Source organism: Lonchura striata, chromosome 1A (assembly GCF_050655825.1).
Source record: "Lonchura striata isolate lonStrDom1 chromosome 1A, ASM5065582v1, whole genome shotgun sequence".
Taxonomy (NCBI): Eukaryota; Metazoa; Chordata; class Aves; order Passeriformes; family Estrildidae; genus Lonchura; species Lonchura striata.
Window position 1 is genome coordinate 33,074,656 of NC_140741.1, and position 288,358 is coordinate 33,363,013.

A 288,358-nucleotide genomic window follows, 5' to 3' on the forward strand; every position below is an offset into this window, starting at 1 on the left:
TGTTCCATTTTTTAATAGAACTAAAGGGTTTGAGCAGTTAAGTTGAAAATAGTTCAGATTACTTTTAATTAACTCCTTAATAAACAGTTTGCAGACTAGCTGTTTCCTTTAATTTGGTGGGGGTTTTCACATGGCTATTTTTGAATAAACTCCATTAGATAATGATGAGATATAAAGTATCTCCCCTTAATGCAATATATTCATTTGATCTTCTTGCTACTTTCCAAAGAAAATGCTAATTTAATGTAACTTTATTTTCTGCATCATGCCTAACAACTTTACCATCCCTGACCACTGTCTACCCTGTTCAGCTTTTAGGGTTTCATCTGTTCCAAGTTTGTATAAGGATCTTTGCCTTTTATCTCTGTCTGGACAAACAAAATGGGTTTGATGCATAACTTCAGCTTATAGCCGGAGGCATGCTCTAGCAATAGGAGCTTGTGTCCAAATTAGTATTTCATAATATAAATTCAGAATAGTGAGAAATGATGCAACCACTGATATTTACTAGTCAGAGGTAAGTAGTTCAATGCAACCAAGATAATCCTGGAGACCTCCACATTACTACACCTAGATTACAGAGTGTCCAGCAAGAGCCCAGTTGCTAAGCCATGCACAATTTACACACACATGTGCCATGGTTTAGCTTTACTAATGTGAGAGTATTTCCACTTCTTTAAGTGTAGGGCAATAAAATTAAGAAAGTGTGTTGGGTTATAGAAGCAAAGAGGTAACCATCAGCACCTGCAGGTTTGCCAAGAATAACAAAACACTACATGAATTTAAAAAGTTTTGCCCAAGGCTTCAGTCATAGGATTACAAGAAAAATCTGTTATGTTGATAGATGAGAAGCCAGCTCTTCATTGCATGTGTTGCATGTAATCTCATCCTAATACCTCTTAGGGAGAACACCCCTTACAAAACTCAATATCTGCAGCCAGAAATGGAGGGACATGATTTGCAGCTACTGTACAGCACTTAACCACACTACATCCCCAAAGTATATTTTCTTTCTGGATTTGGGCATCTTTCCAGATGTAAGACAGACATGAAATGCTACCTGTGTAGCATAAAGCCATAGAAGAGGTTTGGTGTGGAAGAGACCTCTGGAGGTCACCTAGTCCATCCCCCCTGTTCTGAGCCTGTCCAACAAGGTCTGGTTGCTCAGGGCCATGTACAGTTGGATTTTTAGTAGTTCTGATATTGCTCATTGCTTTTAAGAATTTACTCTTTCTCACATATATTTGAGTTCTAATTTTTTTGAGAAATGGTGCAAGGATTTTTCTGTTCTCAGTTATTTACTTCAGTCAATTCTAAATCTCTGAGTTGAAACTAAGCCAAAATATTCTTGTGTAAGCTATAGTCAAAGGGAAAAAGATGATTATGAGTTCTTGAATAGTAAAACCAGACATTTTAACTCTTTCTCATTGTTGCTATATTATTATTCAAAACTGCTGTATTATAAACTTGGCAAAGCACTGGTTTTATTGGGAGTTTTTGTCCAATCTTGTTGAACATGTGTATTTTGGCACCCGTGAGACAATAGGTCTACATCTGGAAATAAATGCCAGGAAGTCTCCATTTGTAAGTGCCCATTCACAAACATTAAACAGCAGAAGCCACTGAAGATTGTATTTTGGTTCTGCATTACCTTTTCTGGGATATAAAATGAGGAATGTCACCAACTGAAGTTCCTGGACACTAAGTTCTTCTGATATCATGTTCAGTTTACACTGGAACATGTCTTGTGGATAGGCCAATGCCTAAATTCTTATGCAGGCACCATCTGCAAGAAGATGTGACAAAGACTGCCTGACCCCCACAACTCAATATACAAGAAATCATTGACCTTACAAGGTAGGAGGGTGTTGGGAAAGTAGCCACATACCTGTGCATGTGGATGCCAAGCTTGAGACAAGTAAATTACCTCGGCACCATGCACGCTGTCATGCCTGACAGCCTCCAGGCAGCAGCTCTCAATGGTCATGCTATGTCTGACAGTCTTGTGGCAGTTGCAAGGAGCAAATCCACCCTCTTCCTTGGGAATGCAGAACTGCTCCCAGGGGGACACATCCCTGTGGTTCATTGTGAGACTTGGTTTTGTAGCAGGCTCAAGGGCAGAAGTCTGTCGGGCTGCCAAGGTATATGGCTTTGCAGGGCCTGCACACTGGTTGTGTTTACTGGCAGCTGTGGTTTGGGACAGTGGATCAGAGGGACAGTTCATCGTTAACGTGAATTCATTGAGTATGGAGACTGAACACAGCGTACAATAAATCTGGCAAACAAGGCAAATGCTGCATTCTCATCCATTAACATTTTAGGAACGGCAGAAGAAGACACAGCCTGGTAGGTGGGACAGTACTGCCCTGCTGACATGGGCTGACCAGTAAAGGCTCCACAGTGTCTGGAAGATGGCTGCAAGGGAGGTACTCCAGCCTTTCAGGGCTATGGAACATGACTGACAAAGTCCATTCAAGTACTGAAGCAGGCTCTCAGCTATTGTATTTTGCAATCCAGTACATTTAGAAGATTCAGAGTGGGGCTGGCCTGTGCATGTGGAACTCAAAAGCAAAATTGCACTGGCTTGAAAATCACCTGGATGTTAAGACTATGCATATAGCCATGACTTGGTTTTGTCATAGTCTGCAACTGCAAAACTAGACATGTTATACTGATAACTTACAGATTTTTAACATTCTTCTGCCTTTTGGCATTTTTTTATTTGAGCACTCCTGGGATGAGAGTACTGTTAATCTTTATGGAGTATTTTGTGCTTAATTAATTGTAAGGACTTGGGTAGCTGAGGGCTTTTATTTTTCTTTACAGAGTAAGATATCAATTAAAATGTAAATCTTTACAGTTGTTTTCTTTGGGACATGGGGATCCCTATAATTGAGCTGTGTAGATTAGTCACTGTTTTCAAGTACATTAATAATAGTGTGTTGGCATAGCTGCTCATTCTTAATTCCTTACAATTAAATGGACCATACTAGGTGTTAAAAAAACAAATAATGACTTGTCTGAATTTTGTCAGTGTATGCAAAAGGTGTGTAGTTAGATTAGCTGATTGGTAATAACAGCTAATAGTCCCTATCAAAAAGACATGCAGCCTGTATGAACAAAAAGTGATATAAAATGGAGGAGCTTCACTTATTTTCTCATCCCTTCTCATTTCCTTTTCCCTTTTGCATCTTTACTTGGACATGTGATGCAGGGATGGCTAGAGGCTACCCGGATGAGACTTGTTTCTCCCCTTCATTTGCTTGAGCTGTTCTCCCTGGAATTACCTTCATACTGCGGTAGCAAAAGTGTAAAGGCCAATGTAAACTCCCTGTTAAGCATCTGCAAAGGCAGGTTTGCAGTGAAAAGCATCTGCCTCTCACCAGAATGAGGCAGAGAGGTCAGACCCCCACCGCAGGGAGAGGGGACCTGTGTACTCATAACCCTGTTTATGAGATTCTCATAACAGGATCACAGAGCTGCAAGTAAACTCCTTACTCCACAAACCTGTGCTAAGTTCTCTTCTGTTTGTCCTGCTTTTCTCTTCTTCCTGGAACACACCCTCTCTTTTGCCTCTGTGGCAGTGTTCCACAGCTCTCTTCCTAAACCCACACCCGGGTAGCAGCAGGATGTTCAGCCTTCTGGCAGCACAGCTTATCGTGCAGATCTGAGAGCTCCCTCCAGAACCCATCAGGCTAGAATTCCTTAATAAATGTGCAAGAGAAGGAATCCTTCCAGTAATACTTCTGTATGTCAAGATGTAGGGTTAAAACCTTCCTTCCTTGAATGTCAAAGAACAGAAATAGTAATTAAACATAACAGAATGCTCTGAACAACTACAAAATTATATTAGTATTTTCCTTTATTTTTCATTGAAAATTCTGAAATCCAGTAGCAGAGTGAAATCCAGCAGCAGTGTGATACTAGGAATTTTTCACTTCTCCTTGGAAGGGAAAAATCTGAGTCCTCTTCAGCCTGAAGAATCTGAATATGTAGTTCTCAATAAAATGCCTAATCATGCTATGAAATAGGCTACAGCAGTGTTCTCCGTCTGCCTTGTTGAGGCAGAGCCAGAGTGCAGCACACTGCAAGATTAATGGGACCAGGGAGAGGAAACAAGCTAGAGGGGACCTATGTGTGGTGTAGCAAGATGAGGATTCCCAGCAGTTTATGAGTTCTGGAGAGTTTTGTTCCTTGGCTCCAAATTACATGTATGTATTTTAGCTTGTGATGCTCAAACAAGTAGTACTTAGAGCAGATATCAGGGCTCTTATCCCTTCACTTAAGGCTTAAAAAGAACCATCATCATCTGTGCTTCCTTCTTCATTTGCATTATGAGTTTACTTCAACTTTAAATGCTCCTTGCTACAGTGAACTGGAATTATGACTGCCTTCCATGTGATACTTAATACCACAGTCTGGCAGAATGAAGCCTTTCCTTTGCAAGCTTCAGAGTGGAATTTGTAAGAATGTTGCTGATTGCAGTCTGTACTGAGAGCAAAGCATTAAGTGTGTGCTTTGCTTTCTTTTGTCAGAATTTAAAATTTTGAAGCAAGAGACTAAAACAAGAAGCAGGCTCTTCTCTGTCAACAGAAAGATCTAAGTATAAAGGCACCCTTAAGTCAATATTTCATGGTTTATCCCCAGGTGGCAGCTAATCCCCCCAAAGGCACTCACTCACTCCCTCAGTGGGATGAGGGGACAGTTGGAAGAGTCACAGTGAGAAAACTCCCAGGTTGAGATAAAGACAGCTTAAAAGGTGAAGCAAAAGCCATGCACACCAGCAAAGCAAAGCAAGGAATTAATTCACCACTTCCCATGGGCAGGCAGGTGTTCAGGCATCCCCAGGAGGGCAGGGCCCCATCACATATAACAGTGTCTTGGGAAGACAAACACCATCACTCCAAATGACCTCCCCTTCTTCCTTCTTCCCCCAGCTCTATATACTGAGCAGGATGCCCTATGGTCTGCTATATCCTTTGGGTCAGTTGGGGTCAGCTGCCCCAGCTGTGTCCCCTCCCAACTCCTTGTGCACCCCCAGCCTCCTTTCTGGTGGGGCAGTGTGAGAAGGGGAAAAGGCCTGCTCAGCAACAGCTAAAACATCCCAGTGTTATCAACATTGTTTTCAGCACAGATCCAAATCAGAGCACCATACTAGCTACTGTGAAGATAGTTCACTCTATCCCAGCCAAAACCAGCACAAATACACAATATATTTATGTCTTTAGTCTCCTCTGGAGTAATACAAAATGCCAAAATTCAAATAAATTTTTAAGATGCTGTTTTCTTGGGTTTTTTTTTTCCCTTGGTATTTATTCGTTTCTGTACTTTCAATAGGCTCTGTCTGAATGTTTCTTCAGTCTCCTATTGGTGATTCCATCTCGAGGTCCTATGCACTACCATGCCAGCCTTTCTAACACTGTGCACATTTCTGGCCATGAGCAATCTGTATGCAGCTGCAGTCTCTGCTACTGAAGTGTTTCAGCCCTGTGTCTTCAGCTGCCACTCAAAACTTTGGGCTTGCACCACTGCAAGCTGTCTTGGTTCCACAGTGATCAATGTTACAATGACACTAGAAAAAAAGCATTAAGCCAATGCTGAAAAAGCCCCACGTCACAGGACAAAAAGTACTGCCCATTTAATTTTCTTCATTCTTGTGGATAATCAGAAAGTCTTGGGGAAATTAAATTGTTTTAGATTTTTGCATATAAAATAGGTTTTAAAATAATGATTGTGGTATCTTTTGTGTCTGACTCTGTTTCTTTAGACTGCAGACCTGATAACTAATACTAAAAATGTCTGTTGAGTAATCTACACACCTGTAAGAGACTGATACCACCTTAACTGGCTAATGAACAAATGTCTGATATGAGCAGGACTCACTCACAACTGTGTTAAGTCACTACAAGGCAACAATTTTGAGTTACAATTCTGTTGCCTGCTATTAGTACTACTAATTGGCAATTGCTATGCAAGCTCCATCATGCCACAATTCCCTTCCCTTTTCCACTTCCTATTGGGGCACAAGCCTATTCCTTCTCATCCCACCCTTGCACACCAAGTCTTTTGGACAGACCTAATGAGGGTGCAGAAGGTTGTTAGGGGTGTTGTCTGCCATCCTGAGGGACCTGAGGTCACAGAATAGCTTTACCAGTGGAGGTGTTCACCCTTCTAGAACCAGAACATCTCATCCCTCTTTGTTCTCCACATGAATATACCTAATGCCTGTTTTTAAAATTACTTCCTGGGCTTTTTTTTCCTAGGTAATTAATTCCTAGTGGTTATTTTCTTGAACCTCCCTTGTCACCAACCCTGCACTACTTTTTCTCTGCCTAGGGTCCTCCCAGACAAATAGGACCTATTTAATGACATGCTTCTAATTATTTTTTCCTCATTGGTCCTAATTCTGCTATATCCATATCCAAATTTGGTGTTTCTAACACTGTTATCCAGGAACTTTTTGTACAATATGGTATTGCTCATACTGTTATCTAGATAGTCCCAAGACTGCCTTTCGTTCAAGCTGGTTACATTTCCTCTATACCATATGCTTTTTGAACAGAAATATGTTATCTTACTTCAGCCTTGACTTCCCTACTAGTTTCTTGATTTATGCAGGGACATCTTCCATATCAGAGCAACAGAATAACCCATTTTGTGCTTATACAATCTCTTTGCCCTTGAACAGCTTCATCTACCCTCCAGGTTCCCAAGGTGGCATTAGCTGGTTCTGAAGCCCAATGTCTGAGTCTCTGGCTCACAGTAAGGATGTAAGGAATGTCCTTTGAGGAGCAGTTGAGTACTCAGGTGTATCTAGTTTGGAGAAAGGCTGAAAGGTGACCTCATTGCTACTGAGGAGGGTAGTGGAGGAGGAGACTGGTGCCTTCTCTGTGGTATCTAGTGATAAGATCCCATGGGAATGGTTCAGTGCTGCACCAGGGGAAGTTTTGACTGGACATTTGGAAGCATTTCTTTACTGAGGGGGTGAGAAAACATTGGCACAGGCTTCCTAGAGGATGGATGGATGCCCCCAGCCTGTCAGTGTTTTAGGGTTGTTTTGATGATGCCTTTAACAATGTGCTTTAACTATTGGGCAGCCCAAAAGTGGTCAAGCAGTTGGACTAGATGTTAACTGATTCTGAAATTGTCTATTCTGTTCTAAACAACCCCAGAAGAGACTCACTAGTAAGGAGATGTGCCTTGCAGCAAAAAATACTTCACTGATGTCAGCAACCATATCAGATCTTGTTAAGAGTCAGTTTTTCTTACTAGGGAACACAGAGCCTCCTGTTACTGCCAAAACACCAGTTGCTCCTTTTCACTTGATCTGGCATCTCACTTCACTTTACCATCAAAACCATCACCTCTGAGCTAAGACCCAGTCACAGCTCCCTGCCATCTGCCAGTTGCCATTTCCAGCCCTACACAGTCTTGTCTCACTGGGAACATTCTGCAGAGGCATGGCTGCACTCACCAAAGGTGTGCCTGCTGCTCACACAGACAGCACCTGCACAGCCACGGCAGCACTGACTGCAAACCCGCACTGGTGAGAGCATCCCTGGCAGCACGGGAGTGGTGCAGGGTCTGTGCAGGGCCACACCACCCCAGGCTGAGTGATGTGACTCCCAGATTCCCAGGGTGGGCTGATGGGGTAAAGACCATGTGCATGAGTCACAGCCCTGGCTGAAGGTAAGAAAAGCTCCACAAGTGCTTCCCAGTCCTTCTGCTCCTTGACAGTGTTAACAGGGAAACTGCACCATTTCCATAATTTAGGCATGAGGAACTGCATGAAAGACTCATGGTAACATAATCAATTTTAAAACCTTCAGATTAAAAGGCAGCAATTCTCAAGTCACTGGGAACTGATAAGGACAAGGATGGCATACAATCACCCTTGGGGAAATGGCTAAGCTAAGACAAGCTGTAATATAAGAGACAGTGAGTGGGATTCATGTGTAAACTCTGGACACCTACAATGTGTAAATGACTCATCTCATTTGGAAGAGAACATCTATGTTTGGTCACATGAACTGCACTGTTACATTTAGCCATTTCTCCTCCCACATGATTCAGGTATAGTGCTCTGCAGTATCTCACTCAGGTGCCTTCATGTTTGAAGATAAAAATCTCACATCACATCTAGAGGTAGTATACCCTCTGCTTAGAAGGTAAATTCTAGGTGCTACAAGACCCCTGTCAGAACTTGAAATCAATCTCATTTTTTCTCATTTGCTTTTGAATTTCTGAACCTTCAGAACTGGAGAAAACAAGACTTAAAAAAGACCTGCACTTCACCTTCAATAATCGGTATTTTCTATATGATAACAAGTGATTTATTCAAACCAAAAAGTAATACTTCTTTTTTGATCTTTTTATTAGAACTACTTAGAATTCCTTTGCATGACTTTCCACTTTGATCTGTAAATCAATTTTTGACCCTACCAGCAACTTGTGAAATATTTATTAGCACAGGAATATTATCACAGCCTGATTATTGTCTAGATTGCCCAGCAGCATACATGCCAGGATGTTATTACTGAGAAACTTGATTGTGGTGTTTGTCTGTAAATTGTGACAGTAATTTTCCATGTCCCCCTCTCTGCCTTACTACAGGTTTTTGTTTACCCATGTTCTGGTCTGACAGCACCATTCCATCTTGTCTCTTTGGCTTGCTGTACAGATGTAATATTGCAAAACAGCATTACAAAATCAATATGATTAAATGAAATAATGGTATTATTATGAAGCAAGCTTCATAAGAAATTTTAATCACTTGTGGATGTCACATTTATTTTAAAAGCAGAGTGTCTGATTTATGGTTAGTCTCTATGCCTTGGATATTAAATGTGGAACTACATATAATTTAAGATGTCTACAGAAGTATATGCATCATGGAAAAGATGGGCAAAGATTGATCTAGATATGTTCCCACAGGGGCCTGCCTAATTTGATGATTTGATTACATTTGAAGCAAACAGATCAAGGTAAGTTTGATACAACAGGTTGTAGGCCTTTGGAATTCCTTAATAAAGAGGCTGTGGATGCCAGAAATTTACATAGTCCCAATAGGAGCCAGAAAAAATACCCTGAGATCTTTTGGGGGTTATCAAACCATCACAGGCTCAGGAAATTCCCTCAACATTGTTGGAAGCTGGGACACGAAGGGAAAGGCATCAACACAGCCTACCTCATTTTAACACTTCCTTAATTGACCAGTTGCAGCTACATTTGGAGATGTAGGGGACTAGATGGCTGCTCCTAAGTTCATAAAGTTTGTAGATGTTTAGACCAAGGTTCCTCAGAAATGGTTACTAGACCTGGCATAATTTCTTCATGGAAAAACATGAGCAAGCATCTAGAGTCAACATCTAGATTGCAGATGAGTGCTAAGGGCTTAGGTAGGGGAAAATAGGAAAAATACCACAGGCAGTTTATGAAAACAAAAAGCAAGCTGATTGTTTTGAATTAAGTAAATGGATGGGTGAAAGAGGATTCAAAAACATGATGACATAGTGAGAATTTGAAAAGTTTCAGCTGCAGTCTCAAGGAGCAGGACAAGACTGTCAACAGCAGACGAATCATGGGGAAACAATTACGGTGCTGAAAGTCTGAGCAAAAGTTTTGCTCAGGCTGTCAGTGCCATGCTCAGTATCATCCCTCTGGCAGCAGCAGTAACAAGTGCATAAGGTATTTTGGTTCTTTGTTGTTAAAGTTCTTACATTAGAAGCTGATAAAATACAAATGTAGTCCAAATGCAGCTAGAGCAAGAGAAATTGATGCATCTCTCCCTCATCATAGATATCTAGGATTATTGAGGCTTGAAGCCCAACCCAGAAACTGTCCCCACTTTTCCTCAGCTGTGGGAACAACACAGGCTGTACTCTGTTCCCAAGTTCACTACACCAGGATCTTCACTGCTCTGCCTCCTACCTTGCCCTGCCTGGGGTGCAGCTGGTGACCAAGAACTCTCTGCTGCACTACATCACAAGTACACACTGTACTTGGACCAGGGGGTAAGAAAAGGGTACCTCTCCTCCCTGCCTTCTGCCTATGAGGCAGCTACTGCATGTCAGTCCTTACAGAAAACCAACAGAGGCCGAGCCCATGGAGGATTAGAAGCAGGGAAAATTAAACGAATTATGGTTACAGGTTCAGGTTGATTCAGTACTGTTCAGGAGCATGTGGCACCGACAGCTTTGTGTCTGCTGCCTAGGATCCTTGCTCAGTCACCATCAGGACATCCCTCTTGCCTTGCTCATTATCTCCCTATCTGGATGGAAGGACCCCTGCCAAGAAGTATTATTTAAAGCTTGCACCCAATGTTTAAACTTGAATAATAAACACAACTATCAATACTGTTCACAGTGACCAGGGAAATGAAAATTTCGAGGCAAAGATAAAAATCCCTGTCTCACTCATGTGCATTGCAGATGACAACTGCAAATCTTTTGAGAGAAATATCAGCAGTATTTATCTGTTTTTTATCTAAGTACTGCCAAATATAAAATCCATAAACAAGGAGCAGGGTTTGTGACCTGGAGCTTTAGTCTGAACAGCACTGCTGCAGGCTATGATGCAGCACATATGGCCTCCTTTGATGCTGCGTGGGCCAGCTTTTTCCGAGTGTTAATGGTGCTCCATAGCCAGCGTGTTCCAGAGAGGGACAGCAAGGGCTGGCCATCTCCGTCAAGACAGGTCTGGACAACATTAGAGGCTGTGGGTGAAAGCTGCTCTCTGCGCGTTCGGCAAGTCCTCTGCTCTTAGGTTGTTTTACCAGGTCTGGCCGACCCCACATGTGCTTTAAAAAGACAGCATTTGGAAGGGCTTTCTATGGGCAGCACTTAAATCCTGACGTGCCCGGAGATGCAAGACCTCTAGGGCCCGCTGAGGTGAGGGCTTCCCTTTCCCTCATCACTACCCTCTCTATCCCTAAGCCGCGGGGCCGCGAACCCGGGCCTGAGCTGCCGTGCGCGGCTCCGGAAGGACAGGGCGGGAGCCGCGCCCCGCGGAGCCGGGGCCGCCGTGCGGGGTCGCGGTGTCCCCGGGCCGCCCGGCGCATGCGCGGGCCGCCGCGCGGCGGCTCCTGCGGGGACGCGGACGCCGGGGCCGCCGCCGCGACGTGTTGCGCTCGGAGCCCGCATGGGCTGTGCCGCACCGGCTGCCGCGGCCGCCCTGCTGCGGCCGCGCCCGGCTCCGCAGGCTCCAGCTGGTCGCTGGGATGCCGTAAAGGACCTCTGCGTTCCCGCAGTTCATTCCGGGCTGCTCTCGCCTCCTCCTCTTACTCCTCCCCACGGCTGCGAGCCCTTTCTTGAACTGCTCCACGCGCTATCGCTGCTCGGGGCAGGCGGGCATTTCCATGCGAGCGCCAGCCGTCCGCTGCTGTAACGAGCATCAGCACATCATCCACCTCCCGCTCCGAATCCGGAGCGTTTTCATTACTTGTGGTGGTGCAAGGACCATTTTTCGGCAGGAAGGTCCAGTGTAAGTTTATGTTCGGCTTCTGCTCTTCTGTACCGGCCATCGGTTTTGTTCACCGTCCCCCGGGAGCCGAGGGAACCGAAGTTGCCAGGTAAATGCCCCCTTCCTTGTCTGCAGCGCTTCGGGAGGCGGCTCCGGTCTGCCTGGCTGCATGGCTGCGGCGCCGCTGTTGTACAGCACGGGTTGCGAAGCAGAGGCAGCGCTTAATGGCACAGCTGTCACCGGGCATCTCGTGTCGCCGCCCGCCTCTCGTGATACGGCCCCGCACGGCTGCGGGCGGCGGGAGGCTGCGGGCGGCGGGAGGCTGCGGTGCGCCGCACAGCCGCGGCCGGCGGGGGCTGCGCGCCGGGCGGCGGGGCCGGGGGCGCACGGTGCCGCTGCGGCAGCGCGGCCCGGCGGGGCCCCGCCGTCACCGCTGTCGGTGTTGTCCCCGCAGGCCGGGCGGGCGCCGCCCGTCCCCGGGGAAGCCCGGCGGCGTGAGGCCGCCCGCCGCCGCCGCTTATGCAACACATCATCGATAACCACCCCGACATGGCCACGGCGCTGCTGGCGGGCGAGAAGCTGAAGGAGCTCATCCTGCCGGGGCAGCAGGATGACAAGGCGGGCGCGCTGGCGGCTCTGCTGCTCCAGCTGAAGCTGGAGCTGCCCTTCGACCGCGTGGTCACCATCGGGACCGTCCTCATCCCCATCCTCCTCGTCACCCTCGTCTTCACCAAGAACTTTGCCGGTAAGGGCGGCAGGACGGGCAGGGTCGTGTCCCAGTGCATGCTGAACGAGGCCGCTGGTGCTGAGCGATGTCAGCCGGCCCCGCCTTGGCGGGTGGGGACGGCGGCAGGGCGGCAGCGGCCACTGCCCGAGCGCCACTTGTGCTCGGGAGGCGGCCGCTGCCCCTCGTCGTGGCGGGCAGGACGGTGGTGTTGCCTTGGTGGGCAGGGCAGCGGTGTCGCCGTCCGGACCGGTCCCTGACGGGGACAGCTGCTGCCTCTTGCCTTGGCTGGCAGGCCAGGGGCGGGGAGGTGTCCATTGCCCAGCAGCAGGTGAGAGCTGGCGTGGATTACAGAGCAGGTTAATGCTTGAGGTAGATCCTGGACAGGTCCTGAGTTGGACCCTGGCTGATGATCATTGTCCTGATCTTACTTCAGGCGTCTACAGTGTGAGTGTTAACTGGCCTACCAGGGAGAGGCTGATGCTTTCATGGAGACTGATACTATATATGGAGCCCTATGCAGTGTGCTTTGCCAGATTGTGACCGTGGAAATCACTGGTATCTGTTTCTGCTGAGGGTCATCTTGCATAAGCTGGTAATAGTTTGAAAAGCCTGGTTTGAATGTCCATCACCACTAGTCCCAGAAGGTCAAGTTTTGGTCAGCCTTGAAAATTACTGATCCAGTAAACTGTTATGACACCTTTTGGGCCACTAACACTTGTGTAAACATTGTTTTGCTGTGTGGATTGTACACTTGATGAGTGTAGCTGCCAGTGCATGACTGCTTTTAATGTCCCTTGAAACTACATACTGAAAATCCATGGGAAATTATTAGTGCTTTATGTATGTAGGACCTGGCAGTCTGTAGCTTATGAGGTTGGTGAGAATTGGCTGTATTTAATCAGTTTAAACATACCAGAATCAGGCTCTTGCTTTGCATGCTGCTTTGGAATTGACTTCCAGTCCTTAATAATTGTTTTCATTATGAAGTAAAGTTAAATCACCTAGAAGTACAACTGCTTGCAAATGGAGTCTGAATATTTTTCTTAATTATATTTAAAACTTTTTCAATCTACCTCATTTTTTAAAAAAATAGTTATATAGCTCAAGATCTTCAGCCACAGTTAATAAGAACCTCATCTTTTGGATGCTCTTCTGGAGATATCTTGGGGAAACTGTGTTTACAGGGTACATGAAAACTGTCTCTTCATAGCAACTGAAAGACAGGTTTCAAGGTCACATTTAAGGATCCTCTGTGGGATGCAAAAGTTTTGTGATCACTTCCTCTGCAAAGAACTAAGCTACTAAAAATGCAATCCTACAGCAGCTCACAAGAGTGCATGCTCACATGTATGCTTTCATACTGTTTGAGATGTACAGATTTGAACCTCAGTAGGCCTGAAGACAGCCTTGGATGCAGGCAGGGTCATGTCCCCTTCACGTGTGTTCCTTGACATAGGGCAAGATTGCTAGCAGAAGCCCCTTGCTGCCTCACTGCTTGGTCAGACAGCAGTAGCTTGCTCCATATGAAGAAATCATCTGAGGCTGCAGATCATAGAGAAGTATCAAGTCTGAGACTCAGATTTATGCAGTGGATGTCCCTCTGCAAGTCTAAATTGTAGTCCAACACATACAGAGGAAAGAGGGCCTACTGAATTTGCTTGCATCTGCCTATATTTCTGCTGTTGAGTTTATTTTGTGCTGTGGAAGACTATTATCTAGGCTCACAGTTGTGTTCCATATTTGTTTTTCAGGAGGACTAAAAGTAATGTTGTTTATGTCTACCTATGGGCTGTGTATGCTGATTTGACCCAGTAAGATAGAGAGCAGTAGCCTATTGTGTCCTGCCAGGGCAAAACTTAAAAGGTAACACAGAAAACACCCTTACATCTCTGGAAAACGTGGGATAACGTTCTTCTCTCATATGTCATATTTGTTCAGATGGTTTGCAGTTAGAAAAATAATACAGGAAAAGGAAAAAATTGTGCAAGAGAATGTAATAGAAAAAGTCTAAGGAGCTAATGAAACTAAATAGATACTTTTTTAAGCTTGAGTTGAAGAGTTCCAGGTTAGTGAATTCAATTCTCCTTCCACAGAGTTCAAGAGCAAAACTTAGATTAATTTTAATATGGTCTGAATCAGATGTTCCTCTTTTAATGAAACAATATTTACTCAGCTTTCTTTACTAAGTCATGCATGTCCAGAGATACTGACCTTGGTAATAACAATAGTTCAGCTGGATTCATGCTTACTATTGATTCTACACTTTGTGTTGTTTCAGCCATACACTGTAACCAATCTTGAAAAATATCTAACTTTGTGTGCTTTGGATACTGCTTCTTCTGTGCGATTTAAAAAGGAGCTATGCAAGTACAAACTTTGCTGATGAAATTGAGCAAAGTGCCTATTGCCCTTTGGTTGTAAATATCATAATAGCTTCCGAAACTTTGCTTTGGGCCCTTGTGGGCTTATCTGATACTTGCCATTATTCCTCACTCTGTTAATGATATCCAGTGCAAGCTATGTGAAGATACATACATGCCACTAAACTGAAAACAACCCCCTTTTCTGGGGTCTATACCATCTTACTTATTCAGTAAAGCTTTGGTAAGGCTTTTGGAACAATGATGTGTGCACTGGAGGCATGAAAATGTAGTTGTCTAAAAGCAGTGGTTTCTCACAAAATTTTTTGCTGAGGATTGGAAGAACGCTCATGATCAGTGGGCACAGGAGATCAGAGCCTCATATATAGTTTGTGTGTGTGCAAAGTGTAGCTAAAAGTCAAGACCAACTGTACAGTCTGTCCAACAAGTCTAGAGAGAATTGGCCAGGCAGGGTGGGTGTCCTGCCCTGGGAGTGTGCAGGAGGCACCCCATCATCCTGGGAATCCTGGGAGTACCCAAGCAGCAGTAAGTCTTCTGGGGCAGAGGCTGCAAGGAAGCACTTACGAAAGCAAAGTTCAGCCCTACAACAGAGGACAAAGAAAGAGCATGGTGTTTATTTAAAAGATTGTAATTGACAATCTTAAAAATCATTGTGTCTGTAGTATAATGTATTGTATACTCTATTTTGCCTTTTGCTGCTAATACGGTTACTTAGTTAATTATGTTGTTTTAGTGCCATGGGCAAAGTCATTGTTTAGGTAAATGCATGTGCTTTTCATGTAAGTGATTTGTTTGCCCTTGAATTGGAGTGTTCTAATATTTACATTTATTTTAAGTAATTAAATGACAAATTACTGTTCTAGTAGCATAAGAGGCAAGACCTAATTGTTTAGCAGATACTATGCCAATATTGTGAAAAAAATCACAATTCATCTGAACTTAATGTGTTACAAAAGACTTTAAGTTAATTATTGTGCTTTTCTTCTATTACATGTACCATAGAACAGTCACAAAATGGTTGGAAGGTGCATTAAAGATCATAGTCAAACTCCCTGCCACAGACATGGATGCCTTCCATTAGACCAGGCTACTCAAAGCCCTGTCCAGCCTGGCTTTGAAGAGATGGAACATCCACAGCCTCTCTGGACAATGTGTTTCAGTGCCTCACCCCCCCTCACAGTAAAGAATTTCTTCCTTGTGTTCAGTCTAAAGCTGTTTTTCAGTTTGAAGCCATTGTCCTGAGATACAGGCCCTGCTAAAAATCTGCCCCCATCATTCCCAAAAGCTTCCCTTAAGTACTGAAAGGCCTCAGGAAGGTCTTCCTGGAATCTTCTCTTTTCCAGGCTGGACAACCCCAGTTCTCTCAGCCAGCCATAGAAGTTCTCCATCCCTCTGATCATCCTCATGGTCCCTCTGGTCTCACTTGGGCAGATGTTTCTTGTGCAGAGGGTTCCAGTGCTACACCCAGGACTGCATGTAGAGTCTCATGAGAGTAGAGCAGAGGGCTCTTGACCTGCTGGCCACACTCCATGTTGTGCAGCCCTGGATGCTTGATGTCCTTACAGTTTGGCTCAAGGTGGAAAGAGGGGTTGTCATCCTTGGTGTGCTTTTGCTCTATAAATCAATCTGTAACATAGCTAAAATGTATTGGGAGATAAGGTTTTGTTTCCATACTTCATTACTAGATGGCAGTGCATTTGGGGTGAAATTGAGCTCTCTGCAGGAGGAAGGCAAAGGGCAGACACACTACTAGGATGTGCTCCTGGAAGTTAAATTGTTTTTCAAGCAAACCAGTGATTCCAGAAAGGACACCTCTAGGAAGTTAATTAAAATAAATCCTTGAGCCATATTTTTACTGAGCGTAAGATCTTCATAAAGTCATCTAGGAGCGATATTCAGCTGCCCAACACAAAGAAAGCCCACATGAGCACTCACAAAAGAAGAAAGAATATTATTTCCCTTTCTAAAACTCAACTATAAATGGACTTCATATAAAACTGGCATATTCTCTATTTAGAGGCCAATGTATTATGACCTTGAGGATAATAAAGTTTTTGAGGCATTTTTCTCTCACCTAGTGGATGGAATCTGTAGTTAACTGTGGGTTTTCTGGTTTCCTGGAGTCAAAGTGCTCTCAGAAGGCAGCACAGGCTAAAGGAAACCTCTCCAATAGCAGTGTCTTTGTTGAGGTAACAATGTGTGCAGTGAGTGGTCCCAAGGGAACTTTGGTTTGCTCTGTTTTTTTTTGAAAATTGCTTTAAAGATAATGACTAAATTTTTTATTTAAATATAAAGGCAAATGTGTTTGAAATTCTGTCAGAATAGTGATATAACCCCCATCAGGCCCTATATAATCTTAGGCATCTTCTGGAGCACTCGTGCAGATGTGTATGCAGTGTATCCATGTTGTATTTGACTCTCTGAAAGTTCCATTTCTCATACTGGGCTTTTTATTTCCTAGCAGTTAGTTATTCTTGTGCAAATTAGAAGTAAAATGCAACCAGTATGAAGCTCAATGCAACCAGCTCAGATTTGATAGCACTGTGCTGTCCCCGTGTATGAATAGGTGACTATACCAGGTACTGCGTGGTGGTAAAGCAAGTTTTATGTCTGTTAGTATAGGTTGTCACTTCTGTGTTTCCATTTTAGCTGTGTTGAACCCTGCTGTATTGTTCCCTTTTCTATCATAAAAGTTTTGGGATTTTTTTTACTGGAAGTGTTCTTTGTTAACCTACATCAGCCTTAGGTTAATATTTAGTGAAAGAAATGGTGATACACCAAAGTTAATTAACTTTTAGAAAGTAAGGATTTAAGATACGTAGTCTTAGTCCAGCTGTAGTCTGTGTTGATTTTCAGAAGTGGTTTTTCTTTATAAAGTTTCAGTATCTCTTGTCAAGGCATGGACAGTCTGGAATGGTATAGATATAGATAAACATGATTAGTCCATCAGCCTTTCCATTTTCACTTCCTTTCCAAAATGTACAGAATGTGGGCTGCCAGTTTGAGGTGGGTCTGTTTGATGTTCCATCTGTTTTTTATCCTTCACTCTCCCTGGTTTTGCCATGTATCAGTACACACAAACTGCAGCCATAAGTAGGATGCTGCTGTATCTGTAGGACAGATGCTGTATCCTCTCCTCCATGACTGGTGATGGTGCTACAGCTGCAGGTGGCAGCCTTTGGTATTGAGTGTCTCATGGTATTTGCTGGACTTCCAGGACCCTGTTCTGTAATCCAGTAGATTCAGAGACACTTGGCTTTCATGATGTGCTGCTTAGTTCTTTTGTATCACTTAATTTTTTTAGTGAGTGGTTTAAATATTCCAGTGTTGTGCTGGGTTGAGAAGCAAGCCCATCAGTAATGTCTGTGAGAGGTTCTCTCCATAAGGGACCAGAGAGTGGTGGGTTCCAAAGGAGATTACATTGCTGGTTTTGTTATCTTCACAATATTGAAATATTTTGGTTTCCAAACTGATGTTGTAATGGTATTGCTCAGTCATATCCCTCATACTTTCTATTCGCAGTGAATTATTCTTTCTGTATTGCAGTCATGTTTGCTTTTCCCACCCAAGCTGTTAAATGCCAGTATTTTATTAAAATAAAGCAAAGCATTCATCCAGTTGATTTTTATACTTCAGTCAAAAGCTGAGCTTTAGCACTGGTTTTCATGCTAAGTTCTTAGAACAGTGCCTGCAAAATACAAAAGAGGTTGCTTAAAAATACTGTATTTCTGTGTCTCTCAGGAATTGTATAGTTCAGCCCTCTACCATCCTTCTGCTAGAAAATTTTCATAAGAAAGCAATAGAAGGAAACAGTGTTTAATGACTGAAGCATCAGTTCAAGGTTCTCTGGTTTATTTTCTGATTTGTAATCATCTGCATAAGCAATGCTTACATTACTGTGTAATACAGTATACACATGAGTTCAATATCTTTTTCACTTTTCACCCTACGGTATGTTTGAAATACTATATATATATATATATTTTATATTATGAAATGGAGTTTTATTTTGTATTTCTGGTCACTTTTCTAATTTGTGTTTCTGGTTTGAATTGTTTCAGGATACTTACATATGCTTATTTAGGTGAATTACCTAACAGATGGCTTTCGAGTTTACTTTAAATTTTTTCTCTCCAACTGCACTTAAAGAAAGTGAAGATGGCATTTTCCCAAGTGACTTTGGTAGTGCTAAGAGTACAGAGCCAGATTGTTTAGTATATGACAAACTGATTACACCAGTGCAGAAATTGTTTCTGAGGTGATATTAGCAGAGAAAAGAGAATTTAAGGGCCCTTTACATGAACGCAAACTTGAGATGTGCACAAGATACACTAGCTGGGACTCTGTGAGTTCTGATCATTTAAGGATTTGCAGTTACACAGGTGAAAGGTGAATAGAACTGTATTTTTGAGGAAATGCATGAGCCATACATCATTCCACTGCAGTTCCTAGGGACTGCAGATATTTTTTCTGTCATAAATTCCACTTCTCAGACTTCATCAACACACATACATCATCATTTTTTAATAATGTTTTTAATCACCTGTTTGCATTATTAACCCCTTCAGTTTTTCAAGTGTCATATGTGGGAAGAGGTCCAAAATACGGATGAATTTTAGCTTACTACATGCTTTCAGATAACCCACAGATTTGAACAGATGGTCAAAAATATTTATGTTTAAAAGCTACTTAATTTATTCACCTTTGTCAAAAGGAAGCCTCGTGAATAAATAAAAGAGTAAGGTCAAGTCTGTTTTTCAAAGCTACTCTAAAGTATTTGAGGCTCTTTGTTGTCTCTAAACTAGATAGAAATCATGCATCCATGATGCAGAGGAAACTTCAGCTTGTGTGGTTTCTTACATCTGTAAAAGTCTTCAGGAAGAATCTGCATCATCACTGAGTTCCTTGGGTCCTTTCAGTATTAAAAATAGCTGCAGTGGACACGCTCAGTACGTGTATATGTTTCATTACAAAAGCTGAATAATTGCACAGTAGACCAGCATAACTCTTGTAGATTTCTTCTTTTTCACATGATACAGGATTTATTCTAAGAAAAAACATTGAAATCGTGACACATATTTACATCATTGGGGATTTTTTCCCAGTCATGTATTATACTCTTGCATGTGAATGGGGAAGTGCAGCTGTTCACTATGATAGCAAGCTTTGGGGATTTGTTTGCTTTTCTGTATCATGCAGTCTCAAAGTACATGGAGCAGTGCTGCAGCCAGCTGCTGAGATGTGTGGTGTGGTTTCTGCAGCTCAGAGCTCAGTGTCTATTTCTGGAGCATTTTAGTTTTATGATTAAATAATTATTTCAAATTTTGAGGTTGAGGTACCTTATCTTCTGTGAGATTCTGTGAGATCCATGTTTTCTTCAGGAGGTCAAGAGACCTCCACACTGGAAGTGGCAGAGCCCTTGGGAGCCTCGAGTGGCAGATTGTTCTGTCTCTTCTATGACTTATCAAAACAGTCTGATACTTCAGAAAACCCAATTTTTCTACACATGGAGGAACCAATTTTCCAAAAGCATTAGACCAGCCATCTCTGCCCTCTGAATACTATGTTATTAAAATAATGTTATTACCTAATGAGCTAATTGTTAGTCCTTCTCTTCAATATCAACTTTTCTGGCTGCTGTGTTTATGCCAAGAGGTACTTAATACAAGCCATCTTTTTAATTTCTATTCATTAAATAGTAATAATTCAGTAGAACAAATGTGCTGTTTCCTATTGCTTCCTGTGGTTGTATTTTGTACTTGACCCTTGATTTGAAGCCACCATGGTTCATTTATCATCAGTTTCACTGGATTTTCATTATTCATTTCATTTCAACATTTATTCTTGCAGTTTGCTTCAGGTGTTACTGCAGTCCACGTTATCATACTGAGTACATGCAGTTTTTCTCTAGCGGGCAATTTTTAACCTCTGCAAAACGTTAAAATATTATTTTCACACCTTACTACTTTTCCTATGCAGAAGATCTGTACATCACTGAAATTCCACTCACCTCCTCACGTAAGCACTAAGTTTAGAAGTAAACATTATTCAGATCTCTTTTGTAGGACTGACTGCATGGCTGAATTTCTTTCATTATTTTTAGATTAATACATTCCTTTAAATTCAGATCTAACCTTCCCTCTAATCTTGGTATCAATAGTCCAGTCACTATAAATAAGCTCTCTTTTCAGTGACTTTAGCACCGTGCTGCATGGGCATCACATGGTAGAGGGCAGCTCATTACTGAGGACACATTCCTCTGTAGGAGCAGCCTAAGGGATTTCATTGAAGTGTTTCTGCACCTTCCTCATAACTGTTGCTATTTCCAACACACCAGACAAGCAGGAGTAGGTGTCTGTTTTTCCTGACTAACCTGGGCAGGTGTAAGAAGCCTTAAGCCTCAGATTGCCACTAAGAATGAGCACACCAGCTACTTTTAAAAGAGCCAGTGTCTATTACATACAGGGAATATGATTCTGTAAATTCATATATACACTAAGAAAGTGCATTGTTAATTCATTGATTCTATAGATCCAAAATATATTCAGTTCAAGCAGCAGTCCTGCAAGGCAAAAAAGACCCAAATTGGAAATACAGGGAGACCTGCTGCTACTCTTGCACTTCAGTTACCCTTGTGGGTGATCCATTGTCAATCAATCTTTGAAATTGCTTATCTACATGTCACTCATTATGACTCATCCTTACAGAGTATAGGCCAATAAAATCTAATAGCAGCAGTGGTTTCCTATCTCATTTTTTTAGGGACTTTTTTTTCAAGATTTTTTTCTTAAACAGGACAAGTGGTTTCAGAGATTGGGCAAAAAAGGCTTACCTTGCCTTGCTGATCATGGAGAAATTTGTACCCTAGGAAGACTTCATGGGCATGGAACCTTTATTCAGACTGGGAAGAATATTCCCTAAGAAAGGTAAAGGTATTGTCTTTTTATTTCAGTAAAACTAGTAGTTCTTAATAATTAGCTTGCTAAGTTAAGGCTTAGTTTGATGGATGTTTTCTTATTTATATGAGTAAACTCAGTTAAATAGGACAGTATGACACACAAAATTAATTTCAGGGATCCATCCTTACACTGTACTAATATCTAACCTTTAAATACCCTTTAAATAAAATATTTGAAATAAACTAGTTACATTGAGTTTTTCCTTTTGCTGACAGTTAATTTGGGTATTAGCTAGCATTTGTTAAAATCATTCAAAGCAGAATTACATATTCCTTGTGGACTGTGTGATTGGGATGGAAGGCATGTATTCTGTTTAGATAATATTTTACTTTCTTAGACTACATTTTCAACCTCAGTAAACTAAATGTTCTTTATTTATTTTTTCCAGAGAGAAGAGGATCCAGGACATTTCATCTTTTCCATTTAAAAATTGCTGAAAAAGTACTAAATAAATTATTTCTGTTTCTAAAAATACTTTGCTACCTGCTTTCTTGTGCAATCCTTTTAGTACCCAAGATGAATGAGGCATGTATGTCAGATTGCTTACATGTGCCACAAAGCAGTATGTCAAGGAATACCCTTGTTAAATACTGGCATTTGTTGCTGAATTCAGGGAGTTTCTAATTTATTTTGTCTATTAGAAATGTGTGTACTGGGAAATTATGGGCAGGGACATTCAGAGATTCTACTTAAATATTGAATTTCTCCTTGGAGACAAGTGGAGAGGACTGCACGAGGAGTCCTTCAGAGATCTTGACTGGATTGCCAGCTTATCTTCAGAGGCAGATTGGGACAGGAATGAGGATGATTTAGAGCTCTCTTCAAGAGGGCAGAATACAAGTTGCTAGGAAGCACTAGACTTGTGTGGTCTGCAGTATATTTAACTCAGTAAGTATAGTTATCAATATACTCACCTGATACTTAGCTTGGGTCTCCAGCAAGAGTGTTTAGGCACTTGTCCAGAGGCTGGGAGATCCAGCCTGTTCAGCAGCACCTAATCACCAGTTCTGCTGCCTACACCCTGTGTGGGGTAGTGGCAGTCACGCTGAATTTTAACAAGATCCTTGAAGAAATCTTCACACAAGAGGCATACTTACCTTTGCCTTGAATTGAATTCTTGACTTGCAAGAATTTTCATGTTTTTTTACATTTTTGTATTATATTTTCTCAAAACAGTTTCATTTTCTTCTGTCCGCTGTTGGAAAATTTTACTGTTTCTTTTGCTTTACTCAATTACTGCATTAGAGTGCTAAATTATGCATTTCAGTGGGAAGATTAATGAAGTGTGATTTATTTTTCTAGAGTAAATTCTAAAAGGTGGAGGTCACAGGAAGCATTTACAATTTGTTACATGGTTTATATTTTGACAAATATACTTTATTCCACTGGGAATGCTGCAGGTATGAAATATCATTTATTCTGTTATGTAGGAGCATATACTGTTTATTATTAATATTTTCCCCTTTTTTTGTAATGTAACTCTAAATGTGTTGTCCACATTTACTTAAATAACTTTTGCTTATAATAATGGCCTCTCAAAGAGGACAGTTGAATATATATTAAAGTATATAGAGGTTGGGGAGCCACTGAAAGGAGGTAGCTGACCTTGGCTTGGGAACAGTGGGAGTGGGAGCATGTGCCTGCAGGAAGGCCACAAGCATTTCTCCAAGCTTTTGCTAAAAGCAGCAGACTTGACAGCTCCTAACTTCAGTACTTTGACTTCACACCTTTCCATACTGTCTGGATTCTTTCTGAAGAGTTTTTTGAGCACAGCCCCTTCCTTTATCCCTCTCCCTACCCTGAGTGTCTTCTGCAGCCATGCACTTTCATTCCCCTGATGTACAACTTCTGTACCACAGTAGCTCCCTCAAGTCACTTCTCTCCATTTCAGAATTGCTTAAAATGATGGGATGGACTGAGATGTTACAGAATGGAGCATGTGAAAAAACCTAGCTGCCAAGGGATTTTAATTTCTCAAGTGGCATAACATAATCAGTTATATTACACAGCTAAGTAATTCTGTGTTGTTTATTTCATCTTGATTGCATGTCTGAAAAATGCAGTCAGATCTCTCTCATACCTTATCCTAGAGGACAGTTCTGCAGATTTCTAGAAGCTACTTAGGTGCATACTAAGCAGGATTAAATGTAATTTTGTACAATTGTTGAAAACATCTGACATATTGAAAAAAGAGAAATGAAGCTTCTTAGTATGCATGTTTGAATAAAACAGTGTTGGAACCCCAGTGCTCTGACTTCAATCACTTATCAGAAGTCCCACTGGCTCCACAGAGGATTCATTTTTGTCTGAAGGGTCTTGGGATTTATATGTCATACAATGAAAATCATGCCAACTTTTCAAATATGCAAAGAAAATACTAGAGTAGTAGCAACAAGGTACAAAACATTGAGTAAGAGTGGGGCACCATGCTTAGCTGGCCAAATAAATTACAGATGTTTTACAACCTCACAGATAATTGGGTCAGATAAAACAAGTTTAACAGAGGAAAAAAGAACAAATTCCTCTCAAGTGATGTTTGCTTTTCCTACTGTTTGGGACAGCCTCATTTTGTAGCCTGTAATGCAGCTGGTCAGTCCAAACTGGAGTTCTGAAGCTCTTTAGACTTTTTTCACCAAAGCAGTGGCAATGGATGAAGTACAGTTAGTCTCTCAGTGATCTGTCAAATTAAATGTAAAATGTTAAGACATTTTTGTTTCATTTTCTTAATTTATAAAGGAAAAAGATACTGGATTGTTGTTGTATCTATATGCAATTTTGGCAAACGTCACCTTAGCTTTTGGGTCTCAGTGAAGAGAATTGAAAGAACTAATCAGTTTATTTGATAGTAGTAACTGATGCAGGAATCAAAAAATAATCCTTCTGGGTGATTTGTAGGAATACTTGCTGCTGTTTTCCCAAGTATTTGTAATGTTGAGACCTAGGATAAATTAACTTACGTATGCCAGAGAAAATTTGGTTTCATATTGGAAGGTTCTACTCGGCTTAGGGATACCCAATTTAAAAAATGTCTGCTTATGAGAAACACAGAATTTTGCTTTTCCTTTTTTTTACCCCACAGAAGCATTTTTACACCAGAATCTGTCTGGTCTCCTGGGGAATTCTATAATAAGTCTTTGATAGTAGGAGATCCCTTCATGAGTAGGGTTGGGAGACCACATAATTACAAAACCAAGGGAGTCAGTGAGCATTTTTCTTATTATGTATGTCTGTAAGTACACAAAAATAGTCTAAATGGAAATGTGTTAAGCTATCCTCTTAGACTGAAGTTAGATCATTTTAAAATAGTGTTCAAAAATTATATTAAAGTATTTGCAGGGTTTACTCACTCTACATGTTGTCTTGAGTAGCAGCATTTATTCTGTCAACTCTATTTAAGTTGGTAGTATTAACTCTCTCTAGGCCACAGAAGAGGTTTATACCTCCACACCAAAGAACTAACTTTTGCTTTGCTCACATGTGAAAAGTAACTGGTCAAGTAAGGAGTCATTTTTTAAGCCAGAAAGATTAGGGGGAGTTGCCTGTCTATTAATTTTTAATATTCTATTTATTGTTATCAGTATTATATTTTTTGTTTTCATTTTTATTATAAAGAGTACAGTGCCACCATGCTCTTCCAGGGAGCTGTTCTTGATCTGAAGCCAAAGCAGGCTTGTGTTCTTGAGCAATTCTCAAGTGAAGAGAGCATGCTTCCTCCTATGGGTCTCATTCTGGGAAGTTTTCTAAAGGTGTACCGGAACACTGTAAAATACATTCTCTTTGTTCTACCTGTCAAAACATGAAAACAAGGTCTTCCTTTTTGAATAGGATGTCTTCATAGTGGTCATTGTTCTTTCAGAAATTAATGCTGCTTTAGCTTTCACAAGTTTTTTCTCTCTTTCTTTCATGTATTGCTAGGAAAAAAAATCATCATGTAAGAACATAATTTATCTACAGGGTCAGGACCTTTATCTCAACATTATGATGATGATGGTAAAATACAAATGTTTAGAAGGAGTGTTAAAATAGACAAGTATGTGGTGTAATTTCCTTTGACCAACCCTGCCATCCTCTAGCAGAATATGACTGTAAAATTTTCTGAGAGAAAAATTGCATCACTGTGAATTTAAAAATCCTTGCTATACTTTGTCTCCTATTACTTTGTCTGATTTCTTTCTTGATCACCAGTATTTTTTTCTTCCATAATATTGTCTGAGGGCAAGTTGCATTTAATTACACATTGTGTAAAAAACCCAAAATTACAGTTTCAAATGTAGAATTTAATTTTCATACTGATAAATAGTTAACACACCAGATTCTGTCCTGGTCAGTCACACTTTTATTCAAGAATATTAGCTGAGAGGGATACAGTTGACTAAATCCTTGTATGTCTCAAGTTTCATTTTTTCCTACCATTTCAAAATGAGTTGACTTCGTTAATAATTATTAGAAACATTGCCTTAAGCTATGTCTAACTTTTTTCTATCTAGAAGAATGCTTAGCTGGGATGAACCTTAAATTTCATCTAATTGTCAGCATTTGCATGGAACATTCTCAGCTACTGGCTTTGTAGTGAATATCAGGTCTTTTAGCGTTACAGAGTTCACGTCACAGTTGCTTAGGATATTGTTTTCAAAGAGGTCATTAAACTAAAATATGTATTTCTCACTGATATTTCTAACTCAGGCTCATTCTAAAACTTTCAGGTAAATAGTTATGCCGTGGGGTTTGTGAGGATGTGTGCAGCCTGAGCTGGCTAATATATGTGGAGGGCTTAATGGTCATGTAAATATAGAGTAAAATAAAATTTATATAATTTGAAATGTTTATTTTCCAGAGCTCCTTTTGTAGGTTAAATGCACAGCAGTGACTTTTCTCTCTGTTATACAGAGGAGCCAATATACTGTTACACACCACACAACTTCACCCGCGATCAAGCCTTGTATGCCAGAGGATATTGTTGGACAGAATTAAAAGATGCCTTGCCAGGAGTTGATGCCAGCCACTGGCCCTCCTTGTTTGAGCATAAGTTCCTACCTTATGCACTGCTGGCTTTTGCTGGGATAATGTACATTCCAGCTCTGGGCTGGGAATTTCTGGCCTCCACTCGACTGACTTCGGAGCTTAATTTTTTGCTTCAGGAGATCGATAACTGCTACCACCGTGCAGCTGAAGGGCGGGCACCAAAAATAGAGAAACAGATTCAGTCCAAAGGCCCAGGGATAACCGAGAGAGAGAAAAGAGAAATCATTGAGAATGCAGAGAAGGAAAAAAGCCCTGAGCAGAACTTGTTTGAGAAATACCTGGAAAGAAGAGGACGAAGTAACTTTTTAGCTAAGCTTTATCTTGCAAGACATCTGTTCATCATCTTTTTAAGCATCATACCAATCACATACTTATCCACCTACTATGCTACACAGAAGCAAAATGAATTTACATGTGCACTAGGTGAGCCTCCAGACAAAACGAGCAGCTCCAAATTGCACATCAGAGTGAACTGTAAACTGCCATCTGTCCAGCTCCAGCGGATTATTGCTGGTGTAGATATCGTTCTCCTCTGCTTCATGAACTTGATAATCCTCATCAACTTGATTCACCTCTTCATATTTCGTAAGTCTAACTTCATATTTGATAAACTGAACAAAGTCGGAATAAAGACCAAGAAACAGTGGCAGAAGTCCCAGTTTTGTGATATTAATATTCTGGCGATGTTTTGTAATGAAAATAGGGACCACATAAAATCACTGAACCGTCTGGATTTTATTACAAATGAAAGCGATCTGATGTACGACAATGTGGTGCGGCAGCTGCTCGCGGCGTTGGCCCAGTCCAACCACGATGCCACCCCAACCATGCGTGATTCAGGGATTCAGACCATAGACCCGAGCGTTGATCCAGCAGACATTGATGCTAATGAGCAGCTCATCATTAAGAGGCCAAGGAAGAAGATGAAATGGATCCCGACTACCAATCCCCTTCCCCAGCCATTCAAGGAGCAGTTAGCCATCATGAAGGTTGAGAACCATAAGCCTGATAAACCGAAGCCTGTGCGGAGAAAAACAGCGACAGACAGCCTTATAGCTCCTTTGTTGGAGTCTGCTGCAAAAACCTCTCAGCAATCGTCAGCTCATAAGAGCGAGCCAAACGCCATCCCAAGCACAAGCAGTGAAAAAAAGCACACACGGCACTTTTCCTTGGATGTTCATCCATATATACTTAGTAGCAAAAAGCCCAAACCTGAGGTTCAAGCCATCCCCTCGATGCCTACATCAAAAAGCCAAGAGGGTGGATTTTTAAACCAGGAAGAGAATGTTGTAGTGCATGTTACCTCCTCTCTCAAAGGTACAGTATGCCATAATGCCCATACCACCTCACAAGCCATAATTTACATAGCAATCTTAAGGAACTCACATTTATTGAAACTGTTTGGCCTATCTTGCTAGATTTGGGAACAGCTAGTAATCTCAAAGTTTGCAGGTCTCAGAAATAGAGGTTCTCTCTCTTTAACTGTATGGAGGGTAAGGATTATTACAGGTAGAGCTGTACAAAACAGGCTGCAGGCTGTTGGTGTGGGTAATGTTTCAAATGTGAGCAGGTTTTAACGACTACAAATGTGGTCATACCTTGCCAAGGAAATGAGGAGTGTTTGGCTTCCATGATACCCTTCCTGCTCCACCAGCACCTGGCACATTTCAAACCTGCCTTATTTTCAAGTCATATGGAAACTGCTGTGGTAGATGACCAATACCCTGAGCACTAATAGCCCCTTAGGGGTGTGTGGAAGACTACTAAAGCAGTTAAAGCTGCCTGTGGAAATAAGATCTCTTAGACTACCAACCCTCAGGAGTTATCATATGTTTGTCACCTAGAAAATCAAAACTCAGCTTGTTGACATTGTTCTTCACGCACACTTTAAATTGCCCTGTGTCTTATGTGGGCCAGAGGATGGATGCTCTGAAGTGTGGGTGCTGGTCAGGGATTCAGGATTTCATTCCCTTCCCATGTGGCCTCACAGGAGATGCTCTTTCTGTGCCTTGGTTCCCTGTGTGTTTTGTAAAGCCTGTCTCTTTCTTAACTCAAGGGAGTGTTTAAAATATATCAATAACTGCTAGGAGCTAGGATGATGAGGAAAGCCATTTGAACATTAAGAAAAGTGATAGATCAGTAAATAAACTGATAGACAGATATCTTCTTGTTTATTTTTGTAAGCTACTGACATAAGAAAGAAGCACTATGCAGTTGAAGTTACAGAAAAATCTGTATGTACTTAAAGCAATGGCTCTCATCTCATTACAAGCTAAGACCTCTCTCTGGGCTTCGACAGACTGACCTCTACCGTCACCCCACTGCCCAGCAAAGAAGTGATTTGAGGTATAAAAGTTTCTGTCACTTCCAAATCCCTATGCTCCTTAGAGTCCTCCAACTCCCCAATATGCATGTGAGCTATTCTACAGCATTTATCCAGTAACCTGCTCTGATTTCAACTCCTCAAAACTGCTGGGGTTTTCTGGTTCAATTACCTTAATCTAAATTAGTGCTTGAAAAATTTAAGGGCAAAAAATAATTACTGGAGTTTTGGGGCTCTGTGACTCCCCATTCACATTAAAAATTACCAACTTTGTTTTTGAATTAGACCTACATTGCAGTCCATCAGGTAAGGCAGACTTAAAAATTCTGGAAAGAGACTTCAGTTTATGACAAATTGCTGAGTTCTTTCTAAAGACAAGTGGCTTACAATGTGTAACCACTATTTTTTCCCATTGAAAATATCAATGCCTTTTGTATCCATCTTTTCAATTTCAATAGTCATTGCATTTGTCAAAACATTAAATCATACTGTTTAAAAAACACTGGCCAGATTGTAGAGGGGAATACATATACTTTTCAGTTGTTTCTTCTCTTCATTTTACAAAAGTACCATTCACATAAGGAAGCATGAGCATGCATGAAAAAGAGTGAGATTTACAAACCCCACTTCTTGTTTGTCCCGTTTCCCTGAGCTTACTACCCTGTTGTTTTGAAACAGTCCTGTTTGGATTTCTCAAAGGGTCCCAAGAAAATTCAGTTTGGGATCCTCTTCTGATCCCACTGAAATCAGTGGAAAGACTGCCAATGACTTTTTTTGGTTTGGGGCACTCCTCACTGATGGACTGGAATGGTGAAAGACTACCTGTCCTTTATCTGTCTCTTTTGTTCTCTTGTAGACACCCCTCATCCTGCAAAAGAGATCCTGTACTCATCTGAGACGTGCAGAACTGTGCCCGCTGCTGCGGCTTTTGTCACGTGTAACCACAACCACATAGCCACCACTGCTGCTGCCACCAGTATGGCTTTGAACCAGGTCAAGCCAGAGCCAACCCCTGCACTGAGCTGCAACCCGGCCCACCCTTTGCTGCACATCAACACGCTGTACGAGGACCACGAGGAGGAGGTGTCCAGCATGATGGACAATGGGATTCACTCGCCGCCGGAGCCCGGGGAGATGCTCTCCATGGCCACCCCGAAGCAGATCAGGCTGGCCACGTTTGACGAGCCGATGGCGATGGTGAGCTCGGGGGAGTACTGAGGGCCCAGCCAGGCCTTGGAGCAGCGCTGGCCATGGTCCCCCAGCAATGCAACTCACTGCATGAGCATGAGAGTTTGCTCACAGACTATAACTTCTGGTAATAACACCAAACGGTTTTTCAGGATCACATCATAAGCACTGTCAGTCATTTGCAAAATAGAATAAAGAAAATCTGGTGGAAATAGACCTTTAACACTAAGACAACCATTGGCTCTAACTCCAAACAATAGCTTCCTGATTTAAATGGGAATTAGCACAATTTATGAACATTAAGAGTCTAATGGCATGCCACAGCAATTTTAGTGAGTGTTTAAATCCTTTGCATTCAGAATCACTGATTAAACTTAACATGGAAGTGAGGTATACTTTTTAATGGCAGCAGTTAAATAAGAGTTCTTTTCTAAGCAGGGAGGATTTTTTTTTTTAATTCAGGATTATGAAAAAGTTATATGCAAGCAAAATTTGTGTTTGTTTGTTTATTTAGCTCACTGATGTTGGGCTTGATGAAAACTTAGCTGAAAGGGCCTTACTACCACCAGCATTTAAGTGCAAAAGATTGATACACTCAATCTCTTGCATTTATAAATGAAAATACCTGAATTATGCCCCGCCCTTTAACATGCTTATATGTTTGATGGAAGATGATTAAATTAAGAGTTTATTTTTTTAAATATATTTTACCATGGAAAAAATTACTTTAATAACTTTTCAAACCAGGTGTTACTTTTAACAAAATGTGTAGAAGAGAGTCATTGTAGCTGCTTATTTTTTCATAGTGTATTTATGAACCAGGTTAGAAACTTTCATGGGTGCTTCACTGATACAAACAATCTTACAGAGGTCATTACTAAATATCTTACAAAATATGAAACCAGCAAACCTGTTTTCAAATAACACACAGTTAAAGTCTATTAATTCAGTTCTACAGATTTGGCTAGTCCTTGATTCAGCAAAAATTAAGGCCATGGATGACACTGAAATGACTCATGTCTAAAACTAAGCACACACTGAAATGGCTTTGCTGGATCTGGGCTCTAGTGAAGGCAGACAATAATGCTGCAGTATGTGCTATCACTGATTCAGTATTTGCCATCCTTGGCTCAAAGCACATCTTCATGCCCATCTTCCTATAATTACGATATGTGTGATCTATTAGAAAACTCTAGTATAACAAAAAGTCTATTAAAAGTGTATCATGCAATAACCATTCTCAGCAAAATTATAGTGAAACAAAAAGTGACTGTGTAAAACAATATTCCTAGCTGCATTCAGAATTACAGACTGTGTGTGTTTGCTTCAAAATTATGTATAATGGTAGAAAAAAGTATGCAGCACAAATATGGGACTGAAATCTTGAGTTTATTTTTAATTTATTACCTCAGACATGGATATATTATGCCAATATTTAATGAAAATAGTACTGAAAATAAATGCTTATTATTCTGAATATTTTAACGTGTACTACTTCCTAGATTAGTGTTACAACCCACCTCTAAAACAGGGAAACAGGGAAACTGAAGTTCTTGTCAATAGATCCCTTGGGGTGGATTAGAGTGAAATGACACTGAATGACCAGTGCACATTTTTGAGGCAAGTTTGTTTCAGAACAATTTAGTTGCACTGGAAAGGAGGTATGTAGCCATTTTGGTTCTTCTCTGTACAGCTGTAAAAATATTACAAAGAAAATATATTAGAAGAAAGAAAGAGAAAGGACAAGAGTAGATAGTGGGGAGGAAAAATGTCACCACCCATGGATTCAGCAAAAAGACTTGATTGTTGCAATTTCGATGTCCATGGTTGGAGTCATCATGGCAGTCTTGATCTCTTGGGGCCAGCATCCACACAACAAAGTCTGATAGCTTATATACATTCAGGCCTATGTGGGAATGCCCCAGTACTTCCCCCAGGGAGGGGTTTTCTTTGGGGGACTTTTGATGGTTTGTGGCCCCTTCCAGTGACATGATTGCTTCTTTGGCCCTGGTTCTGACTGTGCCAGTTGTGCCTTGTTAGGGAGGAATGGCTTCAGACCTCTGTGTGAGCACCCAGCAACCTGCCCTGGGAGGGAGTTTTATGCTGTCATCCTTACTGGGGGAGAGGAAATTGATATGATGAAAATCATTACCTCATCTCTGTAGAACAGGTTTCTTAACAGCCTTTTACCTTATCTGGCATTAAAATGCTTTGTTTAAGACATCAGCCCCACATTATGAGGGAAACAAAAGCAAAGCTCAATCAGCCCATCCAAGTGAAGTTCAGTCCATCACACAGCGTTACATACAGTGGGGATTTTATGATAAATGATATGTGGGACTTGCAATTTACATAATGTAAAGCCACCATTCCCCCTTACATTAATTACTTCAGTTGTGCCCAGCTGCATGGCCTCTTTGGCCCGAACAGCCCAGTGCCATAATGGCAGCAAGGCACAGGACAGGTCCTGCCAACAGGGCAGAGGGGTGGGGACAGCTGGAGGACCTGGCTGTAACACCCCGAGGTCTCAGAGCTGATGGGGGACATGCAGCTCGGTCCTGGGCTGCTGGGAGATAGGAGTGCAATGGCTCCTGCTGGCTTGTCTCCTTCCAGCCCTGGGAAAGGGCACTGGTGTGACTTCAAATAACAAATCTACACCTGCATAGCCCGGGTCTCATTCCACTCAAGGTACAGGAGTGGAGCACTGTGACAGGATTGCAGGCAAGGTCAATGCATGGCCTGATGGGTTACTGCCAGTCACTCTGAGTCACCTGAAAGCAATGGCACATAGCTTCTGGAGATAAGTCAAATGCCCCACTGCAATTTTTTTTATTAATTAAAGCCATTCAAGTTCAGAACTTGTTAGACACCAATAAATAAGTAGGAAAAAAAAAAAAAAAACAAAACAGAAAATTGCCATAAGACTTGCTACTAAAAGTAAGGTGAAAGAATAGGACCCTGAGGCCAGTTTTAATGTGATGTAACCCCCTTATGCCACTGTACTTTCAATTGTCAGTAGGCAGTGTGGTGAATTTCTTGCTGGCTGCAGCCACTCAGCTGACAATTTCACAGATGTGTGGGGAAATCCTGGAGGCTGCCCATTCACTCTCCACTTGGTACAGTTACATAGATCCGTACAGGTCTGGAGTGATACACCTATATATGGAAGTACCAGTGTCAGGAAAAACAGATTTTCTCAAAACTAAGGATCTGAACTTTGTGAAGTGTTTTGAAAGAAGCAAATTGGATAGAATTTCATTATGCAGAAAATGCAGAGCTGGATTCTCAGGCATATTCCCTTACTCATCTGATGAGGGTGGTGTTTCCTAGGAAGAGTTGCCCACAAAGGTTCACAGGTTGCCTTTTCATTCAAGAGCAGGACTCAAGTCTGTGTGGACAGTCGTTCTCTGAGATACTGCTGGTTCCTATTGATTTAGCATCTGTTGCTGCCCTTGCAGAAATCAATATCAGACTGGACTGGACCTACTTAAAGAAGGAAAGGAAACCATGTACCTTTCCTCATCCCTGGGATATGCTAAACTCAGAGAGCACCCACTTCACTCATCTTTGCATGTTATGTTCCAGCAGGTTTGCACCAATGCCTTTCACAAGCTGGAGGCTGCTGATGTCGGGCACCCAGCTCAGAGTTAGCACAGTGCCTGCTTGCTGAGGGCAGGGTGGTGGCCCAGACGTGGTGTTTCATGACCAAAGCAGCACACAGCAAGTGTATATTGGCTGATGTAGAGGTAGATAATTGATGAAGGCATATAGCAAACCCTGCTTTGCTGAACTGAAAGGAAAATTTTAGTGTCCTGCCCACCAAAGGGGACTTTCAACTGAATGACCAAAGAGGAGAAAGATGAGACAATGCCGCATTTTTAAAATGTCTGTTCAGCCTGAATTGCATTTACATCTCCATCTGCCTTGCTTCTGCCTAGTGGTTTCAGCTTGGCAGATCTGATGACTCACATTCTTCAAGGCTGCTTTCCCATTTACTTCACAGGAAATAGGACTGCATGTTGAGAGCACAGAAACCCCTTTCTCTGAGGTACTCTTACTCAGAGTACATTTGACAACCAAAAAGAGAGACAAGTGTGTCAGAAACATCTTTTGAGCTATATTTAGGCTGTATAAACCCAGCAGGAGATCAACCATTTTTGTGTCACAGCAGCTAGAGAAGCACTTCTGTGGGGAGTTTTCTAATGCAATAATGATTTTAGTATTGATGTTACTAATATTTAGCTATACTGAGCAAATGTACACACATACACAAATATACATTTTTATATATATCAACTTGCCACCTAAAATTCTATATATACATGTAAATATACATCTTGCATAGGAATGTTCATCTTCTGTACTTCACTTTGTAAAAAAGCTATATTTAATAATTTTTTTCCCTTCACTTCCCATTATCACATATTAGGCCCAACCCATCTGGTTATGTCTTGCTGACTCCATTGGCATTTTCCAATGCCGTGCCTCACCAGCTGGTGAGGATGCTCTGGTCCTGCTGGGTTGATACTGTCAGTGAGTCAGGCCCTGATCGTGGGAGCTGTTCTCTGCATTGCACTCCCTCTCTGTGCTGGGGGCAGAGTCACTACAGTTGACAGTCACTTTGCACATCCTTTGTACTTCCAGAGCTGGCTCCCAAAACCAGCACTGGACCAGAGGAAAGCAAAGCAGAGATGAAGCTCCTGTCACTTTGTCCCAGCCACCAGGTTATCTGCCATTTAAAAGTACAGCAAGGCTAGAGCTCCAGGCTGTTAGAGATGCTACACTGAGGGAATTGCATCTCCAGCTCAAAGCAAGCTTGTCACTGCCCTCTCAGGCTTACATCAAAAGGAGCACTAATGAAAAGCTAAGTCTGAGAGCATGAGCCCAGGCTCCTGAAGCCACTGACTGAACGAGAACTGAAGACAGCCTCAAACACACTTGACCTAGCACTGCACAGGGGAAAATTCTCGCCTTTATATCACAATCACAGAAGAGTATTAATAGGAATCGTGAAAACTCCTATTTAACCTTTCAATCAGAGGGCTCAAGAAGCTCCAGAAGAGCTCATCCTTATTATCCCTGACTTACAGTTACAGACACTGAAACACAAGAAAGTAAAACAATTTGTCCCAAAGCTACTCCAGCTGTGTCTAAACTATTCAATTTAAAACTGACAATATGCCATAGGTAGAGCGCTACCTGCCAGCAAAACCAGATTAGAATGGTTTTTGGTTCTGCAGGAAAGCTCTCTGAACTCTCCTCCTACCAGAAAAAAAATATTTTTTTTTTTAATTCTGACAGAATTAGTGGGGAATATTGATCAAGGAATGTTTCATTTTAAAGATGCAACATCTTTTCTCATTAAAATCATTCTGCTAAAATACATGCCACAGAGCACATTGAGAGTTTTTAACAGTAATTTTTGAGACATCTTCCAATATTTCCTGGTTTTTAATTATGAATATTTCACTCTGTCTGTAAACAGACAGTAACTAATGGCAAAACATCCTGTGTACTTTATTTACAAGAAACAAATCTTCAGCTTTTGCTATTCCCCAAGATGTTACCATTTTTTAACTGGTTTACAACATTGTACAAGCAAAAATAATTATGAATGACTGCCATGCCATTGAAGATCTCAGGGTTCTGCAGGTCAGATTCAAGGAAATGCTGGCCTCCCAGTCCTGTGGTTTTGGATGCTTCTGTTCCAAAACCTCTCAGTGGTTTTGGATGCTTCTGTCTTCTAATGCTTCACTGATTTGCTGTTTGTTCACAGAATGGATTTGCCTGGTGTCAGTGCCAGCCTAAACTGAAAGAAGTTGTTGGGCCTCCTGCTGCTCTCAAGAGCAAAGAAGTTTACTGACTCTTGCTTAACTCATTTTGCTTTATAATCACAGGGCTCATAGCAGTCACCAGTCTAGCTTTCCACAAACACATCCAGGGACAGCAAAGCCTACAATAAATCCCTGAAACAGGAATGCATGATTCACGAGCCAAATTTGACAAATTCATGAAATGAGATAGAAAACCACCACATAACCCACTCCACTGCAGATGGGTGTCTGTAAAGAAAAATTACACACTTAGAAGATTATACCAGTTTTTTGCTCTTAGAGCTTTTTATACCATGGCAATAACCCCATGGCAGTTTACCAGTTCCTGCTCTGGAATAAAAAGCTTGTGCCCAGACCCTGAGGCGCACAGCGGAGGAGACAGATGGGTACATTTTGTTGCTGAGGAAAAGAGTTTCTGAGAGCAGTTCAGGAACTTCTTTTGCAAAGTGATGGATGTGTTCATCCATGCAAACTTGGAAAAAGGATGTGCCACAATGGGGGCTCAGAAAACCCTGTACTATTTGTCCTCTATGCACAGTCCTGCAGACTTCACATTGACAGATTTATCCTGCTATTGGAAAGGCTTGAACAATATAAAGGAGTAACTAGATGTCTAGAATAAATTAATAGTCAGGAGAAGGAAAGGCTCCAGGGAGATCTTATTGTGGCCTTTCAATACTTAAAGGGATTATAAGAAAGATGGAGACAACATTTTTAATAGGCTCTGTAGCAATATGACAAGGAGTAATGGTTTTAAACTAGAAGAACGTTTAAAGGAGAGTTTAAACTAGAAGAAGATATATATCTAGATTCAGACTAGCTATAAAGAATAAATGGTCCAGAAAAACAAAGCTGAGAGTCTGGAAACCGGGTATGCCAGGATGCTAAACATGACAACAGAAGTGACAGAAGAGTCAAAGGAGCTTCTGTGAGAGGCTTAGGGAATGTGAGAATTACTCCAAGGCAATGAGGGAGAATATTTTAGCACTTGGGGAGAAGACATGAAGGGTCACAAAGGTGATGGAGGTACTGGACTATCTCTCCTATTAGGAGAAGCTGAGAAATCTGGGACAATGGCTATAGCCTTTCAAGTAGACAGGTAGTGGCTGAAAAGGGAGTGGCATTGAACATACCTAATGCCTCTGTCCCCATGCAGTTCCCTGGCACCAAGCTCCCTCAAAAACTCTCCATGTGACCATGTGAAATCAAGGAATTCCCCATTATGGAAGCAGAACATCAGCCAGCAACACAGTATATCTACAGATAGGTACCTCTCCCTCTATATTTGAGATATTTTCAAAAGTTTATTTAAGTCTTTTTAGCATAAGCTTGTCAGAATGTCCCCCAGCAGCAGTCAAAATGTTTCTCTGCAAGTCAGTCTTTACTTATAAGTGTTGCTGGCTTAGCCTGATTGGCTCTAAATCCTCCGTTTCTACTCAGCTGCTGGGGAGGCCTGGTCTTCTGCCATAAGTCTTTGTTTAAGAGTTTCATATTAAAGTAATCGCAAGATGGGGACCAAGGGCAGATCCAAGACTAAAGTCTTGGAAAGAGACACTTGGACCTAAAGCTAGAGCTATTTATTTTCATATTTTCCTTTCGCCATCTAGATGTGGGTTTATGTTATGCTGAATTTCTGGGTAACAACAGGGGAAATGTGGGCTGACAAATGAAATTTCCCCTTGCAGGCATGCCCCTCTTTTTCCTAGTGGACCAAGTGTCTCCTCTGGAGGTTCTGACTCTGGACTTGAAACAGTTATAATCGAAACTTTATGGTCTTCTGTTGTACTGCTTCCTTGGCAAATACATGTTAAAATAGGGATGTCATTTTCACTACAAATGGGAATTGGGTCTTTGATTTTTACCATAAGCGTTGAAACAAATCCATAAAATTTTATCCAATTTCTTCAAGGTTAAGTATTAAGTTTTGTGAGTTATGTAGTGAATTAAAATCTGTAAATCTCTAAGGGTTTTATAAATGCCTCATATTTGGGCTAATAGTAAATTGCAAGATACTTGGTGAAAGATTTTGTGTGCAAAATCAAGGCAGAAGTCTTCTGATGAGATAACTTGCTAAATTAGCACATGTTACTTCCTAGTGTTTGGATAGCAGCAGTGCTTGGGAGCTGCTGTCATAGAGCAGCAGTACAGCGGCTCCAACCAAGCAGCCAGCGAGCCCAGAGCCTTTGCACTGCTCCTGCCCAGCTGGCTCTGCCTGCCTGCCTGGGCTTACAGCTGCCCCTCCTCGGAGGGCTCCTGGGCAGCACTCATCATTTTGGTCAGCAGAACACACTCTCTGTTCAGGAGGGTCACCCACTTCCTTGTTTCTGCAGGCCAAAACGTTACTCAGTGAAAAATGAGAGCCCAAGGATGTGCAGCCTTGGCTGTGCAAGGCATGGGGACACAGGAGGGATCACTTGACTTACTGACTTCTCAGGAGAGCTGACGAGGAGCAGAACACGGGTGAGGCAGAGCCCAGAGCTACCAAAGGCAACAGGCATCCTCTGGTAAGTCAGACACAGCCAAAGGCCATGGAGACAATGCTTATCCTTAGCTGGGCCACTGACTTGTCTCGGCTCCCCTCCCTTCACCAAAGTCCACAATCTGCCACATTCCTGCCTGCTGAGCCCTCCTCTGACATTCCACTCTGTTTCTCTACTATATGTCTCTCTGCACATAAAAGCTGTTCTTCTCAAGGCAATTCTTACAGATTCTGTGCCTGGGTTTCTTACAGATACTGCCTGCTTCTTCATTAACCAGTAACACAGTACCATAGGAGCAGATCAGTAAACAGAAGCAGTTGGTGCTGATTTCCTCACTGCTCCAGCATATGTAGTCTGGAAGTTTAAATTCAGATGATATTTAGTGTGCTATCCTGGACCAAAAATTCCTGCCAGGCATGTATCTGAGACTTGTCATGTGTCTGAAGTCATATTTCTCTACCAGGGGCTGGTTTGAATCTCCAGATAGCGATTCTGGAGAATCTCTAGCTCTGGTAGAATCTCCAGAGCTGTTCTACACTGGAGAAACTGCAATCATAACAGATCACTCTGCAGCTGGCAGGTGCAACAGGCAGTTTTGTCCAGAATCACACTACTCATTGAAGCCAAACTGCCAGATATGATGTTGTTATACTCTCGTCTCTCCCCCAGCCATTCTCATAACTCCTTACTCCCATGATCTGTAGCTCTTACTCCCAGAGCTACAGATCTGGTACTGGTGGGAAGTGCCTTGCTCTGCCTCACCAAAGCCTCTGTCTGGCTGCAGCTCATCACCACAGCTGCTGCAGAAGAGGCTGCAGAACCCTCCCAGCAATGAGGAAAACAGGGAGAGCCAGCAGTTACCAATACTTCACCAGCTCTGGAGAGCCAAACTGAGTGGAATTTATCAGCTCACATGCAAGGTGCATTCTTCCCAGAAGGTAAAATTGTTCTTATGCACCATTGTCATCTTCAGCTTTGCCCACTGAATGTGCTTACATTCAGCTACTGTGAAGTAAATTCAGACTAAAATTTGCAGTCTATTTACTACCTCTGTGTGACAATTATGTGTGTGTGCTTACTCTCGCTCCATTCTAAATGTTACATAAATCTCTCATTTTCCCTGAAGAGCAAGCTTTGCCTTATCATAGGATGGACACAAATACAAGACTGCCTGCCCCAGAGTACCTAATGCCTCCCAAATCCACTTTTTACCCTCTCCCACCAGTTTCTTGTATTCTCTGAAGTTGACTCCATTAGGAAACTCCTTAGAGACAGGAATAATAATGTCTTCATTATAATGTTGAAATTTTAATGTTCATTTGTTGTTTCTGCTTAGGAAGCCAGAGACCATGTGATAAGTGATACCAAATGTGTCCAAATAAGCTATGATTGTGCTGAGCAATCTATCAGTTTAGAGTAATAAATGACTCCACAAACAGCTAGCTTTAATGATTCTTCCTCTGCAGATTTATAGCAGAAATAAAACCCCAAAGCATTTGCCTCTCAAGCAGCACAGACAAGACCTGTTTAACATGGATGTCTGATACATACAGACTTTATGGCATAGAAGTTGGTACACCTGAATGCAAACTGAGAATTTTATGGTATCATTTCCATTTTCTTCCTGCTGCATGTTAATAAAAGCAGCAAATGTATGAATAAGATAAGATTGTTTCTGTTAGCAGGCTGACAATCAGCTAACCGACTTTCTATGTGCACTAGATAATTTGTATGTGCTGGTCCAATTATGTCTTACTCCTGGAGAATAATGCCTAGTATTTAGCAGAACTGTTATTCCAATGACACATTACCTCCAAATATTTCTGTTAAAATATCTTCTTCTTGATAGCTTCCCTTTATCACCTTCTGAAATGTTAATATGTATCTGCCCCTGTGTTGATATATGAAGAAAGTTCAATGGCAGAAGCTTTACAAATGAAATTGAGTCAACTCTCCTCTACATTAGCCTGGGCCATTTATTTTGCTATCACTTGGTCTGGACGAGGAGCTGTTCCTGCTGGCAGGAGCCCTGCTGGGCTGTCAGGATGGGCCCACTTGTCTCCAGGAAGGCAGGGGCAGCAAATTGGCCCTTGTCCTCAGAAAGGCTGTGACTGAAAGGCCACCTTCCTGCTGAGTGTCCTCCACCACAGCAAACTTGGTCAGCTGAAGCCTCTACTTCAGGGGCATAACCAAACCACCAATGACAGACTATAGAAATTCAGGGGGAGTTTAATATGGACTGCTTTATTCAGACACAGGACCCTTTTTTATAATGTGAATTATTTTCATAATTTAGTTATTAAGGCTAGCCAGAGAGTTCTGAGAGCTCGTTACTTTACTACATGTGAGGAAAAAAATATAGCTAGAGTTGTAAAATATTTTCTGACTTACTGCTTTTTTGTCTCCTGCAAAATGTTGGGATGAAAATACATTACACATATACATGAAAACAGATGTACAAGAGGGAAATAGAGATGACAGCGGATGCATATATGAAATTAGTAAATGAAAACTCAGAGATAATATAATAAAAAGAGCTTTGCAATTTTGTACAGGCAAGCAGCCTGCACAAAGTTGTATGTTTGTACAGGTAAAATAAAGACATTCTAACTGCTATGACTAGACTAAATGTCAAGGTCAAATGCAACACTACTCTGTGAAATAAGTTTTCATTGACCTTCCTGCATCACCTCTTTACCATGCTGCTTTCAACACAGTGATTAAGACTGTGGGTAACAGATGCTGCTTTGGGGAACAGGATTTGGGGGTAGAAGCCCCAGTGTCTTTTGTTGGTATATTAAGATTGTAACTTGTCTGATTTTATTATTAATGTGTCTGTTGTCAGCTGAGTTACCATACACAAAGAAATTCATTTGGGAAAGCATAACCTCTCCTTCTCTGAGGGGTTTCACATTTTTTAATTCAAAGGTAGCAATACAGGCTGACCATACCTACACTCTGCATCCCGATTCTTGAGGTTTCTTCTTCAGCTAATGGCTTACACAAGCCTGCCAGCTTATGAGACATCACACTCCAGCCAGGCTGCTTCAGGATTCCACACCTGTCTCAGCTGCAGGAACCATTCCAGCACTATCTGAGGCCACATTAAAAAACACACAGTTCTCCACCTCTGACACTTTCAAAGTGGACAATATGAGTACAGGTGGGCACACCAATTTATTCACCAGTTGCAGTAATTCCACTGCCTTTCCATGGTGGTATGAAGTGAGGAATTCAGCTCAGTCCTTACATTTCCTAGAAAAATATCAAATTAAGTATCAAATTTAGCAATTTTGGATCAGTGGGTAAGAACTTTGAAGTAGACAGATTTTCTCACCTTTTACTAGGGTTCAGTGTTCTGAAGTGGGATGCAGTTCTTTGTCTCAGCACCAGCACTCCTTTACTGTTAAAAGTGTCCTGTTCACTAAGAATCTTGCAGTAAGAGAGATTATTTCTAGCCAGTAAGTCTGACACAGTGAGACTACACGAGAGAGCAAGCAGAGGACCTGCTGTTGTTTGAAGTGTGTTGAGCTGCAAGGTGCTGTTCAGTATTCATTTGTTGCCTGCTGGGAGCCAACAGCTCTGCCCGGCAGCGCTGACAGACCAACGCTCCGTGCAGGTGATGAGTGCAGGAAAACATTTCTACACACAGCACACAACTAGCATTTCTAAACAGCTCATGCCAGCTGCTCCTGCTCCTCTCCCCCTCTCACCAGGGGACAGACCTTAATAGTGTTTGTTGACAGGAGCTGCCTTTGGTACACACATGGAAATGTTTCCATTAACTTCAACATAGGCATTGCTCACTATCATGAGCTCATGCGGAAATGGAAGGTTCAAAAATGAACCAGTTTCTATTCTTTCTGATAAATTAATCCAAAAGGTGACATTTTTTATGTCGTTAAACCAGTTCTGAAGACACTCATTGAATGTCCAGTTTTAATGGCTAATATTCACACATATCCATTATTAACATCATTCAAAGAGATAAAATGCTTTAATTTGTTGCCATTATGTGTCATTTTATCATTTGGTATGATTTAGTAAGATAAGTATTTGTAACAATCTCAGCCCTTATCCTGGTAACTAGGTTTAATAACAGGCTTCCTAAATGACCTATAAGAGAAATTAGTCCTGCATATTACATTAATTATGCATTCACCCAGTGGCAAAAATGAAAGTTCAAGCCTTGCCTGAAGTTAGGCTTAAGAATCAGCAAATCCATTTTAACAGTTTAAAGTTAAAATCACCTTTTATGTAATTTCTTCTTGATAAATAATCATAGCATTGGTCTTGCTAACACAGCATGTAACTTGCTAACACAGGCATTAATCTGATTTTTTTCATACTTTTTTATCACCATTTGTTATCAAACAAGGTAACTACACATCTTTGCATGTGTTGTACAGTCTTTTCTATCAAGAGTTTTATAATCAGTTTCTTCCAGAAACTATAATTTTTATATTGCAACATGAAATCTTAAACTATCGCAAGTGTAGGTGACAGAAACAGAAAAGATATGTTTCCCAAAAGCTTATGTAATATGATCTGAATTAATCTCAGTGATGGACAGGGAGTAGAAATTCTTTTTTACTAAATTGTCTGGAAAGAATGCCCTCCTAACAGTAAGCAGTAATGTTTGTTCTTTCACTATCATAAGTCATATGTAACCAAAATCATTAATCCCTCACTTGTGAGCCTTCACTCACAGCTTTGATTAATAACATATTAATATTGCACAGAAAGAACTTGAAACATTTTCTCATATACCTGTCATGTATGCTTTGTGTTTATGCTAATTTATTTTATGGGATTAGAGTGCTCCCAGTGGTACTGCAATGAAATCAGTGCAGTTACTGTAATTTTATGTACCTTGCCAGAAGAAAGGTCAGCTTTCAAAGAAGAAGGAATCACTTCACCTTTCCCTTCATGAGCCAGACTCCTCTCTGATGTGCACATATAAAGCCTAAATTTCCATCTCTTTTGTTGACTGACAAATTTACTGAATTCTTTCTGGAAAAAAAAAAATAAAGAACCTTAGCTGAAAGCATTTTCAGGCTGCATTTAGAAAGTGCATTCACCCCAAGTGAATGGCTTTTCTAATAGGAAGCAGTGTCAGACAATTTCAAAGCAAAATTTCAGGGGGAATGGAGAGAAGTCAGGCTGTAATTACACCTGGTGAAAATTACCCAGGACTGAAGGCTAATAGAACATTTCTTTTTTAAGTCTCGTGGGATTGCTTCAGGGACAGAAGGCAGCAAAGTATTCTCATCACAGGATAGGAGCAGATGAAGCAGAACAGAGATAAGAGACAATCTGTTGAAGAGACAGAGATTATGTAAAGGATTTGGGCAGTCACCACACAGAGAGTGGGGCTGGCTCTGGGGGAGCTACCTCCAGCAGGGTAACCACTCAGTGAGGAACGATATTGCAGTTTTGGGTTGGGCTGTTTGGAGGCCCAAGCCCATCTCTGTGAAGCCCCACGGGTCCCTATTTGCCCACATCAGCTCAAGGAAGCACTTATTCAGGAGTTTCCACATCTCTGTACACAATCTGTCACATCCTCATGCTCTAAATTATCTGAACAAAAATATCCAGGAGCCTCAAAAGTCCCCAGGGAAATTAAACAGCTCTTTCTAGGCAGGCTTTGTGGAAACTAAAGTTAAACTCCTTTTTGGAAAATACTGGTTTTGCATAAGCAGAATTTATACCCTTGTGCTGGGAGGGCAGTTTCACAGCTGGCATTCCATGGCTCCAGGTAGGATAATGGAGTGCAGCTGGCAGCCCAGCCCATGTGCAGAATGGAGCTGCAGTGTGCAGCAGCCACGCTGCTGCTGGAGCCAGTCTTTCCCTCAGGGCTTTGTCTTTCTGTCTGCAACAAGGATTAAACACATGTTATTCGTACATTTTCTGATGGGCAAGGTCAGTCTCTGCAAAGATGGGTACTGGATCATGTCACGCCTGAATACGGGCATTACTGACCCATGAAATTAAAGGACGTGTTTTGCTATTCGCTCAGGACAGCCCAAGTTTCCCAAAGGTAGATCCTCTTGGAAAATCCTAGCTAGAATGAAGAAATTGTTGGTAGGTGGAAAAAACACCTGAACTAAAAATATTTTAAAATTACAAGTGTAGCTTGAGTCCAGTGAAATGGAAAAGTGGTGGTGGTTTCAGCCAGCATCATTTGGAGTTTTTTTACATCAGAGTACAAGATACAAAACAAGGAAACAAAAATAATCCTAGAGATGTGCTATATCTTAAAATCTTTGAGGAACTAAAACTATAACATAGTGATTAGTGCAGCTTAAAGGGCACATCAAAAAACAGCACTGTGATATCTGCAAGGATCTGTCTGTTGCCAGGCTTTGGCAGTTTGAGTCCTCTGAGACACTGTAAGGGGGAAAGAGCCTGTGAGGAATTCTCTCTTTCCACAGCTGTGGTCACAGAGTTTATCCTCTGATCCTCCCACTCAGTATGTATTCTGAGACTGTTTACTATGAGGTCTTGGTGACACACAAGTCTGCTGCCACCCATACCTGAAACCATCTAAATTTGGTGATACGGTGAGTGAGGGTCCGCATGAGTGAGTTTCAATCTGCCTCTGTTATACGTAACTTTGGAAGGGCTTCCCAGAAATCACAAATAATGTGACATGGTATCCAATTGAATGATCTGTCCCCTGCTAGCTTGATAGACACTAGCTTTTGAATATGCCCATTGTAATGTTAAAAATTTCCTGGAGTGTCTCCACTGTGTACACATTTCTGTCTCTTTAATAGAACTAATACATTCTCAGAAAATCAATATAACAGCTACTAAGAGACTAAAAAATTCTCAGCCTGATAGTCTCTAAAAAGGGAGACAAGAATTACTTTTTGAACACAAAAATTGCAGATGACTGATGTTTGCATCAAGAAAAAAAATTAATGTCAGCTTTCCAATGTCTAACACAATTATGTCAAGCACTGACTTTTTATTACGTGTAAAGGGCCCTCTATGAAAATGTGTCCCTGCACCATTTTTATCTGAATGACAAGTGGCATTGCAAGCAGTGATTTCTCCAGCCTACCACATCCTGCTTGCTATTTGGGGCCGTAGTCTTGGTATCAGCTCAGGGTACAAAGCAGAGATTTGCAGGAGAAAGAAAAACTTAGCATGAAACTATATAGTACAGTTCTTTTTGCCAGAAATGGTGTTAATACCTGCCCTGTTGAAGTGCAAACATATTCTTACATAAAACTTTATAAAACACTTAAGAAAATCTGTCCGGAAATGAGATGCCTGGCAGCAAGGTGAACAACTGGCTTCTTGTCTGTTCTTTACATAAGGCACTTTATGTGCTCTACTTATTGAAAAAGTAAAATTAGGGGATTTTAAAGCTAGCAATTGCTTGCTTTAATTGCAAGTGCTTGTTTAAAATGCAGGCAATAAATCAGCAAATCCTTACATAAGGGCATTATTAAAAGTTTTCTGGCATTGATAAGTTACATGACATTGATATTGATGTTTTCTTGGGTGTTCTGTAACAGTGTTTTCAGAGAGATGTTTCATTATCCTATTGAATTACTCTATTTGATCCAAATTTTAAATAGTTAACTTAAGCATTTATCTTCTCCTGCTTCTTATTTTCTAAAAAAAAAAAAACCTGCTACCTGGATTTCACAATTCATATTTACTCATGCCCAGTGAATGCAGGGCACGGTCAAGACAGTAAAGGAAATAGGAATATGGTGGTACTTTCATCTGGTTCCATTTTGGATCATCCCCAGTTTTCAGACCCTATGTCAGGTGAACATATCATCAACAAAAATGAGTATCACAACAACTCTGAATTCCAGTAATCTTTTCATCTCTCCCAAGGAGATCTGTGGCCCAGAACAACCAAACCATTCCCTCTTGCATTCTCAGCACCTCCCCTAAGTCCAGAATAGTTGAAGTCTACATGTTCAACACTGTTACTCCCTGAATTTTCTTGCAGCCTACACTGGCACAAAGGATTTCACTGAAAGGAAAACTTCCCACTGTGCCTGTAAAACTCCTATTTCCCAAAAAGCATTGTCTCAGCAGGCAGTGTACTGAGGGTACAGAGTACCTAAGGATACCTCCTGATATGATACCTTTGCTCTTCTGCTTTCTAAAACATGAATAAAAGTACCAGCTATAATCTCAAGGCCTACTGTTCAGTAAGTACAGGACCATTAGTGTAACATCCAATCATTCTGCAGAAGCTTATTGTGAACAAAATGTAGCTGAAATGTTCCAAAATGCATTGCGGCACATTTTCAAGATCAAGATTTTCTTAGCAGGTTAAAATTTATAATGTATTTATAATTAGCTTTTATCCTGGCCCCTTCAGAGTACAGCACATTCCATTATACAGAAAATAAAAATGCAGGATTGTGTTTGGCTATATTCTGTTAGAAAAACTGCTGCATGCCAAGGCAAGGCCTCAAGAACACTTGACTGGCCTGTCACATCTGTTAGCACTCAGTCGCTATTGTTTAACATCTGGTTATATTTTTCAAGAGTTTTCATTCAATTCTTCTATGAGCCAGCAGTTTGACTGGTGTTCACAATGGATACACTCTTCCAAGCTGGTAACAGCAGTGAGTAAACCCCAGAAGTGACATGCAGAGATGCTTCAGTCAGCTCTGTGGGAGCCATCACTGCAACCAAGAGCAGGCAGCATGTGCTGTGCCCCAGCTGGGCAGATTTATATGGGATTCACCAACTAAGATGTCTGTTCTCTATCTGGGTTTCTGCTCCTGGCTATGCCATAGTTCTTCAGCCCTTCTAAACTGAAAACATCCTCAAGAATGGGTGAGAGAAGGACAGCTGCACAATAGGAACTCATACCACTTCAACCCAAGTGCCTGCACTCAGCACAGCATCAAATCAGTCCATGCAGCTTGAGAATAGGAATAGAAGATGAATGATGTACAAAATCTCTGGACACAAATATTAACTGACTTGTCCTGAAATTGCTGGACAAGATAGTGAAAAAAGATCACTGTTTCTTGTCTCTGGCATAGTGGAACTGAAATTAAGCATTTGCCTTCCTTGCAAAGAAAGACATATCACAATGCACTAGCTACCACATAATGATTGTTCTTTTCCCATCAGTTTTGACTCAAACCTAAAGTGTGACTTACATGCATGTCAGTTCCTACAACTGACCACTGTGTGATTAAACACAAGAATGCAGCATCTGCAAATGTAGACAACTCTGATACCCAGAGAACTGCATCTTGGGTATATTAAATCATGCCACAAGAAACACGAAGACAGCTATTTGATGACCTCCCAAAGCCTTTTTGTCTGCAGGCTGAACAAACCCAGCTCCAACAGCCTCTCCTCATATACCATGTTGCCTAGCTTCCCAACAGGCTTAGTGGCCCTGGGCCAGATAAGTCACAGTTTATCAACTGTATCTTGTCCAAAACTGGACACATTGCTCCCAACACAACCTCATGAGTGCCAGAGAAAAAGAATTATTATTTTCTTTGATCCTGCTGGCTATAGTTCTGTTAATACAGCCCAGAATGTGGTTGGCCACCTTTGTTGCAAGAGCACCCTGCTGACTCTTTTTTAAATCAGTCTCCACAGCTGCCAGGTATTTTTCTGCAAATCTGAGAATGGAATAAACTTCCAGAGCCTTCAAAAGTAATCCCAAGAAGAACATTTTAATGTTTCCTTCTTATGTCTAGAATCTACACTTTGATTAATTGATACCCTCAGGTAACATTCCCATTTCACATTAGCTCCTTACTAATAGGATTGCTTCAGGGACAGAAGACAGCAGAGCAAACAGCCCCTACAGCACACTGCCAGCACAGCACAGACATTGCACTGATCCATTCCGTAGGAAACTACATGGACTACAGAAACACATCACCACAGGCTGACCACACTACTGCCACAGTCCCTGCATAAATCAGCAGGGATATGGGAGCTGTGATGAGATGGACTGTGAGGTCTGCCTGCTCCCATTGCTATCCAGCAGATGGGATGGTCTTCTTTAAGATCAAGTCCAACCATTAACCCAGCATTGCCAAGGCCACCATTAAACCATCTACATGTCTATTAAACACCTCCAAGGATGGTGACTCAACCACTTCCCTGGTAAGCTTGTTCCAGTGCTCGACCACCCTTTTGTTGTATAAATTTTTCCTAATATCCAATCTAAAACTCCCCTGCTGCAACTTGAGGCCATTTACTCTCATCCTCTTGCAGTTGCATGGGAGAAGTTGTTCTCAAATACTTTTTAAATCTCATTTGAAGCAGAATAGCATACCTTGAAAACATGTAAATATAGGATAGAAATCATATGATAAAAGCCAAGAGGGAAGAACAAAAAGAAATTAATTTCCCAAAAATGTAGCAACTAAGCACCTGACCATTGTACTACAGTATCATAGTTAAAAGCTGGAGAGAAAGCAGCAGCAGGGGAATTACTTTAATGAAGCTTAGATGGTACAATTGAGTAAACTCTGAAAAACAAAGGCTTAAAGGGAAGCTTTTTTATTATTATTATAGTCTCTGTGGACAAGCTGATTAATCTGTGTTTTGTATTATAAATCAGAAGCAAACAAGACATTGAACAATGCAAGCTCAGAGAAAAATAGTGATGTCCTTTTTTAGGGGTGAAATATGTAGGAAGCATAGGAGCAATCTTACTGGATCCACCAGCAGGGACAGAATGGTTCTTCAGCATCACTACTAAGCCCCCCGCAAAAGGAAAAGAGCATGATGAGTGTCTTAAGGCAAAAACTGAGTAAGAAATAAATGTGAATCTCATAAGCACACAAGGAACATCATAAAGAATGGAAAAAAAAAAAAAAGATGACATCCCTGACATACTAGAAGCATTACATGTACAACATATTCTAGAAAGCTGGCTTTGTAACATCACTCACATCTTGATTTCTACTTGTCAGCTGTATGAACCATGCAAATGTCTCAATGCCCTCTACCAGGAGACTAAATTATCTGTATTCTTTTAAGCCATGAGACTTGTTTTCTGGGACCTTCATTTTTTTTCTCAACTAAGTGTCTGATAACACATTTATTTTCTGATGAGTTTGCTCAATGACACCTTCTAAACTTTATTAATCAAATTATTAATGTAATCACTAGAGCTGATCAAAACCCACTTATTTCCATGTAAAATAAATAGTTTATCTTCTGCCTAAATTTTCCAGATTATAATTTTATCAAAACAACAGCAACAACAATACCATCAAGTCAACAAAGATGATATATGCAAGAGGAGTGGAAAGGCAGTGTTGCTTTGCTAAGAAACAAACACCTAATTGAAAAAATAGCTATCTGAAATTATTGTTTAATTATTACTTTCTGCCAAATTTTAAATATAATTATAAACTACTAGTGCTAGAAAAGTGTTGTTACTAAAACAGGCAGATCAAGGGGCTTCCTTTCAAAAACTTCTCCAACAAGGAGCTCAGACTTCAAGGGACTGCCAGACCTTGGGGTGGGAAGATAGAAAATAAAGGAATTTGTTCAAGGGAGCCCATAAGGTAGCAGAAAACTAATAATTAGATTACAGACAATTACAGATAATTATACTCCCAGAATAAGAAGTGGAGTTAGAGAGGTAGGTGGAAGGGCAAAATGGATATGAAAGTCTGAACATGCCACACTGGTGGGAAATCTTGCAATACTAATGGGTTTCCAATTCTGCTTATACCTTCCCACAATCCTGGTGTTTTATTTACCAGCTTCAGTGAACAACTTTTTCCAAATTATGAGATAAGTATATTTAGCTGTTGGATTTGTGCTTACCTACACGATTATTTTGCCTGAACTCTGCATTGAAACTCAAGGTGCTACTGCATCTGACAAGCCTCCACCTCTACCTCTTCTGAGAGTTTCTAGGCAAGAATGGCAGTACCTGGGATTACTGGGACACCAATACACTATGGCAAGGAACAAAATACTCCAGCACAATTACTGAGAAGAGAATCTTGTCCTAGAGGTGGCTTTTGGCACCTACACTACACAGTGCTCTGTGACAAGTCAAGGAACCAAAAGCAGAGAAACAGCCCAGGAAGATGCCCTCAGAACAGCAGTAAAACACTAGAACAACTGTTACTGATGCTGACATTTTAACCAAGATATTCTCAATCCCAACTCTCCAGTCAGTCCTAGAAGGAATCAGATACTCTCAGCACCCCATCTCTGTGACCCAGAAGAAGTGAAGATATCTGAAATTATTAACACTAAGCATGAAAGATTCCTTAGGTTTTGAGACCACACCACTGCTCTAAAGTGCTGATACCTTAAGATGATGCATCTCACAAAGACAGAGAAAAGCTGTAGAATCATTCTTTTGGGAAAACTAGAAACATGAATTATCAACCAGTATTTTATCTATTTGTTGTAGTGTTAGGATGGAATATGATAGTCTTTCAGGAATCATCAGTCCCAAGGAGTTGTCTTTCTTGGTCAATATGAACATTGCACTTCCCTTTATTTTGTTGCAGCCTTGCCTAAGACTCAAGATACTGTTCAAAATCAACAAATACAAATGTTATATTCATAATGTATCTGAGTCATATATACATATATAATATATACATATATGTATATATACATGTATGTATGTATATATGTATTATAATTAGTCTGAGTACCCTAATATGACAAATCAGGGATAACATCTACAAAATGTGAATAGTCTAAGGTTGAAGTTTCAAACACTGCTTAACTAAAAACTCAGCCAACTTTAGAGTGACTCTAGACATAAGGAGAATGAGTGTACAGGAGATGCAAAACTGCACAGCAGTTAGAGATTAGAGAGATCTTTATAGAACAAGACCATTTGAAATACTGTTTAATTTGATAATTTTAATTCTGTAGCCCAGATCAGATGCTCTAATAAATCCCATTTTGTAGATTTAAAATCATTAACAAAATATTTCCTCCTTACAGCAGAGTACTGTGTGTTAATTGCAAATCAAAGGTAATGTGAAGGACAAGATAGATTCCCTAGTTTGCTTCTTTTTTTCTGTGTCATCCACAAGCAAATCCATATATATGACCAATATGCTTCTGAAAAATGTGTATGTGTGATAGTGTTCTCTTTGACGACATGGGACACTATATCCTTTTATATTTGCATTTTACTGGCCCAGAAAGTAGATGGGGACAGCAGGGGGCATAACAAAGCAGGATAAATTGTGATAATTGTGATATTTTAAGCAATTTCTCGGCAAACTAAAATGACATTTTGAACAAAGTGAAATTTTTGGGTTTGAATGACATAGAGTTGAGTAGAAATATGGATTTCTACCATTTTGAAGCACAATGGTTGCCAATTCACTACTGCTGTCAAAAGACTTACCCTACAAAGACTGAAACAGAAGGAAATAGAAGAATCACAGGAGATCCTACCACTAGATTGTTTTGCTCTCTAGTTTGCTTTGAATGTCTTTTCATAGTATCATCCTGAAAAGCTTAGAATTCAAGGAGGCAATGTGGCTGCCATTAACTTTTCAATTTGCACAATGTAAACAGTGGCATTTTAAAGTAAACTCTGCACACATTTAAAGGCTAATTGTTTAAGTTTTCTAACCCCAGGATAGCCATCTCTTTTTTTTAAATTTACCTGTTCTTATTTAAAAATTCATCTGTTATAAAGGTCATTTTTAGTTCTGGTTTTCTGTAGCACAAAGTTTAGCAACAGCAAATAATTCATATTGGATGAAATATCCAAGCACTTTTGGAGTTTGAAAGATTTATATTCTTGGCACTCTAGATCAGCAATATAAAATAGTCCTTGTTTCATAACAAGGGTCTAATCTTAGCACACTGTTAATCCTAAATCTCACTTTGTCCAAACAACAGAACTGTTGTTTCTACAACCCCAATACAGCTTGCTCCTTGATTTGAATAGCCAGTAATGTTAAAATTTATATTAGCCTTTTGTAAAAAAATTGTATGATCTTTCATTAAAATATACCATTTTGATGAATGACTTTAAAGTTTAAGCAGATGACAGAAAACAAACACGTATTCCAGCAAGGGATAGATGGTGCTGTCCAGAGTAACATTTTACAGTTACAGCCATTTTGACCATCCAGAACAAAATTAACCTTGAATCCAGATAAATTTTAAAACTTAAAGTAATATTTGGTCACTGAGCACAAAGAATTCCAGAAAACTGAAACAGCTACTGGGAATCTCTTAATCTGGAAATTAATTAGAGAATGATGCAATTTCTTTCTTGCAATTACCAAAGTTAATGTTGCTAATTCTAGGAACTGGAAATAAACATTTAACTAACACTCACAGCCAGTTCATTAAATCTTTGGTGATATAAATATATTTAGCACTTACATGGTCATTGCCAAGGTTTATCCTATTTTAGTGAGGCCAAGAGTGTAGAGTGATTGTTTACATTTTTAATTATTCATTACATTCAGCTGATGTCCTCAGATTTAGACCCAACCACCATATAAACATACACTGGTATGTTTTAAACTTGCTCTTATTCCATATTCTTAGCAACTTAAAACCAGAACAAATTCACTCAAGTGCATATTTACACTATAACTGAATGTGTTTTAACAGAGTACTTCATTTTGATCGACTGCTATGTGTCACATAAAGCAACAAGGGTAAAATCAGAAATAATTTCAGTCATCAGTGGAGTAAGAATAGAGCAATGTCATATTCTTGTAAATTTTCAGAGCCTATTAAATAAAGAAAATATTTTTATAAACCCAGTGCAATCCCATGTCCCTCTCTTACACTCTTCACAATGCCTGTTTTATTGCATCTATAATGGATCTTTTGAATAATAATTTTTAAAACCCACAACATGCTTCCATCTCTACATCTCAATGTACACTTCATTTCACTTGCATTTAGTTGCACCTTGTGTCAACATTCAGCAATGCAAATTCTCTGAGTTGGTACAGTGACCTGTTTTGCTCTTAGCAGCTGCTGAACTTTATTTCTCAAGTACCATTTACCATACAAACTATACTTTTTGCCCATTGTTAAAATTGTACAACATCATCTTGACTTCCAGAAAATAACAGGAGTTCCACTATTGCATAACTAAAACATATACAGGGACATTTACAAGCAAAAATAAAAAAAATACATTTTGTAGAATAATAAACATCAGCCCTCAAATATTGCTCAAAAGCACTGTTTTGCCTATAAAGAGAGATTCCTAACATATTTCCAGGGTCCACCTATGCAGATGAATACCCAAATGACTGTGAAGACTGGTCACACTACACTGTTAACTGGAACATGATTATCATAGCTAAATAGCCACCTAATACATGAAGAAAGCCTTTCCCCCAAAGTTGCTCTACTCCTCCCATGAAGCTACCAGTCATCTTGTTTACCCATTTGACCATTCTCCACAGCTTTGCAAGTCACATTCCTAAGAGATGCCACGTTCTGGAGTTCCTTTGTGGTTCTTTGATTCTTTTATGAAATAATTCCTCCCCTGTTTGCTGGTTAAGGTGGGTATGTCTCTGTGCTTCGAGGTAGAGAAATATGTAGAAGTAGAGACCACAGGTTTTAAGGAAGTGGAAAGAAGCTGGAGTTAAGCTTTGAAAGCTCAGGACTCTCTGAAGTGCGTGGCTTTCTTTTCTTCAAACTCCAAATGCAAACCCAGATCTGTTGCAAAAAAAGCAAAACCATAAATCTACAGGCCCTTGTAGATTTATATTGTTGTCTGACCTGAATACACCCAGGGCTACACAGCAAGTCTTGGGGATTCTCCATTTACTCTCAGGTTGTATACAGATCTGGCTTCAAAAATGCAAGTGGGGGCACACTTCAGAGACAGATCCTTTGAGAGAGGAAAAATGTCAGAGTCTGAGGGCTGTTTTTCAGAAACCCTTCTATAAAACAGTCAGCCTGCTCCATTCATCTTGATGTTAACAGTAAAAGTCCAAAGCAAACTTCTGAAGGGCAATGAACCTTTCCCTCCTCTTTCCATCCTTCATCACATCTGATTGTACAGCTTTTGCCATCTTCTTGTACGACAGGGTTTTAGGTCTTTTCAGCTCTGCAAAAATATATATAACCAACCACACACTGGCTAAGAGGACAGGCATATACTGAAGTAGGGAGTAACACTTAGAGCTGCAGCTCCACCTTAAGACAGAAATCGGCATTGGAAACACCAACAGCGGGAAAAGCACCCGTGGCAGATGGAAAGCTTGAATACACTCGCACCAAAGGTAGGGTATCTGCATCAACGGGATGCACCATGCTGGACAGTCCCTCAAGCAGCGCCCAGTGTCAGCGGCTGGCGTGGCTGTCTGGATGCCCCTGGACCAGGCCTGCCCCTCATGCACTCCGGCAGTTTTCCAGCAACTCAATTTTCCAGTCTCAAGAGAATACTCACATGGTGTAATGTCAAGAGACACCTCTCTTGCTCTCCTAGACCCTCTAATTTTTCCTGGTCCATATTTAGGTACCTCGGTGTTTACATCGCCCAGAAAACCAATCAGCCTTGCCTCACATGTCCCTGCTGCCTCAGAGAGCGATGTCCGTCCATGCTGCCACCGCTCCCTGCCGAAGTGCTTCAGACGCTCCAGCGGGGACCTGCTGCCCTGCAGGACACATGGCCAGGCCGGGAGGCACCTTCCCTTCTGAGGGACTTGAGATGCTCATAGCACACCTAACACAGGCTCCAGAGGAATGGATCCTGGACAAGGTCGCTCGAGTGGAAATGGTGAATCTGAAGGACGGATATTCCCAGTGGGGTGTACTCAGTTATGTGGGAAAGAAGAGAGCTGGAGGGGACGCGGGGCAGCAGTGGGGGGACCTCAGGGAGGGGTGGTGGTGCCCAGCAGGTGTGCAGGGACGCGGGCAGCCAGCAGGCATGCCAGCACAATCCCGACGAGCTGCAGCAGTGCCAGCCCCAGGGCAGCGGTGGCAACATAGAACATGTTGCTGCCGACGAAGGCGGACACCGCGCCGAAGCAGCCGGCGCGGTGCAGCCGGCGCGCGTCGGGCGGGCTGCGCCGGCAGCCGCGGCGGGCCCGGCAGCAGCTGAGGGGCACCGAGCCGTTCTGCTGCCGGCCCCAGGGCGAGGCCAGCCAGTCGCGGTAGCTCTGCACCCCGCAGCACGACAAGGCGCGCTGCAGCGCGTCCAGGGCGTCCGCCACCCCGTCGTCCTCCCCGTACGCCAGCAGCGCCTGGCGCAGCCCCGCCTGGAAGCCCTGCGCCAGGGTCTGGCGGTACAGCAGCGCCGAGAGCCCGGCCGCCAGCCCGGCCGCCAGCACGGCGGCCAGGAAGGCGCTGTAGGCGCGCAGGAGTCCCCGGTGCTCCGTAGCGGCGCCGAAGCATCCCAGGAAGCCCCAGATGATGACAGCGACGCCGGTGGCCAAGAGGATGGCGGGGGCGCTGGGGTAGCCGCTGGCCGACAGCGCCAAGTAACTGCCCAGAGACACCTTGGCCCAGAGGCCGATGATGAGCATGGTCAGCCCCGCCGCCCAGAAGACGAAGCTGAAGGCCAAGAGGGACAGCTTGAGCAGGGTCATGGTGCCCTCGGGCCCTGCTGTCGTGGGGAGGGCGGTCACGGTGATGGCCTCCCGCGGCCGTCGGTGCCGCCGGGCGGTGCGGAGCACGGGCGCCTCGGCGGTGCTGGAGGTGCTCTCCGAGCGGCCGTCGGTGCCGCCCGGCGCAGCGTCCGCAGCGAGTGCCGCCGCTCCTCCGCCCCGTCCCCCTTTTGAGGGCGCGGCCCGGGGCGGGCCGGCGGCGCCCGGCCGCGCTGCGGGGCCCGGCGGGGGGAGCGAGCTGCCCCGAACGAGGAGTGCCGGAGCGAGGAGCGCCGGAGCGAGGGGCTGCCCCGAACGACGAGTGCCGGAGCGAGCAGTGCCGGAGCGAGGGGCTGCCCGGAGAGAGGGTCTGCCCGGCCGCCGGCCCCGGGCTCCCCTCTCGTCTCCCCGGGCGTAGTGAACAGGTGCGACTGGCAGCTGCCTCTGCCCACAGCACTGCGGACCCTGATCCGAAAACATTCTGTGACAGGAAAGCTCGGTATTAAACTTTAATGGGATATGCTGCAGCCCAGGTTTACCCTGGGTGAGGGACTAAATTTTTATAAGCACTAGGAGTAATACTTAAAACAACACACAGAAAACCCACAGGAAGCATAACGAAAGGTTTTCTTTTACTGCATCAATCTGTACTATTAGAACCCTTTGTAGAAATAAGCATAAATCTGTACCTGAATATTAACTAACTACACATTCAGTCAGTCACTCAGTTTAGATTTTCCCAGCTGGAAACTATTTTCAGTGTGGCCTGACCCTGTTAAATATTCATTTGATTTAGCCCATGATAACACTGAACTGCTGAGAAGGCATTAAACCATGGCAAGGTACTGTTATGCAACTAGTGGCCCAGTAAGCTGCAAGAATAAATTCCATCATCAATGTAGTCTCATTGCCAAAGAGCAAAAGATATGCTACTCCTGCAAGTAAGGTTAAAAAAATTATTAGGAAACTGTAAATGAGACAATGTCTCAGTCATTAGAATTAGCATCTCCAGAGGTTTAGTTTGTATGTGTAACAGTCGCACCAAAAAACCAGGCCAGAGTACCCTGTGGTTCACATCTTTATCAAACCCTTTTGGGACTGAATTCTGATGTTTACTGGTGTTTCAGTGGTAACATTTTCTTGATTTCTTTCTGTTACAGATTTAGGGAGGGAAAGGTGGTGCTTTTTGTGTCACATTTTAATGCACAGTTTAATGTGCAACCAGAAACTCATAGTTGTCAAACCATTAATATAGCATAATCATAACTGAAAAATCACTTGTTCTTTCTTAGAGGCCTTGAATTCTGTCCATTCCTATAATCCATGCTCCTGGAACTGTTTTGGTAAATAGAGGAGGTAGGATTGGACTCCTTGAGCTTATGTGAAGTCATAAATCATGAAACAGTTTCAGTGTCTGAAAAATAAACTTACTAGAATAGCTTGATTTTTAGACATTGGCCAAATCATAAATTATATTTACATCTTAGTAAGAAAACAGTTAAAGAATCTCATAAAATCATACAAGTGAATAATTTTTTATTATATTACATGTGATATGTGGACTGACAATGTGATGAAAGAGATGTTCCATTCCATATTATTTTGGAAAGCAATGTGTTGTAGAAATACCATAAGAAGGGAGGATTCAGATGTGCCTAACCCACTAAGTCAGAGCAGCAATATTGATTATCAAAGAGTGGTTACAAACTTGGATAGGAAATACACTGAGATTGACCCTGAAAAATGCAAGCTAATATATCCTAGACAAAACTAGTGCTTAGTGACAGCAAGAAGCTGTCTGCCAGACTGTGCATCTGAAGGCCATGTGGGTGATGGGAGATACCTAATTAGGCAGCATGCTGCAATACTGTTTGGCAAGGAAAAGGCATCTGCTTGAAGCATGAACTTTCCTGTTTCCTTACTCTTTTGGTCTGTAACTCTTAATATCTTAAGTGTTACATCTTCCTGGCAGATGCATGGTGATTTTGATTTAAAATTATTATCTTGACTTCCTGTGATTTTTTTTTTTTTTTTTTTTTTTTTTTTTTTTTGTGTTGGAGTTTACACTTGAAATTCTGAAGTGACTATTTCCCATCACTCTGTAACAGGGGGGAAGAACAATGTAAGGATTCTTCATGGCTTTTCAAAGAAACAAAGTCTTTTTGTGGTTCTTAGTTCATAACTATTTAAGGTATCTCCAGCTAGAACAAGTGGCAGCACTGCACAGAGAGCCAGATCAGGTAGTTAGGATCTCTACCACAAAAATATGGGTATCACGAGTAGCTTTAAAAAGTATTGGTTTAATGTTCTCAAGTGAATTTTCCTTAGACACCTTAATGAGATTTTCATGTCATGATTTACAGAGAGGTAGTATAGCTGATAAAGTACATGCATATTTACCTTGGGGAAAACTAGAAGTCCTACGATGCTAGCATAGTGTTCTGCTGGTGTTATACTAGTGTACCTTTGATGTTGTAACTATTCATTATTGATAGTTTTTTATCTGGCAACATGCTTAAGAGCTCCTCCCATGGACAAGATGCCTACAGGACAGGATCCCTGTAAATACAAAACAAAAGTGTCTCCTATAGTAAAGTCTGATACTGCAATGCTTCATCATGTTGAGTGATTCCTTACACCATAAATTCAAGTCCATTGAGTTCAGTAGAAGTGTTACTAGGAAAAGCAGTGTTTCAGTGTAAGATAATAACAATTGAAATTATTTTTATCTAAAACTGAAAGTTATCTTTATTTTAAATTGAATCAGATGAAACAGAAGTCATAATTTTATAGACTCCCAGTGCTGTGCAGCACAGATGTGGTGCAAGTTCAGACTGAATGGGAAAATATGAACTTGGGGAAAGAGAATTTCCCCTAAATCTTTCCATTCATTCTGGGAAGGAAATTTGTTGATATTTCATAACAGAACTCACTTCCAATTGCAGGTCCCTTCAGGGAAAATTAAGAGATCATGAAACTCCACACATTATTTACTTCATCACAAACCCTTGGTCCAAGAGGAAATATTGGATAAACTGCTTCTGCTCATCAGCAGACTCAGAGATGCAGCCTGGTTAGAGGCATCTGGGTGGGGTTCCTACCAGCTTGCATAGCTGAGCAGATGTCTCCACCTGCAGCAACTGATTCTAAGGAAGAACTCAACCTACTGATCTTTGGAATGTACTAATGTACTTAACTAACTGTGCTAGCACAAGTGCTATTTTTTTTTTCACAGCAAGTTTATTTTAGGAACTCAAGTGTGTAATCTCTGCTATATATCAGTTACTTTGCTATTAATAGCAATGATCAGAGATGCTTTGAATTAATGATTTACTTCTAATGTGTTTTTTAACCTTAAAATAAAGCACAAAATGTAATTTTAGCTGTACCTTTCCTAGAGGAAAATATGATCCATGCCTTGAGCAAGTATCTCAAGGAAAAATTCAATGCACTTTCCACTTACCACACAGAAAGTTATTATATGCTGGACATCAGATACATTTCAACACTAGTATATCCAAATAGCATTCAGGCTAGGTTGGTGGTAATGTGTCAAAATACCATGTCAAAGGAATTTTTTAAAAAGTAGATCTTTAAACTCTGCAGGGAGCAATGGGAGAACAAGTTAAGATTAAACACTGGCAAATTTTACACTTGATTTAAAAATATTTTAAAATTTTCACTTGTTGTATTAGGAGCTGAGGATATTAAGCATTTCACATATGGGATCTGTGTCATGTGCGTAGTGGCAGCAGTTCAGTGTACTTGGCAAGTTATCATATAACATTTACCTACACTTATCAATACAGATTTTCATACTTGAGATTTCCAAGATCTGCAGCAACAAAAATTTCTTCCACTTTTCACTTAGTTGGTATAATTTTCTATCACCTTTGCTGGGTTTGAAAGCTAATGACCTTATTTCTTTATAGCCCCTTTTCCTGTCTTATCTCAAACAAATGCCATGGTACTAATTGTGGAGTATCCAATCCAAAACAGAGTAAATTAGGAGCCACATTGCATAGTACAACCACTTCTCTGCTTAATTTTATCACAACAGTGGAGGCTCCAAGTTCACAAATGCTGATTCAAGGGAGAAAACTGCTCCTCTCTGGATGCATAAAACAGATCAAGTGCACCATGTAATTTTATTTTGTTATGTAATCAACAGACAGTAGACTTTTTAGTGACATTGTAAATGCAGCTTTATGGAATGAACATCTGTCATTGCTGATTATATAAAAAAGATAATGCACACAACCTGATGTATAGAGGTGATCTAAATGTTGCCTGTAACATGTTTTTATCAAAACATACCTATCAGTACTCCCCTGCTTCCTACTGGTGCTTGGCACAAGGTTAGTGGGGGAAAGGAATATTTGTTTACAAGCAAGGTTCATGCTTTCTGTGTCGCAGGGTGAGAGACTGGGAAATCTCATGGAAAATTGCACAGCTGAATCATTTAGCAGAAAACAGCTCCAGTGCAAAGGTTGGTATTCCACATGTACCAGCTGATTCCCACCTGCACATGTATCTTCTTTGTCTCTGCTGTACCTCTGTGTTTTGGCAGATCTTGCCATCACAGGAGAGGACAAGGTGACCACACACACTGTGTATGGGCTGGTGAAAGAGCACCACTCTTTATCCTGGGGTCACTCAAACCCATGTCCTTGCTGAGGTGAATGGTCTTTTCTGTAACACAATGGCAGTACAACAGCAGAGGTTTTTCCAAGCCTTGGGGCCTCAATCCATGTTCTTTTACAGCCTCCTTGAATTGCTCACATGAAGTATACTGTCCTCAAGCAAGCATTGCTCTTGCCTGCTATAAAGGTCAAGAAAGGCTTATTTGAAGGAAACAGCCTGCATGCAAACAACACCTCACCTGGCATCATTGCTTTAATCAGGACAATCATTTGTCAGCCTGCCTGTCCTCTCTGATACTCAGATATTAAGAATCTTGTTTCACTCTCTTATGATGATAAAACCTTAAGTATTTTTACTACAATTTTGTATTAAAAATGCCTGTTACATTATTCATTCTATGGCTTGTCTTTAGACAATAAAGCACTAATCTGCACAGTAGAAACAGGAAAATGACAAGTTTTCTTAGAGTTTATACTCTTATAGGAAGGATTAGGAAAGATTGCTGAAACCTTTCTTGTATTTTTGTGAGACATTTTTCATGCACTTTTAAAGTTACTGATCTTCAAGGGATCCATGAGGGAAAAGTCTTGCTTAACTAACTTACTTTTCCTTTATGACAAAGTCACCCATCTAGTTGACCAAGGGAAAACAGTAGATGTGGGCTTCTTTTTATTTTGGCAAAGCTTTCAATACAGTCTTTTACAGTATCCTTCTGGACAAAATGCCAAGCACACACAGCAGGATGTGTCCCTAACATATAAACAGTATAATTTTATACTGTTGTAGTTTTCTCAAGAAAATAAACCAATTTAAGCAGTAATTGTCTAGGGACTATTCAGGTTTTCAGATAGAGAAAAGGGCACAGGTAGCCCTTAAGCAAGTAGCTTGGGAAGTTATTGCTGTTAATTCTTATATTTTCACCAGAGATAGAGGGACAGATTACAAGAGTGCTTCTAGGCAACTGTCATGCCAGGTAGAATGGATTTGCATAAACCCCCCCAGGTCCACTAGGGGCACTAAATTCTGATTACAGGGTGATAACTCTTTAAACCTCTTGACCAGGACCACAGGGCAGGTGAGCAGAAGCTGTTCATTGTGACCATGTGTCACAGCATAGGCCACAGCACATGCCACAGTCAAGACAGCCACAGTACACAGAATATTACCATGCAATTCCAGAAGGCTTTAAGCATTTGCCCATACAGAGTAACACCATACAGCATCAGAAGGCCTCAAGTATCTGCTCTTCTTGTTCTTTAGCCCAACTTTTTACAGCCTTATGTTTCTGCATTGCACCTGTGTGTCCCTTTGGTGATTGGTCAGTGCACCTCAGCATTCCATGTCCCATTGCTTTCAATACTGTTCACTTGCCTTTCACAGTTGTAGTGCATTAGGGATGAGGCTCTGCCACAGCTGCACTCCCACTTACCACTCCCAATTACTACAACCATGTAATTTTGTTCTTCCTTTTTCTTCCTAATAGAGTCCTTTTCAAACTTGTCTGCATTTAACCAGTAAGTTCTCCACCTTCTCAAAAATCTTGAGGATGTCTTCTTTCTCTTCACTCTTACCTTTAAGTGTATGCCCCAGGATTTTTTGCAAAAAATTTAAACACATTTAATTTCTTGGAAATTTCACCTCTTCATTCCAAGGTCTGTTAGAGGACACAGGCATGGGGATTAACATTTGGACTCAAATCCATGGGAGGCAATTGAATATTTTGATATATGTAGTAGGTATAATTTTGGACTTTAGGTTCTGATTCTGCACTGTGCAACTACTTCCTACTACTGAAACATGCACATGAACACAATGTAACATTAGGGTGCCTTAATGATTTTATTAGCAACTTAATTATTTTTTCAGGAGAAAGGCATTATGAAGGGACCTTTCATGTGTTAAGCACTTTTCCGTCTAATCTATGAAGACAAAAGCAGCTGGGATTTGTGAATCAGAGTATTTCTAGATATTAGTAAGAAAACTGAATGTAATCATGTGACAGGGTTGATTTTTCTTTTAATTGAATTACATCATTAAACTAGTACAATACTAATGGTATTGAGGCTCTCCATCTTTAGCCCCCTTACAGCAAGCTCCTGGAGCCAGGTCCTGTAGCCACTGAAGTGAGAGAGAACTTTGCCAGGGACTTCAGTTGTTCAAGCTATGTCCTCAAATGAATGCAAGTACACATAAGGAGTCTTACAGCTCTTGCAAATGGGGGAGTGATGCGTGGGCAAGTCAGTTACAGCATTTTCACTGATTCCACATATGGACGTAGTATGTGGGAAAATGTTTGCACCACCTGCTCAGATTAACTTAGTGTTCTTTGCTTTGAATGAACCCCTGGGGAATCAGTGGAGAATAGGAAGCACCCAGCTCTTTCAACCTCCAGTTCAATTTATTGTAGGAAAAATGCTGCATACATATACAGCATATATATTTTATATGTAGTGTATATACTGTATATGTATGCTCCAAGGCTTTTGAGACCAGAGAAATTTAACAGAAAAAAATCCCATTGCCAAACCAGGGTTTTCAGTAGAACTTTAAACCAAGTATCTGGACCCCTCATTCTATTTCTTGTGTCCACATCTCACATTGACATGAGCACTGATTTTCAGTGCTTCATTAACTGGTCTTTATCTTCAACTAATTTGTTTACTTCTTTGTAGGGATTACAACCAAAGCTTCCCATGATGCCATACAGCTTTCAAATCTGAGGCAGACAAGTGTGCATTATGGATTGCAAACTGGCATTAGCCCGGATTTTCTGCTCTGTAGCTCTAATCCAGTCTGTTATTAGTGGAAGACAGCACCGTGCAATTTAATTGTTCATATGTAGGAACAAGACCACATATAATGTCTCTGTTGCCTCTCCTTGTCTTCCAAAGCTTATAGGGGTTAGGCTTTGTTGTGACACCTGTGTTTACCTCTGGTGAACAGAAAGATTAATTTGTGCAATCCTTGGCTTCCTCACAGAGGTACATCTGTGTACAACCTGTTTTGCCTTCTTTTCCAGCCTTTCCTGTAGAGAAGCACAGACTAATTTGCCTCCTGGACAAGGAAAGCCCAGAGCAGGTGTCTCGCATCCACCTTGCTGTCACAGCAATGCCATGTTGCTCTCTCCACATGCCTCCCACACAAATGATCTCACGAAGAGCCCTGTGCTGATGCAGCTTCTGTACCCAAGCTGCGTTACCCACAAGTACTAGGAATGCCTCTGCAATGCACTGTGCTCTGCAGGTCTGCTACAAATTTAATGGAAAGGGGGAGAGCAGAGGGTGGGGATGATGCAGAGGAAGAACAAAGGAGCTTCAGCCTTTCCACCCCGTCTGCCATCAGCACCATCCTCCTCCACATGCACGCTGTGGACTGCACACCTGCCTGTGCCCATGCCGCAGTCACCAGCACAGCAGCTAGGGCTGGACCCGGGCTATCAAAGCCTTGCTCACAGTCATCAGCTTCCCTTCACAGCAACCGCTCTTGATGAACTGCTCCCACATCTCACACAAATTTTAAGGGAAAATTGTAAAGTCTAGAGACAGTTGAAGTAGTCCTGTGTGTGGTTTGGTTCTTCCGATTTACCAAAACAATTTAGCTGGAGCCACTTCCAGCCACATACAGCAGCTCCGTCATAGAAGCAGTGCAGCAGGAACATCTCTTAGACCTTCCCAGCCTCAGGAGCAGGTACCCCAGTGCACGGAGGGCACTGGGTCTGGATGGCACTCTTGACATGGCAGGCTGCCACGTCTGTGCTTCCCGAGTGACAGAACAGCCGTATCCCTCCCGGGCGCAGCAGAATCGCTCTCTAATTTCCCTCTTAGCATGTTTAGATGACGCTGTTTATGAGCAACGTGAATACAGCCCATACTCCGACCCGAGGGAGTGAAGCACGCTGGAGGTGGCCCTCGGGAGCTTTTCTGAGCGATAACAAACATGCAGCGAGCGAGATAGAAATGACAGAAACATGCGTTTCCTCCAGGGAGGACAGTCAAAGAAATTCCGCGAAGCTGCTAGTCATTCTGCATGTCTTTCTTCTTCTGCTTCGCAGTCTGAGATGGATGGTGTCTCCCAGAATCACGCCAGAAAAGAAGACTGAGGGAAGGGTGCGGGGCTGTGGGGGCTGTGGGGTGACCCCGGCGCCGCGCGGGGCCGCAGCGTCCCCGGGGGGCGCTGACGGAGCGCGGCCGGCAGGGGGCGCCGCAGCCCCGCGGCAGCGCCGCTCCCGCGGGACCGGCCCGGCCCGGCCCGGCCCCGCCGTGTCCCCGTCCCCTGTTCTCCGTCCCCTGTTCCCCGTCCCCTGCTCTCCGTCCCCTGTTCTCCGCCCCTGTTCTCCGCCCCTGTTCTCCGCCCTCTGCTCCCCGCTGCTGCCCCAGCGCGCCCGCGAAACGCTGCCGTCTGTATCCCGACGTGCCATGGTCACGCCACGCCCGCCTTGCTCACGGGCTGGAAACGCAGGAGGTGGTGGGGAGTGCTCAGCAGTGATGGGTCAGGTGAGTTTTCCAGGCAGTGTGCAGTGCCAACCCCAGCCAAGTATCCATGAGGCTGAGATGAAGAAAATCTTAAAACTCTCTAATCTAGATAAAGCGAGAGAAGACATGACAACGTTTAAAGAGGTGAAGGCTGCTACAAGGGGAAAGTTTTCATCTATTCCCACAGAACACGAGCTACTGGGCTTGGATACAAAAGCAAACACCAGTTAAGGTTAGATTTTTGAATAACATTTCTAATGCTCGAGGGTTTTTGGTTTGGATGGTAGTGGTGATTTGTTCTTTATTACAAGTTCTTAAAAACCCGTTGTGACCTGGACAGGCACATGGCCATCCCGGAAACAGCCTGGTACCTTCCCTGGCAATCTGCTCAGGCGCTGATTCTAATGTTGCGCTGGGTCTCTATTTGCTGCAAACTAGAGATCACTGAAGACAATCGAGCTCTTCTGGCTGATGTCACCATTACTCCTTTCAGTTCTTAAGAAACCTTATGTAAAAATAACTTGTTAAGAAAGAGAAAGAAGGGAGCAGAGTGGATGGAAGATGAAGGCAGGAAAGAGGGAAGAAAAGAAGGAAAGAGAGGAAGGGAGGGCAGGCAGAAGTGTACTTAGCTTCCCCTCCTCATTTCTAGCCCTGGAAATCCCAAAAATCCCTGGAAATTGCTATGCCCAAGAACAGTGGCATGCTTATGAGGAGACTTTCTGGCTCATTACACAACAAACCTACTTCAGATGTACTGTGCTGTGGCTGGTAACCATTCCATGAGGATCAGTTTCAGTATAAAAAAAAAGTGCATTTTAAGTAGCGTTGAAACACTGAAGAAATCCGGGAATCATCTACCATGAATCATCTCTCTTCACTACTGGCATTTGCCATTGATTTCAAAACAATCCCACATCAATAACAACATTTAAAGAAGATATTCAGTGTATTAAATATTAAGAACATAATTTACATGTCACATTAGGCTTCTCAGAAGACACCAGTGACTCATCTTGCAGTTGCTAATTAATGGTGTGTTCAATTACCACAACACTCTCATTCATTACAATGGAGCAGAACAGAATTTACAGTCACACAGGCTCTTGCAGAGACACCACAGTTGTTAGATGGATTCCTGGCACAAGGGGACCTCCTGCTGGCATAGGTCCTTGCTTTTGATATACTTCCTCTCATTTCACCCCTCCCTCTCCACTTTCAGAAGTATTGTGCACCACAAACCAAACTGAAACAGCACAGGCAAAATCTCCAGCCACATGGGTTCATGTCAGTAGAGACCTGCATCTTACTTTAGTCCTTGTAAAGGCACGTTCAGCCACCGCAGCTCTTGCTGAGCCAGCAAAGGAAACACTGCCTGAAGTATACACAAAAGTACCAACACTGTTGACATAATCAGGGTGCAGTTATCACAAGCTAAAATAAAATCAGGCCAGCAAGGTTTACAATATTTCCAAAAGCACAGGGCTTATCAATCAGGTGAGGTGAGCTCTTTCCTGCAGGCTAGGCAGTGCTCCCATGCTCTGACAAAAAAAATTATTGAGCTTTTCCAGCTGAAGCAGTGGGAAGCTTGGGGACAGACCCGTAGTCTGTCAAAGGGCTCACAAAGTTTGAACAAAACACCACTGGTGGTGTAGTAGGAGGAGCTGCAGTCAAAAAAATACTGAACTGTCACTCAGTATCAGTGTCAGCTTGAACCAAACACATGACACTGCAAATAGCTGGAGCTTGACTATAAGCTTGGCACACACTGATAGTTGAGCAAATCTGAAGATAAAATCTGTGATCAGCTGTGTAAGGGACACTACTGCAACTTGATATTCAGGCTGCTGAGCATAAGGGCCTGTCATGTGCTGCTTAGCCAACATTCACAGGGCTTCACCTGCTACAGGACAGCCCTTTGGTGGATCTGGCACCACAGAAAGCTTGTGGCTGGGCAAGGCTGATGATTGGAAAAGGTGGGATTAGAAGCAGACTCAGAAGCAAGCAGCTGTGGTCAGGGGGAGCAGCTGCATCTAGAAATTGCACTACTCAAAGGGCCGATGTCCTTGGATGCCAATGAAGCCATCGGGCACACTCCTCAAAAGCATCAATCAACTTGCTCTGATCTAGTAGAGTGTCCCATTGTTCTTGGGGACCTTCACTCACCAGTTGTGGGGGAAAAAAAAAGTCTTTGGAATCACTGTACAGCGCTAGATTAAAATGCCTGAAGTGAAATGTTCTTCCTTTTATGTCAGACATTGGATGGTTCTGCCTCAGAATTGAAGGTCTCCATAGCTTGCACTTTATTTGATTCATTGTGTTTTGATCATTCACACATGAAATGCCTGCTCTGTGCTTTTATAGCAAGTTGAAACAGGAAGTAAAACTCCCAACTGTCTCAACATGTCTGGACTTGATTTCCACATACTACATATTTGCAAAGCTCAGCCTAATCCTAAACTAACCCAGGATGTGAAGTAAGAAGAGATCAGAAAACAAACCAGCCTTCACATCTGTTCAAATGAAACTGTATTTAGACAACAAATGTGTGCTCAGACTAAACGGGTGTTTAAGCCATACTGTCACTGAACTGTGACTTATCAGAAACAGAACAGAGAAGCAGGAAGAGGGAAGAGAGAATTCCAGGACACAAACAGTTGTTATAATCAACTCTTTACACATCTTTCTGAAAACAATTTTCTTGACCAGTAAAATATTTGTATATGTCAGCCTAGAAATTTGGAGTATCACCAAATGCCCTTTGTACTTAGAGAGGTGGTGCAACACAGATTTTTCATGTTTTGTGGGTGAAACATTTAACTCTTTTCTTGCAGGAGAGGCCCACTGCAAGAAAGGAAGTGAAGGGCCAGAAGAGCAGTGAAAAGCAGGGCTGCACATCGAGGAAGTAATGGATAAATTCAGAGATGACGCCGTCTGGAGTGTGATATATCTGCGATTTCACTCTTTATTAGACCCACGGCGCGTTCTCGCGGGCACACCCCACGCAGTCCCACCCCCGAGGGTTCCCTCTCACTCCTTCCACTGTACAGTTTCCAAACGCCTTCCAAGGACGGCCACGCGTGTGCCAGCGGGCACGGACACCAGGGCAGCGCTCCCGGCTCCCACTCCAGGGCTGGAAGGTCGGCGCCAGGCCGGACCATCTGCACCAAGCGGGGCTCGGCTGACAGCGGTGCCCGCGGCCGCAGTTTCTTCACCGGCACGGAGAGAAGCAGCCTCAAAGACGTGGCTCAATTCCCTGCCAGAGGCCCCCGCCCCCCACGGAAGCTGAAGGCGCCTGGAAAGGCTCTGGCGGCACCCCCGCACGCTCCGCTCCGGGGCTCCCGCAGAAACCCCGATAGCCCCCGGCGCCGGGAGACGGGAGCAGCCGCGGGGGCAGCGCGCACACGGGGCCCGCGGCCCCGGCCCGCAGCGAGCGGCCGGCGGCGGCGGAGCCGCGCGGGGCCAGCGAGGGAGGAGCAGGAGCGGGAGCACGAGGGGCCGGCGGCGGGCGGGCCCGGCGGCCCTCGCAGGCTGGGAGCTGTAGTCCGCTGCCGCCCGCTGCCGCGCACCGGGAGCGGAGGAGGACTACAGCGCCCAGGGTGCCCCGCGGCGGCCCCGCCCCGCGCTGACTCGTGCAGCACGTTGTCCGGCTAACGCGCCCCGCGCCCGCTCCGCCCGCAGCGCTCCGGCCGGCGGCGGCTCCGCCGCTCCCATCGCCCAGCACGGCAGGTCAGCGGGGACGGGGGTCGGCTGTGCGGCCGCGTCCCGCCGGCCTGGGGGGCGGCGGGGCCGTGCTGGGGCCGACCCCGGTGGTGGCGGGTGTGTGCAAGGGGAGCGGATGGGGGGTGTCGCGGTTTTCTCGGTGCAGGAGGGGAGGGGGCTGCGAGCGGCGCGGCCGTGTCCCCTCGCTGCTCGCCCTTGGCGCGCACCCGGCCCTGCCTCCGCAGGTGCCGGCCCGGAGGTGCTGGCGGGCAGCGCCCGCTCGGCAGGGAAGTGGCCGGGGCGCGGCGGCCCTGCTGCTCCGCTGCTGAAGCGCTCCCCGGCCTGGCGGGAGAGCTGCAGCCGGGGCTGGGCCGGCTGCCCCGCCGATGACCCCGCGGGCGCTGCGGCCGAGGGGCCTCTCCGGGCGGCGGGCGGGCTCCGCCTCGGAGCGGACGGGCTGAGGCGTGCGCCCCGCTGGCGGGGCAGGAGGAGGCCGGGAGGCCGCTGCCCTCCCGGGGCGGTCTGCACTGCCCTGCCCTGCCCTGCCCGGGCGGCCGGGAACTGCAGCTGGGCAGGAAACTTGTGGGAAAATGCGACTTTGGGGCCCTTTGTAAGGTCCCGGGCCCGCGTGTCTTCAGCTCCTTCGTTCCGGCTGCTCACCGCTTTGGGGGTTCGCGGACGTGGCACAACGCTGCTGATCCAGGTGTTTGGTGATAAGAGCATGGGATTTCTTTGGTTCTGGCGGGGAGCTGTGGAAAAGCGAGACTGACAGTTTTTCTTCTTTTTTTTTTTTTTTAATCTCTAAACAGTTGTGGTTTTTTCTGAATCCACTTCTGAAAATAGTTCAAATTAGCCTAGCTCTTGAACATAACTCGTATCACAGGCATAGCTTTGGCTTTTCTTTTGAGGAAAATGCTTGTACTGATGCAGATGTCTGTACAGCAGAGGTGTTTATTTTTCCTAGCTTTCAGGAAAAAAGATTATTTTTCTTTGGTAAAACTTTGCAAAAAGTTGCAGCTGATGGGTTGGAAAAGTGTGAGAACGGGATGGTCTTTTACAACTTAGATGCTATTTCACAAAGGTGGTGGCGCGACAATACTAGTCGAAAGAAATACCCAGGATGTCTGGAATGACACTTCTCCATTTTGTAGCGTTGTGTATCTGTGCAACTGCTGTTTACCTCATTAATGGAGGTATTCCTCCTTAGAAAGTTAACAGAGTAAAGCAAAAAAGAATTTAAAAACCCAAACAGATTCCAGGGGTTTTTCTTCTGTATTTTAGTAGGGGATAGACCTTACACAGTAGGGGAAAAACGTGTCCATTTAATTATCCTAAGCTAAATGAGTTTATTAATTAAAAAATCTGGGTTGGGGCTATGGCACTGGTTTGTGCCCTGCTGTCGGTGGCAGTAGACTTTCAAGATTCAGTAACTTGAATTGACCGTTGTATTGTAAATTTCAATTTTAACTTGCTTATTGTAAATTTTAGTCCTCACAGTGGCTGACACTCCGGCATCTTAACTGTAGACCGGGATATTGTGTAGCTTGGTGCTAGAAGAGTTAAGATAGAATATACTGAAAAATCATTCTTCCATATGGTAAAAATGATGAAACACTGCTGCCACTACAGCTGTGAATGAGCCACGTGGTGCTGCCGTCTACTTGTAGGAGTCATACGAGTGCTTTTCTAAAATAATACTTTTTGGAAAGCATCTTCTTTTCCTTATTTGATATTCAGGAAAATTGCAGACAGAGATTTGGGGCAGTCTTTGAAAATGTAGAAATGAGAGCAGGCCAGAGATAAGTGTGCTCCAGATTTAATGGGAGTGGTGTGTAACTATGTCTGTCTGAAGTGATATCACAGCATGTGCTTTGCCAGCCAGTGCCGGTAGGAAAGAAGGATTCTGTAGCTCTCCTTGTCCTGTCAGGAGACAGGACCCTGGCTGTCTTTCATAGATTATTTAGTACAAAATTGGACCAATATATTTTCTGGTGATGATTGTTATTAGATTGTAACATATTTGCAAATACTTATGTGATTTGAATCTGAGGTCAGACACCTTCAGTTATTGAATGCTTTTTTAAAAGGCTGTTCAGATTTCACGTGGTTTGAACATGTTAGTTAATACTGTGGTTCTGTATTTGAACTTTAAATTTTTGCAGTGAGTATTTTTTCCCTTTGTAAGAAAGGACTTGGGAACATAACTTTAACATTAAACCACAGTTTATAGATTTGTATGAAAACGTGCATGCACTCAGTGACAAGTTCTCTTTCTGTACACTTCTTTTTCTAATAATAATAAAAAAAAAGTAGAAGAGCTCTTTTCTACTCCTGCCTTCTTCCTTCCCTTACCTTTAATTGACCTGCTTTGCAGTTTTAATTGAAATCACTGAGGGATGCAGGATCTTAGCATGTCCACTTGCAAGAATTTGAATGTCCTGATGACCCTGCATATCAAGCACTATGCTGGAGCTCCAGGATTCTGTCTTCCAGTGGGTAAGCCCCTCAGGTTGTCTGCTAAATAACTGTCTCTATTGGTAGTGCAACATCATGGTCTTATGTTGAGAAGTCTGTCCATCTCAGGAAGGGTATGCACGCTTCTGAGAGAGAGCAAAAGCCTACACCACAGCTGAACAACACCATGACTGCTAGTGAAATTGAAGAAAGTGTTCAATCACCAGTGTACTGCATCTGGAGATCCTGGTCTTGCTTTGCGAGGATGCATATCTTGCATGTTCTTGTAGAACTCCATACACATGCAGCAGCTGTGCTATTTCCCTTCTATTCTGCTTGGGAGTGTTTTGCAGAGGATTTTCCAAAACCAGAAGTATCACTCGGCTCATAGCTTTACACGGCCTGGAGGGAAGATGTACTGATGTCTTCTCCAAGCTTCTGGATACAGGAAAGTCTAATAAAATTATTTTGGTTCTAGATCTTTGCTGAATTCACATAATTCACATTAGAATGTAATAGGAAAGTGACTTGGATAGATGTATCGGTTCTAAAAAACTATCAGTTTCTGAGTGCCTGCCCAGATTTGAGCCACATCACTGTGGTCTTTCTGTCTCATGTTTCTAAGTTTAGCAGTATCTACACAACCTCAGCAACTTCTTAAAAGAGTAAGGATTTAGGCTAATGTTTGTTCATAAATCTGCAGTGCAGTGCATTAGCATCCTGATTCACTTCATACTTACTCTTTTCATCAAGTAGCCCCAGCCAGTGTAATGACAATAACTTGTAAAACCACAGAGCATATGAGAATGCCGTCTTGTCTTTCACCAATAAACGTGTTTTCAGTGTCCCAGGCCACATATTCTCATGTTTCAACACCTCCTTTCAAGCAAAATGAATGTAATTGTCTTTGACTTTTATGTTTTAACTTCTAAAGCATGCAAATGGACATTTACTCTAGTGTGTAGGTACCTGAGTTTAGGCTGTGTATGTCTGCACAGTTCATTTTGCAGGAACACCTCATTGATGCTCAGAGGATAAAAATAAGCATTTTGAAATTTGTGAACTTCTGAATCATGAGAAACCACAGCCATGCTCTACAACCATCTGTGATTACAGAACCACTTGCTCAGTTGAGTTTCAAAGGCGTGGGTTTGTGTCAAAGAGATAACATGCAATATGTGGAGTAGGTCACCTTGGTGATAATTTTGAAATACATTCTAATTTCTGAATTTGTGACTGTTAAAATAATCGGCAGATAGGTTACCACAGAGGCATCCTTCTGAGTATGAACAGGCTATCAACAGAGTAGACACCTTTTGGAGTAGATGATTGATTGTAAACATTTGTAAGATTTCTGTGCATAAGTATGGAAAAAGCCTCATCAATCTTAAATACTCTCTTTATGTTGCAGAGTATGGTGCTGAGACTTAAGAGGGCATCTTATTTTGGTTTTGCCTTCTTAGTAGGTTAAATGTTAAGCATGGAAGGTGCTTTGTTAGGTATTTCAGACAGTGAGTAAAGAGTGCAACAGTTTCTCAGTGGGAGGAAAGTTTAGTCTGTTTCTTCTGAAGTACTGATATGCCTCTTCTGTTTACATAAAATAAGTGATCCCGTTAAACGGTAGCAGTATTCAAATGAGATGAGCTTATGCAGAGTATAATATGAATGTAAACTATAGGCTATACCAGCTAAATCAAATATCCATTGCAGGTTTAGAGGATGAAAGGAACACAGCACTCAATGCACATAGATACAATAAATTTATAGGGCTGCATCTTACGCTAAGCTGATGGAAGCTGTGTTCTGGCTGGGGATACTGGTGTTAGAGGGCTCACACATGAGTCTGTTTGTGACATTGTCAAATGTTTGTGTGTGTCTGTGGCTTATGTCCAGTTTTGGCTCAGTTGTAGCATGACCTGTGTGAAGTGTGCTATATTCTCACTGGAGGACTCCCACTTTATTGTTTGACACCTTACACTCAAATTGAGTCCCTTAGCTTATCTCTTGTCTTTCCCACAGCAACTTTAGAGGAGCAAGGATGAGTGGTGGTGCTTTTTTACTAGGAGGAAGAAGTGTCCTGTGGGGTGTATGGGGATCCTCTAAGGACCAGTGATTAAAAGCAAAGGAAAATTCAGATTGCAAAATTGAAATGCTTTGAAAGTTCCATGAGCCTTCTAACAACTTGTTTAGCTACCAGAGGTCAGATTTGTAGGTGTATTTATGCGTTCATATACCTCAGTTATGTATTTGTGAGCAGGAAGGTTACAGGATTAACACTTTGAGATTAACACAAGAGATGTGGGTACCTCCTGCAATGTTAGCGAGTACTGTACCTATCAAAAACTCTAATAGATAAATTTAGATTTGTTTGTTGAGGGGATCAAACACAGAAATTTTTGCCTGTTCTTTTCAATAAAAGGTAGAACAAGCTGTAGTTTGGTGACTCCTTTCCTAGTTTCTTTACTAGCTATGCTGATGTGTGTGCAGCACATAGAAATTATAGAGTAATTATAAGACTATGGACAACTTTTATTTCCATCTTGTAGTGCCAGCATGTTGAGGAAACGAAGTGCTGCTTCTGAATTTCTGTATAGCTCAGAAGGAGGAAAACATCCAATAAAAATCTTGTTAAAAAGTAGCTGAATATGTTGTTTTGTGGGTAGGAGCATGAGAGATTTTTTGAGAGCTTTTTTATCGATTCAGTTGAATCACTGTCTGAAGGAAGCAAATTTAGACAAGACAGTAAAGGAACAAGTTTAACCCTACTGTAGGAAGATACTGTAATGAATTATCTGTGGTGTTTGAATTTTCTCACTGAACTACCTTGCTGAAATTAAACAGGAAAGGGCCTTTTGTTCTTTTAACTTGTGTTGCTAGAAGCTGTAATTTGTGAGTGTGTGTGCATGTGAGCCTCTTGTGTTCCTGAGACCGCAAGCTAAGAGAGTTTCAGATGCCTAAATATGAAGCTGGAACCGAAACACTTTGGTTGACTAGGGCTATCAAGTATGAAAAATGAGTTCATGGGAAGATTTTGTGCAAAGAAGTGCTGCTGAAGCTGATTTATATTAGGAAAACCGGAGGGCTGATGTGAAATAGCATGGCAGGGAGTTCTTTCTGCTTCTGCTTTGCCAGCATCTGTGCAGAGTAAGTAAGCATTTCTAGAAGATGTTGAACTTTTCTGTGTGTTCCTTTCTGAACTTGCTATTTTGGGAGAAAGAGAATAATGCCCATGTGCATGGGAAAAATACAGTCCCTCTTTGGCAGTACTTTTCTCAGTAGCAATGTCTGTCCTGTGTGTGCTGTAGGAACAAGAAGAGCTTGGGAGGAAATAGGTGCCTATCAATAAAGGTAAGTAATGGCTAAATTCTAGGTTTGTGGTTTATTTGGTCGTCTCAAAAATTTGGTTTGGTTGCCTAGGTATCTTAAGAGCTGGCAAAAGGGCTTCATTCTTCATTTCTTCACATATGTATACATAAACAGCAATTTTAAATGGCCCAATGAACTGTAGGTCTTCTTGGACTAACAAAGATGCAATAACCACAAGAATTCCATTTGCCTGGAAAAAAGGTGTTTGAGGTGGAGATTCAATCACATTCAATCATCAGTTGCCTCTCTTTGTTTCTTCTAACTCCAGGAATTTTCTTGGTAGTACTTGAAGCAGGAGAATGAATCCCTGATTAAGACAGTCTCCTGGAAGATAGAGAACAGAAATACTTCCTAATCTCTGACCTTTATGAGTGCCTAAAAGCTGTGTCTCCCAGGGCATCTGAAAGAAGTGCACTGTCATGTCTGAGATTTTCAGTGTATGATATATCTCACAAGGGGCTCTTACAGGCCTTTGAAGTAGCTGGAGCAGGGGAATTTGATTGGTTTCACATGTTCATGCCAAATCTCATGGTAAGTAGAACTTGAGGTTATGAGATATTGCAGTATACATATTATGGAACACTGTAAATGATTATCTGAACATTTTTTTGCCTGTGGCTTTTCAATTTGGGATTGAATTTTCTTTATGGCAAGTTCTTCTGACCACCACTTTTTTACATGCACCTCATCTAATCTTCAGTGGTCTTTTTCTCCTGGAGGAGTAGTGCTGTGTGTTACACCTTTAAATGACTGAGACTTTTCCCTGCTTGCCAAAATAGTTTAAAATTCACCTATGGTTGAACAAACACAAACAAATAAGATGTCTTGTTACCTTGTGTCATTTCTTTACGTAAGTAAACTTAAAAAAAAAAAATAAGAAGGTAAAAAAAAAGACCAAAACACAGGTTGGAAAATTAAACTCCAAGAAATTTTGAAATGCATGGATGTGTACGTTGTTCGAATTATGCCAGAATTTTATCTGAATTGACCCCTTTTCTTGCTATTGGACATGGTGAAAGGAAGTGCATACAGATTTGTGCGCTTCAGTTGTTTATCTGTGTAACAGCAAGGTCCGCTCAGTCTTCTCTCATGGGCTTCAAATTATATTTCAAATATCATAACACTCAATACCTTCTGTGAATACATAGATGTACTAGGATGGTGTCTTTCACATGGATGAGCTAAGTCAGCCTGGAGTCCAAGGTATTTGACTAATTCCCAAAATACATGGACTTTGCCCAGTGCTGCTGAGGAGGATGCTGCTAGCTGAGTACCCAGCCTTGGCTGTACTCTGGTGAGTCTAGAAACAGGTCTTCTGCTTGGAAAATTTCAGCTCCAGAGTAACTGGTGCAGATCTAAGCACCTGAAAACAAGAGTATAAAATCCTGGGTTGGAAAGGATCTCCAAGATCATCTAGTTCCTTCCTGCAGTTGACAGAAGCACCTGTAACTAGGCCAGGTTGCTCCAAGCTCCATTCAGACTGGCCTTGAACTCTCACAGGGGTAGGGTGTCCACAGCCTCTTTGTGCAACCTCTTCCAGTGCCTCAACACCCTCACAGTAAAGAATTTTTTCCTGATATCTGAATCTACTCTCTTTCAGTTTGAAGCCATTCCCCCTTGTTCTATTACTACGGGTCTTGTAAAATGTCCCTTTCTGTGGTTTTTGTAGGCTCCCTTCAGGTACTGGAAGGCTGTAATTAGGTCACCCCAAAGCCTTCTCTTTTCCGGACTGAACAACCACAATTGTCTTAGCCTTTCCTTGCAGGAGAGGTGCTCTAGCCATCTAACCATCTTGGTGGCCTCCTCTGGACTTGCTCCAACAGGTCAATGTCCTTCCCTTGCTGGGGACCCCAGAGCTGGATGCAGCACTGCAGGTGGGGTGTCACCAGAGCAGAGGAACAGAATCACTTCCCTTGCCCTGCTGGCCATGCTGCTTTTGATGCAGCCCAGGACACAGTTGGCTTTCCGTGCTGTAAGTGAACATGGCCAGGTTGTGTCCAGCGTCTCATCCATTAGCGCCCTCAAGTTTAAAAATGCGGGAGATGGATGGTGGGTGCTGCTGCCTTGTGTCTGTTCCCAAAAAGCCTCTCTTGTAGAAAAGCAAGTTGGGTAAACATTCAGGGAACACAATCAGATCCACACACCATGCTCACTGCACCTGTGTCAGCGAGAGAGGCAAGAAAGGCTCTTTTTGCAAGGTTTTATTCCAGCGAGGTCACATGAAGGAAACCCAGCAAGAAAGGGAAGCACCACCTACTGCAGGCAGCTTAAGGAGGGGAAGGGCTGGGGGGCGGAGCTAAGGGCTGGGCAGGGCGCAGCCGGCAGGGGTATCCAGGGATAAGGAACAGGGAAAGAAAAACCAGAGGAAGTCCACGTGGGAGTCTGTCTTTTCCCCTTAGGAGGACTATTCCATGGTAGTCACTGGCGTGGACAGGGCAGAGGACTTGTGAATTGGCTGAGAGCAGAGAGATCATGGGATGCTACACAAGTTCTCAGCAGGGCTGTTCTCAGTCCCTTCATCCCCAGCCTGTATGGACAATGGGGGGTTACCCCAGCTCAGGTGTAGTATCTTGCAGTTATTAAACCTCATGAGATGCCCACGGGCCCACTTGTCCTAGAAGTGGGCAGACTTGCCTGTCATTGTGGCTGCACATTCTCTCATCTGGCCATGGAAATATTATTCCGTGGATTCCCTGCAGAGGCTGGAGCTGGAATCTGCAGTGAAACAGTGAGCTGGAAACAAAGGTATAGGTCTGTTAAAAACCGGTGCTAGTTAGCTTGAGTAAACTTCAGAAATCTCTCCCACACCCCCACCAGTATCAGACATATTATTTAGTTAGTGGTGAGAATGCGATGATGTTTTTAAAATGTCACTTAGTGGAAAAAAATACCATGTAGTGTTCTTTATATGAATCTGTTTTTAAAACAAAACTTGCAGTTCATTAGTTTGTAGAGTACTCTGTAGATAAGAGACATATTTTCAAATGCCAGCAGACCTTAATAAAGCTTAGAGCTTTAGGTTGTATTTAGGGCCATCTGATTCACTGACAGAAAAACTGTGGTATATTGCACACAAACCAATTGAGAACCAGGCCCATGGCTGAGCATCAGAGTATTGGTACACTCACAGTGATGCTGTAGTTGAACAAGTATTTTCTCAGAGGACAGTTGGTTTCAACATCTCTGCTTCATGCTGTTCCTCAAGTTGTGGTGCTGCAGTTCTTCCTGCAGCTGTTTGATCCGCTGAACTAAAAATGCTGTGGTATAGTGGGGGGGCAGGGAAAGTGATTTTTTTTTTTTTTTTAAACTGAGCCTGCTTTCCAGTGTGGTTTACTGCCTAACTCAACAAGTAGTTCAGCCAGTCTACCAGAGACAGGACAGCACAAAAAGAGATACAGAGTTTACTTAACTCCACAAAACGGACAGACTTTCTGGAGTGGGGTGTCTGTGGGCTGGTGTGTCCCATTCAGGTTGCAGGTCTCAAGGCAGGGCTTTCCTTCTGCTGTACTGCTTTAGATCTGTCCGCACCACTCGTAAATTGTGGAAATACTGAAACAAAAGAGCAGTTCAGCTTCCCCTGCCATTTCAGTTTACTCTGATATCCAGGTTTCCTTGACTTGACTCCTTGGAAGGCAGGAGGGTCCTAGTTTTAAAATTATATTGTGCCTTGTAGCACAACTACTGGAGTGCTTATGTTGCCTGTGCAGACTTCTTGCATGTTTTTGAATAGTTTGTTTTAATGAACCTCTTGGACTGTGTGCAGTGTGTATTTTTTTTGTTTTAATGAGGTATTTGCCTCACAGCTCAGGAGTTGTGTCTGTAGGTGTTGCCTGCTCAAGCTATGGGAATCTGTTGGATTTCATGGGGATTCTGCTCCAGAGGCCGTGCAGAAGCCAGGATTTTGGCCACTCTGCTTTTTTTCTTGCCCAGCCTGCAGCTGTGATCTTGGGTTTGCTGGCTGACCATGAGCAGTGGACAGCAAAAAGGCACAAATTCCTGAAATCCCTTTTGCATGGTGGGAGATATGACAGTGGACAGAATTACACTCACTTGCTTCATACTGCCCAGGCAAATGCTCTTTTAAAGAAATGTATTTTAAGCAAAGATAGAAAGCAAAATGACTTTCTAGAAACGGGAATGCAGAGCGCTAATCCGACTGCAGGAGACTTTTCTATTTGGGGAAGGGGGAGGCTTGCCATTGCCATCACATTTGTGTGCTGAAATATGCTGTCAGCCAGATGCCAGCCAGCTTTTCTCCAGCCTCATCTGACCATAGGGCAGGAGCGAGACTTGTATGTCCACTCCTCAGAGCGGGACTGCAAATGTATTCTATGAATAAGTTGTTCAGGATTGCTCTCTATTTAATAAAATAAAACACTGATCACATGTACTGGGATATAGCTCAAGTGGAGTTAGCCCAAAATGCTGTAGTAAAGAAGCAGCACTTTGAGTACTTCAATATTAGTGGGATGGCAGTGAGAATAAGCAGAACAAGCACTAGTCATACATGCAGAGTCTTGTGTAATTGCCTCAGAGTACCACTTAAGTCCAATCACAGCACTCTGCCAGCTTCAGGGAGAACTTTGGATTTTTATGATTCCGTCATCACTATTGTGAAACTAAAACTCAGAAACCATTCAGCAAGGGATTGAAAACGAAGTTTCATGGGTTTGTCACACAGATACTGGCTGACTGATCTTCTAACCCTGGCATATTTATAAATATATGTGGTTACATGATAAAATGGCTATAGTTGAATATTAAGATTGTGACTGCTCTCCTATTCTGTGCGGCAGTAAAGTCCTAGAAATATAGAGGATTCCTAAAATCTGCCTAAAAACTGGCTTGATGTAGTCGATATGAACTAGACAGAACTACTGACTAAATTGAGCAAGGTTTTTGCTATTGCAGAAACTGTTCTCTGGCTTGAGCCACCTCAAGAACCATATTGAAACAGGCTGGTTTTATGTACCACTGGGGGAGTTGCCGTTGGCTTGTTCTGGTTTTCTTAATGGCAGTAGAGAAGAGGTGACATTTGTGCCTCTTCAGTTTGCTGCTTTTATTACTTCAGCCTTTATTAGAGACTGCAGAGGCACTTTTTTTTTTTTTCCCTAGACAGTTCTTGAGAAAGTGTTCTGGGTTATGCCAATAATTTTTAATTCTCTTCCATCTCTTTTTACTTCTTGCAGTTCTTGTGTGGTTGGTGAAAATAAGTCTACGCTGCAGGAATGCAAGAGGAGCAACAGCCTGAGGTAGGGCATGGAAATAAAGTTTGTATCTGAGTACAATTGCAGGGAAGGTCAAGACTGAATCAGCCAGGTTCTTCCCCTAATTTTTGGGCAAGTTCTTCAAAGTCTTATGACTGAGAATGCCAGTGTGAGACCCCTTTTAAAATGGAGACGGAGAGCTGAGTGCTATTGTTCTTGATACATTTATGTTCTTTTCAGATTCTCTTTCCCTCCAGTTGCAAAAGCTTAAAATGGGTCTTTTCTATTATTCTACTTGCAAGTGAGGAATTGCATGAAATTGCCTAACCTATGAGATTAAACCTTTAGGAGGAAAAAGGTTTTGTGATTAAATTACAGAAATTGATTATATACAAATAATCTCATTGTACATGGCTGAAGTTCCTTGCCAAATTAAACTGAGATGCTTTTTCTGTCCTTTCTGTTCCTTTTCTTCTTTCATATCCATGTATCTCAAAACCTTTTTCTGGTATAACAGGTGAAGCTCAGGAAATGTTTATTCTGTGAAGCATAAGAATGTCGGTTCTTTTGTCCTGTTAATAAAAAATAAAAGAACAACAGATTCCTAATGTGGTGGCTTAGTGCTGTGCTCATTGCAGTGTTGTGATGTTGTGATGACAAAGCCAGCATAAGTGATAGGATTAATTCCAAATGTTACAGATGGATAAATTTTTCCAAAATATTGTGTCTAGACTTAACGTATGCAAGCAGTAGTCAAGCCATATGTTGTGATCAAAAACTGAGCTGGTGTTAAATTAGATTTGTGAATGTAATTGCAATTTGCAGTGTAATTGCAGTTTGCAGTTGTCAATTAACAGACTTCTGCTTTGTACTGAAAGGATGATGTGTTGCTGTGACTGTTTTAAACTTTGCACTGTAAAGCTGTTGTACTTTTTGAGTTTAGTCCATGAAATGTATCATAAATTTTTCCTTGCCTTCAGTAGGGCCACGGTGTGACACTCAGGATTTATTTTCTCAAAATTCCTGTTTGGCATAATGGAATGCAAGAAGAAAATAATTACTCTTATAGAAAGCTCTTAACATTTGGGTGTGGACATTTGGTACAGCCTTGCTTTAAACTTTACCAGGTTAAGTACAAAGTACATAAACCAGTCATTTTAGCTAAAAAACTGACATCCATCAGGAGAGCTTGGCTGCCTGCTTGCTGACTCATTAGTATTGTCTTTGGAAAGTACTTAAATGATGATGGGTTATTTCCTGACTCTAACTTTTTGACTTAATGTTATTCAGAAATTCCAAATTCTTCCAATAATCATCCTGATTAAACTTTGAATTAAGGTAGTTGCCTATAGGTAGTTTATAATTTAGCTTTCCCTTATTCCTGAGTCTTTTCTGCGCTAACTCTGCCTCTCTGGCTTAAATGACACTGGCTGAATGACTGGAACTGTTTGAATTCTATGCACAGGTTTTAAAACTTGCTGGTTAATTAAAAATAAGAAAGATTTTTGTTAGCCAAAGACCTGTATCATATACTTCTAGGGATAATATTGAAGACTCAGTCTTCATGAAGCTTTTGAATTGCCTTCTTTTCCTTTAGAGAGCAAAACTCTGCAGATGCCTTGTATCTTTTTGAATTGATTTCTGATATGTATAAAGTCAACATGCACATGAACTTTTTAAGATTTCATGTGCATATTGTGTAATTGCCTTATTCCATCAAATACTTGGCCTGACTCTTCTAGAATGGATGTGTTTAGTCGTGTGGGTACTGATTAACTTTGTCAGACTCCTGACAGACTAATGCTGACTGGTAGTTGAGTCAAATGGTATAAAATAATCAGTGCACATTTTAGTTTTCAACACAGAGTGCTGTAGTTGCTGTAGTACTGTAGTAGTAATAGAGATAAATTTGTTCTTTTTATCTTTTATCTTTTTATCTTTTTATCTTTTTATCCCATTTATTTTAAAACTCCATGTAAGGTATAAATATTATCTCTTAAAATTGGCATGAAGTAGACAGTTTTTAACATGTTCTTTCTCATACGCAGGCAACTAGGAAAAAATAGTTGTAAAATCACAGATGTTTTGAACTGTGACACTGCTTAAATTATTTACTTGCTTGAATATTATTGGTAGGTTCAAATTGAGTAAACTCACAAAGGGAAAGATGTATTGAAACATTTCATTATAATTCCCAGCCTCCTTTTGAATTTGTTTCATACAGGCTGCTGCAGATCCAATGTCGTCCTCTGATGCACCAGAAGATGGCCCAAAAGAAACGTCAAGTATTTCGCAGAATATCTGTATGTTTCTGGTTTGACTGGGGAGGGTGTATCATAATGGAAGGGATATTCAACTAAATATCCTTGCCTTTTCCTTACCTGAAAAGGACAGGGCTGTTGGCAAAAAAGGGAGATATAATCTTGATTTGTCTCAAGGCCCAGTTGTGTAAATCAAATTTAGAAAGAGTAATGACATATTGATTGTCAGTTTGCTGATCCCATACTTTCAAAAGTAAATATTTTTAGATTTAATAGATACACTCAGCTATTGTTTTAAGCTTAGCTATTGCTTTCTAAGCCAGTGATGCATGAGTATATGTTTGCTTTGACATTCTGGCATCTAGTGATATGATGGTGATGAGTTGTCCCAAGTGGAATGCTTTGCCCATGCTAGCATGATAATGATTTGGCAAGCCTGCAAGATGTGGCAATAGAAGTATTCCAACCAAAACTGTCTTGTGAAGTCCAGGAAGAATATCTTTTCTTACCTGTTCTTGGCAAGATCAGGTTATGATAGGCATTTCTTTTTCAAGAGGAAAAAACAAAGGCTTCTTAGGATTTGCTTTATCTATATTGATACACTGTTATGATATTAATATATCCAGTGCTCATTTATAACAATAGGAACATTCAGATTGTGCTTTCTGGCAAATAATAGGCTCTGAACTACCTCAGGGCAAATTAGTGTGTAACAGTAACACTGCTGAATAATTCCTAGGGATCTCATCTTTCATGGGAGCAAACAGAGCCTTGACTAAAGCTATGGGGGGAGGTGTTTGCAGACCTGAAGAAGCAGATTAATTTTTTATGTTGCTTTTTTTTTTTCCTCCAGACTTAGAAGTTGGTTCAATAAAAACCATAGCTGCTTCTGAGACTGTTTTCCTTAATTGTGTCCTTAAATTATAGCATCTGGTGCTGTACCACTATCACATTTTTTCCTTCATGTCAGACATTATTCAGTCCAGTACTGAGTATATGTGTGAGGTGAAAGCTTGAAAAATAAATAGAAATTACACCCTTTAAGGGTTACCAAATATGTAGAAACCACTTCTAATTGGGGGAATATGAACCATAAATGGCTTTAGGCTAAGAAAGTATTTGCGATAGGTATTACACATGCTTCCCCATGTGTTATGCTCTCTATTAGGTGTCCACTTTTGACCATAGTGAGAGCTGAGATATTTGCTTAGGTGGGTTTTTGTTCATCTTCTATGGCTGCTTTTATAATTATGTGACTGAGAGTGCTACAAATGCAACAGCCTTACCTCTACTTCCTTTTTCAGTCATGTTTTTCTTACCTCCTCCTCAGCATCACCATCTGTTTTGGCAGCAACATTGTCATAGCTCAAACAGTGCTGGTTGCAGCACACCATGTTTTTGGGTATTGACCATGAAGTAGTAGGTTGCTAAAAAGGATGTTGAAAGGTTGCTTTTAGTTTGGGTTTTCTCTTTTGTTTGGTTGGTTTTCTTCTAATTTGTTGGGGTTTTGTTTATTTGTTTTTGGTTTGGGGTTGTTTTGCCACACAGTTAAACCAGATTCATAAAATGAATGTCTGGTAGGAGGCTGTAATTTATCTGCATCTTTGACATCCTGCCTACAAACTGTTCACTAATCTTTTTTTTTTTTTTTTTTTTTTTTTTTTTTTTTTTTTTTTTTTGTTCCCCTGGGCTTATGATCCTATTCCAGGCTTCTGGAGACCACTTGAGACCTCTGCTAACTTGTGCAGCAGCTTGCCAGAGAAAGAGAGTTGGTTGGAAACAAAACTCTGCTTTCCTGCTTGATACTTTTTTTCCCTAAGATGCATTACAGCTTTAAGATGACTCGTTCAAAGTGACTTTAATTTCCCATTGATGTAGAGTTAAAGCTTCTGTGTCTCAGTCAATGAGGCTATCTGGCAATGAGCATCTCTAACAGAGCTGATAGATCCTCCTGTTTTCCATACAGCAAGCTTGACATAGAGGAGCTAAACTCACTTTGTACCATTTTGATCTTAAATAGTTGTTGAATCTAGGGAAGAACGACTGGATTCCTGACCTAAATACCTCTTAAGGTTTAATTTTCCTTTGTGTACTGATTCCTGGTGTGTTAATCACAGAAAAGGCTAGGGTTGGTACTGTAGGTATCCTATATGTGCCAATATGTGGAGGTGACTGCCATCATAGTCACACCAGTGTCCATGTATTGCTGTCATTTACATAGATAAAAAACCCCAAAATGGAACACTTTGGGTTTAGAATTTTAAAAATGCTTTTTTTTTTTCTTTTTCTCTAATTTAGTGTATACCTTTTCTAAGTATTCTTTGCTTCTCTGTCCACCTCACCTGCCACACAGCTTCTCTCTTTCCCTTACTGAACTGCGTGGACAACCTGTCCCAGTGTCCACAGGGTAGGAAACCTGGACTGAGACCCATGCTTGGAGGCAGCCTCTCCAGTGATGGCACTCTCAATGATGTAGCTTCAGAAATGAATGTAAGATTACAGTGGTAAATCCATGGCCTTTTAGCTCTGCTCTGCTGTTTAGTGGCGACATTTTTATTTTCTGACTTACTTACCTGCACTTTATATCATGTGTGCTTTTCTTTTCTGTTTTTCTTTACATTTGTAGCTGATGCAGATGCATTTAAAATTCTCCTGGAGATGAAGTTGCAGAAGAGGCAGAAAAGGCCTGCTTTACCAAGCACTGTGACTGAGCTTGATACTGAGGATGGTTCTAAAGTATATGTGGTTGGAACAGCCCACTTCAGTGACAGCAGCAAAAAGGATGTAGTAAAGGTAAATACTCAGTGTGAGCCCTTCAGCAGTATCTTTGTAATATTTCAACTTGGCACTAAGTAGAATGAAGTCCAGCTCTCTGACTTGGTTTTGTGCTGTAACCTTCAGGCTCTGTTTTTTCTAATTGGCTGTTGGAGGGCTAACTGCATGATAAGAATCTGACATGTTACAGTAATAATTTTTGATGCAATATATTGCTCTCCCAGGTCAAGTATTTTTATTTGCCCTTCAATAAAAAAGGCAGATACAGCATCAGTGTTGAAAGTAGAAATCTCACTAGTGAAACTCACATTGCCTGAATAGTATTGGGCTGTAAAACCATACTGCACAAAACTTGGATTCCATTCTCGAGTTGCAAATAGATCTGAAGCCCTAGTGCAAGTAGGAACTATTTCATATTATACCTCCTGCAAACTCTGCAGTTTAGAACACCTTTATTCAGGAGCTAGAGGGGGAGGAATCTTCTAAGAACCAGGGTTGCAGGTTGACAGTTCTGACACAAAGCATATTCTAACTCAGATGGCAAAATACCACAGAGTACAGTCAAATTAATTTTGTGAATGTGAAAACTTCAACATGAAGTGTTTCTTCCCTGATCCCCTCCCAGCACAATATGTTCACTATTATCCTGTCCCAAAGCATCCAGTAACTAAGACATTTTGCTGTCACTTTCCTTAATATTTTTGCCAATGCACAGTTATCTGGAGAACTCTTATTTACTATTCTACTGTTTTTTTTAATTGAAAATTACTATTGGAATGTGATCTTAAGGTCTTTTTTTCTCTTTAAAATGTTGATATTGGCTGCATTTCTGTTTATTCATTTCTAAAACAGTATAAATAAATTCATCTTTTTCAGACAATACAAGAGGTGCAGCCTGATGTAGTTGTAGTTGAACTGTGCCAGTACAGAGTTTCTATGTTAAAGATGGATGAAAAGACATTACTAAAAGAAGCCAAAGAAATAAATCTGGAAAAACTTCAACAAGCTATAAAGCAGGTATGATTCCTACAGTGAGAATTAAAGGTTTATGTTGAGCAGTTTGTCAAGTTGCAATCAGAACTAGTGTTCCCCCCAGCTGGGAATCTAATACTGTTGATGTAGGTGAGAGTGCTACTACAGTGGCAAAGCTAGGTTTGGGTGTTTTTTCTAATTTCAGATGGAGCATTGAGGACTTTCTTTTCACAGTGGGATTGGTTGGGCAAATTGTTGACCTTGACAGGAATCCTCCTGCATTTAACAGCTGCTCCATTTGCAAGACACAAGTCTAACTTTGCAATTGTAATGATCTGCTAATATATTTAAATGTGATTATTATTCCTGCAATCTGCATCTGTATCACAGCTATTTAAAGAGCACTTATTTTTGGTGTTTTCCGTTTAACTGCATTTCTTCTTCATCTTAGTGTGTTGCTCTTTAATTCCTACCTATCCACTTATCTGTGGAGTAGTTTCTACTTGACAATAGGCCCTGAAGGGGGATTCAAGAAATTTGAGCTACAAAATATAATCAAATTATAACTACTCTGATGTGGACATGTCTGGATGTGTGTGCAGAAAAAAAGCCCTGTATTTTTTCAGTTCCACCTAGCTAGCTTGCACTTGGGTGATTTTAAGCTAGGCACAGTGCAATGACACAAAGTTGACTTAAAAATGACAGGACACTTGATTACAATGGCAGTGCGTGGTCAATAGTAAAGGGTTTCAGTGTCCAGCTGGATGAAGAAGTTCGTAGATGGTTATTTTGATTGTGTGCTATCTGTATATTGGATTTGCTTTATTGATGTAATTGGGGAATTTCCAGGACTGTACCCCCCACCATAGGAATATAGTCTGCATGCATGAGAAGCACTTGCTCGGGGCTTTGCAGTGTGTATGCTCACACACAAGGTCTCAGAGCTGGCTTTCTGACTCACAGACTTAGGCAATAATGCATCTTTCCTGTTTTCTTTATTTACGCCCTATCAAAGGAAAAGACACTGCAAAACACTTGCATATTGCATGAATTGCTGCATCTATCTGTTTATCTTAGGTAAGGTGGATTATTCTGATGCATGTAGCCAAAATGAATGTTCACAACAACTGGAACAGCATAGCTGGGGGTCTTCTGATCTTGTGAACAGGCACAGAAACTTTTTTTCTTTATATCAAAGCTAAATCAAACAGTTTATGTTGTATTAAGAGGAAAAAGACAATGAAAGCAAAATAGCAGACGTTTTTTTTCTGTGGTGTAAAGTCACATTGGCAGCTTTGCAGTTACCACTTCCTACCAGGGCTTGAATTGATCTTGCGCGCAGACAGTAAAAAACACAGACTCTATTGGCTCCAAAGCCAGAGAATGCTGCAAGGATCCTTTCTATTCTTATAGCTCAGTATTAGTCTCCTTTACTTTATTTGCAGGAATAATGCAAATAATAAAATTTGAACATTGGGCCTTTTAAATAATGTATTTCTTTATATATGGTCTCAACCAAAAAATACCCCAACCTTTCCCTTTGAATCACTAGCAGTATGGATTATATAGAAAAAAACAAGAAGAACAGTCCAACTGTCTCATGCCAAATTATAGTGTCTTTGTTTTTCTCTGATAAAAATCAGGCCAGTTGGTAAGTTGCTCAGTTATGTCTTAGTTGCATCCTCTCATTGAAATGAGACAGGCCCAAAAGCTACACTAAAAGTCAAAGCTGCTTTCAACTTTCATCCTTAAGATTGGAAATGAGGAGAAAAAAGCCCAAATGGTATCTTTTTATAATCACTTACATAAATACTAAGCACTAACATTTTATTTCATTGCTCTTAAATGAAGCTAGAAATTGAGCAGAATGTTAACATGAAACACATATTTACTGGCACTCACAGCTTATCAAGTAACTGCTGCAGGTTAAAACCAGACTTCCTTTAGCTCCTCCTTGAATTTCAAAACCCTTACAGCTGGTTGCAGAGAAGTACCTGTTTGCTTTCCATTAAGCAAAGCAACATGGTGCAGACTGGTATCTGGCTCAAATGTGGATAACCTGGAGATGTACAGTAAAACTTGCCTTAAACCAAACTGATAAGACAGGTTTTTTCTTATCTCCTCCCTGTCTTCCTGCTTCCACTCTCTCTTCTGTGTCCATACCATGGCCCTGTGATAGTTTGAGTAGGGCTTGGTTTTATGCTACATCATCTCCCAGGGTTGTTAGATTGCTTCTCTTGGCACAGATGGGCAGTTGAGAAACCTTGCTGTGGGGACAGAAGAGAAAGTGAGCTAGAGACAGCAGAATCGTGCCTTAACCTCTTTTTGTCTAAAGTTACCTGTGGAGGATTATGTTGTACTGTTGGTTCTGGCTAGTGAAAAAAGCTCACCTTTTGCACTGTGTAATGCAGCCCTCCATGTTTAGGTAACCCACAGGGATAGTCGTCTTCAATAAAATGGATATAAAATTAATTGATGGATGATAGGTACATCCATATGGATAGGAGAAGGCTGCTGTTCACTTGCTACCTTCACTTGTGTTTTGAAGTCTACCCTCCAGCGATCTTGCAGCCGTAGAAAAACCAGTTCCAGGCTCCAGGTGTCAAGGTTCTGCTGCCTTCCTTAATGGGAATTTGGGTTTTTAAAAGAATTGTGACTGAAACTACACATGGCTTGTTTCTGCACTTGGTGCTGGTTCAGTGACTTGTTACACAGTCAAAAAGTAGCTCCAAGGCCTCCTGCATAGGCTGTGTTCCCATACATAGTATAAGTGTTCTTTGCCTGGATATTGCTCTCTTCCTGCCATTTTCACTGTCTCTATACTAGCTATGTGTCCAATAGTGTATGTTCCCTCAGTCGTCCTGTCCCAAGCTTTTTGAGTATTTAGTATGTTTAATCTTTTCTCATATGTCTGGTATTTCTTTGCACACTTTCTAGTCAAAGTATCTTATTTTCAAGGCAGGAGTCTGCTAAAGATTGTACAGCAGTGCTTTTATGTTTTGCTATTGTTCCTTTCCCAGTAATCTCTCTTATTCTTCTTGCTTTCTGACTGCTATTGAACACTAAGCTGATAAAATTGGTGGTTTGCTTTCTCTTTCCTATGTGCCAACAGCTTTGCATCCCTCTTCCTGCGCAGTTAAATTTCTTTATACTTGTGCATTGCTATGTTTACTTATGGCTGTTGCATCTAACCTACACAATTATTGCCATCCACTCAGGATTTAATGTCCTTTTGTGGTCAGCTTTCCTTTATACGACACTGAATAATCTAGCATAGATAATAACCTCCTTTACTGTTTTGCTCTCATCATTTTTTGTACATTTTTCTCTTTATCCCCTGACAGTATCTGGCTGGCCAGTTGTTGCTGATTGCTGCTACATGCAGCTGCTTGTCACCCTTTATCTCTTTCATGCTAAAAGAATATGCAAGGCACTAAGTTTCTTGCAGGTTAAGAGCACAGACAACTTGGAAAGACTTCAAAGATGCATCCTTCTGTTAGCCAACAGGATGAATCTTCCTGTCACAGTGTAAAAATACAACTTCAGTTGCATCAATCCTGAAAGAGAGATCTGCCAGCAAATAACTTCAGACTGCATTATCCTGTTTTTTTGGCTGGGGGTTGTGACTCTGTTTTCTGAACTTCTGGAAACATTTGTTGCTCAGTCACTTTAACTGGATCTCAAGGATGCACACTTTTTCTCATGTTTCTTCCTTGGCTCTCCCCAGAAACCCAGCACTTGACTTTCTTCCTTGCTTGCTACTTTGTAGTATGACAAGGCAGATAATGAATTGGCTTTGAAAATAACCCCTCTCTTTTGTCAGTTCTGGTCCTCAGTGACTGTTGAATCCATTTAATGGCACAAACCCACCCACAGCCTTTGGAGAGGTCACACAAACATTGGACTGGCACAGGGTGGGTCATTTGAACAAGGAATGGAGACCAGGACCTTTCCCTGGTAACTTCCAGTATTAAGTCAGGCTTACAAAGCCTCATCTTCAGTTGTATGAAGAGGATGATATAGCAGGAAATTAGACTTTGTTGAGGGAAGGGGCAGTGCCCCTTTTGGCAGAATTATGGACTGATGGCAAATTGAAGGAGATACTGCACCAAGGTGCAGATTATGCTTTGGGACAGGTAATGTTGATTCATTGAGTCCTAATTGTAAAAATAACTTGCTGAGGACAGCCAGAGCTGGACAGAAGGGTCGGATTTGAGATGTTCTTTTAGTTCTTTTTTAAAAGGTCAGATAAGGAAAATTTTGCTTAAGTACATATAGGAGAATTCTTTTCTTTTTCAAGAGAAGGGTATTGATTTTGAGCATAGTGGTCATGCTTCATAAAAGCAGTAGACAGCCTTCAGTCTTCTTGTGGGCCTGACTCATACTCCGGACTGTGAGGTCTCTTTTAAGATCTTGTGTGCTGAAGTCATACACTGCAATTTCTTGTGCAATGTTAGTTTCTCTGTGTTTCTGCATCTAACCAGTCCTCAACCTGGTGTTTTTCACTATTGCATACATGTCTGGGATTATACCACTGGCTATTCACTTCAGTATTTCTAGGACGTGGCATTCACTGTACATTTAATGGAATATGTTCCTGTGGTACCTTTATTTTATTTGTATCCAGATAGGTCAAGAAAAATTAAATGCACACTATGAACTGTTTAACCATTGAATTATTCAGACACTTTTGTCAAGCAGACAGAGTAAATACAGACTGAAATAAGTCTGGCTATCCTTTATTTTCTTAACCTGCTATACATTTTTGTTGAAGGGCAGAATACTTTGGCCACACAGTAAGGTAAACTAATAAAAACTGAAATATAGGCTGTGTTGATCAGTGAATTGGCTCCAAAATGTAGTTTCAGTGCTGTTGCTTCTTCATTAAAATAATTAATGTTTTTTTTTCACTTCTGTGAACAGCACATTTTTCAGCCTGTTTTTTTTACATGTTTTCTCCCTCTTCTGCCAGAACGGAGTCATGTCTGGACTGATGCAAATGCTGCTTCTGAAGGTTTCTGCTCACATCACAGAACAGCTGGGAATGGCCCCAGGAGGAGAATTCAGGGAGGCTTTCAAAGAGGTGCGAACTTGAAATGGCTTTTCTGAGGTCAGATTACTGGCCTTTTGCTTCCAGAGTTGAACTCAATAAAACCCTTTAGTTATTGCCTAGAAAAGAGCACTCTGGCCATACCTCTGCTGAAGCCAATGAATAGTAAAAATCATGTTTGACTTCAGACTGTACCTTAAGGTACAAACATTTGTAGACATAAGTGGTTGGAAAGCAATTCAAAAAAAGACTTTAAATAAGGCTTTTTCCTGATGATATTTGTGAAGACATTTGTTTTCATTAATAATTTCGCTTCTTTTAAATAATTGTTTTTGAATTCTGAATATTGATCTTGGTCCTACTGTTGGTGGCGTCAGGATTTCAGGTTGTGAAAACCAGCTCTAAAGGATTAAGGAGATCTGACACCTTCCATTCATCTACAAAGACTGGGGAAGTGAAATATCTGACTGGTCTGTTAGTCCTATATAGTCTTTTAATGTCACCTTTTGTACTACTGCCAGTAGTGATACTGAATTAAATAGTGGCTGTGTTTTGCACTACTCTTTTTTGTCTGGGAATACTGGGACACTATTTTCTGTGTAAGCATCCATCTTGCAGAATGTATCTTGCTATTTTTATGTAAATTATGTACTAGTAAAGAAATCCAAGACACATTGCTGATAAACAATCTGGAATAATTTGGCTATATTTATCCTTAATAAAAAGAAAACTTCTTCAAGGTTTATTTTCTTGAGCATTCTTGACCAGAATGAAACATTTTAAGTGTTTCCCATTTTAAGTGGGAAAGAAAAACTACTAGCTCTGTCCTGTTCTAAAGCAATTACTGGAAATTTTTAAACAACTAAGCACAGAAAAGAATTTTCTAGAAATTCTGTACTGTGCTAAAATTTGTCAGTGTGAGCTACAGCCAAGTCTGACATTATCACATGATATCTGGCATCAGTTATTGTCTCATAAGCTCTTTCTTTAATATATTTTACCATGACCAACTGTAAGGTTGATGATCCTGTCAAATCCTAGGTGAAAGCAAAATGATGGCAGTTGGTTCACCTCAGACTTTATTCAGGCCCACATAGACGCTGAGCCCCATTATCACCTTACGTAGTAATAATCAGAAGCTTTGTGCTTCTGTACAAGTAACCTCGAGGGTGTGGCATTGCAATTTAATGGTTTTACTGTAATATCTACTGCATTTTATAGTGGATTTATTCCTTTATGAAGTAATCCAGTAGTATATTGTAAATTCTATTTACTGCAAAGCCAAAATATTTTTTTTGTTGAAATATGACACTACTTGCTCTTCTTTAAGATACCTTGTATAACACAGTAAATCCTTAACGTTCCTTAATAAGAATGTGCTGTGCTGCAGTATGAAATGTTGAGTAGTTATTTGTATCTTCTTTTTCAGGCCAGTAAAGTACCTTTCTGTAAATTCCACCTTGGTGACCGGCCCATCCCTGTTACATTTAAGAGAGCAATTGCTGCACTTTCCTTCTGGCAAAAAGTCAAGCTTGCTTGGGGCCTTTGCTTCTTATCTGACCCCATCAGGTATGAATCAGCACACCACATGTTTTATGTTTGGGATGGATTATTCAATTCTTCAGTTTGACTTTAGTATGAGGGTACCCAGCCTGATACAATGAAATATGAATGAAGGATGAATATACAACTATCCTGCAATAATACGTATTTTTGAAGTGAAAGCTGTCTTTCTGATCTTGTGTCAGGCCTTCCTTTGTCTTTCAGTGCATTCCTTCCAGATGAAGTGTAAGATTTGGTGTTGAAGAATTCCTGGTATACTTTAAAAATGTCTTTAAATTATTATTTCATTATTTTTGTGCAGAATATCTTTCCCACCACTGTGTGTGGATATTGTAAATACAAGAGGGTAAAGGCCTCAGTACAATAATTTGTATATTCTTGAGTTCCACATCCAGCCATCAACATGAGATTCCATGGAGAATGGAGTAAAAATTCAACATCAAAATTGTCAGTCTGTTGATGTTTCTGTGTCTGTGTTGAAAGCTAGCGTTTCTCTTTTAGCTTGCCCTGATGTTTGTAGTCTTCTTTTCATCTTGGAAACTAAAGGAAGCCTGTTTGACACCATTCTTTAATAGACAGTGATGTCACACAGATAATTTCATTGTGACAGGCTACAACCCACAACTAGGGGTGCTAACAGAAGGGTTTATAGCACCTATGAAAAGAGTAAAAGCTCATTAAACTTACTTCTGCAGTTCTTATTTGGCATTTCCTGCCCATTTTCTATTTTTCTGTTCTGCAAATTGGTTTATAACTTTGACATCCCTGCTAAAGACCTGTGATTGACACTAGGAACCTGCAAGTCTTTGTCCATGCCCTCAGACTGTGCATTACAGTGTGCCTTTTTGGTTCCTTAAGTAGAGTCTCTGTGTGTTCAGATCTGCTTCCTCAGAAGAGCTGTGTGTAGGCTCTTCTAAGCTTATTAATACACACTGAAAATGGGGCACCATGGTAACTCCTGCCTTTGAAGCCCTAGTGGTTTTGCTGAGTTGAGTTGTCAGCTTTTACAGTGGGAAAGGAGAAAATCTAGTTGAACTGGCTAAAGGCAAGTGACCTCTTTTCTTTCCCTTTCCTTCACTGCAGAGGCATTGTTAGGTATCAAGTTCAACAGGTTTATGGAGATTATTTTCCTTCTGGTGAGGAAAACTGGGGAAGATAACTGTAGACTGTTCAGGTGTAATGCCCAATTGTTTTGAGCCATTAGTTTGTTTGTGTTGACCTTTAAAAGTGTAACAGTTACTGAGAAAACCTACCTTTCTTTCAGTAAAGATGATGTGGAGAAATGCAAACAGAAGGATTTACTGGAACAGATGATGGCAGAAATGATTGGAGAATTCCCTGATCTTCATCGAACGATTGTCTCTGAACGAGATATTTACTTGACCTACATGCTGAAGCAAGCAGCAAAGCAGATAGAACTACCTCGAGCTTCAGAAAGTAATTGTTTTAAAGCAGAGATTTTAACCAGCAAGATGTTCTTTGTGTACTGGTCCAAAGTTCAGTTCTCAGGAAATCTGGGATGTTCTGTTCATGAATGCTACATGTCACATAAGATACAATGCTTAAAGAAATTAAGAAGGGATATTACTCCTCTGTTAAAACAACCTAGAGCAGTAAACTCTAAATTATGTTTCTTTTCTCACTGTGTTGTTCAGAACTGTTAAGTACTAATTAGCCAGAAAGCTATTTCAAAAGGCAGGGATCTGGTATGACAGCACAGTATGGGACAGTCATCTATCTTGCTTGCCCTGTTGTCTCACCAAATTCATTGTTGTCACTGGCTGCTGAAGGATTCATTTCTTGATAAGTTAATTCTCTGATTTCAGTACTCTTCATAGACTTTTTTTATAATTACAAATTGGGCTGCTAGGAACTTTGATCTGGCAGTAATAATCATATGTGACTGCTGTTTCAGCAAGGTATAGGCATATAGAAAAATAGTATTTGTCTAATCTTTGAAGTATTCTGCTGCCATATGTAATCAACATGCCCTTCCTATAGATAAGCATACTGAAGTATGTTACCTCTTACTTAATATCTTAAGAAGATAGTGTTTGTCATCACTGTAGTGCAGATCTGTTGTAGTTGCAGTTCTGCTTTAGAGTAATTCTAGAACAGACTGAGAAAAAGAAAATTTAGAAAAAAACTGTTTGGTAAATATGTATGATAATTCAAGTGTTTTCAATACAATTTTATTCCATTTTGAAGTAGGCTGCTCTTCACATGTTTACTTTTTTTCTGGAAAAATCAAGGGTGAATATTTAAAGCAAAACAGTGTAAATTGTATTTTATATTTATGTATTATGTAGAATCTTCCACATAGGAAGGCAGCCTGATTATTATTCCTTAGAAAATTTTTCTGAGTTAGTTTTACTATGGCATGGTGCTGTATTTTTCAGTGGGGAAAACTTCCAGAAACCACATTTTGGATGTTGTGAAATACGGGTGGTAGATGGGAGGTGAGGGTGAGAGCTGGCACATGTTGCATTGGTCTGATGGTTGCTGGCTAACTGGCCTGGGTTTGCTGTTGCTGAGGCCAGGTCTCTTAACAGTGAGCTTTAGAGAGCAGGTGTGATCTCAAGCATTGTTCTCCGATTGTGAGCCCAAATCTTGGTACACTTTGTGTGCCAGGTGCCACTGTGCAAAGTGGTGGAGAAAGTTCTCTGTTCAGGAGCTGGCAAAGAGCAGGAGTGTTCCTCATAAGCAGCACAGAAACATGACCTACACAGAAAAGAAGTTAATTTAGCTTGCTGAACCTGTCATCCTGAGGCTGAAGTATTAGCACCGCCAGGTCTATTTATTAAATAAATGATTCCTGAAAATCTGGAAACCATGCTGATTTTTTCTGACTTTCAATGAAAGAGGCAGTAGGTGAGATCAGTATGCAACAACAGGGTTTCAGTATGTGGTAGTAAAAGCCCCTGTATCTTGGAAAAATCAATTTTGTAGTCTCACAGATTGGCTATTATTTATAGCTTGAAATTAGTTCTTTTACAGATATGTTCCTTTCTCTTCATTCTCTTTTCTTAGATGAACCTAGAAAATATATCCCATCTGTTGTAGTTGGTGTTGTTGGCATGGGTCACGTACCTGGGATTGAAAAGAACTGGAATTCTGATTTAAAGATCCAGGAAATAATGAGGTAACAGTTGTGCTTTACTACATGTTGCTGTAACAGCTTCTTTTGCTAAAAAACAGCAGTATCTTTGGAGTTTTCTTGGTTGATTGTCGCAGCTTGAAGAAGCATCTCTGCTGTCATCCTGCCCTGTCAGCTCGCTGACTTGCTGTGCAGTGCTTGCAGATAGTGCTGACTGCAAAGAAAAAAATCAAAGGAAAAAATAAATGGTTGAATATGGAGGGAAGTAGAGATGAAAATATGCCCTTGTCTAGAAAGAAAATTAATTGGTCCTCATTTAAGTCTTCTAAAATGAAAACTCAAATGAGGGCTATTGAAGAAGGTAAAAACAGAACAAGGCTTTTAGTCTAACTTAGGTAAATATAAATAATTTGATGTAAAGCTTTTGTTTTGTCAGGACACTGCTGGCTCTGTCAAGCTTAGTGTCACAGTTGCTTATATGCTATTTTAAGTGTATATCTAAGTAATGACTTTTTAAAATGTGTATATCTGACGAATTATGAACTGGTTTAAGCCATTTACCTTGTGAACTCTTGCTTTGAAGTACCTATTGAAATAGATGTATATGCTTTGTAAAAGACAGAACTAAAGAACCAAAGCATTTAGACTATGTGTATCCCATAAAGCCAAAAAGGTCAGGACTTCAGAAATACAGGAGAGATTATAATACAGTCTAGTAGTATTGGTCTGCGATACTTTAGGATTATGGAGTCTTTCAAATATTCACACTTTCCTATCACATCTGTTTATTGTGCTTATGTAACCACCTCACCCATCTTTTCAGAGGCTATGAAAACCCGAAAAGACTAACGTCCACATAAATGGTATATTTAGACATCAAAAATATGATTTAGAGAGACTTCTGTTGTCTGGATTCAAGAATGCAAAGTATAGAAGCTCTGCCTAGCCATTTGTAACTATCTTTTAAGGCTAAGCGTCACCTGGCATCACAAACTAGATGTCCATTTTCCTCTGCACCCTTGCAGATAACCTGTGTAGTTGTATGGTGGCTGTTGGTCACATCATTGGCAGCACAGAACTGAATAGCCCAAGCACCAAGTGCATGTCTTCAAGCCTGCATGGAAGGCTGATTTGACTTGATTGTCTTTCCCATGCCAGTGCCATAACTGAGCAGAAGAGTTACTAGTATCTTTCACAAGACATTAATATTGCATTGACTTGATTTTCTGAAATAATATTAAGCAAGTGGCACTCATAAGAGTGCTATATTTGCAACTTATTTTTCTTTAAAATTTTTTGCCCTTCCTGCTGTTACACTGCAGTTGCAGAGCAGAGTTAGGGCTTTCTTTTGTGTGTTTAGTGTTCATCACCACTCTAAGGTGGCAAGTTTTTAAGACTTTCACAAGTATTTAATTAAATTTTAGAAGTTGCAACGTGAACTTGAAAATTTTCTGGATAAAAACATACATATGTTTCTAATTTTTAAGTTTATGCATTGAACTTGACTGCAAGCAGACCTTACTGTCTGCCACAGAATATTTTGAGTTGGAAAGGATGTAGAAGGATCGAGTCCAACTCCTAAGTGAATGGCCCATATAGGGATTGAGCCCATGACCTGGGCATTATTAGCACTGTGCTCTGATCAACTGTTATTAATTTTTTTTTTTAATTGTGGTGAAATATTAGAGTTGAGTAAGAGTAGGTGGAGAAAGGTGTAAGAACATGTAAAGAGATGCCTTTATACCATTCTTGGATCAATACATATGCTTTTTTAAAACTCTCCTGTATATGGCTGTAATGTGCAAAGTCTTACTAGTAATAACTTTTCCCTAGTTTGAACACATGGATTTAAACTCAGTCTAGTTGTATCCTAATTTCAGCACATTTAACCTGCTTGAGAGCACCCAGTGGTTTTGCACTATTGTAACTGATTACTTCTGAATACATTAGAGACTTTTTCTGGATATAAATAAATGATAAGTTGAAGCTCCTTTGAAACAGTGTATGGAAACTTCCGAGTTGCTTATGAGAGGATTATGAGGTGCTGTGGGTGTAGAGCCAGCTGAGCTGCTGCAGAGCCTGTTAGTGAGGGTGTAGGGCTGCACGTGGATGTGGCTGTGCTCTCAAAGTCAGCTTTATTGGGAAGGTAATATTTACTGCTTGCTTGATATGCCCACAGTGAGACTGCTTGAATGTTGGGCAGTAGACCTGGTGTGCCTGTTGTCTTCTGCTGTCCTGGTTCAGGTGGCCAGTGCAGAGACTTCCAAGCAGCTCTGTGAAAAGCTCAATATTCTATTTTAGTATTCTTCAAAAAAGTCTGAATATTGACTTAGTTATTTTGTCAGGGTGATGGACAAGTAAAAGTTCCTAGCTGTTAAGAGTGGCATAAGTAGAAAAGGCTTTGTTAGTGTTTATTAATTTTTGTTATTTAATTGTATATAACCCTTGAACATAAAAGAATATATTGTTCATTCATGATGCATCTGTTACCTGAAAATTTCCTGCACTATGGGGACGAAGGGGAGAAAAGATTTGATTTTTTTTTTAATTGGAAAATTCCTACTGTTTCCAGCAATACAAATATTAATATTGTTTTCTATGTTTTGTTTCAGTGTGCCTCCTCCATCAGCTTCAAGTAAGATTTTCAAATTTGTTTTAAAAGCAACATTTTTTGGACTGTTGGGATATGGCTGCTACCGAATAGGTCACAGGACAGTTGAGTTTGTTCTCTCAATGCCAGCAACACAGAGCTATCTTCAGAGGCTGACAGAGGTGCCTCAGCAGTGAACAACAACAAGTAGAGGCTCTGTGTGAAGAAGGTGGCAGAGGAAAAGGTGATGGAGGCAGCGCATGAACTGAACTGAAGAATGAGGATTCTAGTCAGAGCTGATCGATGCTGAGCAACACTCAATCACTCTATAATAAAAGATTTGATACTAAAGTTACACCAGCTATGATATAAGTAATAGTTTTGATTCTTGACAGGTGTGTTGCATGAAACCAGATGATTCCAGTTTGAGGTAAAAGAAATGTGTATGCAAATATATATATATTATATATGCATACTATATACATGTATACTATATATATGCATTATATATAATATATATATATATACACATATATATAAAATTGATGATGTAGTACAGGCAGCTTAAAGACTGTTTGTTCATGGCTCCTTTTCCAGAGAAAAGAACAACACAAAGTAACCTAATTGACTACATCTCCTCTGAAGTTCAGGGACACTTGAGTGATTCTTTGCTTTCTTTCTTAGGTATAATAATACCAAGTGTTTGTTTCTGGTGCCAGACACTTTTACACATAATTTAAAAGGACATCTTGTCAATGTATGTTTTATACCTAAAACATTTAGGCTTTTTTTAAACTTAAGAGCTTTCCAGAAATTTCAGAATTGTACAGGCTGTCATACGTACATGGCTCAAATTTTTTACAAGCCTTACAGAAGAACAGGAATGTTGCCTTTAGATTGCATCCCTTGTTACCACCTTCAGTTGAATTGTTTTTCTCCTGCATAGAGAAGGTATAGCCACCCCATCAGAATGCAATGTGGTTTGTGTCAGATGTTTACAGGACACTCTGTTCCTTTAGATTAGCTTATTTAAACTATACTAATTAGCCAAATTCTGCTGGTTCCAGTATTGTAAATTTAAGAGACTAGAACTACTGTACAATTTACTTTTGTTTTTCAGACCTTTCATATTTGGCATAAAAAGCCTGGAATTAACCTGCCCCTTGTTTTTGCTACATGAAAATATTTTATTTATCAATGTAATTTCTCGGTGGATGAATATTTTAATCTATTTAATAGGAAAGCAGTGTTCAATTTAGTTTTTCAACCAAATGTAGCATTTTATTTGGATTACCTGATATTTATACATAGAATTAGGGGTACTACAGACTGCTGTTACTTTTTTTTTGTTAATTATCTGGAACACTCATCCATCTTCAATCTATTTATTTCTTTTTTTGTTTGGGTTTTTTTTTTAATCCAAGGTTCATATTTCATTGGAGTTTTTTGGTACCTTCCCTTTTTACAGGATTGTCAGTGATTGTAAAATGCCCTTGGCAATCAGCTAGTCCTAGTTCAACAACACAGATAACACTGTCATATCGAAGTTAACCCGATGTATTTGAATGGGGAAGTCCTATTTGCTCCTCAGGCTCATATACAGTTGCTTATTGCTTAAAGTGAGATTTTTATCTGTATTTATTTTGGGAATGAAAGATGGGAACCAGTATGTGAGGCAGGAGGAGGAAAAGGTGATGATGTGTTTTGTGTTTCTTTGTGGTTTTTCAGTTGGTTCAATAAAATCCTGAAACCACTTTTAATAGGGTATATTTCCAAAGGCTTGTGTTGGAAATAGTTCCATACAGTCTTTTATTTGCTAAAACTATGTACATCTATCTTCTGTACAGTGTAGTCTTTTTTGAGCTTTTAAAATTAAGGTTCTGATGCTCCTCTCTTTGATGACACTGACTTTGCTGGGAGCTGGTCTGTCCATGCAACCTGATGCTTTTCTGCCTTGCTCTTTGAAAATTGTATGAGTTCCAGTGCAGCAAATTATTAAACTGCATGTTTATCTTAAACCTTACTGAATCTAACCTGATTCTGCAGAGGTCTTAAGATGATGCTAGGTGCTCTTCTTGGGCTGGGCCTTACAGGTGTCCAGGGAATAAACCTTAGCAAATGAGAATGACAGCAATTAATGCTTCTAGGACACAAAGTGTAAATGATAATACAGAAAACAGTGGGGGCAGGTCCTTTTATTTTCTATTTATTAGTCATTAAGAAACCACCAGCCATCTCTAGCAAGAGGAGAAGCCGCATTTGTAAACAATTTATAGAAGAGTGACTGCCTAAATTTTGATTCCTGTTTTTTAAAAACATTTAATGTGTTGTTTACAATTAAGCAGTCCTATTTGAATAATTCTATTACATTTTATGTACATTTTTAAAAGATGAAAGCAAAAGCTTAATTTCACTCTTCTCCTGTCTTTACTGACATACCAAAATGTTGTTCTGTTGGTTGTTTTCTTGAGAATATTTAGCTGGTAGAATTAAATATATGGATATTTTGCTTTAAGTTATCTACAGATTTTTAAAGTATCTGCAGGTATTTTAAAAGCTCTGTAGATCTTTGATATCTATGCTCAGGTAATTTTACACAAAGGAAAACAAATCTAAGGTAAATTTTAGATAGGAGCCTTAATCTTGGGTGGGACTAATGCTAAATGATTGTCATGGAGCATTCTTGCAGACTTGATGCTTTATGCTTTTTGGTCAAAAGTGATTACCATCTAAGGTGTCCATTTGTTATTCAGTTATTCCCTCCAGTCACTACCTTAAGTCTGTTATTTCAATTTTTATTTTTTTTTTTTACAAAGCATATCAGCAGGTTCTTCAGAGAGCCTCTTGGAGAATTTGCAATTTATCTTCCCACTGTTACAGATTGGCAGATCATATGCATGCACTGTTTATTCAGTGGCACTGGAAAGTGATGAATTTGCAGACCTAACAATTCTATGAATCCATACACAGATTCTTGATGTTGTGTATTCAATGTGTTGTACTGTTTATAAACATAATCTGTGTTTTAGGTCCATTCTTTTCTGTTCTAGTCAGTCCTTTCAGTGTTAGCAGCATCCTGTAAAATTTAAATATATGTTGAATTGTCCCAGCCCCGCCTCAACCTTATGAAGCCATATTGTATTTTTTTGGTGACATGTACATCTGTTTTATGCATTTGTACATGTGATGTAAATTTGAAGTATTTTTAACAATGTGTGCCTTTAAAGTGATTTAAAGTAAACAGCAGTATGTTCTATTATATAAAAAATAAAATATTTTAACCACCATTTCTGTTGAAGGTATTTATTTTCCTAATTAACCAGTATTTTTATTAAGAGCAAACACTGGTTGGCTAGATCTAGTACAGGATAATTCCTCCATCTAACACATTTTCCTGCTGAACATAAGTTGAACTCTTTACATCCTGATGAGAGGAATCAGAGTGTAATGCTCAAGCAGGGGAACTAGTTTCTCTACCTACCACATGTAACTGGTTAAGAAGAAAAGGATGAATGTGAGAACTTAAATTCAGAGTTCATAGTTAGGTGTGGTGAGTTGATTTTGTTGTTGTTGCTTTTCTTTTCACGTCTCCAGTGCTCTGTTTTGCAAGGAGCTGACGGCTATAGTCCCAGTCCAGCAAAGCACTCCAGTGTTGGCTGTACATCAGGCACAGTCATTTGTATTTAAAATGCTGTCCTTTGTGTGAGAAATAAAAGTCCTTTAGGTGCAAAAGATGGTGAATAGTGACAAAGAGCTTTATCTTTCAAATTGACACAGGTAAATCAATATGACCATTACTTAAAAAAATATACTAATACAAAGACTTGTATTAATATATATGATAAGCTGTATTCAATACAGATAATGTATAATCTGTGTGTACCCTTTGTCAATCTGTGGTCCATCCTTTTTGGTAGTGTGTAAAGCAAAATGCAGCCCTTTTTTCCTTGACCAGGCAAAGTTCCCTCTAGCTGCAACTGGAGCTGTAGCTGCAAAGAATTGCTGGTTAAACCATTTAGGTGAAAGAAAAAGCTTAGAATACTGTAGTCCTGTATTGTCCCTGGGAGTGGCAGAGGACGCTGCCCAGCAGCTCTGCTCTGGAGCAGTGCTGGGTCAGAGGTTCAGCAGCAGCTGCCTGCTTTGGGAGTGTATCGCTCACCAGTGTTACATTGCTCACTGCTGGCCCACGTCACGTTTGAGGTGTCCTTTCTATACCAAATACTGACCAAAATTTAAAAATTGACTTTCTGAAGTGGATTAAAAGGTCTGTGTTTCCACTGGAAGCTGTATTTCTGTATGTATAGTAAAACATCTAAAAAAGTGACATATCAAGTTACTTCAAAGTGCCAGGCAGTGGGAGCTACACACGGAAAAGAAACAGCACATTATCACTTGTCTAACTCTTGAGATACTCATGTATGTATTTCCCTGTTTCTTTTTAAAACTGAAATAAACTTTAATTTTAGACTTGAGTGTTTTAAGACTGACATTTTTGTAAGATGTAGGAGCTTTTAAGTATTGGCAGGAGAAGGGTTACTCGTGGGTCTGACTGATGGACAGACTTCAGGGTGGTGTCAAGCCCATGCTGTGGAAGTGCACATGGAAGATATCAAACACAGGACAAACACAGTTTACTGACTCTTCAGGTGAAAAAACGCAGCAGCTGTGTACATCCTCATACCAGCAGGTCTAGTGTGTACGTGTGTATGGGAGGACCCCAGGAACAGCTGAAGCAGCTGTCCTGTTCAGCAGCTCCCAGCTGAAGAAGCTGTCTGGGAGTTGTGTAATTATCCCCTCCCTTGACACTTGTCTTGTGCCTGCTGCAGAGTGGAGCTTTCTGTGTTCCAGGGAGGCAACGGCAGCAAAGATGGGGCTACCCTTACCCTCAGTCTCAGTAGAGAAAAGGCTGGGAGCTGGGCAGGTGTGTGCTCTTTCCCATCACAAGCCCTTGTCCTTTGAGTCCTGACACCTGACCTGCCTCTGGCTCCTCCTTGATTGCTCCCCGCTGGGGGTGACTGTGCTGGAAAGTGAGCAAACACTTGCTTTTACTTGTTGGGTGTTTTGTCTGTTGATTTGTGTAGTATGACACCGAAAATTCTAGTGATGATGGGGGCAGGGGGAAGAGGCACACAACTACTTTCACGCTTGCCTTATCCAAGATACTTGATATTTGTGTATCATGACTGATGCGTAAGGGAAAGTGGAAAAAAATATCCCAGCGATGGTAACGTGTCCCTGATTCTGGCTACAGAGATGATTTACAAACTGGACAAAGTAATGAAAAGTGATATTTGATTAGAATGGGCTGGTTATTAATGTGATATGTCTCTGCAGCAACTAAGCTGCACATCTGCTTTCTCCAGGGCCAGCAGGAGAGCTGTGTAGACAAGGCTGCTCAGGTTTGTCCAACTGCAACAGGGTTCTGGGTGTGCATCACCTGCCACTGGGCAGCTCCTCTCCCTCTCCCTGCTGCCATCACCATGTTGTCTCTCTGTCACGGTTACACCCCAGTTCTTTAGAGCTGAGACTCACGACTGAGTTTAACTGGAAAGTACAAGTCATAGTGATAATTTAGTGCCATCTACTGTCTGCAGGTGGTTTACCTGATACGTCCAGGTTTGAGTGGAGGCATCCACTGGACCCTTCAGAGAAAGCAGGTGTGCGCACCTTGGAGAGGCTGCGTCTTGACCCACGACTGAGGTAGCTGCTCTTAACTGAAATAACAGAGAGCAGGAACATTCTGAGTAAGTTCTGCCGGCCGGGCGGCGTTGCTCCCGGGGCCGGGTTTCACCCGCCGGGCCAGCCGCGCCCCGGCTCTCCGGGCGGGCCCCCGAGGGGCGGGCCCGGCCGCGGCGCCGCCCCGCCCGCGCATGGCCGCGGTGCTGCGCGGCGCCCGCCGCTTCCCCGCGCCGCTGCGGGCGGCGTCGGGCCCGGCCATGGCGCAGCCCGGGGGCGGCGGGGGCTGGCTGGGCGCGCTGCGCTTCGACAACCTGGCTCTGCGCTCGCTGCCCGTGGACGCCTCGGAGGAGAGCGGCCCGCGGGCCGTGCCCGGCGCCTGCTTCGCCCGGGTGCGGCCCAGCCCGCTGCAGAGCCCGCGGCTCGTGGCCATGTCGCTGCCGGCGCTGGCGCTGCTGGGGCTGGAGGCGCCGGAGGCCGACCCGGCGGCGGCGGAGGCCGAGGCCGCGCTGTTCTTCAGCGGGAACCGGGTGCTGGCGGGCGCGGAGCCCGCGGCGCACTGCTACTGCGGCCACCAGTTCGGCAGCTTCGCGGGGCAGCTGGGCGACGGCGCCGCCATGTACCTGGGCGAGGTGCTGGGCCCGCGGGGCGAGCGCTGGGAGATGCAGCTGAAGGGCGCGGGCGTCACCCCCTTCTCCCGGTAAGGCCCGGGCGGGGCGGCTCGGCCCGGGGCGCCGTGCCGGGAGCACGGGGACCGACTGGCCGGCCGCAGATCGCGCTAGCGAGGCGCTGGTGCCGGGCTGAGGGTCATTCCTGAGGCAGAGGTCATCCCTGAAGCCCTCGTGGTTATTTGCTTTTTGTTTAACTTTGGCAGCAGCGAGTTGAACGCTTAAATGCCAGATCAGAAGGTGGGAAAATTTTCCGCTGGAAAGCAAGAGTGTAACTGCACCTCAGTGCATCGATACTTCTGTCCCTGGTTATCCTCCTGTGCGGGTCTCCCCCTTGGGGACGATCCAGGCCATCCACTTGCATTTCCCATATTTTCTGTTCCAGCCCGACAGTCTTGGTGGTAACACTTTAGTTTCATGTATGTGGTCCTCTGAAGGCTTTCTTCAGATCTATGAGGGTTAAGGAAATCTCAGTGAAAATCCCAGATAATGGTGGTAGCTTTGTAGATCCGCCCTGGGCAGCTCTCCTGCTTGTCTGCGGCATTGGAAGTGCTGAGAGTGTGGGCTGAGAACCACCTGTATCTGTTCAATTTGTTTAGTGTCTGTTAAATAAGCTAGTTTGTTATCTGTTTAGGTGTTTGGATTTTTTTTAGTGCACCTGTTGTGCATGCTCATATTTAGGACCCCATTTCTGGATTGCTTATTCAGAAAGATTCAAAATGGTATTTTTCATCATATTTCATTTAACTGAAAGGAAGCCATTGACTTGATATACAGTATATAGCTATAGCTGTCCAAATTTTAAAATTTTTTGAAAGACTATTGCATCAATAAAATAAACATAGTTAGTGATTAGAAGGGATATGTGTACCTGGAAGGTTTATTCTGTTGTGTGTGCTCTTCATTGCAAATTGTTGTGTCCACCTAACTGAACTTTAACAGAAGTTTGAAGGTCCAGCCTTTCTTTTCACATCTACCACTACTTTTTTGTGGGACCATGGACAGAGTGTGCTACTTCTAGGCTTTTATTTCTCTGCTGCCACAGAGGAAACGGGAGTTCCTGCCTTTATAGCCTAAAAACTGTCCATGTCTTTTTGGTGCAGACAGGCTGATGGTCGGAAGGTCCTGCGGTCGAGCATCCGGGAATTCCTGTGCAGTGAGGCCATGTTTCACCTGGGAATACCAACAACACGGGCTGGCACCTGTGTCACATCTGACTCCAGAGTCGTTCGGGACATATTTTATGATGGGAATCCAAAAAATGAAAGGTGTACAGTTGTTCTGAGAATAGCCTCTACTTTTATAAGGTAGAAGCCTATTTTGTTGATCAGTTTTGTTTTGTTCTTTTTCCCTTTAAAAATAAGTAATCTTCTAAAGTGTATTTCCCTAACAGCACCGTTTGTGTGTTTCTTGTTCTGGAGGCTTGGAACTTCTTTTGCTGGGCTGTAGGAAGCTGCTTTGGTTGCTCAGCAAATGGGATGAGCTGCCGTCTTTGCACTGAGACAGATAAATGCTAGGGATGCTGGCCTGGTAGAAAGAGGAAGTAAGTTCTGCAGACTTAGGAGAAGAGATTTTTCATGTTTATTCCTCTACATGATTTTTTTAATAGTAGTAGTAGTGGTGAATTATACCTCTATCCTTAATTCCAGTTCTAACGTAGTTCTGTGAAAGTTTGGGTGTACTTTCCCTGCCTGAGAAGTGTATGAGGTTCCTGCTCCAGCAGAAGCTATTAGGCAGCAGAAGCTATTTCAGGAAGTTGCATTGCTTCCTATAAGGTTACAGAATGTTAGAGGAAGGCGAGGTATGAGGAATATATGTGTATATTAGTGTGCATTCCTCTGTGTTTACATATCTGGAAAATATAACTGGTATGCTTGATGTACATTCGAGTATTTAAAGTAAGTCCAACTTCTACATATTTTCAGGACAAAAAATTTTCAGTAGAAGGAGTTTTAAGAAACTTTAATGAGCTGGTGTTCAGTGCTGGCAGGGTTGGTCTGTTTAGTTACATGTGGATGTAGGAGCTTCCTTTCACCAAGTCACTGAGCCTCACCACGTTCAGTGTAGGAATCTTGCAGGTCTTTTCCCTCAGTCGCCTGAAGAATTGATGTTAAAAGATGATGGTGTTGTTACTGCAACAACAGTAAATGTTTTTATTATGTGCAATATCAAATTATGTTAATAGTTTCAGATAATTCTCAAACGTGTTTTTATTTTGAAACAGATTTGGCTCTTTTGAAATTTTTAAGCCCCCTGATGAATACACAGGACGCAAGGGTCCCAGCGTTAACCGGAATGACATTCGAATACAGATGCTTGATTATGTGATCAGCACTTTCTACCCTGAAATCCAGGAGGCTTATTCAGACAACACTGTTCAGAGGAATGCTGCTTTTTTCAAAGAGGTAAGGAAGATCAGATTCTCTTCTTAAATCCATACCAGTCATCTTTAGGAAGTCCATCTGCAAGCACAGATGACTGGAGTCAGTTAATACTTCATACCATTCTATTGTCTGAACTCTTCTTTGAGGAAAGCACTCTTAGTAGACCCACTTCTTGATGAAAGCAGTGTTGATATTGATCTAACCAGTGAAAACAGTGTAACCTTCCCCATGGTAAATCATGATTTCTCTGCTTTGGGAGAGCTTCCAAAGGCTTGTCTCTATTTTCAGGACTATCTTAGACTGTGAGAGGGGGTTCTGGCTCTGACTGTCCGATGATGAGTTGGTGGTGCTGAGACATCACCTGCAAGGCATAATTTTGTAAAATACCAAGATGCTGAGTCTCATTTTCCAAATTACAAACAGGAATGTTGTTTGCAAATCAGTTTAACTTCAGACTTTAGAATTGAAATGTTTCAAGGCAGTTGAGCATTTTTATAAGTAGCTGGCAAACAATAGCAGTGTCTAATACTTCACTAGTCTATCTGAAAGCTGTTGTGGTGCTTTGAAATCTGAAATGATCTGGTATGGACTCAGGGAATGGCTGCAGCATGATGCACTTCTGTAACAGACCAGTAAGAGGTCAGAAGCCAGACTTGATAGCTGACATTCTGTGGTTTGGTTTCTTGCCCTTTTTTTTTTCTTTACCACAACCTGTGCATACTTGCATTAATTCTTCAAAGCAAGCTGTGGCTTGGTTCACCACTGTGTTCCAAAGAGTTTAACTCTGCTGGACAAGTCCTTTGTGTGTGAACAATTTGGGTTGATGAGGAGAGCTGTAGCTTGTCACTCTGTTGTGTCCAGCTCTGTAGCTGATGGCATGTTTGCTCCCTAGTGGCAGAAACGTCACAGGAATTGGAGATCTTTGTGGATGTGTGTGCCTCTTTTTGCCTTTGGCTGCTTTTCCTGGCCCAGTTGCTGCTGGATTCCTTCTCCTTCCCCCCACCCCTATTCCTGGCATCCTTTTCTTGTTTCCCCAGATCTGTTTTTCTTTGTTGTGCTCCTCATGCCACTGCCTGTCCACACTCCATGTTTGTGCTATCATTGCCTCCTTATGTTTTCTCTCATCCTTAGTGGAGACTTTTTAGACTTTTCTCCTTTTGAAAATCACTCCAGTCCATTTTTTCTTGAACAAACACATCCATTTGCAGGGAACTGCTGTTACTTCAACTCTATCTTGTTTTATTATTCTTTCTGCACTGTGGAGGAAATGGAGAGAAAAAAGTACAGGTGACAGCATTTCACAGCACTGTCTAGAAAGCAGACATCATTATCTGTACTTCTCAAATAATTTGTAGCTGTTGTTTGAATTTAAATTAGTATGGCCTTCAGCTGACAGTCTTATTTATATATACACCATACTTTCCTTCTAGTTTGGCTAGCTGTAGAAAAAGGTTGATAAAAAGTAATAAGGTCAAAGAAGATACAGGGCTTTCTCTTCCTTATCAAGATACCCATCTTTGAGTGGCACCCAAAGTTGTTTCTGGGCACTCTCATCAGGGGGATTACTTTTCACCAGAACCCTGGTGGTGTGTGATGCATCCTTACAAGGACTGTCTTACCACTGGAGTGCTTTAATCCCAGCCCTGGGCCAGGACTTTTTCATTTTTAAATTTTACATTTTCCTGGCATAGAGCCATTGTGCAGGGTGTGCCTCTCTTCCTGGGTCATGGTCTAGGTAATCAGTTCTGGACACATGTAGCTAGCTGCTGGCTTCCAGCTGCCCCATGAATCAGCATCAGGAAAAATGTGTAAAGTACCTACCATGAGAATGTTGGAAAAATTAGCAGTGTGGGATCTCAAGGTAGACCAAAAGATTGTGCTCCATGCATTATTTGTGTAATTTTAATTCTTTACTTGACTGCATATGTTTTTTTAAAAAAAGGTAGGAAAATTCTGGATTGGAACACAAATAATTAATTAAACAATTCATAGATTGTTTTTTGAACCTTAATGAAATAAAGTTACACTGCAGCATGGAGCAAGTAGTTGTTTTGAATTTCTGTGCATTTTTAGTTATTTGGGAAGAAAAATTATTTTATCTATAAAAATAATTTGATTTTAAAATTTTAGTGAATAGCTATGCAGAATTTTTACTTATGGCAATTTAGTAAAGTATTTGCAACTAGTTTGATTTGAAAACCATGTTAGCTTCCTGATTTTAAGACTTTTAGTGTTGTAGTTGACAGGTGGATTAATGTATTTAAGTAACTAGGACTGCTTTAAAATATTATACTATTTATTTGAAGGATGGGGCACATGCAGTAATTTAATCAAGTTAATAAAAATAGTTCTTATTTAAGCCATGGAAAATTACTGATGAAACATGCATTTGGTGAAGAATTGCATTAAAATAAAATCATCATTCTTGCAATATTTTTATTTAATCTTGTAACCTTATTTCCACTCTCAGAACGTGGAGAGAAATGCTTATCAGTGCTAGAATCTGTTTGCATGGAATAGTTTTTTTGTGTCAGCCCTTTACCCTCCCCGTAAATCACCCCTACATACAAGGTAAACCAAAAGGCTACACTTGCTTAGGTGGTTTCCTGCCTGTAGTTACTTTTTAAAATTAATAATAGGCAAAAGAATACATTTGTATATGAATGACTAGACTAGTATGCAATTCTGATGTCAAACAGTTTACTTTGTTTCAGTGTCCTGTTTCCAGTGCATTTGGAAACTGTTCAATTGACTGGCAAGTCAAGCATGGAAGGAGAGAAGTGGATGCAAATGGAAATGGGAGGCAGGGAAACAGAGGAGTTAATGACAGGAGGAGAGAGGCAAAGTATCCTTAAGATGTTTGTGTGTATGACATACTGCCAGAATCTGCTTCTGTTGGACCTGTAGAAACATCAGTTCAGACTAGGAAATACATGAATGTATTGGAAATACATTGTTGTGATGGCAGATGAACAAAACATCCTTTCTTTCAGATAACCAAGCGGACAGCGAGGTTGGTTGCGGAGTGGCAGTGTGTGGGGTTTTGCCATGGCGTGCTCAATACGGACAACATGAGTATTGTTGGGCTGACCATTGACTATGGCCCTTTTGGGTTTATGGACAGGTCAGTGTGGCATCGTTGTTTGGAATGTACGTATGTTCTTGCTATGTAGGACAATCCTGGTGTTCATGGTTGCTTTAATATTTTGACTCTAAAGTAGACTTCTGAATTATCTTCATGGCAAAGGAGATCAAGGTAGTTCTAGTTGTCCTGTAATTCTTCTTGTCAATTTACTTTAAACTGTATTCACATCATCTCTAGCTGTTAGACTGTTCTTGTAGCCTGTGGCTTTGGAAAAAGAATCAAGGAATGTGTCCTTTCAAATGTTTTAGTTCCTAGAGCAGACTAAAATAATAAAAATACTACTTCTCACAATATTGGTATTTAGATACTGAGATAGAAGAATGCTAACTATTTCTTCTCTTGTAGGTATGACCCTGAGCATGTTTGCAATGGTTCTGATAATACAGGGCGCTATGCTTACAACAAACAGCCAGAGATTTGCAAGTGGAACCTGGGGAAACTTGCTGAAGCTTTAGTTCCAGAGCTGCCCTTGGAAATAAGCCAGCTCATCCTGGAAGAGGAATATGATGCAGAATTTGAGAAACACTATTTGCAGAAGATGAGAAAAAAACTAGGCCTAATCCAGCTGGAATTAGAAGAAGACAGTAAGCTGGTGTCTGAACTGCTTGAAACCATGCATCTCACAGGTTGGTGAACAGCACAGGAGGTGCTTATTTAATAGCCTATCAGAATCTATTGTCAAATCAAAATACAATTTATATCCAGACCTTACAAGAAAGTAGCCTTGTGCAACTACATTATTATCTGGGAGAAGAACAAAAGGCTGAAGATAATTACCTTATTGTGAACTGTGAAGCAGTTATTGCCTTATGCAGGATCTCTGTCTCACATTTGCACCCTTACTGAGAGAATACTTTATTTACCTCTTTAGAATGGTGACCTGTACTGCTGTGGGAGGAGATAGGAAGGAGGTATGGGAACTGCTTTCCTGTTGATTTACTAGTTGCATTACTCATAAAATTAATTTTTTCAGCTGGAGACTTCACAAATATTTTTTACTTGCTGAGTTCATTCTCAGTAGACCTTGATCATTCAAAATTTGAAGATTTCTTAGAAGAGCTTACAAGTCAGTGTGCTTCTGTGGAAGAACTGAAAGTTGTTTTTAAACCACAGATGGATCCAAGGTACTACTCTGCTTAAATGCTTTTGGTGTTTGCTTTTAGTTTCCTTGTGACCATAATGAATTCCGTATGGTATGTAATATTTCACTAATTTTAAGATTGGAAATGTCGCTGTTAAGCAGATGCACCATGATATACAGCAGTGACTTTCAGCAGTTGGCTCTTGAGTTAAAGTTGGTCTTGGTCTTTTTTTTTTTTAATTTTCTTCCCTGTCTCTGCTGACTTGAGGCAATAAGAGTACCAAATAATGAAGTGATATGGAAGTATTTTACAGAAGAAATGGGTTTGAACTACAATGCTACTGTGTTCTGCTGTCAGCAAAAAGTCACTTTCAACTGCCAAAGTTCTGGCCTCAGGGTAGATCTTTGGAGTAGTAGACTGCACCACTTTAGGTGGTAGAATCCATGCCCCATTTGTTCTGCAGTCCAGCTGCTCTGAGCATGGAAAAAGAATGACTCGTGTTCAACTGCTGCAGTGACTACAGCAGTTTTTCACTTTTTGGAGATAGGGGAAAAATTAAAGGTATTTTGAGTATACTTCTCTTCCTCCCGTCCCTCTTGTTTACTAAGTGCTGCATGAAGGTAATGAACCCACCAAATTTTTCAGCTCTTGCTGTGTGTTGATAGCACAATACAGAGATAACTTGTGTGGTAGAGATCGGACAGTATGTTTTAAACATTGCATTCAGGACTAGAGAGACCTGAAAAGTAGCTATAAGTCATCATGATAGGGATGTGACATTTTGGAGGGGAATAATACTGTATTAAAGTGAGTGCATTTTTTAATCCCAGCACTTGGATATCATAGATCTAGGCATATCAGATGTGTATATCAGATCTGGATAGTACTTTATATAAATCCAGAAATCAGAGCACTTGGCTTATCTCTGCTGACTGAAAAGTAGGAAGATATAACTTGATATAATGAATTGTCTGTTTTGAAGCCAGGAGAAATGTTTCTTTTGTCCTTTGCTTAAAAGAGCATTTACAGAGGAAATAAAAACACTTTGTATTTTGATATGTTGCAACTCTTTGGGTTTTTATTTTACTTTATGCTATGCTGTAGTTGTTAATTCAGGAAAAATAAAAGCTAGCATGATATTGGAAAATAAGGTGGAGCTATTGTACAGCACCAGCAAGCACAGTGAAATATGAAAAGATGCAATCTTAGTCAAACTTGCAGCAACATAGTCTGGATATTGTTTAGAATTTATTATCAGAAAGCAGTTCTCAATCTGTGATTTAGACTGGCTAACTAAAAAAATCAAACACACTGTTTTCTCATGTGACTTAATTGAAGTATTTTTCCCCATATCATTTAGGGTTTTATTAGTACTGGCAAAAATAGTAGGTGTTAAAGGAAAAACCCCAAACAACATAACCTATGAATGCTATATTATCTTGATATCTAAATAAGATCAATTTTTTTAAGCTAATTCCTTTCAAAGTTCAAAGGGTGTTTTGATGAGAATTGTGCAACTAAATTAGTAATTTTCAAAATCTACTTTATATACCACAAAAATCTTTATATACTACAGGAATGTTAATTAAACACACTGTATTATGAATTTCTGTTACTTAACCTCTCTAGTGAAATCTCAGTTTGTTGTGAATGTTTTTGTATCTACTTTGATGGCAGAGAGATGGTTCTTGATGAGCAGCTCAACTTTAGTATCTAATATATTTGTTCTTTTTGTTCCCAGACAACTGTCAATGATGCTGATGTTGGCTCAGTCTAATCCTCAGCTGTTTGCATTAATTGGAACAAAAGCTAATATCAATAAAGAACTGGAGCGCATTGAACAGTTCTCTAAACTGCAGCAGTTAACAGCAGATGATGTACTTAGCAGAAATAAAAAACACTGGAAGGAATGGCTGGAGAAATACAGGTAAGGTTTCTCAGTATTGGTAGCACTATTATATTTCTGCATTTTGAGAACGATGTGCATGTCTAAAAAAAGACACCCTGTTTCAAATATAGATTAGGAGGGTGGGGAGGGCATGCAACTCAAGAATATTATCTACTGCCATGATCAGTGTCTTTGTTGCTGTGAAAATTCAAGGGCATCTTTTTGCTTCCTTTACTAAATTTTGAGGTAGTGTGAAGATGTAGAAATCACCTAGCATCAAATCTAGTATGAAGAGTGCTTCACCAGTGTTGATGTTGATTCTGATTTAGACTAATTCCAGTTGTGAACTTTTGCTCAGTAACTACAACTGACTGACCTCTAAACATTCTATCCTTTGATTTTTTTTTTTTTCCAAAAGAAAAATCTATGTATTAATACAGAAAGCAAGTATTCTTAATCAAAGAGTAAAAACAGAAATCATGGCCAGGAAAAACAAATGTCCAGACTATTTTAAAGCCTAAAAACTTAAGTGTTAGCGGGAGATTTTTTTTGTAAAGAAAACCCCTGAATAGAGCATTAATTTTTTTGTACTGTGTGGATTATGGCAGATCTTTCTTCACCTGGCTGCCTGTGATCTTGTTCTCCAGCAGGGCTGAGAGCTTTGGCAAGTATTACTGATAGAAAGTACCTCAAACTGCCTCAACTGTATTGCATCCTCGTGCCTTTACCAGAACAGCAAAAGCTTTAACCAATAAACTGTATAGAACTATTTGTAAGACAAGACCTGAATGTGTCAGTCATTGCAGAGCAGTGTAGAACAGACCATATCCTGTGTCTCGAACTGACTTTGGAGAACAGAAAAGCTGTGCTGTGCCACTTCCTCAAGCTGTATCAGGACCTGCTGACTGTCCCTAGTACTGCTTTTAAACTAAGTGGTAGTTTATATTCTGTTGCCATTCTGCATTTTACAAACAGAGAGGATTATAGATGATATAGTAGTTTTTAAGAACTGAAAATCAAGTATCTCAAAACAAGAAAATGTGTCAACTTCTACATGGGATTCTTGGTAAAAACCAATTGTTGTAACATGCTTTATTTCAGAGTCCGTTTGCAGAAAGAAATAGAAAGTGTTGGTAATGCTGATACCTGGAACACTGAGCGTGTCAAGGTCATGAATTCAAACAATCCAAAATATATCTTGAGAAATTATATTGCCCAGAATGCCATAGAAGCAGCTGAAAATGGGGATTTCTCAGAGGTATGGTATTATTACTTTCTCTCTCTCCCTCTCTCTCTCTCTCTCTCTCTCGGTTTGTGTGGATGTGTAGTGGTGCTGTCAATGACTGAAATATCAAGCAAAATTTATCTGGAATCTTGGGCAGTAAGGGGATTGGGAATTAACTGTTCTGGAGATCTCTGTTGTTTTTATTGTAACTGTAATTTTAATGACTGCAGTACAAATAATGGAATCAAAACTCTGAATCTGAACTTCATCAGTTCTTGTAGGCTGACCTCAGGACAAGACACTTACAGTGCTTTTACTGTCTTGAGAATGGCTTGGAAGGCAGTTGAGGATTAATTTATACTTGTTCCTTTCTGGAAAATGTTATCTTCTAAAATTTACAGCTTTCACCTGTGGACTTCAGCATGTAGAACATTACATACAGAATATGGGAAAATGAATCTATTTTGAGAAATTAGATAAGAATTTGTATTTAATATTTGCATTTCAAGTTATTTGAGCCTGAGTCCCATACAGATACAAACTCAGCCAGGTACAGTTTTACAGTTTGCATCTTATGTATATTATTAATCTCTTTAATATTTGGCTTGTCTGAAGTTCATGTATTAAATTCAATATACTTGCTCATTATTTGGCATGAGGTTCTCCTCCATATCACTTTGCCTTTGCTTTCTAAATTCTTAACAACCATGCTGTGTTTTTGCTCTAGGTAAGAAATGTACTGAAACTTTTAGAACATCCATATCAAGAAGCAGAAGGTTTCCAGGAGGTAAAGGAAGATGCAGAAGAGGAGGGAGCAACTGCTACAGCAGCTGTTTGTTCTCAAGAGACCAGAAGCAAACAATCATATTGCAGCAAACCTCCGCTGTGGGCTTCGGAGCTCTGCGTTACGTGATCTTCTTAACTGCCTTGTTTTGTTTTTTGATGTTAACTGAAGACTGATCCTCCTTCAGCAGTGAAGAATTCAGCAAGGCAAACATCAAAGTGCTATTAAGTTATTGAAACAACACTACATCTGGATGCATCTGCAGCAGTCTTCAGCTGTGCTTAATTTGAAGCAATTGTGGATCATTGGAACAAACTAGTGACAATCAACAGCCCGTACATATCAGTAATCTAAATGTTTGAAGAACCAAAGTCTTTCCTTTATCCTCACTACATTGCAAGTAAAAAGCAGTATTTTATGTTGAGGCAGGCTGAACTGCAGTCATCCAAATGGAGCTGTTGTTATGTGAAGACAAAAACATCAAGTCAGGAATCTGATCTGTTTTTGTCTGATGTCTTAACTAATAGTACTTTTAATATTTACTTACTGCTTTCTCTATGCAGAAACTTTTAGTCCTCTTTAATGGAGGAACAGATTCAGTGTTGCTTGTTTGAAGCTATGTTTCATTTAATTAAGTAGTTAATTTCTTGTGAACTTTCAGATTGGTATTTAATCATTATCTGTTTTCTGAGAATGTGTGTGCCAGCTAGAATTTGGAGGGAGCAATCTAATTTTTTTAAGAGCAGAATTAAAAGAGATTACATTTGCACTTGAAAACTTGGTGGTGAAGTTTATTCAGGTTCAGTATGTTGCACACAACACCCATAAATATTCACTAAACTCAGGAGTGCAGTTTGTAACCCAATTGCCTTGGGCAAGATCCATAAGCCAAATTAGCTTGAGCCTTAAACTACCCCAGCACTCCAATCCAGGTTTGTTTTGGATTTATTTCTGTGCACCTAACAGAGTCTGCCTGTTTGGGAAGTGTGCAGGTCAGGTACCTGCTCATCACACTGGTCAGTGGGGTTCTTCCATTCCTTCTCTACTCTTTTGCCATTTAGTTTGTTTCCATGGTCCGTGAAAATCTTCAATCTGGAAGTTGGTCATTTAGGAATGTGCTATCTGAGCTTGGATAAAAGTTGATGGAGAATGTGGGAAGAGAAGAGGTGCTGACTTGCTTGCAAGTTACTTAAGATGTTTCAGAAGAGGTTTCAGGGGAAGGTCGGTTGCTGTTACTGTCACGTCATCAAAAGAAAGTTGTTCTGTAGTTAGTTGTTACTTAGCTTTCTGAGTTTCTTTTTGAAGGACTTTATTACTAGTTCAGACATCTGAAAGGTTTGGTTTAATGCAAAGGCTTCTGTTTCCAAAGAGGCCACTGTCTCACACTGTGATTTACGTGTCCTCAAGGAAATTCTTCTGCTACCCCCATGCAAATTTGTTATCAGCTCGGGTTGAATTGTGGTTTTTGAAGTCTTCCTAAGTATGAGATGTCAGCAAACAAGGAAAACAGTTGAACTGTTGCTTATCCATGTGTACTAACAGTCAGTTTGTCCTCCTCACTGTCACAGGACATAGGGCATGCTTTGAATGTAAACATTCGCTCTATCTTGGAGCTAGAAGAGCTGATTTGTGATAAACTTGATCTCTGACAAGCACAGTACTTTCTGTGCGATTTGGAGTCTTTAAAGAAAAGGACAAACTAGGTGTGTTCCACCTAGCCCATGCAAGAATGGCGTAGTTGAAAGGTTAAGGCTTTCATTGAAGATTATCCTTCCTTTATATTTGGGTTACTGGAACCAAACCATTTGATGGAAACTTTAGCAGAAAGTCAGTGCTGGGTAAACAGGACTGCATCAGGGAGGGAAAATGTGTCTGCAGTTTGAAATACACTTGAGACATCCCCTTGCAGAACCTGTGGTCTCTTACAGTGTGCCTGGTCCACAAGGGAGCAATGGAGGGGGGAGAAGTTACTCCAAACTTACCATCATTACTGTGCTGATTCTGTTTCTCAGTTTATATCTTTTCTTTTGGACACACAGGGGAACAGAGTTTTAGAGGAGCTCTATCCAAGCTTTTTCTTTCCCGAAATGGTGTAAAAAGTAATGATTCTTAATCATACCCAACAGCATTCTGATGATAATTTGGGGGTGTTGAGTAGGTCTCTATTAATAGTCGTATTGAGAAGGAGAATAATATTCTAACTGTGTGTTTATGTGTTTGGACATATAAGAATTTGGATTAACTACCAAATTATTGTGCACCTATATTGCCAAAATCATAGAAGGAAATACTTTGGAATAATATACAAGTAATTATCCTTAAAAGGGAAAAATGAATGTTACAGTGAGAAATGCAAATGCAGTGGTATTTGCTGCTACATATTCTATTCTTTGCTTACATGTCAATCAAATGCAAGAGGTCTGGCAGGGTTGGAATGATTAATGCAGCCCCTTGTTGTGCCAGTCACTAAATTTGTATGTATAATAGATGTTCACCAACAGGTAGAAACTGGGAAGGTTTTCACATGTTCCAGCTGCACTGACATCCAACTGCTCAGTTCCCCAGGGCATGCAATAATATCAGTGCTTTGTGTTTGAAGAAGCACGATGATCCAGAGCCAACAGGAATGCTTGTGCACTTCCAGCACTCTCATTTCAGCAGGTGGGTTGTAGTCTGATCTCTGATGACAGTGAGTTTCTTCTGTTCTTGTTCCTGAAGCAATGTGGAAGCAGGAGGTTGAGCAGCAGCACAATTAGGCCAAATTTTGTCCAGATTAGAATGTTATCACTTAGCTCAGTTCTTCAGAGAGAAGGGAATCTAAATACTTGAATCATAATTTGCTTGTTGATTTTTACTGCTTGTATTTGCAATAGGTTCTGAAAATAATATTTATTACTGGTCAAATATTCTGCTTATATAAAAGCCATGGAGTTGTGCTCAAAATGAAGTGGTGACTCTTCTTATCAAAAGCTTTCTGTGGAAATAAGTGATTAGACTTAGCCTGTGGCTATACCATATATCCTAAAGTACCCTCATATAAAATCAAGAGGTACCCAGATTACAAAACTGAAATGAGAACCTATTGGAAACTGGATATTCTCACATGATAGTGGGACTCCTTTCATGACTTGGTAAGATTTCACAGTAACTCTGCTTCATGAGCTTGTAAATCTACAGTTGCAGAATATTTTCAGGTCAACTCTTATTTTGGAATGTTGTGTGGGTTGTTTGGTTTTTTTTTTCTGTTTGTTTGTTTGTGGGTTGGGTTTGGGGTTTTTTTCCAAGTAAGTTCTACAGATCATATTCTTTTATTAAAATTGATAAAAATTGCAATTTTAATATTTTTGTTAATGCCTGTTTCCTGAAAGTTTTTCTGTTAAACCATACTGATGGCAGATGTGAATCCAACAGGAGGGTTTCACAATGGTGTCACATCCAGTGTATCATCCCACAGTCTGAATTCTAAATAGTGCTGCCACTACCTTGCTAACATAGTTACATCTTGTTTTTCAGCTTTTTGCTTCCTGTGTTGACAATGGGAGGTTTTAGTGTGCGGTGATGGTTCTCAGTTCCTCTCACCTGTATACAAGTGGGCTGTGATAAAGCTCCAGACAGACATGAGTACAGACCTGTACCATTTTTGTTCGTGCAATTCATGCAGCAAATGCCTAATTAACAGGGGAGCAGAAAATTGGGGAGAAGTCAGGTTTTCTAAGTGTGCAAAATCTCTTTGTACTCCCTAGATAAAAAACATACCCAAGGCTTGATATAAACTTTGATAGTATGTTTAATTAACACTGCCTATGTAGCCATAAAACAAACCATTAATCCATTGTCTAGACTTCAAGGTGTTTCTTTTCATGGCTTTCTTTTCATGTTGCAGAAGCGATAGAATTGCAGCTCTGTGAATCATCAAAATCATGAATGAAGACTCACTTGAAGCAAAAAAATACTTTTTTGAAATGTCATTGTAAATTTAAATGTTGCAAGACCCACCCCCATGGAGCAGGGAGAGCATTTCTGATGAGGCTCTGAGAATTCCCCTAAAACCACAGCTTCCATACAGTGTCCATACAGCAGCAGATACCCAGCCCAGCACTTGGCCTGAAGTTATTCTCTGAGTGGATATGCAAATTCACAAGGTTGATGTTGGGTACATTATGGTGCCACGTTGTGTGTCCAGATCCATCAGAATAAGCACATGAGCATGCCCTATTAGCCAATTCCTCTTGAAACTGTTCTGTAGGAATCAGGTAAATACATTTTTGCGTTCTCAGAGGTGACTTTTCTTGGACAAAATACACAGGTCTTCAGGAGAGATTCTCAAATGTCTAAGATGTAAAGTCCTGTATTTAAAACATTCCTCTAGGCTCCCTGTGTAGAAGAAAAATAGGGAAATGGAAAGAAATAGCTCCTTTCCAGGCAGTGAGTCACCTGATACTAGCATAGATGTCTAAATAGAACATGCAATTCGTGCCTCAGAAGTCTTTTTCTCTCCATGAACTACAAAAGTCTAAACAACTGGCTCAGATGACCACAGGCAATCTTCTTGACTGCTTCATGAGAACAGATACACAGTACAGAGAACACAGAACAGTGGCCAAAGGAAAAGGAATTCTGCATAGCAAAAGCTGTGGGGAGTGTAATTTTTGTTTCAGTCTGATGATGTCAGCCAAGGGCTTGGCATCAATATATCCTGTTGATTTTCCACCAGCTAACTTGATGAATACCTTAAATGAAACACATCACAGTCCCCAAAGCAGTAGGGGATGTTAGGAAAGGTCTAAAGCAGATAATAGTCACACCAGAGTATTTGCTGTCAAATCCTTACCTTTTAGAGTGTTACATTTGACTTGCTGTAGTAGCATGGGAAAACTCAAAACCAGATGGCTGGAGAGAGGCTTTGTGAGTAGCCTCTATTCAGAAAAATACAGGAACTGAGATCCCCTTGGCTCTTCAGAAAAACCTTATCTTAAAATTTTTCCACAGAAACAGGTAACTAGGCTCAGGAGTCATCAAAAGGGAAATTTATGACCAGCTTACTGAGGCAGAGGCTAACAGGTGTCTCCAAAGGGTTTCAAAGCTATTTTGCTGGGCAGTGGCTTCCATTCTGGTATTGTCAAGTCCAAAGTTTAAGAAGAAATACAGGTCTGTATTTCTGCCAGAAATCTGCCAGCACACCAATTCCATAAGAATATTGCAAAATAAACAAAAACAAGACCATCCTTCAAGATCATAATAATTTGCTATGATGCAACAAGGCTGTGTATCTATTTTGTGGTTTCCACCCAATCCTTGCAAGTGACAGAAACCTTATCCTACCCTGCAGTTGGTTTATAGCAGTTTTAATTGCCAAACATGCCAACAGCAGATTCTGCAATTCCTGGGCAAAAGCTGTTGCTTCTATTTGCATGTGATTCCAGACAGTCTTCCAGTCACAAATGCTATGGTTGGACTGAAGATGGCTTTTTTCTTCCTCCCACAACTGTAAAATCACAGTAAGAATCCATAATCTTCATGTGAGCTTTTATACAGAGGACTCAGCTGCTGCCCGAGGATTCATGTGCTGCAGATATCTGCCCGTACCCTCTGCCCAAAGAACTGTAATCACCTCAAGTACCTTCAAAGCTTTGCTTCTGCTAGCAAGTGAACACACGCCGTGTCACTTCCTAATATTCTACAGCGGCCTCTCCCATCTCCGCAGATTTCCTAGAGCATGGTTCTAATCACTGACACTGCTGCTCCAGCCCTTTTGGTGACTTAGGATGCTCTTTGTATTCATTCATTGGCTCCTCCATGAAGACATGAATTTAAAAGTTCGCCTTTCTGTAGAGACTTCACAAGTCCCTCTCAAGGTTCAGATTTTAAATTATTTTTCTTTTAGAACTCTCAGGCCTCCATTACCTCAGTTCTTGGAAAAACACTGTGAAATGTGGTCCCTGACTCAGAAAGTAGCTTACAATTCCCTTGCAGGAAAACCGTTTAAGGATGGCAAATTATAGCAGAGCCAAAGAAGCGGGGGAATGCAGAATAAATTACAAAAGCGTTCAGACGGTCATGGCATGGCGGGCGCGTAGCCACACTTGTAGCTGTTCTTGGTGCTGAAGGAGGCGACGCTCCGCGGCCGGACAGGGCAGGGCACGGCCCGGCACGGCACGGCACGGCGCGGCTCCACGTGAATCCCCAGCTGGTCGCGGGCTGCGGCTCCGGGCCCGCCCGCCGCCGTCGGCACCGCCCTCCCCGGCACAGCCGCTCCGCCCGGGGCGCGGTGCCGGCGAACGCCGCGGGATTCCCGAGCCGAGGAAGCCGGTAAAGGCTGAGGCTGTGAGGAGCGGGAGCGAGGGGGACAAAGAGGGGGTCACCGGCGCGGGCCTGCTCTGTTTGATGCGGTCTCCCCCAGCGTGCGGAGCTTCCATCCCCATCCCGCCTTCCGCGGGCGGCGGAGTCGCGTCCCCCGCCACAGGATCGATGACACAGGATGAGATTCCCGACGCTCTTTGTCCCGTCCCCGGGTTTGGCTCGCAGCTCGGATCCCGGGTGGCGGAGTTCCCCTTTATCTCCCGACACCAGGCAGGTTTCGGCAGCGCCGAGCCAGGGCCATCCCGGAGGCTGAGGGACACAGCCGGGAGCGCTCGCCGGAAGGCTCTGGAAGTTTGCTGCGCTCCTAAAGGCTCTGCCCACCACACGAGCATTGCACAGGGATGCCCCGGGCCCGGAGCGCCCGGGCCGGCCCCGCGGAGCCGCGGGAGCGCCGCTCAGCCTCGGTGAGAAGGTTCCACCTCCAGGGCGCTGCCCGCAACTGCACCCGCGGCGCCGGCCGCGCTCGGCTCGGCGCAGGACGGGCTCCGAACCCCAGGAAAGGATGGCCGGCTCGCCAGGCCCCTGACATCAGCCAGATCTTTTCCGTCTCCCCATTTCACGCTAGTCTGAACTACTTTCCTTAAAAGGAACAACATTTTTCTTTGCTTCGCTCAGGGCTGTCTCACTTACTTAGAACATCATTGCTGGAAGGAGGAATTCCAAGAATGCTTAAATATGTCCAACCAGTGCTTCCCCGATCATCTTTGTTGTGTGTTACTGCTGTGTTTAGGTTAAAGGTCTGCCCCAGGCAAACCACAGGACTCAGACAATGTTCAATGGGTCTTTCTACAGGAATAGCGTAGGGCTAAGCAATAAGGTTCCAAACATCAGATACTGCTCCCAAAGACACTGGGTGGGAAGTCCAGTGGCTTCAGGACAAGACATAAGTCTGAACAAGAAGCCAGGCCTGGGTGCACATACACACCCGGTCTTGTAAATTCCTGAAGAACATGTCAGGTAAACAAACAGGTCTGCCTCCCTGGGCAACAAAACATCTCAAGTCTGCAAGCCACTTGCTCTTGCAATCCCCTTTTCTGCAGAACAAAAGGCAGAGTTAATAAAATACAGCACAGATAAAAGAAACAGCATAGAAGATGTATGTTACAACTGTGCATTACCATGTTTTGACAATGACTAAAGTCAGAGCAGAAACATTCAGGTCAGCTTCACAGCTGGTATATTCTGTCTCTAATACTTATTTCTTGTTCAGAAAAAAATCATAAACTATTTAAACATCTTAAAATAATCTTATTCAATAGTCCATAATAACATGCTACTCAGGCCTGTACCTTTAAATAACTGTTCCATAATCAGATAATGAGCTCCTCATGAATATATCCACCTTTTAACCAACCATGACTTCATGATCTCAAAACCAAAGTACTTCAATGCTGACTGCCTCTCTATAACGTTCTCATAAAATGACATTGAAAGTTCAATTGTCTCTTCTCACAATATAAGGGAAAAAAACAAAGTGGGAAAAGGAAAATTACGCAAATATGATCCTTTTGTTGAAAGCAGTACTTGGAATATATTGGGAATTACAGCTTTATTTTGCCTTACTGATGCTGAATTTCTGTTTAAGGTGTTTTAAATAATCACTACAAAATAAGATGCATAGTTTAAATTAAAGGTAAGAAACTTAGTTTGGCACAAGTGTTCCAACAATCACCAAGTGCTTGAATAGTCAAATATTGTATCTCCTAAAAGACCACCTTGGCACATCATATCCTCTTCCACTGTGACTAAGAGTCTTAAAGAAATTAGTTACATTTAGATTAACAATTAATATCAGTTCAAAAATAAACCACATCAAATAACAGGTACTAATATCTGTGGGAACATTTGTAACTCATACCCATCTCTCGACAGTTTTAGAAAGTATCTGTTAATTTATTTCACATACATGTATTTACACTGAAGGAAATTGACACCACTGAAAATACATTTACACATTCACAGATATACAGTTTTGCACTCTCTCCTGCATAAAGACCAGCCACTCAGCTCTGCTATCCCTGCAATAATGACAGTATCAATATTTAGCAGATCAAACAACTGGCAGGTTTAGTGGATTTTGTGCATCATCATACTCTGTATATGGTGGTTATACTCTTCAAGCTTTTAGACAGCAGATTATTTCTCTTCATTTTATGAAGAAAAATGCCTCCTGCATGACATTTGCATAAGCTTCTATAAATCATAAGCATATACATATAGTTTCTGTTTTACTGTGTTATCAGTGATCCTTACTCTATAGAGTTCAGTTATCCTTGTAGTAGTTATTAAAGTTAATTCGCAGCAGGAAGTCCTCCAAATGTGGTTGGTATCCTCTATTTACAAGCTTTGTTACCACTGGAAGAAAAAACAAAAAAGAAAGTAAGCTCCAACTAAGATTAATATTGTAAATTCATCCTTGACAGCATCTCTGCTTTTTAATTTAAAAAAAAAGCATAATGCAGAAATCTGAGAACAAATGTATATTTTAACATAAGAAAAGTCCAGTATTTCCTTCTGAAATTATAAAATATTTCAAATAAATGCAAAAGAAAGACTAAGTGTCAGTTCTAAGTGAAAGTGCATTATTCTAACAAAGCATTTCCTTATCAAGTTGCCTTCAGAGAAACAAAGAAATCACAGAATCTTTCACAATAAAGACGGTGTGTTCCGATCACAATTTCAACTGACCAGGAAGCATGTTTAGGTCCTCAGGAGACCTCTGTGAAAGAAGCAGCTCTGCTGAAGTTTTCTTGAGCAAAATCCATTGTGAGAGAGAAAACCGAATAGAAATTCCTAGGACAAGCCCCTCAAAACTCTATGAACAAACACACTGACTGCTCTAAACATTCTTAATTAGAAAAGAAAAAAGCCAAAATAAGCTCCCTAAGCTCACAAACATCCCATGCACCAATATAAAGGAAATTAGCAAGCAGCAGCAGCATGCAAGGAAGAAGGGGAGGTGTATTATTAGAAGTTAGGGACTGAGCCAAAGCCATTGAAGTCCAGACAACTTTATATTGGCTTTCAATGGATTCTGGATCAACCCATGGTGGAAAGAGAGCATTTTACAATACATGGTGACTGAAGTACAAGTGGAGATGAACAAACACGTATTTGTTTTGTAGTGCTTAATAAAGAGGGTGTAAAAAACTGGGTCACTCATCAGATTTCCTTACGGAATGGTCTATTAATCTCTGTCCATGAAGCAACCATAGATCTCGTAGTATGGGCTTAGGTGGCTCCCACAGGTGTTCTGACTTCCTGTAGAATTTGGAAGCAGCCATTCTAACTCATCCTGAAATACCTGTTTTTGGTCCTTTGATACCATTTTTGGACACCCTTAAAGAATAAAAAGGGCAGCTCATTTCCTGAAGAATATAGTCTGAACTAAGAAATATTTTAGAATAATAGATCCAAGAAAAGCAGTTGCACCTCCTTGAGGAATTCAAGATTTTCTAAGAAAAAGGAACCCAGATCCCACAAACCACTTTTACACTAGATGAAGGATAAGTAATGTACTAAAACGCAATCAAGATCTGAAAGAAAAATGTAAGGTAACCATTTTAGCACATTTCAGCACTGTCAGCCTAAGCTGACAGTGAAATGAAATTTTATCATGGTAAAGAAAAAAACATTTGGCTAATGTTCTGGCTAATGTTGAAAAACTTTCCTGGAGCATGTGCTGGGAGGCTCTCTGAGGTTTAGTCTAACATGTGAATCAGAATTTGCAAATCTCATACCAGTGGGAAAGCTCAACTGTTGCATATATATCTAAAATTACTGAGTGGTATCTAACTATCTCTCATTGCTGCCAATAAAAAGTTTCAGAACTCAATTCCAGAAGAAAATTAAAAATGTATGCATGCAAGTACAGCTAAATACCAAATACTTATTTTGTAAATCAGCAAAAACTTACAGTCAGTTTTGAAATATCTGTTAGATTTCTTGTGTGGACATCTTAACTGATGCATATGCAGATCTTGACAAACCACAACAATGCAGTTTTCATTTGGGAACTGTATTTCCAATGCTCCCTAAGTATACAAATCTTCCTACTATTACATTATGCTACCAAAATATTCCAGTTTCCAGCTGACCTTTTCTTCTATCTTATCTTTTCTTCTATCATATCTTCTATAAGATTTATGCAATTTCTTACCTTTGAATAAGAAATGGGAGTAATACTTGAAGGTATTGTATGACTGCTGCATAAGACCAAAATTGGGATGAACAGCCATTTGCTTCCCTGCATCGAAGCTCCACGACTGAGAGATGAGCTGGCTGCGGAACTTCAGAATAAGGCTGAAGATGCTGTGTATGATGTTCATCACAGGGGCTGCCTTCTCTGTCAACAGACCCCTAACAGAACAAAAACAACTTCAGAGATTAGTTGATGTCATATACTGGTTGTAAGACTACAAATACAAAGGAGTGACAATCCTTTAGGTTAAAGATAATAACTTAAAAAATCCCCAAGATGCAGCCAACAAATTTTAAACAAAGTGCCTAAAACTAATACAGTTTACTTGCACTTCCAATAAATTTATATTTGTCTTAGGGTATCTGATTTCTAGAATGACACCTGCCTTTGCATTTAACAACAACAACATGCTCTGAGTTTTCTTAAACTTTAATCTCCTCTCATCCTACCACCTGCTTTCCCAACAGCAGCTCTAGGCAAGACTTTTCTGATTAACACTCAAAAAGAGAGACATGAAAGGAAAGACTTCTCTTGTTTATTTCTGTTCCTTATCATCTCCCTCCATCTCAACTTCATCATTTCAATGTACACTCCTCAAGAAGAAGTCAAACTCTAGCTCCTTTCCTTTTAGTCACACCACCCCTCTGCCTCACATACAGTAACACTAAGGGGCTAAAAGCTTGTGATTCCTAAAAGACAAGTGTCTCTTGCACTGTTTAGGTATCTAGACAAATCTTTTTGTCCTTTCCAAGTCTAGCCCTGGTCACTGCACATGTCTTAAAAGCACATACATTGTACAGAGATGCATTTTACATCCTTTAGCAAGGCTTACTGTGCACACTACTCATGATGAATGAAACAGCAGTAATTTACAAAGGATGGAGTAAAAGAAAAAGAACTGTGGAATGTGTGCCACAGTTTAGGGCTCTTAGTTTAGAGCTGTCCTGAGCAGACTGAAAGCTTGCAGAGGCATAGTGAACAGGAGTGGGAGGTAACTCAAGGGGTCCAGGGAAATGAAAATGATGGATAGCTGAGAAAAAGTATCAAAGTATAGCTCTTGTAAGATGCCATGAAGTTTGTTTCTTACATAAGAACACTTTCATATGTAAGGACTACTTAATGTGTCACGTAAAACTCAATTTTGCACAAATACATTAGGCTAGGACTGGCCACTCCCTTAACATGTATTTGAAGTAGAAGTAAGTATGGCAGCTTGCCTGAAGATTGCTTTGTTGAGGTATTCAGCATGTGTTCTGTGAATTTCTTCTAGGTTGCCCACAGAAGACAGTTTGTTTCCAAATTCACACCATGTAACATGAAGAATCTGATTAGCAATGTAACCTTGAATTACTTTCACAAAATGCTGCATCTCATGTTTATACAGCTGGAGCTGTCGAAACTGAACAGAATTTGATGCACGACTCACTAAAGCTGAAAATAAGAGCAGAAATATATTATCAGCCACGGAGACCATCTAAAATCAGAATTTTTTAAGGAATTAAGATTTTTATTAGTAGAGTCTAATCCTGTTTAAAATGCCTTCAGCACTCTCTGCTAGACAATTGCTTATATACAGTCATATCAAACTTCAAAAGTTGCAATTTTAAAAAAAATCTTCCTTGTCATTTTAAACAGGATGCTCTCTCATTCACTAGTCACACTTACCAGTGCGCTTTAAGTGAAACCAAACATCCTTGAGAGTCCACACCATGTGCTTCAGCTGAAGCAAAAAGGAGAAAATCTTGTTGTATTTATTCATACAGCTCTCAGTAATGACAATGTTCAGAGGCCAGTCAACCTAGAAGAAGTAACAGTGCTGATCATATTACATTTTCTGTTAAAAATTATTATTTAAAATACAAGTATTTCAACAATTATTATGTATTTTAATAATGTAATGCAATGGTCAGGCTAAGTAACTCCTGTAGTTTCCATTACACATTATTTTACTCCATTCTTAGACACTGCGTTCTTACTAACATATTCACTTTACAACTGTGCATAAGAACCATGGCATAACTGCAGTATTCTACCTTGCTCCACGCCTTCTTACCTTGTACCTGAGCTCTAAGCAACTCAGAGCATCTGGTGCATTGGGCTTGAACATTTCTGGGAGATACTTGAGGGCAAAAGAAAGATTGGAAGCAAGCTGGGTGTCACCATGAAGACTGTATTGTAGTGCTTTGTTTAGGATAGAATTAAGAACCAGTGGATTCAGCAATTCACCAGGTGTTTGTCCTGATCCAAGCTAGGGATAAAAAAAAAAATCCTAATTACACCATATTAATAAAAAGTCTTGTCTCTTGAACACAAGTGAATTAAAGCACAATGGTAAAGTGGTGACTACCCTGCAGTGATTTACTTCTGCCACAGGGATGCATAAGGGAACAACATAAGAAGCAACTTCTGAACTATTTTCTGTTCACAGCACAAAGACTAATCTCATACCTACATTGATTTATTTTTGTATGTCTGCTGTGGTTCAGGAGCTGCTACAAGTTCCTCCTGCAGGGAATAGCATCTTTACAAAGCCAGGGACACAACAAATTTATCTGACTTGAATCTGCCTATCTCATCACCTCAGCACTCTCATAGGTTTACAAATAAAGCTGTTCATCAAGTCTAAATGCCCAAGTGCTTTCCTAATTGAGTCTAAAGCATTTTCAGGACTCAAAGCATTAGCTCTCCTACAGCTGCCTATCTCCACAGGCAACCATCTAAATCAACCCAGACTATCTGTCCTACCTTGCTGTCTTCCCCATGAACACAGCAGTAAGACATGAAATACTGTCTCATCAGACAGCCCAGCACTCTTTTCACATGGCTTCCCCTCTGCTCTCTGAGGATACTTAAGGTTAAGAGTAGGCAGCTTGCAACACAGGCCTTCCCACTGGATTTTAGCAAAATCCTCTTCCAGCCTTGCTGCCAGCAGACAGAAGGGGACATCAATAGTGTAGCAGTTTTCACAGGAAACCTTCCATGAGTGCTTATCTGTCCAAGACCTTTTTTCTCCATCCTTAGAACATTAACAGAGTTCCTTGTTACAGACTTCTTGACAGAGTACAGAAGAGCTAGGATTCTAATTCACACCATTCCCTCATTCCCACCTAAATCAACTCAAGAGGCATCAAGCTAAAGCAGACAACCCAAACACTAGGGTTAAGACAACAAAGCAAATACCTTCTCAAACAATAGGTCACTGAGTGACTGAGCAAACTCCCCGTCTTCCATTAACAAAAAGTGTCTCAATGCTTCAAAATGCTTCTCTACGTTCAGCTCCACAAAGTAGTAATCAACTATTGCTTTGTTCACAAGAGAAACACTAAGAATAAAAACACAGAAAAGGTATTATATTTACAGGCAACTCCTTTCTTACTGTTAACATTCATTACCATGGCTACATCAGATTAATGCTCCAGTACTTAACTCTGCTATCTAAGACGTTATTCATATAGGCAAAAAACATGAGACAAAAAAATCTTCATCCATTATATAGTAGAATTAAAACCTACCACTTCAGGTAACTGGGCTCTGAAAAATACTGGGGAAGTATTTTAAGACTGGCTACATACAGTGATCTTTAGAATATGCTGCTGGACCTTGGTCAACATTTTATCAATAGCATTCTGATCTCTGTCACCTACACAAACTAAAAGACTATTAAATCCCCAGTAAGAATATACTAATTGAAAAAACTCTGACACCAGATATTAAGATCTATACTACAGTCTAGTATCTAGATCTATACACAGTCCACAGTACCACGTAGATATTCAACCTAGCTTTAAATATTTTAACTTGCCTATCAGGGATAGGGTAATTCTGGTAGCACAAAAACTCAGGCACAGTTTGCTAAATGTGTGAATCTGTACACAGATTGTTCTGGTAACCAACCAGATGTTTAAAATTAAGTTAGACAATAACATCTTTCTACATTGCACCAGACTTTGAGTATAGCATACTCAGAGCTAGCAGAAAGCAGATTTTTAAAAAAGTATCTGTAAGTAATTGTTTTCATGACAAAACGACAAAAACTTTTATTTAAAATATTATTAGATATATTAATTAGACTGTCTAACATGTATGTGGTTTCCTTATATATCCCAATAGTAACAAGAACAGCTTCTATTACACCTCAAAAGAGGCTTGAAGCTGGAGTTCCCATAGAAGCATGAAATATACCCTGATCAATATGAGATTTCAAGTAATCGAAAGATTTTTTTTACTCCCTTAGCTTTCATCTTTCAAATATAAACTAGTACACATAAAGAATACACCTGCATTTTAAAAGAACAATGAAACTAATGGTGTCAAAATCACTGCTGCATAATCTACAAGACCTTCCTCTGAGCACTGTCCAAACAGACATTCAAATTTTTAATTTTCACATAAACATCTAAGTTTATGTTACTATTTATCACGCACTACTTTTTAATTAGTAGTGGACCATTTACTGAATTACTTCTAGGACCTAAGAGGAAATTTAAGACATCTATGTGTAACTCCTGTCTCAAAACAGAATACAACATTAAATGCAAAATTAATTGCAAAATTCCTAACAAATACTCACTGAGATACAAGTGGAGCAGTAATAGAACGTTTCATCAGCACTGGCAGAGACAAGAGCTCGCTCAGCTGTACAGCAGTTTCATCTGTTGCAGACTGCACCGCAGGATCCACAGGAAACGTGTACGATCTTGGTATCACGTGATGCAAGAGATGAGAAACTGGTGGTTCTGCTACATTTAAAAATATAAAAACATTTTAAGTTATTGTATTTAAGAAGCTTAATAACATGCTCCTATTAAACTCTGTATACAAACACCTCTAGGTTAGAAAATCGTAACATGTTAAAATGCATTTCTCATCTTTGTGCACTGGAGCAAATTGTTTGACTACTGCACTTCATAACATTGGTAATTTACTGGTAAGTCATAGCATTTAGCTTTCTAGCTCAAATTTACCACATCTTATATTGATCTACTGTTCCAACAGTTCTACTCACACATCAAATCATAACTATCTTGATACTTTTCAATACAATACTGATCAGATAAGGCTTTCAAATAAGCTTGTTCTTTCGTCCATGTATCTTCCTCTTTGCCTTCTCTCTCCTTAGTTGTGGGAGCATTAGCTTCCAAAGACAAAGTTTCTTGAGACACAGTATCTTGTGAAATGGCCTTTTCAGGTTCTTCTCTCTAAAATTCATAAATGGACAAATTTTATGAGAGATGCTGGCTTTGTCTGCTCAGGCTTAATGTGTTCCTACAGGTAAGTGCCTAGCTGTTCCAAATGAAAAGAGAAGAGCCTACTCACCTGTGTGGTTCAGACATATAAAAACAATATGATTTTACAATGACTGTTAGATTAGAAGAGAAATTTACTACCTTAACTACCAGTTCAATTCTTCAAAAGAAAGTCCTCTCAACAACCACTTTTGTTTCTTACCTGTAAGCTCTGCAAGGAATCTGGAGAAGGGTCCTTGTTGACAACATCTGCAATTACTGCAAATACAATTGAAGTCAGCATTTACTTAGACCTACTTTTAATACTTGGTTCATACCTCAGATCTGCTCCTAAAGTTGTTCAAAGTTCCTGTATGAACCATCACAGAAAGAATCACACCAGTAACAGTACCTCCCCATAGCCCCACCCAGGCAGTTTTATGCATGTTTTGTACTTAAGGACCTTAAAGATCCTGTTTCACAAATTTCAGGGTAGAATTTTTTTAATGCTCTGTTTCTTGCATGTAGGAGACAAGTTTAAGCTCAAATTCTTTCCTCTGAATTCTAGCACTATATGAAAAGTAATACAAGGAATTAAGTGGAAAAAGTAAGAAAGAAAGTACCCATTTAGAAAATAAATATTCGGAGTATACTATATTCTATATTCAGAGTATACTATATTCTATATTTGGAGTTACTTGCACAAGCCCTTAAACAAATGCTGACTGAATAAACCTAATTTTATTTTACCTTCTTGTTTCTTTTCTATTGTATTTTCCTTTTTATCATCTTTAATATTAGCATCAGGAAAGTCTGTAACACTGTCAGATATCTGTGACAAAGTCTCTTCCTTAACTTGTGATGGTTTTGCTTCCTTTCTGCTCCCTTCAGCAGGAGGTAACTCTTCACTGTACAGAAGTGTCTGAACTGTGGAGTCAGATGACGAACCCGAAATGGTTTTACGATGAGGTATGGGATCATTTTCTGTCAGTGGGGCCCACTTCCCGATTTGGATGCTTGACTGGGATGCGTGTCCGAACGGGCTCCAACGGGATTTCAAAGGTTTTGTATCCGAAACCAGCTCTCCGATTTTGATGTGTGACTGTGAAGCATGCCCATGGATGTTCCAACGAGGTCTGGCTGAGGCCACCTCTGAAACGTTTTCACCAATCTTGATGTTGGCATCAGATGCATGACCATGGCTGCTCCATCGAGGCCTTGTAGGAGCTACATTTGACACATACTCTCCAATCTTAATATTGGCTTCTGAAGCATGACCATGGATGTTCCACCTAGGCCTTGAAGTCTCTGTCTCTGAAGCATATTCCCCAATTTTAATATGAGCTTCGGAAACATGCCCATGAATATTCCATCGAGGTCGCCTAGACTCAACTTCAGAAGCATAACTGCCGCTTTTTATATGGGAATCTGAAGAATGCCCATAAGGACTGGAATGTGGCCAGTAAGTGTCCACTTGAGATATATATTCTCCCACTCTAATGTTGGCATCAGATGCATGTCCATGAATATTCCACCGAGGCCTTCTGTCATCCACATCAAATACATTTTCCCCAACTCTAACATGTCCCTGCCAAGCTGCAGTTGGTCTGAGAACTGTATTAAAATCATACTCGCTTTGCTGATGCAATGGTGCATTGTCTTCTTCTGGTGCTCCTCTCAAGACAGGCTGATTTTCACTCACTTGCAAAGTCTCAGAAAAATCTGAGTTAATATCTTGGAATGCTTCATCTAGCAAAGATCCTTGCATCCTAACAGCAACAGACTGTTCATCTTGTGACTTTGATAAGAAATCTTCTATATTCACATTGTATTCAGGCAAAGACTCAGCACTGTATAGAGAACTGCATGCTTTCTCTGAATTTTGGAGATTGCTTTCAGATCCTGTTGCTTTAGGCTGAAAATGCTCATCAGCATTATTATTTGCTGGCTCTGGCACAGGCAGTGCTTTATCAGCAGAAGCAGCACATCCCTGCTCAGGCTCAGATTCTTTTCTGCCAACTGTCTCATTAGCAGGAAGAGGTTTCACAAAAGACACCTAAAAAAGAAATAATTATTACACTGTATGGCTGGTCACATATCAACCTACTAATTAAGGTACCACTTTATTAAAGGATTAAATTTTTTCCAATTTTTCTGATGTACTATAAGTGATAACTACTTACCTTGCTGTTACAGTGAACCTTGTGTTTACTGAACTGAAATGAACCATGAAATTAAGTCCCTTTAGGGAAATCTGAAACAGCAACTTGAAGTTTATGTAAGAAAATAAACTCACTCGTGAAGGTGGATCTTTCTCAACAGGGTTTTTATCCAAAGCCAACTGGCACTGTTTATAAGGAATAATATCTAATTTTCTCCTGTAGTTTCCATCTCGAAGTTTTTCAAGCATTTCCTACAAGTAAAAAAAAAGAAAAAAGTCTTTAAGTATCAGGTATCAAATTTTCTAAATTACACCTCTTAAATATTTTTAGGAAGTACCTCAATGCGTTTTTGATCTTCTAGCAGAAACTTAAGACGGGCTGTTTCCAACTTGTGGCGCTGGATTTTCCATAATGTTCTTTGCTCCCTACGGGCTGCATCATCAGAAAGTTTGCTATAATGGTCAATTAATTCCTGCCTAAATGAAGGTAAAAAGAAAGCTAAGTTACAAGCTGAGAAAGCTAAGATTTTTGCACACTGATTTTCATCTTCCCATCTAAAGAATAAGATTTTTTAGCACTTCACAACCAAGAACTGGTTCTTAAAATGTAGAAGCCAGAGGCTTCAGTCACAGAGAATAAACAGGTGGAAAACACAGGACAGTATTTTTAGTCAACATGTATTTCTGTAACTATTTCTAGTAGGTCACTCATTTGGCTTAAGTGATTTTAGATGAAACAGAAGAAAGTGAAATATCTAACTCCAACTGCTTTTTACTTCTGCTTTGACATACATGTGACATTTTTGCTGTGAGCTCTGCTTTTAAATTTTAAGACGCAGTCAAATTTTCTTCCTGAAGTTTTGATTATAGCAAAACCCAGACTGGAAAGGGTTGGCAAAAGTAAGTGGGTCCCAGATTTTTTGGCCACTAACCTAACATTTGTAACAAAATTGCTCATAGATTACCAAAATTCCTCACATCCATCTTCTAACTGCAAATATTACCCTTGTAGAACAATGTCTGCAAACTACTAGTACTGTGAATTTTAACACACAATTATTTTTTCCTGAGATCTTTATGATAGATAAAGATTGAAGACAACTTAGATACATTTACCTTGCCTTTTTTTCCAGTTCTTCTTCTAAAGCTTTCAATCTTTTTTCTCTCTCTCTGAGCTCTCGGGCATAGCTGAAATCATCATCAATCTCCTCCTGCTTTATCGCAAGACGACGCTGCATAAATATTGAACACTTTTAAAAGCTGTTCCAAACACCACCTCTAACACACACATCTACAAGAAGTTCTTATTTGTACACCATGAGCTACTAATTCAACTTCAGTACAACATGTCTATTCGTTTATTTGCCTAAGAAATACAGTCTGCCTCTAGAAACACAGTGAGATACCTCTTGGTCCTTTGCAAACTGTTCTTTCAGCTTCTGAAATTGTTCCCGTTTCTTTGCATCCAAAGCCATTCGTTCTGATATTTGCTTGTCTGTATTAAAATAAAGACACTGTTAGTTTACATTAACAAACCCATGAGAAAACACATAAAATGCCACTGTAACTTACCAGTAATGGTTTTTAGTACTTTGCTAGCAGTTTCCCGAGCATGAACAATTAATTCTTGTTTGGCTATTTCCATGCGCAAATTCTAAAAAAAAAAACCCAAAACCAAAAAGCCAAGGTGGAATTTTTTCTATTATTTCAGACTTGAAATACACAGTTGCAAAAACAGATGCACATTTTATAATGGTTATTGATCAATGAATACAACAAAAATATGAAAAAAACAAGTAAATGCAAAATCTATAAATTAGTATAGGAAATTAATACTCCAGATTTTAAAACAAACCAAATCCATCTGATACATGAACTAAATTGATGGAATCTGAAGGCTAGAAATCTCTTTGTGGTTAAAATGTTCTTAAAAAACAATTAGCTATGGAAATTACAAATAGTTCTTTCCATTAAGAGACTTCTCCTCCTAATGAAAAGTGTTTGATTCTAATGTAACAAATGAGATAAGCTAATTAGTAATCAGATAAGACTAAGATCGAAGTCTAACACTCATTTAATATATAAAAAGGCCAAAAAATGTCAACACACCACCTACATTTTTAAAAACTATATTAAGTAATTTTATTTGCTGTAATTAACCCACGAAAAAATTCTGACTATAAATACAAACTCTTTAGAGGTTATAACAAAAATGAATATTGACTATTTTAAAAAAAATCATAGTGAGGTATTTGTTCTTTTATTCATTTACCTTTTCCTCCTTGCTTATGGAACTGTATCGAGCAATTCTTTCCATTCGACCTACGTACACTGCACAATCTCTCTCTATTTCTTTCAGTTCTTCAAGCGAAAAAATAACTGAAATCCGGGGAACAGGTATATCCGACCAACATATATAATGCTGAAAAATGAGAAATTTCATTTTACATACATTTACTAAAGTGTAAAATTTTATATTATGAATTCATATTATACATTTTTTTAAGTTAGTCATGCTTCAAGATACTGACACAAAGCTCCATACAGGATCTAAAGCTTTTATTAGTATCATCTTCTGGCATTTATATAATTCAAAGTAGGAGACCAAGGTACAAGCCTAAACAACTTGGATCACAGTTCAAATTCCTAGAGTTCTGTCTTTGCTGCTGAAAATCTAATACATACATTTATACAAATCATGTTCTAAATGTCTCTAATTTTCCTATTCTGAATATCCAAGTTAACTGAGCATGAGTAACTCAGTGCTGAATGCATTTCTCCTATCAAAAGTTAGGTTTTGCTCACTTACATCCCACACAGATCTCACTCAGTAGGAACTCCCTAAGACAGAACTAACACCCCTACAGGAGAGACCTCTGCACAAGACAAAACTCTCAAAACCATGGCCACTGCCCAACACAGAGAACCTATTCTTCAACTATACCTGGTCTTCCTAGTCTGCCTCAACAACCCTAAATCTCTGAAGCTATTCTATTTAGTGCACAAAACAACTGAGGGAAACAGATAACTTGAAGAAAAAAAACAAATGAGTGCACAAACACACTCACACTGGATTCCCCCAGTCTAATGGTAAAAGTCAGAAGATGGAAGCCCAGAGCTGTATTCCTGGGAATTTATTATCCTAAACAGAAGGGAAGACCCAGTTCTTGAGGGCATTATCAAAAACAGATGGAATGTGCCTGGCACTCTCAGACAGATGGAAGATGATTGAACCTGGGTGCCGTATGACCTGGGGGAAGATACTGCATTAGTGATGCATAAAGCTGTAACTTATCATCATGGAAGTGATGGCTGACACTTTTATAAAGAGCCCAGTACTGCTGGCACACCTGAGTCATGGTCTGGGAATGGTTATCCAAGCAGACTCAGGACAACTGGCAGATGGACACTTCACTTGAGGTATTAGGCTTATATGCTGATTATACCTGATACTACATAGCTGATAACGAGCTGCTCTGCTCTGTCAACACTGAGCAGCTCTGATCCCAAAGAGAATACTAGCTACTTGGGAATGTCTACAGACTTTAGACACCTCCCTGGTTGTTTTATTTTTGGACATACAGAGAGAAGAGGAAAGACACAAAGTAGTTGAACATGCTTTTCTTATCACAGACAAGAATCATTCTGCAAAATGCCAATAAACAGAACTATCTAAGCACTTCTGGAAAATGTAGTGATGCAGCTGAAAGGGCTATGCAGAACTGAGCCACGACCTGGTAAGTGAGGCAGCTTTAAACCGAAAAGGAGTAGTGCAAGAAGTGGAAGGCACTTGGCTTAATGTCTAAAAAGAAAATAAATACAGCATGTGCATTGTATTCAATAAATCTGATGGTGTTAAAATGTATATTTCTGCAGTAAGTAGAGTGGATCATCAGCTCAGAAGTATCTGAGAGCAAGAAATTGCCCTTCATGATCCTACTTATATAATACCAGGTTTTGATAAAGGAATGAACTTGCTAAAATTCTAGACACTTGCTCTAGATATTATTTCCTCAATATAATAGGAAGGAAGCAACCCAAAACTTACCCTAGGACAGCACAACTTCAGCAAGTTTATAGTTTTCCCACATATGTATACATCATTAGCAATATGTTTAAGAAATACAGGAACACAGTCTTCTACTTCTTTTGAAATCAAAACATAACCATGAGTCCAGTAATGTTTATCTATGTAACAAAAAGATGGATGTATTTTAGTAATTTCATTAACAGCACAAATTATATAAATTAGAAGTGCTCCATATATATACTGTACCTCTGAAACAAAGATAATCCTCATTCACCTGAATCATAAATTCTCCATAAACATCTCTGAATACACCACTGTATACCCAATCATAGATAAATCTGAAAAAAAAATTGTACAATATTGAAAATCAATCCTCTTGCATTCTCTCCTTTATTATAACCATAGAATCAGTGTGCTCTTTAAAATCCCAAATGACACAAGGATTAGGCAGGATAAAAAAGCCATCAATTAAGTGCTGTGACACTGACATTTAAATATAAAGGAGATTGTGGTGCTACACTTAACCTATTTTTAATAGAATATTTCATCAATAATTTGTTTAGATAAGAGAACAGTGCCTCAATTAAAACAATGGTTTTATTCCTGCATATCAATTTACTAAAGACATATATATAATGTATAGAAAGCTTTGCAGCACATCAAGGGCACAGCAAGAGAAAATGAGAAAGGATTTGTTTTTAACAGAGGTAATTTCAGCAGGGAGAAACTAAAAGAATATAAAACAAAGATGCAATACCAAGCACTTTTTCCCCAGACCCAGAGGCGTTTTTAATATACATGCAATGATAAAAACTACAAATTTAGCACATTTATCCATGCTTTCCCTGATTTTCTCTGTGTCAGCCAAACTTTTGAAGAAATAAAAAATACACTATTTTTATACAATCTGAGGCTATAGACAAAAAGGCTCAGAGGTCCTGGAAGTTTGGGGTGGGTTTTTTTTTGTTTTTGTTTTGTTTTTGTTTGTTTGTTTTTGTTTTTTTGTTGTTGTTTTTTTAAATTTTTACTTAACACTGTGCAACAAAGAGGAAGCATTTAACACAGCAACCACTGCTCAACTTCAAGGTTCTAAGTAAAAAGTTAAGCACTTTTAAATTATTAAATCTGATGCGTCTATGATTTATTTGAGCAACAATTTGTATTATTTAATTTCTTTCAGGTTAATAAATTAGTGGGTAACAGATAATAGAGGCCTCCTTCCAGGGTAGTCCTGATAATGTATAATTGATTCTTCAATAGATCCATGCAGCAAATTTAGGAATCAATGCACCAATCCAGATTTTTTTAGGTTCCATGTGATGCCCTTGGTATTCCAGAAATCTGACTTCCTTCTATAAATAGCAGGGTAAGAGCTGTGAAGATATTTCAGTGAGGCTTCCGGTAAATCTGAAATTAAATTTCTCTGAAGATCATTTCATGTACATGGAAGAAAAAACAGGAAGGGTGGCCATGGGAGGAATCTTAAATTTAGAGCATTTTTACATACTTTTGTTTTCTCTTCTAAGTTTTTTTACATCTATTATGTAACATTGCAAACTGATGATAGACTACAGCTGTAATTCCTGTAAATAGCTATTAAAAAATTTACTATCTCTTCAGATGTCTGCAAACCAATAATTTTTAAATTGATGAGCACTGCTTAACAAAACTGTTGCAAACCAAGGAACTTTAATTTTAATTACTTCTATTATCAGTTAGTTACATGTACTAAATGAACAGTAATTTAATTATTTAATAATTTTTGCTTACTAAAAAGCCCAAAGCAAAAAGACAGTGGAAAAAAGCATGAACTCCCCCAGTCTGTACAATAAAATAAACTTATCAGTTTTCAGTTTCAAGATTTGAACTGAGGTATGAGAAGAAAAAAAAAAAGTTTATCCAAATCTTATATTCCAGTACGAATTTCCACAACCAACAGCAAGAATTAAGTCTCATTTACATATATTTATTTACTAATCTAGCCACACTTAACACCTTACTTTGTTACTGAGCTGAGAGTGACAGAACAGCACAATTAACTATTATACTGCATATACAGACATGTATTTTTTCTGAAAATATTAGAAACCATTGTTAAATATGCAGAGTTAGTCACCAGATTACCAATTCATAATTTTTAAACTCAAGTATGCAGAGAACATATGAACACACCTTGTGTATGGTTCACAGCTTGTCTTCAACAAAGACAGAAGAACTGGATAATGCTCATTGCTACAGTTGTTGAGAGCCTCTTTGTACAGATATGAAAGCAATTTAACACCCTAAAAAATGGAAAACATTTTAACATTAGGCAACACACTTCACAACCACTTTAATAAGAAAAACACATGGCCTGACATATTTCACTAGACACAGAAGGAAGGATTCATCTCATTTCCTCCATCTATTTGCAGTTAAGATCACTTTACTTGAGCAAGTTACCTCAAGCTCACTTTATCATCTCTAGAGTAAGACAGGTATGTTTAGAGTTGGATTCACATGAATAGAAGGTTTATTTTGGGCGCTTTGTTTATTTTAGGAATTGAAAACCCTGGACAAATTTCCAAATTTTGAAGTATCTGGAGAAAGGACTATAGTGTTTTAACTGGAGGTCCAGGATCATAGCTTTGCTAGCAGAGAGACCAACACTAAGCATTTCAGGTAAAATCCAACATATTTGGAGAATATCAACATTGCAACCCAAAACAAATATAAAAATATCAAATAAAAATCACCGTAGGAAATGAAGCACCAGCTCCACCACTGATCCCCAGTGCTGTCGTTCCTATGCCACACAGTTCAGCTAAATACCTAAAAAACAGTATTAAAACATATATAAAAATTTCAATCAGGAATCTCCAAGATCAGTGATGAACTTTGCTGAATTTGAATATTGTACAACAATCACGCTTTTCTGCTGAATGATAACAGGGATAACAAAGAAACTGAGTATAAAGATCTTGTATGTTTTCCCTAGAGTAGTCTGGATATAAAAAAATATATCTGTAAAACGGAGGAAAATACTGATAGACTAAATAAGAATGCCCATGTAATATGGTCTTTTTTAGTGCATATGAAGAGATTGCATTTTTTCTGCTATGAAAAGCTTAAACATTTAATATCATTCTCTTACCTCAGCTGACGACCTAATTTTCTGAATAGAAAGCTGATTGTTAGCAGACTTAAAGTAGGAGGTGTTGACAAAACACAGGCTCGATAATATTGAAGATACTTTCTCAGTCCACTTGTGAATGCCTGGTATGAGCAGAAAATATTTAAAGTCTTACTGTGAAAGTTATTAACAGTCTTATCACAATTGCATCAGCATGAGAACAAACCTTTTAGTAAAATAAATGGCATATGCAGGTAAGGGGGACTTGTACACCAAAGTAAGTGGCAAGTGAGGGTCCATGCAACTTTAGACATTCCAAGGAGCCAGATGACTCCCCTATACTCTTCACACATCCAGTGCACGGAGTCTGTACCCATGCACAGTGAAATAAAGCATCTTGGTTCAGATTATTTGACTTGTCCTTTGAGGAGCTCCTAATTCTCTATAATACCAACCCAGGGAAACCTATTTCCTTACTTTTATGCCTAAACCTGATACTGCAAAACACTTATCTAGAACTTTATCTAACAAAGAGACCTTCTTAACAGAAATTGAGTAACACTGCTGTAAATTAAATATTCAGAATGAATACATTTTCATAACTAATCCTTCTCCATAACTTAATTCTATGCATTAGGAAGAAATTAAATCACCAAATATTACAGAGTATACATACAGCTTAACATAATATACACAGGACTGACATGGAAAATTTGCACTTAATTTTGAACCAAGGAAAAGTAATTAAAGCTATTCAATACCATATTTTTCTACCTCAGTATTTATTTTTGAAAAAAAAAATTATATATATATATATATATATATATACAGAGTGCACTAAGGAAGTTCTTGTATTTTTATCTTATACATCTTTCTGTATAAATATGTGATGTTTTTAAAGCATTTAAAATTTATAATTATTTAGTCCACAACAGAACAGTATGACTAAACAAATCACACTTCGGGTAAAAAAAGACATGTTACTGCAAGTTTCAGTGCAAGCAAGCCCTCAGCACAGAAGAGAGCTGTGATTTAAATACAGCAGCACTGTTCCTTGGTGACCTGGGATAGGGCATTACACTAAAAATACTCTGCAGTTCGGCAGAATGCTGAAATTCCAGCTTTACATGAAATCAGTCACCTTCTCTACCTCAGACAATTGGCCCATTACATCTAGTTGATTTACTGCCATTGTTTTACCTGAAATACAAGCCCTTTGCTGTATGAGGAATCCAAAACTGGCTGAAGAGAAAATCGACTTAGTCGCGTATAATATGTTCCATACTCTGCAACTTCCGAGAGCAAGTTATGCATTGTCTCTGGTGATGTTCCAGATACATACACCCCCTCCTTTATCACAAATGACTGAGCTGCCTAAAAGGATATAGGGAAAGAAAAAAAAAAAGGCAGATGCAACTATTTCAGAGCTGTATTCTGATTTAAAACAGCAAACACACAATAAAATAATAGCAGACAAATTCTCAGCTTAGATACTCAGGTGACAGACTATATAGCTAGGACACTGAGATAAACACTGAATGTTAGCAAAATTGTAAGAGTATGAATGATGCCTTCAAATATACAGAATAAGACTCTTTATCTAATTCCTTAAAGAAAATCCAATCTACAAAATTATTCACACATCTGTTTTCAAGTACTCATAAACCTATTTTCCCTTTAGAGAACTACAAATACTCTTAGCCTATTCCAGTAACATAATTACTGCAATATATAAATACTGCCCCATTGACATTAGGGAACATTGAACTTCTTAACACTAGCCACAACTGCAAGATCTCAGCAGAAATAAATGTATTGAAGAGGAAACCTCTATGAAGGAAAAAACAAAAAAGATTTGACTAGGAAGGGCAGATAAAAATCTTCCCTACCTGATTGAGTGAAAATGTAGTGGATACCACACCAATGAGGACATTCAAGACATCCTTAACTAGTTCAGGTTCTTTCACTAGCACAAGCTGAGGGAGCTGAAGTACAGTATTAGTAAACAGTTGCAAATCCCCTTCTCGAAGTTTATAAAATTTGTCAAAAGCTTCTCTCCCAGCTTCAGTAAGATACGGTTCCTCTTTTTTACCAGGTGGGCTGTGCCAGAGTAAACACAACATTACATAGTGATTATGTGAAAATACAAAGCAAATACATCTCATACAGGAAGAAGAAAGCATTTCAGAGTTTTGTAGACAGAATTCCTCACAGAAAAGTTACTAGTAACATACTTAATATATGTTTTTAAGGGAATGTGCAGTCAATAGCTCAAACTCAGTGCAGAGAACAAATATGTAGATTATTTGATTATCAGTTCAGAGACAGAATCCTTGGTAGAGAACCACCAGCTGCTTTTATGGCCTTCCCTGATGCAGTTTTCACACTAGGAAAATGAGGCCAATATATACCATATTTCCCTGGTTCATTTTATGCTAAAATTCAAATAAGTTAAAGAGCAATACACTCAAAAGTGCTAGAATGAACTTCTATTAACACATTTTACCTCTTTGCAGTGAAGACTACTATCCCCTCCAAAACAATTTCTATTTCCAATTCTTCCAAAAACTCTGAATTCTAGTAGCAGGTATTACACAAAATCTATCAGGCATATGGTCTATATATGACTCTTAGAGTCTAAATAGCAACAAGAAAATATATCATGTTCTAGGAAAAAAGTTCAAGTGGGCTCCAGCAGCTTTGAAAAAAAAGAACAGGGAACTTCTGAGTTTCTGAGCTTCTAAGGCTCAGAGACGAAAAGACACTGCACTTAACAATGCAATAGAACACTAATAGATTACTATTTAAAATCACAGAAAACATACAGAGCAAAGCTTCTCAAACAATCAGGCACAATACTGTCTTTCTCCAATATCCAGCACACCTGCCATACCTGCCTTTTCTTTTACCTTCCATTTTGGGGGAGCCAGGAATCCTTAACAGGACTGCAGAGAGCTTTCTCTCAGGAGATGCATCTTCTACTCAAGAGCCGAAAGAACTACAAGTCTAACTAAACCACCAAGAAATCTGTTATAATTTTCTGGTTTGTCTACAGGATGGGGAAAGGAATACAATACAATACTGTGAGATATTTGTCTAGTTCTTCTACTGCTCTACAATTACCACTTTCTCTTTTGAAACTGAATCACTTTAGACTGAGACAAATTACATAGCATATAAGAAGTCAACACAGTTAGAAAAATGCTGCATTCCACACAAACAGCGTTTTCCTAAGCCCTTTGTTTTCTGACAATGATAATTTCATCTCTTCCTATGAAACTGTTGCACTCTTTAAGAACCAGTGCTTTGAAATCACACAACCTTTATTCCTTTATCACTATTAATGAAGTGTATTGAAATCTGTTTATTAAACATGCTCATTTCACTATTTATACTGAGGTAATGTGGAACTAAGATGCAATGCACCTTCAAACATTTGCATATGGTATATAATAACTTTACCAGTAAGATCAGACACATACTACCCAATTCTTTCCCAACATCTTCGTTTGCTGGGTCCATATGTAAGCACTGCATCCCACAAGTCTATGTCTGGAGTTATGCTTGGCTCTGACTGAGAATCAGGAGTCAGATTGGATGCTGACTGGAATCCCTCATCTTCTGACTGGTCTATACTTTGGGGAACCTGTCAGAAAGAGTTCAAATGACAAATATGAAAACATTTTACTGAAGACACATTTATTAAAGAAAAAGCTGTTTTGCTATCATTCCTGACCAAATGACTCTACATGACCCAATCTCTGTCACCTGCCCTCCCTTTATATCAATTTTAAATTTTTATTGTAGGCACTCTTTTAATTTGATGAGCCTCTATAAGTATTAATGCCCATACATAAAAGACAAATCACTTTCAAAATAATATACTACAATTGGTGGTGTTAAAGTTTATCTTTAAAGTTCAAAGCAAGCATATAGTTCTACAAATGGAGAATCTCTGGTATGGACATTCAGCAATATGTAACACTAATACAATCATACTGCTCTACTATTTGTTCCAGGCAAACATCCAGGCCACAAATCTTCAAATTTGTAAACATTTTGTTAAGTATGACTAACATAGCTTGTTTCCTAATTCATACGCAGAAAATCTGTAAATGTCCAAACAGTGTACATGCCACATCCTCAACTCCCACTCAACAGAAGACGTATGTGCAGAATTGCCCTCAATTTTAGTAAAAGACAATCATACCCATATAAAAAGCAGCATATTCCTCAAGAAATTGCAAGTTTTCCAGTCTAATGAAAAGAGTTCAGCAATAACTCAAAAAGATTCTACCTCCTCTAGGTTACAATTTACATCCACATGTAAGCACTGAATGGCACAGCGATTTTCTATTTAATGTGTTTGCCTTCAAGTTTCAATTCAGACCCTGAATTAAAGGAATTGCAAGATCTATCCATAAGTTAAGGGAATAATATGAGAATCTAAGGGTAGGCTATAAATAAGCCTGCCTACACACAGTAAAAATGGAAAGAAAGAAGAAAAATGCTAAAAGTGTATCTAGTACTTCTACAAGAATAAGCCAGCAAAAATAAACAGAACGGACAGCAAAAGGGAAAAAAGATACAGTAGAAACTGTACACACTGAAAAGGTAATAGGACAATAGGAACCAGGCAATTCAATAGGGAAAAAAAAAACAAAAAACCAAAAAAAATCCAAAAAACCCCAGAAAAATGCTTTAAGATACAAGCCAAGACAACAATACAGCAAGTTAGGTAATGCAATCTGAACAGCAAAGCACATACATTTAGAGAGGGATGTTTAGGCAGTCAGTCTGAGCACTGACAAGCAAGCAATAATGCTGAGGAGTTCAACAGATAAAGCAGGCAAAAATGCAATCAAAAGGTTGCTAGGGTGGGGAAGGTATGGAAACAGCTGATGGTTTAAATGCACAAAGCCACATGATGGCCACATGTGGCCACATGATGGGTTTTGACAAAGGTAAAGGGCAACACCAAGGTTTTTGTTATCATACATTTCCAAAAACCTTGTCTGGTTCTCTACAAAGGAAAGGATCCCTGCTCCATCCTAAATTCCAGTGCTGTATGCTTCGATCAACAATTAAACTATTACCTACTTTTAAACTACAGTTTCAAAGTGACACATGAAAGCGTGCATGCACTCGTTAGTCCAAAACAGATGATACCGTACTTTAATTGCAAGTCCAGACAAATCTGCATTGTCAGGCACTGGTGGTAAATCCAGCTTGATGTCCATATCATAGGTACGGCTGTGGACAAGAGCACCGAAGAGTGAGACACGTGTTTCCTTCTCAAACCTGTCCCCAGCAGGACAGCTCTGTGAGAACAGCCCTATGGCAGGCAGCCCGGTGCCAGGTGCAGCCTCCATTATCTGAAGTGTCTGTTGAATTGTGTTATTGAACTGACATTCTTCATTTGTTATCAGAGACTGTATGTCAGCTTCAAACACACTTACATCATAATAATCATAGCCCTGGTATTTGACATTCCTCCCAACATATTTGTTGTTTAGAAAATAGTCCTTTTTTTGTGGTATCAGCTGAGGAGGACCTGTTCCAGCAAGCTGTACTAAAAGGTCTAAGATAGAATTAACTTCAGTAAATGGTAAGCATTCAGCTGTTTCCAGTTCCTCCACAAGATTCTCCAGTCTATCCGCCTGAGCCCCTAGGCCAGCGACTCGCAAGTTGAAAGACAGCATCAAAATTTTGTTCTTCACTGGGAGTCTAGAAACGTTTGATTGCAGCTTACGAGCCTCATCTTGAAAAAGGTTCATGAACAGGGCATTATAAGCAACTCTTTTCAAATTTTCCTTAGCCCTTCTCTTGCTGATCTTCTGCCTGCCTAAGTGAACTTTCCATGGCAAACCTGTCAAGTGTGCTTCACACAAGTCATTGAACAACTGTGTAATGCTCTCCATTTCAAATGAAACCGTCAGGTTTTGGCAGGTACAGTCTGGGTCTCTGATTTCATGGGAAGGAAGACCTGAAAAATATCAGGAAAAGGAAGAAACTCATAAGGTGTATAAGAAATTGCTGAGTATGCTTTAACTTGAACTGACACAGCCCATAAGAAAAGAGAACTGACCTCCCACATATTTAGGACATAAGCTATAAAAAACCCACTTTAACTTTTATCATCAGTGAAGCGATGGTGCAGGAAACTTAATTCCAGATTTTTCTGAACTAGACTGAAATAAAAGAGAGAAGAATGACTGATCTAATCCCGGGTTCCTGCGGGAACGAACACCTCTACCTTTCTCCCAGAGACATCCACCACCTCCCTCCCACGCGGTGTCTGCAGCCGCGGGCGGTGATGGAGGCCGGAGGCGGCAGCAGGGCTGGGCCGCCGGGCACCGCCATCCCTGGGGCGCCCCGCAGCACACACCCGGGAGCGGCGGCTGTCGGCCCCGCGGGGAGCATCCGGCTGGGCCCCGCGGGGCACACCAACCCCCCCGCACCCCGCAGCAGCGGCGCCCCCGGGGCTGCCCCCGCCCGTCCCGCCCGGGCCGTACCTGCGCGCTCCGCGGGCGGGCGGCGGCAGCGGGACCGCGGCGGCGCCGCCGCCTCCTCCCGCCGCCTCCCGTGACGTCACCCGAGCGCGACCGGGCCCGCCCGCCCCGCCCCGGCAATGCCGCGGCAGCGACACCCGGGCAGCTGTGGAGGTGAAACGCCGGCTGAACCGCTCTTCAGGGTTAAGCCATTCCTGCGCTACTCCTAAATGCTGTCGCGCTCGGCTGACAAATACACAGCAGCGTAGTGCCAGAAAGCAGTGAACCACGCGGGGCCCGAGCGGCGGGAGGCAGCTGCAGCCTTGGAACGGTCTTTTCAAAAAATTTAACAGTACGCCATTTCCCCTCTTAATGAATGTTTCAATAAAGACTTAGAAAAATACATATCAAAATGCAAAATTAATGTGATTCACACGCTACACAGTCCCTTGAATAAAGGCAGGGAAAGAAGAGTTATTACTCAGAAAATGCTTTTTCATTGAAAATGCTGAGTTTAAAAAAAAAAAAAGGGAGGGGGAGGAGGAGGTGTTTAAGGCAGACAGGAGAATGGCAAAACATCCTTTAGCTAACTAATTTCCCGTTAGGAAAAATGCTGAAGCTGAAGGTTGGCTATTGGCCCGTTTCCAATTTAAATACCTTTTTGGACTTCAAAGGTCAGTTCAAAAAAAAAACCTCTAAACTGAAACAGAATATCTTAATGCTCTTCAGCTCTTGGTGAAAAATCTTTCACATAGCTTTTCTTTTGAAAAAGATTTTAATTTCAAATTAATTGTTTGCCCTCCAGCAATATCTGAAAACCAAAACAAATGTGAAGGGAAGCACTGTGAACAATTAAAAAAGACAACTGCAAAAACAGATTTAATTATTCCATGATATAAAGTTGAACCCAGTAGGAACACCAGTATAAACATCATTTGAAGTGTCTGAAATCAAAAGGTCAAATTATTGAAATCACAGTAACAAAAAAGTACTCATGAAAGTGATCCCTAAATCATACCTGGAATACTACAAAACAAGGCATATAATGACTATTGCCTTGGAATGCTTGTTTAATTTTGAGAAATTACATGATGTATCTTTAGGCCGCTATTAAGTCTCTGGAGATGTGGAGTTCTTATTTGTTATACTGAGAATTTATGCTTCAAGAGGGCAGAGTGAAGTCCTCATATTTTCCTTTTCTTCTTTTTTGTAAAATGATTCTGAAGTGAAATCAATTTCTGGAAATCTCATCCTTCACTGAAAAGAACAGCAGTAAGAAAACCAGTTATTACCACAATTCCTGACCCCACAAGAATATTTTCTTGGAACCAGACCCCTGGTATTGGGCATTTCTTCTGAAAGGAGAGAATGACATTTTCTTTTGATGCTCACCTTTATAATTGCTTTTTTTGTTGTTGAAAACCAGAAGTCATTCAACAAAGAAATATTTCTAGACAAGTATGCTTGAAAACATACATACCTGCCTGTCCTGATTCCTCTACAAATGCAGTGCCTGATCTTCAGCTCTTTAACTGTACTTGCACTATGACTAATCATTATGGAGTTATGCGTGGACAAGTTAAACATTTAAAAATATCACCTGGTTTTGCACTGTATTCAGAAACCACATTAGCAATCAGAGCTAATCAGGGCACATCTTGTTACCCATTCTTTAAGCACATATTTTGGTTTCATTTCATTCCAAAATTTTGGAGTAACAGTATTCTAAGTCCCAAGGGTACAGTTGCTATGCTATGGAATTTGGTGCTTTCCAGCTCAAGTGGCAGAATTAGAAGCATTCAGAGTTTCAGCAGTTTCACATTAGATCAGCCTGGTCCCAATGACTTTAAATGTCCCACTGACTTACAGGACCCAGCTGTATTTATATCATCTTTCCAGAAACTTAGAGTAACTTACTTAACTTACAGAGTTAAAGATAAAATCAGACAACTTACCTGAACACTGAAGCATTTTCCATTCCTGCTGAAATTGGTCCCTCAATGTTTTTATTTTATTTACCTTTTCTTGGGTAGGAGGTACATAAATTCCAAAGGGAGGTGTAGAAGCACCCACTAATGCTTTGGCTATACTTTGCATTAAACTTATCTCTGTGTCCTAATTAGGAAGAAAAAATACCCCTGTGAACCAACCTCTCTTTGTTTCAGTGATAAATGAAGTATTTTAAAACAAGCTTTTGTAATTAAATCACTAGCATTAGTAGCAAGAATGAGCAATCTTCCATTTTCAAATAAAAATGTGTCCAAACTGAGTTTCTTTCTGAAAACTGTAAATTAATTTTCATCTGTTGTAAAACTTTTTTTTTTTCAAATGGAAAAAGAATCTCGCTTTTCCCTTTATGACTAAAAAGAAATAATGCTGGGTTAAGGACAGAAAATATTATGAGGCTAAGGGAAGCATGGAGCTTGCTTACTTCATGCATCATTTATTTTCTATGAGTGGAAAATAGTAATATATTTTGCTTATTCAAGAAATTTACTCTTTTTGACTTCTCACAGTCTAAATAATTATCATTTCCTTGCAGAAATTTAATTTGAATTGTTGATGCTATATGAAGATTATATTTGGAAGACTGTAACAGATTTTTTTAAGAAATAAAAATATTTTTTCAAGTCCTCTAAAAAGCCATGTACATGCATTAGAAAATCATGATCCTGTTATGGAGCTACCTGCAGAGTACCAATGTAAAAGTATCAATCACTTTTTTTAACATGTCTGCCTAATATCCTTTTATTGTCAGAGTTTACACTTCAGAAATCAGTAATTCTCTCAATTTCATACTCCTAATTAGCAGTGTGCAAATACATTATTTATGGATACTGCATATCAATGTACAAATTATTTTAGCTTAGCCAATTTATGTATCAGCATTGTAAATTAAAACAAATAACATTGAGAAAAATACAGAATAAATTATGTCAAAATCCACTTAATTGGCAGCTTAATTAATAGCATGGCTTTAATTGGTTACTTGCTGGAGAACAGATTAGAGTAAGCCTACATGAACAATTTTTTGTTGCTTCTCATTGTTGAAGAACTAAAAGGCACAAAAGTAATCAAAAGTTACTGTTTCATAGATCACACAGAGAAACTGTGTTACTCACAACCACAGGCCAGGAGTGGAAATTGAACTCTTTATGTGATTAGACAAATTCATGGAAGCTACACTCACTGACCACTGCTCTGGATACAGCCTCCAACTCCTTAATTTAGGCATTCTTAATGTGGTAGCATATGGAAAAAACCTAAGGAAAGTCCCTACATTTTTTCTTTCCCTGCTCTCTACCTGAAACACAAAGCTGGGGCACTCTGGCCCTCAATTATGTACCATCTCAATTAAGTTCACTTGAAGGATATGTGCCCTTCTGATTGATGTACTGCAGGCTGGAAGTTGTGTGTGACAAAGCACAGCACCCGGGAGAGGAGAGGAAATTTAGTGGTCTGTTATGAACAGAACAGTGTGCTGCTTTCAATCACATCTGATGGAAAGAGGCCAGATATTTAACAGGCAGGAAATGCCTCTTTCCAGGAGACAACTGAGCTGTGGATCCCAGATAAAAATGGAAGTTGTGGCAAACTGACAGAACATCTATGGCTCACAGACATAACCATGGGTTATGCCTTGAGTTCATGCCTCGGCTTCTCCACTGTGCAGGCTGCGACCGCTGCCTACAGCCTGGTGTGCAGCTGTGTCCTGTCTTGTCTTCAGGACAGAAAGAACCTTGGGCAGTTTGTGCTGTGAATTCAGGGGTACCAAAGACAGCCAGTATTTTCTACTGGGAGACCTGAAGCAGTTCATACCAGCGTCTCTGCCAGGCATACCATGGTTTAGCATCACTTCTTACCTCAATCACAGCAAAAATTCGAGACTCAGCTAATCCTCGTAGTAAAGCAACAAGCAGAGAAATCCCACTTATTCCAAGGTTCCTGTTTGGTCCAACAGCTATTACTGTTAGGTTTGGTTGATAACTATATGCTACAGGAAGAATTAATCCAAGTACAGCAAAAAAGAAATCATTTCCTTCAGCATCCTTTAACAACAAAAACAACAAATTAAATATAAAGCTCCAAATTCCCAGATATAAAACAAAACAAAAAGGTGACTCTAATAAAGCTTTTGATTGGCCTAGGAAACAAGATACTGATCTATTTTCTCAGCAATTTTTATATTAAACATGCAGGATTATTCATCTTTTCCTTACTGTCTTTGCAGTGTAAGTCTGCCTTGCTAAAGATGAACTGCAGTAACTATGTTATGTTTCCTCCAACCTATGCATTCTAACACACTCTAAAGCTGTGGGAAGGAGTAGTAACCTGACAAGGGCAAAAATAGGAATAATTTTCAAAGGTCTAAAGTGGAGTAAGGGGTGTAATTCTTAATGTAATTGTATAAATTTCTAAGTATATTTTATTATTTATTTCTCCTACGTTGTTTCTAGAAAGTGAATCTTACCTCTTTCCAGTTTAGAGAAATATAGTGTTTGCAGCTGGTCTTTCTAGACTGTTCTTTCTCACAGATGTTTATGACAAGTATTTTTCTGTAAACAAAAACCCCACTTGAGTATTTAACCAATTATTTCTCGATGGGATAAAAATGGGATATTTTCTTCCGTCATTCTTTAAATACTAATTCATAATACAGAAACAAATAACTATTTGTATTACTACATTTCAAAATGTAAACAACTAAAACTGAAATCCTTTTTATGGTATTTTTAAAAAGATTATTAAAGACTATTGGCAAATTACTTTGAAGAAAAAGGGGAAGTGGAAAAAAATAATATACATATAAAATTATATATAAGTATGAAGACTTTCAATAAGGAACTCTGCATCAGCAATATGTGCCTCCTGCAGTTACAGGGGAGATAGGTCTCCTATTTAATTAACAATTGCCTTATTTATTTCATTGTATTTTCAATAACAATCTAAATTTCGATCAATACAGAAGGATTATACTTCAAACCTACCACCAAATGCATGAAATAGCATTTAGAGACAATAATTTTTCTTTGAAGATATATTTGGGGATGTTTTGTATTATGTCTCAAGCTAAACTTCATAAATGTCAACCCATGACTGACTCCTTAGTGCAGATTTCATCACACATATAGATGTGTGATATAAAGCCCTTGGGACTGTACCCCCTAATGTAAAGGGAGGCCTCACCCATCTTCTGTGTTTGGTATCATCTGCATGTCTCCAACAAATACACAAAGCACTCTGCAGGAAACAAAAATTTATATATATTGACAAGTAATTTTTTTTTGTTAGTGCAATTTATATAAAAGTTTGTGTGCAGATTAGAAGCATTAAAAAGAATGTATATTGAATTTGGTCCATTAAAAGTAGAAATAAAACACATTTAGGGCAGCTCAAGGGAACCCCATTTCTTCCATCAAATACTGGGGAGGAAAAAAAATCTCAAGAAATTGTCCCTAGGCCAAAGCAAATTGAAATCTGACAAAGAAGGTGTAGGCTAGCATAGCCATCATCCTTACATATTTTTTGCCTTTGGAAAGGCAAAAGGTTGTTGCTGGTGTACACATTGTTACCTGGATTACATGCTGAAAATGCTATGTGTGTGGGCATGCTATTTATTTTAAAATCAACGTTTCACAGGCAATTTGCCATAATTGCCACACTTAGTATTTGATTTTAACATGTTGTCAAAGGGCTCTAAATGCAAATATACAAATTCACCTTTGAAATCCAAAACGAACAGAATGTCTTAGTGCAACAGCAGCAGAAAGAGCAGCTGAGGGTGATGCTGCAAATCCATTACACACCTACAAAATAAATTTTTCATTCAGAAGGAATGCTGCGAAAGATCACAATTTTTAAAGTGTAACAGCTGTATTAATTATTTTCTACAGAAAGGCCATATTTGATTATTATTCCATAAACTGCACTACTATTTCAAAAGTATGGTGCTGTACCAGAAGGCAACTGTCAAAATAACTTTTCCAGGGGAAGGCCATGTTCACTGGGTCTCTATATAGTCTGCAGAAAAATACACTCATTGAAAAGCAGGTTGTTTCTGAATATTCTGATTTTTCCTTTAACCTAGGCAAACTATTATTTTCTGGAAAATACAATTGCCACATTACTCAGTCAACCCTTGAGTATTCTTTTGTGGTGTGTGCTTTGAACTCTACATAAAAGCTAAGCAAAAAGATATCTTTCCCTCTCATTCCTCCTCTCTGTCAGCACAAAAAGTTAACTTACATCTGCAATTCATTGTAAGTTCTACTTCTTTTTACCAGTAACCATTTCTTAAAATCTATTTACAGGCTCTCCTGGAGCTGTCTGCAGTTTATGTCAGAAATTTGTCCCGGGGATCTTCACATGTGACTTCTAAGATCAAGATGGCTTAGAAGAAAGAGGCTATTGTGGTACTTACTCTTCCCTATAGGCCTGGTACCTTAATGAGAGCTTTTCACTCAAAGGAAGAGTGACTTATTATGATGCAATATTTTAAACTTGTTTTCAGTTCTTCTTCTATGCTTATCCAAGTTTTTACACATAAATATGAAGATGCACCCTCTAAGCCTCCCCTCTCTTCATTCCTGACCCTGCAAGAATCAAAACACTGAACTAGAATTACTCTGATCAGAATTGGAGCATACAGCAGAGCTGTTGACAATGCCACTAAAGAGTACGAGTGTGCACACACTTGTAAGTCAAAATTTACTGTATGAACTTTGCACATTGAGACAGGAAAAATATTGACATTTTTTCAGATTTCTTGCTGTTGCTTACTAGTGTTTGATACAGCAACTTCTGCATCCCTCAACTGGAAGACTTAATGCCTGTCTCCCCCGTGAGTCTGAGAGCAATGAGTAGGCTCTTGGGGACTCATTCTGTGACTACCTACAGAAAGTCTGGATAATGAGTTGCCCAAAGATGATTAGAAAGATGGATTTGGGTTAACAACTATACTTAAATAGTAGTTTTCCCATTTTGCATGCTCACTCATAGCTAAACACATTATAGCTGAGATTAGTGGACTTGGGAGATAAATAATAACTAATATTTGGGTAACAAAATAGTAGAAGCAAAATATCAGAGGACTCCCACTCCACCCCTACCCCCAAGACAAAGGCAGTATATTATTACCTCCTTCTTAAGTATTTTATCTAGGATCACAAACATACTGCCAAGAGAGAGCAAAGTTTTGTCCTCTTTCACAAGGTCTGCATAAAAGCCACTGTAAAAGAAATTACATGAAGAAAAACTAGGTAAGAGGCAATACTGTCTTCAAAGAGGACACTGATAAAGTGTTTTGCAGCTAGTATCAATGACACCTATACATTTTGTATAGGTGCTAGACATTGATTCTCAGAAACATGCTCTAGCAGGAAGATGACAACACTGGTGCCTGACAGTCTTCATCTCCCTAAACCTGTCTCCATTCTGCACTGTAAAGAAAACAAAAATGTCTGATGATATTCAGGAAACAGAGTCCTGTCAAAATTAGATGAAGACAAGACAAAACATTGCATTTCTCACATCAGAGCAGTTTGGTATTTTTTCCAGCTAAAAGTGAGTACAGAGCTTTAAGACAGCTTCCTAGCAAAATCTCTTTCTAAATTAATACATTCACATTAGCTGTCCTATCGCTATTGAAATAGTTATAGAGAAAAAGTATTCTGATTATTTCTTTAAAGGATTTCAGGCTATAAGTGCTATACAACACAAATGTCTTTATTTATAAAGGAAGAAATTCTGGCTGTAAGTGGGTAGACTTAGGCCAAAAAGATGACCATGGCAGACATAGAGCTAAATGACAGTCTGTATACAGAGACCTCTCATACTCTGTGGAAAATAAAATAAATAGGACCAACCTGACAAGAGCTTTTATTTCTGTTTTGTCCATTTCCTTCACCAGCTGAACATGTTGAGGAAAAAAATGTTCTGAACCTTCAGAGCCAGTTGTTGCTGTTTTGATGGGAGGCACTGGAAATAGAATGTTTTTCATGTGCAATTCCAAAAACCTTTCTACTTTGGCAGTGTTGTTGTTTTTAGTTATCCGAGATTCATCTTCTGTGGAGGGATTTGAATTAGCCTTCTTTAGTAAGTGTGATTTAGTGCTCAAATTTTGTAAAAATGATGTGTCTAGAGAAAAAGAAAGAGGTGTTTCACAGGTATTAGTTTCTAAGCAATGTATTAATATTTGGATATATTTATTCACAGAATAGAATACATCAGTATTCACAGTATGCATATTTACTTCCATGCACTAGCTACAATGTTTCCTACACAGATGTTTTCTCAGTGCTACTACATTTGTTTTAATCTAGTGAAAGGCCATGTATTGTAATAAGGCTTATGCCTGTATTTTTGACACAGAAAACAGCATCCTCAAAGATACCAAAGTGCTACTTTTTGACATGATGTTTGCCAGCTTCATAAAGTTCTTTTCAGACCAGCTGAAGACAAGACCTCAAATGAAGCCTCATACTGCTTCATCAGTCACTTAATGAATAATTGCTTGTTCAATTAGTTTAGTCCACTGGTATTAATTTTAATAACTTTCAACTTCTGTATAAATCCATTTATCAATAGTATTTGCTTGAATGAAGAGAAACTACCTTCATAAGCCAACCATTTCCAGTAGGATTTATGTGCTGCTCTCACATTTTGAATAGATTCAACAGCACTAAAAAATAAACCAGATTAACAGTATTAGCAATAATGAAAATCATATGAGGAATCATAACTTACCTCAACAAAAAAACAAAACCAAAAAATCAACTGAAAATGAACAAACTCTGATCTCTTCCAAGAATGCAAAACAGAACAACAGTCAATGGGCACACTGCTTGAAAAGATTAAGAGAGTCATAAAACAAAAGTGAAGAACATATACAGCATGTACACACATTTACACAGTGAGTGAAATCCCAACCCTGCTGTTGGAGGAAGCACACCTGTATGAGTTCAGGAAAAAATTCTCCTGTCTGTCAATGTTTTATCAAGAGATTTGATCTACACAATGTAAAGATTTAATTAGATTGACTCAAAAGCAAGACAATCTGTTCAGGAACTAAGTATATCACATACCCTGCTATTCTTTGTGTTGAAGTCTCCTTTTTATTATCACTGGTATTTGCAGCACTATGACCAAACGGTCCCATTGCATTAGCTGTCATACAAACATAATTCAGGTTGTGTTAAATCCAGAAGAATTTCCATCTATGTGCAGATTACTAGTAAAGTGTTCAAGAACTGGACTGATATGCTGGCTAAGTACGTAATCAACTATCTATGACAAAGGATGATAGCAATCTGAGATATCACAGCTGATACAGAATAAAAAGAGGACACAGAGAGCTTATGGGATTTACTAGGAGCAAAGGAACCAGTTTTGCTCCATCAGTTTACTAAACTCAGCCCACAATCTATGTATATACACACTGCTTCCCTGACTGATTCAAGCTCTGAGCTTTAACTTAATACAGCCAACTAGGAGGTGCTGCCACCAAAGTGCATGAGAAGCATTTCTGCTAGAAAAAGCACAAGACAACTACTGAGCTGGGAGAAAGATGGAGGACAGAACATGGAGATGTGGACGAGACAGCGCAGACAGGTAGAGAGAAAGACACTCTTTAGATGTGGGACTGATTCAGGCCCAAGGTTCAGAATGCTTTCTTAGGTCAGATTCCACCACTGTACAGTCTTAGTGTCTCTGAAAATAAGTTAGACTTGAAATTTAATTTTCTTGGTACAGCTCTACATAGCAACTGCTTTTTCAGCCCAGGCCTCGATGCTCTGAATTCCAGAAATACAAGTATTCATCAAGACTGGCTTGCACAGCATCAACTCTCACTGATGACAGAAAGGTTTGCCCCAGCTATTGTTGTACCACAGTGACTGAAGTGGCTCTGGGGTCTGAAGCACTAAACCTTGCAGTTGCATACATTCCCAAATACTGGCTGTAGATAACTGGTATTATCCTGATTACAGCAGAATTATCTCAGCCTTGAGTGGGATGGATTTCTATAGGATAACAAAGCCTAAGGATAAAATGGCTTATAGTTTTATGCTATAAGATCTCACAATTTGAAGTAATTTCAAAAACAAAAGTATATAAAAGTGTACCTTGGTGGACTTTTTAAAAATGCAAGTTATCCAAAGTAGAAAATAGTATATTATAAACTACAATATTAAAACCTTACTTCAGCAAAATGTTCAAAACATGAATGTCTTTTAGTCTCATTAAAGTTGTTCAGTCTCATTTTAGTTGTTCTAAAATTCTTCAGATGCTTACCTTAGACAAGGTGCCATCTCTCCAGTTATTTGAGGTACAGGATCTCCAAGCAAAGTTTTTACAGTCATGCACACTGATTCACCCAATGATTTCAAGTGGTATCCACCCTAAAAAGTATTTTGTGTCAACTAAGGCACAAGTACTTTTAATATCTCTCTGAATTACAACAGAGAAAATAAACTATCCTTTTGAAATGTATCTGTATTTATAGAAACAGAAGATGATATCCAAGTATATCTAAGTCAATGATTTTTCAGTATGAAAACATAACTTAGTGGCCAACTGCTGAACTTCACTGGCATGCCATGATTGAACTCACTTTGTCACAGTTCAAGTAACTTCAGAAACCAGTCATTACTCTGCCATAAAAAAATATGCCTTCTCCATTCCCATCTACAACATGCCATCTTTAACAATCCCTGTGAAAGATTCCTGAGAAGGCAAATGCTATCACTAGCCTCTAAAATGGCTTTACAAGAGAAATCTCCCACACTTTTAACATGTGGTTGCCTAATAGTTTGGCAGAATCTGGAGAACAAGATGGATTTAAGACTGGTAGGTGACATGCAGGAAGCCATCTATCACCTATGGAGCAGTCACACCATCTGTGGTAGGAGTGAATGCTTACTTGCACTTCAGCTAATATACAAAAATGTCTATAATAACATGCTAGAAGAAAGGTAATGCAAAACACAAGGTCAAGTGAATCAATTAATACACAATTCACTCTTGAAGACCTTGTTAGCAGCAATATTTCCACACACTTATTTACCTGAAAAGCCACTATTTTTCTAACATGCAGCTGAAATAGGGGGTTGAAGTCTAGATTTCAAAAGGAGAAAACACTTTAAATTGTTAAAAAAATAATAAAAAAGATCTCCTAAGGAGCCTGCATACAATCATTAAATCAAAAAAGAGGAAATTTTCCAAGTGTTCCATTACTAAGTAAGAGTATATTTAGGTTAAAAGTTTTTATAAAATCTCCTGGACTAAGATACACTTGTAAAAACATTGGTATTACAGCCTATTCACTAAATACATTTTAATGGGTTTGGGACTGTCAAGAAAAGTAGACTAATCACTGTTCACAAGAACTGAACAGTTTTGTGGAAGATATGTTTTTTTGAATGATGAGTATATGGCTCCTTTGTTTCAAAACTCTATAGTGTAAGAGCAGTGTCAAATCTTAGTCATTTTAGCATTCCTAGTACTCAAAGAAAGATAAAAATAAGAAATTATTTTGTTAAGCAGTTTCACTTCCTAGCTTCTAGTTTGCCCTAAATGGCTCTAATACAAAGACCTTTCCCCTAGGAGTATATTTCAAAAGTCTTTACCTCTAGGATGACACACAGTTTTCCATTAGCTAACTGCATCAGGAAATGGGTAAGGTGGGCAAAAACCTCAGGAGTGGCATTCATCTGACCCTAAACCAAAGAAAAAATTTTAAGAGATGACACCTTGATTCAAAAACACTGGTAAGAAACTCAATCTGAAGTACCCAAGTCTGAGATGGAATACCAGAACACTTGCCTTTCCTTGTATCAAACAGAATGCTGAACCAACTGCATTTAAGGAATGCGAAAAAAAACAACACAGTAATTACACAATGTGACGGAATAACCTGTCTTTAGATGTCTTGTAATGTTTAATGAACTTGGGTCAGACTAAAAATTCAAGCATGTGTTTTTAGCTTGATCAAAGTGAATTTCACTTAGCAATCACAAGACATTAAAACAGCAAGAATATTTTCCTAATAGATTCATGACTGACAACATAAAGACCACAAGTTACTTACTTCAGGGTCACCAATTCCAGAATCGTATCCAGAGGAGACAATAACCAGTTCAGGATCAAACTGTTATAAAAGAGAGATAGCTGGAACACATCTTTATGTCCTATTTTCAATTTTGTACAGGCTTTCAACTGTACCATGATCAGCTGTTATTTCAATTTGAACATGAACACAAGTAAGGATTCTCCTTGAATACATTATCCTCTTGTACTATTTTTGTATCTGCTGGAGAAGTTGCAGATGATTATGTTGAATATTTAAAAACTAAAATTCCATAAATACTATTCAGTTGATAAGGGCAATGTCATTCCAGCAGAATATTTACTATGCTACTGGCAATTACTGCATTTTTGTAAAATATTCAATGGTACCTGCTTAAGAAACACTTAGGAAGTGCTCTTTGGCAGTAAAAAATTACCTCAAATGCCATCGGAAGCAACACATGGAAAAAAGCAGCAAGATAATCTGAATTTCCCATCTCAACCTGAAAAATATGAGAAACACGGGGCATGTTTTCCAATTGGAATGATAAATTTTCTAAGGTTCTTCAAGACTTTAGGGAAATGTTGCACAGGGAAAGATATGGGAAGTTAAAGATGAGGCAATCTTATGAAGTACGGTAAAAAATCCTCTATTTAAGTAAAGTGCGTAAATATCCACCATTTTTTATCTTAATGAGCTTCAGCTCTCTGTTAAACAAGGATGGATGTAATCACCTCCTGAAACACTTTTTGATTTGATGGCTAGACAAGATATTCAAGTAAAAATGAGTGTGTAAATTCTTCTCTCCCTTTTCTTGTTTAGACATTATCACATTCTGAGCCATATTTTTCCAGCAGACCTTCCCCTGACAGGAAGAATATACACTGTGTAAGACATTTGCCAAGCAAGTGAAGCAGTGCACTTACTCAAAGTGTCACCCAAAGGATGATATACAAAATTATTGCAAGCGCTTTGCTGTATTGTAAATAATATTTACCTTATTCCAAGGCAAATTTACATTAAAACCTTTTCCTTTTCCCAGACCTACAGCATCATAATCGGATTCTCTGAGTGATGGCCAGAACTCCTGATGTTCATAACGATGCCAAGAAAAGTACAAAACACTGGAAAAAAAAAAAAAATCCAATTTGAAAAAAAGATTGTGGAAATTATTTTATATTCTCAACCTGATGACTGCATTGCCCAAAAACAAGAAAATAAAACTATCAAAACTATCCTATCCTTTCTCCTTAGTTCTCTCAAAGGATTTAGACTGAAAACTGGTACTATGTTAAAATTAACACGCTAAAAATGTCTTGTAAGCATGCACTCTACACAGATCGAATACAAGGAATTTTCAGAACAGCAGGCTTGTTTCTAGAACCTACTTATGTTGGTCTTCTAAAAAAAAAAAGTTCATATATTTTATCCAACTATTACTTGAAGACTTTAACTGAGAAATTCACTAACAGAGAATAGATGTACTACCACAGTAGTGGCAAACCAAGGTAATCACATAACTTATTTTGTTTATTACTCGTTAAAGTAGAATAGATTTATATTTTATTTTGATTTAGATATTTCCTTCTATTTTGTAACAAATGAAAACCAGAGAGACTCAAATAGCAAGATGAATGTTTCACAAGACTCTAGTTTTAGAAGTTTAAGAAATCTTATTCTCTAGAAGGGCAAGCAATCTTTAAACAGCTGACATTAAACAAGAAAAAAAAATCCTTCAAACCTTGGATCTTCTTCAAATATATATTGAGTTCCTTGCCCATGGTGCACATCCCAGTCAACAATTAGGATTCTGTACAGATCAGTAAAAGAAAACATTCAGAGGAAGAGCCACAGCATGTTAATCTACAGAAGGTTTAAAAGAAAAATGTTTTTTCTGAACAAAAGGAACATGACACCCAGAAAGCTCTAGACATTAATCTAAACTAGTACAATGTCAAATTGTTTACATACTAGAGTCAACCATGCACTTACCTCTGCAGACCATACTTCAGTTTTGCATATTCTGCTGCAATAGCAACGTTGTTGAACAAACAAAACCCGTTAGCTGTATTTCTCTGGCTGTGGTGACCTGGAGGTCTGAACCAAAATTTTAGAAATTATTCACAGCAGAAGGAATTTTGCTAAGTGAAAACTTCCTCAGTATTTTCTTACCTGACTAACGCCATTCCATTGTGCACTTTCCCTGCCATCACAGCATCCACCAGCTGCAAAGCTGCTCCTACTGCTAGTCTGGCACAGCGGTAAGTGCTCTGAGAAAGAGAAACTCATCAGCTTCAACACGGCATCCATGCCATGCTTTAGCATCCCAACAGCAAACTGGCTTGACAGAATTCTACCCTACTGAAGCTATATGAAAATATCTGAAACAGAATTTTACAACACATGTTCCCATGTGCTTTCCCCTATGACTACCAGTGATCACCATAATCTTTATAAGGATGCTCTCTGTGGAGCAGTTAAAAATGTGAGATGGATGTACTGAGTGGAATAACATGGCATCTTTGAAAATAAGGAATTAAACCCTACAGAAACATAACAGAAAACTTCATCTCAATTTCATGGCACAATATTTAAGAGCAATTGTTACCAAAGTGTGATTTGCAGGTTATTAATGGTCTATAGTGACAAAAATAAGAAGTGACAAATTAAGTGACAAAAATAGAGCTAAAATTTGAGTAGTGCATTATACTGGTGTGATACGATTACAAAATAGATGACAGAACACTTGAGCAATTTAAATTACAGCATTCTACTAAACTAGAAACAGAAAATGACAATATCATAAATAAACATGAGACTACATAAGTAGCAAAAAAAGTATTTTTAATTTTTCCCCTTCTTAGAAAAATGCCACTCTGGTGCAGTAACACAAATAGTTTTAACTCCCAACAGAGGAAGCAGTTTAACTTACACACCGGATGAAAGAAAAAAGCATCATAATTTTTGGAGACCCTTTTCAGCTCCTCTTCATTCATTGTCTGAGTGCTTTTTGCCACTTCCAAGTGCTCTAAACTGCAGGAGAAAGAGATTAACACAACACTTAAGTAAACAACTATAAATATTTTTTAGAAGTTTACTTGTATTCCAGTGTATAAATCAGCATTCATTGCTTAAGACCCCACAGAGTGAGAATGTAGATTTGGTGGAATAGCAGATTCATAATTCAGCACTCAACATTGTGACACATTTTCCATTGAAATTAATGGAAGCCATTGAATTTTTGAACACTCTTTTCAAATAGATCAAAATATAATCTGGAGGTATGAGATCTGCTGTTTCATTGAATTAATCTGAATGAAAGTTAAGTTTCAGACCTGTGAACCAACAGGATCTCCTCCTCGCTTCCTTCTCTGGCAGGCACAGGGACACACCTTTCCACAAGATGGTAACTTCTAAGCTGCTCATAGGAGGAGGAAAGTCTTTCTGGCACTTCAATATCACAAATGGGACTAAAAATAAACAATAATTATATTACTGTAATACTATACCAACACAAGTAACTAATGCACTTCATAAAGCCTAGCTTTAAAAAAAGAGAGATACATGAGAGTAAAAATGGGAAAAAAATCTTTAAGTATTTTCTGTTTCAGAACTGAGTCAGAAATTGATTCTAAAATATGTAAGCAAAAACAAATCATAAAAAAAACCCAAACAAGCAATACAATAGCATCATTTTTTCTTTCTTCTCTCACTGGTAAAAAGTTGCAATGCTTAGCTACAGACATGGGAATGCTGCAATTGAAAGCTGTAGGTTACAATGAAGGTGAACAGAGAAGAAGCAGGTGTGGGAGAAAAGACAACAATGGATTGTTACCCTAGGCATTGTAAAGGAACTCTTCTAAATTATACTAACTTAAGTAATATACAAATTTCTAACTGAATGTAATTTACATGTTTCAGCTGAGTGAGTATATCTACACACTTTTCCAAGGTCAATGATACTTTAATTTTATAAACAATTTAATTAGCTTAAAACACATTATTTAGAGGGCTACTGAGACATCTCATCCTAACAAGTCTTTTTAAGGTCTCCCAGACTGAATGCCGGTAGCTTCTCAAATCCAGTTTCAGATAATCATTACGTTATCTAGACACAATTTGTGAATAAAATATTTTTTTTTCCTCTTAGAGTTAAGACTTTCTTTTTACTTGGAAATTACAGGAAGTACCACCAGATACTTCCTATCACATTTATAAAAAATGCATGTATTTGGTATTGCTCTCACAACTCCTAATAAGAATCCAATAATAAAAACTATAGCAGTGACTTACTCACTCCAAAGTAGTTTGTGAGCGGTCATCTCCTCATCATAAATCAGCGCTGTTCCTGAAGCCATTGCTACAACCAAACAGAACAAGAACACCAAGACACATATTTCACATCAGAACTTAAACCAGTTATTATTACAATAGATTGTCAGAATGTAAGTACAGAGCATCCGTGCTAGCATGATGATTTTGTACTTTACACTTTGTACTTACAGAATTTACAGAAGGACATCAAAGAAGAACATTAAGGACTCAGATTCTGACAAAGCTGCGCCGCCGAAACGGGGAGCAGGCAGGGCTCGCAAGGAGCGGGCAGGGCTCGCAAGGGCCGGGCAGGGCTCGCAAGGGCCGGGCAGGGCTCGCAAGGGCCGGGCAGGGCTCGCAAGGAGCGGGCAGGGCTCGCAAGGAGCGGACAGGGCTCGCAAGGAGCGGACAGGGCTCGCAAGGAGCGGGCAGGGCTCGCAAGGAGCGGGCAGGGCTCGCAAGGGCCGGGCAGGGCTCGCAAGGAGCGGGCAGGGCTCGCAAGGAGCGGGCAGGGCTCGCAAAGAGCGGGCAGGGCTCGCAAGGGCCGGGCAGGGCTCGCAAGGAGCGGGCAGGGCTCGCAAAGAGCGGGCAGGGCTCGCAAGGGCCGGGCAGGGCTCGCAAGGGCCGGGCAGCGGAGGCGCCGAGCCCAGGCCGCCGCCTCCCCCATGGCACACAGCCTTACCTGCGCGGCGAGGCCGAAGCGCCGGGGGGGAGAACCTCAGCTACAAAGCCACGAATAGGAACAACAGCATTTTGTACACCACGCGCACAGCAGGGATCTGTCTGGTTTAGAACTTCATCGGTCTTTCACAAACCCCAGACAGACGCTAAAGAAGCCGACGGGCAGACAGCGGATGCGAGCGCCCCGCGTGCCCCGGGCGCGCTCCACTCCGCCGCTCGGCCCCGCCGCTCGGCCCCGGCCCGGCCCGGCCGGCGCCTTCCGAGGGGAGGGCGGGGCGGCGGCGCGTCCCGGGCCCGGCTGTGGGCGCGCCGAGCGCAGCCCCGCCCCCGGCGCGCCGGCAGCGCCGTTCGAGGCGCGGTTCGGATCGCGGCTTGAGTCGCTTTCGAGTCGCGTTCGAGTCGCGGTTTGAGGCGCGGTGCGAATCGCATTTGAACCGCGGTTTGAGGCACGGTTCGAATCCCGTTTGAGTCACGGTGCACAGCCCCGCGGCCGGGGCAGGCGCGGGCGCAGGGCCGTGCCCGGGAAGTGCAACCGCTGGAAGGGTTTTAGCGTGAACATTTAGCGTGGAACTGACCCAAAAGCAAAACAACCCCCAGCCGCGGCTGTGCGGCATTTACTGGCATAATGAAAAAGAAAGTAAGAGCCTGGACTGCAAGGTGACTCCTCCGTTCCCGCAGTGACGTGGCCCGGGCGCTGGTGCCTCTCCGGCCCGTCCAGCCGGCACGTGTGTGTACACAGCTTCTCCCATTATTGACCGCTTCTTTCCTCGGTTTCCACCTCTTTCCCAGTTCATGGTAGAAACAGGTGGAACAGTTGTCATCACATTCAATAACCTGATACAAACCTGCACTTCTGGGGAATGTATCAGAAACCCAGATCATTACAGGTGCGAATTCTAGAAATCTACTGCCCATAAACTTTCCTCGTATTTGTTTCAAGAAAATATAATAATAGACACTGTATTATTGAAATAGTTTCTAATTTATGTGTTGCCAGCTGTTAATGTGTTTGTTATACACATTTATGAAACTAAAATTAAGTCAATTTCTGTCCATGCTCGTGTAGTCTTTGATGTCAGTGTATTGCACTGACCATGAGGATGCTTATCATGTGCCTAATGTATATATTTTTTTTTAATATTTTGACTCCAATAGTTCCCTGCGACCACTTGGAGAACGGGTAAATTTTATAAATTAACTTTTGTAATGTGTTTGAAAATGAAAAGGGACTTTTCAGTAGAAGGGATCTGATTTATGACACCCAGTAACTAAATATTCTTGCGACTGGGGCAAAACATACTGTGTTAATTATTCTTCTCTTTATTCCACTCTGATTCCGGCAAAAGCGACCAGCAGAGGGCTGCCTCCTTTCAAAATACTCCAACGGGAGACAGTTGAGGTGGATTCATGAAACATTAGGCAGGGAAAGGATAGCTAACTGGAGAAAATGGCAGAGCAAGTGGTATAGGCAAATACACTGAAAGCAGTCAGCTGGATTTGAAACTGGTTTATGCTGTTTTTTGCACATATTACATTTTTTAAAATCATAACTCAAATAAACATATATCCCTAGATGTCCAAGTTCAAACAGGATGAGCTGTAACACTACCAAAAGGAAGCTTGATAACAATGTGGTTTGAGTTCAACTTACAATACAATTTAAAAGGAAATGAAAGCTTTGTAGTCAACTTATAATACATTCATATTTACAAGATAGGTTTGGCATGAGAAATATAATCATCTTTTTACAAATAATATGATAAATATTTACAAGCATTTATGGTATCTCCACTTCTGAGTGGCCACAGTCAGCTGGGAGTCCTTCCTCTGCCAGCGATAAATCTGTTTTACTAAAATGATGCCCTCTTCAATATTCCCCACAAGGAGATACACCATGGGACGGTGGGTTGGAGTCATCCTCTCTATACATTTTTCATTAATTAGTAGCCACTGTTGTATCATGCTCTGAGTTTCGTAGGGCAAGAGTGAGCCCTGGGTAATGAATTCCACCTGGCATTCAATGTTATACTCTTGGTCCTCAAATGCTGTTCTCTTCTTGGACAGCTTTACTTTCACTGCTAAGGAAAAAGGAAAAGGAAATGCAAGTCAGATAACTTCTCAAATACAATAAAAAATAATACCAGTGAAAACAGAAAAATTCCTTAAAAATGTTATCATACTTTATGTTGACAGAGTATGGTGAAGCCTCTTCCAGCCAAAGTTTAAAACATTTTTGGAAAATAAATTTTATGCAGTAAAGGATTTTTTCCCCCATTGAATTAGATGACTAGGAAAAAATATTTTCACAAGTGTAATTTATTTTTACCATCAACATGTTATGTCAAACTTCAAGTAATTACATGTTGTAAGCTTTTGGTCTTATTCTTGTATCACAAAACTGCCCAGCAACTGCCCAAACAATCTTCCTGAAACTCACCATGTCTATGTGTGGTCTATGTGTGGAATCCCTAGGCAAAAATGGCTTGTTGATACCACCCTTTTAGATATTCCCTTCTCATTATAGGCATCTACCTACCCCACCTGACTCCATCCACACTTTTTAGCATGACATTTGTCTGTATTTCTTGATCTAATGCTAGCCAAAGTCGCTGGAAGCCTCTGCATTCCCATTAAAGGGCTTTCCAGGAAGTCTCTAGAGCAAACTCCACTCATCACTCTAACAAGAGAACTGGAGATAAGAATTCCTTCTACTGATATGATTTTCTGAATCTCCTTCTCAGTAAGTTACATATCACAAACTCATCCACAAAAGTAGCAAAGATATACCATATACCATATACTTGTAAAACACCAAAGCTTTACTTTCAGTTTAAATGCTAATAAAAGGCAATATTGCTTATTTGGCTGCTTTTGACAGAAATATTTTCCATAAAGCATGTTGTAGCCAACTAGACCAGAACAGGTATTTGGTTGGAAACTAGATCACTGATAAATCTTTCATGCACAATAAATCCTTCTTATATTTAGATTAGAAATAACTTATTTTGAAAACCAACCTAAAGCTAAATTAGCAGCTAAACTCTTAATCCTTTGAAATCCCTACAGAAACTGTCACTAATTGTAATCCTACTTTTAAAGCATTTAGAAGAAGAGTTGTTAGTCTCTTTTACAACAGGTATATTAGCAAGGACTTACCAAAGTTACTGTCACAGAAAACTTCAAGAACTCTTTTGTGTGTAAAGAATTCCTCCACTGCTGGACAAGTCTGGCAGGTAGGCTTTGGTAGGACTGATAAGAAATTACAAAGTCTCATTGTTATCTTTTAGAATAATTTGTTTTAATTTTCTGCTGCCAAAGCTGAGAGCCCACTGTTTAACCACAGGAATGACAGCCAAAATACACATCAAATACAGGGCCAGTGATAATAGGTAAAAAGCCAACACATTTCTCTGAAAACAAGGCTAGAGATGAAAAAGAGTTTCATTTTCCATGCCCATTCAGCCCTTGTTCTGGCTGACAAGATCAATTATCAGCAACAAATAAGGTAACAAATACAGTATAATTTTTAACACAACTACAGTGGGTGTAAGGGGTTAGATGGCTGATTCTGTCAGTCACTCTGGGTTCAGCTGCACTAAGCCTGTGAATATACATGAATTTGGGTGTGCTAGCAGCAACTTAATCTTACTCTTTTCCACAGAATTATGAAGTGTGAGTGCATTTGAAGATTTGAACATTAATGCCAAGATAACTAATGCTTCTTTGAGGAAAATCAGATAACATCATCCCAATTTTACTAAACTGATCTGAAAACTAGCTTGTTGCATACATAAATGCATCTGTGATAAGGGCCATTGATAAGTCTACAAAGAGACCCCAAAGCAATTCAAACATGGTGTGCTGCTGTGTGTATGACACTGCAGGGTGACAATGCCTTCCTCCACACCACAGCACAGCCTCTGCACTGCTGACTTGCAGCGCTGCAGGTCTGCTGCAGCTTGCACTGCCAGCGCTGCCACTCTGCCACCCATCTGCATGAACACGTGCAGAGGAAAGCTAGACTCGACTGCACTGACAAACCCACAGAACGTCTGGGAGCAGAGTTCCCTGTGTCTCCTTGATTCCCAGGAGCACAGGGTACGGCCACCCTCCCCTCCGCCACCTTCGAGCTACCTTTGTGCAAGTGTTTGTAGTCCCTGGTGAGAGGCGCCAGGCACATGTCCTCGTCTGCAGGGAATCGGTCGCAGGCCAGGCTGGCCGGCCAGCGGTGTCCGTGGCACAGGAGCGCGGGGGCGCAGCTGTCACGGACAGCGGCACACATACTCCTGCAGGGATGGATGAACCTGTCGTGGCAGGAATATCGGCTGAGTCAGCTCAGTGATAACAGAAACTATCGCAACAGTGATTCCTGCGCAAAGTGCATCATCTTTGCTGACATTTAGCACCCTTCGATAGTGATACCATTCCAAAAGCAGCAGCCATGCAAATTATGCAAGCAGTCTGTGTATGGACTGAGCTTACAATGTTTAGTTATGATTTTAAAAATGCGTATATGGCAACCTGAGAAAAGCTTCAGTATGAGCCTGATTCTATTCACTGTAGGTGCTTCAATCCTAAATGAATAAGAATAAAGTTCAGCTGTAACAAAATAAAACATTATATCCTTTGACAACACCATTCGTGTTCCCAAGGCAAACTAAAATTGAAGTGGAACAAGTTTTCAGTACTTTTTTTTCTGATGAATACAAAAAAGCTAACAGAATTACTTCCGAAAAAGTGGAGATCACCTTTAGATTATAATAAACATGCATTTGATTTTATTCCTATTCTAGCAAATAAAGGCTGGAGTTTTGTACTGTGCTGTGATACTTACGTATCTAAGCAGATGGGTGCAAACAGAGAGCACAGGAACGTCCTCACGTGAGGGTGACAGTCTGTGTGTACAAGGTGCTGCCAGGTGGTGGATTTTAGGATAACTTCTGCCATGCTTGTGTGTCCCATCAGGTTGGGAAGTCTCATTTCAGAGTATCCAATATTGTGGCACATGCCCATCTCCTTGGGTATCACTACACATTTCGTGGATAATCCAATGTCCAAAGCTGTTGCCAATCTTTGGGGAAAAATCACGGCAAAAAGAAGTATTTTTGCAGTCAATAACATCTTCCAGTGACTTCTGGGCTGTTGAACAGGGAGCTGTCAAACCACTCAAGTGCAGAGGCATGCTGAAAACCTTGTGGCTTATATATCCCAAGAGCTTAATGAACTGTTGGTTATCAACTGCTTATCAAATCACTCGAGACAAGACCAGGTCTTATTGCCTAATGAAGGGATTGTTGTGACAGCCAGGGAGGTGGAGAAAAAGTATAGATGTATGTTCCCCAAGGACACTGATTTGGGTCCCACGGTGTCAGTGGCTGCAGTATGCTATGTAGCATATTAAACTTTGACACCTGGAAGGTTCACCGTGCTTTCAAAAACAAATTAAGAGATCCCCCAGAAACAGGGTTGGGCAGACATGCTGTCTCCTGGGGCTTCTGTGTCTCCTTTGTTTTCAGACACTGCTGACATGACAGAAAAAACAGCCCAGATTGACTTATCAAGTGAAAATGTTTTGCTTGTGCTAATGGCCCATGTCTCTTCCACTGTTTTACAATGGAGAAGAGGCACTTTCTTTTGTCAAGCACTGTAAAAGAGACAGACTCCGCATTAACCAAGTATTTTGACTGGAAATTTGGATTCCTATTCTGTGACATGCCAAAGGCCTCAACTTCTTTTAATAGATGCCTGAAAATACAGAATTGAATTTGTAGCGCTGTTGTGACTATCAGCATTTATTCAGGAAAGTTCAGTTACACATTTTTATTATTTTGAATAAAGCTGTCTACATTTAAAAATGCTCAAATAATGCAGCATTTCAACAATTTATTAATAAATTATAATGGCATCAAAGTGTATGAAAGCAAATTATACCAGATTGTGTACATTTTCTGTTCATAGCACAAAAAAATTGTGTTATCACTGTTAGTGCAGCTCTTTGCTATAGAGAAATTGAGAACCAATCAAGATGAAAGTAATGCATCTCAGTAATGCATAGCTTACCTGTTATGAATAGGAAAGTCAGATTATGAGTTTTAGAAGCTGAAGATCTAAACAAAGCCTCTTCTGGAGATTTTTTTATTTGATGAAAATACTTTTTTTTCCAATTAGTTATGTGTGTTACTTTTTATTTCCACACCTGGTTATACGATTTATTAGCAGAAATGTCTAGCTATTAATAATTTGTATGTGGATCTACTGTAAAATATGTCTTGGGTATTAGGCTAAAATAAGTATGTTCATAATAATGTATCATCTAGTATTACTGATGCTTGATTGAAATTTTTTCAGAAACTATAGCTTTTTGTCCTTATACTGAGATTTAGCACACTTAGACAATGCATCACACATAATTTACATGTTTATACTTAAAGGTTAGGTTACTAATCCTAGCATCTTTGAAAACAAAGACAACCCCCTACTGATTCATCCTTAGCTGCCTTCTTTACTCCAAACTACTAGTAAAATTACAGTATCTGTTTAAATAAGTATAAAAAAATGACATCATGCAAGGTCCCAGCAACTAAAAATGTATTTAAAACAATTGTCAGTTTTTCTTCTCATGCTTTGTTGCCAGACTTGGTGTTTTTTTTTTCCCAGCAAATGTGGCTCCTCTGTATCCCTTACCTTACCCCAAAGCAGAGGAACTGAATACCTAAACAGGCTGTCTTAGGCCTGGTGATAGCTTCCCTTTGACAGGTGCTCCATGCATTTCTGAGGAAGTTAGAGCCTGCAGTAAAAGCCCCATGCTTGCTAAATCTATGCAGGTATGTCTGCAGGCCACACTTCCACACAGCTGCTCTTGCTACCATTGTGCAGTGAAACGACTTCACAAAGTTGCTTAACCCAAGAAGAGGCAGGTCCTGGCTGAGCCAGTTACACAGCCCTTTGTCTTGTAATTTTATGAAATTAATCAAATTCCTTTCTGTCTCCAGTGATATTCCTCTGTAATACTTCTCTCATCTGATTGCTATCTCTAAGTAGCTGGCAACATCTCTGTGTAAGAAGCTTTTCTCCTACATGAGGAGCATGGTATTACATGCAGATTTCTCAATGGTACAAAACATATAAAGTATTTAAGAAAGAGTAAGAGCATTATAAGAGTATTATAAGAAAGAGTATTTGGTCTCTCAATTATTTAGATGTTTGTCTCTCTGTTTTTCTCAGTGACTGCTTCACAACCTGTAAGAAAATTTGATTAATCTTAAAACCTGACTCAGCGTTGTTACTCCAGCTAAGGAGGGGTTGCTGGGTCTCTAGCTGTGCCCTTGGTGCTGCTCTGCAGGAGGAGGGTGGCTGTGTCCTTCCAGGAGCCTTCAACCAGCCCATGCCTCAGTTGTGCTGGGCTGAGCTCTGGCTGTACCCAGAACCTTGGCTGCTGATTTGAGAGGTCCCCTGAATCACGACTGATGGACGGAACAGAAGCAAACATAATGAGAGCATGTGAGACAAAGATCATCTAACATACCTATCCTGGCAAACTTAAGTCTCCATAGGAACTGTCTTACAAATAAATAATTGTGTATCTCTGAGTCAGCCTCCTGCCAGGCTTCCCAGGGAGGAGGTGATTTATGAGCCACTGCAGAGCTGTGCTTTAAAGTTTCTTTTAGCCTCTTAGAGGCATCCAACTATCTTTTGATGCTTTGCTTTTGGGGAGCTGACTTTTGGTAGACTCAAGGGCTGAAGAATTGCCACCAGTTTCAAGAGGAAAATATGCCCAAATGCTTTTGCTGGATGCCCATGACTGTACTGGGTCCAAGGGTGGTTCTGAAGCGAGATCATTATCCATAATTCAGTAATTTTTGACAGCCATCTTCTGTCAGGAAAGAGAATAATTTATGCGAGCTTCTGATTCTCTTCTGGAAGTGACTTGGTTCAAGTGGGTCAAATTTCTTACCCTGTGCTGTTTTCAGTGTCATATTTTTTTAAGAAATTTACAAATTTGATATCCTTTTCACTCCTGGGTCACTTTTAAGTAAGGGACAGGGCTTTGGTTCAGGCTCAATTATTTTGATGTTCTTCATGAGCAGATGTTACCTTTGAACTTGGTTTGACAGGAAGCCTTTATAATTTTAATTTTAGCAGGACTTGCAGAACAGTTATTAAAAGTGAGCATGCAGAATTGATTGCCATTGGTTGGAGAGTGCTACAGGTCAGCAGATGTTGGCAGAAGCATAACCTGCAGCACCCATGTTGCTGTGCCATAAATTCTCCATTTCTTTGCAAACACTCAGCTGCTCATTTCACAGTGGGGAAAAAACATCAACCGAATATACAAACAGATTGATTTTGTGAACACAGTAAACTGTTTTACTGTTGCCACACTATCACAAACATTCAAACTGCACAAAAACTGGTGGCTCAGTATTTCTGTTTGTAGTGATATATGTCTGTAGAGGGTGCTTGAACAAGGACTGACTGAAGTAAAAAAAAGGATTATCATGGCAATTGCAGTGCCTGCATACAGTTAGAGATCTCAAAATCTGGAGTCCAGCTATTGCTCTTTCAGACTTCTGAAGAAAGCCGTGTGGTGGTTCCCTTAGCCACAGGCTGTATTTACTGTTCCTGGATATGAGCAAAGGACACCTGCTGATGGACCGTGATAAGAGGAACAGTGGCTCCCTCCCTGCCCACCTCTGTGTCCTCTCCTTTGACTGTTACCAGGGAGACAGACAGAGATTAACCAGGAGCCACCCATCAGAGCCCAGTAAGAAACAGGATTGAAATTTTCTTCAAAGAAAGCAGGGGGGTTGAGAGCAAATTTGCAGATGTAAGGATTTTTTGTTTTAATCTAGACATTTGTTGCAATATTTGGCTGGAGTCATTTTTAACTGGAGTCAATTGCAGAGACCCAAGGCTCCCAGACAAAGATCAAAGCAAGAAGGCAGCAGAGAGGTGGTCCTTGTTCTGATTAAAGCTTTGCTGAACTCACATCTTTAGTCTGCAGTGCAGGATTTGTTTCATAACATTTCCTTTTCTTTATTAAAAAAATAATTAGGCCACATGTGGTATTTGTAAAACAGCAGAGACAGAGTCATGGATGCCTCTGAATGCCTTTGAAAAGGCCTCATTAATTTATTTGTCACAATGGCTTTAGCATTGGTTCAATTTTTAAAGGACAGAAATACTTTATTTTCTTATAAATTTGTAATGGAAATTGTTTCAGGCTCACTGCTTTGGCATGCTCTGCACTGCCCTTTCTACTCTCAGCTGATTAACTGAGAGGAAAGTTGCTTTAACAGTGAAAGAGAAATTAGATTCTTTGGGTGACCCAAACTTAGTTTCTGACTCTGCCACATTTCTTCGGGAAGCTTTAGCCCTATTGCACTGTCCTCCTGCACACACAGATTGTCCTGGTTAACAATGGGGGGATGCAGGAATTAAACATGTCCAAATATGAAGTGTTCAGATGCTACAAGAGTGCGGAGAGGGCATGTAAATACCCACACAGGTCCCAGGTGTATCACTCAGAGCACAAGGGTGTTGAATACTATACAAAAACCGGGTAAGTAGCATTTTCTAAGTAGGCAAGTCAGCCAGGGCCAAAAAAAGGACAGAGGAAGATGAGGTGACTTGCTAACCAGCTAGCAGCTGGCACAGGCATACAGATCTGAGCTTTGACATCACATTGTTCATTGACCCATGCAGCTTCTGGAGGTCCTGCCCAGCAATGTTTTGTCAATGCAGAGCAGGACAATCTGTGTGAAGTGATTTTACAGGAAGAACTGAAATCCAGTACTGACTTATTAGTGGCACACTCATAAAATTGCATTAGGCCATGTCCCAGGTGCTGCACATCAGGGCCTTATGGTGAACACCACATTGGTTAAATACTGTGTGAAGCTGTTTGCTTTCAAGGTGGATGAAAACAGGAAAGAAATGCTGGCATGGTTGTTTTAAAATGGATATTTGTTTTAAAGCCATAAAAACCATGGCAATAACGTTGGTTTTGCTCCAGGGGTAAGCAAATTCCAAATAAGGGCTTTCATGTGGGAGCAAAAGACAGTCTATCTGAATTTAAGGTTTTACACTATTGATCATGTACCAGATGAGCACCTTCTACAAACAGTTGGTAGCAATAGCAATTCTTCTCTGTTCTCCCTCAGGTAAAAACAAATTAAATGTCTTAGGGTATTTTTATTCCTTGGCTGGTATTGGTTTGCTGTTTTGACTAATATCTTTTTTTTAGTCTTGAGTCAGCTTTACTGGATTTCAATTTCGTTTTGCTATGATTTAATTTTGTGAAAGAAGGACTATTTGACAAGTGGAGTATCATGTATTCCAGGCACAATTTCTGACACAGAAAAACTCTTTTCTTTTAGACTTAGGCAGCTTTTGTAGTCTTTTGGCAACTGGGCTGATGCTGGTTTTCCCTCTATCAAATTTCTATCATAGCTGCGTCTCTTGTCATGTATTTTCTGTCACAAACAGCTCCAAATGAAATAAAAAGTGAAGTTGAACACACAGCTCACTGAATTATTTCTAAACCTCTGTGAACATAAGGGAATACAAGTAGGCTCGAACTCTTTCATAGGGAAACAGGGCAACAGCTGTTTGGGCTACAAGGAAACATTACATACCAACTATTTGTAGTCCATTGAGAAAGTAAACATCGACACCTTGTCTATTCCCCCTCCCCGATTCTTTCTTTGTCTGTGGTCTGTAGCCAACTAGTGATCATCAAGATAAGACAAAAACACATTAAGTCTTGAAAATCGTGTCTGGCTTCTAGCTGCCACTGGAGATAGCTCTATCAGTTAAACAAGTAAAACCCTGGGAGAGTGCTCTGCTGACTCCAGCACGCCTGGAGCCCATCCCTTTTAAGTCGCTTGGCAGTATTTCGCATTTAACTTCTGTGCATCCCAGCCACCCGCAGGAAATGCTCTTGGCATCTGACGTTTCCACAACACGTGGCAGGCCGGGCTGGATTCACTTTAACACCACGGGAAGCAGCAGACCTGAAGCCCCTGTTTAAAAGGCAAACTTCAGCCTAAATGCTTTGTTGAATAAGCAACATTTAAATAATTTCTGTAACATTTCACAAGTACACAGATGTGCTTCAAGTACCTGAATTAGATATAATGGCCAAATCTTCTCTAAGCAAGAGTCCCTCTGGCATTTGCATAATTTTTTTCTTGAATAATGTAGATTCATAAAATTACTCGATTCATAAAATCATTTAGGTTGGAAAAGACCTTTAAGACCACCAAGTCCAGCCATAAACCTAACACCACTAAGTTCCACTACACCACATCGCTAAATGTTACATCTACATGACTTTTGAATACTCCCAGGGAACACAACTCAACCACTTCCCTGGGCAGCCTGTTGCAACACTTGATAACTTTCCATGAAGACATATTTCCTCATATCCAGTGCAAACCTACTCTGGCACACCTTGATGGTATAATGTAATCTCATTCCAGACAATGAATATGTATTTAAAGCTAAATAATCAAAGCAAATGTTCCTGTTGCAAATGTTCTTGGCGAAACCAAAGACTTATCAAGAAATAGTCAAAGTAACACCCGGGACATGAATTGCAGCTTCTGATCATTAGAATCCTGGCAGCCTTTTTTCATAAATTCCTGCATTTCATATTGTGTTTAAGACTGTAGAATGGAATTTTAAAATTTCAAAAAGAAAATATATTTTCTTGATAAATCCTAGCTTTAGGTTTCTATGTTAGTGTAGTTTTGGAAATAAGTTTATTACTCTGGGCTTTCTAACAAAAAACATTTGCAAACTCTTTAATTCAAGTACAGAGGTGTGTACTAAACTTTTTTCAAAACAAATAGTTGTATCCTGAACTCTAATGTGTATATAGACAATATTCAAAAACTTCTTTGGATTCTGATAAAATATATTTTTAACTGCGGCAATTAGAATTACAAGAGTAACTGCTTCACAAATCAGTGTGTCCATTCATAGGGTATGGTATATAATTTCTACCTGACCCCTATACAAATATTATATGGGAATAGTTCTTTTCTGTTCTGTACCATGAACTATGTGCTCAAAGACTAAGGATTGCTCACTGACAGTGTGAATAGTTTTTTTCACTCTACCTATTTTCGATATTACCTTCCACATACCTTTTGGACAAGGATGACCTCAAAAGGGAGCCCTTTGAAGCCTTTAAGGCACCTTCCTATCCTGACAAAAGACACATTTGCTATTGCAGATGCCACTAATCTACTTTTTCAGTATTCCTCATATACCAAGGAACTCAAAACATTTTTCAAGGTTCAATTAATGAAGAAACAGGCCTTATGTGTAACCTGCTTTGACTACAAATGCTTAGCCAAATCACACCTCTGTGTGAGGAGTGAAGAATTTGAGAGACAGCAGGAGGGCAGCACTGCAGCAGACAACTGGCAGGTCCATACCAGGCATTAGGTGGGCAGGTCTAGATTTCAAATGTGATAATGGCTTCACAGACACTACTTTTTGATTTGAAACTTTATGATTTTCTCTCTGTTATCATGCAGGGATGGTATATCTTTAAATACTGTCTAAGTCTTTTTGTCTGTCTGAGAAAACACCTAGAACAGTTTTGTAAAAGTAAGTGGATTCTGCATCTTGTATTCTTATTAAATCTTTTTATATGCACATTAATGGTGAATGCATAGTGCCTTCCTGTAATACTGATGCTGGGCCTGCAAAATCTGTAAAACCTCAGCAATTGTTCCTAAAAAGACAATTCATATTGCCACAACCATTCCCACAGCAAGCCTGAGTATTACAGAATCAACCATTTTATCCCCTCCCCTCTGTTTTGTGAGACAGCCCCATCGGCATTCATTAAAGTCTTTTAAATTCTCTGCAGACAGGGACAATTTAGTTTGAAAGAACCAAAAAACCCAAAATCCAAACAAACCACAAATCAGTCTTTAAAGAGAAAGCATAGATGCTATATGCTATACAAAAAGATAGGGAAGAAAAAATATCTTGTCTTTCTCTGAGCCTTGTGGCAGCTGGCAGACTCCTCCTTTTTCTCTGTGATGGCTTATGTTGCACACATTGCCTCTGTTGACATCAAAGACACTTGGTTTCTATTACCCTATCTCAAAGAGAAATTCACTGATAAAGGAGTCTCCACCCTAATGATTAAACTCTATTTGGATTTCAATACCTGGGCAGAGCCCCTGAGCCAGCAGACCAGGATTAGAGGGTCCGAGACTTCAGCGCCCATTTGCTAATCTGGGTGCAGACTGTGGGGCCTGCCTGTGAAATGTTATGTCACTTGGTCTTCACACCCCTTTACCTTCATTCCAGGGCAACCATTTTCTTCCACTGGAGCTACTGGGAAGTGAGATGGGTGAATCCATCCTAAATAGCTACACAACAAGAAGAGCTGAGTAAATAAGAAAAAATGTAGAGCAATAATTTAGAAGTAGCTCAAAATCAAACAGTAACTAAATGATCTCTAAAGCTATGGTTTACTTCTAATTAGTATATGAAGCTCAGGGAGGCATAACTAGACAAATAATTAAATTTACAGTTAGGCAGATGCTGATGGCTTTTTTTAGTTTTAAGATCCATTTTCATTCTCTAAATAGCATTAAGGGTTTCATGCTGGTTGCAGTGATCAAAGATTGATAACTGTGTCCACAGGAGGCTCCTTTCATTATGGAAACCATGGAGGAGCAAATACTTTAGAGGGGAAGGTATCTTGAAATTAGACTGGAGCATCCAGAGCAAAAGGATTTGTGATTGCAGCTCTAGTTTCCCACCATAAAAGGTGCATGTTTCCCTGGCAGCTTCCTCAGCTTTCTTCCTTTGCTCTTATATCTGTCTGATAAAAATGATAAAAGCTATTGTCATTCCCCATAAGCCTTGTTACGTCTACATCTCTACTACAGCATTACTAATGTTGTATGTATTGGGACAGGAGACCTTTGAATTGTTTGGTGAGAGAGAAAACTACTTTTAGAAACACCCACAGAAAATGCTATGTGTTTCTCTTCATGACGAGTAGCATTTTTATCCCTGATATTCTAGCAAAATGAAACAGAGGTACTGGAGTTACTAACAGACAGGTTCTGTACATAAGGAAGGCAAAGACAGTTCCCATAATCCATGACTATACCCTGGAAGGCAATATTCTACCTGTTTTGCTTATGCTGAGTGTTAGAATCCATCCTATTGATGTCAGTGTGTTATGGCAGACCTTTATGTGAGCAAAATTGACAAAGGTGGCCAGCATACACAGACCACTCTTTCACTCTTTTTGGTGAATTATCTTTCACAACATTCTATAAAATGTTTGGTTTTGGTCCATGATGTTGAAAAAGCATTCAGTATGGGAGGTACTTTCCCTGCCGTAGGGTTGGCTCAATAAAGCAACCTCATCCTAATATCTTGGCTTCAGCAAGGGATGCTGCAGACGCATATGCTAATCTTATTTAAAGGGAACAAACAACTTCTGTCCCTGTGCTTACTGAAGTCATGCCACAGCAATTCTGTCCCAACACTCCAGTGGGAGAAGTCAGCTTGGGTCCCTGGCCACATGTGTGAGGACATTCACTTGGCTACTTTTTTGAGAATTAGCTGTATTTGATCTTCTTGGTTGGAATACTGCTTAAGTAGATAAAACTAACACAGAAAAATGAGGGGAACTAGTGCTTCAAATTCTGCCTACTTCCAAGTTTTCGTTTTTCTAAGAGAAAAGGATAATTTGTGGTAGAGGCCCTTCACAAGCAGCCCTACTGTCATACCCATGTTTACTAAGGTCTAACAAGAAGAGAGGGATTTAGTCTTTAAAATTCCTAGCTAGTCACAAAGGATGTATGAACCAGCTGATGATGCCACACCACCATATTAGAGAAGATTTTATTAACCGTAAAGAGCCCTCAGGCATCCACTGGTATGAATTTGATACATTAAGGCAAGCCAGTGTGTGGGACACGATGCTCTCTGCTTGCTCAGCTCAGCTCTTCAGCTTTTCCTGAGCATTTTCTCATGGGAAGTCATGCTTACCCCACTGCTAAGATCTGAGGTTACTGCATAATGGGAATTTTCCCTGTACATATATAATTTACGTCTCAAATTACTCTAATGATACCAAACACTAGTTAAACTTCTGGGAGCCACACAGCAAGTTCATAACATTAATCATATCAAATCAAGGTGATCAAAACTGCTAATCCAGCCATAAAGCATAAGAGGCCATAAACCCCATTGAGAAACCTAAGGTAACATAGTTAATGTTCTGTTTTAAAGACTTGGAATGGCAATACAGAGTAGAAAAAGTAATTATAGTGAGCTGCTCATAAAGAGAATCACATGTGTTTCATTGAGTGTCCAAATATTCACTCATATTCACGGCCATAGTTTCACATTTGTTCTGGAAAATTCAGCAATCTGAATGTAAAGCATTACCCATATGGGTAAGCATGAGTCATGCTTGAAGTCTGCAAGGTGACATGAGACCCAGAGTTTGTATGTGTGCCTGGTGACCTAGCCCTCCCACTCTGCCAGCAAGCAGGACTTGATGTCAGTGTTCACAATATTCTCACTGCTGTGGTTTTACTTTTCTGATGAGTCTGATTGTTTATTGACAATATTAGTAATGCCTTCAAAAAAATCTTCCTGCATTGTACTTTCTTTCTTTAAAGGAAATCTCTTCTCTCTTCCAGAAATTTTCTTTACAATCTAATACCTTTTGGATAATGCATCATGTATGAAAAACTTAATTAATGATGTTGTCATAATACTTAGTCCAAACGGAGACTCACAGCAACTTACAGTGGCTTTGCTAACAGCACAAAAATATGTATTCATTCCATTTATTAGAGCACTGCCAACAAATCTTTTCAACTTGACCCTAATGTAATGTAAAGCACTGTATCTAGGTCAGGGCAGATGGCAGGGGGCAAGTGGGGACAGCCCTAGCCCTGGGTGTGGGGCACTTCCCTGAGGATGGGGACAGGCCAGACTGGGACATCAGCCTACAAATGGAGGTGGTTTGGTGGGACCCATGGCCAGGGGACACGGCTGCAGGGCAGCGAGGAGCTGCAGCTCAGGCAGGAACAAGGCAAGAGCCTCTGCTGGAAGCAGCTCCCCCCATCAGGGTTTGCCCCCACAGTGCCTGAGAGCCTCCCCATCATGTCACCATAGGGAAAGGGCCAGCCTTGCTGCAGTGGCTGTGAGCTGACCCCCAGTCTCAGCAGCCCAAGCTTCATGACCTCCTGCAGACTCTCTCATAGCCCTTACAGCAGGGCTCACCATCAGGCTTGCCCAAACAACCACCTCACAAAGGCTGCAGAACAGACAAGCGATGACAGCCATATGCACCCATCAGTTTGGCTGAGCATTTTCCAGGCACTGTTGGCTCTGTGGCCCTGTCAGTGCTAGTAAATGAACCATGCCTGCAGCACTTTGCTGGATCTGTTGCTTTAGAGAAAACTTGAGTGAATGTTTTTCTCATTACATTTCTTGGCTGTATTTTTTTCTCCTTACAGTAGAGCACTACAATTTTTATGAAAAAAAAAACAAAAAACAAAAAAAAAACAACCAAAAACAAACAAAGAAACAAAAAAAAACCCAAAAAAACCAAAACTTGGCTCAAACCCAAAAATGTAAGGAGCTACAAAGGAACAGCAAAATGTCTGGGCACATGCCAAAGTGTGCTACTTGTCAGCAGGAACTATCATGTATAAACGGGACTTTAAAAACGCCTAAAAAAACCTGTCATGGCCCAAACCCCTGTGGACTAAATTCCCATGGTTTTCCAGGCAGTACAATTTTGCTGTTATGAGTTGTGATATAACAATGCTACAGTAATAGTGACTTTCCCATTAGTATCAGACTAAAGTGGATTAGGTGTTGCTATTACAAGTATCACTCTAACAGGAGTCTCACAGCTGCTGGCACCATGCAAATACATCAAGAGACTTTATCTGCTCCCCAGGAGCAGCATGTGCTCCCAGGACACCAAGTGGTAAAACCAAGAACATTCTCAAACAGGACCTGAGCAATTCCATTCCTTGCATTTCATGTGTTTCACTGGCAGTCTATTTTGCTTCTCAAAGATAACAGCCTATTCAAAATGCTTCAATGACAAGTATAAGAGCTGCATACCTGGATCCCTGTAACTTTGCTGGGAAATGTACCTCATTGTTTACTCATGTAGCAGACCACAAACTAGAAAACTACTAGCTAGAAAAGTAACAAGGCTAATAAGCATAAAGGAGCTCCCATGACAGCAGCAGACAAAAATGATCAATCATTAAAACACTTTCCTTGTCCCCACTCACCTCCTTGTGGGATGCTGTTCCTGGTAGCTAAAAAGCATACATCAATCCCATGCCTCAGAGCTGCAGATGGCTGCTGAAAATGCAGTTTTCAGATGTTTCTACTCCACAGGCTACAAATGATCTGTGCACAAGAGCTGCTCATTAAGTGCTACTCCATGAAGTTTCAAAGTGTCTGCATGATAGAAGTCCTCCACCCTTGATCTTTCTCCAACTCAGGCTTCTGAATTCTTATGAAGACTTAGGAGGAGATTTTAAGTGCTGCTATGCATTAAACTGCTTCTGGTATTGTTTGGCTTATACAACCAGTTGTCACCAGTGTATGCAGGAGATGGAGAATTAATCAGCAGAGACAGCAGGTGTTTTGAGCCCCTATTCTTTTCTGTGGTCCCTGCAGGGACCATCAAAATACCAAGATCCAGTGAATGACAGCATCTAACAGATGCCTCATTCTTTGGGAACCTTAGCTGTAACAGACCACAAGTATCTGGTATTCATTTCTGAACAGCAGATCAGAAAGTAGAAATCTCAAAGAATCCCACCCAGCTCATATGCCCAGTAATTCCCAATTGAGAACAAAGTGCATTTTCTGAGCACATTTTGCAGGGCACATTGCACCTCACTGATATCCTATTTAAAAAAGGAAGATAATCAAGAAAGGAAGTTGTGAACCACATCTGGCCCACAATAACACTTTATCAAAAAGCGACATTTGATGAGTCTTCAGTGCAAAAAAGACATACTTAAATGGACAATCTTGCTCTAAAATAGTCAGGGAGCATGTGAGCCCCATATATCCTATTGGAACTCTGTTAACTCAAACTTCCCTGTCCAACTCAAAGATATACATGCTTGATGACCATCAGTCTGACTTTGACTTTTAAAATCAGGCTGAGAAATGCAACTGCATTTAAGAACCAAAATCCTGTCCTTCAGAACAAAGCAGAGATGTCTGGTAAAATCCAAGAAGCTTTTAAGAAATAATTTGGTGCAATAGTACAGTCAGATCAGCTCTGTGGCAACTCTGGGTTCAGAAAATGTGAGAAAGATTAGCATCTGACTATCTTCCAAAAGAAACTGTATCAGCAGCTAGTATGTACCTACAATGCTAGTTTCATACAGATCCCTTTACTGAAAATAATATTTTCAGTACTGATGATATATCTGGGGGAAAATAAGACCATTATTGTGTAAAAAACAAACTCACAACCTTTATTTTTCACAACACATTTCATATACATGCAGAATATATTTACATTTCTCTTTTAAGGCAAACAGAAATTGTGTTCTTATACCTGAGTTGCTTAGCACCAGTAGGAACAGCAAATAAAAACTTAGGAACTGTTGTCTCTCCCATTGGAGTAGCAGCTGCCTCTGCTGCAAAGTATTTCTGCTTTCACCTCACAGTTCTTTTAATGATCTCTACTGCCACTTGGAGCCATTTCTGGAGAATTTAATCTCTTCACAGAAACTTCTTGACCAACTTGATGTTGCCTTTGCCATTTGCTGAGAGCACAGCAGTACATCTGTTTTTGCTGACATATGCATCAAGGTCTTCAGTTACTTTAAGAGTTCTGTATTTCTCCACTACCAAGAAAAGTTAACACTATCTTTTTATGTCTTTCTCAAATGTGCTGGCTGCTTCTCCAATGCTAAGTTAAAATTAAGAGAGAGAAAAGTTCACCTCAGCCAGTAGAGGATTTTAGGGCTTGACTTTGTAGAAATGCCCACTGAAGCATTTGCCTTTAGGAAAAAAATGCAAAACAGTTTTTCAATTAAAATTGCTCCCTCCTAGTCTGACTAACATTTGAGCCATCTGCATTATCTCCAGACTATAGGCGTTTGCTAGAATTTAGGATGTTGAAATCCATTTAAAATATAGAGGCAGCATTTTCTATAAAGTGTCTGACATTTTTCATTTCCCATTGACTCAGTCTCTCAACACCACTAATTCCAAGGGGCACTTTTCTCTCCTACAACTTTTAAGAAGACAAAAGAACATGATCCTAAGAGAAAATATCTATTCTGTAAAATATGAAGTTTCTATTTAACACAGAAGTGTAGACAAAGCAGAAAGTCCATAGTGCAAAATGGGTTATGATTCTTAAGTATGCCTTCCTCTGTGAGAAACTTGTAGTTTGGAAAATATTTTGATTCAATATACATTCTCTGCACTTTTTTCATGCCATCCTGAAACCATAGTTTTTAATGATTTGTCAAATACATGAATTTACGGTTTCTGTTACTATTTAGTCTCTCTAGGTGTCCACCTCAGCTAATCAACTCTCATCACAAACAATTTTTAAACAAATGCTAATACTTACAGGTGTTTAATTCAATCATTAATTGAAAGAAACACAGTAACTGTGCTTTTATTAAACTTATGGATTTTTTATATTGGATATTAAAGTAAAAAAAACCCAAGTAATTTCTTCTTTTTTTCCAGTTACTACCTGCTAAGGTCAATGTCTTCTTGCACATTCATTTCACTCAGTAGTAACACACCACAGTATATTACATTTGGAATAACCCACACGCAAACAGTCAACTGTGAAGATATTACCTTTAAGAAAGACAAGCAATTTCACACTGAAATTCTTCACAAAGGTTTGCCAATTCTTTTTCCCACCTCTTGGAGACCCTTACAAATAATGCACCTAGGAAAATACAGCAACAGGACAATAAGAGGAACTCAGGAAGCATCTAACCAATCTATCCCATCAGGAAGCTGACTCCTTCTGCTAACATACCTCTCAACAAAATGTCTGAATGTTTTTCCAAGTGAGATGAGTTCAAATGGGTAAAAAAAGGGAATAATTATTATTCTTCACCTGGTAGCAGCTTTGTACACTGAAAAAAAACCAGCTTGCTCAGGTATTCCCAACAAAGAGCTGTACTGTATAATTTTGGTCCTCATTTCATTTTCTATAAAGTTTTTTCTATGCAGCTTTATTTTCAAAATCAGCACTGCTGATTGTCTGAGATAATTTCAAAACTAAGATGCTGGAGAGCTTACAAAATTTTAGAAAATATGAAAAATTTCTCCCTGTAAATCCTTGGTCCCTAGTCTACTATACAAAGAAAATGCACTGTATTTAGGAAAATATTATACAGTAATTATATATCCAGTGACTGTTCACCTAGCGAGTTTATGAAATCTTGTCCTGCTATGCTGGTTACTTTGAAAAAAAAATCTAGGACATCAACACTTCTGTGGTTCTTTTCCACTCACATCAGACAGGGGATGCAGGCACTCACTTGGGCTGTGTCTCTGCTACCCACTGCAGTCCCTGAGGTAACAGATGATGAGTGTTCCCAGGCAACTCAGCAAAGTGAAATATTCCAGAGGAAGTTGCATGAATACTTTGTGCATTCAAGATGGTTCAGTGGCCTTGGAAAGCAGTCACAGCACATCAGACATCCTGTGTTCTCAGCTTGCCTGGGGTGGTAACTTGTACTCTTCTGATCTTTGCATTGAAGAATTAGTCCTGCTCTTTTGAGGATGCCACTAGGTTATTGCAGTCTGAGTCCTTTTGTGCAGAAGGAAGAAGTTTGTAGGCAGAAATAAGTTTATGGATATTTTTGAAATACTATGCCCAAAGGCATCAACCTCCACATGCAGAGTAAAGGACATTGCCTTTTTACAGTGCCGATGAAACAGATTACATAGAGCTTATTATAAGAAGTTTTATACACCTGAAATGTCACAAACATTTACAACTTTTCTGGCTTCCTCAGAGTTCTGAAAATATTGAGCCATACAATTACACTGCTGTCTCCTTTGAGTCCAATGTTTGTGGTGGCTTGAAGTTCAAAATCTCTTTATATGTAATGCCTGCAAAACAACAGAATAGACATAGCATTGCTGTGGTCTAATCAGAAAAGGAGCTGCACAAACATGAATGAGCAAGGTGCAACCCCAGCATGGTTGGGCTCTGATCTAGATCAGAGAGACCTCTTCAGGCAAAAAGAGAGGAAGACCTCTTCAGGCAAGAAGTAAGGGAATCAAGGATGACTTTTCACCATTTCAGATTTGAAAAAGTAGCCCAACACTGAAATGGTATAGGTGCTTTCAAAGGCATGCAATATTCAATCAGCTAGTGGGCAATATCCTCAGCAAGAGCTACTGAGCACATTAGACTTAAAAGTTAGGTCCTCACTTAAAAGCCAAACTACAAACTTCTGACCTTAGATGAAAACAAGATTAGACTTAAATCTCTGATGACACAGATATGTTTTTTCTTCCTCAGAGACTCTAACTTAGGGCCAGCAACCACTGCAGTCAAACAATCTCTTCACCTGCACTGTTCACTGAAAGGCGAGTTACAGAAATGGTTTCTTTTCTATGTTGCAGAAGACAGGACAGAAACATCAGAGAAATGGAGGACAGCCTCTGTTAGGAAGCAGAGAAGAAACCTTTACAGATCCTTCCACAAGAACTTTGTAAGAGTGGCTTATCAGTAGCACTTCTCTCAATGCTGTCTATTCAATCAAAAGCAGAGGAGTTAATTTGTAAGGGGGAACATTTTTATTTCTGCATGGCCTTTCAATCTGGTTAATTCTGAAAACATCAGAAAATTAAACTCACACTTCCACTCATCTAGTGGAAGATCCATGTTATCAAAGGTGTCGTCGTATTTCTCAGCTTCAATTTCTTCCTCGGGATCATGAATTGGTTCAAAGTAAGGATGCATCAAAGCCTCAGCTGCTGTGACTCGCTTCTCTGCATCCAGCACCAGCATCTTCTCCAAAAGGTTTACAGCTATTGCACAGAAAACCATCAGTGTATTCAAATCACACATCTGATCCCACCTGTACACAGTAACACTGCCCTGGAGGTACTGCAAATAAATACATGGAGTAATAGAACAGAATCATTGCATGTCCACTATAGCCAGTGGGGCCTCTCTGCATGACTGTTGTGAGTAAGCTGCGATGAGTACAAAGCCTGATGCAATGCAGAGGAGCTCCCTTGCTTCTGTATGCAATATAGAAAACATCTCAGCTAATGACTTCCCAGCTTCTGGCTCCAGGACCACTGTGCCTGTGGCTTTCCCGGGTGTCTTTAATCACTGACACTCATTGTGGCTCTAAGGTACATCACTCCCTGACAGCAGCTGAATGAAGAGGTGAACAGGAAATGAGAACTGTGCCCTGCATCACCAAATCCAAACCAAGTAACTCTGAAGTTCACTAAGACAGGTCAGTTGTTCATACTCAGAATGTCAAACTTTATCTGCTATGTGGTTTTGACCTCAGCCAAAACAACCCATTAAATTCTGCATGTTCTCCTCCTGTGGATTCTGGATTCAGTCAGCTAGACTGTCAAAGTGGACTAGTGTAAACAGGTATGATGAATGATTTGTTTATTTTCTGTTTTTCTACCCTGAAAGGATGTTCTTGGGTTTGGAGCAGGTGAAAGGAAGCAGAGGCAGTGTGGGAAGTGATGCTTCACCCCAAGAAGTGTGGGACAGAATACTTCAACTTCTGCTTGCCATGTTGCATATTCTCTTTAAACTCCTATTCCAGACCAGAAGCAGCCAGATAGCCACAGAAACAATAAAAGACATCCTAAGCACTAAATGGAAATGCGTAGCTTGCTGTAGCTACCCATCAGCTAACCATGCAGTAAGGGTAAGAGCTGTTTATTAATCAGATTTATTCGTACTGTATCTGAACCTAAAATTTTAACTTAACTTGAGAAAATTCAATTATCCTAATTAATATTCTAATAAAACTGGCTTGTTAGTGTTTGGATCACTGGGGAATTGATAATGCTTAAGGAAAGTAATTTCAGAGCTCTGCCTGCCTCAGGTCATGTCAACAGTTATGCACAGTTGGTAGACTCTTCTGGCTGTTAATATCAATGGAATCCAAGCCATTGTTTCTCAGGAATGCACAGATGTTTCTCAGGATGTATTAATTCCATTACTAAAATGTCAGATTTCCATTTGCTTGTATTTCAACTGCAGATCAGATTGGGCTTTCAGAACTGTAGTTCAAATACAGTACAGAGAAAATTTTATTATATATATTTCATATGCTAGGGCTCTTGAGAAAACTGCTCAAGTAAAACCAATAAGCAGGTGCTAGATTGAAACCCAAAACAATAATTTTTTTATGCTTCTAAGAAACAACTGGCTCCTGGCAGGGTTTAAACTTCAGTTGCTACAATCAAAATTATGAATTATGGAAAGCAAGAGACTGATTAGCCCAAGAACCACCACATCACCTGTCACATGACTGAATTATAATGCAGCTGCCTCCAATGTAAACACAAGAACAAGGTGTACACATCCACACAAACAGCCTTACCCAAAGGATTTGCATACTTCAAAATGGATGCAAAATCTTTCTTCTGGACTTTCGGGAGGCTTTTGATATAGTTTTTTGCCTTAAAAGAAACATGGATATTAAATTAGATCTTTACCACCTTTGTAATGAGACAACGTTAACTATATTCTTAATAAACTTCTCAACAATACTTTGACAGCACATTGTACAAATGCATTTTTTTCTGATAATATTCACCTTCTTCCTGAATGGAACATTTTTTTAAGCAAGCTTTAAAAGCATGATTTATAAATTATAAATGCAAAGTTTTAATTATTAGTGCTCCGCATTTAATATAGCCATTCAAATAAATACGTATGAATTATTTGAAAGAACATCATAGTGACTGTACAGCAATCTCTAGAAGGGAACCTTATACAATAATTCCTTTATATTTAATTTGAACAGTTACTCTAATTAATACATTTAGATTCTTTATGGTAAGGGCATCAGGATTCTAGAAGGACATCAACATAAGGACAGAAAGAGACTTTTGCAAACTGGGTTTTCTGAATATCTTCATGCTTTTAGTACCTTTACAATGAAAGTTGCCATGCATCAGCTCAGCTGTTTATATGGTACACACTGGAATCCTGAAATATTTAAATACTGTTCTGATAATTTTCTGTCATTCCACCCCCCCATCTCCAGTAGCTATTGTGAGTGCACAAATCATGTCAAGGCAGAGAAGGACCATCAGGGACTGTATCAGTAGTCAAGACATATTACCTCAGCCTAAGAATGGAGCATGGCTTAAAGAAAAATTAAGACATGGAAAACCAACTGACAAGTCAGAATACTCACATCTTGACTGTGCAATTTTTGAACAAAATCTTGAGTTGGTGTACCTGTTATTTTCATTATTTCTGTGAGCTGGTCCAGATCTGAATACCAGAAATAAGGTACAAATTCTTTCACTATTAGGAAACTAAGTATCCTGCAAAAGTAATGCATTTATTTGCTGTTGGAGAATAATGCAAATATCTTAATTCAATCACTGAACAGAAGATTTATAAAAGATGAAAGTTCTCCATTTCTCTTAGAAAAGGCAAAGAAAATATACTATAATTTGGGAACAAATAATTGAATCATCTGCAAAATTTTCTAATATTATCAGGCATAAATATGGCTTTTCTATTGTCACAGAGCCTTTTACTTGATGATTTGAGATGAGATTCAAAATTCACCTCTACTGAAAAAAATCAGTAATACAAGTTTTAATTGGCAGGTGTGCAAAAGTGGTACAGATATGAAATAATGATTTAATGAGAAAGCTGCAAGCAATTTTACTCTTAATTTCAATTTATACTCATCAGTTTTTGAATAGACTTACTGTATCACATAACAACCTCTCCTAGTTTTCTTACATCAGTATCATAAATTCATTGAAGGATACGATCATTTCCCTTGAACAGAGGTCTCCCTGTTATCATCTCAGCCATTATACAGCCCACAGACCAGATGTCAACTGAAAAAAGACCAAGAAGCACATTAACTTGTCTGTTTAAATGTGCATAAAGTTTAATGAAAAACATATTTTAAGTAAGTATAAAAATTACCTTTATAGTCTGTTATAAAATAAATGTGTGCCTTGCTAAGTATGATGAACAGTACAGGTAAAACTACCAGAGTTTCTAATGAGCAAACTGGAGATAATCTCATAACATGCAGAATGAGTTCCTCAGTAACAGGCACATAGGAAGTAAATTTTCAATACTTTCAAAAACTTCCATAGTGTTATTTGAATTCCCTCCATTTGCCATTTCTCCCTGTCTGTTCAAATTAAAAGCAGCACACCTTTACAGGAACACAAGAAGAAAGACCAGGTTGTCATGTCTGTATAATTTAAATAATTTTTTTCCAATCACCTTAGCACTTTCTGTTACTCTCAGAGAAGATATATACAAAAAACCCCCAAACTCACCACCACATGATTACCTGCAATTTATCTACAAGGAAATGTTGCATAACTATATTGTCATTTCAACCTCCAATTTCTTGTTCATTTCAGAAACAAAGTCTAGTTTATATATCACCTGATCCAGTGAATGCTTTAGCTCTATTAAGATACTTTTGAAGAGACACCCACCTGTCTGAGTATAATGCATCCAGTTAAGTATGACCTCTGGGGCTCTGTACCACCTGGTAACCACATAGCCAGTCATCTCACTGTCTGTATGCCTTGCCAATCCAAAATCCAGGATCTGTAGTGGAAGCAAAAGGCACATTCAGATCAGATAGCTGGCTATCTAGTTCATACAGTTCTTTACAACTGGAGCAGTATGCAGAGATTAGTTTATTTTTGTATATTTTTCTCATTGAAGTGTCTTGTATCATTTTAAAAATCAGGACAGATGTAGCACAGGGATTTTAGCAACTTTTTTCAAGTTACATTCTTCTATGGCACCATCAAAAGCTGTAAGACCAGTAAAGAAAATAATAAATTGTTCACTTATTAATTAAAGAGATACTGGACACATTTAATGCAAAAATTCCCTGACCACAGAATTACCACTGTATCAAGTTACAGCTAAAAGAATAGCCCCCATTTTAGACAGTGTCCATTGCTCTCATATCCCAGATGGCACAATTATTCAAGAGTATGTTCTGACAATATTATGAAGAAAATAGGTATTGCTATTTTTACTTTCTGATTAACTCATACAAGGGAAGACTTCCTCTATGTCACACTGAAAACTGGCAACAAGAGTAGGGAATTACCATCACTTAGTCTCATCAAGTCTTCTCCAACCTCCAGCATCAACTACAGAAAAACCTTTTGTAAGAAAGGCAAGATCTGTGCAATTATTTTAAAGTGCTACGCACAATTCAGATTATTTCTAAGATTCTCAGATATTTCTCTCTAGATATAGCAATGTGTACAGCAGCAAGATTAAAAATGAATGTTATGGCCTTCTGTCAACTTCTAGATCTGCCTTAAGAAGGCCCACCTGTATGGACCATCAAAAGGTACAGCAGACAGCAAGAAAATTCCACTCCTGGAACAACGATCAGTTTGTATTTATTGGGAAGTTCATGTTTCTAACAAGAACCAGGATGCATGGGTAAGTGAAGTTCTATTGAAGACAAATCATGGTCACACACAGGTAACTAAACATGAAGCTTTGCATGAGCAACCAGAGTTTGCTATGTGAATCATACTGCACATGCTTATTGATAGGGCAGAGGTTTTAATAGGGACACATGAGCATTCCTAAAACAAGAGTCATGTTTTTGTAATGCTCTCTGCAATTAAGCATTCTAAAATACTTCAGGATAGTTTAATCATTTCCTGGCACTAACAAAAAAGAAAACTATATTTTCATTCACAAATCAAGACTAAAAAATGTTATGGCTTATCTTTATTGCCATACTGGAAATATAATTTCTATGTTTTCCTCATAACTGCTGATTACCAATCAGTTTAAAAACAGGAATAGAATGCAAAGGGAGACATTTTTTATTCATACTTATTAAATGGCTGATTCTTTGGGTACTGAAGAATTACTAGATGCAAAATTTTTGGATATATAATTTTTTTATAAACCTTTATATATAGCTTTTATTGTATATATTCAGCACACATTATATTTTCCCAGCAGGGAGGGTAGAGGAAAGAAAAAAAAAAAACTAACAAGTAAAATCCAGATGTGGTACAGTCTACTCTGTCACAGTTTTTTAGGTATTTTATCTACCAAGGCTTGTGACATGTAGAACTGGAAACAGCTAAAATATAATTTGGTTTTGTGGATTTGTAGAAGTAGAAAATGACAGCAAGAATATTTGTGTATTATGCTTTAACCTCATGATTTATTTTCATTTACATACATTAATCTCAGGGAACAAATGTAACCTATTTGTACTTCATATTAACATGGTACCATTTCAACATCTTCATTTAAAACTTTTATTCTCACACTCTAATCTTCAACTTTTCAGCTGGAACTTTCACAGCAATTTTCAAAGCATGTGTGAAAATCCTTTCTATAATTTGTGAATTAGGAAAGAATGATCCAGTTTCCCTCAGCTCCTTAAGGATAGGTCTCCTTTGACTCAGCAAACTTAATTTTCCCAAATTGCTTCAGTAACTAACAAAAATAACTTGTAACTTTGAGACTACAGAAAGGGCAGTGATTTCCCCTCATACACCTTCCACTGTCACTTTTCTGATACCTATGTAGGAGTTGAGAGCATCAGATAAGGGGAAAATGAGCATCAGAAAGCTCATTGTGAAAAAACTGATAGCTAATTAATTACCCATTCAAAGAATTGTTCCAACTTGCTTACAGTGTCACCATCACTGGAGCTGACACAAGGGAAGCTGCTGAGTGCAAAGACATGGGGGATAATTGTTGCACTATTCCTGGCAACATGATCCTGTGCCTGCATAAACTCATTTTGAGAGTGTGCAGAAAAAAAATTGTTAAATAAGTAGATACAGATCAGGAGACACCTGGCCTGCATCTCAAAATATAATAGTACAGCTGGGGGTATGGGGGGAAGACATCCATGTACAACTGTTTTTTCTAGACTCTCTTCTTTTCCCAGTACCTTGGGATCCACTCACCACCATTTGTCCACCTACAAGCCAGGAAAAGCCAATGGCTTTTTGTATTAGATAGGAAAACATTAAAATTACAGGACACTGGAACATTCGGGTCAGTCTTCAAAGACCAAAATTTGTATTACAGTGGCTACGTGCAAGTATATCAAGTATATCGTTTGCATGTTGCATTCTAAAAACCACTTTTGTAGTGCTTTGCATCACATTTTATTCAATTAAGGGTGTTCTTCATAACCTTTGATCTTCTGTATCTCCCAGCTTGTAGAATTAGACTTTTTCTATTTATTTCAAGTTGAAATTCTCACATAACCAAGTCACTCCCATCAATTCTTACATCTCTTTTAGGGATGAAACCTTGGTCATAAGAGCTGATGTGTCCTTACACACCAGGATACAAAAGTTCCCATTCCAATTCCCTGTTGTTTTGTGAGGATGGACAGGCCAATTGTGATTCAGAAGCAAAAGCCTGGCCCAACACTGAAACCAGCCAGCATGGCCACAGCTGCTGCACCTGTTGTCATCTGTCTTCTAATACGTCTGTTTTTTCAAATAAACATAACTTACCTTCAATTCACAGTCTTCATTTACTGCCAGGTTTCCAGGTTTTAGATCCTGAAACCAGATTTTAAATTAATGTTTTGGATTTTTTTATTTTACAGCAAGACAATAAAGTACTTTTTTTGCTGTCTTTCTTTCTTTCTTTCTTGTTTTATAGTTTTTATGTAACTATTTTGAACAGCAACAGGTAAAATGATATCAAAACACAAACAAGGATGCAAACTTGTATGTTTGGCTTTTTTCCAGTCTATTTTCCCTCAAAGAAAAATATTTTTTTTTCTTTTTTTCTGCCCTCAGGAAAATACTTGCCAGTGAAGGAATTTGCTAATTTTTCTATGAGAGGGGTTTGGACATAATTTTGTTTCATTTAATACTAACACCACAAGGTTAGCAATTCACATACATAGCTCTGAACTGTACATGTTGCATATCAAAATATGCATTATAAAGGTTCATTATTCTGACAGACTTAGAAGGAGTACTGAAAGAATCAAACAAAATTTACACAAAACCCTATGCTCTCCTCTGTGGAAAAATTTATTTCCTAAGAAAGTCAACACAACTGCAATATGAAAGAACTATTCCCTTAAGTCTCTTAAGCCACCTTAGAGACTTCTAATGATCTTCCACAGTTATAAAGTTTAGCAAAGGGAAGACTGCTGGCAAGAACTAATGTAATACTGCAACATCAGTGACTCATACATAATTAGATATACATTTTCCTTCAGCTTTTTCAAACCTTTGTTTGATACACTTTAGCACAAGATCTTTAGAAGCATCTTCTCTCCAAACTTTTTAACTGGGATCCACCTCTTTTATACAAAGATCTTTTAAGAACAAAGGGCCCTTCGAGAGAAACAATTTGATGCAAAAAATCATAATGAAACCAAGAAGCTCAGGGGTCATCAAGAGAAACCTTAGAAGAAAACTAAGCAACGGTAAGTTTAGACCATGATCCCAGCAGTTGCAAAAATAAGAATATAAGTATCTTACATTATGTCAGTTTTGTAGTTACCATGTCCAGCTTGAACTACTATACAACATGCACTTTCTCTGGTGCTCCTAACACTTTATTAAAAATGAACAATTTCTACTGCTCGAATGTAATTTTGGGGGAAGATATACTGCTTGGTACCACAAAGGCATCATTCAGAACTCCTTCTTCACAGTGCAGAAGTGATTTTAAGTGGATTTTATACAGAGAAGGGATTAAAAAAGAAACAAATGCTTAATTTCTCTCAGAAAAAAAATTGAGGTTCTTAAGTATCTATAATTTTGGACAACTTTTTTCAGTTTCTACAGTTCCTCCAAAACTCTGAACACTAATAAAATGTTTAAAGAAAACCTAAACATTGTTTCTAAAAGTTTCATTTTAATTAAAACAAAATGAAACAAAACAAAAAACCAAAACCAACCAAACAAAAAAAAAACCACCCCAAAAAAATCCCAACTCTTATGTATCTGAATTTAGACACTATTTGCTCTTGTGGAGACTTACAACTCAATTTCACAAAGTAATCTAGGCACCCCAAATCTAGGCTGTATTCAGTGCAACTTGAGTGGCCAGCTTACACTGACATAACTATGCCACCTTTTGTTCCCATTGAAGAAGAAATCAAGGGCAGCAACAACAAACTGAGAAAAGCTATAAACAGAATTTCAGACATATTTATAAACATGCTTATAAACAAATATCACTCACATTATCAAAATAGAAACAACTTTCATGTTTTTCCACTTACCCTGTGAATTATGCCTGATGAGTGAATATACTGTAAAAAGAGAAAGCATTTTTTTAGTCGAAGGCCTGAGTTTAAAAGTAGCCTGGAGTAGAAGAGAAAGAACTTTTTCATGGTGCTAAAGTAAACTGAAATTAGAAAATGTTTATTTTATTGCATAGAAAATCCCTTTAGCTATGGTTTTAATGTTCAGATAATTATACTAGCATTTTGTCCTTTCTCTCCCATAATAATGAGAAACCACCAAATCAGTTTTGAATACTGCAACTGATATATATATATATATATATATATATATATAGATATATATATATATATATAGATATGAATGAAACATGCTATTTTATACATCAGAAATGCTCTTCTGTAATAGCTGCCTCTGGTGTGCCATCATAGTTTAGATTAACATCTTTCAGCAGCACTGGCTTTTAAGAGATCATTAAGACTGGGATGAAGTGTCTTATCTGAGAACTCTTGCTACATGCTTCAGTATTTCCTCAATGGAAAATGGAAAGGTCAAGTTCAAAGACATTCTCTTTGCTTGAGTATTTTCATCACCCATTCAATGACCTGTTTAAGGGCTCACAAAAGCCAAACCAGCAAACTGAACACCCAAGACTAGTTCTTTTGGGATGACACCTGATAAAATATAGATGTTCAAACCCATGACTGTCACCAAGTGCTCCCCACTGAGGTACACAGTTTTTCTCACCAGCTGAATAATACCCTAGAAGAGACTATTTTCATCACAGTCAGTAAAAAGAACTTCTAGTAACTAGTTCAGATATATGCACTTCTTGCAAAGACTGAAATGCAGAAAGTTGTTCTGAACTGACGACATGGTTTCCAAGAGCAGCCTGGGATGTGCTAGTCCCTTCAGGGGTGGGGAACTGATCTGAAACCCCCACAGACCATACTAGTGATGCTAGGAAACACGAGAACAATAAAAGCTTTTAAACAAAAAGACTTGAGAAAAGATGATTAAGATGCAAGTCCTCCATCTTCACCTGAAGAATTTTCATTTTACTTCACTCTGAAGAATGGGACAAGTGACAAGAGAGTCACTGGGAACTAGCTGGCAGAGCCAGAGATCAACCAGGAGTAGTCAGCATAATGTCACAGAAATGCACAGAAGAAAGGAGCTTTGCAGGATAATTGCAAATCAGCCACAGCCATGACCCCAAGCAGCCCTCAGGATGGGCAATTAACCTCATAAATGCAACAGTCCCTCTGCAAAAGGGTCCTCATAATCCAGCTGATGAGAAACACCAAGACAAAGCAAATCTACAGAACAAAAACCAACTTTTTCAGACAGAACTAATGTGCCTTTCAGACTTCAATTTCTGAACTTTAAGCAGCACACCTTAAGCAGCACAAGACCTGCACTTAGGGTGCCAAGCTTTTAAAGCAGTGACTGAAAAAATCTGACAGTTAGTCCTCTCCTACACCTGACCAGCCACACTAGATGTGGTCTCAGAGGTTCTGAAACGAGGGAAGGGAGGAGAAAAAAGCCCCCACTTCCTTTGACCCTGTAACCAATTGGTAACCAATCCAGCCCAGGCTGTGGTAGGGCCCGCTGCTGCTGCTGCTGAGCCACAGCCCAGCCCTGTCCTGGCATCTGCAGTAGACCAGTTCCTGCTGCAGATTACTTGCAGATTGGGCAAGGTTTAACATCACCCGTAGGAAATGCCAAAGCCCTTCACAGGATTTCCTGGGGCTGACACAAGATATTGAGGGTACATGGCTGCTTCACAGAATGTTTGCTGTAAAACCACTATAGCAAACACAAAACTACGAAATGTTTTATCTGTCATTGATATGCATGAAGTCAACTGGGACGGGAGGAGGAGGAAGTTTGTCAATTGTATATGGAGACCATATGCACTTTAAAAAATAGAACAACAAACCCAAACCAGGAATGCACCTGTAAACCGCTAAACTCCCAATAAATTAAGAAAATTATGTTCTCTGTCATTGCTATCTTGATCAAGGATATCACAATATCTACTTGCATTCTAAATTATCACAGTATCTTCTAACTGAAGCCTCTTGATTTTCCAGAACATATGCTTAAAATATTCTATAGTTGGTGTGTGTTGCTAAGCCTGTACACAGTAAGGAAATAGCTGGTAGACCCATTCATTTGGCACCCAAGAATGTGGAATGTAGAGATAGGAATTAAAAGTTCTACATCTTTCAGAGTTTCAGTTAATCTCGTCTGTTTGGGGGGAAGAGTATGGTTTTGCTGTCATTCTCAATCCACTGAAGATTTTATGAGTGGTCACAGCACCAAAATCATGTTAACACTTTGGGGAATGTTTTCCCCTTAGGAATGTTTTCCTATGTTTTCTGAATGCTCCTCTTAACATAACACTACTGAGATTACATGAAATAGCAGTTATTCCTGATTGTAATGCACACATCAGCCTTTCTGTAAGCTGAAATACTGGTGCTGTGCTGCAATGTTTCTTTAAAAATAGCAGTATTTTTTAAACTGCATTTCATAATCTCCTGACAGGTAGCAACACTGCAACTGTGCCAGTCTTCATTCAGGTTATCCATTTCTGTTCAATAGCCTTCTGAAATGGGATCCTGTTCTTACTGGTTCTCCTCTTTAAATTATCCATCTATTGACAGATTTTGCATTCTTACCATGGCAAAATGATTCAGAACAGAGTAGACAAAACCTTTACAATGTTTCTACCACTTCACCTGAACCATATTTGATTCAAGAACCCAGGTAACACAAGTGAAGTGCCTTGGATCACAGGAGCTCTGTGCATTATCCTAAAGACAATTCTGATAGCATGCATAAATCCTGGAATGCAAGCTTCAGATCATGCTAGGAAGTCATCCAACAATCATCTAAATTTTAAGCATTCTTTTCTTTCTATGTAATCTCTACAAAAAATAAAAAGCTAATCAAAAGGGAATTAGCAAAGACTCAGGAGAATGTTTTCTAGGCAACATGCAAAATGAAAATGAAAAGCATCTTGGTAGGGAAGTAAAAACTGAAGAGGAAATGATTCAGAGGGGGAAGGGAAAGCAGAGAAACAGAAAAAATCCAGCATAAATGTGAACAAAAGGCAGTAAATACAAATGAAACAAGGACAGAACTAGAGTAGTATATCTTACCATAAATATGGCAAAAGAAGCTTGAACAGGTGTTTGTATGGCCCAAGAGCTGTCTGTCCCTTCTTAAACATTATGAATAAAGAGAGGACTGACAGCCACCTCCCCCAGACCTCTACGAAAAGGAGCCCAGCTGGCATTCCTGCATAACAGGGACCCAAGACTGAAAATTCCAGTCACTTCCCACCTACATATACAGACATTTATATTTAGCTTGTCTTCTGTACTCTTTGACAATACACAGCTTTTCTGTCAAACAATAACAAAAAAGAAATTATCAAAGCCCTTCCAAGATGCAAGCTCACATGTAAGTAAAATTTAATACCAAGCTAAGACCCAACTACACAACAGGCAAAGCAGAGGTACATCATGTAGAAATTAAGCCTGCAAGGAAACAACTGGGGGGCTTAGCAAAAAATCTCCCTTATCCCATCATAGTACATTAGTCATGCAGAGTTTCCCCTTAAAGGAATGAAACAGTCACATGTAAAAAGGATGTTACAGTAGCATATGCAACATGACAAAATGAACAGCCTTCTTGCCTTTGACCACACATAAATACAGATACCATGAAGTTCTTACATACTTTAGAAAGGACAAATGCATACTGCATGCTACATCTTTAAGACCAAAAACCCCCCTCAGAATAGACTCCATCAAAGTTAAAAGGTGAAAAACAAAGTCATCATACAAAGGAGAGGCTAAGCTTGAGAAGCTGAATGAGTTTTACCACAAAGATCTACAGTGGCATACTTCCCCTTCCCAGGTGTTGTAAGCATTTTTCCCTTAAAATGCCTCTACTGAGTGCTAGCGAAGTGTATGTTTGTTCCCCATGCCCTGCCAAAAAAACCAATCCAAATCAACACAGATGTGCTGCCTTTAACCCAGACACAGTAGACCTTAAAAAGTACAAGATTTTCATTAAAAACTTGGCTAACCCTTTCTTAAACAGCTAATTTATTGGTATCTGTAAAAGAATAAACAAATTACTGACTCATTTTCTTTCTTGTCTGCATGTTAGCAACACTGCTTTCATGTTTCTTTGCACAGACAGGGCTACAAGAATGTGCCTCAAACACTGGACCATTCCTATTTCTTAAAAATATTTTCAGCTAGGTGTGTACTTCTGGCAGAAATGGTTCAATGAGAATCCAAAATTTAATGGAACAGTATACAGTAAAGACCATTCTCCGTAGTTTTCTGTGTAATAAGAAATGACAAAACAGTCTAGTAGGTAAATAATATTTTATTTCCTTCTGGTAATTTTGAGGCAAGTACAGGTTTACTCTCAAAAACATGGGGTAAGAAACTATTCAGGTAAACCACTATTTACAGATGATCTATCACAGTTATGATATCAGCATCCCTGCTGGTAGCTGGTTGCCATGTAACTGCTTTTATTTTTATGTTCCTCTGACAGGAGACAGTCCTTCACGAACTCTTTCAGCATGTGCTCTTTACACAGGATGCAGTCCTTCAGGAGTGGACTGCTCCAGTGTGGGTCCCCCAAGGACCACAGGTCTTGCCATAAAACCTGCCAGGGGCCTGCTCCAGCAAGGGCTCTCTATGAGCTGCAGCCTCACTTAGGCCACATCCCTGGGCCCCAGCATGGGGTCCTCCATGGCTAGGGTGTGGGTATCTGCTCTGACGTGGTCCTCCACGGGTTGCAGAGGAGCAACCTGTGCCACCATGGTCTTCATGGCCTGCAGGGAAATCTCTATACCAGCACCTGGAGCATCTTCTCCCCCTCTATCCTCACTGACCCTGGTGCCTGCAGAGCTGCTTCATATTTTCTCACTCCCCTCTCACAGCTGCTGCCAACATTTTTTTACCCCTCCTTAAATGTATACCACAGATGTGCCATGAATATTGCTGATGGGCTCAGCTTTAGCCAGCAGCGAGTGTGCTTTGCAGCTGGCTGGAACTTGTTCAGCATGGAGGCACTTCCTAGTGTCTTCTCACAGCAGCCACCCCTGCAGCCTTCACTAATAAACAAGCCTTGCCACAAACCTGCCCAATATATCCTCATAAATTCCTGCTGTTTTCTTCCCATGTATGTCAACCACATACAGTTGCTACATTTGTCTTCCATATTTACTGATCCAACAGACTTCAGCTTCAACCCTTGGGGCCACAAGTTCTGCTCTGTCGGCCTCTGCTACACAGTGTATGTCACTAAGACCAGAGTATGTTTCTAAGCCATTTCACCACAATTAAATTAATTATTCATCCTTTCCACTACACTCAACCTAAGCTAATTCTTTACAGTTCACATATTATGCTTGCCTGTAAAGTCAGCACAAATGTTGTTTTTCATCCCTGGTGAATAACATGCCTCTCCCTGAAACCTGCTTCCCAGACAGTTACCTGCAACTTAAACAGACCACTCAATTTACACAGTCTGTAAGACAACACTTATTAGGACATGGCTTTGTGACTAGGGATCTAATTACAAATGTGAAATTGTAATTCCACATTCAGAATCCAGATTAGAGGCAAATTTCCTCCAGTTTAAATAAAACACATTTCCCCAAACCTGGGTTTAGTTTACTTGACTTTAGTTCCTGCGTTTGTAAAATGGGAATTGTAGCACTTAAATGCACAACTGTAGAACACAAAAGATAATTACTTAGCACATGTAAAAGGCTATGTGAGCAAAAATCTACTAAAATAAGAACACAAAATCCAGGGTAGCATCAGGACTCAACGAGAAAATGTATTTATTACATTTTGTGATGGGAGTAAAACAATTTACTTGCCCTTCTGTATCTGTTAGTTGCTATGATAAGAAAACTGGACTGGTGGATGACAGGAGGACAGACAGTTTTGTTTACCCTGTCTCTTGCAAGGCTTTTGAAACTCTCATAACACCCTGAGAGACAGTGGAAATAGGAGTTAGATTAATGGACAGTGACTGGGCTGCCAAGATCAAAGTTGACTGAACTGCCCTGATCAAACAGTTGTGATCAGTGGCAGGAAGTCCAGTTGGAGGCCTGTCGCCAGCAGTGTCCCCCCCCAGGGCTAGTACTGAAGTCAGTTCTGTTTAACATTTTCATTACTGACCTGGATGATGGGACAGAGGACTCCCTCATCAACTCAGCCAATGATGCAGAACTGACAGTAATGTTGACACAACAGATTATTGTGCTGCCATTTAGTGAGACCTTCACAGGCTAAGGAAATGGGCTGACAGGAACCCACCAAAGTTCAACAAAATCCTGGGAGGGAATAATGCCATGCACCAGACAAAGCTGGGGATTGACCACCTTGGCAGAAACAGACCTGTGCCCTTGCTAAAGACAACCAAAAGCCTCATGCATTAGGCAGAGGATTGCCAGATGATCCTTCCCCTTTTCTCAGCTCTGGTGAAACACACCTGGAGTGCTGTGCTCAGCTGTGGGCTTCCCAGTTAAACACAGACATTGAAGCAAAGCCAGTGAAGCTTAATGATGATGACTATGACTGGAGCATCTGATGTAAGACGAGAGACTGAGACAGCCAGGATTTTTTAGCTGTAAAAATATACTTTATAAAATAAATTAATATAATTATTTTAATTTAATATATAATTTTTATTATACTAGGTGAGATAAATTTTATCCTGCTATTAAATTGCAAGTACTTACAGTTCTCCATATCAGTTTACTAGGAAAAAAGACTGTGAAATAAAAATAGTAGTAGAACTGGCAAACCTTTAAGCCTTTCAACATCTGATATACCAGGAACTGGATTCTATCTTCAGTTAATTTCTCATGCTTCATTATTTTACTCAAATCTGTTCCCATAAATGGCATGACAAGGTAGCTTAAAACAAAACAAAAGAAGAGAATGAAAACCAAATAGATTAACTTTGTCATGTAAATTTAAACATAATTGTATATTATAGTTCAATTACAATATTAAATTATAGATCATTCTATTTACCAAACAATTCCTTCATCATCCTTCTACCTCCAAACCTATCTGTTTTCATCTGATTGTCTTAAAAATGTATTGCCCAGTTCTGTCATTGATTATGGAAATTTGCTAGTTATCAGAACTACCTTAGAAAGAAACTAACCAAAAGCCTCATGATATTTCAAAGACAGCTACACAAAAAACTAAGACATAAATGCAAGACAACGTATCTCACAGTCATGACCACCTCATTGAAATAGTAAAATCTGAACTAGTAAAATATTTGGGTTTCTTTTAAAACACAGTGCTTCAATGCTCATCATGTACATGTGCATTCCATTATATATGCTGTGTAAAATTCTAGCACAATAGACAGTATGGACAACATTCCTTTTGGCTCAACAATCAATATGAATACATGCTCCATGTTTTCTGTACTTAATTTTCTACATTTTTTTTCTGTCAGATAGCTTTCTTTGTTAACATATCAATACACAAGGTTGTTTAGGACACATAGATATACTAGCTGAAATCCAGAACAGTTCTACTAACACAGGAAACCTACATTACGCCCAAAAGGATTTCTGGGCACTGTTTCTCTAGCAACTCTAACTCACTAGAATTGTAGCAGTAAACAAACAAAAGAGCAGACATGTTAAACAGCTTGTGTTTGAAAAGTCACCAAAAGGCCAAGGAGATGTGGTAGAAACAACCTGTATCAGGTGCTGTTTGGACCACTGGCTGAGAAAACAATCATGAGGCACAAGAGACCACAATGGAGATAAATACAAAAAAATTCAGCAGCACCATCACTTTTTAACTGATCCTTGAATTTGGATGGATCCCACTGAGATATGCCACATAGCATGGGTAATTTTCAGCCTACTTGATTGGGTTAAGAATTGTCCTACCATTTGAGCAACCTGGGCTTTAGAGTAAGAAATCAGTATTTGTAAGGTGGATTAGGGAATCACTAAACTACCATTCATTAAGGGCTGAAAGACAGGAAACTGGTTCTGATGACAATCTGAGAACTCCAGCCCACCAAAGTTACATGTAAGAGTTATATTAAGATGAAACTCAGAAAAAATAGTCCCTGAAGCAACAATTTTGAAATTCTCTATTTAAAAAGCAACATCCTACACAAGCAACAATCCTCTGCTCCAAAAACAAATAACTTGGAACTTACAAGTCATTAAACTTCTCCAGTGTTACATCTGGTGTGAACACATCCAAAATTCCAATTACCTAAAAGAAAAAAAAGAAAAAAATTAATGGATGATTTGACACAATAAAGCAAAAATCATCTAATACATGAAAAAGTATAATCCAAAACGTATTGAGACATTAGCTATAGGCATAAACACAGCATAAAGTAGTGCCAGGATTTGTTACGTGTTCAATTTTACAACTCAGATGGCAGTTTTACCCTGTGACAAAAAAACCCATAAAAATTCAGGAACTAAAAATTCAGAGGCTAACCATTTTATGTAAGAGGAATCAGTATTTTATCACTTTAACTACTGGCGTGTTGAAAATAAACCAGAAAAAACAGTCTATAATGTGAAGCACTAGTAAGTGCTCTCCACCTAGCTGGGCCTGCTGCTTATCAATGAAGAGCACTTTAAACATCTTCTAATTTCAGTAACAAAGTAATTTAGGTACACAGACTACAACAGCCTCTTGGAAGTACAAAGAAACCAGAATGAAACTTTTTTTATTGACAAAAAATTAGCAAGAACTTTATATTATTTATTATGGCTTATACCTCAGGTTCTCCAGATGTGAAACAAAAGCATTCTATCACTGAACAGAGAAACAATAATCTAGTAAAATGGATTTTCCATCACAGCTTTTCCTCTTTGTATGGGTTTTGGGAGAACTATATAAACTGACTGGGTGCATTACACTAAATACCAATGCTTCTTTCAAGACCACTGAACACCAGAAAATTAAATACACAGAACTCAATGCTCAAAAAGAAGTATCTGGAGTAATCTAAAGCCAGATTTTAGTTTAGATGCTGCATAATCCAGGCAGTGTCTAAATAACACAAACTTTTAGAGCTGCTTCTTTTCTACCTCTGCTGCTAATTCCTGACCATTTCTGTCTGTTCAGAGGAAGACTCCCAGTCCTCAGAGTGCTTGTGCTGTTTTCCAGGTGCAGGCTGCTATGTCACAGAATCATAAAATATTCTGAGCTGGAAGGGACCCACACAGATCACTGAGTACAACTCTTACGTGAATAGCCTGTACAGGGACTGAACTCACAACTTTGCTGTTCTTAGCAACACGAGGCTGTGCAGGACTTTGCCAGAAGCAAGCTAAAAGCTTTATAAGCTTGTTCAACCCTATCTTTGTGGCTATACAGACATTAGATCCTGCATCAAGAACTGTCATCCAAATCAGGTATCTCTAAAAAAAGTGAAAATAAAGAGAAGCATAAGCAGAAATGGATGGGGGAAATACAAGCGACACCTTCCTTTATTTAAAGCTTTCAATGCCCAACTGTGATGAAATCTTTATTGCACATATTTTCAGTCTTCCCACATTAAGGGCAGACTATTACAGTTAGACTGGATATTACCAAAATGTCAAAATGATGAAGATAGAAAAACTAATAAAAATGAAGGCAGAAAATTACAACTCCCTTTGTCTGCAGACACATATATCTTTGAAAAAAAGTCACTAGTAATATTTATATGAAACTGTTATATGAAACTAATTAAAGAAGAAAGACTACTATAAAATAATAATTAAGCCCACAGAGGATGTGGTTATTATTTGAAGTATTACCTCTAGAGATAACATTACAATAGGAATGTTTTTTTTTATGACAGTTTTACATAAGGTTTTCCTTTTCTCTGTGGAGGTAGCAGGAGAAGGGAGGAGGACAGGATTACGAAGACTTACTTTGCAACAGTGGAGCATAATGCAGCTCTACAGGCATTTCCTAAGGCAGTGTGTGTATGCAAACAGCCAGAAAAATTGTGTGCTCTCTTCAGATGTACATAGATGAAGAAGTAAGTTAACATTTTAGCAGTTACTTAATATGCATCTTCCCTTATCAAGCCCCACTTTCTCAAAAGTCTTGCTTGTTCTCCTCAAGCAGGTATTTCCACGCCCTCGTACACCTAAGCAAGAACCGTAAGAAAATAAATCCCATCACATCTGAATGTAGCAGTGAAAGACACTGGGACACCACAATGAAAAGAACGAACACAGCGGAGAATGAAATAATGGGTCTGCTCTATCACATGCATCACTACACCAAGGCATTATCAGGCATCCCCTGTGATACACAGGAGCACAAAGAACATGTTTCCATGCAGAACACACCAGCCCCAAATCACACTAATGAAGTTCACTAACATTCTAATGCATATCCATTCAAGTACACAGAGTTCCTGGTATTTACTTAATGCTGCCTGATGTACATTATTGCTGAGGTAAGGCTGCAAACTTACAGAGACAAACCTATCACTGTGCAAATCCTCTACAGTGAATGAAGCCACCAAGACCAATGCTCAGCTCCCTAAGAAGGGAATTTTAAATAATGAACCAGAAAAATCTTTAAATATGCTAAGGTTTTCACAATAGTTCTTCTCTTACAAACCAGGTTTTCTAAAAATCCTGAAATCCATGTTACTGTCCAAAATCTTTATTTAATAGTTGTGGTTTGGGATTATTTTACTGTACTGGAGTATTCATTCATATTTCCATTTAGGCCAGAGATTTTTGCAGCTATATTAAGCACAAGGAAATATGGGATAAAATAAATTCTCTGAAGAAGATACAACTCCAGCCACTTGTTCAGGAAAAGGGAAAGAAATGGACAAAGTGTAGTCAACTCCCGCCTTTATAATATGATGGAAAATCCTATTTCTGTTTGAAACCTCTAAATTAAAGACTATATTTGTAAAGAACTTTATGATGTTCCAGCACTAAAGCAAGCCACCATAAATAATCACAAGAATAATTTATTTTTCCATCATGTTGACTATATGAAATGTAATAAAGATACATGTGAAACCTTCTATAAATATATTTTTAGTGTTAATCAGCACAATTACTGACATGGAAGCCCAATTGAGGAGTGAACCCAATACACTCTGCAATGGCAATGAAAAGCAGCATCAGTGAAATCAGCAGCAGTGCTGCCTTTTCAGGGTCTTATTTTTACCCTGACTAACCCTGCCAAGAGGCAATTTCTCAAATAAGACCACAAAGAATGCATCTACTTACATTTGACTGAAAAATAACCTGGATTTCCTGAGCCTGCACTGAAGTACTTTAATAGCTTTTATCTCAAGGACAGGGTGTAATACTGCATCACTTCCATAGAACTACAGATTAGTTTGGGTTGAAAGGGATCTTTCAGCTCATGTAATTCTAGACCCCTATCATGGGCAGGGATGCTTTCCACTAGACCAAGTTGCCCAAAGCCCCATTCAACCCAGCCTCAGACACTTTCAAGGATGAAGCATCCACATCTTCTTTGAACAACCTGTGCCAGTGCCTCATGAGCCTCACAGTAAAGAATTCCTTCCTTATGTCCAATCTAAATCTACCCTCTTTCAGTTTAAACTATTTTCCCTTGTCCTGTCACTACACATGCTTGTAAAAAGTTCCTCTCCAGCTCCCTTGTAGCCCTCTTTGTGTAGTGGAAGGCTGCTCTAAGGTCTTCTCCAGAGCCTTCTCCAGGCAGAACAATTCCAACTCTCCCAGCCTGTCTTTGTAAGAGAGATGCTCCACCTTCCTGAAGTGCAAACACACAAAACTACCCATCTACTGGGCTAACTTATTTTCCACAGGTATGCTTTTGGCCCAATATATTTAGTCTGAAGCCAGTGGGGAGTGGGTAGCAACATCTCCAGCCTTTCTTAACCCTACTGTGTGTGTCCCCAGACCACACTCACCAACTTTACTATTGTTAACAAATAAATAACAGGCTCATATTGGTACGGTGGTTTCTGCCCTTCCCTTCTCAGCTGCCTTATTTTCCTAACACTATTCTAACAGCAGAGCACAGACAGGTGAATAGGTCCTTATTACCTCTGCTCTCCCCTGTACTTTGATGTATTGGATTACTTCTATTCAAGGACTGACCCATTTCATTTCTGAAAAAGACAGTTTCTGATGTAAGCAGCAGTACATCAAGAAAAGACCTGAACCTAGTATAAATTAATAATGTAGGTTATGTGCCTCATTCAGTAAGTGCTGCTTTCTCTTGCAGATGTTATGCATGAAAACACAGTGAAGTTGAGTGGCTTTAGCATTCAAGCTAAACATGCAAGTACATTTCTTAAGAGAGGGCCTTGCTGAACTATGCATTATGTCACATTAAATTTTCTGCAGGATTAACTTCATGTTCTTTGCTGTTCTCATCATGGGCACCTGCACTCTTTTATTTCACTAAAAATTCTCAATTTTAAAAAAAAATTACTATTCATACCAAGACTTATACCATAGTCAGTTCTCCTCCTCACAGAGATGAGGGAAGCCTGCAAGACCTCCTTTTCTTTTCTCCTGCCTATCAGTACACTGGCACTCACAAGCCATACCCTTGAACATCATCACACTCTTCCTTCAAAAGATTCATATGTAACACTGGACAGATTCAAATCCTGCAGACAGACTCATCTTCATCTCTAGAATGGATAACAATCAAAAGAGAAAGTTTGGGTTCTAGTGCTGCATTTCTTATTTTCATTTCATGGAATAAGCTCATCAGCCTGCTTTATCAGTACCCAAGGCTGGGTGTGAATAAATGGCTATCAGCTGAAGCCCAGCCTACATAAAGCACCTGTTAGTCAAGTTAGAAAATAGGCAGAAAGACAACAGATACCCCTAATCTGACTTATTGACTTCCGAGTACCAAAATAAAATTAATCCAGTGTCCTGTTAGTTCCCTAGATGTGCTAATCTTTCAACCTGCAGAAAGGCAGACAAGAGTGTTTCTCCCATACAAATTTTTGACAACAGTTTGTCCAGTTATAACTGTGTTTTTGCTTTCATAAGGACCAATAAGGAGATTTGCCATTTCCAGACAGGAAATATATGCACTTTACTGGCATATATGTACACAAAGAATGTGAGCTTTTAGCTGGTGCAATCCTGCAGGACTTGCTGCAGGAAACCTAACACAGTGAGCACACTCTCATCCATTAAGGCACCATGCATCTACAACTCCCTTGTTGCTATGATTTTGTACACTGCAGACACTGTTGCTTTCCACTGCTCAAGTCAAGCTAGACTAACTGCAAAAGGGGACAGATTTAAGATTTTTCTCAAGCAGGAACATAGTGTGACTATCTTCTCTGGAACTAATTCCTTCCCTGGTTGACACCCTGCAGGTGAAAATAAAAAGCTCAACATTTTTTATAATAAAAAATAAAACAGAATTCAAAAGCAGCCAATGTAAAAGTGGATCATCCTCAGAAATATAATTGTAAACAGATAATTTGGTGTCTATTGGATATCCAATTTCTTCCAAAGGGGGAAAAAAGCTACATGCTTCTCATAATGCAAAACACACACTGGTCTTCAGATGTGGGCATACACCAGAGAATAATTTCCACCCTGAGCAATGAATGAGAGCATAATATAGAGTACCTTTAAACAAATACTGCAGTGGCCTCTTACATACAGAGTTTCCAGGAAGGGAAAACATCTGTACAATATTAACTGACCCAAGAAATGTTTAATGGGCATTTGTCAGAAATTTTATGCTAGAAACACATTTAGACATATAAACTTAGTAGTAGAACTGTGTCAGAATTCCCATGGGTGCCTATATGTACACATCAGTACGAATGCCACACTTTGATAAAATCCACACTCTGCTCTGACACGAGCCATCAGCATAAGCCATTGTTCTTCTCTTCCTTCTCCAGTGCAATCTCCCCTTGCCAGCTATTCTGCAGTCCTGCTTGAAAATTTCTCTCAACAAACTGGAGGTGAGGAGAGCACCAGGGCTGGACCACTGCAAGCAACCGTGCACTTGTTTCAACAAAAGCAGTATCAAGGTATCACAATCCAAATGTGTAAGAAAATCCAAGTTATCTGCCAAAAGAAACAAAAGGTTCTGCACCTCCACTTACTAGTCTGGGTTTCACTCTGCATACACAGACATCTCCATTAACTGCAGAAGAATACACAAACAGAGCTATGCAAATGTTTGAGAGCTAAAGCCAGGGCCAAAGTTAGCATGCTGGCCATATTTTCACTGTTTTTTTTGCTCTGGTTTTAAGCCAGAGCCATAATAGGTAAATTTAAAGGTCCTCATTTCAAATTAACTCAAAATGGACAGAAACACAGAAGCAGCACTACTGAAAAATATTTCCTAAAGGTAAAAAGAGTGTTCCTCTGTACAAAATTCAGCAGATGCCAAATAAATAATCAACAGCTGTTAAGGCTGTAATGGATGAATACTATAAACTAGCATGATTAAATGAAGGAGAAAAACAACCCCCAAAAGAACTTTCTTCATTTTGCCTTAGCTGCATTTATTCCTCATTTCCATACCATGTCCTTCCATAAGCCAGCTATTTATACAGCTACAGAGTGATCCAGCAGCTTATCCCATTGAAAACAAACTTTTCTTTTTGGCAAAGTCTTAGGAATTGATCTGTGTTAGACTGCTTCTTTAGTAGTAGAAACAGCTTATGAAGTTTGGGAAACATCCCGTGCTCTCTCAAATTAAAATGCCTACCAAAAAAAAAAAAGCGTATCAGTGTCATCAAAGACTGACTTGCTTCTCACAGACAAGTCTCATCCCCTTCACACACAGCCCTCAACAGTCCTTTGGATCTGTTTGCAAAGGGCTGATGAGAAGTCCCACGTGATCAAGTCTGCATTGTTTACACAGGAACACTCCTCACTACATGGTTTATATAGAAACATTTACTTGAGAGACCTTATGGAGAGCAAAGGTCTAGTAAAAGATGCTGCAACCAGCCACCTCCTCTTGAAAATGCCTAAATAGACAAGCAAATTGACCTGTGACGTAGCTTCTATACAAAGGAAAATACAAATCCAATAAAATTCAGTAGAATTACTCCTGTATTTGCTTTTACAGAACTTCTGGTCATCCTACAACTGTTCTGCACACAGAAGATGAGCATAGTCCTCAAAGGGGATATAATGGAGGTCATCTAGGGTATTAAGTAGTAGTTTTCCTCCATTTTTCTTCACTGACATGCTGATTAATTATATCACTGAAACACAGGTTTAATGGTATCTTCTGCTATCTTAATGGAGGATCACAGCTACTATTTTTAACAAAATGTGTCAGAACATTACAATTTCTTCCATCATTCTGAATACAGCACAAGGTTAAATAAACTGTGATAATGTATTGCTGCATGCTTAACACAAGAATTCCCTGAAAGCTACAAGGGGCAGAGATGGTCCATCAAGAGGTAATCATAGTCAAACAAATAAAATATCACACTTTCCATAAAAGCCAACATCAATTTCCTCATGGTTACAGAAGTAATTCTGAAATAAAAACAGGTAAGAAGAATGAATTGGATGCAAATTTAACTATCATATAAACAGAATAAAGTCTTTCCTGTGAGGGTGATGACACCCTGGAACAGGTTGCCCAGAGAAGTTGTGGACATCCCATCCCTGAATATGTTCAAGGTCAGACTGGATAGGGCTCTGAGCAACCTGGTTTGTGAAAGATGTCCCTGTCCACAGTAGAAAAGTTGGAATGAGATAATAATTCATATCCTTTTCAATGCAAGCCATTCCGTGGTTCTATGTTTCTATGAAATATGCAAAAGAAGCTCTTTAACAGAATGATCATTGGTCAAAGGGGTCAGGCTGAAAATCATGATGAGAAGCAATATTGCCATTCCGGTTTAATTTTGGATGGATAGAACAGCTAAAGGAGCACCCTTGAGATCAGCTCAGGAACTGAAAATCCTAAAAGGCATTGCTGCTGCTTCTAATTCACCATGGCCAACAGGACTGACAAAAGGGAGTGAGGCTGGGGTGGCAGATAGGAATTGTCTTGATGGCTGTACTGCCATGTCAGTCTTATCACAGATGGGTGGAACAGTCAGTTCCTGCTTCCAATCCCGCAGGATCATTTATTCAGTCTTTGTTCTCTAATGAGTAGATGATTTTAACAATTCACGTTAAAACCTTTCTTTAGTACACAAACCTCTTCTTTCTGTGGCCCACAGTGTTTCCTAAGATTGTAAATCATTCCTTTCCTTCATATATATTGATTTGTAACTTGTACACATTGTGCTCCGGTTCCCCAGTGAGCATTTTCTTCAGGACACTTTAATTACCAATTGAGCCCACAGGGAAGTTCTAGAGTATTATTCCACAGGGCATACAATGTACAAAACCTGTTAGGAGTGGAAAATGCTACCCAACAGATTATTCTGGGAAATGGAAGAAAAATAATCTCAAAATTCTGGACACAGGAGCTTGGCAACTGTGCAGGCTGCTCTGCTCCCAAATGTTCAGTAAAGAAAACGCTGAGAGTATTAAAGCCCATACACAGAAGTTTCCTGCAAACATTAACTCTTAAACATATGGAGTAGAGGTTATGGGACAGTTACTTTGAAGTATTTAGATAAAAAGATTTAGATTAAAACAAGTAGACAGTTTCTTAAGCCTACAAAAAGCTCTTTTGCCTTCTGGACTGTCAGGATAGCCTACAAATTATTCTTCAAAAGAACCTAGTTGGTACTCACAATATTAGTATTATAAAATTAAATAGCAATGTCTAGTTATTGTTATTACCATTTTCTCTCATGCTTTTGATCTCTCAGTTTTTTGTGAAGGCACTCTGAATGGAGGTATTCTCTAATCTTCCACATCAATTAACATTTTAAACTATGTTCTTATGCATCATTTTAACAATTCCCTCCAAACAAATAAAGAGGTTTTTATCCTATGCATTCTTCATGAAAAGCACTTAAAAATACTATGGTAACCCTCCAAGTCCACCCTGGGACTCTTCTCACCTGGAATCCATGCTTTGAGACTCTGTAACAACTGCTTTTGCACAAACTTCTTTATTTTTTTCCTAACTCTTAAGCAGTATTGGGACCATGAATCTTTCTCTCAATCACACTTTCAACATTTCTTTCTACAGCTGTTCTTTCATGTTACATGGGAATTATGTGCAGAATTCTATTACCTATTCTCTGTTTCACAGTAAAGCAATTTGTTTAGCCACTTGTGGACTTTTCCTGTTTCCCATTAATATCAGCCTGAAAGGTTCAAATGCTTCATAAACGATAAAAAGGGAGAAAAAAAGAAATAAAAAAGGAGAAAAATGCTAACCCCGCCTCAGAGATATGCATGTGTACATCTTCATGAAAGCTCAGGGGAACAAAAAAAAAAAAGAAAAAAGAGACTGTAATTTCTGGTCTTTAATCCCTCTCACTAGCACTGAGCAAATTGCACTGTAGTCCTAACCTTCCCCACCCAATTTTTCCTACGTGGAAATTAAGTGGTGTTTCGCACAGGATATTCTAGTTTGTGTGAAGTGATATTTGTAGAACAGGCAGACAAAAAAAACAGGCTAAAAGATTCCTTAATTCCATTCAGGTACACATCTGCCCTGTCCAAATATACATATTTTCTTTGATTTAGAGTGTCTAAGCTGTGGTTTTGAGCTAATGACTCAACTCACGTTTTCATGTTTCATGTGTTTCAGGAGACGCAGTTCTCGGTATGCTCGTTTGGCAAAGAGTTCAGACTGAAACGGGCGGTACAATTTCTTAATAGCCACTTTGGTACCACTTCTTCCATCGACGGCTGAGCTTTAAGGGAAAAGACAGAGTTCGGTGAGCAAGGACCGAAGCCTGTCTGCAAACCCCAGCAGACGCGGCCAGCACCGGGCAGCGGCTGCATCCTGCCGGGCCCCGGGCCCGCAGCCGCCCGCGCCAGGGGAGAGACCGGGTCCCCAGAGCACCTCTGCAGGCAGCCATCGTTTAAAAGCCTGCCAGATCCTGTGATGAAATGTAGACAATTATCAAAAGCTTTAAAGAGGAACATCTGCGGAGTGGGGGAAAATTCCCAAACGAGAAACAAGACAAAAAGATCCCACTAAACACACAAACCCACCACCAACGCAGAGCCAAACTGAGGGGCCCGCCTCAAGCGCTAAAACACCTCGGGCTCCAGGGAGCCGCTCCGGGGTGCCGCGAGCTGGGCTCGGCAGCGCGGCCGGGGCAGCGCTCCCGGGGCAGCGCTCCCGGGGCCGGGGCAGCGCTCCCGGGCCGGGGCCGGGGCAGCGCTCCCGGGGCCGGGGCAGCGCTCCCGGGGCCGGGGCAGCGCTCCCGGGCCGGGGCCGGGGCAGCGCTCCCGGGGCCGGGGCAGCGCTCCCGGGCCGGGGCGGGGGCAGCGCTCCCGGGCCGGGGCAGCGCTCGGGCTCCGCTCCCTCGAGGGACGGAACACCCGCGGCTCGGCTCCCCCTGGCGAACAGCCCGGCCCGGGGCGGCCAGGTGAACAGCGGGGCCGCCCTTGCACCCGCGGGGCCAGCCCGGGTCCGGACAACATACGGGAAAAGTTGGCAGGGACCAACACGCCAGAGGGCCGGCCCCGGTAGCATCCCCGGGCCGGGACTGAGGCCGCCGCCCCCGCCCCCGGGCTGTCCCCGCAGCCCCGCTCACCACACGGCTCCGTAGGCGCCGGACCCCACCGGCTGCAGGTCCCGGTAGCGGTCCCGCACTTCCCAGAGGGTCTTGGTGATCTCCTGCCGGTAGAAGCCATTCTTGGGGGAGGACATGGCGCTGCCGACCCCCGCCGGCCCGCGCCGACAAAGAGCCCGGGCCGGGGGAGCGGGAGCGGCGGCGCCGCCGAGCTGGGCTGCGCCGAGGGGCCGGGCCTGAGCGAGCGGCACCGCCCGCCCCGCCGCGCCCCGCCGGCGGCACCGCCCGCCGCCGCGGCTGCCCCGGGACCGGCGCTGGGATCCGCCGCTGCCCCGGGAGCGGCGCTGGGATCCGCGGCTGACCCGGGACCGGCGCTGGGATCCGCGCCCGCCGGCAGCGCCCTGCATCCCTGCTGCTCGGCCGCCTGGGGCTGCGCTCCGCGGGGCGCGCAGGGCGCGGCGTCCCGGCGGCGGCGGAGCGAGCCCGCACACGGGGGCAGGTGCCGGGGCTCTCGCTGCCCGTGCGGACCAAACCCCTCCCGGCCGGCTCTTCCCCGCCACGGGGCCCCGTCACGCCTGCCTTGTTTTGCCGTTGTGCTCAGGTTCCGGTGAGGTGCCATCGCTGGGAGTACCAAAAGTGAGCTTTTGGATAGCCTCTGCCCTGAGACGAACTGATAGGTTCCCAGACCATCCCAGAATGACACTACAAGTTACAACAATATTTCATATAGTTAAATAAAAACCACACGCTTGGTTCAGGTGCTCAGAGCAAGTGGTCCTGCGCATGGATGAAGTGAACTGGAATGGAACTGTTGCAGCAGTGGCTTGAAATTATTGCAGTGTTGGAGTATGGACAAGAGCAACCTTCTCAGTGGCTCTGTAGTAAACAGGCCTGGGCCAGCAACACGTGTAAGGCAAAGACCAGGTTTAAAATATGTTTTATGTGTTCTCTGTGTGAATATGATTAAAATTCTTGTCCTCCAGTGTCTGGTAAAGCCTTTGGTTTTTTTTTTTACTTCACCCCTGAGCAATGTTGCTGAGGTTATATAATTTCAGATTTGCTGTCACTGGAGTTCAATTTGTGGTTTAGCTCTAAAGGGGCAATCTGGACAAGTTTCATGGCCATTTTGGTAGTTGCCAGGGGCCCTGCCCTTTTGGTGCCTGACTACCAAATGTGGAAGAGCTGCCCTGCCCTTGCTCCTCCCAGGGTACAGAAGAGCAGAGCCTTCCAGCTGCCAGGTGTTCCAGTGCTGCTCTCTGCTGACCTGTTCGAATCTCTGTGTTAGTGAGAATGGAGAGCAACCCTCTGACATTTAGCAGTTAACATGAGGCTTTGTGAGAAGTGTTAGATCAATGGTAGATATTTACTTTTAAAAATCCACTGTCCCAGGAGATTATTTTTTAATTTGTTACATCCCTTCTATGCTGTTTGCCATTCCGATGTTAGCTGGTGTGATATGTGGTACAGGTAAGGTGAAGGATAAAGTAGCTTCCTCTTTTTTCAAACTAGACCATTAGTTAAATTACTTTTAATTACCATTTTATATGTTTCTAATAGAGGCAGGATTAGTTTCGCTTGTCATCCCTCACCTACTTTTCCTTGATCTAGTTGTGACAAAGTGGTACTTTTTTACTGCTTGCTTTTTATCAAGGCAGAAATTAGGTTATTTTGATACAGTAGATAAAAGTACTAACTTAGCATCAAGAGAAGTTCACTCTTGTGCAGAAGCTAAGAATATTACAGAGCAACTTTTAAAAAACATTCTAAATGGACAAAGTTATCCACTTCTGGTTTTCCCATGTTTTTCCTTCAGTAAATATGTAGGCATACTTTGCTACAGATGGATGAAGTAGCTGTGTAGGTCAAATATAAGACCAGCTTTCCCACCAGGTCACACATACAGGAGATGAGCTGGTAAATTTACTGAAAAGACTATGAAATCAGCACTGTTGTAACAAGGGAAGCTTTGTCTAATAAACCATTCAAAATCTCTGTGAAAGGAATAAGTCAAGAACTTGGGTCCATCCACAGCTGGTAGATCTTAGAGCAGTGTCACAAACTGCATGAGTCTCTGCATCCTGCTAGGCTCAGCTGGATACGTGGTGACGTGTTTTCCCAAAGACAATTTGTTGCCAGGGGACTGATAGATGCTACAGCCATATCTTATTCTGGGCAATGTGTGCTTGACAGGATGGATTTAAAAAAGAGTGCTATCAGATGTTTCTACTTCTGGCATACATTTATTGTAAAGTTAATAGAAAAAAGGAACTTCTTCAGACATCATTAACAAAAAATAATAAATGCATTAATGGTGCAAAAATTGCACTTTGCTAATGTTCATCCTATAAAGGGAAGATTTAAGATGTATCAGAATGTGGTGGGGTTTTTTTAAGAGTCAGCTTTTGATGTGCTGGGTGGTTGCCATCAGCTGCAAAGCATATGAGGTAGATGGGATGGGTACAGTACTTTTTCTAATCACTCTGGGAACTGAGAGCTCAATTTCCCTCCAGCCTGGTGCTGGAGCAGAAGCTCTACAAGCAAATAGTGAGAAATCGAATAGTTTTTCTGAGAAATCCTACATTTATGAAGTCTGGTGAGAGAGTTTGATGGCAAAGCTGCCACCATAAGCTGTCACTGGGAGATGACAAAATGGCACAGACCTGTTTGTCAGGAGCTGAACTGTGGGTGAGCTGCTGGGCCCTGGGTGCAGGGAGAGGGGACTGACACTGATCTCCAGACCAGGCACTGATAACGTGCAGGAAAAGAGATCATACAAAATCCTTTGAAGAATCAAACATCTTCCCACCTTTCTGCCTGTTTATATGTCTGTCTTTCATATGATCATTTTATTCTTGATACACTAATTCACATATTAATAATTTGGCTGTGTAAAACATACCTTAAATGTCAATAAACAAAATCTTGCTGAATAGTCAAAAGCTGATTCCTAGAACATTATTTTTTAAAAAAAGTTTTCTATATGCCCACCTTCAAAAAATACTCTGTGCTTGTCTACTTAGATCTGTTGCCATGGAGGAAGTAAGTTAATTCTATTTATTACAACAGGAAGTAAAGTTTAAAAAATAGTAATTAAAAAAAATCTCAGTTTTAATAGGAAAATATTCTTGTGCTATTTTGTCCCCACCCTTCCCCACTGGAGTCACTGCCAACTATTTTGCAACTTTTCTGATTTTGTCTCTCTGCTCAATGAGCAGGGTGTTTCAGTTCCAGTTCTGTAACATGTAGCCTTCCTGGGGGCCTTGCCATGTTTCAAGGTCACTAAGCCATCAGCAGAAAGGAGTAAATAAATATATACACCTAAGTGCTTTTTTATTTTAAAAAATAATTAGAAGTATACATTACATTTTTTCAAGAGGTCAAGTAAGACCTTACTAGTAACTATATACTACCCCATTATCCCTGCTTCTTGGAGGTTGGTGGAGGAAGAGAGGCCAATTGTAGAGGGTAGTAGACACCTATATGAAAATCAACTACTTTTAATGCTCTCCTTTTTCTCCTCAGAATCCACCAAAAGGTCCTCTCCTACAACAGAAGGATTTTAATTTTTAAACTGTCACAGATTGTTGCAGTATGAGACGCTATAGTCTACAGAGTAAAAAAAAAAAAAACTTAAAGAATTTCCCAACATCAATGCAAAAATCGTATGAAAAGAGCATTAATGGATATCACTGATAGATAGCTTTACTCATTTAATATGTGACAATAATTGGAGCTGGGGGACTATGGGAGTGCAAAATGAAGCATTTGTATGTATGCAAGATTGAAGCCTAATTGAAGAGTTTTGCTCATTGAAATTGAGCAAAATTGAAATTTCTGGTCTAATGGATTAAGTCTCAGATTGGTTGGAAGATCAGTGTTCAGAAAGCTCATGATATATTCTGTCACTGTAGTGAAAACTTAGACCCTTTTAGGTGTATCAGTTCAATATTTTATTTTACAGCAGAAAGAAGGGCAGTGGCAGCAACACTAATGTAGCTTTCTAAATCTCTTGGTACTAGTGCCTTAAAACCCCTTACCCAGAGTCATAGATTAATGAGCCTTGGTACTCTCACTTGTGCTAGTGTGCTGATTTTGTAAGAACCAGCGTTCGCATCCATAAACACTATCAGCAGTAGCAGCAATGTGTGAGAAAAAAGCAGCTGCTCTTAAAGCAAATGGAAGTGTTGCTATTAATTCTTTCCTAGGGAGACTGATCTTGTCAAGGTTGAATCCCTTTCTGCTGCTAACAAAAGACATCGTTTACTCAATCGACAACACAATTCTCTTTTCATGAGGGCGAAATCTTTAACACTGCTCATCTGTCAGGGATTCTTGGGCCAAGTCAGTAATTTACAGATGTAGCAAAGGATACTAATTTGTGCTGGCAGCTCTGTATGGTACTTTTTGGACAGATTCATCTTTGATCAGGTCCCAAAGGTGGGTAAAGTGGAGGTCTGTTTTCTTGTTATGATCCAGGAGCACATGTGACAGGAAGAAAGGAAGGAAGTAACTTTTGTATTGACTGCTTCCCACCTCTGTCAAAGTTTCTTTTGCTGCCAACATTTTGTCCTTGAAAGGGTTGTTTCCCTCCTGACCCTTAGGGTGAGCTTGCTGTGTCAGATCCTGCAGCACAGGATCCTGACCCTCCTTCCCTCTTGCTTTCATCTGGTATACCACGTCAAAAAAAAAACAAACGCCAAGAACACAACCTAGAATTCTGCCACAGTGCTGTCTAAATTATGACTCTACCTATTGATATTGACGTATTTATTTTCATATATCAGTATTGATTACCTAATTTCCTATTTTTCCCCCTCTATAAAATTTTCAAACTTCTTAGTAACCCTGCTATTTCAGACTCAAGTAACCACTTTGTATCTTTAGGGTATGGCACATGATATGCTCTAAAACAGTGATTTTCCTCTGAACTATCCTTGGTTTTTCTTTCCATTGGTCCATTGTAGATTAAAGTTTTTTTTTATTCCTGTCTGCTTTGGCTGTGTCGTATCAATTTCCTGTTGCTGGGTTTCAGCGCTGATGAGGTAAAGAGCTTAAAAAAATAAAGTTGCAGATTCTAAAAGTGCGGTGTATACTTAGGCATGTCAAACGACTGAGATACATGCAAAAGATTTTCCTTTTGCAAGACCTTTTGCTGCCAGTGATGATAAAGTTACTAGACTTGGGGGTTACACTCTGATTATAGAGTGAGATTATACTAGAAGTGATTTCAATTCACTAGGTGGGCAGAAAACAAGCTCTTGTGACTGAAAGCTGAAATAAGATAAATTCAGACTAAAAGAAAATTGCTAATAATGTTGGTAATTGACCAGAGAAAGCCTTGGACAGTTGTGTACTCCGCACTGGAAGCCTGAGCTGCCTCCTCCATGATCAAAGCCCAGCCTTGCTACTCTGTGCTTTGCAGGTGGCAAAGGATGAGAGTGCCCTAATTTAGTGTGGGCTAAAACCCACTCTGCTCTCCTCAAGCATAAATTCAATGTATAGGGCACCTACAAAGGCATGACTGCTACTGAAAGTAACAGTCCTGCCAGGAGATTAAACCCCCACTGTTTAAGCAGGAGCCACTAAAAGTTTTGCAAATAACATTTGGGCTATGTAATCAATGCCTTCATTAATGATATTTTTAGCAAATAATTTTTTATAAAATATTTATATTTACTTACTCTTTTAAAATTTACTTTAAAGCCATCTGCCTCACCAAACCCGACAAAGCCCTCACTCCTCTATATTTACCTCCATCTGCCTGTTTGAGTTGGTAGATAAATGTTTTCTTCCATCTGTGTTCAAATGATAAGCATTGTTAGTGCTAAGCCTCTCACCTTTCTGTCCCATTGGGCTACTGGCTTTCCAATTACCCTCTCCTGCTGTTGTAAACTGATAAAGTTATCAAATTATAGTCTCATGTTGGATTGCCACAAGGGAGCTGCTTACCAACTCTGGAAAAATACTTTAATTATTGGTTTTTGAGGTCTAAGTAATTACCTTCATTTTGCACATCTGTCTCCCTACTGTTTTTCTTGACATTAAAATGAGATGATTTACAGATTTTGATGGTAATTAATTAAAAAGGGCTGAGCTATTGTTGCCCATTACTGTCACCTGTGATTACTTTAAATGTGGCTATGACCATGTTCTTCCTACATAATTTATCTCCTGGAAAAAAGCTGCATCTCTGAATGTCAAAGAAAATATTCAGAGGAAGATTCAGAGTTGCCAGAAAAACAAATTTTAGAAGCAACATAAAACTTCCTTTCTACCTCAAGTGAAGAGCTATGGCAACCAGTTTTATGCATCCTTTGAAGCATTTGGCATTGGCTGCCCTCAGAGCCAGGAAGCCAGAGTTAACAAATGAAGGGACAACCCTCATAATAAATTAATTATTGTTGGACACAAAAAGTTCTTGTGAAATCTCTTTACTTCATCTTTGCCCTTCCAACTGAAATGGAGCTGCCAAATAGGCTTGTAAACTCAATATCAGATTCCAGAGAAAATAAAGCAATGAGTAATTTTAACTGGCAAACAAATTAAAAAATGTTTAAGATATGACTGGGTGAATATTTTCATTATGTAGTTAGACAAATAGTATAAAGATGTGGAACTTTTTCACCTATTTTAGTCAGCATGAAATTCAGTCATTGCATGATCATTGCAAGCCTCATCCAGCTTCACAGGAAGCCAAAGTAACAATGGCTGACAGCACTTCAACGGAGCCACAAGAAATTCATGCAGGCATTTACTTTCAGATTAACATGCTCTGGGGAAAGTTGAATACAAGTGGCTGCATTTCACTGGATGCAAGTATTGGATAATTACTCAACATTGCCAAAACAGTCTATCACTTAGTCCACAAATCAGAAGCATATTTTATAGATGGAATGCCTATTTCTATTTCTGAAAAAAGCAAAGTTCTTGGACTTGATTTTTTGTTTTAAAATCTGTTTATTAAGAAAATCCCTTTCTTTTTACATAGAAAAGATACAGAGGAAAGTAAATGCAGTAGAATCCATTACCTTATATAACTGCTATACAATTGAGTATCAATGACAAAAGTTTCAGAAAACCTAAATATTATAAGACTTATTATAATAAGACTCTGACAGATCAAGAACAAGACACAAATTAAACATTAAACAGCTGTGAATCACAAGTGTGTACAAAGACACAGCCAATACAATACAAGAGGCCTTATGCCAAAAGGATGTTCCTCTTCTACCTGTTATGTTCCTGTATACAGTATAATGGAGGAATCAGATAAATTTAATTATTTTTAAAAATCTCAGTATCTATGTGTCCTGCATTTTTTTAATTTTCCAACTTTTCAGAGTTAGAAAACCTTTAAAATTGTGCTTAAAAAGAAACTCAAATGTGAATGTGTCGAATTCTTGAATCTCCTTTTGTAACGTCTTCCAATATCAATTACTAGATTACTTTCTCAAGGATTTTGTGAAGGAAAATAAGACAGTGTGGAATATTTAATTCAAAGCTGTGAACTGAATTGAGCACTCCTGCATTGCCATCTGTGACAGCCTTTGCTGAAGCTTGCAGAAGTCTACAGAGCTCTGCTGCAGTACCTTCATGGCACCTTCCTGTAAACCCAGGCAAATTCACCAACAGTCCAGCAATGGAATGGTGAGGAATACCACTGGGAAGTAAAACTGTCTCACAGATGGGAACTGTGCAGATTAAAAAATAGGTGTGGAAAATAATGAGAACAGACACTTGAATGGCAAGAGAAGAGAAAGATTTATTTTAACTGACTTTGAACTGGTGTTAAGATTGCTTGGGAGACATCCAGTACATGTGTAAGACCACCACAGATATGACTACATATGCATATTCTGTCTATCTCACTACCATGCCCTCTCTTCATAAAGGCACTAACTATAAATAGTACGAAAACAGACAGATAAAATGCCACAAAAAAAAAAGAAAAAAAAGAAAAAAAAAAGGATTGCTTGTATGGACTTCTTGTTTATGTTTGTATACATTCATGCTTTAAATGTACAATTTTAAAATTAATTTAAAAGGTCACCTTTATTTTGGCAATACAACTGATAAAATGAAACATGCAGAACACATGGCTTGACAGAACTCAGTGCATAATTTTGTCAGAATGAAGCAGTTCTTTACCACCCTTTGTGAGTTGGGAATACATTCATATTACAAGGCAAGAAACACCCCCACCCAAACCAGACAGCATCTGGCTTCTGTTTAATGCATCTGTTTTTCCACATCTCCTCCAACATCTTTGGATAGTAAGATCTATGTCTGACCACAGGTTAAATTGTATGGTTATATTTTAACAGTCTTCGTAGTGCAGCAAGGCAAGACAGAGCTGACTGTATTCACTGTTCTATCTCCAGGCTGTCCATTTTTAAGTCAGGTGGTTTAAAGCTATTCACTTCTTCATAGGTAAGTTCTGTAGAGGGGGCGTAAGGAAGAGAGAAGAATTAGGTGATATTTTCTCCAAAAGAAAAATATTCCAGACAAAACAATTCTGCAGATACACATGACTTGTAGTTTGTATTTCCAGCCTCTTTAGTGTCCAGATCCAAAACCAGACTGAATTCATTAGGAATCCTCCTCTTAACCTCAGATTACAAATCAGACTCTCAAATGCTTTTATTGTACAACATGACTGTCCCCTTCAACTAATTACTAAAACACACAGGCCCTGAAATAAAAACATCAATTATGCTGTCAGATGACCTGCCAAAATGATGTAATAAAAGACAATATGTAATGGAAAATGGAATCTTTAAAAGTACCTAGATAGATTTCAAAATATACACTTTTTACTGTGGAGTATAAAGAATATACTCTCAGCCAGTTGCCTTCAATTATGTATAATTTGCAGTTCTGTGCTAATTCCTTGTGATCCTGGCTTTATTTGGATTTTTGGTGTTTTATTTGTGGCTTTTTTTTAATGTTTTATTGTAGCTGACTTAATTTTATGTTACTCTGAAAAAAAATTTCTTTTTGTCTTAGAAGTATGTAACAGCTTTCATCAGGAAATTCTATATTCATCAATAGCTAGAAACTAATGGGTTACTTGCTATGTTACCCTGCTTTGGAAATAACCCTTTATCTTTTCACGCAATCATGTCCTGTTTTCTGCCTTGGACATTAATGGAATATGTTGTCAGTGGCTACCTCTTTCATATTTTCTCAAATTAGATGCTGCTTTTAAAGGATGAAATCCTGTTTGCATATGGCTAACTTCAGGTTAAGGCACTACTTCAGGTTCTGTTCTCCAAACAGTGATGATATCAATCTCAAGCCTATTAGCTTTTTTATTAAGTACCTCTGTCTGAGACAGCTGCTATGCCTGCAAGTGTACCTAGGACTCCTCTAAAAATCATGTAAAAAATCTTGGGACTGGATCTTGCTTATGCTCTGGCTGTGTTGTGCTGTACCACTGTGTACAGTTTCAGTGAGGGGTTTCTGTGAAGGAAAAGTTCTGTGTGCAGAACTCCAGGCATCAGAGGATATGTTAAGTGACTTCGAGTGACTGACTTATGACTACTACACAGAATTACAGGCAGCCAGGGAGCAGCTACAGCTGACTGAACTTGGAGAAGCCAGTGTCCTCACAAATCGAACACCCGGAGCTGTATTAGAAATTATTCTCACTGGCTGTGTGGTTTATGTTTATGAAGCTCTTTACCCACACCTCACCGCACCTACTCAGCAGAGATACATGCAACTGGAGCAACATCTAAGGAGAGAATGTATAGCATTCAACTCTGAATAGAATATTCTTGGCCTCTAAAATTTTAAAATATTTTCTAACAGATTAAACATGTCAGTAAGAAATCTGTGAGCTTGGGTTGTTAGCCTCAGCAGTGTGCAATGGAGGCCAAAAAAACTCTGAAGTGCATAATATGTAAGACAAAAAGTTCTGAAATCTCATTTTACTTTGGTGCTCAGCCCCTTGAGATCAGGCATCACTGATTTTTAACTTGAACAGAAAAAGGGCAGGAACATACCAACAATATCTTGAGATATTGGGTCACTATTTTATCGACATTACAAACATTTTATTTCATCTTACTTAAATGTGGCACATGCTGTACTTGAAAATAAAAAGTTTATTCCCCAAGATAAAAATATGGCCAGAGGGAAGAAGGAAAAGCAGCAAACCTGCTGTGCAAGTTTGGAGATTTTTCTCTCAGGCCTTTTTTTAAACCTGAATAAAGAAGGAATTTGACCTGTAGTTCTGTCAAGGTCAATGATGTAAAAAATGATACATGAAAAATGCAGTGATAAATATGATACAGCCCTTCCAAGAGAAATCACCTTCATGTCCTCATTTCAGTTTAGAAAGTGTTAAGCTGTTAAGCAAAGATTGTTCCTGACATAATTTCAGTGGAGTTTCATCACAAACAGAAATCCGCTTCATGACTCAGAAATTGTTAAACTTTCCTGTTAAAGACTCAGGCAACTGAAAAAGCAGCAGAAAAAAAAAATCACCCACTTCTAAGTACAGCAGCAAATGAATGCAGCTCTCAGCAAACAAGATGGATGGGTGCTGCTGTAGGCTGCCAGGTTTTGCATGTGTAAGGAGTAAGCGATGCCAGTCAATCCTCCTTGTTTGTACAGACACAGTCAGCTTCTACAAAAGCCTCTCCAGGGCTCTAGGAGGTTATTTATTGTAGAGAGAGCCATGAACTCACTATTATCTATCTTTTAGATACATTTGCTGTAGACAGTCTGCTTTCTCTCCTGTAATACCCAGGATAAAACATGGCACGAGTAGATGGGCATGAGTAAGACATAAGAGTATTTTTCATCATAAACCTAACCACTATGATAATACATTTTTATCAAATTTTTCCCAAGTAAAAGTTACAGAAAATGCAAATAGAAACAAAAGAACATTTATTTTATAGAAGACATATTTCTTCTTAAGCCAAGGAAAGACCTTTCTTGATAAACAGAAACAATTACTTTTCTACAACATTATTCTCAATTGAAAATCTCTACTAAGGAATTTTCAGAATAATATGTCCTCATTAGACAGTGGTGAAATTGGACTGTACTTTTCAGAGTACTTGCAATCTAATGTTGAGCCACCTTACTTCTGTGATACTGCAGTGCAATCTGATTGTGTTGCAAGCATGGCAGGTTGTTGCAGTATTTACCAAAGAAAGGTTTTGGGGTGTCAATCCCAAGTAAAATCATCAACTATCATCTCAAACAGAACCAATAGCATGGTGTAGTTATTAATCAAAATTCCTTTGCTATCTAAAGAATTATTAACAAAATACACATCTATGTGGATAATATTACTTTCTGGTTCTGGTCAGAACTACACCAGAATCCCAAGTAGTGTCACTTGCCCCAGGACAGTTATTTCAGCTGCGGATCTGACCTAGAAAACTAAAAACAAAACAGAATGTGTAATTACCTGATAGCTAGCATCAGCTTTTAGTTAAGCTTTCACTGGTAAAGGGAATCTAGTAAGGAGATGATAGAAGTGGGGGAGTGGGCAAAATCCAGAGAAGAAATATATTTTCTACCTGTCTGCTCCCACAAGCACACATATGAACTGATCTTGTTTACTTGAGGCTTAAAAGTTCAAATTCCTCTGGCTAGAAATGGAGGAAAACTGTTATTAAAGGTTCTGATACCTTTCCATTCATCTATGGTTCGCTCCTTGTTCTCTATGGACTCGTCATACAGCTCAGCCTCAGGTTCATCATCCGGATCGTGGTACTGTACAAAGTAGGGATGGGCAAGTGCTTCCGACGCAGTGATCCTTTTATCACTGTCTAAAATAAGCATCTTCTCAAGGAGATCTACAGCTAAGGCAAAACAGAAATGTAGTTAAAAGCCAGAACAGACTGTGAGGAGATAAAAAAAAAGGCAACTGTTTACACTCCATATATTCTCACTCACCTTAAACACAATTAATATTACTGGCAAAATTTAGGCAACATAACAAGTAGGTTTTGAAGATTTTGTACTGCAAGTACAAAAGAGAGCTGAAGGAAGCTTTTGGTTTGCTTGTGGCATGCACAAAGGTTCAGTATAGTCAACTGGAGATCTGATTCACCTCTTTGGATATCCAAGGACTTAATCCTAAAAAGATCCGTGTGTGCTTATAAGGTAATATCCTGTGTTGTGCTTCGTATGCTTAAGTTTTCACTGATCAGGACCAAGCTAAGTTACTTGTGAATAATAAAGTGTGAGATGACACCTTTAATAAGCTGCACCAATGAAATGATCAGGTGAAAAGCCCAAAGCAACTTCACAGGACCCAGCATAAACAAAATACATTTGCAGTTGACATTTGAAGTATACCAGAAATAAGAGAGAGTTGTACGGCTGAAATTAGTTTTTAATTGAAATGTTATCATAACTAATTTCAAATACTATTTTTTTACTGCTTTCATATAAGCATTGGCATTAATTTGCCTTTATGCTATTAATATGTAGCATGCTCTCATGTAGTTCAGGAAAATAAATCCCATTTTTTAATATGAAAGTGTTCCAAACTACTTGTATTTGTAAGAATAAAATTTGTATTAATACACAAAATTAATTCAAAACATTTTTACTCGCATTACTTCCACATAATGGGATATATAATTCCTTGATAGAACTCACCTGGTACTGCAGTGAGATGACTCTGATGACTCAAGTGTCTCCTTTTTATGTCACAAGAAAAAGTTCACAGAAACATCTCTCTTGTACAGGCAGAACCAATTGATTAGACAGAAAAACAACTACACAGGATCAGATCAAAGGTCTGCCTTAGCCCAGTATCCTGTGTCCAACAATGGCTCATATATTCCTAGGAAATAATACTCCAAAGGGTCATTCAAACAGCTGTACTTCCTTTGCTTGTTCCTTTGGTACATTCTTTTGCTTGCCAGTCATTTACAGCTCATGGCCTTTCTGAGCCAGAAGTTCTGTCTCTAATCTAGACCCAATGGCATTTTAATTTATTTTTGCTGTGTACAGCTGGCTTTTGCTTTTCATCCATGGACCATTTCCCTTTAGAAAGTTCTTATAATCTCCATCAGAAACAAAAGACACAGGCTTCTGAAGGGGAAAACAGTCTCAGGAAGAAAGGTTAAGCAATGCTCTTCTCACTGGTCTGATTATTATTATTATTATATGGGATCATACAGCAAGGAACACAAGGAATGCTTGAGTCCCAATGTTAGTGAAAAAATTTATCTGTGTCAGTCTGACTTTCTTACCTAATGGATTGGCACCACGAAACACTGCTTTCAAATCTTGTTGAGGCATATGTGGAAGAGATTCGATGTATTTTCTTGCCTAGAAATAAGTCAATATACATACCATATCCACAGGGTTAACTTTTGCTCAACAGTAACTACATTAACTCTAAAAAAACAGCCATTTTTTTAATCTTTCTTATACATAGAAAATCTCTTTACATAAAACCACAATGTACGACCTTGTTTCAAACACTCACTCCTGTACACTGGACAATAAGCAAGAGAGCTTTAAGCAGGTGCATTTTGGTTTAAGGGTTAGCACTTTAGTTTTCACCTGTGCTTACTGGTTCATTGCAGTATATCCCCAGGGAACACATGCATGTAAAGCTCAATCAGAAACTGCAGCCTGAATAATCTTTCAGTTACCCTCAGCAAAGTGGTATAATTCAATCTGCAGCCTTCCCTCTCTCTTCTCTGGTGAGACGTAGCTTCACAGACCGAATAACAAAGTCTGATACTCCATGCAAACAGATTTTCAGATGTTTAACAGAATTTAAGAGCTTGCTTTTTCACTGTGGCTGTGAAAGGTTAATTTAAACTCAGCTAGTAAAAGCCTGCCTTGGTATAGGATCCACAAATGTCAGCCTAATAGTACATCAGCTACAAATTTTTAGGCTGAGGTAGGTAGGTTGTCAAGAGAAGAGGTTGAATATTGGATCAGACAGAACAGGGAATTCTGAAAAGGAATTGTCAAAAAAGAAGCAGGTAGCTATTCCCTAAATCCATTAAAAACCTCAGCTGGTCTTTGGACAAACCCTAACCCTTTTAAAATGGCTCTCAAGATTTAGCAGTCCTGTTAGAAGGACAATATCTGCAGAAGGCTAAGTAAGCATCCTTGGCTCATGGAAAACAGTAACTAATCAAAAACAAATCCTAACATGACTAAACAAGATGCAGTGACAATTACCTCCAACCTTGCCCAGAAATCCCTTGGAAACAACACAGACCTATCAAAGTCTTACTAGCACTAACCTGTCCCCTCTGCTTATATCCTCACCTCAGAAACCTGACCAAGAGAATCCCAATGTTTAAATTATTCTGAAATACAATTACCATTTAAACTCATATTAACATGAAACACTGACAAACACCTCAGTAACTTGTGCTGAAATATCCAAGGAAGTTGATTTATTAGTTTCCAGTTCTTTAATCCTCTACTTATAACTGAAAATAGGCTTGGCATTTCAGCAAATCTCTGACATTGCTGTTACAGGAATGTCAAAAAATTGTCTATTCTGCAAGCTGCATTAAGAAATAACTAAACAATAAAGCCAAACGACATGCTAAAGAAGAACTAGAATGAAGAAATTCCCTTGCAGCTGGCAATTACCTCCAAGCAGAATATGCATCTCATTTGACATTGTTCCTCTAATGAGGCAACAGCAGCCCAAAGGTGACCTAGCAGCACTCCTGTTCATTAACCTGGTTTTTGTATTCTGCCTTTGCTCTAAATGTACAATTAGCCCAAATAAAATAGTTTCAGGATTCCTGTACCTCACTGAGCTATGCTCTGAAACACAAGAAATTAAAAGAACAAAGGACATACTATTTCCAGGAAGTATTTAAGGTGTCACTCTCATGATCAAAAAGCTCACTATTTGTGGGAAAATAACACATTTGTATACACTGAGAATGTGTTACAGCAAAACCTGTAGGATCTTAACAACACATGAAGGCTACAAAAGGATCTATGAGACTATACAAGGTCCTATGCTTAAGACAGCACAGTCTGAGATTTGTTGGTTGATCAAGTCCCTGGCAAAAGGATGGATGCTTAGTTAGTCTCCTGCCCCAGCCATTCTTAGGCACTGGCTAGCCAAAATCTCTGGGACTGTGTATTGGCCTGTGACGATGAGGTTGCATTATACTTGGACCTTCCAAAAATACAGGGTTGCTCTGGCTCTCCTACTGCTCCTGTGTACTTAACCTGCTAGTGTATTTATTAGTAAGGTCAAAGGAAACCCATCAATATATACACAAGGTGAAAAATAGCCATTAGTATTAGTCTGAGATGTACACAGAAGAGGCTAAAGAAAACAGCTGCAGCTTAGGCGATATCTGTGTGCTGGTGTTTATCTGAACTCTTACACTGTGCCCATCACCTACCTTTATCAAACAATACTACATCTCATTCCTCAGCTGGCTATTCTACTGTTTACAATGAATCTTTTAAGTGTCACTTTAGCAGAGAAATTAAGTAGAAATTGTTCATTTACTAGATTATTATTAAAGAAGTCACATGGAAACTTAAAAAGCCCATCTAAATAGAATAGGAATAGGAATCTAAATAGAGCACTCATGCAGAACACATGTTACTTGATTTGGATACATCTCTGTTTAGAAACCTTACAACAATGTAAAGCATACAAATTACAGAGACATCAGATTTAATAGCAACAATATAATGCTATGAACTGAGCACCAGTTTTAATTTTTAAAATTTAATTTAATTATAAGCACTTTAAAAGATCATTGGGACTAATTTCTTAACACTTTGCAAAAACTGAGTACATGAGAACAAGTATCAAAATTTATCCAGTGATAGTCAAGGTATCTGGATGCCTCCAAAGGCATATTTTTTGAATGGTGGCATTCTAGCAGCAAAAAAACAGGGATAATTTTAAGGAATTTGCTCGTTTACAAAACTGAGTGCCCATGTAACACAGGAAGTGAAATAGAATGCCAGTTAGAGAAGGAATGAAGGAAAGTCAGTTAACTGAATGAAGCTGTGAACTCACATGTTCTGATGATATCTTCTTCAGAAGCTCTGAACTTGGCGTGCCCACAACTTCCATTATTCTCTTCAGTTGATCGATATCTGTATAGTTTCAGGGAAATAAACAGCACACAGTCCTTCTGGGTTTAGACAATTAATGAGCTTCCCTACATGCAAATAAGATGTTTAAAACCATTCAGCAAGACAATTCCACCATAGCTCATAGAAGGATATCAATTCATATCTGCTTAAACCTAATCCTGGAGTACCAAATTCTCTACTGTACTATATTAACTTGTCAGGTATGTCAGCTGCATGAAAAATACTGCTTTTCTGTCCTAGTTCCCAATTTAATACATTCTTAAGCTTAATATTAGTAGCATATTTATGTTTCAGCGATCTGAGGGATTTCTGAAGATCAGTTTAATATGATACATAGCTCATAGGCCTAAATTACTAATCTGAAGATTGGCAAGTGAAAAGTTATAATTTGGTGCCTTTAAAATTTTGTTTTATCTAGGTCTCAAAATTAAAACCTTTGAAAATGTTAATTTTTCATTGCCACCTGGGACTTGTAAAGTATAATACATTTTTATAGAGACTCAAGATTTACAGCTTTATTTAAATTGATATAATCATATACTTGCAGACAATATTTTATAACAACAACAAAAAATCTTATTTCTTGTGAACTATATATATTGATTTTTTAAAATACCACATATCATGTAATCAAACAGTCTGAGGTCAGTCATCTCCCAATGATGATATACCTGGAGAATGCCTGTGGTTACAATAGAGGCTACTGATGCTGAGCACAACAGGAAGGCCAGTGGGGAGATTTGGTCTCAGCGCTCTCAAGATTATTTCAGGCAATTCTAATGTCATAATGCTTTGCACCCAGCAACAGCTTAGTATCAGCAGAAGCACTTGTTTTTGGATGGGTTTCAGAGTAGCAAGAAATGTCAATATTCAGTACAGAAGAATGTGTTCTTGTTTCTCATAATAAAAGCTTGATGCAGTTGTTTCCTCATTCCTTATTATGTGTTTATCTTCAGTTTTCTTTTATTATTTTACTGCTCTCCTCAGAAACATCTCTTTTTTGCTCCTGCCAGCAGAGGAAACAGCAATGGAAATCCCTGATGCTCCATCAGGGACCATAGCACAGAGCTGCAGTAAAGAAAGGGCTTTGTTGCTCCTGTGGCATTTCTGGTACTACTGGCTTCTTTTACTATAACAGGACACAATAGATCTGTTAATTCACTTATTGTTTAAAAGTTAACTCATTTGCATTTTCTGAAACTTTCAGCCTAAAAGCAGTTCTATTTTGTTAAATCATATTAGCTGGTGAAAAAATGATGCCTTTACTCAGCTGCAGTTTTAGCATATGTTATTTCAGTAAGATCCACACATGGAAGAAATCTACCCTGTTGTAACTAGGTTATTATTTAAATACAAATACACAAAAGAATAAATGTAACTTTTTGTTGCTTAGGAACATCTGTTACTGGTTTTTATCTTACCAGTGGGTCTCATTTTCAGTTGTCTATATCCTGAACTGAAAGATTAGCAAATTGTTTATACTTTTACAAGTTTTTTACCTCAAAACCATGTCTATAGAAACACGCAAGTCCTTAGGAAAAAAAAAAAAGGAAGAATTAGAGAGTATTTTTTTAGTTCCATTTTAAGTTTTATATTAAGGATACAATCATTTCCTGGAAACAAAGCCTTTCCCTTCAATAGCTCTGCCATGATGCATCCAACCGACCATATGTCAACTGCCAAAAAACAGAGACAGAAATGTGCACAATGAATCAAAGAGATCCTTAAACACAGCTGCTTCTTGGTGGTTTAAAACTATCACTATATCCAGCTGTAGCAAAATACAAGCCTTCACAGTTTACCTGTTTGATTGTAGTGCATCCAGTTTAACATAATTTCTGGAGCTCTGTACCATCTTGTTGCAACATATCCAGTCATTTCATCATCAGTTTGACGAGCTAAACCAAAGTCTAAAATCTACAGAATAAAAATAAAATAATAACTTTTAAAAACTCCTTTCATTTTTGTTATAGGTCCTGATTTTCCCATTACTCATTACTGAGTTTTCTGTAGTCCCTCACTATTGGTGAAGTAAATCAGCAGCACTCTGCAGATGAACTCATCTGCTCTTCCTGCTGTATCCATGCAGTCTCTGGTGCTGCATAAAGATATTTCCACTGCAATGAACATGGTGTTTTGTTCTCCACGGCAGACTTTATATTTTGCCTTAGGTTCAATTTTCCGCTGACATTAATTTACTAAAAATAAACACTGTTGCTATAAAAAAATGACATATTATTTATAATCTGGGAGTGTTTGTGTAAAATGCTAACAGCAATGCCAGTGGCCATTTAAAGACCAAATATGCTGATCACAAATCTGCAGAATTTCTGCTGTCTAATTTTCTTATGTCTAAGCATTTACTCAAATCACACATTATCCTGATGCCACTAGGAGAGAAACGTATATCCTATGTAACAATGTAAATTTAAATCACACCCCGTTTGTTTTCAGTAGAACTTGCCCACCAAAACAAATAAAGGAGCTCTGTTTATGTACAACGAGGCTTGATGGCAGTGTTCCCCTCCAGATGCTTTTCCTTGCTAAGTTTACATTGATGGGAAGTTATTTCAACAGAACTTTCCCAGCTAATTTCTTTGCTTTCTGTTCTATTCTCTGATTAGTCTATGTCCCATTGACCCTAGCTCTAAGAGAGACTGCCTTGAAAGGGAGCCTCAGTGCTGTTAAGTCACTTATCTGAGCTAGCCAGCATCTCTTTACATAAAAATGTAAGATCATTGAGTATCTCTTGTGATGAGATCCAGGATTATTTATTAAGCTGATGGCTAATCCTTTTCAGAGGGAATAAGAAAATTTCAAGAGCATAATTCAAAATTCCTCAGTTATAATCCAATTAAAAGATCTAAAAAGCCTAAAGAAAAATATTAAGATATAAATAATTCACATCTTTACTTCCAGTATAGTTTAAAAGCATAATTTATTTCTTAAGTAAGTGAAGAAAAATGCATGAGCAAACAAGCACAAATAATGTCGTGAAACTCAAACAGTAATGGCCTTATTTTATAAGGATTTTGGCAATATTTTTCCTTAACAGCTGATCCCTTCCACCAAATGTGCACACACACACACACACACACACATTTTCCTTCCTTTTGCTTCTGTTTCCTTTTTGCTAGTACTTGGAAATATCCACTAGTTTTTCCTATTAAAAATAATTTGAGGAAGTAAAGCTATAAGTATAAACAAAGCAGAGAGCAGTGTAACAAACACTAGCCAGGGAGGTGCACAGATTTCATAATAATAGAAAAAAAAACAGTAAGTCTCCTTTACGTCCAGTACAAAAATACAGTACACATTTTTAGAGTACATGATCAAACGCAGATGACCCACAAAATTTCATGCTGAACATACATGTCTGAAGACATTAAAGAGATAATAATGAAACTCGCTGAACATCTGCAAGTGTTACTAAATCAAACAGGAACTAGTTTCTCACCACAGATCCAGACTACTGCAAGAACCTAACTGCATCGTTCTTACTCATTATTTTGATTTTTTGCTGATCTTGTGGTATTTTGAGTCTTTTCTTAAATCCCTTGCAGCTGGAATAAAGTGATTGCATCACAGTCTTAGAAACAGGAATAAAGATGTTTCTGGCTGTCATGGAGAAAGGTTTAACTTCTCATTCTTAAGCTTAAAAGCTTAGAGAGCTACAAGACATCTTTTCCTTCTCCAGAGTCTCATGCTTACTATGTAGCATATCACACAGACACACTAAAAGTTGTATTTATATAAATGTGTACATCAAAATAGCATTTGGGAAGCAAGGATTATAGGGTTCTTTTTGGTTGTTTGGGTTTTTTTGTTTGTTTGTCTTACTGCCTGTAATTGGTAATACTGGTTTATTTTTTGCCACCATTATTTAATTTAGCTTGTAGGTTCTATAGATACAAAAATGAAAGTTGTTACAAGGCATTTATACATGGCAGATGCAGATATATACCACAGGTCAGACTCTCAAGATATACTCAGTTAAGTACTCACTCAGGGACCAAACTATTACCTATTTACCATCTGTGAGGTACATAGGGATTTTGCAAAGATATTTGTATTCATATTAATTTAACATTTGGGAGAAAACAGAAATGGGCAAATAGCAAACAGATGAAATTAATGGAATGAGCCATAAAAAATGGAAATTAATGTTTTCTTATAAAACTGTCATATTGAGAGTTTTTACAGCACTCTTTGTTAAAACAGCATGATACTCACCCTCAATTCACAGTCTTCATTTACAGCTAGGTTACTGGGCTTCAGGTCCTGTAGCAGAACACAGAGTTAGTCAAGTACTACTTCAACCTTTTAAAATGTATTGTAACTATGTCTTAGTAAAATATTTGATGCACAGAAGGACACAATTCATTTTCATTACCTCAAAGACTGAACTCACCCGATGGATGATTCCAGCTGAGTGAATATACTGTGAAACAAAACAAAACAAAACAAAAAGGGTAAGATTTCAAGTTAGAGGTGAAGGGAGGTTGAAGGCACTTGCCTTTTTTTTTTTGCTTCTGAGACTGACTATTTTATATACAGAAAATATGTATGTCATACCATGTTTAGAGATCAGAAGTATGTCAAACTTCAAAACCTCCCTTTTTTGTCTTATCCAGAATTGCATATTTCAAGAAAGATAACCATGAAGACTAGATTCTACCATGAAAGGCAGCACTCACAGGGATTCTTCTGTATAAAGTCTCTTACCAGTTCAGGATTTGCTCCAAAAAACCTTCCCTGGGTGTCCATGTTGATCCTCTGGTGGCTAGTGAAATCAGTGGCCTAGAGAGCAGCATGGTTGACTCCTACACAATATAAGTCACTTTCCCATACTTTGAACACTGATGTGGGTGAAAGCAGCCAGACCTGCACTCTGGGACAGGTCAGTTACCAAAACACCCACCTATGCATTACTTCAGGTCCACTTTCAAAGTGGTATTTCAGTGGCTATTTTACATAAAACATTTAAAATAAAAAAAATAGAACATCTTACTCTGTCATTGCCTATTGTTCTCTAATTAGGATTAACAGCAAGTTTATCTATGATCTTATCAACCAGCATGAGCAGGGCCTTGAAAATCTTCTATTCTCTAGAGGTGAAGTAATGTTTTTTAGGAGAAGGGATTATACACAAAACCTCTATAGCAACTGAGAAAACCCAAAGAGAACACAAGGGCATTCTTCGTGTTCCAGACCTAAAAACTGTTTATCAGAAGGCAGGGCCATGTCTCAATGTTCCTCACAGCAGCTGCAAGCAGCTGAATGAAGAGGAAGCTAAACCACTGCTATCAACAGAAGGAACTGTGTCCCTGCTCTGCTGAGACACCACAGCAACTCCTCTGGTGCCACCAAGCAGTCATATATAGGATCAAATGTTCTTTTGCTAATGAGACATGAGAATTTAATGAGAATTTCAGTTCCAGAAGAGAGGAGCCACCATCAACCTCTCCCCTTTGAAACAGAGCCAGAAATGCACCTGAGTCCATTTCTGAAATTAATATTCACTTAGAGTACAATTCTTACTATTATTTAGCTTTGACACAACATGGACTAACATTCAAAACCACAAGCAGGATAATTAATGCCAGAATCCATCTTCCTAACTAAGCTATTTACTCACGTAAATGAGGCAAAGCAATTAAGGGCTCAGTTGTACAATTTTTATTCACTAAAATCTGTACTTAAAGTGATGGAACCTGCATGCATGAATAAGAATTACTGTCTCAGGCAGAAGGTGTTTAAAATCATGTAATAAATATATTTCAGAGCCAGTATTTACCATGGCTTGCTTTCAAACATATATTATTTTTCATGTTTAAAATATCAATTACTGTTATGTTAGCTAGTAAAGCTGCTGATGTCTCTCTTTTCTGTTTGCTTTTATCTTGGGAAAATCCATACTGATCTGAGAAAAAGCTTAGCACCTAGTAATGGGAAGCATTACCTATCTTCTCCTGTTTATAGTCACATATTAAACATCAGCAAAATCATATATATTTTGGTTCCTTTGGAAGAAATTTTGCTGTAGATTCATTGCCAATTGCCTGTGTTATTAAAGTGTATAAATTTTAATTGATTTGATTAAAGGAAATAATGACTTTACAGGCAGACTAAGTCCTACGTGATTGTGTGCAGAATTGTACATTGCTGGGATAAATTTCTACTTCCTGATATCTCCCAAAGGATCCAGCTAACTTGGTTATCTCTTTACCCATGTGACGCTCCATAAAAATCAGGACTGTGGTTTTTCAAAGTGGCTCATGTCTTTCAAAGCACAAACGTGAGTTACTTTTCATATTGTTCTTTATCCATTTAATATTCTTCAGTATTTTTGAGACATCATATAGCATGTTATTGTCCTGCAATAGGAACTGAAATAGACACTGATCTAATGTTAACTTTCAAGGGGAGTATTCACATGTATTGTGCATGTAAACATTGATGGGCTTGGGGGTCTATTGCTGGTTAGAAAAATCATCTGATAATTTCTGAAATGATTGATACTATTTGTGCACTTTTAAGACATTAAAAAAAAAAAAAAAAGCGTTTAAAGGATGCTCATTGCAACCACCCTGTCCTCACGACATTTAGATTGCTGACTCATTACTACAACATTTAGATTCCTGGACTCAGACAGTACCTTAAGACCTCGAAGTAACTGATAGATGAGAAACTGTATATGATCATCCGTTAACTTCTGGCACTTCACAATGTTATTCAGGTCAGCACCCATTAAATTTGTCACAAGATATCTGTGAAAATAAAGAAGTGAAGAAAAAACTAACACAAAATGGCAGAACATAAATTCTTCTAAAAGCTTATCCACACAGGCCGTGTAGGTTCCTTTTCCACTGTTTATTAACATATTTTGTCATTTAAATCAGCCGTGAGTTCTAATAAAGCAATCACTGCTATGAGACTTAATAAAATGAAAAATAAAAATACTTGCAGTATATTAGAAGATTTTACCTCTGTTTTCTCCATGACACAGTACAGCAGTGATACATACAACATATTTTTCATGAAGAGGAAGCCTTGCCCAGCATCAAAGTGGCAGCCTGAGCCACCAAAACTACAGGACCTGTAAGGCCCTGGAATATCTGATGATGGAGGGTAATATTAGAGTGGTAGAAATAAAAGTGTTTTGTGTAACTTCCCTCTCTGCTCCAACTGTCTTATTTTTTGACAAATTTTGCAGAAACAGTGATTCTTTCCCAAATACACTGCTGGAACAAAAGCATGCATCTGTCATACCCAATTCCCATTTGTGTAATTTTGCCCCAGAGTCAAAGGGGTTTGGCCACATGTTAATTACTATTTCTTCTGCTAAATAGTTTACTTAAGTGCTTATACAATTATGTAACCCAAGAGGAAATCAGCATGAATCATATGTTTAAGTCACACTGAAATAGTTTTATATTAGCCAGGGGTCTAGCCTAAATTTACATTGCTTCAGTTAACTAACAGAACACTTTCCTTCATTCCTGAACTCTGCTATCTATGTATGAACAAATAATCTACAGTTTACAAACACACAATTGAACTGAAAAAGTTTTAAGTTAATTGGCATTTATGCAGCACAAAATAATTTATCTTTAATCTAATTTAAATAGTTTAAATTTTCATTTAGAAAAGTACAAAAATTAGGTCCATCTCCCTGCCTCCTCTTTTGTGGGAAAGTTGCAAAAAGATTTTTACAAAGCTGGCTGTAGCTGAAAGTCTTTTAGAAATGTATGTTCTTCCTTTTTAAAAGCAGAATGGTATTTATGTACTTAGTAACTAGTCAGAATGATTTAAAATAATTTACTTACACTTCGTTAAAGTTTTCTATTGATGTTGCAGGTGTAAAAACATCAAGCAGTCCTATAACCTGTCAGGTGAAAGAAGGGGAAGGAAGGGACATTTTATTTTTACAAACCTGTAAAGCAACATGTGATTTGTATTGATAGTGCTCAACATTTTTGGGATGAAACTTACAAAAATATGACATATGGTCATACTGAAAACTGACATAGTAGGTGATATAAAGGTATCACCTCAGCCATCTTAATTACAATCATAATTACAAAGAGTAAAAAAAAATAAAGGCAGAATTAATTACAGAAAAGCTGACACATGCCTTATACAATTGTTATACTTTAGATTATGCACACCTTCATGAGTATTCTTGGTCTGTTTTTCTTAACTTTTTTATTCTTTCTCTGGGATATTTTTCAATCAACCATATTTTATTCAGGCTTCAAGTCATTAAGCTACCTTTAAGCAAGTGGATGCTCCACTGAAATCAACTGTTTATCACATAAACTAAGACCAGTACTTAGGTATGTGGGATCTGAAGGTCTACTTTCATTTAGCTATTACACTGTGGTCAATTGCAACAAGATTAATCTGCTCCTAATTTCTCAACAGAATCCACATTCAGCAAAAGCAGGTTTGAGGTGTGGGGTCTTTGTTTTCCAAGGCTGATGTTTCAAGATGTTTCAATAGCAGTGAATAGAATACTTTTATCACTTTATTAGAGAAGAGTATGCTGACTTGTTTAGAGTTTCATTAACCTCACCTTCAAGATTAAATTAGGTATTTTTAAAATAAAAGTTCAACATGTTACTGAAAGTTTCTAAACTCCAGTGGTTTCACTACACCTAAGGTGGCTAGGCACATGTATCTTGGGTAGCTAGACAGTTGCATACACCTTTTTGAAAAAGATTCTACCTAAGTGAAATCAAGCCTATATTGTAAATTTCTGTAATGGAAATCCAAAGGGAAGAACTCACTCCACTTACATTCTCATGCTTCATGTGCTTAAGCAGCCGAAGCTCCCGGTAGGTCCTCCGGGCATGGATAAGTGATTGAAAAGGTCTTGAAAGCTTTTTCACTGCCACCTTCTGTCTTGTTTTGGTATCATAAGCCGAGCTGAAAGAGGGGAAAGAAAAAGTCCATATTGATGGCATGTTCTACAGCAAAGCTCTCAACCAGTTCACTGAAGGAACTTGTAGACTCCTGAGGGCTCTTACCCCTTCCTTTACCCTCTTGCACCTTCTACTCAGGGACTGCAGCTAGACTAGGGAGCTAGTCAGCAGTAACTCCTGAGTATTCAAACACAGGTCCCTTGTTTTCCATCTAGCAAATTACTAATGCTTATGGTACTGTTCAGGACTTATCCCCAGGCAACTCTTTCCCCAAATGGCAGGAAAAGTAAAAAGATAATTAGCTCCATTTGTGCAGCTCCAGCCCCCAGCTCCAAGGCAAGGCTCATAGGGAATATGGGGATTCAAACTGAAGTTTGTTCTTACTGAGCAAATTGGAACCTTTACTAATTAGAGGAACACTGCCTTTGTATCTATGAATATTAATCATTATGTAATCATTAGCTTGAGAGATGATAATGTCCCCAAACTGGTATCAAGTTAGGATGCTAACATAATCATGGCCATGCCTTTCCCAACAAGTGAGGAACAGGCACATCTTATACTCCAGCCCACATATCCACAGCATGTGCTTAACATCCCACAGACAGAGGTGCCCTGCTGAAGAGGACACTAAATATACAGGCAATATTTGCAAGCAAGGGAGACCCACTCTTTTTTTTTTTGGGCATTAGAAAGGCATGACAAGCACAAGCCACAAATAAATGATGTCTCATCTGTGGCACAGGGATAAAAATGATCCCTATATGTATTACTTCATGACACTACATAGTACAATTATAAAAAGATTCTGTTTGTAACCTCCTGTTAAGAAGGAAAAGAATTATTTTAGTTGTTACTCTTACTTATAAAGTAATTGTGTTCAATTAAAATACCTGGAAATTCTCAGTTTAAAGACTGGATAACACTATATGTACTTCTAGAGAGCGCTAAAAAATCAAGAGTCTTCTCACACACTTATCTTATTACAGAACTTTTTGGAATGACAAACACAAAAACTAAACATGAAAAACACATGGAGTAGATTGTCAACAGTCAGCAGTCACATAAAATGCTATTAAGTTCTTCTGCACAGTGTTTTAAACACTCCCACAAATCACTGTAGAACACACCTGGTAGAGACAAAAAACATTTATGGTGCCTGGAGTAGCTTCCAAACTAATATACTGAGCCTACAATCAGCTGCAAATAGGTGAACTCTGACACATATTTGGTGCTATGCTAAAGGCATGAAGAGCCAAGTGAAGAGCAAAGCCTCTATCTGCAGGATAAGCTGGTGTTTCTAACCTGAAGAAACAAAGGATACAATCAAGAAACGTGTAGGAAGAACAGTGGAATCTGAAAGGTGATTGTCCTGGAATTAACCCAACCTCCATGATGCCAATCCAGAATTTCAAAAAGACAGAAGAGAAGCAAGTAGATCTAATCAACAAGTTTACAGTAGGCTCTATGGAAGGATGGAGTCACTCGTGAGATAAATTATATAGATAAGCAGATTACTTAGCTGTTTTTTTGCAAGCATCACAGAAGCAGATCTTCTGGCAAGTTTTAAAGGTGTAGACTGCTGTGGTTTTGCTGAGCACCTCAGAAAGGGCATTTCCTGAGCTGAAGAAAGAATGTATAGGAAGAAGGAGAAGACTGGTATCACTCTGATGAGTGGATGGAAGGGATACAACAGAAACTCGTTCCAACAGTGGGGCATGGACAGTTATTCTGGATATGAGGATGCTGTGTGGCTTAATTACATGGAGCAGCTCAAGGAATGAACAGTGTGAGAAGAACTGACAACAGAAATATCTTAAACTCCATGTGACCAGCCACAAGGACAACATGAAAGTTACAAAAATAAAACTAAAAAACTAAAAAGGAAGCCAGTGCTTAGCTTCTAATATAACAAAGATTAGATGCAATTGCCCTGTGTTTAGCCATGGGCAACAAAGCCACTGGAGAACACTGACAAGTCTCACAAATGCACACTGTCTATAGTCTTCCCTATTTTTGGGGGAAAGGAAATGTTTATCCAGGTAAATAAATAACACTGCTCAAAACAGCAGTTTGCTTAACATCTCAGCTTTTCTGGTAATTCACAAACCTTCCCACTCATGCCTGCACCAGTCTGTGAAATACTGTACACATTATACAGGAAGGTTAGGAAGAATTAGATTTTAAGCTCGTTTTAATGATAAACATAATTCTCTTCCCAATTCTAAGTTCAAATGTGAGTTTCAGTGATTTAAAAACCACTGATCTTTAAGATTAATCGCTTTTTATCTTCTGTATGACTCAAGGCTGCAAAGCTTTCAGATGGTACAAAGCACAATCTTTTTAGCTTCAGTAATTCTTATGACAGAAGCTTTTTAGGCCAAAGATAGAATCTCATAAGGAGAGAAGAGGAAAAGGAAAAAGAAAAAAGGGAAAGGAAAGTTGAATCCTGAGACCTTCAACAGGAAATAATGAATTGAAGCTGCACAGGCCAGGAACTGACTTGGTTTAAATGAGTGCTCCCACACTCAACTAACCGTACCAAATTATAATCAGAGCTAATGCCTTCAGACTCCTTCCTTGCCTGGTTTACCATCATCATAACTCAAGTATTAATGGTAAAGCATTCAAAAATACGTTTTATGTTGTTTGAACAGTCTTGTCTGTCAGATTTAAGGAGGACTTGCATATGTGATCTCTGCAACTGCCTCTGTGATCATATTTTAGATTAGATCTCTGTCTTGCTATTATATCATCATAGCTACGATCTGGTTTGTCCTCTGTATCCCTCATCAACCACTGAGTAAACTACTAGGTGGCAGGAGTTGCTTCCCTTTCTTTGTGATTTCCACATGAATGCTCAGCTTTCAGTGTAGTCCCTGGAGAGGACATCTCTGGTTCCAGTCAAAGCAAAAATATAGGCACACCTGTGCTTGGCACCTGTAAATCCTTCCTTGGGGCCTGTAACAAGTATGATTAAAATGACTGAAAATTGGTTTTTAAAAAAAACCCCAAATCCATGCTGTTAACTATTTTGATTTAACAGGGAAGAAATGGGTTAGAGGCCTATTGTCATGGCTTAACCACAGCTGGCAACTAAGTGCCACACTGCTGCTTGCTCACTCCTGTCCACCTCCACCTCAGAAAGTGTAAGCTTTATGTGTTGACATAAGAACAATTTAACAATTGAAACAAAATATAATAAAATTTAATCATAATGCCAAATAACACTACTATAGATAGACTTTTTATCATAATTTAGAAAGAAATAGAATTACCACTGTCTTTTTAGTTAACAAGAAACAACTTTGTAACAATCATAGCAACAGCTATTTCAGATATGATCACTCTTGACCCAGAACCCATAAGAGTTATGACACATTTTTTGCTGTCTCTCCTTTTCAAGATCAAGGATAAAAAGCCATTACTCTGCTGGGATGGCATCATTTTCACATAGATTAGAGACTTTGGTTTAGTGTTGTCAACTCCTATATTTAATGACTCTATTGAAGTTCCACTAGATGAAAAATCAATTTTTAGTTATATGCACATTTCCCAGTTCTTAAGATTTCAGAGAAAAGTTTAAACATAGGAAGCTACTGCAGTCCAAAAACTCAAGAGGCAGAAAGCATAGGATTTTAACAGACTCAAGATAACTTTATAACTTTTGATGAGATATGGATTTTGGTAGTTGATGTTTATGACTATGGCTGTATATACAGTAATTTCACTAGTATCCATCATGGTTGCAGAGCAGTAAAACTGGACAAACACACAGTCATGTGTGAAGCCTGCTCAGAACCCTCAGGGATTTTGGGACTAGAAGTACACTATTCACCTGTGGCTACTTAGTCTTTGGGGTCAAATTTGCTTCAGCAGCTGGAGGGCTGTTTGTAGGAGCCTGATCTTAAAAACCACACATGGAGCCAACCTGTATCCAATTTAGTAAACTCCAGTATTCAATACAGGAAGAATCCTTCCTGAGATCAGCTGCTCCCCTTGAACTACAGCCAGTCCCTGAAATTCCTAATGCTTTGGACTCGGAGAAGCTTACTAGCTGGGCACAGCACTACCCACAGTGCCTGGGAAAAGTTCATGTTGAATGCAGCGCTCAGTCTACAAGTTCTCTTCATTCCTGGAGCCAGCACAGACGTAGCTGATGCAGAATGAAGGCATGACCCAAAGCTGGTTGCACATGATGCCAGTGTGATGTCTCCAGCAACATTCCCATTTGCTGTAGGTTACCCGTGTCAGACAATATTCCATGCCCATCAATATTCCTTTCCATCACTCTGGATAACCACAAGATTTTGATTGTCTACAAAGTCTTTCAGAAGTATTATAGCTGTACAATTATTTAGGTATATGCAATCTAAGCAACTGATTTGGGGTTAGGTGCAAAACCCAGACAATTAACTTTCCGGATTTTTAAAAAATATAATTCAGTGACTTAGCTTGCAAGGTTGTTACCTTTACATCATCAGACGTTTGACAACTGGCTAGACACACTATACTAAAACTTGTAGAGAATGCTGGACACAGCACGTGTGACAGCGACAGTGGGTCTGAAGTTTCCCCATATTGTTCCAGGATTCTATTTTTGTTTCTTTTACTGCAGCATGAGTTTCTTTTCTTTACTGGGTCACATTCCTCCAAAACATGCAAAAATTCCCCATTGCATATAACTGTTAAGAGAAAGACAACAAAAAGAAAGAAAACTCCAAAAATACAGTTCATGCTCAAAGTACAGATTCACAAATTTGAATTCTTATCTGCAGACCTCAGCACCCTTTCAAGTACTCACTGACTGCTTCCACTGGAGGAGACACAAACTTCCTTGTGGACAGATGTCCTCTTAATTTTTAAAATCCTAAGTTTCTGAGAAAAACAAAGAGCAGCAGAAGGGTCTGTGTGAGCAGGAATTGAAGGGGAAAGAACTGAAGAAGGGTCAATACTCACAGAATCTCATTACTGATGGAAGCAGCCCTTACGGCACCATGCACTGGCAAGTAAGATAGAAAAGAGGGACCACAGGAACACTGCCCTGGGACATTTTCTAGTAATTTCATGTAATTTGGGTTCCTAGAACTACAGTGAATAATCACCCTTTCTTGCACTTCTCATAAATGTCATGTAAGTGAAAGAAAGTAAGCACATGAACAATATGGATTTTATTTTTTATTTGCAGGATTTAGTTTGTGAGCTTAGGTAAATCCTAGAAGACAATCTTATTCTTCTTCTTTAAAATTTTTATTTATTTTAAATTTAAATAAAAACCTACTTTTTATGGAATATGGAGTAGTCATGAAAAAAGCACACACAGCATCCATCCAATACTGGTAAATAGACCATATCAGCTACTGGCAGTGAAGCAAGAAAGCAGAAAACAGCTACCCACAGACATTTTAAGTAAGGCAGTAAAGTAAACCCAGGAAATGGTTAAATTGTTTCTTCTTTATAAATGTTTAGCTACTTTTTTGCAAGTTCATGTTGGTGGTTTTCACTCCCTAAGAGCTAGCTGTAAGGTTTGTTTGCTGAACTGCACAAATCACAACATATATGGGCATCAAAAGGAGACCATAAAGAAAAATTAGATGGTGGAAAGAAAAAACAGCATGAGGATGTAATGGGAAGCTCTGAAACTAGATGTTAATCTTCTCATTAGACAAAAACCCACACTTGCTCGATGATGACAGGTTATTGTACTGTAAAAATTACATCCCCTCACTTGGGTATTATTCCAACACACATGAGCAGTAGCATCAATGGTTTTGATTTTAGTACAATGTCTGTTAATTCTCTCAGATTAATTTACCCCTAAATCTAAACTTATCTCTTATATATGGCACATAATTGTTCTATAGCAACATAAAAGGATGTTGTTTTTTTGTCTTATGCAGTCATTGAAAATACTAAAAAATAATAATTCTCCACATGTTTATGTGAATACATCACCAGTTTTCATTCAAGGGAACCTGATCATAAAAGTGCTGTATCAGCCTCTGAATCCACAAGCCATATTTTATTTTTTGATCTGTGTCCTGTGCCTCCACAGTGACTTAAACATTTAAATAACTTTATTGAGGAGCAGTCACACTTTTTTAGGTGAAGCTACAGACAGCACAGCTTATGTCAGTGGAAATGATGTATTTAAAATCATGGTTGTGAGAAAAACATACAGAAGGTTGGGGTCATAAGATGTTAGCTTCCTCAGCCTGTGCAACCAGCTCATGGATACTAAAATAATCATGTTTTCTACATAGCCTAAGCACAATGTCAGTAAGTAAACAAGAGTATCAGTCAGCTGCCACTAAGTCAGTACACTGCTAGTGACAAATGTGTTCCATTCAGTGTTAAAAAAAAAACCCAGAAACACTGATAGGAGTAATATACTGTGGGCTTTGAAGCTTCAGCTAGAAGTGCTTGCAGTTAATCTGGATATAAAGTTTAATATGAAAAACATCAGTGCTTTCAAAAGCATTAAACAAATCCATACAGAAAAAAATCTCACTTATATTTTGTCCTTCTTTTTCCTATTCCTCCCCCCACTTTTCCTTCACATTTCCTGTTTCCTCTCTCTACAACAGCCAAAATATGAAATGGTAGCAATTTATTCCCAGGTTACCTAGGGGTTTGAAATGCCCTCCCCCTTCCTGACTGTATGGGCAGAATTATGATATTGTATTTTTGGTATGAAACAACTAAGAGGTTCTGAAATTCAAACAGCTTCTTGTGAAGCTGTACTGAAGCAAGCAACCAGGCCCTAAGACTTTCAGGTATTTGGGACAGGGACTGTGCTCCCAACTGTAATCATGGCTGACAGCAGGACAGGAAAGAAGGCAGCTATGCCACTGCTGCCGCATGTAGTCAAGAAGGTAAGTATCATAAAAAATATATATTGAAGTATGGACAAAGAAGACCTTCAGAGAATACCCTCTGCTAATGTATTCTTACAGCCACACACAGAAGGCTGCCATTCCTCCGTGACCCTTGTTGCCTTTCTGCCACAACTGGTTCACATCATGCTTCTCATCTCTCTACCATCCCATGCCTCCCCTTTCTCTAAAAAAGATCTCAGTAATTCCCTGTGAAAGAAAACCTGCACAATATGAAGACCCCACTTCTTAACCTTGTCTTTTCTTCACCTTTCTTAAAAACATCTCTATCACCCTTCTCACACACATTCTGCTCCCAAGCTACTCCACAAGGTTAGTGACAGCACCCTACATAGAAATCTCTGTCACAGCAATTCTCAGCCTTTCTCATTCTTCTCCACAAACACCTCCTTCATTAAAAGTCTTATTAGACATTCTCATTTAAAACAGGGAGCTTGACACCACTAATTATCATCCTGCTTCCCTTTCCTTTCCCAAGTCAGTTAACTACACTGTTCCAACAGCTGGAAAATAGTCAGGATGAAACCAGACAAAAGAAGGACAAGCAATCTACATTCCACCCTAGTTTTCCACAAAACCACTCTCAACACACTCCTTATTTGATGTCTTCCCAGCCAGTGCTCAGAAACACCCTTCCGTCTTCCTTCATGTACCTTTCACAAAAAATTCCTAAATTCTTGACCTTCCTTGGCTTTGTAGATGTAATCCCACTGTGCTTTTATTTCTAATGGCTATTTCTTTATGTTCCTCTGAGGGTCTTTTTCACTCTGCAACATTTTTTTATTGCTTTGCTTATTTTCATCCATTCACTCCAGCAATACTGCTGCGAAGATCCTCTTTCTAAATGGTAACACTGATCATGCAACCCCTTTTATTTAGTTCTCCTCTCCATTGCAACCTCACCTTCAAGGTCTTGTTTCTAAGTATTGTTATCACATATACTGACTTTTAAGAGCTGTCCTGCTTGGGGTCCTAGACTGGGTCTCATATCAGCCTTCATTTCAGTTTTCAAGCAAGTGTTTGAATATGCTTAGAGGGGTCCATTGTAAATATCTGCATAACTAAAGAAAGGCATAAGTACTTTCCTTTTGAATGCCACATACCAAAAATAGACAACTATCAGATCTTGGACACCAGTATTTTAACAATGTTGTGGGAAAAGTTTCCCATAATTATAACCATTTGTAAGATGAAGTTTAGCCCCAGTATTTATATTGGAAACAAAATCTTTAATCAGAAAGCAGTCCAAAGGGAGTCCACTAAAATCCACATGTGCCTGGGATTGTGCATTTAGCCTGAAAAGATCTACACCATCTTCCAGCTGTATTTACATACAGCAGTTGTGTGTTACTACTACTCTAAAAGTTTATCTCATCTCAGCATTTACTATTTAAAGTAGCATGCAGTGCTACAGTGATACACAGCACAACTCCAGTAACCTGATCTCACAGTTGAAATCATATACTTAGCATCACTACAGCTAACTAAACAGATACTTAAAAAAAAAAATCCAAAAAACCCACAACCTGAAATCATCAAGTACAATCTCGGATGAAGGAATTTTTCTCTTTGTCAGCTAGATTCAATTTATAGCAGCTTTTAAAACCCTCACATAATCCTGAGTTGTCCTAACATGTCATAGACTTCCCCAATGTGAGAAGGATGGTATCAGCAGTGTTATGTTCTAGTACTGCAAGCTAATGACCTCAGAACATTTGTGAGTACCATTTAACTAGAAGCACAGAATGGGTTGAATGGCAGAAAAGAAGGGGTTAAACTTCAAGATTAGAGCCTTCTGCTTCTATTTTTCCACTTTTACTTCCTCAAAGCAAACTGTAGCCCAAACACCTTCCCTCATTTTTACCCAAAATTAGCCAGGACAAAAACTTTTATTACTCTTAAGCATGTGCTTAAAGTTAACAAGGTAGAAGGATGTCGTAAATTACTTAAGGCGGGGTTTGCTTTCCTGCTTTTTTTGAACTGAAGCCTGTGCCACTACACTCTGACTTAACAGGTCTCTACTTAAACATGTGTTCGGTCACCTGAGCTGGTGTTAGGCATTGCATAGTCTTAAAAGAGATTGAATGTAAACACTGTTGATGCCAACAGACTCTGAGAAAACAGTGCAGGAGTTTATGGTTGTGAAGAAACTCTGGACTCAGTTTGGTTCATCTTGTAAGGTCTGTTCTTTCCAAAGAAGGCAGAACACAGAGCTTGCAATATGTTAATGGGAAACAACCTGTTGGAGAGATCAGAGCCAGCATGCTGCAGAATGCCATCAATCCCTCCCAGGCAAAAATAGGACTAAATAGGTTAGAAGACAGTTTACAAAAGCTGACATAAAAAGAGGAATACAGGCTTTAAAAAGATCCAAAGAACAGGAAACCAAAAACCTATATATGTTACATAATTGGTGGTATAATAAGAAGTCTTTTTAAAAGATGAAGCTCTTTCTCAAGCGGGTAGCAATGCCACCTCCCAGAGGAAAAGGTGGTCAGGTATCAACCCATAGTGGAACCACCAGGACAACATAGCTAGAAGGCACAGATGCTCCAGGCTAAAGGTCCTTTTTATAAGCAATACCACTGGGACAGCTGGAATACCCAAACACAGCCAGAATTCTTATTTTAAAAAGGGAAAGCATAAGGAACAAGAATTTAAAACTCAGTTTGACCTGAGACATAGTCACTTTTCTCTGGAATTAAACAGAAAGGGTTGTAGATTAAGACTACCTTGTGAAAGTAAGGTATCTTGCTTCCTATTTAAATGGCTTAATATAACTTAAATGCTGCAAAATTCTCAATTATTTGAGTGTCTGATCCCTTAAGAGTGAACCAGCTCTTTGACTTCTGTGAGAGGTAATTCAGCTATAAAGGCTGGACACCAAATATGCATTCCTTGAAGAAAACTTTAAATTTAACCAAATTTTAGCTTGAGAAAGAGTTTAAATAATTGTCTAATAATAAAAAATTCTCACCTTGATAGGCAAAGCTATAGCACAAAAAGAAAACAATCCCAAACCAAACCAGTTTGATACTTGCCAATAAAACCCAACCCTTAGCAAAAAAGAGAAATTAAGCAAAACATACTGTTGAAAATGCCACTGATAACTTTACTTGTAATTAAACTACACACTCCCACCCCCTACTCCCTGGCTTTAAACTTTATTTCCTAAACTTAAAAAGTCAGATCTGACAGCAGCAAATGACAGAACATACAGGAGCTTGAATGGCCATAGGGAAAAGTTCAGGCAAAAGAAAGTCTTGCACAGAGCTAAAGCACAAGAGTAACATAAAAAGTAGTTCAAGGATTAACTGCTTGAGGGAAAGACCTCACAGTTCTCTCTGTGATTCACCTAGATGCTAAGGTGCAACTCCACTTTGCAGTGCAGCTGCAAAAAACCAAATGTTCTTTGTAATATGTCATTAAAAAACTGACAAAAGAAGTAGAGCTCTTTATACAAAGGATGATTTGGGTTTATACCTAATACCTATTCCACATCTAAATAAAAAACAAAAAAACCACCAAACAGGAATGCACTGTGCTTGGTACAGATATATCTCTACAAGTGAATCATCTGTTTTAAACCAGTAGTATCTGTCTCCATAGCATATTTGATGCATCCGCAACTAACTCAAACACAAATTCTACTGGACACATGAAATGCCAAAAAATTGGCCCAAAACACAGCCTCCTGACACAAACTGCTCTACTGGTTTTGAGCTGCCAGCAAAAGATGCTTAAATGCAAGTATTTACAGTATGTTTCTTATTATCAGTTATCAATTCAGTTATCCAAGTCTACGGGCTATGACAAATAATTTACTGTGAAAAAAGAAAAGGGTAGGCCTAGAGAAGAGTTTCACTGAGGTAGAAAAAATTTGTTACAACAACTCTCTTCTCATTTCAAAGCCAGCGTTTGGAGTTCAGGACCTTGGCTGCTATTCATTAAAGCACTTAAGAATTTGTTTAATTCTAGTAGTTTCTGTAAGACTTGGATATGTTTTTAGATATTTTACTGAATAGGAGTACAACTATTCACAGAAGCAATATAGCATATTACTCAAGGGAATGGCTGCATCTCGTAGGTCTCTTGGGTAAAGCATATGCACACAGAAAAAAAAATCAATTTCAATAGACTCTAAAAATAGATGGCTTTTCTCAGAGAGATGCATACCTTTTCCTCATATTCAAGCTTCTGTTTGGGTTTATACTTCATTGATGTTAACAAGCCTATTAATATAGAGCAATGTTTTATTGCTATATTCTATTTTTAAATGTCTATTTTAGAGTAAACCTTTCTCATAGCATGTTCCAGTTTCCATTTTACATCTTCATATCCTAGGCTTTGCAATTGATAAAAATTACTAGGATTTCCTTGGCTGTGCAGTTTCAAAAACCAAAGCACCAGCTGTGCTGCAAGTGAACCACGACATGTTTTCACTTCGTTTGCAATTTCTCAAAAGTCTTGACATCTCATTATAAAATTCAGTAAAGTAGGTCTTTCCCTCAAAACTATGTCAGCATAAATAGGGAAAGTAACCAGAAATTCAGTTTCAATTGGAACACAGAAGTAGTTACTCTGCTACTGTATATCCATCCAGGCTCTTAGTTTACTTTCTCCTCTTCTCTTTCACAAACTAAGATTTTTATAGTGTAAATAAATTTAGTCGTTGTGGAACTATTCCCAGCATCTGCTCGGAATAGTTAGCACATGCTAACTACAATGCCAGGTATGACACTCACATGGTATTGGCCTAGACCTCCCTGGTGCAAGCATAAATTAGAAATAATAAAAAAAGATAAGAATCCAAAGATACTTCACACCAGTTCTGAGTGTTTCTGCTGATAGTTGAAGGTTTTTTAAAAATGCATGTTCCTAGTTTATGTGCAAACTTGGACATTTTACAGAGCTAGAGAATGAAGTAACTAATACAAAACTCCATAAATGTTCTCTAGTATCTGACTAGAAAAAGTGAGAACTACTGCATGAGCTTAGAGCATGGCAAAACCCAAAGTTTTAAATAATTTTTTTTAGTATTTTTATTTAAAGTAGTACTTGCATTTAAAGGCCCTTTACGGATTGTTTTACATATTTCCACTCGCCCAGCTTACAAAAGAAACACGACTCTTTCTCAAAACCCCTTAAACGCCATTATTATTTCCGAAAATTGACTCAAAGCTTTTATAAGCATAGTAAAGTGTGCATCAAATACTAAAGTAACAGCCCAGCCTGCACTGGGAGTTCCCGAGAGTGCAAGGCTGACGTAAGAATTATCAAAGAAAGATAAACGCTCTATGACAACATGTGGCAAACCCTTCTAAATCCTGAAGACGCCGAAGCCCTTGGGAGGCAATCTGTCCTAATTTGCCACTCCCGCCCCGAAAGCACCGGGTGAGCACCCCGCCCTCCCCCTCAGCCTGCCCGCCGGGGGCTGCTCCCATTGTCTCGGCGGACAGGGAGAGCGCTCCCCGCCGCGGATGTCCCGCTCCAGCCCCGGCTGGAAGGGCCGCGGCCGCCGGGGATCCCTCCCGGCCAGCGGCGGACCCCGCTCGGACAGCCCTGCCGCAGCCCGTCCTCCCCGCTCGGAACCGCCATGACTGTGCAGGATTCCCGGCTTCGGGGCAACTCTCCCTCCGGCGGGAGCAGCACCAGCCGGCAGCGGCCCCGCGGCGGGCGGTCACTCGGAGCTGCCGGCCCGGGGAGCGGCCCGGCGGCGGCGCGGAGCGGAGCTCGGGGGTCGGCCCGGGGCAGCGGCCGGAGGGCGGGCAGGGGCGCCCCGGGCGGCGGGCGCGGTTGCCCGGGTGACAGCGCGGCATGCCCGGCCCCGCGGGGCCGCCGGCCGGGGCAGCGGGCCGGGAGCTCCGGCGCCGCTCACGCCGGTGCCCGGCGGACACGCCCCCGCCCCGCTGCCGCCGCCGGCCCCGCCGCTGCCCGCACACCACCCTCGGCGCGGCGCGGGGGCTCCCGCCTGCCCCGCATTGTCCTCGCCGCCCGCCGGCTGCACCTGCCGGCTCCCGGCCCCTCTGCCGCCGCCCCGCACCTACCAGACGGAACCGTAGGCGCCGGAGCCGACGGGGGTGAGGTTCTGGTAGCGCTGGGGCACCTCCCACACCGTCTTGTTGAGCTCCTGCCGGTAGAAGCCGCCGCGCTCGGACATTTTCGCGGAGCCGCCGGCAGCAGCGGCAGCAGCAGCAGCAGCCGCCCCTCAGTCGAGGCTGCACGGCCGGCGCCGGCGGGGAGGAGGGACCGGGAGGGGAAGGGGAGGGGAAGGCGGAGGCCGAAGGGGTGGGGGCAGCGGCCAGGGCCGGGGGAACCCGGGTGGGGATGAGGAGGGGGATTGACGAAGGGGCTAGGATTCCCGGGGCGGCTCCCGGTGTCTTTCCGCGGGGCCGCCCAGGGGGTTGCGGGGAGTGGCGAAGCGGCGATCCCGCCCCGGAGCATCGCAGCCGGGGCGGTGACGGACCGGAGCGGCGGCCTCGCCGCATCGGCCGCCCTTGCCCGAATGTGCGGGAAGCGCCCGCGCCGCCGCCTCTGCTCCCCGCGGGGACGGGCGGACCCGGCCATCCCGCCCTTCGCCTGGTGTCTCAGGCTTTCTAAAGCCTTGCTGACACCTTTCTTACTTTGCCACGGCCACCTGAAGTTCCTTCTGGGCCCGCCAGGCTCCCCCCTTCCCCGGCTGGAGCTGCAGCACCAGCGGCGGTGACCCTGCGCCAGTGCGGCCCCCCCGCTCACTGATGGAGCCCCGGGCAGGTCGGGGGTTTTCTCGGAGTCCTCTGGTACCTAAAATTTCCCCTTACCGCATTGACTCCCGCATGCAATCATCTGAGTCCTCTTCCTTTTCATCAAGTAAGACTCGAGCCCTCAAGACAACCGATAATCCTGAAAGCTCTAAAAGTCCAAAATTCATGCACCAGTTAAAGGTTCTCTGACTTTTTTACTGTGTGTTTTAGTCTCTCCAAAATACCTTATACAATATCTTGATGAGCTCCAAAATCATTGCAGCACTACTGCAATGCTACCAGTTTATTTCTTTATGTATTGTTTCTTTCTATGGCTTCTTATGCTTCTTTGATCACCTGTAAGTAACTTGTACATAGCCTGTTTGCATAGATTCACTGTACTGGGATTGCCTTACACTGCCTTTTAATCACTGTGGAATATAAATCCTTGCTTTTCAGGACCCTCATATACTATGGAGGGTTTGCTTTGGCAAATTGGTGTTCAGTTTGTGCTAGGACATAATGTTAGTGTAGAGAACACGTATGCTTCAATAGTTGTGAGCATGATGAGACAGAAGACAAGTGTTATGGGTGCTCCAAACACCGGATGGTTCAAGTTCCAGCTCTGAAACCTCAGCCCATGTTGCATGACAAGACTTCCATACTAGGACTGTTCAAGTGAACAGCACCAGCAACTTGGCATTTGCTGGGTGCATTTCAAATTAAAAAAATACACAAATGGTACTACTGTAGCCATTTATCTGCAGCCATCCACTCAAAAAGTACTAAGTGCTCCTAAAGCAATAGTCTAGTTCTCACTTCTAACCCCCTACAGTGCAGACCTCTCCAGTTCTCTCCAGACTGCTTCTTGGTCCCGCTTGAATTTCTATGCTGAGGGCATAGTGCTTGAAGAAAGTGAAAAGTGTAAAAAAATCCAACAATACATTAATTTATCTTATTTTTCTGAGCACGACTCTATGGAGTTTTAAAAACAGAGTAACAGTGCAGTGACACTTCACCAAGCCAAGAAGAAATGTTTCTGTCACTGCCATCCCCAGTCCTACTTGCTCTTAAAGTAAGTGGCCCCAAATGTTTTCCATTGCTAAAATGGAACAAATACTCCTACTTCTTGACTTTTATTGTACTTTGTCTCTAGGGGTGTTTTGGTGTATTAAATTATTTCTTTCTAACTGTAGCCATGATTTTTGGAAGTTGCATCTGTCCATGTCTATCCAAGCTTTTAATTGTGCAATTTCCACAGGAATTTATTTTTAATACTATTGGTTAATATTGGTAAATGTTTACAGTTGGTCTCAATTTTCTCTCTCTGTCACTTTCTGTCAGTTATTTGTGTTGCAGTCATGACTCTTAGACTGTGCTTGATATCGTTTTATTTGATGCTACGTATATGGTCTTCTACTGTGTTTAATGAGGGAGATAATGGAAAACATCAAGATGCAAAGACTGTGAGTTGTCTCAGAGTTAGGTAGGTTCCAGGCCTCCAGGAGCCTCCCATAAAGCAAGCTCTGACAGCTGCCTTTCCCATGGCAGAATCAGCTCATCCATCTTTGCCATCTCTGTGAAGGAAGAGGAAGAGGCAGAGACAGCTCCCTTGTCAGCTGGATTCTTCTCTTTTAGTTGCAGTTTTACAGGAGGTGTGAAGGCATGAAGAAAAGATAAGGTCACAGCTTCTGTACATACGTTGCCTTCTTAGGAACTTTCAATGTCTGTGAAATGTCTGTTACTTAAAACTGAGCCTGAAGCTGTGTTGGGACTCCCACGGACAGGGAGAGCCCATGAAACTACTGTGGACACTGCATACCCTCCCCTCCTTGCCCTGACGGCATCCTCACCAGGGCAAGGGCTGATGGCTGAAGTGCAGTGGGCAGTGAGAATCACTGCCCTTCACATAGGGCACAGGGCTGGGAGGGGCACCCATGTGCTGCAGTGGGGAGGCTGAGGCACCCAGGCAATTTGTGGGGTGGGATCAGCTGTGTGATCCTCTGGCTGGTGAGGGAGCCCTGGATTCAGGCATGCAGAGGCTGTGTCCCCGGGCAGGGTGGGATGCAGTCCCTCAGACACACAGCAAATCTAGCAGGTACCAAAGGAAGAAAACTTGCTGGCAGAGCACTAACTTTCTTGGGGCTCTTGTCCCACTGCATACTCAAACCCTACATTACTCTCATTAGAATAAACCTCAGTGAAAACAAAGGAATTTATTATTTTGGCCAGTTGTGAGTTACTAATTTCCAGTTGTTCCTAATTCCTATTTTTTTGAGTTGGACTTGATGATCCTGATGGGTCCCTTCCAACTCAGTCTATTCTATGATTTTCCCTACATTTTTTGTTTGATGTATTGCAGAAAGCTTGCACATCTTTCCTACCCTCCTCCAGGCTCCTTTCAATTATCATTTATTCTCTGTCTCTCGTTCTGTTTTTATATTCCATTTAGAATTTTCAAATTTAATATATAATGGAGTTCAAAGATTGTGATTTTCATACTAACAATAAACGTGAAAACTCAATGAAAGAAAATGCCAACTTAGTACTGAAAACATAAAATTTCCTAGTGGAAAACATCATAATATTACTGTAAACTCAGCACTGATTTTAAAAAGACTTTGAAAAACATAGAACAGACTGCAGATCAGAGGTCAGACCATTCTCAATACAATTGCTGTGAATATAGGATAGTTCTAACTAAAAATCTACCAAGTATTACTGAGGTTTTACGATGAACCGCCGTGGTTTTTTGCTATATCTGTTACGTACTTAACTTTGTACTTGGAGGATGTCCATTAATGGATTTCACCTGAAGTTAATAACAGTAAACTAAACATAGTAATGCTGTGAAGGTGCTTCCTTTCTTTTGAAAATGTAGGGTATATGTAACATCTTCATAAAAGAAAGATTTATTTTTATTATATTTTTGTTAATTTTTATATTTTTAATATTTTTATTATTTATTTATTGGTTTTATTTGCAGGCTCTTGTGAATTTCTGAAACTACATCTACAAATATGTAATTATAACATAGGAAAGCTGCCACTGTTTGTAATGCCTGAAAGACAAAGTACAGACATCAGGAAAGGCTAAATGAAGCCCTTAGTAAATAGCAAGTCAATCATTACCTACTCCAAACACATTGGTTTCCATAAGATTGCTTTGCCAGGGACCATGTATCTTTGTGGCTGAATCACAAGACACTTGTTGCCCATGAAATTCTCTTACGTATTTCTGCTATTAACTCACTGTTGCCAAATGCCTCTTTGGAAGGCTTCATAGCACCCAAGTTGATTCAGATGACCTGCTCCAGCCTGAGACTATTTTGTCCTGTTAGGTCTTAGATATTTAAACTGGAAAAGCAATTTTTTATCTTAAGAGAACATGAAGGGTCTTGCATTGGAGAAAACAGTTAAAATTTAGTTACTCATTTTGAACCTCAAGTTCAAAGTCCAAGGCATTTCATACCTATAATGAGGTGTGAAGTCAAATGGGAAATCCTGCTATTGATTGAGGACTTTAAAATCTGGGTTAAATCCTAGTAATTATATGGCAAGAATAGGTTTCTATTCTTTCTGAGAAGAGAGATTCTAATATGGCTTGAGTTCAGAGCTCAGGCTTCGTTTCCTTTCTTTCCACATTCTTTCTCTGTGGAATTAGGATGGCCACTAGATATCTCTGTGATTGTAATAACACTTGCACTAGCTATGTTTATTGTTTGCAGACATTGATAACAATTTTTCACATATGCCTATCATACTGCTGTGGATGCAAGGTGGGAAATATTTTATAATATCCTGTTAAAAATGTAATTCTGACCAAAAAAAAAATCAGTGTCCTTTACCTGAAATTATTGAGGAGTGTATCTTGGCCTCCTGGAGTCTACCAGATCAGTGTGGCAGTGTTTTTTCTTCATGCAGGAGCAACACAGGGCTGTTATTCTAAGATCATGATGCTATTAGATTTTTCAATGTGATTTGGGCTGCAGGCATGCTGGCAATTGGTGTCAGAAGTCCCCAAAGTAAATTAAATAAAATGCAATATCCTGCTCAGTCATGTCAACAAAGGCTTCTCAGTGTATGTACATTCAGAACAAGGCCATCACCAGAAAAATAAATAGAGATTTAACTTTAGAATAATTCCTAATTAAGTAAATAAAGGTCCAGATATGAGGAAAGGCTGAGATGGGCTATTCATATATAGTGCTATATTTTCACTTGCAATCCATGTAATTATGTTGCCTGCTGAATCACAACAACACCATGATGCTATATTCTTATGCATAATACAGCATCAGTCAAACACAGTCTAATATTGACATGTATAATCAGTAGCTGTGGAGAGCCCAGCACTGCTCCCATTCAAGTCAAATTTCGTTATGAGAATGGCAGCAAGAACACATTGTTCCAAATTCATTCATTTGGGCTTCTGTCCTGAATATACATCAGCTGTAAATTTTTTCACAGTGACTGAAGGTACTCCAAAGACAAGAGCAGATGCAGACGTAAGAGCCCACATACACCCAGCTCTGTGATTTTCTGATGCACATTAAGAAATCACACTCAAGGAAGACTGTTTAAGCGACTATTGTGTTGTCTCTTTGGCTCCAAAGAACACCATGGGTTCTTTGCATTGTGAATCATGAATTCTTCTAATCACAATCCAATAATAATTATGTATTGAGGTGTCAATCTGGCTAAAATTGTGCTTATTCTACATGCAAAGTCAATATGAAAAAGCTGTTACTTACAGGACTTCTAAATGTCAAGGAGTTGTAGATGTGTACAAACTTGCACCCACACCCGTAGGGCAACTCTGCCTGATGCCCGTGAGCTTTGGAATATGGTAAACTCTATTACAGTGCTTTAAAAATATGCAAATATTTGCAGTTGAGGGAAAACAATATGAAAGCAATATCTGATTCAGCTATAACTCTTAATGAACACTTACAGAAAATTGATACCACCGCTAACTTGTAAAAGCAGAACACAAATTTCTAGTAAATTAGCCCGACTTAGTATGAGGTGCATGTATTCACATGCCTTCATTTGCCATCTGCTACTCATCTGCAGAATTTCACACTCCAATCTGGTGCTGTTCATTTCCCATAAAGCAGTTACATTCAGCCTTGTCATACTGAAAATACTGCATTCTTCTTCATAGTGGTTTTCAGTCATTATTAAGATTTTGTGAGGATACAACTCAGGCAGTTTGAGAAAAATGGTACAAGTTCAGTTGTTCTATTGTATATAATCCTGTCCAATCTATCTGCAGGGCTTTTTTTCCATTAGCATAACTCCAGTGCATAGTGGGCTATTCCAGAAAGGTGAAAAGTGTAATTTCTAGTTTAATAACATTTTATTCCTCACTGATATTACAATGTCACCTTGGTTTTGACTTAATAACCTGTCTTTGGACTCTGCTGAAAAGGCCTTTGGCTCCTCAAAGTAAATGTGTCAATAAGGCTTCAAATAATGGTTGCAATGTGGCTGTAGTGTGACAAATGATGCCGCAGATGTTGAACGCTGTAGACAATAATGGATCTGATGGCGGCATGCCCTCTACTAAGGCTTCACAAGGCTTGATAAACCCAGGGAAATGGCTGCTGGGTGGCTTGGCAGGCTGCTATTGGGCACATTTGGACCCAAATCATACCTTGCTTGCTAAATATCTGGATCAAACTTTCTGATATTATTATTATGGCAGGATGGTAGGACAATAATGTGATGTCTTTAAAATAATTTCAAACAATCATTTGGATATAAACTGTGATCCACATTCTATTTGGGAGCTGTTATCCATAAAATAAGACATTTTTTCACAGTTTTGTCATAATTCAGGATGTATTTAATACACATTGGCTTTTTCAGGCTATATAGACCATACATCTACTGAAATCTAACTATAGTTTTATTAATGAACCTACATAGTCTCTGTGCTGTGAAAGAGCAGCTTATTACTCCTTAGTTTTTCTTGTACTTACAGGAGTTCTTTTGAACTGAACTGCAAAAGCTGTGCCTACAGCTTAACCAACTTTCTTATATATGTATGGCCATCTTAAAACAAATTAAACCCTAAATCATTGTGTGTAGAACTGTGTAGACATATGATATACATTCACTAAAATTTCAGAAATAAATATCAGGTGCTGCCTCAGTTCACCTGTTTTATATTATTGCACTTGAATTACACAGTTAAATCAATGAATAAAAGCAATGTCAACCATAAGGATTTTTGAGGAACAATTAATTGAGGGACTTGAACCCATGGATTTAAGCCTGTTAATATCCCTTTTATAAACTTGAACTTAACAAAGGGAATATTGAATCACTGTAAAATCAGAGGCTCTGGAAAGGAATGGGGTTATCAGTAGTTGCAAGTAATAAGTGAGACAAATCCTGATTGCAACAAACATATGACCACACAAAAAGGGGAAGGGAATTGTGTTGAAAAGAGTTTTCAAGGGAAGGCTGCTACTGATGAATAATATCAGACTGGAGGCAGCTTCCAGTCATTGAATTATGGGTGCTATATTCGCCATCACAAACTTACTGAGTGCTAATTAATAAGTATTTTCACTGGCCTTATCAGAAAATTAATATTAGGTTGTAGACTACCAGTGTGTATTTGTGATTTTGCCAATGCTGATCTCTGGGCTTTCTTTGGTGTTTCTCTTTCCTCTAGTGTATTTGTAAACATCAAGTCTGTCTGTGGCAGCATTAAGTTCTCTGAGTTATTTTTGTCTCCTGTGGTAAGATAGGCTCACCTCTTGTTTGTATGATTCTGAGAACTTTGTACAAAATTGTTACAGAAACTGTAACAGCTTCTCCCGTGGAGTTGAGCAGTTTATGAAAAATACTATGTGATGGTTCTCTGTGGCCTCCAGGAAGTTACAAACGAATCCTTTTTTGTACTACAGTCTGTTTAAAGAGGAATTAATTTTTTTCAAATTTCCTTGGGGTTTTACTCGTCCTGTAGTAAAACACAGACTGTCCTTTTTGCTACTTGCTTACTGTTATCTCCTGCTTCAAATGTAAAAATAATAAATAGGTTGAGATTTTTTATCGACTGAGACTCTCAGACATGAATGGCATAACTGGGCTTTCAAAAGCAAAGGTCACATCCACTGCCTTGTTTGTGTGAACATTTAAGTGACAGGACAGTGACCTGTGGCGAAACCTTTTAGATTCCCAAAGTGCATTTGGGGGCTCTTCAATATAAATTTTTCATGCATATCAAGTTAATGTTTCTATCTGTAGTGGTTTTTAACACTAAAGGGAACCAATGAAAGAATTCTTTGCTGGCAAAGGCAGCACATTTGTTCTAAACACCAGCCTGTTTTACATCAACGTATCTTGTAAGCTAGTGTTTCTTAACACTGCTTCTTATCTTCTTCAGTCACTATTTGAGATGGAAGTAGACTAAGTATACCTTGAGCAATAAGGCAAATATGTCCTTAACTGCAGCTTACAGATGGTGATTTTTATGCCATACCACAGGTGTTCTTGAAATTATTGGAGAAATGGGTAGCCCAGCTTTCATTACTACCACAGTAACTAAAATGTTCCATCTTACTCCAGTGAGATGAAATACTTCTGTATCTGTATCTTTTTTGCAGTAGCATAGAACAGTAGGTGAGTTTGTAAGAAGCCTCTTTTTCAAAAGTAATTTTAAATTTTATCTGTCCCAATATATTCCTTCTGAAAGACATCAGCCAACAGCATTGTCCAACAATTTCAACAATTTTTGCTTAGAGGTAGAGCTTATATTTTCTTTAAAACCTTGGAATGACTGGAAGCATGGCAATTTAAACCAATTCTCTCTCCCTGTCTTCATCCATCCATTTCATAACATAGAGGTTTAGCAAATATTGTATCAATTTTAGGTAATTCTTCTAGAAAATTCTGTAGAATGCTTTTCCCAGTAGGGGCTTTAGAAGCACCAGGTTTTCTGTAACTTTTCTTCTTTTATTAGTTTTCATAACTTTTTTCTGCCTTGAAATACAGATGCAGCAAACCTTGGATCAAGCTTCATTTGAAAGTGGTTTTGTTATGTATTGTAAAAATCAAGTCCTTTACAGCTGGTCTCCTGAACTTAATGGATGCCCTTACAGAGTGTCCATTTACTCCTTCTGCCTAATCTGTGTCTTGTTTTTTTGTGTGATGCTGCTGCACCTACCTGACAGTTCTAGCAGGTCTCTCTGCCATGACTCAGCAATTAATCTATTTTGAGGCCCAAATCAATGTCTGGACTTGCCTCAGTTTGCATATCCTACACTAACATATATTTTGAAATGAGGATTAGCAACATTTAAAGCACCTATGGTAGACTATGTTTTCCTCCAATTTAGATAACAAGCATGTTACCAGAAGCTTATTGGAATGGTAGTGTTTTATCTTTATACAGGTAGAGGCTGCTGGGATTTGAGCCCAGTGAGATCCCAGTACCTGTGAATGTTGTTGATATTTCCCCCAAGACACACCATGGTGCTCAGAGTCTGGTTCTGTACCATCTGTGCCATTCAAAAGCCCATGTTATTCCTGCTGCAGTTTCTGCCCCTTGCTTTGGTGTGATGAATTGCTAGCTGCATACTGGAAAAATAAGGTACTTTCTATTTGATTCTGCTATGGCAGCAGAAGAGATTTGCAATCACTGGTGGTTTTGTAGACAGGTGATTCTGCAAAGTCATTCAATCTCAGCACTGTTTTGTGTGCTGACTTACAGAAATTGCTAGCTATAGAGTAGCTCCTTTAGTCTCAGAAAATCAATAAATTATGTCATTAGCTGTTGAAACCTCCCACACTCCTTATGCAGGTGGAGCAATAGATCTTTTGCAAGCATCCAGCCTCTTTAAAATATTTTACCTCCTAGATAAGTGGTTTTCTCACACTACAACAGCTGCAAGGTCATCACATTTAGGTATTTTTTGTTTAATTCAGCTGGATTCTTCTTTTCCCTCATTTCTAGTTGAGGATTCCAGACTCATTTCAAACTGGCAGGACTCTCACTCCATGAATAATAACTATTTGTTAATACTGGACACCATGAAGTCATTCATACTGCAAAGTGTTGCAAAATTATGATTGTTCTAACAATATTTGATGACAATGGGAACCTTGACTTGACCAGTGAGATTCCTTCTGTGATGTTCTTATTGCAAATCACACCAGCAAAAGGCCAAATGGCAAAGAGAAGGAAAAGCTAAATCATGACATACAGACATGAAAAAGTACAAGAAATTCTCTGTGAAGGCACAGTCCTCTACCTCAGTCTCACTGTCCAATGACTCATTGTACCTCAAACTACACTACAAAATTTAATTACACAAGAGCTCAGATCTTCACAGCTATGTGAAATGAAAACCTGTTCAGACTAAGAAACATAATTTTTTGTCAAAAAATATATATGAGAAGGCTGTACTGTCCTTCAAGAGTAGCTATTTTCAGTTATTTATTTCTATAGTCATGCATGCATAGTTGTCAACAGTTCTGCTTTAAGAGGTAGAACAACTTACCCTAATTATTTTTTTACATTCCTTTCCTAGATATTCACACCCACCCTTAGTGTGAACATCTCCTTCCTTCCTCAATTTCTTGCTTTCTTGCTTTCTTACTTTCTTGCTCTTCTGTGTCTTAGACCAAAGCCTTACAGATATTTCCCACAGTTCCGCGTATGAGAGAAGAAGACAAAAAGAAACTTCAGGCAGCTAGGATAGCTTGCATTAGTCCCCACTGCTGTACTGATCATGCATTCTGTCTCATTAGCTTACCTAGGATGTGGAGGTTTGACCTACTCAATTCTGCATGATCTCTTTCCTCCCTTATATCTACTTTTCACCATTCTGTTGATAGACCCAGGATGTATGGCTCTAAGGATCCTCCTAGCAGGGAATTTCCCCTCTGTAGTGCAAGCTATGGATAGTGTATATATATGTGAACAGGCTGGAAGGGTCATTGTTAAGAGGGTATGAGGAAAAAATTACTGAGATTGGGCTCAGCGACCTGCTTCCATTCATGAGATATTCAGTAATCATAACTCAACCTGTATTAATAATAGTTAGGCAATATTTGTTCAACAAACAAAAATAACATCAATACCAAAAGCTTAACCAAGGTTCACACTTGCTTTCTCAGGTACAAATTGGTAAAAGTGTAGCTTAGACAGAAATATCAATTTAATTAGACCTTTTGATTAAGGTGATGGCCCTTAGCTTTAGTAGTATGACAGGTGATGCTTTAAAGGAAAAGGCCACAGATGAAAATGCTTACATCGTAAATGTTGTAGTTCTCCTGCTTTATTTAATGAAATTACTGTAATCACAGAGAGGAAAGCAGACAAATGTTTCACAGATATGGCAGGCTTCAGCAATTCCCCCAAAACAATGAATGCAATCTTTCCAGCTCTAGGCCTTTGCCACAAAGCTAATAGCTCTACTGTTCCGGAAACCAATCACATGCCCCAAGCCTCTCCCTGCAGGTGTAGTTTTCCTGGGCAATCCAACAACAAACGCTGTATTTTTGCACTCTCATGTACAGGAGTAAGTTGCAATCCTGCAATCAGGAAATGCTGTGACCAGAAGTCATTACGGTGAATTTTCTGAAGTAATGCAAAGGCACACAGGAAATAGCTTTTCATGATTTAAAGCCTTTTCACATGGGCTGCTAAATTCTCAGAAACAGCAACTAGTAACTGAAGAAAAGTGATGGGTTATTGCTTTCTCCCCAGTCCTATTTTTCCATCAAAGCAGGAAAGGAAATTAAAGATAAATCTGTTTTTATGAAATAGAAATAGGTTTTCTTTATTAAAAATAAATCTTGGACAAAAACAGAACAAGTGAAAGCACTGCTGTTTCTCTTCTTGGCAGGTAACTTGGTAAGGTATGGGACAGGTGGCTTCAGGAAGTAAAATACTCCGTGCCTCTGCACATGTTTGGTGATCTGTTAAAATAGCAGCTGTCCAACTCTCATCTCAGTCATAATGAGAAGCAAATTATTACAGCCTTAATTATCAGGGACAGTACTGGGAAATTCCACAATTTAAAAATTCATCTGCAGAAGACAAAAGTTTCTAGTTTCTTCTACATCTAGCAAATAATTGGAATTTAGAGAATTCAATTTAGGCAGTCCCTGTCCTTCAGAGGCAAGATACTGCCAACTGATTGATTGGTATCACCTTTCTGCGAGGTAGCATCCTTCTGCTCCCATCGATCTTCTACCAACACTGCCCTTAACCTCTAAATTGTGAAAGAAAATACAGCTTGGCATATGCTCTAGAAAAAGGTTGCTTCTCCAGCTTTAGAGTACAATTGTCATTGAGGATGGTGCATTTATTTGGGCTCAAACACAGCTTTTAAATGAAGCTATTAGAACTCCAGACTGAAAGTGCTTTTAAAATTTGGTATGTCTCCTATGAATCACATCATATCCTGAGATCTCTATTGTCTCAAGTTGCCTTTTTACAGCTCTAGGCTAAAAACTTAAAAGCAAAGCATTTTTAAAAGCTGAATGAAAGAAAGGAAACAGAAAGAGACTTGTCTGGCTCATAGCTAGGCCAAGGTTGCTATCTGAAGAATATTCTGAAATATAAATCACTAAACATGGAGACTTACCATGTTATCAGTTATTTTTAGCAGAGTAAAGAAGAACTAACTCAGTTTTAAGAAACATGTAAGAGAAAGATGCAGCCTTAAAATTTGGTTTAAGTTTCTTGAATTTGGTTTAAGTTTCTTCCTTGAACTACTGGTATTGAACACTGTGATTTGCATTTTACATATTCCTTGTAGATGTCCGCTGTTTTGTTTACAGTTCAAAATATACCATGTTTATCTATAATAAAAATAGAAAGCTTAAATAAACAATTATGAAGCTAAAACGTAATATGAAAAGCAAGAGCTAGAATAATTAGGGAAAAAAAGCAGTTCTACACATTTTTAAAGGCTTTGCATTTCTATACCTCAAGTGTCAGTTAACCTGATACTTTCCTAACATTTGAAGGGTGATAGCCAAAGACCTACTCATCCAACTAACACCTTGCTATGTTGTTACACCAAATGTATTTCTGGAGTCTGGTCCTAATTCAGAAGACGTCAATTGTTTTCAAGTGCTGTAGTTCTTATTCTTGTACATGCTTTAAACTTTAAGGGATCTCAGGTTGTGATAACATTAATGAAGGTACTTATATCTTATGTAAACACTCATGAGCACATGAACTAGTGTTCTAGAAGTCAGCTTTGCTGTGAGACACAGAATCAAACCTACTGATGTGGGATGCAAGTAGTGATGACAGCAGCAGCACACAGTTTATGCCAGCTCGTGATGAGAGGGGAATGACAGTCTGTTAATCTGTTCTAGAGCTGTAGCCCACGAGTTCCCTTGCTTCATCACACTGTGGCCAATGTAACATTAAATAGTTACTCCATTAAATTTACTGTAGTCACCTTGCTGACTACAAAAATCCCTGCAGCTACACAGTCCCAATTTGATTATAAACTGATTTGCTTCTGACAAGTCATACCACACTGTCCAGGATGTTGCCTTTCATCAGAATAGGTATTTCTTCATTAAAACAAAGTAAGTGAAAACTGATGAAGAACCAAAATTCATCCTGGGCAAAAGAGCTGCTCTGTAAAAGCAGGGAAATATTTCTGACACAAAGAGGAATTCCTGATTGCTGAATCACATGTGAGTGTGGCCACCATGTTAGTGGAAGGACTGGGAAGCCACTCCTGTATTCATGACTGGATGCATTTGTTAATGAGTACTAATAGGAAAGAGGAAGGAGGGGATCTACAGTTTTCTCAATTATTTGGAAATTCATACTACTTACAACTACAGTACTCAAAAACTATGTCCCAATACGTATGCAAGTGATCTATAGGCTCTACTGGCACATTGAGGGCCATGTCTTCCTCTCTTTTCCTCACACCAACTGGGAATAACTGCAATTCATGTTACTGAAACAGGGAGAAGAGTCAGACCTGAAGTTTAGTTTTCTCTTATTTTTAGTGAAGCTTTTCTAGCAAGCTATCACTTCCATGCAATGCAAGATGTCCCCCCTTGCAGAAGCTGTAAGTGCTGTTGACAGAAATATTCCAATTTAATTAAGTTGCTAAAAGAGACTGCCACTTTTAATATAGAAGAAGGGGTACGTTCAGGGAGAGATGCAGCAGAAATAGCTGCCTCCAGCAGAAATGAAATGGCTGGGGGAAAAGAAGTCAGCAGTTGTACACAGTACAAATGGTGATTAAATGGAACCGCAAAGGAAGAATAAGGAACAAAATCAGTGAAAAGAGAGATGAAGACCTAGAAAACAGGGTATGAGTAATAGTGCTAAAGAAAAATGACTTCTTGTGCAAGAGTAATGAAAATGCTAGACTATGTCTCTGAAAATATTTTACTGTGTAAAGAAGTAGTTGATCATTGTGGGAAATTATGATTTAGAAACTGGAAGGGAAAAGTGCTAGCTTAAAATGCAGCCCACGTTCTTAAAAGGTCTGAGAGCTCAAAAAGAAACTATTTTTAAAGATTAAATTGGAGATGCACAGGATGAAGGAACTGTGTATGAAGAAGAGTTCAGAAAAAATGAAAAAAAAGTTAACATCTAAAGCATATCTTTATGGCTTTGGAAGCAGTACTTCAAACTGAAATAATGGGAAATTTCTGAGAAATTGTGAAAGGCTTCTGGTGCTATACATTAGATTTCTGCAACCTGCAGTGAATTACCATGTGTGTTTAATAAAAATCATCTGAATGAGAGAAAGAAGATCAAACTGATAAAATAAATAAAGAAAAAATATTGAAAGGACAAAATAAAAAATGCATCTCTTCAAATTAATATAAGAAAGGATGCATGAAAAAGAAGATTATCAGAGGAGAGAGAGAGAATGATGGAAAAACCTGACAGTTCAGATATGCAGCTGGCAATTAGGCAGTTCTTGGGTGTCTTTTCCCTACTCCATCATGTGGGGAGGTCAGCTCCCACTCAGATTAGTCAAGGATCAAAGACTTCTGAAAGCCACATAAAGCAAATTTTTCTTTCTATCCCAAATTTTTCTTTGGGATACCTCTGAGCTAGTTCTGTGTATGCAACTGGAGTTTAAAGAAGACAAATTGAATAAAAAGACTGAAAAGGATGAAGAGGATTCCTAGGGAAAATAAAATTATTTTCAGCTTTTCGTTTCCTCCAGTACAGTGTCAAAGTGATGAAATGTAATTAATATTGATCCTCTGTGATTCAGAAACTGCCTGTAGTATTTTTGAGTCTATATGACACTTGCACAGCTGCTGTTGGTTTTCCAGGGGCACAGAGCTGCACTGAGCACCACAAACCATGCAGAATAGTAAAGGTACTATTGGGCATTACTCAGATAGGGGAACTAAGTAAAGGCAATGGTTTTAGCAAGCACATTTAAATAGGTGCCTATTACAGTTTTAAATTGTTAGATGTTGAGAAAGAGTCATTGATTTGATGCAGCAGTTGCTTACATATAAGGCCACATTTGGAACACTTTTGTAGATGGGATATATCGTAACTACTCCAAGTTGTGACAGTTCATTGTGAAGTTCATCATCTGTATCACCTGTGTGCACCCTCATACAAAACCTCTTGAAAAAACTGTATCCTGGAAAGCTGGAGGCAAGAAGAGCAGATCCTCCAGGCTGCCAAAGTGCCATTGTTGACACATCTCTGCCAATCCACTTTCACGACAGACTCTTCTTTCCAGTCATGGTAAGACACTGCATGTCACTGTCTCCCAGCCCATCTGTCCTATCAAATTGTCTTCTCTCCCTCTGGCTGTTTCGTGTTTCACTTGTGTATGCAGGTTTTAATCCCTCCATCTGATTAGTTAGGAGAAAAAACTGTCTTAATCTGACAACAACAGGATAATGCATCACTGCAAAGATAGGATGATTATATTATTGATTTTTTTTTTAAATTTACTAATGTGGTATACAGCAGAATGCAATGAGGTTTTTTTTTGCAAGAAACTAAGAAATTGTCCTGAAAACATATTGGATTTAAGAGTACTTTATGAAATACTGATATCATCCACTAAGAAGAGATACCTCTCAGTTCATTTCAGCAGCATGTTTTTATGCTGATGTTCCTAGGGGACTTAGACATCTTTGCATTGTCTTGTTCTTGGTTCAATTTGCCCCACCTGGGAAATTTTGTACATTCAGAAAAATAAAAGCTAGGCATATGTTCCCTTATTATACAAAGTAGATGCCGTCCAAAGAAATTTCCTTGTAATTATTTCTACAATGACCTGGCTGAAATAGCTTGTAAATTTCAAGGCTTAAATTGTCAACACATCAGATATTTGTGTAAAACAATTGATTTATGCAGGCCTCACCATTTTAGCTATTGGTCACTGTTTGAGACAGTTAGCTGGGAATTTGGAAACCCATTTTGTTAAATTTTTCAAGTAAGATTATTAGACATCTTCTAAGACATGAAAACAGTAGCTTAATAGAACATATTTTTGTACTTTTTCACATCAGCAGGCATATATCTGGTGCATTCAGGACAAGGAGATGCACATCTGGATTATATGACAGCAGTGAGCCTCCAGTCTGCCTCTCAAACACTGAAAACCCCTCCAGAGGTCGCAAACTTCTCTTTTGATAGCCCTCCTGGTGACTCCAGGTGACCACCCACAGATGTCTAAGGACAGAGGCTTCCACGGACAGGGAGGCTGTGGAGGACACAGGCAGGGAGAAGCAGCTTGTCCAGAGTAGGGAATGCCTGAGGCAGAGCTCAGAGCACACAGTCAGCAGCCGGACTAATTCAGGTGCAGATCAAGGCCATTGCCACTGACCTTAGTCAGACTAAATTTGCAGGACTCTTTCCAGCATTTTAGCTACTTCTGTTGGCAATATTTCTGCCTTTAATAGATTAAATACGAAATAAATATATATTTTAACTTATTTTGCTGAGTCAAATTGGAGGCTTATGCCAAGGAAAAGTCGAAATCACAGTGAGAATCTTCACAAAGAGGTAAAATCGTGTTGTATGTATATTACAAAGTGAGAGGGGAGAGCTTAGGCAAGTCCCTGCCTTTGACAAGTTTCTGGCAGTAGACAGCAGCTTTATTGAGGTGGCCAGCACCCCAAAATTCACTCTCACTCGCAAGTTCTTAATAATGACAGATCAAGCCTACAACAACATGAATCATTTATTGAGAAGACCAAAGAAAATTGACATAAGACTTTAAACAGACTACTTACTACACAGGATAACATAAAAAGAGCTACTTGAAGATAAAAATACAGTGCACGATAATAAAGGTACCTATGTTATAGCTAGCAAAGAAATAGTATAGATTAAGAGTCAATGTCACTTACCAGCACATGATAGTGGTGTGCAGAGAATCTCCTAATTTCTCTCAATCCTAGAGAAGCCTTTTGATGTGAATGTCTCCACACCAAGGAAATCTTTTATACACTCTCTGAGGGAAAGGTGCCTGACAGCCAAGAGAAGGCTGTTACTGGGTTTCTGGTTTTGTTTGTTGTTGCTGCCATTGTTGTTGTTTGTTTGCCTTGTTATACATACAAGCTAGTAAAGAACTGTTATTCCTTTCCCCATACCTTTGCCTGAAAGCCCCTTAGTTTCAAAGTTAGGGGGTTATATTTTCCTTTCCAATGGAGGCTCCCACCTTCCTTGGCAGACACCTGTCTTTCAAACCAAGATAATATCTAAAAGATAAGATTTTAAAGGTTAAAGTTTCAGAAATAAGTAATGTAAAAGACTACATCTATTACAAATCAAAACTACAGATCAATTGTCATTGAATTTACATAGGAGAATTGTAAATGCAGTGCTCCTTTTAAGAAGCTTTTAATAACTGATTCCACTGCAACCTCTTATTAACAAGAACTTAAGTTTCCCCCCTCTGCAAAGGAGATAATTTTATGCAGAATATACAAATAGTACCGCCTTGTATGATTCAATTAATATTTAATTAATATATTCTCATACACTTAATCATATTTATAGTCTCACCAAATGTTAACAATTTTGTTGAAGTTTCCTTGTTGATGATCTCATTTGCACTGAAATTTCAATTAGAAAATTTTGTAAAATGCAACCAACTCATATTTTGCAGTCACACCTTGCTCTGCCATGGAACTGTGCTTGTTTCCCAGTACAAGCACAGTACAGTTCTGTACAAGTTTGGTACAGTTCTGGAGCTGTGAGCTGGTCCTGCTGAGTCCCACAGCTTTGCTGACACTGTTCTTCAGCTCTGAATGAATGTGTGTAATTCCCAGAATTATTCACAGCCTCACCAGAACATTTTAAGAACCCTCTGTGCTTTCTGAGATCAGGAGAGATATTTAAATAGCCTTTTATTTCCTTTATGCCTGGCAGGAGGTTCCTTCTGAAGGTCTTTGGCTCTCCTGGTGTTTTCTCTCCAGGCTGCTGCCTTTGGACCCTGGTGGTGATGATTCATGTGTTGGTCACTCACATACAGGCAGAGAGTGTTGACACATCTGCCCAATGCTGCAGTTACAAATGTTTCCTATCTCATTACAGAACTCCCAACAGCATCAGAACTCCTCTTCAAGCATCGCAACAACAAATATTCAAAGCAACCCTTTTTCCCGTGTCCATTTTCCACATATTGCCTCTTTGTCCAACCCAATTTTCACAGTATGTCCTCTTATCTGAATAACATGGAGTGGGTTTAGCTTTTGGTTTCCTTTGAGAGGCTGGTCAGAGGGTGAATCCTGGGCCTGGTAAAGCATGCAGGCAACTCAAATATGGTTCCTGAGGTAGAGTCACATCATGTGGCTGGCATCAGGGTCATGCTAGCTGGGAGGTCGAACCCCCCTGTGATGGGAAAGAGTAGGTCCAAAGGGGCTGCTGAGGCTGGCTCTTAGAGTGATCCTGCTTAGTCCTGTGGCTGAGTGCTGGAACCTTTAGATCCAAGTAACGCATTCTTCTTACTCCTCTCAGCTGCTGTGTCAACCATGGGAAGATTTGAAATAGCTTCTACACAGCCTACTGGTGTCAGTAATGGCAGCAGCAGGCACTTCATGCTGAATCACAAGCTTTTCTTGCTGCATCTGGGCAATCTGGCAGTTTCAATGTTTGGACAGGCTGCAGCAATGTTTTTCAGCAGGTTTTGGTGTATCTCTTTCCAAACACTATAGTGCAAAGCTCATACCTGCCCCAGATAGACTAAGAATGATGGAGAAAACACCTGCTTCCTGAGTAGATAATTCCAGGACTTAATTATGCTCAGTGTGAATAATGTGGTCCTATTTCTGCTCTCATTTTATTTGGCTTAGTTTCCAGCTAAAGATTCTTCCTGTCTATTAGACAGGAAGATTCTTGAGCTGGAAACTGACTATTAGAAATCTTCTACACAGATATTCAATTGAATCAACTCTGAGCTTCCTCTTCAACAAATTAAGTAATTTGAAGTTCTGTTATTAGGTTCCCTGGGCTTTATGTAATTATTTTAAGTCATTCTGGAAGTCCTTTCACATTTTTCAGAGTTCTTCAAAGAAAGCAGGAGTTAATGTTGGGCAGTGTTCCAGGTACAGCCATAGAGTCTTCAGCTCAGCTGTGGTTCAGGAGTGCTCTAGAGTGTATTGTGCATTCTTGATCTTCTAACCATTCATTAAATTAAAGCCATTCTGGCCATGACTTTGTCATTGCATAAACCACCATGTAACAGAAATTGTATCATCACTGCTTTTTCTGACTTCAGTGCTTCACAAGCCTCTCCATGTCTCTCTGAAAAGTCACATGAATATTTTCTGTTTGAATTTAAACCATTTAAAGTTCAGCTCATCTCTGAAAGAAAAAGTTATGAGAAATCTTTCAAAAATTATTTCCAAGCCCAGATGCCTCTATGAGCTACAATGTTAATTCTGCTTTTTTTTTCATTGAGCAATTTCAGCTTGTTTGTGAACTGACTTCATTGTTCTCTGTCCATGTTGCTGTATTTTAACACACAGCATATTCTGTAAGGCTGATGCATTAATCTGGTTAAGAAATCAAAACAGGTATTTCCATCCTGAGAGGTTTCCCCAAGGGAATTTAACTCTGTACTGTGGATTTTTGACTGTTTTAATTTCAATTGAATCAGAATTGTTATGCTGGGGATAAATTTTTACCGGCTTGTTCACTGGCTTATTTGAATGATTACACAATTGTCACACTCCAGGAAATAATTCTGCTATTCAAAGCATAGGGTTAATCAGAATTTTCTCCTTGAAAATAAAAAGATTCTGGGTGAAAAGCATAAAGGAGAACAAGGCGATATTATCTCATGAAAGCAATCAACAAACACTAATCCCTTTAAGTGCTTAGTTTTGAAGTAGAATAGAACTATGCATAGTATAGAATGCAAAAGGATCAGTATGTACTACCAGCTAGGCAGACAAAATAAGTAGAAAAATACTCCAGTTTGCACCTTTCTGAAAGAAATGCTCTTCTGTTATTTGCTATATTGTTATTTGCACAGCTCTTTGTGATTTTCAGTTAATACTGCAAGAGAGAGGTAATTATATTTGTTTTAGAAGTAATGTTATTATGTCAACAATAATATTTGTTACCTAATTATCACTTTGAATTACCATATGTGAACCTTGCTTGGTTGTTTTCCTTTCCCCCCCCCTTTTTTCCTTTCTAATTTTTTTTCTGAGTATGAACAAAAGGTTTATCTGATTACAATAGGTGTTTGCTTTAGTTAAAAAATATCCAAGAAAAGACATCAGGCTGTACTTGACCACATTGGATTGCATTAAAGAAGACAAAGGAGACCTGGCTGGGGATATTCAATACCCCATCATTCATACAAAGTTTGCTGATCTTTCTTATAGTTGCCCAGCAACAAAGTGTGCAAGTCAGTCCCTTTTAATTAATGACAGGGAAGCAATGGGTTAATAATTAATGCAAAGATATGAGACTTCTGAAGTACAGTCTTGACAGCTCATGTCTTTAACACATGGAGCTGGCTTTTAACCTAGGTAAATTATTTTTCTCACAATATTTGAATAAATGTCTCATAAGTCTATTGAAATTTAAACTGTGAATTAAATGCTTCTCACTTTCAAATCATAATCAACCTCTGGATGATGTATATTCTACCACATAAGTTGAAAAAAAATGGTTTTGCCAGTTACCTTAAAAATTATATGGACAAAATACTCTTAATGCATGGATTGCTGTATAAAATGGGATTGCCAGGGCATTAACACTGTCTTAATTTTCTCACCCCTTCTCCATTCTGGGCTTATACATCCCAATTGATCTTGGCCATGTGACATCTCCATAGAATGCTCTCAAGTACTCAGGTCTGTTATTCAGAGTACAGCTCTTAGTAGTATTGTAAAATAGCTTGCAGGAAAGCCTTGTCTTCCGAAAATAGGCTGTGACAAGGAGGTTGCAATTGTGTTTGAAAAATTTTGTCAGAAATGTTTATTGGCTCTGGTACTGCCCTCGGTCAGGACAGGGGGATGTTATTAGTGCTTGACTCACAACAGCCATATCATTTAGGTAAAGGCAAAAGCAAGGATAAATATTTCACAGTGTTACCAAGAGATGAGTTTCCTTGTAAAATTTATTGCCCATGAAAATAATGGATTGTAGATTTAACCCGTCACACAAAGAAACAGATAATGTAGCCTCACTCTGGCTGCTCAATGGCCGTGGCCAGACTGGGCGTTACTGGGTGATGCTGAGGTCCTTGCAGTTTCATTAAATAATTGCATCAGAAATCTCAGGGTTATTATTATTTTTTTTTTTTAAACAGTGCAAAGACGCACGAGTTAATGTCTTCAAGATGTGTTTTATTACACCAGGGCTGGCGCTACACCCTGAGCGATGGTCAGGCCCCGTTGGTCACAGAGCCGTGCGGGGCGGCTGGCCAGCCTTTCCTAAAGAGAGACGCATCCCCAGAGGAATGGCACTGATGCCATGGGCCCCTGGCACGGCTCCTGAGGGGCGGGCAGGTCTATTCTAGGCGCTCCCTCCGGAATCAGTGCAGAAATAGGGAACACAAAACGAAAGCCTTCTCCGAGAGACTCCAGGCTACTGGAGGCGTTGTGGGGACTGCAGACCCCGGCCATTAAACCGGTTTATTGCCCGGCTCGGGGTCGGGCCGAGCGGCGCCGCCGGGGCCGCGCGCCCGGAGCTGCTCCCGCCGCTCCCTGCGGGCTCGGGCAGGGAGCGGCGCCGCGCCGCCAGATGGCGCCCGCCGCCAGCCGGAGCAGCCGCCGCGGCCGCCATGGCGCCCGGGGCAGCGCGGGCTGGCCGCCCCGTCAAACCCGCCCGGAGAGTCCCGGTTTATCTCTACACAAGCGTTCAGGATTTGACAAATGAAGGGCAGTGCCCGCAGATTTCCAGGCAGAGCTCTCTCGCTGCGGCAGCGCTCCCGCCTGCCCCCGCAGGGCTCGCTGCGCGCCCCGGCGCCCTTGGCTCAAACCCCACGGCTCCGTAGCGTGTGGGCACGGTCATGGAATGACCACGGCTAAAAGAAACCACAGCCTGCGAATCATTCCAAGACTTGGCCAGCAAACTTTTTTTTTTTTCTTTTTTTTTTTTTTTTTTTTAATACCAAGACACTACAACAGGGTATTTTGTGCTGTAGTTACATTATAAAAGGCAGTAAATTGCAATAAAAGCATTTTAATCCTACTTAAAGCAAAATTTTACTTGAGTGTGACATCATTCAGAAATTCTGAAATCATCTGGAAATTTTTATTTTTTTAACTGGAAATTACTGTACTTGAACAGTATAATCTTAGTAATGTCTATTTTTCGGTTTGCCAGGAGAGAGAGCAGAGTTTCCTAGGGATGCAAGAAGCTGTTTAGTCTGCTGGTTTATGGGAATATCCACTGGTAATAGGCATCAACTTGCAGCATTTTTGCTGTCTCATCTGGAGGGAAATTCTAGCCAGGGAATTTGGGAAGTGTGCACTATTTATTTTAGTGTTTGTCATACTTTTGCAAGCTGTGTGCTGCTCATTAAAGAAGAAAAAAAAAAAAAGTGGAAAGTGGACCTAAAACAACAGTATAGAAATGTTCCAGAGTGTAGTAGTTTTAATTTTCTTAGCATTAAACTAAGGCTTCAGGGAAATGATGCAGACTTTCTGATAGAAGTGATTTAGTGTCAGAAAGCTGAGTGTGAGAAAACTGAGTTAGTGTGGGTGGGAAATAGATGGAGCTTTAACTGGATAACATTTCTTATAAATTAGGACAACTGAGCAGAACAGCAGCAAGACTCTACTTCTGGTGGTTATAGTTCTGCTGAAATACTGAGGGCTTTTCTGTAAAGGCACAGGAAAAACATTCTAATTAATTAGATTTATTTGCAACTGCTGGGTTTGGGATCAAAATAATTGCCTTGAGACTAAAGTGCAGCTGCAACACACATTCCAGATGTGAAATGTAACACTGTGTTGTGGCTGACTTCATTTTCTGATTTTAAACCCAGAATTGGTTAGAATTAGTAAGTGAACAAGTTACTGTTGTCCTCTGAATTAATCCAATGCAGAAGTGCTGTCACATTTCCTCAAATAATCAGTTGTGTTTTGGGAATAGGCAGGATAATAGCTTCCTGCCAGATAAAAGGTCACCCTGAAAAAGATCATTCACCTGGGTCTGGGAGGTAGGAAACTCCCACCTCCTGGAGCATGCATGTTCACTGGATTTTAATTTGCGTTGCAGTTTGAAGCTTGAATCAGCAACAAGTTAGCATCACACTCCTCACGTGGATCAAGCTGTGATCTTCAAATGGAGGAGTTCACCAGGAGTGCCTGCCCTGCTCCCGGGGAAAGCAGCCAGGTGTGCGCTGCGTCCTGCTGCACTTTCCCTGCAGACAGTGCGTGCTTCCTGCTTCTCCTCTTGTTTTTATTCTTCCAAAGTTCATACTGTTCTTCTATTAGGTCACTGAGCGACATCAGAGTCTGTGTGAGCAGCTTAGTGAAAACAAAAAAAAATGACTAAACAAAAGAACTTGTGGAAAAGCTAAGCTTTGCCACTTTCCACAGGCAGCTAATGAGACCCAATGTTTGCAAGAACATGGAATAAGCATTCCCTTCACTATTCCAGCTTCTTTTCTAGCATACCATGATGGCAAGTGACTGTTTTCACAGTAACTTTCAAAGGGTATGCTATTCCATGCTTAATGCTTATTTCAAAGTGAGAAATCATTCCGTCTAATTAAACTGATAAGTGTAATTTTTTTCATTCCTTTCTTACTCTTTCCTTAGTATAGCTGGGCAGACATATCGCAAGACATGATTTAGATCTGCAGTCTGCTATGATATTTTTACCTGTCAGAAATGTTTTTTTTTAAAACTCCATCTCGCTTAATTTTTCTGGAGTGTCTTTTTGCATCTCTTTTAGGTGTCTGATCAAGATATGCTGAATAGGACAGATTTTTAGAGGCACAACTGTCTCATTCCTAAGGAAAAAGAGAGGTTCCTCTGAGAAGCTTTTGTTTTAGAAGCAAAATTCAGTTTTCTATAGGAGGCAGCCTGGGCTTAGGTTGTCAGAGAGCAAAACTTCCTACAGTTCATTGGGTTAAGGATATTGTACGAAGAGCTCCAAAGTTTTTTAAAAAAGTACTTTATTTTCTCTTAATTTGTCAAACTTATTATAACAGGAAATAATTTTTTTTGGCATAGGTCACTATACTCTGTCACAATTCTGTAAAAATTTCAGTGCTGCCTGAGCATCACTGAGGGCTTGGAAGAGCAGGAGCTATGTTTGGGCATGGACTTTCACTAGTGGGTTCCATAGCAGACAGCCTGAGAGGGAGCAGTGTCCATGAGAGTCAAACCAGCCATTTTGAGCACTAACTAGCTAATGCTCCTTCATGGAGAAGAAGAATTCTTCTTCTAGAATTAGTCCAGATCCTCATGTTACCTACCCCAGCTTATGGTTTCTCTTAGTAGAAATCTTAGTAGACAAGTTTGAGATGTTCCCTTAGGTTGTTTTAAACATTTGCTTTCTGGCAGCAGCCCAGACTAGGTTGTAAGGTATTGTACAGTGCTCCTAAGATTCCATCCCAAGAAAGACAAAGATGTTATGTAAAGGAATGGCAGTGTCTATCCTTGAATAAACAAGCTTCTTAATTTGCTTCTTCATGTTTCAGAAAGGACATATTGGGGACAACATAGAAAACAGCATAGAAGCAGTATCACACTTGTAGAAAGTTAAATATCTTCTAGCAGGAGGAAGTGTGAAGTATCATTGTTCTGTGTGAGATATGGTGCTTGTCTAGTATTCATTTTTCCATAAATACTTCCATAAATACTTTTATCATGGTAACTTTAGAGATAGAACTCAATTAATGCTCTTCATGTAATGTTCTTAGATCTGTAGATAGAGCTTAAGGGCATGAGTATTCAAAACATTGGAATTAGAGTTTACCTGACAGTGACATCAGAGAGTTAGGATGGTTCCTGTGTCCCCTGTTTCTCTGTCTAGCCTGTCTGTGCTGTGAGCCCTGTGATTAACTGATTTTCTCAGCCAAAAAATAACCAAAAATTAATATCAGACTAAGAACCTTCATATCATTGTACAGAAAACTTAGCCCAGTAGCTTGCATGTCACTATGCCACTGCAGCAGTAATGCTCAGAGAAAGCACAAGAACAGTGAACAAGCAATGTGAACAGTGATTTTTCCTGTCCTGCTTTCTGAGTCAGTTTGAATTAAAACTACTGTTTTGTTAAAAATTTTATTGATTTTTTTACCAATGGACCAACCAGCCTTCACTGAATTCCTCTGACTTTTTGACATTATCAAGACTTTTGGCCTGCACAGAAGCCTGTGACAATATAATTATGCACTGTGTGAAGAAATCCCTGCTCTCTCTCCTCCTAATTTGACACCTAATAATTTCAGTGGGTGCCCTGTAGGTTTTGTGTGGTGTGACACAGTGAATAGTCATTACCTCATCACCTCTTCAGCACCATTCATTGTTTGTAGCCTTACTCATTTGTCTTTTTCCTACCTGGAAACTCCTCATCCAGAAGGAGTTTATCTTATACAGAAACTGTTTGGGTTTCTCTTATACAGAAACTGTTTGCTGTCTTGGATCCTCCTCACTATTATCGTCTCTGCTTTCCAACTTCTACCCTCCCTGAGGTGAAAGGACCAGACTGCATACAGAGACCTACCCAGCATGGACAGGTTTTTGTCAAACCATGAGACTAGATTACAACCTTGTTTTGATTTGTTTCTAAACAGATCTAATAAAATCAAATCACAGAATGGGATAAATGGTAGTGATGTCCTTTATATATATATCAGTTGTTACAAAAGAAATTAAATCTGAGTTCAGATCTTTTCTGCCTACCTTTGAGAAGGAAACTGAGCTACAGGCTGATCAGAGTAGTCTCTCTTGGTTTTGCTGCACTGGTTTTGCTCAGAGTTATTTCAAAGCCACTGGAGTAGGTACTCTGCTTCCCAGGTGTGTGCCTTTGTCAGTTGTTTAGGGAAATAGCTCCTTGCTCATGCTCTTCTCTCTATGAACACCCTTTATAGCCATCAGTTTATCTTCTTGAATAAGTTTGAGCTGATGTCCTGCAGGACACATGAGTTCAGAATCCTGATGACTCAGGGCTGTTTTATCAAACAAACAACTGCAGTTGCTGAGGGTGCAGTAGTTAATTACTGAGCTGGTATTACACCTACCTAAGCAGTGCAAGGAGTGGCTGCTCAGGAACAGCATATCTTTATGGTGAAACAGTTGTGACCCTCACCTCACTTTGGCTATTCAGACAAATTTATTTGGAAGTTTGGAAGTTCTATTTGGAAGAGGAGACATGGCTGGAGCTCAGCTCATCTGCCCACTCACTCCTACCAGCAGAGGTGCTTTCTGTGATCAGAGAAAGGATATGTTTTTTAGACAATATGTAGGCAGCAGTGGGCCTGTCATTTTCTTCTGGGTAGGAGTCCAGGACTTCTGGTTCAAGCAACACACAGCTTCTGTGATATATCTGGCCTCAGTGTGAAGTCCTACCCATCCTTTTCCCTGATCTCCCTGGTTTTTGGAAACACAGCCAGAGAGGTCCCTTGCAGTAAGGAAGAATAGACACTTTTTAACCTATTGCTATGACAAATGAAAGTAAAAAGGCATGTGCCCTATTTTGACTGTACAAGCTTTTTAGGTAGGTGTAATTAGAGATAACTTTATTTGCCTTCATTAATCTTAATTAGATGTGGATTGATAGGCACCTCTCTGGTCAGTACCTCTTCCCCATGGCTCTTCTTGCTCTGGAAGTATTCAGTAGCAATACCTAGTGCTGTTTTCTGGCCTCTTTTAGGCCTGGAGCTTTTCACAAAATGAAGGTGTTTGATTGCAGTTCACCTCATTAAAAAGGAGCTGTTATTATATTGGCATTCCTGGATGATCTCTGGTCACTCTAGCCAGCATGGAAGGTGTTTGATCTTCCAGTTCTAGTTTTATGTGTCCTCACAGCAGCCTGTACTAACAACAAACACAAATCAGTGTTTGCAGCGTGAAAAATGGGAGAAATAAAACCATTTGTTTGCAGTTTTTCTTTCTGCTTCAGGAAAAGGTTTTTGTTTGTTTGTAAAAATACAACTTTGTCTGCAAGCCCAACCACCAATGCATTATCACGGGTTGTTTGGGGACACAGCGCTTTCCCTGTACATGACTCAGGGTTCATCTGCAATGCAAGAGGAATAGCTGAGATTTGCACATCACCCTGACACATACCCTCTGGACATAGTGATTTATATCTCTGCATTGGCTTTATCACCCCTAACTTGGCACATTCATCTATACAATGTTGAAACATTAATGTTACTCTTTTCCTCTCCTAGGAAAATCTTTGGCAAAACAGGAGGTTCTAGATGTTGTATAGGTCAGCAGTGTGAGCTGGTCATCAGTGCTCTGTGGAGACACCTGAAAGCCAGGTGCTGAACTTATGACAGTTGTTTCTTATATCCTCTTCCATTATTAATAAAAGGCCCAGGCTCTGCTGATCTGGACATTTGAATGTATTCCTTCCCACCAAATCTGTTTCAAACACTTGCTGAGAAACTGAAACGAGTACTTCCGGTATAAGGTTGTTAGCCCATGCATAGTGGTGGTAGTGGTGGCAAAATCAGATTGCCAGCTAATACATGCTGGTTTTCAACCTCCAGAAGCATTTCCTCTTGTTGCAGATACACGGTAAGATTGGTCTTAGTGAACTTTGGAGCTTGATGTAAATGTCTCATAGGAGTAGAGCTGGTGTGGATTCCTTCTGTGACAAAAGAGGAAGGATTTGCAGGACAGGTCAGATGGACAAATCTCTCTGAATATTGCTGCTTTTCTCCCTATTGATTGTATTTTTAGCAAAGGAAGCCATGTTCCTGATTTAGTTGCCCTGGTGAAGTTATCATGGTCCTACTGTTGCAGTGATCTCTATGCAGAAGCAAGCACTGAAGTATGCACTGAAAGCACTCATACCAAGGTGGCGTTTCCACAGAAAGAAAAGGAAATAAAGCAGTAACCATTCTAAGATGACAGATTGATTTGCCTACCTAACAGGCCAGCATTGAGTGCTTCGTAACTGATAAAATAATATGATACAGTATTGCCCAAACGGAACAAAATTATTCTTGTTATAGAAAATAGCTTATCTTACAGTTGATACAGTGACATGAAAACAGGCCATGAAAACTTGACACTCACATGAACCCCAGAGCTAGAGCAAAGGGAAGGAGAGACATTGAGGAGAGGGGGAAGGAGCAAAGCAGAAAGGAAATAACATGGCAAGTGGAGAGAAAAAAAATATTTTCAGCTTTCAGCAATGTTGAGAATTTGATTCAGGTTGTTCATATGATGACACCATTCCCACAAGGATTGTGCCTGAGATGTCTTTACTTTCTGTCTAAGCTCATGATAAACATTTACATGAGATTTCCCCCCTCCTCCCTGCCCTCACAAAGGAAACAGAATAGAGAACAGAATGGTTTTATTGATCTAGGAAGTCAAACTACAGACAACATTTAAAAACTTTGTAGAAGAAGTTTAAAATCTACACCGAAGGTATCTTACTCTGTATTTATTTTTTTTTTTTCTGGGCAGACATAATATCTCTTTTCCTGTATTTTGTTGTAAATTCTGTCATTCTGAAAATAAAATACAGCACTTTGGAAAAAATCAGGATATTCCAATGCATAGATAAAAACTTTTCAGATGGAAAAAAAGTGATATCCTAACCCTTTTGGTCCCTAGTATTTCTTGGTCTGAGTAATTTTATTCTACCATGGGTATTTTTCCATAGCTATAATTCCTATATATATATATGTCTGTGTGTGCGTGTGCAGTAAGTAGTAGAGGAAGGAATTATAAGCTTCTGTGAACAAATTACAGAAGAAAGCAAGTGGTTGTTTACCTGACAGTAGTGCATCCAAGACTGGAAACGCCACACTGGAGACATGACGGGAACACTGTTACTGTGAAACTTTCAATTTGTGCACTGGGAGCAAATGTACTTAAGGTTAGGAAAGACCTCACAACATCAGTTTAACTGTCAGTTTTAAATAAAATTTAGCTGTGGGGAGGGAAGAATGTTCTTGATCAAAAGATTGGGGCAGTTGTGCTCTAGGAGGTCTCTTTCTCCATCTCCTCACCCTGGGACTTGTATTAAGACTTGTGGGTGATGCATTTCTGAAGTGACGAAAAATCCCAATGTAAATAAGTCAGTAAAAATGGGAATACAAGAAGACTATATGAAAGTAGAAAGCATTCAGCTTGGGAAGAAATAACATCTGTATCACATATAGCCTGATAATAACATTACCTTTGGGATTGTTACATGTATGAGTATTCCTTTACACCAGCAATTCAACTACTGCCATGTAGTAATGTAATTACCCTGCTTGCTCATTGAAGGCTGGCTGTGGTTTCAATTCATTTCCATTCTAAAGAAATTTAATTTTTGAAATAATAAAACAAGCCTACTCCAGGTCTTAGCAGGTCATTTTAGTAGATCTCTGCTAGGCCAGTACTTGTCTGGGAATTGTGGAAAAATTTGATTCTCCTAAAAAGAGCCAAAGAGGTAATTTTAAGTCCCTTGTCCAATCCACAGCAGCAGAGCAACCTTCTACAGGCAGCTGTGCAGACACTCAGCCAGATATAGTTTTGTGAGAGGACAAAACATACCAAACTGCCTGTATTCAGCTTTCTTTCACAGGTGTTTGTTGTAGTTCTGTGTCTGACTGAGCACTTGGAAGATGGTGGTGGGTAACAACATCCTGCCATCAACTGTGATGGCTGCTCAGGTTGGGGACAAAAGCTCTGCCTTCCATTAGCAGGTTGCTGAACACCTAAACATAACTTATGGGCTTCTTCTCTCAAAAATGCCTACAGCTGCAGTAATGAGGATATGAACAATTAAACTCAGTGTAGTTTTAGACAGCATGCAGCCAATAAGACCTCGGCAAGAAATGTGCTTTCTGCACTGATTAGGAAAATATATTGAATACCTGGGTGCATGTTCAGAGAAGACTGTTCTGGAAGCAGAAAGGTCTGTGCAAAAAATGAAAATGAAAATGAAAATATGTGAATGTCCACAGTGGAAAATGGGTATATGCAAAAGCTACAAATCTTTTTACCTAACTTGAACCATGCAGGAACTGATGTTGAGTCTAACCTAGTACCTTATCATACCGCTGGAAATGTCTGTCACCCACCTGGACATGCTCTGTCCTCCCTCCCAGTTGTAGAGGAACATAAATTCTGTCAAGAAACTTTTAGATAGCTGAAGTTATGTGATATGAATTAGGACTACATTCCAGGAATCAAATTACTGCCATTATGAATGGATTGGATTTTGATATTTCCCACAAATGCTGTAGCACTTTCAAGACATTTCTTGGATGCGTACAGAAAGGGTCCTTAGATACCCAGATTACATCAAAATAATTTACACACTGGCTGCACAGAATGTTGAACTTTCTAGAAATCGGAGAGGGGCTAAAATGCTGTTTCTTGTAACATTTCCAGGTGAAAAAATAAGGCATGTCCACTGAGACTTAATAACCTTAATTGCTCAACAGTTTGAGCTCTTCTTACTGCAATCTCTCTGTTCCCTTAACAAGATTTTTCAGATTTGTGAAGGTGTCACAAGAATGATGTGGAATGAACTGTAATATACTATTTTGAGTGGTGTCTTTCATTGCTATGAACCTTTAAAATGGGCCCTCTGTGTGTACTTATAGCAATTGTAGTGAAGCAGACACAATTTTACCTAAGTAAAATAAGAAAGTAAAATCTAGGCAAGAATTCTTTTCCTGAGTCTGAATTACGTTTAATGCTAACTCCTTGCAGATCTATTTTCACTCTGTCAATAACAGATAGTCTGTTTGCAGTGTATGGCTGAACAAATCTATTTTCAAATGTCTCCTTGAGTCCTTCACAATCTGCTGCATTCCATTGGTAGTACAATAAGATGCTCAGCTGGGAGAAGTATGGAAGATAGGAACAAACTTGACTCTATTCATTTGGAGAAAAAAAAAAGGAGACTTCTGTTCTTTTTGTTTATTCATTAATAAGTCAAATTAGAAAATCTAGTTTCATAACTTTTGGCTCCAGGAGTGGTGATAGCAACAATAATAAATATTAGCTCTTATGAGTAGAGAACTCTCTTTTGGTTTTTTACAAGTGCTTATTTGCATACACTGTTTGTTTAAATTTTACCCACACCAGAAGTGCCTTTTAAAGCAAACACATATGGTCTTTCTCAAGGTCTCAAGGCATTGCAACATTTAAAATTATATACCACAAATACATGTATTAATTTTTACTTGGCTTAATTATACTAAATCAGATGTTTACTCTGAAAATAGAGGGATTTCAAGTTGATACTTAAATAGCTCATTGAAATTGACAAGAACAACATGCAGTGCTTAAAAATGGAACTTATTGCTCAAGAACATTAAAATTTAAAAGGCAGGATCAGTTCCAAGGAATAGCTACTAAAGATGTTGGTTAATGCCAGGTGAGGATGTGGCTAACTTTATTAACCCAAAAATGCAAAGACATGTTTGTTCACCTGAACTAAATCCTGAAGACAGGATGGGTGCATCACTGATTGCAGAGTCAGTCTGGGCAGGCTTGACCTCTGACACTGAGGTTTACTGGTAGGGAAGAGACTATGTCCATGCCATTAAACTCTTTTATTTGCCAAAATGGGTCAGCTCACACAGTTTGCCTCTTGGGAATGGTATGTGAATGCCTGAATTACAGCCTAGAATTATGTGGAGGAGTATTTCTTTGCACTGGCCAGCAGTTTAGTTTGTGTCTTGACCTAGCCATGTCCTCTCATATGCATGCTGCAAGTGGGACTGTATGCTGCATGTTCTGCTGTGCCTCTCAGAAAAGAACAAGGATGAAAAGGATGTGACTTGACCATGCTGTGATACAGAGTTGCTCCTCAGGCTCCCTTCCAATGCTTGATACCATAATGGTCAAAACTCCCAACCAGCTGCTTGGCCCCCACCCTCAGCCAGACAATTGTTGAGGAAAACAGGAGTAAGAGAGTGAGTGAACTCATGGGTCATGATAAAGACATTTGGTGTCACCTCAGCTATTTCTCACACTTTTTGTTCCCTAATCATCCTTTGCCTGTCTGGCATTTCTTTCCCTTTCTTAAATTAGTTATTGCAGAGAACATAAAACATCAGTATTTTGTGGCCAGTGGAAGGCAGTTTTCCTGTGCTGTATTTTGAACTTCTGCCCTAGACCACAAAGACAACAGGTTTCCTCAGCATTTAATCTCAAAGAGAACACCAAATAATTTTTGCTGTGCATGAAGTGATTGTAAAGAAAAGGAACTATGAAGCATGCACTCAGTTCATAAGGTTGTTTTTTTTTTTTTCTGTACAGTTTATGTATGGCAAAATTTAGGGGAAAATAATGCTTAATACAAGGCTTTGAGCAAATTTTGTTTAACCATTGATCTCAATACTTCCAGCAACAGTTTGTTGGTTGTATACCTTACAGAACAGGAGAGGTCCTTAGACCATTTTAGGTAGCTTTCCATATGTCACAGGTGGTTAAGGATACACTATATTGCAGTGTTAGTTGTTTCTTTATGAACATATATTTTGTTTTCGACTGAAAGCCATGTTTGAGAAAGCATGTAGACTTAATCTGGAAACCCAAATGATGAAGAGTAAACTTTTTAATTTGGTAATTTGTTTCAATGTTTAACCATCTGCTTTTTAAAATGTGGTTCTACAGTTTGACTACCTTACTGCCTCCTGTCCCTTGTTCCTCCCTTCATCCCTCCTGTTCTTCCTCCTTTTCCCCACTTCTGTTTCCCTTTCTTCCTTTTCTGTCTTTCACCACTGATTCTTGATAGTTTTTGAATGCTAGAATTAAAAACTCAGTAGTTTCTTTCGTTGAAATGCTTACCTAGCCACTCTTTGATCATCATTTTGGTCAGCTAAAAGAAACTAGGCTTCTTATCTTTTCCACTCTAGCTCTCAAATAATTTAGTTGCTCGATCTGTTTGTTTTGTCAACATTCTTTTTAAAAACAGGCTCCAAAACCCACAGAGTATTTCAGTCTTCATTCACCAGTATCTACAGCACTTAATCAGTTTATTAATCCTGTTCAAACTTCTCGTAGCTGGGTTTTGCTGTTACAGTTTTGGTCTGTTGTACCATCAGTCTTTTCTTGCATCCTTTCCCTTATTCAGTAAGTCTAGACTTCCCTTCATCTTTCTAAAAAGGAAGAATATCCTTTGGCTATACCAATTTTTTGAATGGGTTATTCAGGTTACCATGCAGTCAGAGGGTTTTGTCTGCTCTGTCTTTTATTACAGTTTGCTGCATTTTCAGTCTTTGTCCCTGGAACTGCAATTTCCTCTTTCATCACTTTTGAAAACAAAGTATGAGTAGTGAAACTTTTTTACTGATGCTCTTCAATTGGCAACGATATTTCCCAGAATTTGCTTTCTGCCTTATTGCATTTATGTTATATAGCCCCAATTTTTAGATTAGTGTAATGTTGTATTAATTTAAGAGATCTAATAAGTCAAAGATATTTGTGAAGTTACCACACAATCAAAGTTGTAACATAATTTTAGAAGTAATTCAAGTGTTTGGAAAGAGCTATTTCCCTAAAACCATGCTGTCAACAATTTCCTACATTCCTGTCCTTCAAATCTTTTTAAGGTTGAATGATGAAAAATTATATTTACTGATTTCAGAAGGAAGAGAAAAGTTCACAGAAGGAGGTAAGTGGATTCTCTTGGTTCAGGAATGACTGCAAATGGCAGTGATGGTTTAGAATAGAGAAATAGAGCAATACTTCTCTAGCAAACTGTATTCTGGTTCTTTTTGCTAACTGCAGGAAGGATTTATAGAAGGTGAGAGCACAGTGATGACAGCTTTTTATTTCAAGACTCCAAAATAGAACAAAAAATCAGAGTCAAGCCATTATCCAAAACTGTTCACACAAGTAAAGAAAGTGTTAAAGAAAAAAAGATAAGGTTAGCAAAGCCCAAGATTCTCATTACTATCCTCCAAAGGCTGTGTTTGATAATAACAAAAATATGCAATTGGGTATTAATGAACAAAATTTTATGTGCTGCATGCTGGGTCTAGTAATGGAAGCATGAGTGGCTGGGCCTATACACATTTGTGGGGCTGTAAATATTAATGACAGGAAAGCAGATGGACTGAATGGAGCAAGCTTTATTGGGTTGGTTGCCACATTCACACCTTTAGGGCTGTGGAACCCACAGTGACAACCCTACGCCCTCAGAAGCCCAGAGGTGTCACCTGCTCAGCCAGCCAGAATCTGGCAAGATCACATCCCCTGTGTTGTTCTGGAATATCCCTTTTTTCAACTTCCTTGTCTTCTTTTTTCTCTTTTCTTATCTAGTTGTTTATATCTTTAAAGGAAGTCTCGTTCAGATGACTAAGCTTGAATCCTTTCCAAAGTTATTCTAACTCTTTGGCCAAAAAGGCAAGTAAAAGAGGAACTTTAAACAACCTGATTATTGTATACATCTGTGTCTGATAAGGCTATGCATGCCTCTGTCATTCTTCAACAGAGTTGCACCAGAAACAGAGGCAGCATTTGTTATCTCTTGCTTTTATGTGACTCTCTCTAGTTTGTATTCAGGAAAGCCAGATCCCAACAGAATAAAAGAGCAAGATGCTTCCCAGCTCACCTTTAAGTTTTTCTCCCTTTTCCATTTCCCCTTGCTTCCATACACAGACAGGTACATTCAGTACATTTATACTCTAGACCAGTTAATACTCAGGAAATGAACATGGATTCTTTTTATTGAGAGCTCTCTGGCATGTTACCTGGGCGGTGACTTTTTCGTAAATCACAGACTCATGTAATGGTTTGGGTTGCAAGGGACCTGTGAAAATTGTCCAGCCCAACCTCCCCTGCTGTGGGCAGTGATATATTTTCCCAGATCAAGTTGCTTGGGCACAATCCAACCTGGCCTTGAACACTTGTGATGGTGCATCCACAGCCTCTCTAGGTAGCCTGTTTTAGTGTACACACTGTTCCGATTACTGTAAAAAATCAGTTTCACTTAGAAATCTATCAAGTTCTATTTTCATTCACAACAGACCTGTGTCATGTAGGACTTTTTGGTCTCTAAATTACTCCAGTTACCCCTTCAGCTAAGTACTGTAGCATACAGCTCTCTCAGATCCAGATTATATTTTCTGTCTCACATGCACTAAGCTGGAGAATTTGGTAAGAGAAGTAGACATCCGTACAAAACAAAGTAAAAAAATGTGGAAATATGATGAAGTTCCTTTCTGAGTGGGATTTTACTGATGGGCCTCTGGCTCTGTAACATGTCAGTCAAGGAAAAGGTGCCTGTCTAAAAGCTTCACACTCCTCCTCTGATCAATCAGCAAGGCTTAAAATGATCTGCTAGGAAGGACTTTCCTTCTCTACTCCAGTTTGGTCTCATCCCTCTCTAAAAAAAACAGCAGAGACCACCACTCTAAGAACCACCTATTGGAATCAATAAGGATCATCACACAGCTCCCTCATGGATATCATTATGGTTCACTGCTGTCATTACTTGAAAATACAGCAAAAATCTCATTCTCAATCCTCTTGTACTGCCAGGTAATTTTCTTTCTCTTTGACTGTTCTCTAATACAAAGCATTCAAACCACAATTGCCTGCCAAACTTCAAGACACCTGAGTCTGGAGGCAAACAGTGAAAGTGCTTCATATCCACCTTGTACAGTAGCACATGTATCTTAGACTACACTTAATTTCACAGTCTTATTGCCACAGCAAGCCCATCAGTGCTGAGAAGGAGGGCGGGGTGGCTTGGGCACAGTGCAGGTTCAAACTAATGTCCCCTAATAATTGGCCTCGGTAGAGATATCTGGCTGTACTTGAATGAGTAACCTGCCTTCAGATCCTAGATCCACAGGTGCTCATCCTGGAGGTCCTTTGTAACAATTCAGAATAATAGACAGCTGAAGAACTATTTTACTAGACCTCAGAGAAACATGTCAAAAAGAGCTGCAGTATAACTTAAAACAATATCAGTTTGTTGAAGAAGACCCAGCATATATTACACGTCTTCAAAGATCTGCTAGAGAGATTTAGAAGCTCTTTAAAGGACATCAGAAATCCACTAGGGCCAAATAACCTTGCATCTGCTCTGTGCGGGGCATGAAAATAGGCAGTATATGGAAACTAACTCCCAAGTTCAGGTTCTTGGTAAAGTTAATCTTTTAAATTTAATTGGTGCCCTAGGGGAACATGAAGGTCAGAGTCAATTCTGAAGACTGAAGTAACCGGCTTTTGGAGTTGACCTCCCTAACAATGTGTGAAACCACTACTGTGATTTCAAAGTCTCATTAAGTAGTAAATATAGGGCAAGCCAGAAGTGATTTTGCAGTAAATAAAAATGTTCATCCATTTAAATAATCAGACTCTAGTCTTATTACAGCTGTATTGCATGAAACATTATTTGTATAGAAGACTTCTTAATCATCCACTTCAGTCAAATTTATAGGGAAACCAGCTTTAGTGAGTTAATTTCAAAGAATAACATGTTTGGTTTTGAATTATTCTTTCACAGTTGAAAAGAAAATCAAAGTGTTTTGAAAATTACTCTGAAAGAACAGAAAATTATAAACAGCATCGAGTGAATGACTAGTAACTGCCCATTTGCAAAACAGAGGAAAACAAGATTTGCAAAACACAGCCTGCCTCCAAATACGAGAACCTGTTATATGGATACAGTCCTCTCCCCCTCCTATCCCACAGGAATCAGGCACCAAAAACTTCAGGGAACCAAACCTCAGACTTTCAGACCTTCCAGATGGAGCATTTTACTTAAAGAGTCTTTTACCCATGAGACAGTGTTGACATTGCTAATGAGAGATGGCAAATATCCTTTTAACTCTCTCTGTGATCTTCTGAATTGCTGTAAACAATATACCTAATAATAGAGAAAATTATGCCTTTGATGCTCTTACTGACTGGGGGGAGGGTTTTGGGTGACCGATGTAGCATGTAAGATGTTTTGACATTAATATGTTTAGATCTGTAGCCTTAAAAAGAGATATTTTTATTTTCTAAACAGTGCAGGCGAGGGAGTGCCCTCCAAACAAAATGGTATTGTTCTTCTAGCCACAGGCTCATCTGGGAGTTCATGAAATGGATGTTGGCCTATGCCTAATGCTTGTTGCCTTTCTGTCATGCCACACCATGAAGAGCCTGGCTCTGTGCCTCAAATGACTTCTAATTGGGTCGTGGGGACTGTCTGAAGGCTGGGCAAGCCCATGTCCCTCAGACTCCCCTCTCAGAGTAAGTGCTCCAGCATGCAGCTGGCACCATGGCCCTACATTGAATGTGCTCTGGTTGATGGATATTTTTCTTGTACTGATTGGGACAAAAAGACCAGGCACAGTACTTGAGGTGAGGTCCAACAGCTTCTGCTGTTGAGAAGGTAAAGAGAGAGGTAATGCCTTCCAGAGGTACTTTCCAATAAGAATTTTTACACAATCTAATG

General features: G+C 39.8%; 9 protein-coding genes, 1 long non-coding RNA gene and 1 pseudogene across 33 annotated transcripts; 4 read left to right on the top strand and 7 right to left on the bottom strand.

The window, feature by feature from the left end:
• The first annotated feature begins 11,048 nt into the window (after positions 1-11,048).
• On the top strand, positions 11,049-31,537 carry PANX2 (pannexin 2). 5 transcript variants are annotated; one of them, XR_002467781.3, is made up of 5 exons: positions 11,049-11,569; positions 11,915-12,205; positions 26,415-27,866; positions 28,734-28,895; positions 29,729-29,801. XR_002467781.3 is itself a non-coding variant. In XM_085569658.1 (5 exons), exons 2-4 carry the CDS (start codon positions 11,980-11,982, stop codon positions 28,851-28,853), a joined length of 1,710 nt encoding a protein of 569 aa, XP_085425784.1. In that variant the 5' UTR covers positions 11,049-11,569; positions 11,915-11,979; the 3' UTR covers positions 28,854-28,895; positions 29,729-31,537. The 5 variants fall into 5 exon arrangements, 4 of the variants coding, with proteins under 4 accessions (XP_085425784.1, XP_021410914.2, XP_021410916.2 ...); XM_085569658.1 differs by having other exon boundaries at positions 28,822-28,895; positions 29,729-31,537; XM_021555239.4 differs by lacking the exon at positions 28,734-28,895 and having other exon boundaries at positions 29,729-31,537.
• Positions 31,538-53,515: 21,978 nt separating this feature from the next.
• On the bottom strand, positions 53,516-56,068 carry LOC146763433 (tetraspanin-7 pseudogene; annotated as a pseudogene). Its single transcript, XR_014952194.1, has one exon. The product of XR_014952194.1 is annotated as a tetraspanin-7 pseudogene (transcript).
• Positions 56,069-64,254: 8,186 nt separating this feature from the next.
• Positions 64,255-68,077, top strand: LOC146763434 (uncharacterized). Its single transcript, XM_085569660.1, has 2 exons — positions 64,255-65,045; positions 67,856-68,077. Exons 1-2 carry the CDS (start codon positions 64,386-64,388, stop codon positions 67,928-67,930), a joined length of 735 nt encoding a protein of 244 aa, XP_085425786.1. The 5' UTR covers positions 64,255-64,385; the 3' UTR covers positions 67,931-68,077.
• Positions 68,078-68,598: 521 nt separating this feature from the next.
• Positions 68,599-102,530, top strand: TRABD (TraB domain containing). Of its 3 annotated transcripts, none has more exons than XM_021555204.4 (10): positions 68,599-68,750; positions 79,733-79,795; positions 81,975-82,053; positions 84,638-84,804; positions 85,663-85,803; positions 90,731-90,841; positions 92,238-92,377; positions 93,636-93,808; positions 95,402-95,513; positions 98,081-102,530. In XM_021555204.4, the coding sequence occupies exons 2-10, from the start codon at positions 79,772-79,774 to the stop codon at positions 98,253-98,255; spliced, it is 1,122 nt and encodes a 373-aa protein (XP_021410879.3). In that variant the 5' UTR covers positions 68,599-68,750; positions 79,733-79,771; the 3' UTR covers positions 98,256-102,530. The 3 variants fall into 3 exon arrangements, with proteins under 3 accessions (XP_021410879.3, XP_085425243.1, XP_085425244.1); XM_085569117.1 differs by having other exon boundaries at positions 68,618-68,750; positions 71,098-79,795; XM_085569118.1 differs by lacking the exon at positions 68,599-68,750 and adding an exon at positions 69,208-71,219.
• Positions 84,244-103,864, bottom strand: LOC146763435 (uncharacterized). Its single transcript, XR_014952000.1, has 2 exons — positions 103,662-103,864; positions 84,244-95,682 (listed from the first exon to the last, which is right to left on the bottom strand). It is a non-coding gene; the product is annotated as an uncharacterized LOC146763435 (long non-coding RNA).
• A 68-nt stretch (positions 103,865-103,932) lies between these two features.
• Positions 103,933-118,743, top strand: SELENOO (selenoprotein O). Its single transcript, XM_021555215.3, has 9 exons — positions 103,933-104,434; positions 105,506-105,709; positions 106,627-106,807; positions 109,780-109,910; positions 110,277-110,557; positions 110,905-111,055; positions 112,755-112,940; positions 114,003-114,159; positions 114,854-118,743. Exons 1-9 carry the CDS (start codon positions 103,995-103,997, stop codon positions 115,046-115,048), a joined length of 1,926 nt encoding a protein of 641 aa, XP_021410890.3. The 5' UTR covers positions 103,933-103,994; the 3' UTR covers positions 115,049-118,743.
• Positions 118,744-122,802: 4,059 nt separating this feature from the next.
• Positions 122,803-146,602, bottom strand: TUBGCP6 (tubulin gamma complex component 6). 2 transcript variants are annotated; one of them, XM_085569119.1, is made up of 26 exons: positions 146,515-146,602; positions 145,174-145,985; positions 143,482-143,645; positions 141,889-142,099; positions 141,200-141,373; positions 140,021-140,142; positions 139,623-139,698; positions 139,060-139,169; positions 137,134-137,225; positions 136,906-137,045; positions 135,130-135,279; positions 134,430-134,511; positions 134,264-134,352; positions 133,974-134,089; positions 133,196-133,334; positions 132,993-133,109; positions 131,447-132,752; positions 130,920-130,975; positions 130,477-130,669; positions 130,042-130,210; positions 128,652-128,793; positions 127,525-127,719; positions 127,137-127,269; positions 126,689-126,902; positions 125,430-125,629; positions 122,803-123,625 (listed from the first exon to the last, which is right to left on the bottom strand). In XM_085569119.1, the coding sequence occupies exons 2-26, from the start codon at positions 145,918-145,920 to the stop codon at positions 123,534-123,536; spliced, it is 5,229 nt and encodes a 1,742-aa protein (XP_085425245.1). In that variant the 5' UTR covers positions 145,921-145,985; positions 146,515-146,602; the 3' UTR covers positions 122,803-123,533. The 2 variants fall into 2 exon arrangements, with proteins under 2 accessions (XP_085425245.1, XP_085425246.1); XM_085569120.1 differs by lacking the exon at positions 146,515-146,602 and adding an exon at positions 146,256-146,383.
• A 754-nt stretch (positions 146,603-147,356) lies between these two features.
• HDAC10 (histone deacetylase 10) lies at positions 147,357-163,791 on the bottom strand. Of its 14 annotated transcripts, XM_085569123.1 has the most exons (22): positions 163,279-163,552; positions 163,058-163,202; positions 162,848-162,914; positions 161,890-162,024; positions 161,491-161,587; positions 160,727-160,824; positions 160,547-160,651; positions 160,296-160,364; positions 159,552-159,678; positions 158,991-159,056; positions 158,576-158,635; positions 158,115-158,204; positions 156,781-156,887; positions 155,103-155,170; positions 154,356-154,626; positions 153,628-153,718; positions 152,212-152,297; positions 151,678-151,731; positions 150,962-151,046; positions 150,354-150,539; positions 148,446-148,605; positions 147,357-147,747 (listed from the first exon to the last, which is right to left on the bottom strand). In XM_085569123.1, the coding sequence occupies exons 2-22, from the start codon at positions 163,074-163,076 to the stop codon at positions 147,722-147,724; spliced, it is 2,067 nt and encodes a 688-aa protein (XP_085425249.1). In that variant the 5' UTR covers positions 163,077-163,202; positions 163,279-163,552; the 3' UTR covers positions 147,357-147,721. The 14 variants fall into 14 exon arrangements, with proteins under 14 accessions (XP_085425249.1, XP_085425256.1, XP_085425260.1 ...); XM_085569130.1 differs by lacking the exon at positions 163,058-163,202 and having other exon boundaries at positions 162,852-162,914; positions 163,551-163,791; XM_085569134.1 differs by lacking the exon at positions 163,058-163,202 and having other exon boundaries at positions 161,487-161,587; positions 162,852-162,914; positions 163,551-163,791.
• A 1,250-nt stretch (positions 163,792-165,041) lies between these two features.
• On the bottom strand, positions 165,042-181,178 carry LOC110484520 (secreted frizzled-related protein 5). Of its 2 annotated transcripts, XM_085569139.1 has the most exons (5): positions 180,868-181,178; positions 168,384-168,620; positions 167,684-167,853; positions 166,706-166,798; positions 165,042-165,627 (listed from the first exon to the last, which is right to left on the bottom strand). In XM_085569139.1, exons 1-5 carry the CDS (start codon positions 180,903-180,905, stop codon positions 165,317-165,319), a joined length of 849 nt encoding a protein of 282 aa, XP_085425265.1. In that variant the 5' UTR covers positions 180,906-181,178; the 3' UTR covers positions 165,042-165,316. The 2 variants fall into 2 exon arrangements, with proteins under 2 accessions (XP_085425265.1, XP_021410912.2); XM_021555237.4 differs by lacking the exon at positions 180,868-181,178 and having other exon boundaries at positions 168,384-168,723.
• An 869-nt stretch (positions 181,179-182,047) lies between these two features.
• On the bottom strand, positions 182,048-212,953 carry MAPK12 (mitogen-activated protein kinase 12). Of its 2 annotated transcripts, none has more exons than XM_021555226.4 (12): positions 212,735-212,953; positions 211,753-211,882; positions 202,277-202,335; positions 200,883-200,994; positions 194,062-194,091; positions 192,326-192,373; positions 189,287-189,401; positions 188,594-188,665; positions 188,002-188,081; positions 187,180-187,258; positions 185,453-185,626; positions 182,048-184,699 (listed from the first exon to the last, which is right to left on the bottom strand). In XM_021555226.4, exons 1-12 carry the CDS (start codon positions 212,848-212,850, stop codon positions 184,629-184,631), a joined length of 1,086 nt encoding a protein of 361 aa, XP_021410901.1. In that variant the 5' UTR covers positions 212,851-212,953; the 3' UTR covers positions 182,048-184,628. The 2 variants fall into 2 exon arrangements, with proteins under 2 accessions (XP_021410901.1, XP_085425263.1); XM_085569137.1 differs by having other exon boundaries at positions 188,002-188,108; positions 212,735-212,932.
• Positions 212,954-220,455: 7,502 nt separating this feature from the next.
• MAPK11 (mitogen-activated protein kinase 11) lies at positions 220,456-250,839 on the bottom strand. Its single transcript, XM_021555213.4, has 12 exons — positions 250,673-250,839; positions 237,604-237,733; positions 236,632-236,690; positions 235,461-235,572; positions 233,214-233,243; positions 233,036-233,083; positions 230,605-230,719; positions 230,407-230,478; positions 228,723-228,802; positions 225,943-226,021; positions 224,365-224,538; positions 220,456-221,150 (listed from the first exon to the last, which is right to left on the bottom strand). Exons 1-12 carry the CDS (start codon positions 250,783-250,785, stop codon positions 221,077-221,079), a joined length of 1,086 nt encoding a protein of 361 aa, XP_021410888.1. The 5' UTR covers positions 250,786-250,839; the 3' UTR covers positions 220,456-221,076.
• Between the last annotated feature and the right edge of the window lie 37,519 nt (positions 250,840-288,358).

Excerpts from the sequence above, each read along its gene's own strand:
- MAPK12 (XM_085569137.1), bottom strand. The coding sequence starts at position 212,850 with ATGTCCTCCCCCAAGAATGGCTTCTACCGGCAGGAGATCACCAAGACC. Across the intron at positions 189,402-192,325 it reads ATGAAGACTGTGAATTGAAG|ATCCTGGATTTTGGATTGGC; the intron begins GTAAGTTATGTT and ends CTTCCACTACAG. Across the intron at positions 188,666-189,286 it reads GATGCATTATACTCAGACAG|TTGACATCTGGTCTGTGGGC; the intron begins GTGGGTGTCTCT and ends GTCTTTTTTCAG.
- PANX2 (XM_021555239.4), top strand. The coding sequence starts at position 11,980 with ATGCAACACATCATCGATAACCACCCCGACATGGCCACGGCGCTGCTG. Across the intron at positions 12,206-26,414 it reads CTTCACCAAGAACTTTGCCG|AGGAGCCAATATACTGTTAC; the intron begins GTAAGGGCGGCA and ends TCTGTTATACAG. Across the intron at positions 27,867-29,728 it reads TGTTACCTCCTCTCTCAAAG|ACACCCCTCATCCTGCAAAA; the intron begins GTACAGTATGCC and ends GTTCTCTTGTAG.
- TUBGCP6 (XM_085569119.1), bottom strand. The coding sequence starts at position 145,920 with ATGGAGAGCATTACACAGTTGTTCAATGACTTGTGTGAAGCACACTTG. Across the intron at positions 143,646-145,173 it reads TGTCTGGACTTGCAATTAAA|GTTCCCCAAAGTATAGACCA; the intron begins GTACGGTATCAT and ends TCTTTCTGACAG. Across the intron at positions 133,110-133,195 it reads AAGATCAAAAACGCATTGAG|GAAATGCTTGAAAAACTTCG; the intron begins GTACTTCCTAAA and ends TTTTACTTGTAG.
- MAPK11 (XM_021555213.4), bottom strand. The coding sequence starts at position 250,785 with ATGTCCGAGCGCGGCGGCTTCTACCGGCAGGAGCTCAACAAGACGGTG. Across the intron at positions 230,720-233,035 it reads ATGAAGACTGTGAATTGAGG|ATTTTAGACTTTGGTTTAGC; the intron begins GTGAGTATCATG and ends TTTATTCTGTAG. Across the intron at positions 224,539-225,942 it reads TCGTGGTGCCAATCCATTAG|CTGTAGATCTCCTTGAGAAG; the intron begins GTAAGAAAGTCA and ends GTTTTGCCTTAG.
- HDAC10 (XM_085569121.1), bottom strand. Across the intron at positions 158,205-158,575 it reads CTGGAATTGGTGACCCTGAA|GGTCAGATGAATGCCACTCC; the intron begins GTAAGTAACTTG and ends TCTTTGGTTTAG. Across the intron at positions 152,298-153,627 it reads ATAAAATACTTAAGAAGGAG|GTGTGTAATGGATTTGCAGC; the intron begins GTAATAATATAC and ends TTTATTTTGTAG.
- LOC110484520 (XM_021555237.4), bottom strand. The coding sequence starts at position 168,670 with ATGTTATTGACTGCAAAAATACTTCTTTTTGCCGTGATTTTTCCCCAA. Across the intron at positions 167,854-168,383 it reads GCACCCATCTGCTTAGATAC|GTTCATCCATCCCTGCAGGA; the intron begins GTAAGTATCACA and ends CTGCCACGACAG. Across the intron at positions 166,799-167,683 it reads CTACAAACACTTGCACAAAG|TCCTACCAAAGCCTACCTGC; the intron begins GTAGCTCGAAGG and ends ATTTCTTATCAG.
- TRABD (XM_021555204.4), top strand. The coding sequence starts at position 79,772 with ATGCAAGAGGAGCAACAGCCTGAG. Across the intron at positions 79,796-81,974 it reads AAGAGGAGCAACAGCCTGAG|GCTGCTGCAGATCCAATGTC; the intron begins GTAGGGCATGGA and ends TGTTTCATACAG. Across the intron at positions 82,054-84,637 it reads AAGTATTTCGCAGAATATCT|CTGATGCAGATGCATTTAAA; the intron begins GTATGTTTCTGG and ends TTACATTTGTAG.
- LOC146763434 (XM_085569660.1), top strand. The coding sequence starts at position 64,386 with ATGACGCTGTTTATGAGCAACGTGAATACAGCCCATACTCCGACCCGA. Across the intron at positions 65,046-67,855 it reads GCTCAGCAGTGATGGGTCAG|GAGAGGCCCACTGCAAGAAA; the intron begins GTGAGTTTTCCA and ends CTTTTCTTGCAG.